The sequence below is a fragment of the Gopherus flavomarginatus genome, chromosome 5, assembly GCF_025201925.1.
Source record: "Gopherus flavomarginatus isolate rGopFla2 chromosome 5, rGopFla2.mat.asm, whole genome shotgun sequence".
In the NCBI taxonomy this organism is placed as follows: Eukaryota; Metazoa; Chordata; order Testudines; family Testudinidae; genus Gopherus; species Gopherus flavomarginatus.
Window position 1 is genome coordinate 10,044,894 of NC_066621.1, and position 240,230 is coordinate 10,285,123.

Below are 240,230 nucleotides of genomic sequence, written 5' to 3' on the forward strand. Positions count from 1 at the left end.
GGGCCGGTGGAGGGTGAGGGCCCCAAGCCCTTTTAAGTTGCATGGGGGGAGAGACCTGGCTTCAGACAGTGCTGGAGCCAGGCCGGGTCAGGGATATTCCTGCTGCCCAGGCACAGAGAACTCCCTGCCTATGGGAGAGGGGTATGTAAAGAATGGGCCATTCTTCAGGGTGAAGTTATTACCTTGTTAGTTGCTATTTTCTCCTGTGGAGTATTCTGGGAAAGGCAGCCAGGTTAGGGAGGCCAGAGGAGAGATTGATCGAGCCCACTGCGTACACCAGGGAAGGCTGGCCTTGTGGAGAAGGCATTTTTTCTGGGAGCTAACTCTTTCACTTGTTCACAGTGTGATCTTGGGCAAGTCCCTTTGCCTTTCAGTGCCTCAGTTTCCTATTTGTACACCAGGGCCATTGTACTTCCCTGCCCCAGAGGGAGTCAGGGGTGTGGAGAAGGCTCAGATACTACTGGAAGATGGTAAAATAGTCAGATTTCTAGGCAAACTATTGTAGGTCCCCATGCAGTGGGTGTAATGCCATTTATTCCTTTGCAGGAGTCACTGGAGGAAAAGTCTTTAGGGAAGCACTATAAACTCCCAGTAAGTGGGAGAGGGCTGGTGGGCTCCTGGGTCAGCCAAGCGGGTGATATAGAGGCTCTGTTGCTGAAGGTTTGTTACGACCGTGTCTCTTCACAAACTGGCTTGTGTGTAACTGACTCACTCTTGTAGGTGTGGTTTTGGGTTTAACTCGGGTTATGACTTGATTAGCACTAGCCCTTTCCTCTCCCTCGCTGCCTCTGAGATTTCCCACTGGTGCAGCTCCCCCAGCAGTGGCAATGGTAAGACAGGGGTCCAGGTGGTTCCTAGCGCTGCCGCTGAAAACTGTTCTGAGAAATTTTCTCACATCACAAGCCGGCTGTAACAGAACTTCATTGTACAGGAAGCAGAACTAACTTCTGAGGACAGCCCCAGAATGACCCAACTCAGGTTACTGTCATCAAGTGCACAGCACTGGCATTCACCCACTTGATTAGAAAGGGAATACGTGGGCGGGGGTTTCTGGGACCATCAGAGCAATGCAAGGAAGGAATGCTGTGTGTGAATGGGTTAATGGAGAACACTTTGTAGTTCAGCATCTTCCACTCAACGATCTCAAATGCTTTGCTAATATTGTGACAACAGAGATACCGACCATTTATGCAAACATCTTTACCTTTGTCCTCCCCACCCGCATATGGTTTGCTCAACTACTGCATATTGTCTCAATCTAAGGTGCTGTCTATTTTACAAGTGGCACCAGTTTAACTAACAATGGATTTTGAATTGATTTAGGACTTGTCTACCTAAGGAGCTGTTTGTGATTAACTCTGTGTGGATACCCTTATTCTGGAACAAAAGTGCTTTTTGTTCCTGTTTAGCTTAACCCACTTATGCTTTCAAAGACAGTCCACACATGGAATTCTTCAAGAACAGCTATTGCACTTTAAATTCACACCCTACCTTACTCCTCATTAACTTTCAAGTGTAGACAAGCCTATAGTTAAACTAGTGCAAACCTCCTCTATGGAGACTTTTACATCAATTTAAATATGGGTTATACTGAGTTAGAACAAGCAGATTCCCTACAATCCTTAATTAAATCGATTACACCAGTTTTTCTATTTTTTTAAATCAATTTTAGTTAAGCTGGTGACACTGACAAGGCCCTGGATTGTGAGCTCACTAGTACAGGGAGTCTCTGTTGCTTATCTGAACAGTGCATTGTCCGAGGTTTAGATCAGGTCCTTAGATGCTACTGCAATAAGATGATTGAGCATCAATATGCTCCTCTGAGATAGTTGGTAAGCTTCCCATTGTTTGTTTTAAAAATTGGGAAATGGAGGCAGAACAAGGAAACAATTTACACAACATCACCGAGGAAAGCAGTGGCAGAGCTAGGAACAGAACCCAGAACTCTTGCTCACAGCTCTGTGCTCTGAGCACACTCAAGTTACTGTCAATCACATTTTGTTAGGTGAGTGAGGTAATAATATATTTGATTGTGGTGATGCCCAACTTTATTACAAAGGTGGGCCACATAAACCTAAGCACAACTTTATGTGGGTCAAACAGATTATCTATCGGGGCTGACAGTCCAAGCCCTGCTGTGGGTCTTATGAAATGCTCTGGTGGGCTCTGTACGGCCCACGGCTGGAGGTTGGGCAACCCCTATTTTATTGGACCAACTTTGGTTGATGAAAGAGACAAGCTTTCACAGCATCCTACTGTATATTTTGTTGGCATACATTCTTAAAGTGCAATACATTAAGGCTTATACTGAAAAGGGAAAGAGGATTAGAAAACACTATGCACATATAACCTGATTGAGTTAGTGGCATAATTTTAACCTTTTGGAATTCCCTGACACAAATGTTTGATCTTGAAACTGTTAGGTTAATGCTGGTGGATATCTTCACATGTAGTTTGAAGGTTATTTAAAAGGGAAAATCTGGAGGTAACCGACTTACACAATTCACTTGCAAGGATATGCCAACAGACCTTGATACAACCAATTAGTGTGCAGATACGCACACTAATTGGTTATTCTTATTTGTTTGTTCCGTAATGTATCTGACAGAACCCTGATTGCTCCCAGGAGTTAGCTGTAGCCGTGATACGCTAGCACGTGTTATTGAGAGTTTGGTGGATACCATAGAACATATCAAGGTACTACAGACTGTACAAGCCCCATGTGCAATATTGGAATAGGTGAGGTTGTTTTGCAGTCCTCACAGGCACATGAATATTGTAGCTTTCAGTTCAGGACTCCAATTCTAGTATGGTTTATATGAGATCGTGGAAAAATTGCTGGTACCCTAGTGTATAGTAATGCTAACACTGTTGCTACCCTAAACTACTCATGTCAGGATATGCATCATTACAGCAGGATGCAGAGCTGAGTTCCTGTAGCAGTTAACTGTATTTTGATTAGGCATAAATATCAGCTCATAAAAGGACAGACATAAGTAGCTTTAGAACAAAGACTGGTATATTTCTACCGGAGTAGATAACACACAGGATGTGTGAGGAATGAATGCCTGGATATTCTGAATGGCAAATACAAAATATATTTTGTTCTGACAAAACTTCTCACAAAGAATGGGACACTGACACTCTTATTTTGTGGTATTGCTGAGCAAAACTGATGTTTAAGGCACAATCTGCCACTTTTTCTTTGCATTTTTAAAAATAGGAAGACCCCAGCCAGTTTAAAACAGACCTCGGGAAAGACGTAAGGACCACGAAGTGTAAACGAGAGAGAGTGAACTAGCTGGACAAAGTTCATTTAGCAGTGCATCCACGGTCTCGTTTCTTCGGCCATGTCTACACTAGCTAGCGTACCGATTGAGCTGTGCCACTGTAAGATCGCTCGTGTAGCCGCTCTATGCCAATGGGAGAGAGCTCTCGTCGACATAATTAAACTACCTCAAACAAAGCAGCAAAGAATCCTGTGGCACCTTATAGACTAACAGAGGTTTTGGAGCATGAGCTTTCGTGGGTGAATACCCACTTCCTCAGATGCATGTAATGGAAATATCCAGGGGCAGGTATATATATGTGTGCTAGCAAGCAAGCTAGAGATAACGAGGTCAGTTCAATCAGGGAGGATGAGGCCCTGTTCTAGCAGTTGAGGTGTGAAAACCAAGAGAGGAGAAACTGGTTCTGTAATTGGCAAGCCATTCACAGTCTTTGTTCAATCCTGAGCTGATGGTGTCAAATTTGCATCTGCAAATTTGACACCATCAGCTCAGGATTGAACAAAGACTGTGAATGGCTTGCCAATTACAGAACCAGTTTCTCCTCTCTTGGTTTTCACACCTCAACTGCTAGAACAGGGCCTCATCCTCCCTGATTGAACTGACCTCGTTATCTCTAGCTTGCTTGCTAGCACACATATATATACCTGCCCCTGGATATTTCCATTACATGCATCTGAGGAAGTGGGTATTCACCCACGAAAGCTCATGCTCCAAAACCTCTGTTAGTCTATAAGGTGCCACAGGATTCTTTGCTGCTTTTACAGATCCAGACTAACACGGCTACCCTCTGATACTTGATACCTCAAACAAGCGTCTCCAGCCAACATAGCGTTATCCACACAGGCTCTTCTGTTGGGGTAACTTATGTTGCTCAGGATGCGGTTTTATTCACACCCATGAGTGACATCGTTTATACTGACAAAAGTGCTAGTGTAGACATGGCCTTAGAGAGAGAAAATGTACTTCTCTCTTTCAGGGGAAGCTGCTTCTCAATCACTCAGCTGTTTTCTGTTCTATGAAAAATGGAACAATTTAGAACAAGTTTTCAAAAGCAGATATTAATTCCAGCGTTCTAAGTATAACAAGAAACTGGCCCCAACAGAAAGAGACAAAGATTGCGAGTGATTTTTCTCTCACTTATTTATCATTTAATACACCATCCATTCATACACCTGTGGTACAAACTCTAGGAACCTGCCACAAAGCATTAAAGCACAACATACCTACTATTCCTTAGACATTTGCATTTTTAACTCTAATATTTAATCTCCAACCAGACAAAATGTCTCAGCAGTCACAATACTAACAAATTTAACAATAGTGGGGGAAAAAAAAAGAGAAATAACTGGATTAGCTGTTCTGTAAAAATGCAGATGTCGATTACCCACACTTCCAGGGAAAAGAAAAGCCCCCCCCCCCCCCAAAAAAAAAAAAAAAAAAAAAAGGTTCACTTAGAGGGAACATGGAATCTTTGGGTTTAAAAAAATTACTTACACAGAAAATCTGGCCTTCTTGAGATTTCTGTAAGGGATCATGTAAACTCATTTAAGATATTAAAAATCTAAGCCTATAGACCCATTGCTATGTGGAGATCAACAGCAGCCATATGTGGGAGACGCGTCGTCTCTGGCATTTGTTACAGTTTGCAGTGCAGCAGCTTCAGCTGTTACTGAAGTACCTGGAGTGCTGTATAAGGGTGCAGGGAAAATACTCCCAACACACCTGCCTGTATTTATAGAAAGGCTTTCAGGGCTAGGAAATTTTCCAACCAGTAAATACAGTGACTCTCAAACAGAGCTATATTATCGAACAATGAATGTGGTTTAATTCAAAGGACCTACCAGTAAATGCAATAACAGTAAGTTTGTATGGCAGCGTGGAGGAAAAAATTAGCTGGCCCTAATGCTAGGCTTTCATTTGCTTGATCTAGACCAAAACCTGAGCTAAGCCAAGTGTTGTGCTCCCTGAAAGCAGCGGTCAGGGGTTAAGACCAGAAGGGAGGGGCCAGAGGGAAGGTGGTGGAAAGCCCCTGAAACAAGAACAATTTGCAAGATGGGTCTCCTGTTTTTAAAACTGCAATAACTGCTTGTGTGAAGCAATTCAATAACCTACAGGTGTGAAGCAATTATAAATGAAACTCATGCCCTCCCCTATTGTGTAACTGTACCCCGTAGAAGACCATTGTGTAATTGCACCCCTTAAAAGGGAAGATTGTAACAAAAGGCTGGAAAGTATCAAGGAGACCCTAACTCAATTACATCCATACAAGGCAAGGTTGCAAAAGGGTGCTGGAAAGCACCAAAAAGACCCTAACTCTTGACCTGTATTAATTTTGCAATGTATTCCAAATAAGGTAATTATTACTCAAGTATGTGTCATTTGTTAGTAGTTTCAAGCTTTAAAAGCTCCTGTATGGGCTTTGCTTCGGGGGAGCAGTTCCAATAGCTGCTGCCCCCAGTGCGTTGGTGTGTAATCAATAAACAGGCCTCAGGCTGAGTTGCTGACCAAGAATAATGTGTGGGTGAATTTTTCCACAACAGTAGGGAACAAAAACCACAAAGACAATGCTATTTGTTCAATAGTTCTCCTTGGGGCAAGAAAACTTTTTAGCTTTGAAAGACCTAGCAAAATGCCACACTGGTTTGGAAACCACCTACTTGGCATACGACCGCATTTAGTTTTTTGTAAGCTACCGTTTCATCAATCTCATCAGTTCTGCCTTAAGCATTTTGCATTTCTTTTCCAATCTTGTAGCTGAGGATTTTGTTCCAGTCAATCTTGGTGCGAGTGACGGGCAGCTGCCGACGCAAGGCTTTGAACGTGGTGTCGGACATAGTCTGATAGTTTTCACTGATTGCCGTCTGCAAAAGCAACCACATTGAAAGTGTTTGTCTAAGCAGAACAACTACAGCAGAGGATGGATGCTTTCAAAAAGCATTACTCAGTATTAAAGCCAGGCATGCTACTTACCAACTAACTGATAAAGCAAACTTAGCAGGGGAGTGTGCATATATTGAGAAAGAATCTCTCTTGCCTCCTCCTCCTTCTCAAGTGAATTTATTTGCAAAAGGCCTTCTGGAAAGGCCCCTTCTTACACATACAACCAGCACTGCATGGGAAGCTGCAGCAAATCTTTCCTTAGCAAAGGCTCTTAGTCACAGGGAGGTGGAGAGGAGAGTTCAGTCTCCCTGACTCACCTGCTCCCTGGCCTTTCTGCTGAGCTTGCCAACAGCTGTACGCAGTGTGATCGTCTCATGAATTGGAATCAGTAACTTTGCACCTTCCAGGACCCACTCCGGTTTCTTGTTAATATCCTTTAAAGGGACCTGCCATACTGCTGACTTTATTTCATTTGTTTTTAAACACTTAGATAGCCCCATAACTGTGCCTGGTGGCATACAGATAAACTACTGTCCCTGCTCCAAAGAATTTACAATCAAAATCAGATAAATTGACTATGAAACTAGAAAAAGAAGGTAGAGAAGAAAGGACAAGGGGCAGAACAAAACTAGAGCATTACTCTTTCATGTTCTGATTGTTTGTAAATAGAGGAAAGTATCTTTTAAAATATTAATGAAATAAACAAACCTAATGGAATCACAGAGATCCCTGCTAAATTCTCTTACCTGATACTCATTTTCCGCATGTTCTATGATTTTAATAAATTCCTTGGCTGTTTGGACATCATTCTGCGGAGTCAGAGAAACAAAATTTACTTTCAGGTTCAATCAAAAGGCTGAATATAAAAATCTATTAAATGGATTTCCTTCTAGAATGCAGTAATTAGGGAAAGACAAAGCTGACAGTTTCAGGCCTACGTCGGGCCAGTACCGATTAGCAACTGTGTTGCTGCTCAGCAGTGAACAGAGGTAAGTGAAGGTGACATTAAACACACCGTCCAGTACAAAGTGAAAGACAGGGCTGCCCTCTAGTGAGCAAAAGAGAACTGGGCATTCTTGTTACAGAACAGACTTGTGAACACACACCGCTGCCCCGCTTTTCCTTCCGACCTAATTGTCATTACAAGACTGTTACCTTCTCTTCAGCACCAGGGTGAGGACACCCAAGCACTTGTTGCAACTACATTTGCCTGGCCTCGGTGCTGAAGGATCATGATTTTTCAGAAACGTGCTGTTGTATTTTGGTTCAAATTCTCCCTTTTCCTCCCACAGGGAAGAGAAGGCGACTAGTTTCCCCCCATGGCATACGTGACCCCTACTCTAAATGTGAAGCGCATACAACTAACACCCTGCAGCGTACCTCTCACTACAGTCTTTAGTCTACAAGCAGTGTAAGAAGCTGGGTTTCCCACAGGCCACTGCATGTGTTGCTGCTGCATTGACTGGTCAGCCTATAATTTGATCAAAAGCCTTTACAGTAAGTGACACAAGAGTGGAGTCATATCGGAGAGCAAAGCTGCCCTTGGGGACATAAACCAACACAAAAGAGCTGCTGAAATGTTGTAAATTCTCCATACTCACTGACACCGTTAGAGAATCTTGGATGTCTTTATGGCTAACTAGCTGCACGTTGCCATCTTCATAGTAATGAACCTGCACAAAGAAAGAATAAGCCCAGTTTATAATTTAATATTATATTGTGGTAATACCTAGAGGCTACAACCGAGCCAGACCTCCATTATGCTAGGCACTGTCCACAGACACGGCCAAAGACCAGGAGAAACGCACAACAATGTTGTGACAGTTTTCTCAGCCTGCAGTAGAGACTAATTAAGGCTGGCTGGATTTTCCAAGGGATTTTATTCTCAGCCAGGACCTATCAATATTACGCTAATATAGTAAACACTCATTACAGCTGGGATGAGAGCAGGCAATAAAGGGTTCACAGGACAGCTTGTAGGCTCACTCCTGATTAGCAGGGACCAGTAGTGAAGTGCAGAGCTTGGATGCACATGGTAGTACAATCCACTAACACTAAACCATCAGGACAGATTTCAGCTATTATAACTTTCTTTATAACTTACATTTCTTTAGCATTTTAAACAGCCGATGCACAAGCCAGCAGTCACGAAGTGTCCTAGTTTAAAATGACATCTTTGTGGACCCCTAAGGATTTCTTTTCTGAGTCAAACCCATAAGAACTCCTTGAGAAGCAGCGATGCAACCGATGTGATTGTTGCCGAGCAGTGTAACTAACCTGGATCTTCAGCACTGCAACCACCTGAGCCGCAGGGGGCGTGATGGTAAATTTCCACTCTGATCTCCAACGGCCATTCCTGAAAAGAACCAAAGCACAAACTGACTGGGAAAGACCCCAGTATGCTGCCTCTGCTCGTCTTCCAGCACCCTGTGACCACATTCAAAGGCCTCACCTGGCACCTCAGTCCATTGGTGCAGAGCAGTTCAAGGCAATGATGCATCAGTACAGCTTGGGCTTCAAAACAATGAGGGCTACAGCTCCCTGGCTTCACTAGTGCCTCTTTCCCTGGCTGGTTCATGGAGCAGCACAGGGGCCTCCCTCAGAGCAATTTCATCCAGCCTGCCAGCAGGCAGGCCAGAAGCAGAAGCTATCGGGAAGTGGGCAAGGCCGGCAGCAGAGGACCTGTTCTGGATCAGCCTACTGCTTGGAAGCAGGCACAAAAGGAAGAACTCGTGCTCAAAGGGCTAGAAAAGGCAGGAGCACTGTAAGAGCAGGATTTTATAATTTCCTATGAGAATTAATGTATGATTTGAATTCCTCCTGCCAGCCACCCTTTTTGAAAAGCAGAAAGGACTGACCCTCTGGGACTATGGGATTCTGTTTCCCATATGCATTACAAATTGGGCCCTTTTAGTTCTGTTTTAAGGCTTAGTTAGTAAGAGACAGGATCCTGTATTGTGTCTTATGTTACGTAGATTTGAGGAACGTTGAAGGTCTGGGCCTCAACGTGAATTGCTTTGGTTATAAAATTTAGCAAGGTTTAATTTACAATGTCTTTTTCGCTCGATATAAAACATTGCTGTTTGTATTCTCAAAGATCTCTGTAAAAGACTGTTTGTGTGAATGATGAATGCATGCATCAGGAAAAGATAAGGTGTGAAGGTCATTGTTAACCAGATGGTCAAGAAAGGAGGAGCGAAGACACTTCGAGACTTATTGACGCCAGAGAACCATCAATGCGCATCCATGATTCAGGAAGGGCAGATTGATGACCCTGAAGTGGAGGCTGGCACCCCTAAAGACAACTGATTAAATCAAATCTGGGACAGGATGACCCTCTCGGAGGTGTTTTGGAATGTTAACATCAAAAGATAACACCAATTAAGGAGTAACCGGTCATAAACTGACACAGCAAAATCCATAGATTTCAACGGAGAAAAAGGACTATAAAAACAGAGTGCCTTGCCATGGGGCTTTGGGTTCGTCTTGCCACTACTCCAGGAGCATCGGATCACGACCAACAGAGCCTGGCTCCCCTCTGCGACCAATCTGGCTGACCACTAGATTGATCCAGACTCTGGACTGGTAATTATAAACATCAACTGGCAGGACTGTGTGCATGGTGTGTGCGTGTGACAGAAAAGCATATGCTAACTGCTGTATTCTCAATAAATGTGGCGTGTTGCCTTCTCTCCTATAAAAGATCTCATGTGCTTTGTTTAAGCATAACAGCACAAACACTTGAAAATATTCTTACCAGAAGTTTTTGGGCTGAAACTGGTGGCTCTCAATACAGGCAATAATTGTCTGCTGTCCATCTATAGTCTTGCCGTAAACCTGAATTCATAAAGAAATGAAAAATAAAGCATTACGGTGCCAAGTTCTTGCTGCGTGTATTCCACCAGCTTTGTATTCCTAATCCTGGGAACACTAGGTGGAGCTTCAATATCCTGCTATACCACAGCGCTGAGCGAGAGCAGACAGTGCACATATACCATTAGCTACCTTGTCTATGCACACCCACATTACTTCCCTTTCCTGGTCAGCTCAGTGCTGGAGAGGGCTGCAAAGTGCATTCGTGCATATTTACCCTCAGGTGATTGAGGTAATTAAGGGAAACATTTTGCCACTGGTTTACACATATGACTGCACACACAAACTCTCTGCACCTTCTTGTCTTTGCTGTACAGGAATAAGGATCTACAAGACAGACACTCATGAAGATGCAAGCCCAAAATACAGTACAAAGTCTCCCTATGGGGCTAACAGACATGGGGCAAAGAACCATCAATGAAATAAGGTAGGTACTTAACAGTACAAAAGCCATTGGGATAGTGATCTTTCACATATGCCCTCAGTGCACTGTCACAGGCATCTCTCCATGGCTTTAGAGCTGCTTCTGTGTCCTCAGGATGGGGATCACTCGCTTCTTTCCTTAAATGATCAAACTTAAAGGAAAGTTTGTTCCTTGGGTCCAAAAATCTGCCATTGCCCAGGTCGCCGTGTTCTGTAATTAAGACCTGAAAAATAAAGCGAAAGATTGAAGCGCTTCCTTATGCTGATTTAAATGTCACTTTGCTCTTCCGGGGCTCTTGAGTGCAAGTTTGCTAGATTTCACCACAAGGCGCTATTTGTTTCAGATGAAACCTTATGATCTGAAGTGCCCTCTCCTTTGCAAGGACATTAACGTTTCTATGGTTCACTTAATGATTTGGGGTTTGCTGTGAGGTCCTTGGACAAACTTTCCCTCTCAGCGTGGTTATGTTGTAGCTATCCAGCCCAAAGATGGCTGCATTCAGTGATGCTGTGTATAGAAAGCTTACAACGTTTTTTGGGATCCTTTGTATGAAATACAAACATCAATTATTCTGCTTCTGTAAAACTAGAATAGGATAACTCAAGCCTCATTTCTTTCTCTTTCCTAGAGGGAAGGGTGGATGTACCTCAGGGTTCCATCATTTTCCTCTCTCTTCTTCCTTCCATAAGCCTGTATGTTGCAGCAACTCCTCCTCTGATCAAGGAGGAAGAATAGATGTGGCTACTTCACTATGTATCAGGTTTAGGCTGGGGTGAATGGTCTTGAACAGCACAACAGGGCATTCCCTGTCCTACCAGATCAGTCAACTCAGGAGCCAGACCAAGCAGAAGAGCCAAACCTCCTTCTCACAGGTTATATAAAAGCAGCAAAGAATCCTGTGGCACCTTATAGACTAACAGACGTTTTGGAGCATGAGCTTTCGTGGATGAATACCCACTTCCTCAGATGCATGTAATGCATGACATTACATGCATCTGAGGAAGTGGGTATTCATCCACGAAAGCTCATGCTCCAAAACGTCTGTTAGTCTATAAGGTGCCACAGGATTCTTTGCTGCTTTTACAGATCCAGACTAACACGGCTACCCTCTGATACTTGACAGGTTATATAGCTTCTGTCAAATCTGCTTCTATCGGCAGCCTAGTACGGCTATAGTTCCCATGCCTGCACCACGGGAACCCTCTGGCACAAGGGGACACTGGGATGCAGTTCCTGTATCAGTACTGAGCTCAGAAACAAGAGGCAGCCAAGCCTGCTTTCAGTCTCCAACAGGGCTCACTTTCTTCCTCTGAAAAACGGAAATTAATTGTACCCGTTGTGAAACTGTAACTATCAAGAGGCAAAAAATTCCCCAGACCATCTTTTGGAGGGAAACGGGAAGCTCTTTAGTTTGTGGTTTTATACAGGAGAAGAGAATGCAGAAAGGCTGAAATGATATAATGGGAGAGCCAATATATTTGGAATAATTGGATAAGGAGGGGGTTGGTGTAGATGGAAATGGAAAAAGAACATATGCTATGTTTTAAGAGCCTGATACTGAAACCAATGGGAGCTGGGACTATGCAGCATCTGAGAGCTGCTAAACAGCCCTAAAAGAAAAGCTTTCTTTGCTCACTCTGCCTCAGGCAAGACTTCCACTGGCTTTAGCAGGGAGTTGTGCCCAAGGAAGGAGTATGGAATTAGTCCCACCTAGTTAGTAACAGAGAGGATGGTCACAAGGAAACATTCAGTCTGAGGCTTTTCTGTAAGGAGAGAAGTTTGCTAAGTACTGAGTGCAAAGAAAAATGTCAAGTGATCAGAAGATCATATTTTCAACCTAACCAGAATTTCCCACCCAGATCGTTATGGAGGACATCGTAATACGTGCAGTGATTGATACCAATCTGAAAACCTGCAAAGACAGGAAGCAAAACTTTGTCTTACCTGATCATCATACCCCTCGATCTTCACGGGAGTGAACTGATCCATGTTATACTGGGCAAATGCACTGTTAATAATTGAAAAGAAAAAAGGTAAGCTTTAACTGTGCAATCTTTACTACTTATATTTTCACTGAAGGACTAATGACTACAAATCCCAGTACAGAGAAAATGTCCACATTTAATACTTTCATAGACAGTGCTCTTGGGGATATTTTTTGGTGTGATATCAAAGGTATGAATTGACCTGAGATAAATGACTGGTTTCCTGTGATGGGAGCAACATGAATATTTTGAGATCTTTGGTATAGAGCAACCAACTATCACTAAGGCCAGGTGATACTACAAACGCCCATCGGTGTAACCACGTCACTCAGGGGTGTGAAAAATCCACACCCTGAGCAACGTAGTTATACCAACCTAGCCCCTGGTGTAGACAGCGCTAGGTTGACAGGAGAGCTTCTCCCATCAACACAGCTACCACGTCTTCACTAAAGCATTATAGTGACACAGCTGCAGCACTGTACATGTAGCAAGCCCTCCGTCCAGCTTGCCTGGGGGACAAGATAGACTGGCGTGCCCAAGGGGACTGTCTGTGACTCTGTGGTATGACTGTTTTTGTGCTTCAGGAGTTCACACTTGTTACTGGGTTGGTGAAAGCTAATTATAGAACAGACAGCTAGCTGGGGTCTTATCTCTGCTTCTTGACATCTGCACGCCCTGAGGATGGCATTCACCATCATGAGCCACTCCAGATAGCATGACAGGTACCAGTCCTCTGATGGTTTGAACAAAGACGAATCATTCCTTGGGATGCCAAAAGGTTACAATACATATATGTTGGCTCTCCTCATGTGTTTAGATTCTATTATAACAAAAGTAGTTCTGCTTAGACTTTTGGGAGCAGACCCTCCACCTTTCCATGTGCTTTGTTCGGGAGAGGGAAATTACTTACATCACCCCCTCTACCAGCACTACAACTGATCGCAGTTCACATCGTTATGTCCTTAGACTGAAAAAACACATGCTCACACACTTCCTTAAAATGTTCTGAAACCTGTTTTAAACAATACTTACTGTGCTGCCCCTTCCCTGAGAAGATTGTCATTGTTAAGCAGTAACCGGACATCTAGAGAAAAGAAAGTTCAGACAGATTATCAAATGTTGGTCTTTGCACCCTAAAACTGAAATGGAAGCAGAGGCTCAACAAACATGACAGTGGCTGTAAATCATTTTACTTAACACTGTGTGGTTGTATAATGGAACTAAATTCTTCCCTTCTTGCTGTCTATGTGATGGTTCTGATTAAAGGCTAGTAAAGCATAACCATGCTAGGCAGAGGGGCTATACTACTGTCACTACAAGTAACTATCATGATAGTGGATTGATCACTGGAATGGAACTCAGGAGACCTGAATTCTATTCCTGGCTCTTCTATTGGCCTGGTGTGAGACCCTGGGCAAGCCACTTACCTCCATGCCTCAGTTTCCCCATCTGTAAAATGGGGATGATGCTTTGTAAAGTTCTTTGAGATCTACTGATGAAACTCTATATAAGATTATTATTATTAGTAGTAGTAGAATAAGAATTAAACATTTTCCATTATACTCTCCATTTTCATACATTCACAGTTTTCTGAAACATGTACCTTTGGGGCTGTAATTTTCTTTCTTGGTCATTGTTCAAAACAACTTTTATTATTATTATTATTTATTATTAAGTTAAAGAATTTCTTTAGCCACTTTTGAGTTATGGTAGAATGACAGTAAACCAAAAACCCTTCTGGCTCTAACAAAATTCCAGTCACACCATTGTTGAACAGTGAAAATGGCTCCTGTGGTGTTTTCTGATGCTGGTGTCCAAAATATATTACATATATGGAAAGCTAGTTACTATTATGTCTCCATAATATAAACTTCAGAGTACCTGATGATATCCATTTACAATTAGATTTTACATTTGTCTGGTAAAAGCCAGTTTAGAACATTTATTATTCATCACAATACCATCAAGTCAATGCTGTACCAAAGCAGCAAGGTGAAATGGCATCCAGACAAAGGATTTTGCATTCATATAAATGGCTTCAAACAGTTCAAATCAAGCCTGAAAGGTACTAAGGAAACACAATAGAACAACATCCATGTGACAAGCACATATAAACAAAGATCACAAACAGATTTACGTTAACCTAGGATCCTAGGCCGTGACTCCAAAAATGGCCGATTTGGGTGCCTCAATTTTGAGGTGTTCAAGTTGGGACACTTTAACAGGGTCTGATTGTGCTGAGTATCCAGCCTCTTGTAAGATGTCATAAGGCGGTATTTAAAATCATTAGCCACTTCTGAAAAATCTGGGCCTTAAAAAGTATAGCCCCTCTGCCAATCATATTTTGTGAGGTATCTTAAATATATTCTAATAATAGCTGAAACCTGGAAAATCCTATGACCTATTTAATTTTCTGTTATTTACTCACCATTAAACACTTCATTAAATTCTCCTGGTGGTGCATGAGTGATGAATTTTGCAGCTATACGCACCTGCAGCAAAGCAGAATAGTCATTAGACTACATTCAATAAACAGTGCAAGTTTTTTGTTTAGGTACCAACAAACTGCAACATATTTACACCAGCACAGGTCACTAGCAGAACGGAGTGTTACAGTTATAGATAGTGCTATTAGTTATGGACAGATTTAGGCACAAATTTTCAAAAGCGTCCTTTAGTTAAGCTTGACAGAATCTGATTTTTATTTTTTTAATAATTTGGATGGATAATATTGATGTTTATGTTTAAGTATTTTTAAAATTTTTATCAGTGTAAATTTGCACAGTTGCACAAAATTACAGGTTTTAATGAATTCATTTTGATGGTCATAAATTTAGATTTTCACAATTGTAGGAAATTATGCAGGGGTTAGGCAATTATTATGTAGTGATAGATGTTGAAAGTCAAAAAGTTAAAGCTTTCTAAAAGTTAAAATACAAACTGTCAATATCATATGCCAAAATACACGGTAAATACCCTTAAATCAAACTCTAATGTTCCCAAATAGCATTTTTCTTACTTTGCCCATCTGTAAATTTTGATGATCAATGGAAATAGTGTGTGCGCGCGTGAAATGAAATTGAGGGTTACTGACATTTACTGATAAAAATCTAATCCTTCTAAGCCTAACATTAGTTTTGTGTGCTTCCAGTTCTGGGGACCCAACCTGAGACTTTGGGCCTGATGTTTTAGAGTATCTGAGTCCCCACAACTCTAACTGAAGTCAGTGGAAGCTGCAGCTGCTCAACACCTCTGACAAATCGATCTCTAGGACTCCCAAGATGGTCACCCAAAATTTGTAAACACTTGAAAATGTGGACTTTGCTTTGTAAACACCCTTTCTGATCACAAACATCACCTTAGACACCAAACTGCTCAGCCTGCACAAGTGCACACACAATTAGCCAACATTCTCCCTCTTAAAAAAATCTAACAGTCTTCTTGTGACCTAACAAAACACCACTGAGTTCCACGGCTTGGAACTACCTGGAGGTCCGTATGTCAATTACATACAGAGTGAGTTACCAAAGTCCTGAAAGGGGCGGAGGGGAGGGGTCTGCTACTAGATGACAGCCTACTGGATAACTGTGTAGCTAAGAGATGTAATATACAGAGAGAGAGCAGAGAGTTGCCTGTGATGTAATTGCATTGCTACTGATGACTGGTGGGAGCAGATGCCACTGACCACCTGGAAACAAGCAGCATGTAATAGCTGAAAGAGGAGATCCCTTCCAAGAAGGAAGACAAATACCCTCTCCCCACCAAGTACCATGGGACTAGAAATTTGCATAAAGATGTAATCCTGCCTTCTTTAAACACAATTAGTTATGCTTTACAGGCTTCAAAGGGAAAGTAATTGAAGTTATAAGAACTCATGGAAAAAAGTGTAAAGATACAAAGTGAGAAAGCAGGGAGTGATGGAAACGTACAAAGTGCAAAAGTGGACGGTGATGGAAAGTTACAAAATGAAATTGAGATGTCAGCAGAGGGAGACTCTGCCTCAGAAACAAGCCTCCAGATTTCATTAGCTGTTGTGTAATTCTGGTGAATCCCACCACCCTGAGCTGGGGGCACATCTCCTGCCAACACTACCTGCTTTGTGATGGATGTCCTCTAGAGCAAACAAGTGTCCACAATGTAGAAAAAAAATGGGAAGAGATCACAGACATCAAAGTTATTCTCAAGCTAGCTACTGAAACGTTATTTCCTGAGCATGTTGTAAAGAGACTAGGCCCGATTAAGCAGATCCGTGATACAACCCATGGCCTTAAGGCTTTTCACAGACATTGGAAAGATCAGAGTGTTAGTCAACAGTGAGGCTGGGCACTTATCTCTAAGTTTTTGACCTGTTTAGCTACTGTGTCAGTCTGATCAGGACCCTCTTGTTCTTGCAATCTAGACAGCAGGAGTCACAGTCTAGAAAAAAGTAGCCACAGTTAAACCTTTTTACTGGAGCTAAAGCATCTCAAAATACTTCAATAAAAGCAGCCACAAAACCTTTGGGAATACAAAGTAGCAAACCCTAAGCCAACATTATTTCTGCTGCAGGCACTGAATACCTCTTCAAAACTCAGGATATTGTGTATGTATACTACTTTGATTGCACAGGTACGTCTCTGTCTTTCATCCACACAATATGACCTGTGCAAGAAGACCATGGAGTGAATATGATCAGGAAACTTTTAGACCTAAGACCTCCTATTTGGAAACAAGGGAGAAAATTTCTATTTAAACTCACCTAAGCCTATCAATTAGTTGCTGAGTTTGCACAGAGTTGACTAGGGATTCACTATTGGACACCATGGTTTATCATTATCAGGGATCCTAGCAATCCATTTGCCATGGAAAAATGTGGATTTTGCATTTTTACAATGAATCTTGAGTTTTTACATTTTGTGAAAAAATAAAAATGTATACAGTAAAACCCCGTTTATCCGGGCCTCCATAATCCAGCTCTCCGTATTAACCGAACCACCAGCTGCCCAACGCTGATAGCTCTTGCGGTCAGCCCGTGGTGACTGGGACATGGGCGGTCGGTCCCTGGGCAGCTGGTGGTTCGGTTAATACAGAAAGCCAGATAATGGAGAATCGGATAAATTGGGTTCTACTGTACGTCACTAAAACATTGATACCTATATATATTGTGGCTAGGGAACTAGTTCAGTGTTTCATTTTAACCATTGAAAAACATGGATTTTTGTGAGGTTTTTTAATCGGATAATTTTTTTTTTCCAATCATGGAAACCTAAGATCCCTGATCATTAGTAATGCCATATTATGCTCTCTTCTGGAATTACTGTTCATGTGGAGTCTCTGGTTAAGGAAAAAACTGAAAACAATTCCACACAGAATGTGGAACCATTTCTGGCATGTGTCAATAAAGGGACTTGGTGCCATTCTGTGACACATTGTTAATTCATTTGTCCAGAGCTGTATATTTCACTGATAGTTGTACTGTGGGCCTATCATTAAAATTCACAATGTAGTGAAAAAATGAAGGCATCTGGAATCAGCAGCACTATGATAAAGATCTGAGCAGGCTGATGTCAGAAGAAAGTAATACCTGAGATTTCCTGAACTCTGAAGTGGGAAAGGAAAATCAAAACCACCAGTGAGTTCTAAAATGTATTAAATGCTAGTGTGTTGTATCATTTGAATTCACGTGGCTTTGGTACTAAGGCAAATTTGTTTCAGTCTAAACAACAGGTTCCCTAATTCCAAGCTAGGCTTTATGGTTTGCACAGTACCTGAGGGAATGTAATGTTACTGGACAGGACTCTGGAGGCAAATAGACTCAGCCACACAATTACACTGCTCCCTTTGAGGCTTATATATAAAACATAGCGCTTTTTTCCACTTAGTTTTACAGTTATTCATAGCTTTCGATTATGGCAAAAGCTGGCTAAGGCTTTCTTGCTGGCTAAGGCATTACATTCACTGTCTTCAGCTGATACAGCAAGGATTGTTTTAAATTTGTCCCGTAAAGGCCATTTTGAATAACAAACCAGAGTAGTACAAATATCAAATTAATCATTCAATTAATGAATCTGCAGGAGCAGAGTTGAGAGGCCAACCCCCTTTAAAAACATTTTTCTGGCATCTAGCTTGTAATTCCACATCCTTCGAAGGGATTTAAAACACTTCACTGACAGGAGAGGCATTGCCATGCTTTCTGGGTGCTTTCCCATCCTACCAGCATCACCTCCATCTTAGCGGGACTGAGCCTGAGCAAGGTGCCAGTGTCACAGATACTTGAAAAGCAAAAACTATTTATACTTATTTATTTTAAAAATTATGGTGTTTTTAATGCCCAAAATATTTACATTAGTTTGAGTGCAACTGACAAAAGAATAAAAAGGCATAAACACAGGTATGAAGTGGGATGGAATGTTTGCCCACCTTTCCAGTCTGGGGGCATGTCTTCACTAGCAACGTTAAAATGCTACCGTGGCCATGCTTTAACGTGGCTGTGTAACTGCGTCACCAGCTTATAAAAACCCACCTCTACGAGGGGCGTAGCTCCCAGCGCTGGTGCACTGTCTACACTGGTGCTTTACAGCGCTGAAACTTGCTGCACTCAGGGGGGTGTTTTTTCGCACCCCTGAGCAAGAAAGTTGCAGTGCTGTAAAGTGCCAGTATAGACAAGCCCTTAGTTTCTTTCCGCTTTTTGCTGAAACATGCCAGACATTTAGAATTGCTAAAATGTGTTTTTTCCATTGTTTAATAAAAACCCACTAGCTAAATAACTCTCATTCTAGCTAGAGTATCTAATATCCATATAACTTCTGAAAATGTGTAACAGAAAGCGTTAGACTATTCTCAACTGTGATCAGGATTACTGGATAGTAACTAATATGGACATTGCTGTTCCCTAGTTTGCCCTGTAGACTTTACTGTGAGCCCTAACCTACATGGCTGATGTGTGTGCTTTTCTTAGAAAGTACAAGCATAAGCATAAACATAAGGCATGTCGCTCTGGAAATGTTAAAGCAATACGACAACTGCTGTACTCAGAGTACACACACAACTTCATCTAACTGATGCCAAGATCCATTTAAATTGGAAGGATCAAAGCAGGGGATATAGTCCCCCTACTCCACTTCCCCAACTGGACACAGTCACTCTTCCAACTGAGCTCCTAAAATGGCAGCTGGATAAAAGGCCATTAAAAATAATCATGCAGTGCCTATATTTATGCAACATCTTGGTAATTAGATAAATGATGTGGCTAGTCATTAATGCAGCTGCACAACTGCATTATACTCGAGGCCCTGATAAAGTGGGGCCTTATTATAGTTAGGAAGACAATCACCTCTCTTTTGGTATTATATCCCACTTTAGACCCAAATTCTGCCCTGCACCTATAGTAGTTTGCTTCCTAAAAGACTAGGTCCAGGACTCAAACCCTGAATAAACCACAACTCCTATGTACACTTCAATCCATAAGTAACTTCTCCTACTTTAGTAGGATTGGTGAAGTTAAATAGACAAGACAGTGATTGACAAATCTACATTTAGGACAAGTGCCATTAAAACAGCAGCCATGAGCAAAACACACACTGCAAAGACATGTAATCATTTTTATAAAGTGTAACTTTATCCTCTCCCTCCCCTCCCTTTGATCTGGAGCAATTAAAAAACATGGAAGAGATCATTACTCTACACAACTGAAAACAGCAGTGTCTACCCATGAAATGGAAGAAGCAGACTTTGTATGTGGTAAAGAATTTAATCCTCTATATCAAGCTTCCGCATTGTTGTCACTTTGGAGTCTCTTTGCCTTTGGGTGTCAGCACACTGATAGCATGTTCATCTGCAGAAGTATGAAACTAACACTATTTCTGCAAAACTGACCTACTTCCTGGCTCATCATTACCATTTCAGGTATCTCTGCAGAGTGCTAGCAGAAACTAACTTCCTCTTTCTAAAATGGGGAAAGCATCAAGTAGTGAAGTCTCTTGACCACTATTTTTTTTTTAAATGGAAGCAGAAAAAGAAGGTGACAGAACAAAGAATTCATAAGAAGCCAGAGCAATATACATTCAAAAAGTCTTGAATATGCAGCATACACTTCAATTATCCAACATTTACCTATGACTATGAGGGACAATGAATAGATACCTATAGATATGACAAACTAGATTAATTCATTTTGCTTGGTCTCTCAGTGATGTGCACTGATTTATTTAAAGTCAGAGCAGTTAAAGCTAAGCATTTAAAAAGAGAAAGTGTATGCAAGACAAACACCCTAGATTTGTCAGCAAAGTGATTACAAGGTTGTCAATTGGTTAGAACAGAAGACTGTGAGCTCTGACTTCTATTCCCAGCCCTGCCAATGTCAGCAATGCCACGGGCAACTCATTTAATCTCTGTCTCAGTTCCCTTCTGATTCCAACATCTTTAAAATTGGGGAAATACCTACTGAAAGGGGTAAAAGATGGCTTAATTTATTTTGTTAAAATCTTCAGCTGAAATTCAATAATGGACTATAAAGTATAAATAGCTGAAAATGGTATAGAATTTACTCAAAAGAAGGAAATATTCAATCTTATGGTTAGAATTTATACTATACAACATTGAGCAAACTACTCTAACTAAAGGACTATGGGTCCTGTGGCTACAGGGCAACTCTTTGTCACTTTTTACAGATCCAGTTACCCCTCTGATAAAGGACTATGGGTTATTCTGATGTAAATCTCTCTCAATTTCTCTTGTTGAAGTTGTCCCATTTTGTATATCTAATTAAACATTCATTAACCCACAGACAGAATGAGTAACTCTATAAATCAGTAGTTAGGACACTCACCTGATAAGTGGGAAATCCTGGTTCAAATCCTCTCTCATCAGGGAGAGGCAGGATAACTCAACCAGGGTTTCCCCCTCCCACCTGAAAACCCTAACCACTGGGCTAAAGGTATTAAAGGAGGAGATCACTCCTCCATTCATTTTGTGTAGAATTCAGCATGCTCTGAGGTTGCTTAGAGGGCCCAATCTAGTGAGCACAATAGACAGGGCAACACCTGACTCAGTTTTTGATCACACTAGGGCTTAGGTATGAGACAGTAGTGCAAGTACCAAAAGGTTGAAACTTAAGCATCTTAAAAACTTTTACAACAAAAATTTAAGTGTCTACAGGGTTAGGCAGCAGCTGAGTGGGGACTCTGTAAAACACAGTAGAGCCTAATATTTTTTATTTTTATTTTTTTTTTGTAGATAGGGGCCTCAATGTTCCTTTGCCTGGTTTGCTCCTTTCTTTTGTTGTGAAGGATCACTAACCTCATTGATTTAAGAAGAGGCCTGGACTAAAGAAAGCTACAGAAACAGAAGACCAGAATCACCACAAACACCAGGTATCACTGATTAGGTGTTTATCTTAAAAACTCTGTTTGCAAATAGAGAAAGCTGTTAGAAATTAGCCTTTGAATTGTTCAGAAGCATATTTTATCCCATACTACTAAGTAGACTAACATAGTACTTGCACTCAAAGCCATGAGAAGATAAATAATGCAAAGTACCAAAACATCAGAATTTAAAATACCAGTGTTTAGCTAAGTAAAGTAGGTCTCCATTTTTAGTATCAACATTCAGCAGGTAATTCTAGCTTCCAAGTGAGAGGAAAGCCAGGGTAATACATAATAAGGATCTGAATCACAGATTCATTTACGAACTGAAGCTGGTCAGAAAACTTCAAAAGAATATTGAAGGGTAGTGGTGGAGAGGAAATGAAGAAAAGTTTAAAAAAAATTAACCTTCCCAATAGTTTAAAACACTGAAAAATTTGTTCTGAGTGTGTGTGAAGAGATCTGATGATCTCATTCCATCTTTCTTGTATCTACTCTTTGTGCCACCTCTTGCATATGACACTAAAGTTTAATCAATGAGAACTCCTATTGCTAGCAGAAGCAGATTAAGGAACTGACACACCCTGACTGATCAGATCTGGAAAGAAAACTGAGAACAAGACAGCATTTTTTATGAACTGTAGTAGCAAGTAGGTCATGCTCTGTCTGCCTACACAGTGTGCTGGCAAATTCATGTTCCTGAACATGTCCCAGACTACAGCCATATACTCTCAAGTTAGCAGCTAAATTATGGTTGTAATTTCTTAAGTGTTCTGAATTTTCATTGTGTTCTTTTCATAGGGGGCTATCAGAAGAGGATTTAGAAAAACATCAGCTAAAGATAAAGGCAAAACGAAAGTTTTAGACTAGCTAAGATTGACAATATAGATGTAGTCAGTGTATTTGCTTTGTAGGAGAGGCCCTGTCTGCTCTGTTGACACTAAATAGTCCAATGACTTTTCATAAAAGATGAGGCTTGTCACAAGTCTTCCAACTTGTGTGCTAGCTGACTTCCAACCTGAGGTTGGTTCATTCAGTGGTGGTGCAAGAGTTGACCTACTAGAAAAGGACAAGACATCAACAAGAAAATGGACATTTTACAGTTTTTTTTCCACAGTCACTGAAAAAGATACTTGAAAGAGCATTTGCACAAAAACGGTTAGAAGGAAACAATCATCACAAGGAACTGACTGCTCCTCTCTTGGCTCTCTACTAGTGACTGTCTAGGTCTTCCTCCTAATGGCAACTGGAAACAGTCCAGATTAACTGTGCTAGTCCCACAGCAAGCAGCAATTCCTATCCCATATCTGTGAAGTAATAAAATGTGGAGAAAGACACCACCATTCCCTCCCCCCCACTATTAGACACACAAAAAGGGGAAGGAGGTACTACCACCCTCTATGTGCCATCTCCACTGAAATGAGCAAGGGGGAGGGGGAATTCTATCAGGAAGGGGATATAGTTCTGGGGAGGAGGGTGCACATGCCATACTGAGTCAAAATTAGCATTAGGGGGTTTCTCCCTCTCATGGGGCTGTGACTATCTTCCTGTTTTGGAGGAAAGATGATACCCCATAGGGAAGAGAGCCCCCTATTGTAACAGTTCACATAGATCCTTGCCCCTCCTCTATGGAGCACCAGGGAGATATACATTGTGTGTAGGGGGTCTGTGCCCTCTTTATGGGAGGGCAGCAGACGGGGGCATTGGAGGGTGTCTCGCCTCTCGCTAGAGAGGGATGTGGGGGCATTACAGGGGGTCTCTCCCGGCGGGATGAGGGAGTAGGGGAATAGTGTCAGGGGGTCTCTTCCCTGGACGTGGGGGGTAGTGGGAGAAGTTTCTCCCTCGCTATGGGGACAGGGGGCTGCTTGGGGGTCTCCTCCTGCCGTAGCGCGGGGCCAAGGCCCTGTCCGCCTAGGGGATGGGGACAGCGGGGGGCGCTACACTGTAAGCTCAGGGGAGGCACGAAACCCTGCCCCTACCTTCTCCTCGTCCGACACCCGGTCCTCGAAGTCGGCCATCTTGGGTCCTTTGGCTGGGCCCCGCCCCGCCGGCCACCCCGTGCAAAGCACGCCGGGAATTGACAGCAGGGGATGGGGTGGGGCAGAAGGCAAACGCCTATCCGGAAGTGCCTGGCCGGAAGTGCTGATGGCCCCATCTTGGTTGTGGGCAATCGTGGGGCCCTATAGTTCTCACTGACGCTAATAGGCGCCATCTCGGTCTTGGGCAGTGGCTCAGCCCCGCCCTCTACGCCTGATGCAGTGACCTCGGTGCGTGGCGCGTCCGCGCTGTTGGGTGCGGCGGCTCTTAAAGGCCCAGCTCCTGGAGGTGGGGGAAGGGCATTAGGGGAGGTTCAGCCCTCCTGGCTGCAAAGGGGAAGGTGGGAACGTGACTAAATGCATTGCCAGCCATGGGAAAGCAAATGAAAAGGCAACGCAACTGCTTCCTAATCTCACGATTTTTGTTTGCTTGGGGTTGGCATGTACTGCTTGGAGGGGCACCAGGCACCCCAGAGGGATGCTGACACTGGCACAGCCAAGCCTCATCACCAGGCAGTAAGGGAAGGTGGTCCCTTAGTATTGTGTAACCCTCAAATCTCTAGTCTGGGACTTGCACCCCAAAATCCCCAGAGCAGGGCATGCACCCCCAGTGCTGTGCATCCCAAATGAGTGTAGGACACGCACCCCCAATCCCAGAGCAGGGCATGCACCCCCAGTGCTGTGCATCCCAAATGAGCGTAGGACACGCATCCCCAATCCCAGAGCAGGGCATGCACCCCCAGTGCTGTGCATCCCAAATGAGTGTAGGACACGCACCCCCAATCCCAGAGCAGGGCATGCACCCCCAGTGCTGTGCATCCCTAATGAGTGTAGGACACGCACCCCAAATCCCAGAGCAGGGCATGCACCCCCAGTGCTGTGCATCCCTAATGAGTGTAGGACACGCAGCCCCAACCCCAGAGCAGGGCATGCACCCCCAGTGCTGTGCATCCCCAATCCCAGAGCAGGGCATGCACCCCCAGTGCTGTGCATCCCAAATGAGCGTAGGACACGCACCCCCAATCCCAGAGCAGGGCATGCACCCCCAGTGCTGTGCATCCCTAATGAGTGTAGGACACGCACCCCAAATCCCAGAGCAGGGCATGCACCCCCAGTGCTGTGCATCCCTAATGAGTGTAGGACACGCAGCCCCAACCCCAGAGCAGGGCATGCACCCCCAGTGCTGTGCATCCCCAATCCCAGAGCAGGGCATGCACCCCCAGTGCTGTGCATCCCAAATGAGTGTAGGACACGGATCCCCAATCCCAGAGCAGGGCATGCACCCCCAGTGCTGTGCATCCCAAATGAGCGTAGGACACGCACCCCCAATCCCAGAGCAGGGCATGCACCCCCAGTGCTGTGCATCCCAAATGAGTGTAGGACACGCACCCCCAATCCCAGAGCAGGGCATGCACCCCCAGTGCTGTGCATCCCTAATGAGTGTAGGACACGCACCCCCTGCACCCCCAGTGCTGTGTGCACCCAAGTCCCCAGGACGTGCTAGGCAGCCGGACCCCCCAGAGCGCAGGGCGCGCGCAGCCTAGTCCGTTTGCGGCGGGGACGCCCCCGCGCGCGCGACCGAGTGTTGCGCTCCGGCCCAGGCGGCGCGGCCATGGCGGACAGCGGCAGCGGGGAGGTGGCTCCGGCCGCGCAGTCTCAGGGCTCGCCCGGCGCCCCCGGGCGGTGGGAGCGGCTGAGGCGGCGGGGGGCCGGGCTGGCCGCAGTGCCCTGGGCTCGGGCGCTGGGGCTGCTGGCGGCGCTCGGGCTCCTCTACTGGCTGCGGGTCCCGCTTCGGCTCCGGGACAACCTGGCGGCCGGTGAGAGGCGGGGCGGGGGTTCGCCAGTGCTGGGGATGTGGGTGTGTGAAGGGGCTGAGCTGGGGGGGGGCACGCTGGGGTGGGGTGTGAGGCGGGGCGGGGGTTCGCCAGGGCGGGGGGTGTGGGTGTGTGAAGGGGCTGAGCTGGGGGGGGGGGGCGGCACACTGGCGGGGGGGGGGTACGCTGGGGGGAGGGGCGAGGGTGTCCCCGGGCGGGTCTGAGGGAACACGTTTGGGGGGCGAGGGTTCCCCCGGGCTGGGGGATGGGCTCCCTGGGGTGGGGTGGGGGCAGGAGAGTATCTTACTGGTAGGTAGTTGCTTTTGGTTTCTGACCTCTTTGCCCAATTTCCCCTGGGCCCAGCGGAGGTTTCTGATGCGCCTCCAGTCGTGAGAAATGTCCTTAATTCTAAACCAAAGTACTGTAAGTTTTAAAGTCGTGCCAGCCCCAGATTCCTCTTGGCTCGCTCCTTCTGAGCCTGACTGCTGAGGCTCCCTGATAGTTGCCATGGTTTTACAGTCACATTGATTATTTCCCGTCCACTCCTCTCCCCCAAAGTAGTGACAGTGTAGCATTTACAAAACTATCAAATGCACATGGTAAACAAACAGGGTGGGTGAGGAAGAAATATTCTTTTCTTCTAAACTTGTCAAAATCTAGAAATAAATGGGGTTTGTTCTTTGTTTTGTTGGTGCTCATTATAAATAAACCGGCTACAGCAGACTGTCAAGTGAAGCCCAGAAAAATGGAGCAGGAAGATACTCTTGCTTTTTTGGATAGTCCTATCACTAAAGCACAGGATAGACAGTCAGTTCTTCAGGGTTTTAGGCCTGGTTGTTAATTACATGTGGGCACTACTGGAAATAAAAACACTGCTAGTTTCATGTGCTCTGTATGTTGGTTTGGGCATGATACTTGCGAGGACACCAACCCTTCTGTTTAAAAATGTCTTACCCCTTATTAGGACCCTACCAAATTCATCCTCCATTTTGGTCAATTTCACAGTCATAGGATTTTTAAAATTGTAAATTTCATGATTTCAGCTATTTAATTCTGAAATTTCACTGTGTTGTAATTGTAGGGGTCTTGACCCAAAAAGGAGTTGAGGAGAGGTCACAAGGTTATTGTAGGGAGGGTTGTGCCACCCTTACTTCTGCACTGCTGCTGGCGGGATGCTGCCTTCAGAGCTGGGCACCTGGCCAACAGCCCCTGTTCTTCGGCCACCCAACTCTGAAGGCAGCACTGCCATCTACAGCAGTGCAGAAGTAAGGGTGACAATACCACAACCTCCCTAAAATAACTTTGCAACCCCCCGGACGCTCGCTTTTGGGTCAGGACCCCCAGTTTGAGAAGCGCTGGTCTACCCCATGAAATCTGTATAGTGTAGGGTAAAAGCACATAAAAGACCAGATTTCACAGACTGTGACTCAGAATCACAGAATATCAGGGTTCAAAGGGACCTCAGGAGGTCATCTAGTCCAACTAGGGTGACCAGACAGCAAGTGTGAAAAATTGGGACGGAGTTGGGGGGTAATAGGAGCCTATATAAGAAAAAGGCACCAAAATCAGGACTGTCCCTATAAAATCGGGACATCGGGTCACCCTAAGTCCAACCCCCTGCACAAACTGCTCAGAAAAAAAAAAAGACTCCTTTTTCATGGCCATTATTGTTTCAAGTAACATTTAACATGCCCAGAATTGAAAGTCTAGAAGAAACAATGCTTTTCCTCTTGTTTTCTAGTGTGTTTACTTTGTGCATTTGGCAGCTTTTTGTTACAGTTTTCTTTGTGTGGATCTTTCATACATCAGCATGGAAGATTTTATTTTTTAAAGTTGTAATATGTGACTATAAAATGACAATTTTTAGGGAGACTCAGGCAGGTGGAAGAATTGTAACTGCTTTCACACTTTTTTTCCCCTTCACGTGAAAGCATTTCAGGTTGATGTCCAAACTGGGTGAAATTGACCCAATCTGAGTTTCATTTCAGCCCATAGGGTTCTGGACAGCATCTTACAGAGGATGCTGCAATTAGCAGTGGAGATAAGGGAGAAAGCTCTCTTGTCTTCCAGGAGCCAGGGGTAAATGGGAAAAGGATTCAATCTTCAGTTTTATTAGTTAATTATTAGCCAGAGGCTGATACCAAAGATGGAAGCTCCTGAGCGTATGAGCACTTGGAAAGAAGCTCCGCATGCTCTCCAGCTGCTAGAATGGGGTTGGTGCCCTAATGCCTCTTGTTGAGTGTCCTACAAGCCTCATCTTTTTGTATTAGCTCCTTCCTAGACAATTGGTGTCTTATAAACATTTCAAGTGCTGTATAACACTTGTAAAATACTTGGACATTCTTGGCTGGATTGAAGCTATTTATTTACAAGATATTAATTATTACTGTCACCCTTAATTTTGGGAACAAACTCAGCATGCCTTGGCCTTTCCCTAGTGAGCCCCTTAATACATTTCACAAGGCACAATTGGGACCCTTCCTAAGGAACAGATATTCATTTGATGCAGTCACTCACCCTTTTGTTAATATCTGCTGTCTCATAGCATTAATCATTATGAATTATAGCTTTCTGGTACTGACTTCCAATTTCTGCCCTGCCTAACAAAAATGCCCAATTTCAGTTTCCAAAATTGTCCTCAGTGTGGTTTGTTCTTGGTTGAACTTGCAGTTGAGTTGTGTTCAGTGCTGTTTCAACCGCAGTTGTTGCATAAATCCTTTATTAACAGTGGGTAACGTTTGTTAGTGTAGACAAGTTTTTTATGTCTCTCCACTGCAGACTGCTTCCTGGCTCTTTTTTGTGGCTATCAGACAAGACGCATTTACCTTATCATAGATTTTGAAAATGTTCTAATACTTTGTACAATGCTTATGTAAAGAGCAGTTCAAGAAGTGAAAGTGAATATCTCCCACTGCCATGGTTTCCTCTTGGCCTGGGGAGAGTTGGGTTGATGATTTAATTGGCATGTTTATTTCGTATGAACTATATCAGTTAGAAGGATTTTACTGGGCCTTAGGTAATCATAGGCTATGGAATACTTGGTAGCATCTCAAGCTCAGTGCTTTGAAATTCACTTAACAAATCCTAGAGATGTTCAGGAATTAAAATTTCCTCTGCAGTTTGTCAATATTGTATGTTTTGTTTGATGCAATTGGAAATGTCCCTTCTGGCCCTGGTTTTGAGTTATTTGGGAGATGATGGATCACCATTTGGTAACAGAAATATTTTTGTGTTGGAATGGTGGCTGGTGACTGTTAAGCCATGTTCTTTGGTTGTGCCACAGTCAGTTTGAAGGTACTGGTTACCTTATATCCATCATTTCAGCTCAGTTTGGAATGTCACCTGTGGTTGGGCATCCTCTGGAATAACTCAACACTACACCAGAGCTGGTCCCACAAAGGGGTTCTTTAGTTTGCTTTATTGCATATGGGCGAGAAGACTAGATGAAAATTGAAATTTTTCTTGAGTCTGTAAGATTTTCTGAGCTGTGGGAGTTTAACATAAATTTTGTCTAGTGTTCAAAGCGGTCCTTCTATCACATTTCTGAGAACAAGATCTAGAAATAGGTAAAGATTTGGTGAAACTGCAGTGGTCACAAGTATCATTTAAAAATTGAAGGGACACAAGACCATGACATTTATTGCTGAACTACATAGGCTACAGACTTGCTGTCATCAGATGTTTCTTTCTTCCATCTCTCCTTTACTGAGGATCAGTGGCTGATTAAATAGGTTTATGCTGTGAAGGTGGTGGGCCTGCTCCTTAAAATTAACTCTTCCAGAGAAGTCTGCAATTGATGATTGCCTCAGTTTTCTTTAGCCTACGGCTAGGTAGTCAGTACATTTAGTGTCTCTCTCCACAGCTGTAAAAGATGGATTATTTGTGCAAAAAAAGTTTTGACGTTATGCGCTCTGATTCTGGCTTGTGACTTTCCAGTGAAAGTTAAATATGTTCTCCCCCCCCCCCTTTTTAAATACACTGATGATCATATTGCTGCTTTTCTGTCTGTTGATCTATTTAAAAATCCAGCAAATTAATTATTCTCTTCCTAGGAACATGTTTACTTAGGAATTAGCATTTCAACATTTTGGTGTGAAGTTGAATTCAGGATTTTATTATAGTTAGAGAAATTACACTATGTTACTTAATACCATCCTCCTCTAAAAGAGAGTTCATTTTCTGCTTGCAACCCTTGCTGTGATTCCAACATGATGCTTGTCACTTCCTGCATGTGTATTAGTTTATTTTCAAAGGTAAAAACTGGATGTTTCTTGTGTCTGTTTTTCCATTTAGCTGTTGGCCACTGTTTAAATTAGATTTTCAGGTTTTATCAGAAGTCCATTTTCAACCTGCAGTGTTAAACTCAGCATATCGTCAGCCTGCAGAGATATTGGACATTGGAAACAGAGGCTATCTCTGTTATGTAATACTCCAGTCGGTGGTGCTATATGATTCTAGTTTTCTCTGTTACTGCTTCCCTGCAGTAGATTAGTAGAACAACGCAGACCAAACATGCCTTTCTTACCTGGAAACGTGAGATTCACTCAGGGTGGTAACATTGAGGAGGTTTCTTCTGTTCTGTAAATAGCAAGGAGTGGAAATCTGTGTAAATCTACACTGCACGATGTATTTGAACATCATAACTTTTGATGCACTCTTTGTTTTGCTGTGCCTTTTTTACTATCTGGGAAATAGCAGCACCTATTTATTATTGATTGATTATTGATTCTGTGTGGCTAAGGTAGTTTAGGATAGAACATATGTACCTATTTAAAACAGAACTTTTGATCAGTTTACTTGCTAAGACTTAATAGAAACTTGTATCAAAATAATATAGCTCACTTTTAAATTAAAATAAAGCATATGGACTGTCAAAATTACTTACTCATTCAATAACTGTGCAACTGTTAAGATCCTTTGGTGTAGTGAGAGCATTACAATTTTGATGTCTTTTCAAAGGATTTGTATAGAATTGTTCTGATTGCAAAGACCAGCCATGTTTGATATGGTATCTTCTTTTAAGTCTCATCTTTCTGCTTGCTGTACTCTTCCATCTGTGAAATTACCAAGGCCCTTGCAAAACCTAAGCAATTTTGTTGTGTGTGTGTGTAGTGCGCTATATGTGGTTGTTTATGTTGCTTTCAAACATATTGTTCGGAATTTTCTAGTTCTGCCTATTGACTGTGCTGTTCTTCCCTCTTAACAGTGACTGTGTTTTTAAGCACTTTGACTCCAAAATTCTACGTTGCACTTACAGGGACTTCATCTCTTATATCTGGACTGATATTTGTAAGTAGATTCCTCTGCTCACTAGAGCTTTTGCATGTCTCTTGTTAAAGTGAGGATGCAAGAAACTCTCCTGTTCTCTGACCAGTCTCTAGGTGGTGTCCTTATACTGTAAAATAAACTATGACTCCTCAATAGTTTCTGATACGCAGGACTCTATCCACTGTTACCTGAAGAAGGTATAGGTATGATTCCCACAACAACCTTAACTCTGAATTTCCTGAATCCTGTGTTAATTGAATCTCAACCTTCAATATTGCATATAATTTCCTGTGTTTTAAAGAGGAAAAATTCAGTCCCTTTCCCAATGGATAGTTTGCATCACAAAGCCACTGCCACAACTGGCATTCTCTCATTGGCAGTCTCAGCAGCCAGACCATGAAGACTGCCCACCTATCTCACCATTGGAAGCAGTCCCTTCAAGTCATGGGTGAGGTACTGGTGGTGTGTGCAGAGAAGGCTTGCACTGCTGCGACATTGCACATGTTTTTTGGACAAATTGACTGCCTTGGAGGGTGAAAGCTGTGCTGGATGTTTCACCAGCACTAAAAAATTACATCTAAAGAGAGGCTGGTAGGAGAGAGGGTTTGGGCTATAAAAGAAATTATTCTTGCTGAACTCTCATAGGTCATTTGCCATCTGAGATTTCAGGCCCTGATCCTGAAGTCAGATCTCTGTGGGCAGATCTGGTTGCAGGATAAGGGTCTTTTGGAACATTCTTTCACTGTCAGATATCACACACAGTTACCAGAATATGCTGAAGCTGTGTTTAGCAGACATTTTGTGTGGCTAAAGTTAAAAGAAAATTTTTTTTTATGTGAAGGAAGCAATTTGTTTACCGTAGCTGCAGGAAAAATGCGGTTTGTGAGTACTGAATGAGGGATTTGGGAAGAGCTGTTTAAGAAGGAAATGGATGATGTTGTTTGACCTAGTCATTTTACATAATTAAGATACAGAAAAATCCCCGCTTTAAAGAAAAAAGTGGATTTTTTGTTGACATTTAAAATGGTTGAGTTATTGCAACATTTCACAATAGGAATGCCATGTATTTGAATGTGACTTATCTCTTCATGCTGATGGAAATACCCAGATGAATTGGTCTAGGGTGGTCCTCTACAGCAACTCCTGGAAATCATGATATATAAATGCCTCATAAGGCCTACAGGAGGAAAGAAGAAAAAAATAACACTCTTGCGGGGGCGGTTCCAGGCACCAGCACGCCAAGCGCATGCCTGGGGCAGCAAGCCACGGGGGGGAGCTCTGCCGGTCGCTGCGAGGGCAGCAGGCAGACTGCCTTCGGTGGCATGCCTGCAGAGGGTCCGCTGGTCCCGCGGCTTCGGCAGATCTCCCGCAGGTGTGCCGCCAAATCCGCGGGACCGGGGACCTCCCGCAGGCAAGCCGCCGAAGGCAGCCTGCCTGCCTTGCTTGGGGCGGCAAAATACCTAGAGCTGCCCCTGCACTCTTGACCTTAAACATCTCATAAATGAACTAAATGACTTCCCTCTCTGGACTCTCACATGCTATTAACAAAGCATATTGCAGGTGATACAAAATGGGCAAAAAAGGTGAAATTGGAAGAATGAAATCCAAAGCTAGGCCCAGTCATGTAGTCCTTACGACCAGGGGTAAGTCCCCTTGACTATGTGCCAAAGTAACGGCTGCATGATCCAGACACTTATTTGTTAAAATTGCTTCAGAAGTTAGCATACTTTTGTGAATGATAATCTATTATTTGACTAAAATCTGATAATTTTTTTAATGTTTTTTCTTCCCACATTGTGTGGGGAGATCCATGTCTCTCTTATTTAGTGGAAGGAGATATAAAAATTAACAATATTTTATATAGATAAATAGTGTCTATAATCAGTTGCAAAGGGATGTCCACATGGCTCACATTTTTGTTTCATGTCTCTTGTGAATACTGGTAAGTTGTTGACTAGTGAAACATTTGGGTGCAATTTTTCTCTTGTTCCCATTGCAGATATTCGAATGGTGGTACTTCCAAAAATATGGCACCTCTTTCATTGAGCAGGTGTCTGTGAGCCATTTGAGGCCACTCATTGGAGGAGTAGAGAATAGTACTCCGGTGCCAGGTTTTTCAGCCAACAACGGAGAAAATGAGACTAACAGGCAGAGTTTGTCAGGTAATTGCTTCTAACTTTTGGCTTTGCAGAGACATGTTAAGTGTCTCACCTGAACCCAGAAAGATTTGTTCAGACTAGTTGGATTTCTGTCTTAGAATGATCTTGGCTTCCCGCTAGGGCCTATAGTAACAACCAGAGAAAGATGTTCTCTCATTTGGGACCATCAATACGAGATAGTTGCAGAAGTAAAGCGAAATGATAATGGTAATCGGTGAAGTAAAATCCAGAATTGCTTTGTGAATATCGTTGCATTTGTTAGAACTGCTGAAAGAAAGAACCTATGTATGCCTAGTATGTTACATAATTATTAGAAATAAGAGTTTAAGTCAAGAGATTAATGCACAGTTTGAATGCAAAAAATAGACTGAAACACACCACTGAATTGTCCCAGTAATACCAGGCTTTTGCAGACACCAAAATTTGACAGTTTGCAAGCTCCAAAATTATACGATTTGAGCATTGCTCTGGTTATTCTCGTGCAATGTTTAACCCTTCTTCCAAGTGCTTTTGTATGACAGGAATGCTGGAAAACTCTGGCTTTGCACAAGTCATGTCCAGCAGGAAGTGATCAGGGAATGAATTGAAGTTATGTGGATTTTACAGAAAGTGCTGTAGCTGTTTAAAGACAAGGGATTAGTTTTGGAACTTTATTCAAACTTGAAGTAGTGCTCTTTCATTTTGCAGAGTGCAAAGTATGGAGAAACCCTCTTAATCTTTTCAGAGGAGCAGAATATAGCAGGTATTAATTTCATTTTATTTTCAGTGTAACATGCAGCTGTGGAAATGAACTTAGAACCTGCACACACCTTTTAACTTGTTGCCAGAGCTCTCATCCTTGCACTTCTTGGAAATAATGGTGAGATCCAAAGAGCATCATGGGTAATTGTTGGGATTTATACCAGTCCTACCCTTAAAAAAATATGCGTCCAGAGCTCTAGGCACTTTCATCCCATATTAGAAATACAAATATTGGTGCAAACAAAGTAAACTCTGTAGCTTCCCCAAAGCAAAGAAACATCCGTTCCAGTGCTCCTCACAACCCTCTTTCTCCAAAATTCTAAAATATCTGCAAACTCGAAAAGATCTGAGCTTTGCAGCATGCCCTGAAAGCTGACAGATTTGGGCTGTTTCATTCCAAAGCTTGAGGAATGAGTTCTGAAGTAGAGTCTGTCATATAGAATGTCCTAGTGGAACCACACTCTCCCTTTGTAGAATGGTTGTTTCAGCTCGAGCATTGTCGTTATCCGGAACTGTGACCCTGTTGCAAAGGGATAAAAGCATTTCTCAAACAGGCAGTTGCCAATCCATTTTGGCTTTTAGGTTCAAAAATCATGCATTGCCTTATGGCCAGGAAGCCCTCTGGCAACCTGTACAGAACACTGGTGTTGCAGTCTAATGATCAGAAAATGCACATAGCAAATGACCCTTCAGTGCTAACCTCAGTTTCTGAAGATATCAGATATCCCACTGTACCAGCTGTTACCAATACATGTTTTGAGACTTTTCTTGTCTTTTGCTAAAGGTACACGTGGGTGACTGGGAAGGAACCGCTTACATACTACGACATGAATTTGTCTGCTCAGGATCATCAGACTTTTTTCACGTGTGACACAGACTCTCTTCGGCCTTCAGATACAGGTACTAGCTATTTCTGCATGAAAACAAGGGTGTATGTGTGAAAGATGGAACAGTTGGGCTATCTAAAGAATATTGGAAATATTCACCCTAAGGTGATCCCAACTCCTGAGTGGGAACCTATAAAGTAATAACTGCATAATACTGCAATTTAGGGAGTGCAAAATATATGTTTAGTAATAGATACACTTCTGAGTTCTATAGGGAGTGCAGTCTAGAGGTTTAAAGCAATTCCTAAACTCTGCCACTGACTCACTTTGTAACTCTGAGCAAGCTACTTCTTGTCTTGTGGCTCAGTTCACCCATCTGTAAAATGGGAATAATGCTAATGTAACTTACAGGAGTATGATGAGACTTCATGTTTGCCTAAACATTCAGATCCTTGGATGAAAGACACGACACACTGAACACAGTGTGTTGTGTATATGAAATAGTAAATTTTGAAATGTTCCTGCTTTTGCAAAAGGTGCTGTAGACTCTACGACATGCTTAGTATCATAGTTTGGTCTCCTGGAAAATGGTCCCCTCAGCAGTATTCTGCCCTCAGAACTGCGGTTGGTCATTAGTTCAATACTGACTCCGAAAGAAGAGCCCCAACCCTGCTTCCTGCATCACTTAGATCAGTGGTTTTCAAACTTTTTTTCACAGACGACTTGAAAATTGCTGAGGGTCTTGGTGGACCACTTAATGATCTTTCCAAATGTTGTTTGTACCATTAGCTAACTACTGTAAAGCACTTTGGATAAAAGCGCTATATTAAAAAAACCTTAATAATAATTAACATCTTTTTGTTCTACAAATAAAAGCACACAACGCATATTTTAATATCAGTAACCTTACCTTTCTAATGCAATGGATGTGTCCTCTCTCCTCTGCCACGGCAGCCCCTGAGCTGAGGCTGGGAAATAGGGAGGTCTCTTCCCCCACCACAGCAGCCACAGAGCTGAGGCTGGGAAGGAGGGCTGTCTCTCCCCGGCAGCCGCAGCCCTGGAGCTGGGGAAAGTCACCTCTTTGTCTGGCCGCCACAGCCCTGCACACCCCAAATTCTCCTCACCCCCTCTTCTCAATCCCCCTCCCACCTACCCCGTATTCCCTTCAAGGCCACCACCTCACCTTACCTTTGCGTCTTCTCCAAGGTCCTGGCAGGCGTGGCTCCACTAATTAGGTGGGTGGGCCTTCCTTCTCTCTCCTTCATTCTGCCTAGGTGTGCACCTTAGCAGGAACTATTCATGGGCCACCTGAATGGAGCTCACAGACCACTGTTTGAGAACCTCTGACCTAAATATTCCTTGGAGTTCTCTCTTTGAACAGGCTGTGTCCAACCCTGCTTAGCTTGAGATCTGATGACTTTTCAGCTGAAGATGGTTTGACATCCCAGAATACAAGACTAAACCTCTTGCCATATAATAGATCTTAGGATGCAACTTTGTTGATATTTTAGTACAGATTACAGAATTACATTTATTAAGGGATATGGTGAGAGACTCTTGTTTTTGTTTACTCTATTGTTTGTAATACATTTCAGAAGTTAGAAAACAACATCTTTCCTTGTTTGTCTTCAATCAGTTTCTTATTAAACTAGCCCACAGGACTTTCCCTTTGATTACATTTACATCTTCATGGAGGTAAACAGTGCTGCACAGTTTGGTGAAAAGGGAGATCTTATGCTGTCTCTGCTCGCTGCGAGGTTCGCGGTGCATATAGAAAACCAAATATTTTAGGATGATGCATAAACTAGCTGTTACAAGGTGGTTGTTTTTTCTAATTATATATTTTTAAAACCTGGACTGTGTTCTCCACTAGTTTAATGTCTTCAAAGAAGTTCACAGTTGGGGCCATAACTAATGAACAGGCATGTCTCTTTAAGTGTGTTGTAATGTTACAACATTTTTGTACAGTTAGTATGCCCTACCTGGCTATTGTCAGATGAGGTGCTAACTCTTATCAATTTGTCAAGTTCAGGAAGTGTTAGCTGTCAGCTAGCTGGTGACATGTTTGATATGAGGAATGTATTTTTGTTGCACAAATGGAGTATATTGTCTCGTCTTTTAAGCCAAGACTAATATTTTGTTTCCAAAGGAAAACTCAAATATTTTCCACATTATTCTTACTGGACAGTTGCAGTTTTTGTTCCAAAAGAAACATGTATAGATTCTCCAGTTTTTCTTATCAAACTTGAGAGAGGCCAGATATTCAGTTCCATGAACCAACAGTTTTGGAGTCTTTTCAGAAATGTTGTTGGGTGTGAAGACTCTAATTCTGCCTAGGAAATGGTAGTGGTAAGAACATGGCCCTTCTTTTGGTTAAAGTGGGCTCTTAAATTTGGGTTCCATTTTTTCATAATAGGGGCTGATATTGTCCAGAGATGTGCTGTGTTAAATTGGTTCTCTTCCCACTCCATCCTGTTGGTGTAATTCTTTTGCAGAAAATTATAATTCAGACAAACCTCCTAGATTCAAACATAGTCTGGATAAAGAGCATGTTCTGATCTATGTGTATTTTTAGCTGCTTCCTAGTACCTTTCAGCAAGATGATAAACAGTAACAGTATATTTTGAATTGGCTGTAACATGTTATGCCACTCAAATGTGCTCTTGCTTTCTAACCCAAACTTTAAAAGGAATTGCTTAACCATTTATAATCTGTTAAACAACAACTTTGAGAAGGCACTTAAGGATTTAACACAACAAAACTGCACTAGAACAACAATATTTTTTTTATCATGTCTTTCCTTAAAATAAAAGTATTGTCAATAAACAAAAATTAGGATTTCATGCAGGTCTATGCCAGGGCCACTGTCAATGCACGCAAAAAACAGTGTGCACCAATTGAGTAATTGTACACCGGTCTGTGTGTGCACAGGAACTATGTGATTTGCATATCAAATGAGGTTTTAAATGAACAATGAATAATCTCCTTGCAGATATTCCCATTTTAAGTGGAATTTGTAATCTAATCAGATGTGTCACAAATCTCATCGGTGGTGGAAGAAACTTTCCTCAGGGTTTAAATCTCCTTTTGCTGTGTGCGTCTGAGGGAAGAATAGAGTCAAGCTCAGAGTACAAATGATTGTTGGTCAAGTGGAGCTGATGTATAAATTACCTAAGTGTTACTTCTTAAAAAGCTCTAGTTTTTGTGGATGGTTAACTATATATTTCATACATAAGCATTTCTATTCATGATATGTTTTAAAACATTTTTCCCACAGTTATGCAGAAGGCATGGAGAGAGAGAAACCCTCAAGCCCGAATCAAAGCAGCATATCAAGCTTTAGAATTAGATAATGAGTAAGTCTGAAATTAACATAAACAAAAATGTAAGTTCTGGCACAAAAAAAACAAAGTGCTTTACCCAGGACACAGTATCACTTTTTGTTTGAATTTAAAATTAGCAAGAAATAATGCCTTCAAATAGTGTGAGGGTTTTCCTGTATGCATCAATTAGAAATAAACATGTGGCTATCAGAGTACATTGCATCACTTAGCTCTGATTTGATTAAAAGAGCTTTTGGCCTGCCTATCTTTTAATTTTAAAAAGAGAACATTATTTTGATTTGTGCCATTTCTGTCTGTGGGTCAGTAGAAATAACATACACAAGAAGAAAAACCTTATTTTTAGGTGAAACAAAGTAAATCTCCATATGGAGTCTTGTTATTGCAATGTCATTACTGACCCCCAATAATACTGTATGCAGTGTTGTTGTAATCAGACTTATAGATTTCATGGCCACAAGAGACCATTTTCATCATTGTCACACTACCTTTTCATTGTTTTTGAGCAAATAATTTTCCTTGCTGCAACCAACTTACTTTTCCATTTGGAACATTTGCCTTAAGTTCTTAAAACTGTAAAGCAGGGGTCGGCAACCTTTCAGAAGTGCTGTGCCGGGTCTTCATTTATTCACTCTAATTTAAGGTGTCGCATGCCAGTAATACATTTTAACATTTTTAGAAGGTCTCTTTCTAGAAGTCTATAATATATAACTAAACTATTGTTGTATGTAAAGTTAATAAGGTTTCAAAATGTTTAAGAAGCTTCATTTAAAATTAAATTAAAATGCAGAGCCCCCCCGGACCATTGGCCAGGACCCGGGCAATCTGAATGCCACTGAAAATCAGCTCATGTGCCGCCTTCGGCACCTGTGCCATAGGTTGCCTACCCCTGCTGTAAAGGCTTTTGTTGTCCTAGCACTTGTCACTTGACTGTAGTCCAGTGAATGCTCTGTTAGGTACCATATATTTCACAGGGTGTTTGATAAGGATTCTTGCATGCTTAATTTTTATTCATTAGTAATGGGTTTTCATAAACTTTCAAGTACTACATACAGGACAAAACCCATAGATACTTTTGATGCCATTACTTTCTTGTGCAAAAAATCCTTACAACTGACTTCCATCTGAGTAGTTTGTAGCTTTCTTTTTTTTTTTGTTTCCATTACAGTTGTGCCACTGCATATGTTCTCCTAGCTGAGGAAGAAGCAACAACTATTATACATGCTGAGAAGTATTTTAAGCAGGCACTAAAAGCAGGCGAAACCGTTTACAGAAAATCTCAGCACTGCCATCCCCAAAACTCTCAACATGAAGCACAGCTTAGTAAGCACCTTTGCACTGAATAGTTACAGATTTTTCTGCTTGAGCACAAAAGCAAAATGAAAGAAATATGATTGTTTTTAGGGTAGCCGTTGAAACACCAAACCCTGATAAGGAGCATCACTGTTACTACTTATTCTGTAATTCCACTTTAGCATAATATGCTGTATGAATTTTATATGGTCTACATATGAGTAAATCTGTGAAAAAACAGATAGAGCTTGTAGTCATCACAGTAGCATATGTCACTCTGCCTGGGTGGGCCTGTGCATACACGTGGCAATGTATCTTAATGTCTTGATATGATATCCTACTCTGGTGGTGGGGAATAATAGAAGTATTAGTAAGTCTTAATGGTGCAGTTCACCATTGGTCACTGGTTTTATCCCACCCAACAGATGGAAAGAAACTCAAAAGTTCTTGCCATATGATGACTGGGAACCTAGCTGAAATGAATTACAGGGTTTGGTCTTTTTCTTGGTGGACCACTGGCAGAATTTTGTTTGGGAAGGTACAGGTGATTATTCCATACTCTTATTTCTCTCTGCTGCTGGTTAGGGAAAGGGTGTTGTGCATTCTTTCTTGGGGAATGATGTCATCTCATGCTATTTTAGGCACTCTATTAGAGAGATGTCCACAACACGTCCTGCAACCCTTTTTTATTATTCCCTTTCTACAACTAAACATATGGGGATTAATTGTTTTATTTTTTTACTCAGGAAGAGACACCAATGTATTGGTTTACGTGAAAAGGAGACTAGCCATGTGTGCAAGAAAACTTGGAAGAATAAAAGAAGCAGTAAAAATGATGAGAGATGTAAGTCATTTTAAATAAAATGTAAACAATTTGTATAATTTGGACAATAGAGTTATTAGCTTAAAACCACTATGGAGGCGATGGAACAATTAGGTTATGAATGAGTTTCATAGTGAGATACGAATGTTTTCAACAAAATTTTAGTTTTTGATATCTGTCAAGTATATATGTACATAATATGGCTAATGTGTTTAGTTTTACCTTCCATTTCCCCTTATGTTTGGCTTGATGATTAACTTCTTAAAGTAGCTATACTCTGTGCTTCGTACTATGGCACTTTATTTCTTTCACTTGCCCAAGGTGGATGCAACATTATTTTCACGCAGGCATGTATTATAGATCAAACCAACCACTTTGTGCAGCTAGCCAAGTCATAGGAGCACATTGTGTGAACACTTGGGAAACAAGTGTACTGAGCCGATGAATGTAGAGAAAATTGTGGTGGTCTCTTTGGTGGTGGGGGACAGAGAGAGCTGGGAAGAAGTAAAGGATGAAAAGAAACATCAGCCATTATATTAAGTTCTTGAAACCATTGCATTGAATATTTATGTGCTCTATTTTATCTGAATGCCTTGCTGAATTTATTGAACAATGCCATTAGATTTATCATCTGGTTTGGTTTAGCAGCTCAGAGCTAATAATTTATTAAGGATGTAAAACAGTGACCTAAAAAACACTGGAAAATGAATACAATTATGATATTGTATTTTGGAGCAATTTATGGATACTGGCTTTGGTTAACAGATTGAATATAAGTAAGTGTGTCTGTTGCATTGGCAGGAAGAATTACAAGGCTTAAGATTGGGTTATTTATCAACTCTTTTTTCCCCTGGATTTTCACAGAAAAACTGGTTGAGGGCCTGATTTCTTTGGGCTTTTGTGACCTTGCATAGTTTGAAGCATGAATACCAGACAAATTTTATTTGGCTAAATTAGATTATTGTTGGTCTTATATTTTGGGTTATTGTGCCCAAACTACTATTTTAATAAATAAAGGCAAAGGATTTTCTGTGTTTTCAAATGCCGCTTATGGTAAGTGTGAGTAAAATGGAGTTATTTCTCTTTTCTGATGTGCAGTTAATGAAAGAGTTTCCACTTCTTAGTATGTTGAATATTCACGAAAACCTTCTGGAGGCGCTGCTGGAATTACAGGCGTATGCTGATGTCCAGGCAGTTTTAGCGAAGTATGATGGTGAGTGACATTTGTCATGAAGCATAAAAACATTCATGTTTGCCATTCTATATGTTAAAACAGAGCATGTGACAGACATTCTTCAAACCTTAGCTTTAATCTGTGAACAAATATAACTGCTCTGTGTAGTGGGGGCAAAATGAGCTCTAGGAGCACTCCTTTTTGTACCTCTCCTAGTTCTTTCATTGCTAACGGATTTTTTCAGCCCTTCACAGTCAGTACGCTGCCTCCCTCACCAGAGTAGTCAATGCGAGTGAGCAGAAAAGCGGCAGTCTTCCCTACTGCCTGGCCTGCATCTTTCATACCACTCTTGGATCCTGTTTGCCAGAGAGATCAGGATTCAAGCATTTGATCCCTTATGTTGCAGAATTACTAGTTCTCCAGGCTGACCTGCTTCCAGTGTGCTATATGCTTAGATATTTTTCTGTGGAAGAGCCTAGCTATTTTGTTTGTGTCCCTAGAGTTATAACACATGTGTTCCCCAAAGCAGTTTTTATTCTGGTTGGGGATGAAAATGTTACACCCAAGTCACTGTCAGAACTGTCCCTTAAATCAACTTCAGAGAGGAGGCCTATAGAAGCAGTGTTTCTGGCAATCTTCCTCACACCCAGGAGTCAGTGTGTTCCGTAATGCCTCTATTCACTATTGCTTCAGGGAATAAGTGGCATGAGATTCTTGCCAAAACCTAATACCCAAATGTGTGGCCAGTATGCTGGTATTACTCAACCCATGCTGTGCTGTGTGGGTATTTTTCATTAACATGGTAAACATTTACATGGTCATGGATTTTTTTCATGTTGACTTCAGAAAGGTTGACACTTATTTAATTTAGGGGGCACTGATTCCTTCTAAACATCTGGAACAGTTAGGATGAGCTTCAGAGGGCTGTAGGCTCAGAGAAACTTGCAAGAAATCCTTCCCATATGGTACTTGCCAGATGCTTGGCTGGCTTGTTACATGATGGACAAGGCTGAGAGAGGTTTTAAAAAACAGGAGGCGTTCAACTGGTACATATAGACTAGTATTCCGGAATTTATTTAGAAACAATCTTTTATCTATTTTTAAAATAACCTTGTACTGTAGAATTTTAACTCTCCTAGAGACAGTCAGGTCAAATTTTGAACCAAATTTATGCTTTGTATAAATTTAGGTTTTACAGAAACTAAAACCAAAATAGTTATTTTTCCATAGAACTAAAAATAATTAAATGGTCAGATATTTTAGTTAAATTCCCCTGTAGTGTTTGTAATTAAGTGTTGAAAGGTGCTAATGTATGAGAACTTGAAAATGAAATTTACTAGAAACTGACTAGTATATTTTAAAGTTAAGAAATTGAAAAAGTAAGTTGAAGATTAAAAATTATTTATTTTAATACTGAGAGTCGTGTTTAACACAGCTGAAGGTGCTTTCTAAAAGCGTTTAACCCACTAATGTACCTCTATATAAATTCAGTTTTACAGCATCATATTTGATAAGTATGCTCAGAAATGAGTGTTGAGGAACAATTCCTGACCCTGCAACTGGGACTGTAAAACCAGGGGATTTTTCTGAAAGAGGATTTTGGGGACTGGTGCAAGGCAGTTAAGGAATTGAAAGTTTCTAGTCATAACTGAAATGTTCCAGATGTTGAATTTACTGTATGGGCCATCCCAAATGCAAATCATTCAGCTCAGAGGAGACAGATTTAAAATGTTTGTCTTACTTTAGAATCATAAAGTTAACTATTTATTGTACCGTAGATATCAGTCTTCCAAAATCAGCAGCAATATGTTACACAGCAGCACTGTTGAAGGCCAGAGCTGTTTCAGACAGGTAAGTGAACACAGAAACGTTTGAAATCAGTATATTAAGCTAATCTTTGATTCTAGTGTAAAAAGATAGATCAATTATTAAAAACAAACAAAACCCTAAATCCCATATGTAGCATTCACATCTCTGAAGACAGATTCATTCTTTATTCATGAGCAGACGTTCAGCTTCTCTCTACTACTATTATTCTCCTGATTTCTTTAAAGTATAAATTACAGGGGTCGGCAGCCTTTCAGAAGTGGTGTGCCGAGTCTTCATTTATTCACTCTAATTTAAAATTTTGCGTGCCAGTAATATATTTGAATGTTTTTAGAAGGTTTCTTTCTATAAGTATATAATATATAACTAAACTATTGTTGTATGTAAAGTAAATAAAGTTTTAAAATTGTTTAAGAGGCTTCATTTAAAACTAAATTAAAATGCAGAGCCCCTGGACCGCTGGCCAGGACCTGGGCAGTGTGAGTGCCACTGAAAATCAGCTTGCTTGCCGCCTTCAGCACATGTGCTGTAGGTTGCCTACCCCTGAATTACATCCACGACTAGTCCATCCAAATATCTGATATCTTAGCTCTTCTGGATTTTAGATGGTTCACTCTTCCTGAGATGGTGGAGGGTGTGTGGAGAAGATGGATGCTTGATCCTACATGGAGATTGTCTGGTGCTTCCCCTTCTCTGGTTGGTTGCTGACTGCATCCTCTGCTAATTTTAGCTTTGCCTTTTAGTGTACATCATCATAAAATCCTATAACACTAATTGAATGCTCAGCTTTAAGTCCAGTTTCCATCTGAAAACTCCAGATGGAAAAGTTTCTAGTATCTTAGTCGTCAGTTCAGCTTCTTGTGTTTGCTATGCTCTAGAGAAAATCCTTCCATAGTGCTACTTGGTTTCCAAAAGCTTAAGATTCCTTTGGTACATGAATAAGGATGGTAGTCAAGATACCTGAGTTAGTTACCTGTGGTGGTTAGCTGCATAAAGAGAAAAGCAGGGCTGAGCCAAAGGCGTTTTTTCATTCTCAAGAATCAGTCTTTCCCACAGTTTATGATGAGCTTCGATCTTAAAGTATCATTCTTATTTGGATTTTCTTTAGTAAATTCAGTTCAGGTTTTCTGTGCAGGTTCTCTCCAGAAGCAGCCTCCAGAAGAGGGCTCAGCACAGCAGAAATTAATGCTGTGGAAGCAATTCACAGAGCTGTGGAATTTAACCCTCATGTCCCAAAGGTAAGAACTGACTTTTTTTTCTCCTTATGGGATCAGTTTAGCGTACTATCTGAAATGTAGTCACTATTTGCAGTGGTCCTGGAGTCTTGCTACCCCTGTGAATCATGTGACTACTTCTCTGTGGTTGAAGTAGGCTGAGGATAGCTCATGTAGAACCTGAAACTACACCTCTGCCTCAATATAACGTGGCCTGATATAACACGAATTCGGATATAATGCAGTAAAGAGGCGCTCTGAGGGAGCGGAGCTGCACACTCTGGTGGATCAAAGCAAGTTTGATATAACACGGTTTCACCTATAAGGTGGTAAGATTTTTTGGCTCCTGAGGACAGCGTTATATCGAGGTTGAGGTGTATTTGGAAATCCTGGGTGAATCGTAGCATGGATAGAAATAATAGCATCCACCACTAATGACTGCTATAGTTAAGATTGCAAATCAGCTTCCTTTGTATCTTCTTATTCTTGCACACTTGTAACTTTTCCAGCCTTTATACTCCATCTCATACATAGTCTATAAGAAGGAGGTTGTGCTTTGGGCAGTTCATAAAATGGTTGTAAAATAGAGGCTAAGAACATTTGAAAATGCACTACAGCACATGTTCAGTGTAAAACTTAAATTGGCATTTCTAAACATGGATTCAGTAGTCATGTGGCAGCAGCTGTTTGACTGCATGGTGACGTGCCCATACAACTGAGCTGATTTAAACATGCAAAGTATATTTAAAAGTAATTGTCACTCTTCTGCTGCTGCTATCATCCTGAGAACCTGTGGCCTAAAGGAATTAGCATAGGGCTGGAATGCTTGAGTTTTCAGGACAAATTTTTTGGTGACCTCAGAGTGTGGCCACCAACTCTTGCTGGTGGCCGCTCTCACACTTTTTCCTAAAATACTTAATTAGTGTTAGAAAAGCCAAATAAATATGGACATGTACACATCCAAAGCATTGTAATTTATTTATTGCTAGCTAGTAAGTCAGTTGTGAAAAGTGATATTAACAAACATACAAGGATCACTTTTCACAGGAGACTTGATCAGCCCTGGCAAGCCTGGGGGCAAATTAAGCCCTGGATGGAGGGTCAGGGGAAGCAGTGGGGGCCAGTGGGGCTTGGGGAGGCAGTGTTGGGCTGGAGCCTGAAGCCATGTGTTTAGAGCCCGAAGCCCCGTGGCGAGAGGCTGGGGCCCAGGGACAGAGCTCAAAGCCATGTGGATGGAGCCTGGGGCCTGCTGCTGCGCACCCAGAACCTGGGGCTGGAACCTGAAGCCCTGTGGCCAGAGCCTGCTGCCCCACCACGCCAGGGCTGAAGCCCAAAGCCTGAGCCTTGCCAACCCTGAGAAGGTGGGGAACTCACTAGCTGCCTGCTCCTCCAGCATTGTGCCCCAGGTAACTCCAGAGGGAGGCAGTACCCAATCCGTACTGATGGCCCCAGCAACCAACACGAAGGCAGTGCATCCAGGAGCAACAGGGAGGGGAAAGGGGCATTTCTCTCCTCCCCACCCCCCAAATCACAGCCCAGGAGGCTGTGGCCACATTTGAAAAATGCTAGACTTCCTGATTTTTAGTCCAACTTCTGCTGATAACTTAGTATTTAGAACTTTCCAAACATTTAATTAAGTCTCTTAGCACATCAGTAGAGTAGGTAACAATATAATTGTCCCACTTCACAGATAGGGAAACAGGCAAAAAGAGTGGAAATGACTTTCCTAAAGTTTTGTGTTAGAACTAGGATTAGAAACCACATGTCCTGATTGTCGTGCCTGTGCATAATCTGCCACTTTCATACTTCTCAAACAAGGCACCTAACTTCTGTCAGTTTCCCCATCTGTAAAATGGGCACAATACTGATGCTTGTCTAATGGGTAGGACCTTTGCCAATATTCAACTTCTTGTTGGGGAAATTACAACCACTGAGGTTAAGGGTGACCAGAAGAAGATATAGATGGAAGCTGTTCAGTTTGACGATTTTATGATAACTACATCTTTGATGGAATACCCCCATTTAACCCAAGTTGAGTTGAGACTGTAATTATTATATGTTGGTGCAAACTGTTCTTTAATTAGAAATTTATTTGGGCATAAGTAGCAAAATTGCATGCTCTTAATAGTAGCTTCTCTGACAATTTCAAACAATGAACCTATTAGATGAAATTTCCTGTGTTTTAACTATAAGTAAACATTTTTTCTAAACATCTGAAATTTTGAAGTTTGAAAGTGCAGCTAAAGACTGGACATTTAAAAGATCAAATAATTAACAATAGGGAACAGATGATTCCCAAAAGGATGGGTGAGTCATTATTTTAGTCCCTAGTTAATTTCTGTACCAATCACTCTGAGAAATTTCTCCCACTTGTGATTAAACAAGTACATGGAACAATATTCCCAAATTCCCCTCCAAGGCAGACCGCACAATATATCTAGTTTAGCACAGAGTGCCTACTCCTGTTGGAGCAGTAATTGCATACTAGAAGAAATCCTGCTGCTGCCACAAAGCTTAAGAGCCCAGAAGCCATGACACAACTTCTGGGAGAAAATGGTGAATTAGCTGTATTTTCATGCTGTCCTGGCTAGTAACAGCTCTGTGATCTAGTGATTACAGGACTAGAAGTCAGGATGGTACTGAGGTCTCATGTGTCCAATGATAGTAATTTGCTGGGCTATCTCGGGCAAGCTACTTCACCACCTTACACACCACTCGTTCTACCTGCAAACTTGGGGCAAAGGCAGAAGATTACGCTTCTGAACCTTTTGGCAACCGTCTACTTACCAGAGGACTTTCCAGGCTTATTTTAGTAAACATCTCCTGTGACTAGCAACTTTTCTATGTAGTAAAGCTGTCTTTTTAACTGTACTTGATAACAGTGGCAAGAGTTAGCATTATCTTTAAAGAACATAGCAGCAAAATGGCTACGGATAGAATTGTTTTATCAGGGATTCTTTGCCATTTCCCTCTGTGGTTTTAAAGGCCTGGCTATCTGTAGCATGCATTTTGTTAAAGAGGGAAACTTAATGTGGTGGATTAATCTCCCTTAGATGCAAATTTGCTCTTAAATATTTTATTAGCACTGATTGATTATACAGGGCTTTGATTCATCTGAATAGATAATAGTTTGAATAATTCTGTGCTTAACCGCTATACATAAACACATGTAAGCTGCTACATCCTTGTGGTTACACAGGAAGATCTTTTTAAAATCAGCAACATATTTAAAATATTTATGTCTAGATGAGAGATCACTTATTTGGTTATCACTTGCAGACTGCGGCAGCATTAGCTTTGTTACTGTGAGAATGTCTGTGAAGCAGAAGAACAAGGGTTTCAGAACACACTTTTCATTCAGCTGCAGCCTTTAGCAGCTCCGAATGAAATATAAAACTGAACAAATGGGCTAAATATAACCATACCTGCAGCAGATGTCCTCACTGTTTCACCAGGATTGTCACAATATGCTGTGATGACTGCATCCCCATGAACTGTTAAACCTGGCTTACAGCACATGTCCCATTCCCTGCCTGTCTAAGCCTCACTGCGCAGTCTTTCCTGCTAAGACAGGGCCTATGTTTGCATGCTCCCCTTATCAGGGAAATTTTCTTGAGGACTGTGGTAATTCCAACCCAATTTTGGTATTAGACCATTTAATATTTATATTACGGCAGTACTTGGAGGCCCAGACCAGGTCTCTGTGCAAGGTGCTATACAAACCACAGTCATGGGTCCTATCCCAAAAAGCTTACAGTTTGTGCTAAAATTTCCTGTCCTCCTCAGGACAGTCTGCTTATGTGCTACTGAAGACACTGTTAGGCAAGGGTAATGGCTAATTAAAATGTGTAGTCTTCAAAATCTCTGAAGCTTGACAGGCCTCTCCAAGGCGTAACTGCTTATTTTGTTTTTCTAGATTATTGGCAAGAGAGCCTTTTAAAACCCTGATAATTGTATGAGATCTGAAATCTCTAATTAAAAACAGTATGTGTTCATCTCCTCCCCACTCCCCTGCTCCCATATAGGAACAAAAATAAAACCAGTTCAGTCTTGTGCTGCAGTTCATGTCTGCTAATGCCTGAAGTGGCTGGATATTAGACTCCCCAAGCAGGATATGTAACTAAAATCTAGAGAAGTGCAGGACTTTTCTGCCTAGGGAAAATGTCAGTTTGTTGAAAAGGAAACTTTTCACGGAAATACCAGTTTTGACAAAATCTTGGGGAAGATGGAACAAGAGACATCCCCTGCCAGAACTTGCCACACCCTGATGGTTAGGGCATTCACCTGGGATATAGGAGACCCTGCTCCAAACCAGGCAGAGTAGGGGGCTTGAACCCATCTCCCCCACGTACCAGGCAAGTGCTCTCACCACTGGGATACTGGCTATTCCAGGGTGGGTCTCTTTCTCTCTCTCTCCTATATATTTTTTTTCTTGAAAATTTTTAAATGATTTAGATTTTGTTCCAATGCACAATGAAAATGTTGAAACCTCAGAATTTTTGGTGAAATGGAATTCTTGTTTTCCAGCTAACCTTACTGAACTCTCAGCAACCCCTTTACTAGCACTGTTGATATATGCAAGTTGTAGTCTTGAAAGTGGAAAGATGGCTTAGCACTAATTCTCCTCAACTAATCATGGAGTCCAAATTAATCTAGCCATGAAGGTCTGAATTTATCTATCCCCAGTGTTCTGTCTGCCTGTCCAGTTTAATAGAATGTGCATGGAGAAAGCTAATTGCTGAGAGAAATTGCTGCTTGTTCGCATGATTGATCAAGAGTGTAGCAAGTTCATTTCAGGCAGTCTCGGACAGATTTTTCTTCAGACTGTGCCTTTAGGGGAAGAAGATTATAACACATTATCATTACCTAAAAATGCTTTTATTTTGTGTATCCTTCAGTTCCTTCAGAACCCTTATGTTCTTTGAAAGAGTTATATTAAACTACTTATTCTGCCTTTTTGTGAGATGCATTCATTAGTTTTGTAGACAATCAAATAAATTAGTATCATGTTTCATTAACCGTATCTTCTCTTCTGATTATATGCCAATTCAGACTTTTATTATTTGTATTACAGTAGCACCTAAGGGCCCCAGTTGAGATTGGGAGCCCATTGTTTGTGCCCTGAAGAGTTTACAGTCTAAACAGACAAAAGGCGGGAGGGGAAATGGGCACAGAGGGGTGAAGTGACTTGCCCAAGGTCACACAGAAGTCCAGTGCCAAAGCTGGGAATAGAACCCAGGTCTTCTGAGTCTCAGTCCATTGTCCTATCTCCTGACCAAAAATGTACATACATAAGGTAGAAGTTCATCTTTCTTTGCATTTAATGAAAGTGGTTGGTTTGGGGGAATAACATCACGCTGTATTACACAGCATTCAAGATTAACACTAAGAAAGGAGAAGGGAAGTGAACAACAGGCGTTTTCTTTTCCTTTCATTGCAGTGATACTTCTTTGAGATGGATCTTATTCTGAAAGGGTGAGGGGGTCATCTTAGCATATTATTTTGTTTCCCCTTTTAGAGGTCAGGCACTGAGTCAGAGCTATAAATCCAGATCCCTGTCATATATTATAATAGGAATGAAATACAGGCACTGAGATGTAACCAGGAGATGATTAGGAAAGGGTGTCTCAATATTGCAAACATAAGTTTGCTTTGAATTGGGTACACCAGTAGCTTTTGGAAATAGACATTTTCAGCATTAGTACCTGGTTTGCTTTTTATTACCTAAAACTAAATGGTTAAATAGGGACTATAAGAAGTTAAGTTCGAAGATTTGCAACTGCATTTTTTATTTGGACAGCACCGTAAATGTGCATGGCATAACACACACAAGGCAAAATACATGATCCCTGCGCTCTAGAGCTGACAAACATGTTGAGGCACTAATAATTACATCAAGGCTTCACCGTTGCTGCTACATTTTCCTTCCCTTACTGTTTAAGCACTTAATTCAACTGCCAGCTAGTCCCTGCAGAGAGCATGAGGAGTCATGTCAAAGGTCAGATATTTGAGACCATTTTCCCACAGCAGCCCTGTGTGAGTGATCCTTTACCGTGTTAAAAAAAAATAAAATAGAAGGGATTAAAAAGGATTAGCTAGAATATTACCCTCCAGAGTGCAGGCCTAAGGCACTAAGAGAAGAACCCAGCCAGGCAGTAAATGTGCTTTATTTGGCCAGAGCACAACCTCTGCTACATTCCTTCAAGAATCTGAATGGGAAAAGTTAAGTCACCAAACTGGATTAGTAAATAATCTCATAGTTTGTGGCATCTGCTGAAATAAATCGGTGAGTTGACTGCATTCTTATACTTTGGGAGGGAGTTAAAGGAATTACCAGCTACACTGATCAAAGATGAGGATTAACTTTGGCCATTATTGAGTGGGACACTGTATACTACAAAAGGACAGCTCATAAGCATATACTAGAAAATTGGTACAATCATTTTAAACTTGTAAAATTATTTAACATTTCTTAAAAACAAAGTTGAGAATTAAAACACATTGGCTTATCTTTCTCTGCTGCATTTTAAAAAATAAAAATAAACTGAACATCCTGTAAGGTTTTAAAGAAATGTAAAATGTTTGTTTAGAAATTCTGCAATTTTCATAGTGCATATGCTAAGTTTTATGCTTGCCGCCTCCCGTTCTGAGCATCTAAAATTGGGAGTTCACTGCCTGGAAACAAGTCAGTGTGTTCTGCCTGTGTATGGGCACACCATCACTTCTGCCTTTTCCCATCACCTTGTAACCGCAGCTATAGTTGTGCTAGCACAACCCAGCTGTGAATTAAGGATGGGATTTTCAAAAAAGTGCTCAGCATTGGTTTAACTGAGCTCCCATTGAAGTCAGTGGAATCAGAGTTAGATCCATGCTTGGTGCTTCTGAAAATACTGTTCTAAACTTTGCAATCAAGGATATACCTGGTAGCCTGCAGTTAGCATCAGTTTCTAATTTGCACCTGACACTTGGGAACTAACAGATATTAAACCCTTTAGATTGAAAGTTTTCAGAGGCAAAGGTCTCAAGGTGCGAATCAACCTAGACTTGCAGCAAGCACTTCAGTGTCATATCATTAGCATTGCTTTACAGGGAGCTCTTACCAGAGTTAAAGGATGATTTCTGGGATACCTGTGCATGAAACACTTGTGCTTAATCAGTCCACTTTCCTTTGGCCTTCATGGACCACGACCTGATGCAGCATAAAATGTGTGTATGTGTGTGTGCGTTTCCCCAGATAAATTACCTTGTGTGTTATGATCCAGGAACTACACTCCAGCCATAGAAGTGTTTTATATCTCCACAGTGAAGTTAAATGCAGATCCATTTTGATAGCATATATACTTTTAACATTCTGAGGGTAACATTTTGCTGAGTTTAGCAGCCCAAGCTCTCAATTTTTCCGTGTAAATAAGATCTGGCAAGAATTTATCAGGACTGGGCCCTAAATTGCAGTACCTCCTTAATGCATGAAAGGCCTCCATATACTATGCTCTGATAATTTTGAAAAATTCAGGGAAATGCTTTGGCAGTAACAAGGATTTGGGCATGGCCCCATAACTAAGCATGCTTTCTCTTTCCATTTTCTACTTCTAGTACTTACTAGAAATGAAAAGCTTAATTCTACCTCCAGAGCATATTCTGAAACGAGGGGACAGCGAGGCAGTAGCATATGCTTTCTTCCATCTTCAGCACTGGAAGCGGATAGAAGGGGCCCTTAACCTACTGCACTGTACATGGGAGGGCAGTAAGTATCTTTTTTTCCCAGTGCAGCTAGCTAATCTTTTTATTCCAATCATTCATAATAGGCCTACTGTAGCCAGTGTCTGAACTTCCTTAAGGCAGCCTTGTTCAGTTCAGTTCCAAAGGGAACTCAGTGCTGCTGTTTGGCTTTTTGCTGGAGATGCTTAACTGATGCCACATTACAGGAAGGCAAAGGGATTTACCCAGGGGGATGTAGATAACTACAGTCAATAAATACAACTATTTGTATTCATCAGCAGGGCTCCAACGATAGCGGTTCGCTGCCATATACAGAACTAACACTTTTTGTGGCCTCCACCAACTTATTTCCTCCCCCCACAAAAGATCCCCAGTGTGTCTGTGTCGCTGGGCAATGGGAGCCAGTGCCACCAAGCAGCCAGGGTATAAAAAGCCCCGCTGAGGCTGCAGACACTCTTACCTAGAGAGGGACCTAGGGCTGAGAACAGCCAGCCCCTGACCTGGGATGGGGCTAGGGGGGAGTAAGTCCTGAACAGTCACCTAGGAAGAGGTCTGTGTTTGCTTAGCAGCTAGCCAGCAACAGCTTCTGTGCTTCTGCTGGCTGAATCAAGAAGCCAGGAGTGACCCTGGCAGGTCAAGATGAGGAGCAACAGCAGCCCCAACAAGAGCAGAGCAGAACAGACCAATCCACCCCAGATCAAGACCAAGTTGGATTTGTTAATTGCTTGTTTTTCTTTCACTGTTTGATTAAAATGTGTTTATCTTAATATCTGTTAAGTCTCTGTTTGGAGCTAGACCATACTGGAGACTGAAGTATCCTCTTTCTTCTCCCCGGAACTGGGGTACAGCACAAGCAGCAGCAGCAGTGCAACTTGGCACACACACACCTGCCATCATGTCTTAATATGCAGTTGGCCACCTTATTGGCATTGTCAGCAAGGAGAAATGGAATGTTCCTTGGAGATGAGCTTCCTTCTTACTCCTGGAGGGGCTTGCTCCACGATGGAAACACCTTGGTAGGGGAGTACAAGGGGCATGCGCTGCTGCTTATACTGGAACAGATCTGTAGAATAATAGGGCTCTTCCGTCTCTAATGTTGCTGTCAATCTTCTCTCTCATCTGTATTTGTACAGCACCCAGCACGATGGGGCCCCAGTCCTAATAGTAAAAATTTATACTGTGGTAGGACCCCATCCAGACTGGGGCCTTTGAGTGTCAGCATGGTATGAATTCTTACTAGAGATACGACACCTTTCACCAAATTCACTTCTAAAAGAAAATACAAAATGCAGCATTTCCAGTCTATTTTTAAATTTGCTTTTTTCGTGACTGAGATGTTGTTTGTGGTGGAATTTAGGGGGGTTGATTTGTACATAGGTCTAGCATAAGTCTGACTGACTGTCTTGTCCTCAGCATTTAGAATGATCCCGTATCCGTTAGAGAAAGGCCATCTTTTCTATCCCTATCCCAGTTGCACAGAGACAGCAGACAGAGAGCTCTTGCCAAGTAAGTGGTTATTTTGTTTCTAATTAATAACTAGAAAATATATGTAATAAAATGTCAGTTTGTACTGTACTGTATTGCTGTGTATTTACTCTCTTGTGTCCTTAGCTCATGAACTGCTTGTGACATGGAGGGCTGGTCTACCCTGGGGGGCGGGATATCAATCTAAGATATGCAACTTCAGCTACGAGAATAGCGTAGCTGAAGTCGACATATCTTAGACCGAATTAAAATTACTTACGTCACGTCCTCATGGTGCTGGATCGACGGCCACAGCTCTCCCGTTGATTTTCCTTCCGCCGCTTGCACTGCTGGAGTTCAGCAGTTGATGGGAGAGTGATCAGGGATCAATTTATCGTGTCTATACTACATGTGATGAATCGATCCCCGATAGATCTCTACCCGCCAATCCAGCAGGTAGTGTAGATGTACCCGGATTCTGCTGTTTGTCTGGTGTATTTGGCCAGATGGAATGCACTGTGCAAATGCAACCGCAGTATAAGTTGTAACCTTGCATCCGAAAGGATCCAAGGCACTTCACAAATGCGTGTGTGTGTGGGGGGTATAAAAATATGTAATATTACATACTTTCCCACTGAAATGCAGCCATCTTTTGGATGAAATAAACTGTGTATCTGAAAAGCAGCACTGCCCAACAGTTTAGTGGGGAGAGTGAGAAATGCCATGCCAATTGTAACAGCAAGGGAAATTTAAGCAGATGGACTATAACAACTCTTGGCATCCTTACCAAATTCCAGCTTAGTGTACACCTAGACTGAGTGCATGGGATCTTTAGTGACCACTGACTATTAGAAATTAAGTTTTCAATCTCACTTGGATGGAGTCCCCACCAATGGCAAAGCGCACCTCTCTGCTGTCGCCTTAGATCAGGGCCAAATTCTAGCAGAGGGTGCCACCAAGAGGTACTGAGTTGCCAGTGAGTGTTACCCTATGTCATGAGGATTTTGTAATAACATCATGTCTTGCGGAAAGAGACTTCCATACCTGGGGCTTCCACATTCTGTTTCTCAACTTGGAGGGCAAGAAAACTTGACTAGTCTTCTGTGATCACTACTACTACTACTTATCCTCCTTCTCCTCCTTTTCCTCCTTCTTTCTTAAATAATGAGTTCCCTAACTGTTGTAGTGGAGCTGCTTCCTTCATCATTATCTGCAAGTTGCAGGTAGATAGATAATCATTCCAGACTCTTGCATTAGAGTACCCAGCAGAACCTTTATATTTATCATCCTTGGTTAACCTGTACTTTGAGAGAACACTTTACTGTTCCATAATTTGATTTGATTGCTTGTACATTCCATGGAATATTTATGATCATACGTTGCTGTACATTAACAAGGAGACCTAAGATTTGACACTGAAGAATGAGTCTTCTCCCCTACTTTGTTATCCAGGTATTAGCCCACATATATTCTGTCTGTAAAGCAACGTGAAAATAAACCACTCACTCTGTCGCTCATTCACTTAGATGATAATGGGGCTCTTGTTTCATCTTACCTGCTAGTGGGATTCTAAATGTGGGCTTCTAGATCTCTGGAAATCTCAGCTTCTTCATGGAATTGTAGGGCTACTGCTAAAGTGTCAGAGGGTTACAGCTGTAGAAGAGTAAACTTACACGTGTGTTTCTGTTACAAAAAGTGAAAAGTTAAATTTAAAATGTGTAATTGAAGTCTGCCCCCAGACTGCTTTAAATTATTCATTTCTCACTTATGCAGGATATTGCACAAGGAATTCCTTGGTTAGTGACTAACCCTAAGCTGTAGGCTTTCCAGCATAATTAAACACCAGCACATGCAGGTATTTCAACACAATCATTCACGCATTCCTGCTACGTTTTAAATATATGGCTATTCATAAAATAAAGCCATCTTAACATTTTTTATTGTGTAGCTTTCTCAAGAAGTCTTGGAATTTTTAAAAAATCAATTCTTTTAATATATTTAAAATACAAAGTAAACCAAATTGAGGCTTACACTGATAAACTTCAAACAGAAAGCTAATTGTCCTAATTGGTAAGGATGTACAGAGAGAGAGCTCTGACCATGCAGAAATCTTTTTCACTCTCTTTACATACTGTGGGCCTGATCCTGCATTCCTTGTGCAGTGGTAGTTCTGGGAATATAAGGAATTTTGTATATTTTTGTTTGTTGCTCTCCCCAGTTTTTCCTGCCTTTCCTACTCTTGCGTTCTGGTTGCTTGCTAGTTTTCTATTTGCTCCTCTCTCTAGTTCCTTTTAAAAAATCACCCCCTTCCAACCCATATATGTCCTTAATACATGGTTACACACCATTCTGTGAGCTGACCATGTCCCAGTTAGATTTTTATGAGGGTAGCTGATGGAAGATGGAGTGTACTGCATGTCATGCTTTGTCATGGGCAGGCCACTGCTTTGTTTGCCCAGTAGAAGAACAGTATGGGTATCTTACTAGTCTGCTGAGTAGCAGGGATGACTAGATGTTAAGGAGGTGAAATGAGAGAGAATCCTGAGGGGAGCACCCTTAAGCATGTTTGATTAGGACTTATTTTCTTTTCCTTTGGTGTCTGGCCTCACAGAAAGCCTTAGCGTTCCACACCATTGTACTTCAGAATCTCAGCTTTCATTCAGCATTTTTTTTCTAGCCTCCATCTGTTACAGAGGAAAGGTTGCATCGCATATTGGGTCACATTTTCAGTTATCACTTCCTGAATTTGAAGGCAACCTGAAACCTGGTGACATCTTGATTTAACTCTGTCTTCTTTAAATTTCCTTCTGCAGCCTACTGAAAGCTGAAAACGTGCACAGCCCAAAAGTGAATAACAATAATAATAATAAAAAAAAAGAACACTGGCTGTTGCACTGACTATACCTATTGTCCATATTTAATTAAATCAAAAGTTACTTTTTGTTGGGTCTGCTCCAGTATTAAGTCTAGTTTACTGAAGAATAGACAGGACGTTCCATATTTAATTGCAAGCCTGCCTGTTCCTTTTATTTAAAAACATTGCAAAATTGTTGGATAAAAAAATCTAGAATTGTCACAGTCCCTAGATGGTGACTACTTTCAATGTCTTGAGCTGTCTAGTGAAATTATTTTGATTTCTTTGCCCTAAAGTGTAACTAATGGTTGTGTACAAAATTTGTAACCCAGTCTTGATGCTGCTTTCTTTGAGATCTGCTTTGTCAATTGCTCTGAAATTTACTGTACTCTGCCAGCTTGCAGTCTTTGGGAAGTTTTAACAGACTCTGACCATGTATATTATCTGATCGCTTTCAGAGTTTTTACTTTTTAGACATGGGAATACTTACGATAGAAAAACATTACATAAAAAGTAGGAAAAAATAGGATGCTTGCTTTTTAAAACATTGGCATACACTAAAATAACAGGAGTTAGCATTTATAACTGTTACAAATTCCTTGATTATTTAAATTGGGCCAAGTGTTTTCATTGGAACCTTTGTCTTGATGACATCTTGTGAATTTTATGTTACTTTCTTCTCTTCTGTTGCAACAGTTGATTCAAAAAATTAACCCTGCAATGTTCTTAAAAATAAAGGAGGGAATAAAAGTGGTGGGGGAAGGACAGCTTTAGTGACACCAATAAATAACTGAAGAGCAAAAAACATGTAGTATATGAGAAAATATATCAGGACTAAGCCACTTAAATCTGCTTTGAGCAAACGTCAGGGATTTAGTCTTGTGCTGCACTTAAGCTTTGGGACCACGTAGATGTCCTTTGGAACTATAAATCTGAAGGTAAAACACTGTCTGCTCTGCAATAATACTCGTTGACATCTTTGTATAATGTAAACTGGGGTGTAATTATGACCTCTTGTAAAACAATCAATGAATATTAAAATGTCAAATAACTTTTCAATATTTCCCTTTCAGCGTTTCACGATGTCTCCGTTTACCCACAGAAGGAGCTTCCTTTCTTCATTCACTTCACGGCAGGGTTATGTTCCTTTTCAGCAATGCTTGCCGTTCTCACACATCAATTCCCTGAACTCATGGTCATTTTTGCTAAAGCTGTAAGTATTGTCTCCAGTCCAGGACTTGCTTAGAGTGTTTGTGAGATATTCAGAAGCTGAGGGCCCTGCCTGTGCAGATGTTTTGAGATGCAGTTAAAATGCATTGTCATGTGCTTCTGAAGTTCCTTGTCATGCAACTATTAAACTTGATTCTTCACTTGGACTCAGAGTTCCTCATTTTGTAAAGAATAATATTTGTATATTATCAAGCTGGTTTCTGCATATCAATCTTAGTAGATAATCAGTCCTGATTACCAATTTAGGAACAACCCAGCCCTCTCTTTCTCCCTTGCCTGGAAGGGCTGTGGAAAAGAATTTGGTTTGTGGATTAGACCTATGTGTCACAGACATAGCTTCTGATGTTTAGTTTAAATTGAATTATTGGAAGCAAAGCTTCTGAATTTTGAATTAAGGGCTCTTCAGTAACTAATAGGTTAAAACCAAAGCCATGGGAACATTTAGATTGTAAGCTCTGTGAGGCAAGGACTCTGTTTACAGCTGCATCTTGTACCATGCCGAGGGCATTGTCTGTGCTTAACAGAAAAAAAATTTGCACACACCCTCTCAACCTGTTTAACCTCCTCCTCCTACCTCATTGCTGCTTGATGCTGCTTTTCATTCTGCAAAATGCTGGATAGTGACCATCCAAAGATGCTTCAGTAGTGACATTAAGTGCTGAAAAACGTCTCCAAAACACTTTCATTGCATCAGATAAAGTTGGAAAGCAAATAAGTGAATCCCCAGAAAACCTACTAATAAAATAGTACTTTTTTTCACGTGCATCTCATTTCTCTCTTGTGCCTCTTCCCTCTTCTTTGCCTTTAAAGATCTGGGAGGCCAAACTGCACATGAAAGGTGTTAATTATGTTACTCAGTATGCTTCTGGAAAGTGCTCAGATACTATGGTGATGAGCATGGTATAAAACCTATTTATAATAGAGGGAGAGTGGTCTAGTTAGGGTGACCAGACAGCAAAGTGTGAAAAATCAGGACAGGGAGTGGGAGATAATAGGAGCCTATACAAGAAAAAGCCCCAAATATCAGGACTGTCCCTGTAAAATTGGGACATCTGGTCACCCTAGGTCTAGTGGATAGGGCAGTGGCCTGGGACTCAGGAGACCTGGCTTCTGTTCCAGCTCTTCTACTGATCATCTGGGTGACTGTGGGCAAGTCCCTTTATCTCACTGTGCCTCTGTTTTCTCTGCTGCTGTTTTTGTCAGTTTAGACTGGAAAGTTTTCAGGGTGGGGCTCTGTCTTCCTATGTGTTTGTACCCTGCTCAGTGTGGAGGCTCCCCAGTTTCAGTTGGGACCTGTAGGCACTACGAGTAGGCAGTATTAAAGTCGCTCAGTAGTTAGTGGAGCTGATCTCCCTGGAGCGCCTCTTCATCAATTGCATTGTGTTAAACCGCTGCTACTGTGAACCTGGGAGGCAAAGTCTACATCCAGTCAGAGCAGTGTTGTCTTCCTGCTCAGAGAGAGTTCTTTTTAAATGTGCAACAGATAGTGCAAGGGGATTTTACAGAAATACCCAGTGGAGTATTACACTGTGCTGTGACTTTCCTGATGGCCATGCAGTCAGTCCCTAGTGGGAGGGCTGGGAAACACTCCATAGCACTGTGCACCTTTTGGCTAATGTGGAAGGGTCACTGCTAGGCTCCATGAGGAGCTGCACAAAAGATTCCAGGGACAGGGTGGAGTGAAATGTGAGTACCCTGCATAGATAACTTCCATACAGGCTTCCACTAGCCCCTTATGGAGAAATGAGCCGTGAGCTGGGATTTGCATTTGTATGGTGCCTGCAGAAACCACTTGGATAGTCCGAAAAAAGCCTGTAAGGTATGTATGGTAAGGGGGTGAGGTTGGAGAACAAAACCAATGTTCTCAGAGTCCTTTGAGACCAATGGAAAAGCTTCTTGGGCATGCACAGCGATGAGTCTAAATGCAGCAGTTTCATTTCCATAGTGGGAATGGCATACAGCATTTTCTAAGATGTTGGAGTGCAAAAGTCACCTTATATATTCAGAGCTTCTTTTGTTAAACTCTTGTGACTTAAAACACGTAAATTGATTTTTCAAATTGTGTTAAGCAAAAACAGTCAGAACTTTGCACATTGTTCAGTTAGGACCTTTCATACTTAATTTAAGGCAGAGATTTTTTAAACAGCTGAGTTAATGCATGAAATTAGGAGGGTTCTAATGGAAATTGCAGTGGAACAATTCTCCTATATAGCACAGTGCAATTGCTGTCATAAAGCTAATGGTAAGTTCCTGAGCCAGGTATCCCAGTACATTCAAACGTTAGTAAGTCAGCTACTACAATAAATTGACTTATTTCCTGCTAAGCTCTGTTTAGTTTGTTTTACCTCATTTCCTTCCCTTACACTGTTTGTCTTATCCACTGGTTGCATCTCATCTGACACTTAAATTGTAAGCTCTTTGCAACAGGGACTGTTGTCTTTGCTTCTTGATTGCAATACATGTACTGCAGTGGGGCCCTGACCATTGATTGATTGGGTTTCCTAGGTGTTATATCATAGAAATCAATGAGATAAAGCCTAAAAATTGGTTCCTATGTAGTACTCTTTCTGTTGATTTAAAAATTATTTTAACACTTTTTCTGTGAACTTTGTTACTACATGGTCTGAGTGCTAAGATACTGTGATGATCTGTGGCTAGATGTTAACCAAAGCTGTGTGAACTTGGCACTTACACAGTTGTTGTCTTCTAACATGTTCATATTGCAGTGTAGTGCAAAATTTTTGGCTTGCATTGGTGAAAGTGAAGTTCTAAACCAGGGGAAGGCAACCCATGTCATGCGTGCCAAAGGCGGCACGCGAGCTGATTTTCAGTGGTACTCGCACTGACTGGGTCCTGGCCACTGGTCCGGGGGGCTCTGCATTTTAATTTAATTTAAAATGAAGCTTCCTAAACATTTTAAAAACCTTATTTACTTTACATACAACAATAGTTTAGTTATATATAATAGATTTGTAGAAAGAGACCTTCTAAAAACATTTACATATATTACTGGCATGTGAAATCTTAAATTAGAGTGAATAAATGAAGACTCGGCACAGCACTTCTGAAAGGTTGCCGACCCCTGTTCTAAACCCTTTCTCAGGAAGAGGCACTGGTCATGAGTCACCTTGTCCTGCTTTGTAAGGAACTAATTTGTGAAAAATGATTTTTGAAGTTGGGGTAAAACCAATAGTCAACTTGGACAAAGAAACTGAGTGATTAAAACATACTGTTGTATTCACTTGTTCTCTTATTGGGGCAGTGGAGCGTTTCAGCCCCAGGGAAACTTCCCCACCAAGCACTGCATTGAGGATAGATTTTATTTTCATAAAATTTTACAGTGTGTGAGCTGCAAAAAATAAATTGGAAACTCTGAAAAGTGAGAGTGAAAAGGCAGATTGGAAGCAAGAGCAAAAGAGTCTCAGAATGAGACTGACGAGGACAGAGAGGTGAATTACTTGTTTGCTTCCAAGCCAGCTGTTAATTAACTGCCATTTGCATTTTAGAAACTAAAGCAATTGGATACAAGACATTCTGGTTCCAGTTACTAGGTGGGAAGTTGAATGAACCTTACAATATGGTTAACTCATTCTGTTTCAAGGAAGCACCATGTTCTGCTAGTGTGAGCTTCAGGATGGAAGTTGGATGTAGGCTTTGATCCTGATTTACTGTGCTCAGCCTCCTTACTTGTGAAATGGGGATTTTTGCCTATCTTCTGTAAAGTGCTGGGAAGCACTTAGAAATGTGTTACATAGAGAGAGAGAATCTTGCGTGTCTCATGGAGAACTGATTCTTCCCACCCACACCTTTTGTTTCTCTTCATGGTTTCTCTCCCCTGCCAACCCCATATAAGGTTGCACATAGTGGTAACCTTCCTTCTGGCTCTCAAAAATTGGTTATGCACTCTAGAAAAGAGGGAAAGCTACAGAGTTATACAAGTTGCTTGCCACCCTGCTTATCCCTCAAATAAAAATAATCAGAAAACCAAAACCACATTGCAATATGCTTGCCCTCATGTCTTTCATGTGGTAGCCTGGAGCACTAACCACAGAGCCACTGACAACACATTCAGTCATTATTCTGGAACTAAAAAATCCTTGAATAACTTGAGAATGAGAGCGTGTCAGGCTTCCTGCTGTTGAGCAGGTCAGGTAATGAGACAGATGGAACAAAAATGCTAACTTATTTTAAAGTGCAAGGTTCTCATGAAATCCTTGTTTTGCTGACATTTCTGCTTGGTGGTGTCCAAGCCATGCAGGTCTGAGAGCGGGGCCCCCATTCTGTTAATCTTTATGTGGGAAAATGTAGTTGGACATGCCAATGACAAATTTCTCTGCTGCTCGTAATTGGTTGGCTTCATGGCAACCAGGGTCTAACTATTTGCTTGATTAATTCTTTAAGGACTGCATTAGCAAAGTTGTATGATTTCCAAAGAGATACAAGGTCAAATGTTATACTAACAAAGACTCGCTTGGGGAAGTTCTCTCGGCCAAGTTTCTTCAACCAAAAAAATATAATTTGTGTGCGTTACGTTCGCTTTGCATAACAGGCAATTTGCATGTCAAGTAGAATACTGGTGAATGTGGGCAAAAGCACTAGCCTGGCTTGTTCATTGGGCAGTGCTTTAAATTGCACTTATTTTCCACGGGAAGGGATGGTTTTCTAGTCCCTGTTCAATTGAAAAGATGGATGAGAAGTGTGCATGCCTCTGTGCCTCTCCCAGCAGGATCCCAACAGATAACCTCCACAAAAAGTACAGAAATGGTTGTCCTGACTTGCATTATCCCTGGATGTGTTCTTTTCCCTGACTGGGTGCAATAATAGTTCTGAAAGTGCCATTTAGAACAGGTGCTTCATATTGACTTCAACTAGTTATCCATATCCAGTATGTAGAAAAGCTTCCTTTTGAGGTAGAATGCCTAGTGGTTAGAGAGGAGCAGCCATGTTAGTCTATATCCGCAAAAAGAACACGAGTACTTGTGGCACCTTAGAGACTAACACATTTATTTGAGCATAAGCTTTCGTGGGCTACAGCCCACTTCTTCAGATGCATAGAATGGAACATATTCCATTCTATGCATCTGAAGAAGTGGGCTGTAGCCCACGAAAGCTTATGCTCAAATAAATGTGTTAGTCTCGAAGGTTCCACAAGTACTCCTGTTCTTTTAGTGCTTAGAGCATAAACTGGGAGTCTGAAAACCTGCCTTTGAATCCTGACTCTGCCACAGCTTTGCTCTTTGACCCTAGGACAGTCCCTTCAGCATGGTCTCATTTTCCCCATCAGTAAAGTGGGGTTCTGAGACTTTAAGAACGTATGTAATTAATAATAAACTCTTACTGTTTTATGTGATTTTTCTTGCATTGAAATGTAAGGAAAATGCTAATTTTGATGCACTCCAATGTTCTAGCTAATGAAGAGTAGAATGTCTGCCTAGCTAAGACACGACTTGGTATCTTCAGGTACCAATTGAATCAGAAATACAGTCAGATTTCCTTAAATTTCAGCGAGAAGGCAGTGCCTCACATAAATTTGGGAGGTCTGTCAGATGCTAGCAAGAATTTCATATATTTGTATGTAATTGGAACTCACACCTAGAAAACTGGCACCCAATTGCATCAGTTTAAAAAGAGATGTTGAGATCTGCTTGAATATATTTTAATTTTCATGCCTTCACTTTTAATCTAATTTAACTTGATTCATACATCCTGAATTTGGAGATGTCCCTTTTGAAAAATGTAGGTTGTGAAGTGGCAGAGAGCTGCCGAGGGAGCTGTAGGGGAAAAGGCTTGGTTTTGCCACATAGTGATATTTTAGTTTTGATAGCAGCAAGGTAGAAATGTGTTTTTGTTTTTTGTAGTGAGCAAAACTGCAGCTCTACAGCAGCCTACTGAAGTCAATATCAGGGATACAAAGCATATAACTACTGGTTTTCTGCTATTTAAAAAAACAGGATTATCACTATAAACTTTATTCATACTCCAAGTGGTTAAAATTTCTTTATTCCTAAGCATAAGTGTGTCACTATACTGTGAATATTACATAAGTCTTATTTTTATACCTTCTTAAAGGTCTAAAGGCCTTAAATTTATCCCTTTGAAATGGAAAAATCCTAATTCCAGGTAAATCATAATACTTTTATGCATTTGTTTGTATTACGTGTACAGGATTTTTTCTATAATGGAAATTTTGAATGGTTTGATCATAATGAAGTGTGATGCCAAGGATGGGTTTATAGGAAATCCAAGACACACAAGTGTGCACTTGGTGAGTGCGGTAGAATGGTATTTGTAATACCTGGATTTTTCATTATTAAGCTCTAGGTGAATGTAAACTCTAATGTCGTTTCTTATATCATAATTCATTGAGTAGATTATTTTAATCAAACCATTGTTTTCAGCTGTTTGACTCTGTATTGTTAATTATATGCTTCAGAAAAGCCCAAATGTTAACTTTTTTAAATTGAGTTGAGTAGTCCTGGTTTACATATTTTCACAGTTTAGTGCTTGAATTTAGTGTCTTGCCGACATGCTCAGGATCTAACTGATCGCCATATTTGGGACTGAGAAGGAATTTTCCCTGAGGTCAGATTGGCAGAGACTCTGGAGAGCTTTCACCTTCCTCTGCAGCATGAGGCATGGGTCACATGTTGGTATGAATGAAAGTAAAATGGTGGATTCTCTGTAACTCGAAGCCTTTACATCGCAATTGAAGACTTCAGTAAGTCAGCCAGACCCTAAGGGCCTATTTCAGAAGCAGGGTTCTGTTGCCTGCAGTGTACAGGAGCTCAGACTAGATGATTATCATGATCCCTTCTGGCTTTAAAGTCTGAGTCTGATAATTGGGCCTTCAAAAGTATGAATGCATTTGTAGAAGCAATGTTTCCAAACTCTTTAATGTGTGCAGTCTTACATATACTTAGGCTTGGAATAGGATAAGATTTTTGTCAGTAAACATCAGTACACATCGATTTCATCGTACACACACAAACCAACAAAAAATATTTCTATCAGTAATCAACATTTCAAGATAGGTAATGTAAGAAAAATGCTGCTTGAAAACTTCTGAGTTTGATTTAAGGGTATTTATTTGGTATATTTTGACATGTTGATAATTTGTGCTTTAATTGTTATAAACCTTTAATGTTTTGAATCTCAGTGTCTGCTGTCATTAAATAATTGTCTTACCTCCCATAATTTCCTGCAACTGTGAAATTGTGAATAGACAAAAACAGTGATTTAAAATAAACATCAGTGTTCTCCATTGAAATGTTAAAAAATTGAAATTGAATTCTGCCAAGCCAATACATACTCCAGAGTTCATAGACTCATAGACTCATAGACTCTAGGACTGGAAGGGACCTCGAGAGGTCATCGAGTCCAGTCCCCTGCCCTCATGGCAGGACCAAATACTGTCTAGACCATCCCTGATAGACATTTATCTAACCTACTCTTAAATATCTCCAGAGATGGAGATTCCACAACTTCCCTAGGCAATCTATTCCAGTGTTTAACTACCCTGACAGTTAGGAACTTTTTCCTAATGTCCAACCTAAATCTCCCTTGCTGCAGTTTAAGCCCATTGCTTCTTGTTCTATCATTGGAGGCTAAGGTGAACAAGTTTTCTCCCTCCTCCTGATGACACCCTTTTAGATACCTGAAAACTGCTATCATGTCCCCTCTCAGTCTTCTCTTTTCCAAACTAAACAAACCCAATTCCTTCAGCCTTCCTTCATAGGTCATGTTCTCAAGACCTTTAATCATTCTTGTTGCTCTTCTCTGGACCCTCTCCAATTTCTCCACATCTTTCTTGAAATGCGGTGCCCAGAACTGGACACAATACTCCAGTTGAGGCCTAACCAGCGCAGAGTAAAGCGGAAGAATGACTTCTCGTGTCTTGTTTACAACACACCTGTTAATGCATCCCAGAATCACGTTTGCTTTTTTTGCAACAGTATCACACTGTTGACTCATATTAAGCTTGTGGTCCACTACGACCCCTAGATCTCTTTCTGCCATACTCCTTCCTAGACAGTCTCTTCCCATTCTGTATGTGTGAAACTGATTGTTCCTTCCTAAGTGGAGCACTTTGCATTTATCTTTTTATTGAACTTCATCCTGTTTACCTCAGACCATTTCTCCAACTTGTCCAGATCATTTTGAATTTTGACCCTGTCCTCCAAAGCAGTTGCAATCCCTCCCAGTTTGGTATCGTCCGCAAACTTAATAAGCGTACTTTCTATGCCAACATCTAAATCGTTGATGAAGATATTGAACAGAACCGGTCCCAAAACAGAACCCTGCGGAACCCCACTTGTTATACCTTTCCAGCAGGATTGGGAGCCATTAACAACTACTCTCTGAGTACGGTTATCCAGCCAGTTATGCACCCACCTTATAGTAGCCCCATCTAAATTGTACTTTCCTAGCTTATCTATAAGAATATCATGCGAGACTGTATCAAATGCCTTACTGAAGTCTAGATATATCACATCCACCGCTTCTCCCTTATCCACAAGGCTCGTTATCCTATCAAAGAACGTTATCAGATTAGTTTGACACGATTTGTTCTTTACAAATCCATGCTGGCTATTCCCTATCACCTTACCACCTTCCAAGTGTTTGCAGATGATTTCTTTGATTACCTGCTCCATTATCTTCCCTGGCACAGAAGTTAAACTAACTGGTCTGTAGTTTCCTGGGTTGTTTTTATTTCCCTTTTTATAGATGGGCACTATATTTGCCCCCTTCCAGTCTTCTGGAATCTCCGTCTCCCATGATTTCCCAAAGATAATAGCTAGAGGCTCAGATACCTCTTCTATTAACTCCTTGAGTATTCTAGGATGCATTTCATCAGGCCCTGGTGACTTGCAGGCATCTAACTTTTCTAAGTGATATTTAACTTGCTCTTTCCTTATTTTCTCTTCTAAATCTACCCTCTTCCCGTAAGCATTCACTATACTAGACATTCCTTCAGACTTCTCAGTGAAGACCGAAACAAAGAAGTCATTAAGCATCTCTGCCATTTCCAAGTCTCCCGTTACTGTTACCCCCTCCTCATTGAGCAGTGGGCCTACCCTGTCCTTGGTCTTCCTCTTGCTTCTAATGTATTGATAAAAAGTCTTCTTGTTTCCCTTTATTCCCATAGCTAGTTTGAGTTCATTTTGTGCCTTTGCTTTTCTAATCTTGCCTCTGCATTCCTGTGTTATTTGCCTATATTCATCCTTCGTGATCTGACCTAGTTTCCATTTTTTATATGACGCCTTTTTATTTTGTAGGTCACGCAAGATCTCAAGGGTAAGCCAAGGTGGTCTTTTGCCACATTTTCTATCTTTCCTAACCATCGGAATAACTTGCTTTTGGGCCCTTAATAGCGTCCCTTTGAAAAACTGCCAACTTTCCTCAGTTGTTTTTCCGCTCAGTCTTAATTCCCATGGGACCTTGCCTATCAGCTCTGAGCTTACCAAAATCCGCCTTCCTGAAATCCATTGTCTCTATTCTGCTGTACTCCCTTCTACCCTTCCTTAGAATTGCAAATTCTATGATTTCATGATCACTTTCACCCAAGCTTCCTTCTACTTTCAAATTCTCAACAAGTTCCTCCCTATTTGTTAAAATCAAGTCTAGAACAGCTTCCCCCCTAGTAGCTTTTTCAACTTTGAGACAAAAAGTTGTCCGCAATGCAGTCCAGGAACTTATTGGATAGTCTGTGCCCCGCGGTGTTATTGTCCCAACATATATCTGGATAGTTGAAGTCCCCCATCACCACCAAATCTTGGGCTTTGGATGATTTTGTTAGTTGTTTGAAAAAAGCCTCATCCACCTCTTCCGCCTGATTAGGTGGCCTGTAGTAGACTCCCAGCACGACATCACCTGTGTTTTTTACCCCTTTTAGCCTAACCCAGAGACTCTCCACCCTTACGTCTCCTATGTCCATCTCCACCTCAGTCCAAGTGTGTACATTTTTAATATATAAGGCAACACCTCCTCCCTTTTTCCCCTGTCTATCCTTCCTGAGCAAACTATACCCATCCACACCAACATTCCAGTCGTGTGTATTATCCCACCAAGTTTCAGTAATGCCAATAATGTCATAGTTGTATTTATTTATTAGCACTTCCAGTTCTTCCTGCTTATTACCCATACTTCTTGCATTTGTATAAAGGCATCTAAGATACTGGTTTGATTTTGCCTCCCAGCTTTGCCCTGACCCTCCTTCCTCTCTGCCATTATAGCCCGTGCTCCCTCCTGTTTTCAACCCATCTCCCAGGTCTTGTTCCCCACTTACCTGTGGGCTTTGCTCACCTGTCCCCGTCGAACCTAGTTTAAAGCCCTCCTTACCAGGTTAGCCAGTCGGTGCGCAAATAAGGCCTTTCCCCTCTTCGAAAGGTGAACGCCATCTGTTCCTAGCAGTCCTTCCTCAAGTAGCATCCCGTGGTCGAGGAAGCCAAAGCCCTCCTGGCGACACCATCTTCGCAGCCAGGCATTCACCTCCACGATGCATCTGTCTCTGCCCGGACCCCTACCTTCAACAGGAAGAATCGAAGAGAATACCACCTGCACTCCAAACTCCTTAACCCGTACTCCCAGAGCCCTGTAGTCACTCTTGATCTGCTCAGCGTCACACCTCACAGTATCATTTGTGCCCACATGGATGAGTAGCATGGGATAGTAGTCAGAAGGCCGGATAATCCTCGACAAAGCCTCTGTAACATCTCGGATACGGGCCCCTGGCAGGCAGCATACCTCCCGGGATGAACGGTCAGGGCGACAGATGGGTGTCTCCGTCCCCCTCAGCAAAGAGTCTCCAACCACCACTACCCTATGTTTCTTATCAGTGGTGGCAGCAAACCTCCCAGCCTTAGGGGTACGAGGCTTCACCCCCTTAACTGTTGGGGGTGATTTCTTCTCTCCTGTATCTTTTACCACAACAGGAGGGTTTGCAGCAGTGGTGGAGCACTGCCCGCTGCTAGAAGTAATCAGCTGGCTGTGTCCACCCTGAGCCTCCTCCTCCACTGGTGTGTCAGGTACACCCTGAGGCATCTCCTCTTCCACTGGAGTGTCAGTAGTCCTGTCAACTGGGACAGCACCATCAGCTATCTCCACATGGATACTGTCCAGGAATTGCTCATGGACATGGATGTTCCTCAGCCTGGCCACCTCCTCCTGTAGCTCTCCCACCTGTTGCCTGAGAGATTCCACCAGTAGGCACCTTTCACATTGGATGCCACCCCCAGCCTGGATATCAGTAAGTGGAAATTGCAAATTACAGTCTTTGCAAGCCCACACCAGAATCTGGGTAAAAGCATCCATGCTTTGGTGCTCTGTCTGGCTACAGGCGCAGGTGGAGGAGACAGAAGCAGTGCTGGCACAGGTGTTGCGGGTCCTCCTCACCATTGTATGCCTCCCTCTGTCAAACTCTCAAATTCCCGTCTACAGCTCTCTGTCCACTCCTCTTTGCTGTAAACAGAAAGGTTTTTGATGTGGCTCAGGTTATGAGTTCAGGGGACCAATGGGTCACAGATGAGACCGACAAGGGACGCCCTCTCCCTTCCTACTCCCCTTCCAAACTCCCTTGCAAAACTCCCTGTTAGCAGCTCCTGTTCGCTAAGCTCCCTGGTTGCTTGTGCGCAGCTTTATAAAGCCCTGGCCTGAGTGAATGCCCCGCCCACTGGTTAAGGCTCAGCCAATTACCAGAGGCTTCTAGCTTTCAAACCTTCCTAGTAGCTCCACCTCCAACTGCCAGCTACAGCACACGGTCCTTCAAACAAACAAACCACACAGACTGACAAACACAAGCTCAGCACACAGCAAGTAACCCCCAAACACACACACAAACCCAAACACTGCAGACAGTCACTTACCCCACAGATGCTGTATGTGCTCCTCCTTCACCTGGAGAACTCCCTTGCAAAACTCCCTGTTAGCAGCTCCTGTTCGCTAATAGCTGCCATCAATCTGTATCAGAGAATGATTTTATTCAAGGTAAATTATTTTGTTTTCAAGGTAAAGCATCTTGCCTGGATGTCTGTCATTTTAATTAATCCTACTTTATCATATTAACTGTATTCCAGGATATCCTGCTGGAATTTGCCCCTATTAGTTTCTCATATGTGTTTAGCAATATAACAGTAACGTCCGGAGTCTCCATACAGAACACAGCCCCACTATGCTGAGTATGGCACAAACCCATTGTAAGGCAGCCCCTGCCTTGCAGAGCTTGTAATAAAATAATTGCTCAGTAATGTAAGAAAGAAAAAGACTTCCCCAAAACAAAGAAAGGGTCTTTGGGGATTTGTTATAAATATATCACCTAGCCAGTCTCTGATGGGATTAGGAAGAAACTTTCTCTGTGGACAGGTTATTCCAGAGCTGCCTGCTGGAGGATTGGTTGCTGCTGTCTCTAAAGCAGCTGGTACTTCCACTGTTGGAAGCAGGACACTGGACCATTGCTCTGATCCACTGTGGCATGTCCTATGTTTTTGTGACAATCTGCTTTACTCTAGAAACAAATCTCCTACCATTTTCTGAAGGCTCATTAAGTGAAATTGGAGAATTAACTTTTTACCCAGCTGCTGAACTTTTCGTATTTATAAACACTTGAGGCTTTTGCTTATCTAAGAGAAAATGTGCATAGTTTGGAGATGTGCAGTTCCCTGCCAATATGTAATGATGATAGTTCTACACTTCATATAAAAAAATCCTAATGTTTCCTGCCACAAGCTGTGTGTGTCGATGCCAAGGACAAAGGTTTCTTGCCTTGCTAATCTACATCTTAATTCATGGCTTTAATGTGAAGGTGCTGCATTAAAGGAGGAAAAAAGTCTTAGTGGTTTATAGAATATGAACTATATCTGTGAGCACTGTCTATTTGTTAGATTGTATTTATACTATTGAATCAATGGTCTAAGCATTTCTTGCCTGGAAAACTAAGGAAATGTACCGCATTCCTCCCCCAGCCTCCCTGATCAACATCAAGGGGGGTAGAACTTAATGAAGCAGCAGGAAGATTCCGAGCAAAGAGAAACTCCATCCTAACTCATCCTGTTGTGCCTAGGTGTTGTGGCTCTTTTGGGGTGCAAGTTCCCCTAGAGTTCTAGCATCCAGATGATAGGCAACCTATGGCACAGGTGCTGAAGGCAGCATGCGAGCTGATTTTCAGTGGCACTCACACTGCCTGGGTCCTGGCTACCAGTCCGGGGGGCTCTGCATTTTAATTTAATTTTAAATGAAGCTTCTTAAACATTTTGAAACCTTATTCACTTTACATACAGCAGTAGTTAAGTTATATATTATAGACTTCTAGAAAGAGACCTTCTAAAAACGTTAAAATGTATTACTGGCACGCAAAACCTTAAATTAGAGTGAATAAATGAAGACTCAGCACAGCACTTCTGAAAGGTTGCCGACGCATGATCTAAGCACCGTGGGGTGAGTTAAATTGAGTTTCAGCTCCTCCTCTGAGTTCTCTTGATTTTTGTACATTTGTCAGACCCTCCAATATAGGATATTTTTTTTTAAAGTGATAGTTACTCTTGTATGAATTTATATGCACACATGCTGTACAGTGTTATCACATTCTTTGTTGGGGGCTATACTGTGGCTGAGTGTCTTACAAGCGAACATTAAGGTGCAATTAGAGCAAAGGACTGGAGGCTGGGATCTGCTGGGTTTTATCCCCAGCTCTGTCATTGTCCCATCAACTTCAAACAAGTCACTTAACCTCTGCCTCAGTTTGCCCATCTCTAAAATGGGAATAAGACCTCCTGTGTCACAGAAGTGTTGAGGTTTAATGTTTTGTGACATGCACTGAGATTCTGAGATAAGTGTCTGTAAGTGTAAACCAGTATTAGTATTAAATTTCTACTTCATGGTGGCAGTACAGCAGCAAGGATAATGTAGCTTGCATTTGATCTGAAGAAAGATGTGGGATTTCTCCATTTGTACTCCAGTGGTGCAAGATATCCCACTGCTTTTTTAACTCAAGCACAAACTTTTTCTGTTTTGTTTCTTCTAGTTCTTTGGGATGCTTCTTTCACCCTTCAATTTCATTATGGAAAAGATTAAGTGCTTCATGCCATCCAGTCTCTGGCATCAGCTGACCCAAATTTGACAGGAAGGTGTTTTGCACAGTAATGAGTCCCGATGTTCTCAGGAACTTTATCACCAGCTTTCGTTGGGCAATGGAGCACTTACCTGGCAGCTAGAGCAGCGAAAGGAAGATAAGCTGCATTACTTAAACTGTTTTCTATCTTGTTAATGGTGCTTAAAGTAACCAAATCCCTTGTTTGGCCTTAGGATCTGTAATCATTTAAGAAAACATTTTTGTTGAAAAATAACTTGTTTGCTCCCTGAACCAGATGTACAAGTCGAGGCTACTACTTTCTCTGTACTAAACTTCAGAACACAATAAATCAGGTAGATGTTTTCAGTGTTGGCATTTCATCCTGAACTGCAAATAGTGATACCTTCACTAGCCAACCTCCCTGGTTTAAGTATTCCTAAAGGACTGAGTACAGTTCTGCACTCTCTTTATTAGAAGGCCACTTTTGTAAGTAGCTGAATTTGTTGACCCTTTAAGTGGCAGTTTAAGACAGGTGACACTAGACAGTAAGCAGCATGAGCAGTCTGTTTGTCATATCCCATAGGCTTATGTTGCACAAGGAAACTAAGTGCAAACTTAGAAAATCTTCTGGATTCAGTATTCAGATCATTCTAGGTTAAATGCTAAACCTTCTGCCTTTGTTTTTGTTTTCAAAGTGAAAGGATTTAAGAATTGCCTTTTAAAGTGCCACCAAGATGCTTGAGGTACCTGAATGAGAGTCATTTTGTGAGGCAGGGACTCCTAAAGGTAGGTCCAAGATACGTATTAGCATCCACTGATTCTGAGGTATGAAAACTGAAACTTGCCGCACTCCTGAGAGGGATAGCACACTTACATAGATGTCCATTGGTCAGTAATGTAAAGAATCTCCCAAAGGAGGTAGATGGCAGCAGCGTGGCTTGGGACAATTGAAACGAGACATCCAAGGGGCAAATTGCCTGTTTTGTGCTTACAGCGCTTGGGTTTCTGTTACTCCTTATTGAGGAAACAAAACCACACTCACCTTGGCCTCTTGAAGTATGATAGTCGTAAAAATGTAACAGACGTAAATGTAAAGGTGTCTGCTTTTGGGTGGGGGAGGTGTCTATTCATAAATATCAGTGTTTATCTACATTCAATTCTGGAGTCCCAGGAAGGCTGTACACAGCTGGTATCCTCACATTTCAACCATTTCACAGAGGTCTCAGGAGTGCGGCAACTTTGAATGCTTTTCACTGCACTCTGGGCACATAAATCAGATTGTGGTGGCCGATAGAGTCCTCTCCCACCCTCTTTCTTGTTACTGCCAGCTAAATGCAGAACGACTAACTTCTGTGCCCCTAATGGAAGAAGCTGCTGGGTGCTGCATGTCCTCATATTACTGTTTGGCAACACACAAATCAAGATCAGACACTTTTCTTTAAGCACGTCTGTGTTCATGGTGCTCGATGGAGTCAAGGCTCCTGAGGAGATTCTAACCAGTGCAAGTAAAGACCATGTTTAACCAAACCTTTGATTGTATGGAAGCAGCACCAGCCGCTCAGTCCAGTCTCAGGTCCCAGCCAAGGAACAGGTGGGCAAGGTCAGGGTCTGAAATCTGATCCCACACAGTGGCAATGCAGTCTCAATAGGCGACATAAGGGATGTTTCCCCTGCCATTCAGATTTGCCCTGTAATTCCCTCTTGATGCAGGAGAATGAGCATGGATTAGCCAACTCCTTCCTTAATTTGTCATTGAGGGACCGTGAAGCAGCCGGTCATTAGCACGTCCATCCTTAAGTATCTCTTATGCCATTATTGTGGCTGAGAGAAAGACACCCCCTTAGGTAGAAGCCATGGCACAGCATTTTCATCTCTCACTGTACATTTGCATTAATGGGGCCTTTGCTGTAGGCAGTAGGTTAAATACTTGATTTGATTTAGGAGGAGTCAAGATCTACAGAAAGATACTGACAAAGTTTTGGAGTTCTCCAACTACCGGTAGATAATTTTCTCAACTTTTCCTTCCAGTTGAATATAAGCCAGTGGGGCTATTTCTCACTGTGGAATCATTGCAGTGATTAATAGACATGTTGTGCTCATGTAATTTCACTTCATGGCCCACAGGGGCCCAGAAGATAACCAACCTAATGCTTTTTAAAGTTGAACATTTTCCAGCATTTGTGTGGGGTTATAAATGAAGCACTGCCTCCCATGTATCATCCCAAGAGCTGCTTTCTCTCACTGTCCTCCCCTGACATAACAGTAACAGAAAGGGGATGGGCTTGTGCCGAAAGTAGTGCTAGCAACTTTCTCTGTCATGAAAATCTGCTTGCCTTCCAACGCTGTCAGTGATTCTTAATGAGGGAGCCGCTCTGTTTCATTTCTTAGGGGAACTGTGCATGCCCTACATAACATTCCTTTGCCATTTGTGAGCAGTTTCCCAGCACCTGATCCATACATAGCAATGCCATTTACCTGTATCCCCCAGTGATGTGCACAGGTACCTCTATAGAAGTGGGTAATGATGGCTGCTCAGGGGAGATAGAACAATCAACTATTGTTACCATATGTTCCATTTAAGAATATTTAAACAAAGTGCAACGCAATAACCTCGAACACGCCTAGCTCCTCACAGCAGCACACACCCCATCGTTTACCACCGGCACAAAGCCGCACAGCAACACAACCAGCACGCACAACAGCCACGAACATCATTCAAGCCTAGCAGTCTGCTGAGTCAGTGAGCAGTGATGGAAAGAGCTGCAAGCAGGATGGAGAGCTCTCTGTTTTGAATATCACTAGGTTTGTTGTTCACTGGATTTTGAGGTCCATTGTCCTCCAGTTCTTAAGTTCTTGGCCATTTTTGGCTTTTTACATGTGACTTTACAAATCACCCCGTGAGCCAACAGTGTCTTTCGCCTGCTAGCTTATCTATAACTTTATCATGACTGAGATTTCAAAGGAACCTACAGGAGTTAAGGTCCCAAATTCCCCTGGAAGTCAGTGGGCTAGGATACCAATTCCCTTAGGCCCGTTTAACACACTCTGCTAGGGAGCATAGTATCCCTGTGTGTTGTACCCTTTTTTATGCTCTTAAACTGAGGCTGATTCAGAGAAAGAAACCTGTTTCTGCTAGAAATTCTCTCTATATCTTAGTCCTCTTTGCACAGGTCTGAGCATTTCCTGCTTCTGCAACATCTGTCAAATAAATCCTGTAATTAAAACGATTTCAATTCGCTGACCTGCTGTGACTGATGTGGCGTTTTGCGGGTTGCAATATGTTTCAGTGTAGCAGGGTCTGTGTGAGACAACATCACCACTTCCCTCAGGTTTATAAACCAAAGAGGGAAGGCCCTTGGTGCCTGAGATTCCTGGTGATTTATTTACAACACTGCAAACCTTTTGAGAAGGGACAGGTGCATGTGCCGCTGGACTTCATTGTTATCCATCAGTGTGTGTGTAGTGACACTGCTAACCAAGGCCATGGGGGCAAACATAGTGCAAATGTCATGTTGGCACAATGAAAGCCGTGTCCTGGCCATGGCAGCTGAGTGGAAGAGGTTCCCGGGGCAGTTTTGCTGCAGCCTAATTCCCACTTATTGCATCCAGTGTTTTTATTCCCCACCCCCCTCAGTTTGGAATTGTTGTGAAGGTGCCAAGGCTCGTAGATCCCTGACTCTGAGCGAGGCAGGGTTCAGGGGTCACAGGCAAAACCATTAATAACAAGGTGCAAACGGCTGGTTTATATGGAACGTGAAGCTTTTTACTTATTTCATTTTTGCACTTTGGGGGCTCTGGTTGCTTACGGAGCACTTGGTGTCTGGTACCTATTTTGGCTGAGAGCAGGCAATTGGGTTCCTACAGGGCTTCAGAGGAATGCAGCAAATTGTTCTCTGGTGTTGTAATTCTGCAGCAGTAGCTGGAGCTTATTTGTCTTCCAGTTATTAAATACATGCTCATTTTGAGGTCCCTTTTCTTTCTGGGAAGCAATGGGTGAAAACCTCCAGAAATACAAACTGGAGAGGGGTCAGTGGGTGGGGGGCGGTGCCAGGGCCTGCCTCTCTGCTTCAGCTGGATCACAGGTCTCTAGTACCAGCAGACTGAAGAGGTTAAAACGTGAGCTAGTTCCCCAGAAGGAGGTGAATGCTCTTATCAGATTCTCACGGGCATAAATTAACTGAGCCTATCATTTCTGGGCTGGGGGAGAGGAGCAGCACTCCCCAGTTTGCTAGGATCTGGTGCTGGGGTGTGGGAGCTGAGTTGAATAACTCCCAGGATTTCAGGATAGGAATGGCTGCAGAGGCAGGGGCTTCCTCTCCCGAGCGAGCAGAGGACAGTGCATCTGCTGGCGGTGCAGAGAGAGACGGGTGAGGAAAAGGTGCAGTATAAAATCCTGCCCAGCAGCCTATGAGCAGTGCCAGCTTTCCATGTATGTTGCACTTTAAAAGAATGAACTGGCATCTCATCTGCCTTTGGACAGCTGGCGTCCACTGTTTTTATCCAGGTTGCAGTGTAGGGTGAGCAGCCTTCCTGCCCATTGGACAAAATCCCCCCCTGTACCCTCCACTCTGGGGTTATATAGACAATGGCACCAGAAACCCACTCCCACCTTGAATCCTCTACAGTCTCACTCCACCCGGACTCCTGCCACTGATTCACTCTGTTTCCCTGTCCCCTTTTTGCCCCTCTGGCCACCAACCTCCCTCCCTCTCCTGTCAGGGCATCATGTGCACTGCTGCCTGTTGCTTTGCAGCTAGGCGTTGCTATCTCTAGTGCTGCCCGTCTCTTCTGAGCTTTGCCTCTCCCTCTGAGGCACTTCCCCTTCAGTCTGGCCTTTAAATCTAAGGAACCCTGTCTGAGCCGGTGCACTGAGGATGCTGTGTAACATATTGTCTCTATCATCATTCATTGTATCAATGGACTGTTTCCATGGGGTTAATGTCTCTCTCTGTAGGGGGTCTCTTCTCTTTCCTCTTTGGCTCCTTGTTTGTTTGGTGAATTCCTGGCCCTAGCCCTGGAGCTTTGTCCAGGAATGTGTTCCTCTGCTCTTGATAGCCTCTGAATTATGCAACCACAGCTTGGGCTCAGAAACACCCTGCTGTCTAGATTTTCCCTCTAATCCCGCTGTAGGCTATCATCAGTCATACCACGGACTCTGTGACTAGTGCGTTCTCTTGTCCTGAGTCATCAGCTGAGATTCCAGGGCCATAATCCAGCCCTTCCCCCTCCTCCGTTGCTCTCTGGGGCAGCCTCCCATGTCTCATGTTCAGTAATAATGGACTTGGAGGCTGTAAAAAACAGTCCTCCCACGTGGGTCACGACAGGTTATGCAACTAATGTCCCAAGAAATCTGACCCTGGGGCTTGGCACTGTGGGGGAGCATGGCGGCTTGACTAGCACATGTGCGTACCCCCTCTCAAGGTGACAGCTAGTGGCTGCTGGCATGTGTATGTCAGCAGAGCTCCTTGTGTCCATGCACACACACAGGAGATGTGCACAGCATGGGCTGTTGGCTAAGTGTACAAGTTGTTGATGGGTCCATGGAAGCAAGGAGGCACTTTCAGGGCTGGGGCACGTTGGAGCAGACCCCTGGCTCTCCTTAAGTGCCTGTTTCTGACTTTAACCATGTCTTGTAACTAGCACCATGTGATCCCCGAAAAGCAGGTCATTGTGTAGTCAGGGCACAGTGCCGGCTCTTGCTCATGCACGGCTTCTGAGGAGGAAAATCCTGTACTCAATTTATGTCCATTTGGAAGTGTAGGATATATCCAACCAGCGCTTCATTTGTAATGAAAGTGGTGCCCAGGCTCAAGCACTTTTTTTACAGTCATAACTGATGCAGCAAGCCCAGCGGTGCTGGGGCTGGGACCTGCCAGGCCCAGAGGTGTCAGGACTCAGTCTTGGCAAGCCCCAGCACGAATTATGCACTGCATCCTACCTCTTACCCAGCCCCACTATGCATCCTGTCCAAGATCTCAGCTTCACAGCCATCCATTCAGAAACCCATAAAGCAATTAATTCTGCTTCTTGTCTTTTGGTTCAGACAGGCCTTGGTGAATTTCAGGATGATTAGCACATGATCTTCCATGGAGGGCTTTCCATACACTTAGCACAGATCACTTAAGAGAGGTTAGTGAGTGGAATTGAGTATCCCCTGACAAGACTCCAGCCTTAGCAAGCTCTTACAGATAGAAAACATCTGCTTTATAAGGAGGCTTGTGGTGAATGGAGGGGGAGTTTGTTGGTCCTGTTTGTATCGGAGCACAAGGGAGGTCTGAATTTCATTAGACCTGCAAATGGAAAGTCTCCACATTAAGCATGAGAAGGTAGTTCCATGTAACCAACTTATTTCTAATTGCTAGATATTTAATTACTAATTATTTGCTGATAGAACAATGGGCAAACATTATCAGTCTCACAGTGAGGTCACAGACGGGTGGAGAGGCAAAGGAAGTTCTCCAAGGCTGCACAGCAAGTTGGTTGCAGAGCCAGCAGTGAGCCCTCTGCTAACTCCACTGGGCCACTGTCCTTGTCTGTGCTACTTTGGACATGTTTCAGCATTGTTGATACAAGCTCTGTTAATGCCGGCAACCCACTCAAACCCAGAGAAGTGTCAGGTATCACTGCCTGCCCTGTGCCTTATCCCATGCATGGTTAGAAAAAAATAACACATCTCTACATTGCTAGGTGTGAGATGTGCATGCAGTCCTGCTTGGACACCCTCTGAGACCTTGAGCAAGCCATGCAAGGCCCAGTTTTCAAAGGTGTTGAGCACCTGCCGCTCTCACCGGCTTCAGCTGGGGTTGTGCTGCCTCGCATTTCTGAAGATCTGGCCCTTAACTCATCTGCTTTGGTTTTGCTGTCTGCAAGATGGGGATAATCCTGCACCGTGCTGTACGTGTTGACGAATGTCTGTCACATGCTAAGGATCCCCTTTGTAGGGAGAAGATAACTAATATTTTCTGCCTTATGTGCAAGTCACAAACACCCAACCTCCGTGATCTCCTAGATGTATTCCAGAACCGGTTCACACACCTGCCTGCTCAGTTTCTCTCGCCCCCGGTGAGCACCTCCCACAGAACCAGCACAGCTCATCTGAAATTATCTGGAACTTGTTATTGCCTTACTGGGAGTGTGTTAAAGCTCAGACTGACTTTTCCCATTCCCTCAGAGATCACACTCCTGCCCTGTTTAAACAGATGTAAGCACTGACAGAGAAGTGACACATCCCCTACCTGCCCCTTGTGCACACAAGTCACTCCCTAATTTTGCATAAAAATCCACCTCCCTCATCTCATGTCTAACATGCATTGTAAGCTTACTGGAGCCAGAATTGAGACTTTTGTCTGTAATGTCCTATAGAAATAATGATTATTTTGCCTCTGGCAGCTCATTCCCCTTCATCTATCTCCAGTAATGCCCCTAGGAGAAGCACACATTGGTAGTGGTGGATTGTTTCATTTGGATTTATTTGGACTTTTGTGGTTTTTCCTTCCTCTGCTACGGCATGCCTAAAAAACTTCACAGAAAGGGAGGGTGGTCTTGTGATGCACTGGAGTGGGACTCAGGAGATCTGGCTTCAGTTTCTAACTCTGCCACAGACACCTCTGTGTGATCCTGGGCAAGTCACTTAGTCGCTGTATGCCTCAGTTCTCCATCTGTGAAGTGTGGAGAATATTTCCTTTTTCTCATCCTTGGTCTGCGTGGTTTATTTAGGATTATACTTTCTTTGGGGCAGAGAGTGTCTCACACTAGATATATGCAGCCTTCAGCACAATGGGGCCTTGATCTCACTTGGGGCCTCTAGCTGCTTCTTTAATGATTGCTAACAGGCGTCCTTAATCCACTGCCCTATGTCATTCTAATGCCCCATCATGCAGGGGTGGGGAAGGCCACAATTACCAGTGCTTGAGAAACTTGCCCCTTCAGCTGCTGTCACACCGTGAAATGACGCTTTTCCCAGGTTAACCTTGTAGAGTTGGTGTGGTTTGCAGCTAGGAAGGGAAAGCCAGTAAACCCCAGTGGCTGAGGCAGGCTGACAGCGTTGTTGGATGGTGCTCAAGACTTTTTTCTCCATTGCTTTAAAATATTGAACACCCACGTTCAGGGAGAAGAAATATCCCAAGGCTTTAATGGCACTTGATGGTGAAGGTGCAGCACATGTCCTATCATTCCTCAGGTAAACCTTCCACATCGTATTTCTGCCAGAGGAGCACTCCTAAAGGTCTGCAGGGAGAAAAATGTTTCTTCAGCTCTGAGGGTACTGGGGTCCTTTCTGGCCCATTCAGTGTGCATTACCCAGGGGGAGGGGAGGCAGATTTCTTGCAAAGATTCTTTTTTAGTTTGTCTTAAATTGATGGCAGGCGGGGCTGTAATGAAGATAAACAAGGGGTGCTCTTCCTGGTAGATTGGGCCTTGCACTGGTGAACACATCTGCTACAGTAGGTTTGAAATACCCTGGGTGGAATACAAACCCTTCTCCTCCCCTTCACCTGCAGGAATTCCACCGACACCCTTTGGAGAGGAAACAAATGGCTGTGAAAATTGCATAATGTTGGAAACCCAGAGGGATTTGGAGAGCCCAAGGGGAGGCACCAAAACCTCTGAGATGAACAAACTTGACCTTGAACCAAAGCCTTGCATCAGCTGAGAGAGGCTGGGAGTTGCTGATGAGTCCTCTAACACCGAATATGAGCACCATTCAAAAGAGAAACCACCTCTGCTCCCTCTCTGCTGGCTGCAAGGCCCAGAGTTCAGTAAAAAGGAGATCCCTGGACAATGGCTCTGCTCCAGTGCATAGTGCGTACATTGTTGTGTGCCCCTGAATCTGCTGCTGCTGTGCACCTGTCAGGTAGGGAACTGCTTCTGAAATGGCTTGTTGTTAACTGGGATGAAACGCGTGAGTGAAGATCGCAAAGCGAAGGTGTTCAGGCACCTCTGCCTGGCTTTTGGGAGAGGCAGGTTTAAAATCTGGACTTGATAAAGCAAGGGTGAGAGAAGACTTTGTCCTGTCTGTCTAAAGGACACATCAGTGCCTGGAGGCACCAGCCTTTTGGGCAGTGGAAACCTGGCACACACGGTGAAAGCAATTTCATCCATCACAGGAGTTCAGCAGGGGCTGGTAATGCGCTGCAGACACAGCCTGGATGTACAGTCTCATAGTGCTGATGAAATGCCCCCTCTAGTCCGTGTCCACACACAAACCCATCCAGTGCTGCACTGGCCCTGCTCTGGGCCTCTAGGCTGGCCGAGGGGCGAGTCCTTTGCCACTGCATTTCATGCAAGACTAGTTAAAGTTTCAGCTCATTACCTTGTCTATATGAAAAGGATTCAGCAAGGGGCAGATGCAGAGCCCCTTCCACAGCTGGGCAGCCCACACCAACCTGCCACGCAGAGGAAGAGATTCACAGCTCGGCTCACCAGCAAACGGTTTAGATTCCTGGGACGCGTCTAGGTAAGCTGGTTCCCCCACTACTTCAGCCTAGTAGCTCCCGAGGCAAAGAGCGGTAAAATCACAGTCCAGAGCAGGAGCTTCATTCTGAACAGTGAAGCGGCACAGGCATGGTGTAAAAATAACAATCCAAAAATCCCTTTGCTTTAATCACTCCCTGCCCCCCTTCTGCTGGCTGCGTCTCTTAACTGCCTAGTGCTAGAGGAGGCTAATCAGAGAGTTTTCCCAGCTCTCTTAGGCGTGCTGGAAATACAAAGAGGTACAGAAAGCAGGACCCCCACAATGTTTTTTCTCAACTGAAAAAAATGTAAATGTTGAATTGTCCATTGCCATGGAACCCAGTGAGCCATGTTTCCAGGGAGGTTGGATATCATTCCAGTTGCTTTAGGTTGCAAACTTGCATGAAAATGTACAGGTTCAGACACACCATTTACTCACCTGCCCTTCAGCAGGATGATTGATCATGGAAAACCCAGTGACACTTAACTCAGCCATCAAACAAGCATGACTCGCCCTGGGCAAATAGGGAAGCAAACTTGGAGAGCGGAGTTTACAATTTGATTCAGTATCATGGCATTTCATATATTGCCTTTAAAGCACTTGTACAAAATGACACAAAAACTAACTATATATGTACCCCAGTAAATACACTACTGTAAACCCACCAGGCGGGAGGGGAATGTGCATTGGACACAGCAGCGTATTACCGCCTAGGCCAACAAGGCCAGGGTCTAGGGCGGCAAATTTGCTCACGACCCCTCCCCAACTCTGTCCCTTCCCCAAATCCCCGACCCGCTTTCCCCCCTCGGTGCCCTGAGCTTCCCTCCTTCCACTTCCCTCCCAGGCTTGCCGTGCAAAAGTGCTGGGAGGGAGAGAGGGAGAAGCGAGTGGCAGCACGCTCAGAGGAGGCGGAGCAGAGGTGAGCTGGGGCCCGCAGATGTGGGGAGTAACCCCGGGGGGGAGAGCCGGGAACCGCTCCCTGCCCCAGCTCACCTTCGCTCCACTGCTGCCATCCCCCAAGCATGCCGCAACTCCCCTCCTCCCTCCCAAGCTTGCCGCGGGGGAGTGGAGGTGAGCTGGGGGGGGCAATTTTTTGAGGGCCTAGGAGCAGCAAATTTGTTAATCCGCCACTGATCAGACACACTCAATTACAGTTAACTCCTAAGGCACAATACTGTCCAGGCAAGAGTGCATACTCCTGAGGGCTGGACACCACAAATGATGGACCAGTCTAGACGCAAAAATTGCATTGGGTTAGCTAAGTCGGTTTCTGAACCAGTTTAGTTACAGCCTGCTTGTTAGCCACTCTGACCTGGTTTAAGACTTTCCTAACAAATCAATGTAAAGCTCCCTTACACCAAATGAAGAGTCTGCACTCCAAGGCTGCGCCGATCGAACTATCCTCATTCAGAAACGTAGGTAGTTGGTGCAATTTCTATGTGTAGACCAGGCCTTATTTAGGGCTTGCGGTGGTGGGGGGCAAGGGGTGGTGGCTGTGGAGTGATAACAAGTATTTTTTTCTATCAACTTCAATTTCGGTCAATAATAAAGTTTTAGCAACTCAGGGAAGATCTGGAGGCTAACCTAGCACTTGGTCTGGCAGTGTGCAGTCAGGTGGCTTACACAGAGAACTGCCTGCCTATGAGGCAGCCGGCGGTAGAGACAGGAGGCTCCACCTGAACTATTCTGTTCTGTTCTGTTCTGGTGGGACATGTCTGGCATGCTGACGATCTTCATGGAAAGTCAAGAATGATCATTTCAGGGGGTTGTGGTGGAAATCTCACTGGAAGACTGCACCATCTGCCAGTCTACCGACTTCAAGCAGAGTGGGGAAGCAGGTCAGCTTCTGTATCGGAGACTGTGAAGAGAAGCTCTCGCTCCCAGTCACACATGTAGTAAGCACAAAGCAAAGAGCGTTGGTTTCTGATACAGGTTTATAATGAATTTTATCTTAAAATAATAAAGCAGTATACACAACATACAAATGAGTTTTACAAAGAGCCACTGTTATATTAGTTTACTTTAAAACCTACCGGTCTCTTCACCGACTCTTCGCTCTCTTTCTCTCTCTCTATGGATTTTTTTTTCCTTTAGTAGTTAATCAGATTTTGGGTGACAATTTGCAACTCCGCCTGTCATCTTCATTGAGGAGTGAAGAAAAGTCCACTTACAAAGAGTTGCTCTTGTCAGCTCCTGTCTATAGTGCAGCCATGCATTAACGTTCTGGGTCTGAGACCATCAAGCTTCCTTAGGGCTTTGCAACATCCTTCCTTGGGCCTCGCTAAAAACAAAGCAAAGAGAGAGAGCTTTCTGCAAGGATTTCATCGTTTGCTCTAGGTTGGTGACGATTGTTTTGGGGTTTTTTTTGTTTTCCTGGTGAAATTTAATTTATAGCAACAAAATTCTTTAGGGACATGCAGGGATCAGTCACTCACATTCCAATGATCGGTCTCAAGTCGTAAGCAGCTGCACTGACCTTTTGCAAGACGACAATGGGCAGAGGAAGCTTCACAGTTTAAGCAATGATTGCAGACTCCTTCTAGGGAAGGGGATAGATTTGCTGAGCAGTTGGAAGGGTCCACGGTATCTCCTGGGAAATGTAGTCCTGTCGTTAGTGCTTTGCAGAATTAGTTAAATAAAAGCCATGCAGCTGAACTACAGCTCCCGGAATGCCATGGCCCATGGGGCACGGGTCGTGCGTGAGTTTGTTTTTCCCTCTCTGCTTCCTGTCTCCTCAGGTTTCGTCTAACCACTCAGCTCGCTTCGGTGCTTTACACGTGTGCACGTCAACAATGTCCTCGCACTCCTTGCAGCGCACGGCGCAGCACCAATGGAACTTGCACTCACACTTGGTGATACGCGTGACACGGGTGGTGTCATAGCCCCGGCCACAGCACATGACCTCACAGCCGTCGGTCCCACGGGACAGCTTATTGCACACACGACCCGCCGTCCCCAGGGAACCTGTGGAAGGAAGCAAGGGTTCATTACGTTGTCCTGCTCAATCTCGCTGTGAACGAAAATGCACCATTGTGATATAAGAACGGCCCTACTGGGTCAGACCCAAGGTCCATCTAGTCCAGTGTCCTGTCTTCCAACAGTGGCCAATGCCAGGTGCCCCAGAGGAAGTGAACAGAACAGGGAATCACCAAGTGATCCATCCCGTCACCCATTCCCAGCTTCTGGCAAACAGAGTCCAGAGACACCATCCCTGCCCATCCTGGCTAATAGCCATTGATGGACCTGTCCTCCATGAACTTATCTAGTTCTTTTTATCTAGTTGCCCTGATACAGTTTTTGGAGGGATGTCCCAGCCATTGCTATCAGGGACTCTCTGCAACCAACTACTGGCTATCTAGACTGTAAGGTCTTTGGGTCAGGGCCTGCCTGTTTTGTTCTCTGTCTGTACAGCACTTCACATTATGGGACTGGGTAAGGATTGGGGGGCCACTAGGCCCTACTGCAATATATGTTGGAGAGACTGAGTTTAAACACATGCTGTTTTAACAGTGCATGAACTCCTAATTTACTGTCTTTACATGGTAGGTTCTTGGGTGCAGGGATTGTACTGTGCCTTGTGGGACAACAGCAGTAAGTTTATAGATCTATGGATCAACTGTCTTTCAGCCTTAGCGTTCAGCTCCCTCGCCCAGAGAGGACGTGAATCCTTACACAACAGCCCTGGGTCTTTCTATGAAATGCAGAGCACAATTTTCTGTATGAATTTTCAACCAAGCCACATCTTTGAACCATTATTTCATTTGTGTCCTGTGGCTCAGAACTCACAGGGCAGATGGGTTCAGAAATAGAGACGCTTTGCCCCGAGCTGCTCTGAGAGCTGGCCCACATGGTGGAGCCTGGTCATACAAAGTGACTTGCCTTGAAGTCCCTGATCCCGTGACAGCCCCATAAATAAAAGCACAAGCATGGCATTTACTGGCTAGTGCTCAGGAGTCATTGGGGCCCAATTCCCTGTGGTCTTGCACCTCAGGCTGATTAGACCAGTGCAACGTGGGTGAGAACCACTGCCACGTTGGCACGGTAGCATGCCGCACTCACTCCACTGGCCTAAATGACTGCACCAGGCTCAGGGAAATGGGGAATTGGCTCCCATAGATGAGGGACATGCGTGGACATAAATGGTATCAGCTAAGCCCCCTAAACAGCAGCAGGGAAATACCCAGTAATGCATGCTTGAAACAACACAGGGAGAGCTGAGGGGTCGCTTAGGCCCCAGACCGCACCTGCATGCTCTTCCCTATGTCTGTACAGTTCCTGGAATTCTTGGGCTCTGGTTTTCCTAGCACAAACCCCATCACATTCTCATTTTGGGGGCACTGTTGTGTGCAAGTGCCCATGTCCATGGAGAGCCTTTCCTCTCCTGCGGGTTTCTGGTGAAGGATGTGGCGGGGGTCTGGGCCCTGAGGTCACATGTTCTAGTGTCAGACGAGTTCAGACCTGCCCTGGCTGAGGTCAGGTCTCTGAGGGGAAAGAGGCCCCAGTTTGGTCTCTAGCAGCCCCTCTGAGCCGTCTAGCCATAGCCGAGAGACCGAGCTGCTGAGGGACAGGGACCTTCAGCCTTGCTGAGCACGTCTTATTCAGACAGGCCTTTGGTTTCTGGGTAATCGGGGGCAATGCACTGAGTAAACTCTTTCTTCTTCTGGCCTCTCCCTTGGATCCAATTCAGGTGTTGTCTGGACACAAACTGGCCCCCTTTCACCTCTGACACATGAACTGGTTTAGAAATGGCTGATCTTGCCTTTGCCTAAGCCAGCTCAAGCCAGAATGGTTGAAGCCACGTCTGCCCTGGCAGGAGCACGTGTCAGTTTAACGAACCTGATGGAAGTGTGTATCTACACCAGCCCTGTGCTCCTGGTTTCAGCAGCGAATTCTCGCCAGGTGTCTAAACATTGGGCACTGCTGAATCCCCTCTGGAGCTGCAGGCTGTGCCCATCCTAGCGTCAGGGTCTGTGCTGCTGCTCAGCTTCACAGCACGACAGGCCAGACTCAGCTGGCTGGCTTTGGGGACTCTGTACTGCTCATGCCAGGCCAGGAAAGCAGGCAACGCCGGGAGGGTGGTGGTAGTAGAGCGGCTCTAACTCGTGCTCGGTGATTTCTGGTATCCAGCAAAGGCTTGTCTGTTCTGCTGGAATCCTCCTGCCTGTGTGCCTTGCCCGCTGGTGTGAGGGAGGAGCAGAGAGAGTCTGCAGGCAAAGGCATATAAAATAGCAGGTCCAGGGTTTAGAGGACTCCTGGGCTCTCAGCTCTGCCACAGCACTTGTTCTGCCACCACCTCCCCACCAGTACAGCGGGAAAGGACCAGGCCCCTGGGTGCTGCAGGGGTTCGTGTGTTTAATGCTCTTTGGCTTCCTAGGGAGGAAGAGGCTACAGAGCAGGGCCGGCTCCAGGCCACAGCACACCAAGCGCGTGCTTGGGGTGGCACACCGCAGGGGGCACTCTGCTGGTTGCTGGAAGGGTGGCAGGCGGCTCTGGTGGAGCTGCCGCAGGCGTGGCTGTGGACGGTCCGCTGGTCCTGCGGCTCCGGTGGACCTCCGGCAGGCGTGGCTGTGGCAGCTCCACTGGAGCCGTGGGACCATCGGACCCTCCACAGAAAAGCCTGCGGCAGGTCCACCGGAGCCGCGGGACCAGCTGACCATCCGCAGAAACGCCTGCGGGAGGTCCACCGGAGCCACAGGACCGGCAAGCGGCAGAGCGCCCCTCGCGGCGTCCCGCCGTGCTTGGGGCGGCGATATTGCTAGAGCTGGCCCTGCTACAGAGGGTGGAATCTGATGAAGAGCCCATGTGCACAGGCTCCCCTGGCCCTGAGCCGGGACCGGCACAGGCTTTCCAGGCTGCCGCTCCTGAGACAGCAGGCTGGGCATGGTGTCGCCCCATGGAGGGGACACTCTGGCTGGGCCCCTTCAGGGGGGATGGATGTGACTTTCTCCTCAGTGCTATTCCCCAGTTCTTGAATAATTTCTGTCACTGCTACCTTAGCCCCTCCTGCTGTCCTGGGGACCGTCCTCGCACTTCTACCTGTGCGCGCTGTATGCACAACCAGGGCTGGCCCTGGGCTCATGCTTTCTGCTGCTCCTTTGGAAAGCGCTGCATGCCCAGGGTGATTTCCAAGTTGCCTCTCCTAGCCCAGAGCCTTCCGGGTGCACTGGCCCATCAGCCAGATGGGCTGGGAAGCCAGACCCTCACGGCAGCTCCTAGTGTGTGAAAGGTGGAGATTTGGAAGCAACCTCCTAAAATGGCTGAAACTCTCCTATTAAACATCCCCTCAGCTTTGCTGATCTTCCTTCCCCACCCCATCCCACCCCACCCTCTGTCCATGCACTAATCTGTTCTCTAGGCCAGGTACAGGCCACGGATATCCCCCCCGCCCCTTCTCGTCTTCACTGTTTGGCTCTGCATTCCCTGGGATTGCTCTCTCCCTGTGCCTGGCCCCGTCTCCCCTGGGGTGAGTTACTCTGAGTTGGATGGAGCACGCAGCCAGCACTCCCTTGAGGCAGGTATGCAGAGAGCTCTCCCCACTAGCGTGTGTCAAATTCCCTTCCCTTGTGATTTAATTATCCTGTATGACGGCTGGAGAGGCCAAGTACTAGGAGCAAAGGTTTATACATAGCAGGAAGCTACTGGACCTGGGACCTGTACCAAGGTATTGGCAGACAGCTGGGCTGGCAGACAGCTGGGCAGGAGACAGCTGGCTTGAGTGTCCAGTTAAGTGGCCCTGGTCAACCCCTAGTTAGAAGTGGAAATGTCTCACTCCAGTTGTGAGGCCCTCTGCAGGGCTAACGGCCTTTGCAAAGCTGGTGCAGCTGCCAGTGAACTGGCATGGCTGCTCTTACCCCACACAGCCTGGAAGTCCAGGCTTCTCTGGTCGCGCAAAAAAGAAAAAAGAAGAAAAAAAAAAAAAGGACTGTGTCTTGCTGCTGCTCTGAAAACCCCATGTAAAGGTTTGTTCATTGCAGAGAGCAATGGTTCAGGTAGGTAAGAGGACTCTGAGTGACTGAAGATCACTTTGGAAGACTCTGCTTTGCTTTGTCCTGGTGGAAATGAATGGGGTTACTCTGGATTAACACAAGTGTAAGGGTCAATCAGACAGGCTGACTCCCAGCATCTGAAATGGAGACAGAGTTTAGCTAGGACTAGTTTAAACTTGCAGATTTAAACTAGTGTAAACGGTGAATTCTCTGTAACTTGAAATCTTTAAACCATGATTTGAGGACTTCAGTAACTCAGCCAGAGGTTACTTCAGGAGTGGGAGAGGTTCTGTGGCCTGCAATGTGCAGGAGGTCAGACTAGATGATCATGATGGTCCCTTCTGACCTTAAAGTCTATGATTCTAGTGGCAGCATGGTCAAGTGGGAAGAGTGAAGAACTGAGACAGGACTCCTGGGTTTCCAGTTCTGTCCTCTGATTCACTGTGAGACCTTGGGCAAGTTCTGGGTGAAGTTACTTCACTTCTCTGCTTCGATTCCCACTTCAGTACACAGGGTAATACTTACTAGAGGGGGTTGAAATTTTGTCAAAAAGAATGGTTAGTTTTTCATTTCAAACATTTATTTTTGACAAATGTTCATGTTTTCATTGGAGGCAAAAACCCAGACTTTTGGGTGTTAAACTGAAAATGTGTTAGATTTGGGGTTTTCATTTTCTTATCAAAACCCTCTCCCTTTGGGGGAGAAGAGGGAATTCTTTCCTGACCAGCTCTTGTCACTTCCTGCTATGCAGGTTGATGTTTGTATAGTGCAAAGTGCTTTGTGAGTCTGTGATGGAAGGTGATAGTGTAACCCACACACTGTCTGGGTGGGGTGCTCTGTCCCAGCCAGTGGCACCAAGACCACTTAGAAAGAGAGAAAATGGGTCTGGTGTACAGCCTTAGCCAACAGCCAATAGGCTTTTTGCTCATGCAATACAGATTAATGCACTGAGGTCCTAGGTTCAATCCCACCCAGTGACGACCAGGGTCTGTTGGTGTTACACTAGTGCCATGTGTGGGTTTAGTACTCAGTTTTTGGGACACATTTTAACACCTCCCCACCCCGAAAAGCAGACTGAAAATTCGACTCATTTGAGTCTATTTTCTGACTGACTTCACAGTTCACGGCCTGGCCATGATGTCAGGGCATGTCTACGCCGTAGCTGGGGGTGAACCTTGCAGCCCAGCTTGGCAGATTGTCTGCACAGCTTTTGGAGCCTGTGGCAGGAGCCTCCTGCCCCAACTCCACAGACTTGGATTAGCACTGTAAAGACAGCTGTGTAGACAGCCGCAGCTCAGCCTGGAGCTGGGACTCTGACACCTAGGGATGAGGGCGAGCTGGAGAGCCTGAGCGCCAGCCTGGGCCATAACATCCACACTGCTATTTTTAGCAAGCTAGCTCGAGTGCTTGTGCATGTCTGTCATCCGGGCTGGGAGTCTTGTTCCCAGCTGAGTGTAGATGCACCAGCCGAGTCCAGCCACAGGGCCCTGCAGTGCCTGTCTGCAATTGCAATGGAATTCCAGTTGTGTGATTAATAAACCATGTGGCTATTTGGTTTTAATCTGCTATGTTGTTAGTGCTTATTAGAACTAGTTGGAAAACGAGTAGTTGTGAAACGGTTTTGAATTCTTTTGCTGTTCTTTAGAATTTTTTTCACAAATTAAAAATTCAGACCAACTGCTCAAAACCCCTCCAAATGGTGAAAAAAATTGTTTAAGAAATATTAAGTTTTTTCCCTACTGACAAATTTTTACTATTAACCTGTCAGAAGTGTGTGTGCGTGTGTGTGTGTGTGTGTGTGTGTGTGTGTGTGTGTAAGTCAGGTCTGAGTATGCCCTGGGCCTGGCTTGATGATTCTTTTGTTCATCTTTGTGAGTTTAACTGTACAGGCATGTCTGAAGTGGCCCCGACTGGCTCTGGAGGTTACACAAGGGGTGACAAAGTTTGTGGTTGGTTTATTGGTTGATTGTTTGGAGCACGTCTTTGCATAAGGAGGAGGGTGCATGGTATTTACTGAAACCAGCGTGCTGCTCCATGGGGTTGCCTGGTGCCAAAGGCAGCAACAAACTGGTTGTGAGCTATTTCTGCCCTGTCAGTTCATCCAATTTGCCGCTGGCGTACGCGCCCTCTGCTGGCTTGATTGCAACACAGCGGCAGCTACGGCTAGGCTCCCTCCACCTGGGGCAGAGGCCAGCCACGGGGTGTATGATGGGGTGGCTGAGGTGGAAGGGCACGGGTGGGACTAGAAGGTAGAAATACCTCTGTGCTGCTGATGCATAGAATAAATGTGGGGTGAGTGGCTCGTTTAAGTGTAGAAACCGTTTGTTCATTGCTATTTTCCTTCCTCACAGATTGCCTGGGTACCGCGGCTGCACTGCTGGGTCCAGGGAGCTGTGCCTGTTGCCAGGGAAACTGATGGCAGTGCAGGGCTGTTTGACCTGGTGGACAGAACCGTCACACAGAAGACCGGTGCAGAAGCTGAATAGCAGCAACTTGGGCTTCTCTGCACTTCGCCCCCAAGCCCATGCAGTGTAGTTGCAGTGACCCAAAAGCCTGCAGTTACAGCGCGTGCATGCCCTGCGTGGCTGCGTGCTGGAGCAGTGTGTCCAAGAAAGGCCTAGCTGGAGCAGTGTGTCCAAGAAAGGCCTAGGGTTCAGACAGGAGTTTCCAGTCACATACATCCAGAACTGGGGCAGGTGAAATTCTGGAGAAGCCCATGCAATGCAAATCTCTATCCCAGCAGAATTTCTGCCCCTTGCTCACTTCTAGTGCTGGCTGCTGCTCAGGGAACATGCTGATAACTTGGAGGGCAGGTGTGGGCAGCAGCAGCTGCCTGGTAATACTGGGGGATGATTCCCTGATATTCCTGGGCCCTCAATGCACCTTCTTTCCTACCGTTTGAGTATATGTGGTCAGAGTATAACCAAATCAAACCCACACTGCTTAGAGCTGGGCCTGGTGCTGTGAAGGGCCATGGTGATGGAAGGGTGGCAGAACTTGGGGACGTTTGACAGGAGTTTCCCGAGGCCAGTAAAGCGAATTCCAGTGGGCTGGCTTCCCCTCTGGCTGTTGGGGCTCCGTGCTAGTATATTAGGCTGAAAATCCCAGAGGAGAAGTACCCACCAGCCCCTCGCTTGGTGCTGAGTGACACACAGCAATAAGCAGGCTTACAAATGGCTGGGGTGTTCCCAGAGCTGGGCTGCCTGCGTGGGGCTCTTCTGACTCCTTGCCAGCAGCAGCCTGACAACTGCCATTCACCATTTTTTCACACCTGGACGTTTGTGCGCTTGGATGGCTACAGGATTCACATCAGACTGAGCCTCCCCTGCCCTGTTGCCTGAGTCACCTCTGATTTCCCAGGTGTACAGCACAGAGCCAGCCCCCTTCATGTCCTTCCTGCTACCTACTGCAGCTCCCATAATCCCTTACTTCTCAGACTGCCCAAGTGGCAACTGTCTGCAAGCTGCACTTTCACAGTCACAGACTTTGCTGGTTGGGAAGATCCTGTTTGACTTTTTATTTTAATTTCTTTCTTGTCATGGGAAATTCCACAGTAAACCCCCTCAAGGGCTGTTTTGCAACTCACTGGTTTGTGGGGCCTTTGAGGGCGAAGAGAAGGGAATAAATATGGCTCTGAAACCTGGACCCTTCCCACAAAGCAATGGAACAGCAGAAAACGCACAGCATATGCTGGAGGTTACCCTACATTCTGCCTTGTTGGTGCAGCCCCAGCCTTGGTCCCAGCTGCAGGAGTTCAAATCTTGCTCTTTGCTAGGCAGCCCTCTACATGTGCAAGCTAAAGGCCAAGCAGTAACTGCAGTGTGGCAGTAGGCGTGTCAGTCCCAGAGTATGAGAGAGACAAGGTGGGGGAGGTAATATCTTTTATTGGACCAGCTTCTGCTGAGGAGTCAGTTCTGGGCTAAAGAAGAGCTCTCTGTGGCTCAAAAGTTTGTCTCTCAACAGAAGTTGGTCCAATAAAAGACAACACCGCACCCACCTGGTCTCTCTAAGTGGTAACCAGGTGTGATAGGCCTGTGCTGCCTAAATTCAACAACTGGTCTGAGACTGAATAGTCCAAAGGGTGGGTTGCTCTTTAATATGGGTTGTGGGAGGCCTCCTGTGGGTTAGTGGGAGGCTGCAGGCCTGACAAAGGGGTGGGAGATGTGTTGCTAGATTGCCCGCCACAGCGGCCATGCAGACAGCTGTTGGGGCAGGCTCTTACCTGCCGACTTGTCCATCACACAGTAATCAGGAGAGTTCTCAAAGTACACCAGGTCTGTTTTGGTGGGTTTCCTGAAGTTCTTGTTGGCCACGGTGAAGCCGGTGCCATCCTGGTTCATTGTCACCTGGATGGCCCCATTGTATTTCTTCCTAAGGTAATCCCCAGTTTTCCGAAAATCTGACATTGCCAACCAACAAGTCCTTAGGGTGCAGGAGCCGCTGACTCCATGGCATTTGCACTCCAGCTTCAGGAATCGCTTTACAGCCTATAAGAGAAAAGAGGACATGAGGAAAAGGTAGGACTGAACCAGCCTGTTGCACTCACGTCGCTTAGATCCCAGCCATGGACGTTCAGCCTCCTGGAGTTGCTCACTGTTTCATGCCCATGTAGGATGATGATAGTTTATGGGAAGAGGCACGGAGTTCTGTGAGCTACCTTCTCAGAAGAGCCAAAGGGAGGCTTTGGAAAATCATGAAAGACTGGCTTTTGTGAAGCCCCCTGATCACCCCAGGCAGCTGAGCAGCAGGGATTGAAGGCAGAAGGCCTCTGTCATGCCACAAACCTCTCTCCCCTTGCAACAGCTCTGACACCAAAAGGCCACAGGCATGATTTATGCATAGGACACATCTCAGGCCATGTCTACACAGTGCAGTTTTCAGCAACACAGCTATGTCGCTACAGCCGTGCCGCTAAAAGGTGCACAGTGTAGCTGCTGTTTGTGGTGACAAAAAATTTCCACCCCCAACAAGCGGTGTTAGTGTGTTTGCACTGGCGCTTGTCGTCGGCAAAACTTTTGTCTTTTGGGTGTGTGGGTTTTTTTAACACCTCTGAACGACAAAAGTTTTGTCATTCATTTGCCAGTGTAGACAAAGCTTCAGCTGAAAGCAGGTCTGTGTTATTGCTAGTTGTCTTCCCCTGTGGCCGTTTATCCTAGAATGGGTGCGGGAGGAGTGATAAGACTGATTGAGAGAAGGGAGCTTTCAGCATCAGGCCATTTATAAAATTGAGCTCGTGGGCTGGGGACAGGTCAGGGGTTAGCTCTCTCCATAAGGGGACACAGACACACAGAGCCGGTGCAACCCATTAGGTGACCTAGGCAGTTGCCTAGGGCGTGAATATTTGGGGGGTGGCAACCACGGCGGCCGGATGTTCGGCCGACACGGTCGTCGATGGTATTTCAGGGGCAGGACCTTCCGCCACCTCCATCAGGGATGACATTTTCGGGGCAGGACATTTTGCCGCCTAGGGCACCAAAAAAGCTGCCAGCGCTCCTGCAGACACAGGCCAGACTTCAGGGCTAATGGGGTGTGACAGATGTTCACCACTTTTATAAGACTATGATAAATTTTGTACGAAGTATGTCTCATGAGGTATCATTTGAAACGTTGTAATCTGCTGAACATTATTATCCTGGTAAAATGGGTGTCTCAACCTTGTATGTAAAGTTACAAGTTTCTACTGTATCATGTTGCTGTAACATGTTCCAAAGTTAGGCCTAAACCAGTTCTTCAGAGACACTGGCACACCCAGACAGGTATCAACACAGTCACCCGGGTTATCATTTAGTTAAGTGACCATTCTCCAGCAATGGGAAGATGTGAAAGAGAAATCTACATTTCATCACAGGGACTGTTCAACGCTCACATCCACAAGACACTACGTGTCACCTGCACCCAGCTGGGGGTAATCCTCAGAGAGGGGAGTGGTGTAAGAGTGAGAGACAGTGGCCTCAAATCACCTCTTTCTCCCCCATCACTACTCATGGCAGCTGCAATGCTCGAAAGACAAAGAAAGCATCATTGAACTGGGACAGCAGTGGTCCTGGCTGGCTTTTCAGCCAGTACAGACTGCTGTGAATGTATTGCAAGACAAAACCTTTTGCTTTTCAGTTCACTTAGCTTGTTAAGTTAGTTATTAGCTGGCGTTTCACTCATTTCTTTTGTAACCAATCCTGACTTTGATGCACCACCACTTGTAATCACTTATAATCTATCTTTCTGTAGTTAATAAACTTATTTTATTGTTTAATCTTAACCAGTGTGTTTGGATTAAAGTGTGTAGGAAACTCCCTTTGGGATCACAAGGTTGGTGCATATCATGTTCCATTGATGAAATGATGGACTTTCTATGAGCTTGCATTGTTCAGCAGTGTGCTGAGCAGTACAAGATGCACATTTCTGGGGGCAAGGCTGGGACCAGGAATCTGTCAGTGGTCTTCTGCAATGTCATTCATGACTGGCCAGCTCGTAGCACTCAGTAGCGTGCAGCTGGGAGCAAGTGACATGTGGTGGCTGTGTGTAAACTGGCCAAGAGGGGCTGCTCACCAGTAAAGCAGTGTGACAGGCACCCCAGGGTGGAGAACTGAGGAGAAACAGCTATTCATCAGTTCAGATTATACCCTGGGGAATGTCCCATGGGGATTTGCCTTCCTTGAGGCCGGTGGGACTGCAGGGAGTGCTGCAGCCCCTGGTGGCCCACAGGATCCATCTGCTCCTCAGAGTCTGCAGGAAGCTAGCTGCTCTTCCACGTTCCCAGCTGCTCGAGCAAGAGCCTGGGCTCTTTGCTGCAGAGAAGAGCTTGGAAGCAAGCAGCTCAGGAATGGGGGGTGGCGAGGGCACTGCCAGTCTGGTTGCCTCTGAGAGAGTCCCAGTTAAATGGGGAATCACCCCAAACACAGGGGCCCTGTTGCACCCTGGAGGCTGGATGTGCTGTTCCCAGCTCCCTTACCCTCCCCCCACAAACTAGCACTGCTGTGCTGCAAACAGCCAGGGTGCGGAGTCCAGGCAGGTGAGGGCATTCCTGCCGGTGGGGCTGGTGGGGGAGGGTGTGGGCTGGATCGCGGTCGCTCTCCACTGGAGGGTTAGTACCTCTGGCTGGGAATAAGCCAGCAGCTATCTCACCCTGGAGCGCCCCACTGGGGAGGAGATGCCACAGCTAGGCAGGGAAGCTGCTTTCCTGCCAGGCTCCAGTGGCCAACTGGGGCTGCAGCAAGGGGCCTGGCACAGCGGCTGCTCAGTTCCTGTGCCCCATGCTGTCCCTAGGTGCTCGGCCCCATGGGGGTGTGAACAGCTGTGCCCACAGCTTGGCAACAGCCCTGGCTGCTAGGTGCCAGGCCGGGTGCAGAGGGGCCCACAGGGTAGGAATCCAGGCTGCAAGCTGGCCCAGGGTGGTGGCCTTGGCCAGCTGCACTTGCCGGGCTCTGGCACTGGCCCCGGCCTGGACCCTGGTACTCACTGTCCTCCCGCAGCGGTTGTTGTGCAGGTTCATCAGCGCCTGGGCGTCCTTCACCTTCTTCTCCTTGGCGTCCACAAAGGCCTTGGCGAACTTGATCCCATAGTGGATATTGTCGCTGCAGCCGCCCCAGTCAAACTCCCCTCGCTCATCCTTGGAGCGGCCACGCTTCAGGGGGTCACAGCTGCAGGCTTTCAGCTCCCCTTGGCTGCAGGCCCGAGTGATGGCGTAGACGACCCCAGCCGAGGAGATGGCGTAGACGAAGGCTGCCTCTCTGCTGCCTGCCAGGGGGAGTGAGGGATAGGCATGAGGGTGTGCACCGGGCCCGGGCAGAGGCAGCCCCATGAGAGCAGGAAACCTCAGAGACATCCTCAGGTATAAAGCATGGCTGTGCTTGGCTGCCCCAAGGCTCCTCCAACAGGGCCATGCAGTACCTGCCTCCTCATTCTGCTCCCCGCCCCCGCTCCATGCACTGAGCCCACGGGCATCAAAACGGCCAAGGCCACAGGCCGGGGACTTCGGCTGGGAAAAGGCAGGGCCTCAACTGAACCAGGCTAAACAGACTCACAGGGCTGGGGGCCACCAGTTCCTCCCAGCTCCGCCTTCCACTCATCCCACAGCCAGGTGGGCACTGCTCGGCCTCCATCTTCCTACTGCACAAGGCAGCCTAGCTCAGGGGCAGCTGACTGGCGCTGCTCATGCCTGCCCTGTCTGCCTCACGGCCACGCTCGGGCGCTAGGGCCTGGAGCTGACTTGGCGCTAGCCCAGCCTTGGACTGCTAGGGTCACGGCTGGCTTGCGAGCCCAAACAGCGTGAGTGGGGCACCTCACCCGGGGGCTGACTGGCAGTGCTTGTGCTTCATCCCCCATCACGCTGCCCAGCAAGAGCAATGCACCACACGAGCCGGGAGGCGGGGTCATGCAGAGCCCGGTAGTTGCCAACGAGGGGGTGACGACTGCACTGGGAGAGAGGAACTGGCAGCCTGGCAGCATTGGCCTTTGCCGCCTGACCTCTACATCTCCCTCAAGCACCCTAATGCTTCCACCTACGCTCCCGAAAAACAGCTACACAGCCGCCAGTTTAGCCCCCTAGGGTTACCAATTTAGGTTGGATGTATTCCTGGAGGTTTCATCACATGACATAATCTTTAATTAAAAATTTCTGGAGTTTCTAGGACAATCCTGGAGGGTTGGCAACCCTATAGCCCCCCTCATTGCTCGTTCTGCCAGGATGTCTGTCCATCACATGCCAGCCCACCCCCTGCCTGGCTGGAATCTTGGTGACTTGTTAGGGCAGTTTACCTGGGCCCCCGCCACTCCTTTTATTTGTGGGATCCATCTGTTGTCTCTTGTCATGCTTCCTGAAAGCCCTGTGGGGCAGGGCCTGTCTTTTAGCACCCAGCACAAAGACTCCCCACAATCTTACTGGGCCCTGTAGCAGCTACTGAAAAACAAATAACCCCCGTGTGTTACCCCTTCGAGGGACTCTGCGTGCTGGCTAACGTGCTGGGGTAGCTGAGCCCCGGGCCGCTGTGCTCTGCAAGCCCCAAGCCCCATCCTGTGGCCTGACTGAAGAACTCCAGCGGATCATTCTGCCCCCTGTTCATTTTGTAACCATGTTAAAAAGCAACCAGGGGATGTGGGCTCAAAGGACAGGCTGTTAACGGGGTGTGTGGGTACGAACTAGTCCGGGAAGCAATGCAGTGGTGCTGCGCGGTGGGTTTTGGGCGGGTGGTGGTCAGCATTGCTAAGCATAATGGATCTTACTTTTTCCTCTGCTGGAGGAGCTGGAGGAGACGAGAGATGCCCCACAGGGGCTATCCAGCAGCCTTGCTGGTCAGTATTCAGCACTCGCACCAGCCTGGTCACAGCTCCTTTGCTGGACAGTTCCCCACAGACCCTTAGCACAACAGGAGCAGTGTAACTTGGCCCTAAGAGAGGGAGCTCCCAGGGATGACAATGAGTGGTGGACGGCTCTGATGAGCAGAGAGCTCGAGGTCCTGTTCGGAATGTGCTTGAACTAGAGCTGCCATCTGGTGAGGTCAGAGTCTAAGGTCCCTGGAAGGAACTGGGAGATAAAGGGGGTGGCCTGTTGGCAGACAGGAGTCCCATGGAAGAACAAAGCCAAGCCAGAATCCAGCAGGTCCCTGCACAGAGTTCTCCCCCCGGCAGATCCCTCGCCTCACAAAGCCGGGCTTGGGAAGCATGAGCTTGAAGTGGAACCTAGGGGCACAGTCCAGCCCCCGAGAGGGATGCCATGGCCTGCATGACAGAGAAGAGACCCAAGGGCGTTAGGGGCGCTGAGAGGGGAACTGCCCTGGAGGCGGCAGACTGAAAGCACAAGGGCTGGGCCTTACTGGGAAGGGATGAAGGCCAGAGAGCAGAGCTGATGGAAGGCGGGGGGTGTATAATGGCAACATGGGATGGAAGATTGAAGTTTAGCTAGAAAAGACACTAAATGTTGTGCCTTTCAGGGTAATTCCCCAGGCATGCCTGGTGTGCCTTTCCTGGCTGGAGACTGTGGCGATCTGTAGGACATTGGCTGTACATATATTCAAATCTCTAGCTGAGTTCCCAGCTCCTCACACCTCCCTCTGCCCCGCCATTCCTTCTCCTCCCATTGCTGCAGCCAGAGCAGAGGAGCCCTTCCCTCTCAGGCACACAGCAGTCAGCTTTTGATCTCCCCCTCCTTGCTGGGAAGTGCTTACAATCTCAGCCTGCCGGACGAATGGCCGGGCTGCAGGATGCCCCAAGCAGCACAGGAGGCCACCTGGTATTTTATGGTTCTGGTTTGAGTTCACAGCTGGTTTTATAAGTTGTAAAAGCAGCTGAAAATCAAAACCATGCAGCGGTTCACCGAGGAGGAACCATTTCAAACACAGCCTCAAAGAACAGTTCTCTGGGTACCTGGCCAGGGCTTGGGGACAGGTAGCAAAGCCAAGAGCTATCTGTTCGGTTCTTCATCCTTGCTGGCTTTCCCAACAAACATGGGTGCATGGGGGCTCGGGGACACAGGGTCACAATCTCTCTGCTCTCAACCTATGAACCAAAGCTCTGGGCTGCCCAGGGCCTCTACATCAGAGTAGTCCATCCAGCCCTACCTGACGGGCCACAAGCCTTCTGAACCCCTTGCTGGCCAGCAGCGAGCAGTCCACACCCCAGCACCAGCCGCTGGCAATGTGTAGCAGCCAGGAAGAGGACTGGCGTCCTAGGCAGGACTCCTGCTCTGAGGATGGTGATCAGAGGTGCCTGGGAAAGGGTGAATGCCCCGTGCACGGTGACCTGGCACGGAGGGTGTGTGCCCAGCCCAGTGTTACACATAGAGCTTAAGCCACCATGTAGGCTCCCTGCTCCTGCACACCTGCTGCCTCTGTTTATGCAGCCTGGGGTGTCCCCGGGGCTGCCAGGGCAGGAACTGCTGCTCGCTGTTTGCTGGCTTGAGGATAGAGGTGGGACATCCCAGAGGGTGGGCGACTCCTCTTCCCACCAGGCTGTCGTGTGCCAGGCCCCAAGGGAGGCACTGGAGCTATGGAGGATGCCCCTGGACTCAGCGTAGGCAGTTCCAAGTGTAACAGGCTTTGCAATCTGAATGTCTGGGTGGGCAGGGATGAAGGCGAGAGGTCTCTGGACTCTATCATACTTGGGGAGCAGGAGCTTAAAGCCATTGATTGCATCTGATTGTGGGGAGCCCATAACTCGAACAGATTTAACCCCAGCCTCTGCCTTTGGCTCTGTAGGGACAGGAAGGCTCCGAACCAGCAGCAAGTGTGCCTCAGTCAGGGGCTGGGGCTGGGGCAGTTCCCCAGACCCATCTCTCCTGCAGGCTACAGTCGACAGTGTTCCCCTTCTGCCTCCTCCCACCCAGACAGCTTCCTTCCAGTAACCCGCACTGGGATCTTTCTAGGTCTAGCTAACTCCCTCCTCGCCTCCTAGCCAGTCCCTGATGTGCAGCGAGGGTGCCAGTGCCTCTGCCTCCTATCCAGGGGTGCTCAGATACTCTCCAGATGAGTTATCTGAGGTGAAGGAAAGCACCTTCCCAGCTGATCTTGGCCTCCAGGCCCTGTGGCTGAATGTGACCCAGTGTTTTGAGGGGGAGGGCAGGTGGGCAGGCAGGGTGAGACAGGACAGGATCATCTATCTCGTTGCTAGATCATTCTGGTTCCAGCCTCATTCACAATTGATCACACATGAATTAAAAACACTCCATCCAAAGAGCACAGGATGTCAGAACCCTTTGTGAAGGGGTGAAAGTTTTGCAGAACCAGGAGTGAGGAAAAGAGAGCTGATTGGCTGGATGAGGTGTCAATCACCCAGAGAAACGTGGCAGGACCTCTCTTCCCTGCAAAGGGTTCTGGGTGAGGTAGCCCTCTATAAAACTGGCAACTGCAAGCCAATTCTTCATGGCTGCTGGAGGAAGAGTCACCCAGAGGAGCCTGGCTCTGCTTGATTGACGTTATTAAAGGTATTCATTGCTGTTAGTGGCCTTTATTTAAAATAAGTCTTGGTATTGTTTGTTTAAACTTTTCTGAGCTGGGTCTTGTTGCTCTGTTGGTCAGTTTTGTGGCTCCACTGAGTCACACCCCTCTCCCTCTTCCTCCTTGCTCTTCCTTCTCCTCAGAGTAGCTGAGTGCCAACCTGTCCTTCTGCCTAGCAAACACTTCCCTCTGCTCCCAGGAGATGCCTGCATCTATCTGGTGCAAAGTGTATCCAACAGGCTGGGAACACTTACCCTAAAAGAAATGAGCCTTTTGCGGTCCCCTGGACTTGAACTGCTAATGGGGGGTGGGAGGCATTGTGAACACTCTCTAACTTTGGTTATTGTCATTTCCATGGATGTAGGAGCTACAGTATCCGATCAGTCCAGCGTGGTCTCTGCGGCATGCAGGATGCAAATTGTTGCCCACTGTTTGAGCTCATGGTGTTCCTAACTCTTGTAACGTCATCATGTCTCATGGGATTTGGTGCTTTTTCTTAAAGCACCAGCTCCTGGAGTCATGGTACTATATGAGAATCTGATTTGTTTTTTTAAAGGGAAGTTTCTAGTGTGCCTGGTAGCCGAGACTAGCCTAAAAACCTGACCTCTCTAGAACTCACAGGCCAGGTGGCAAACAGACCTCAGCACTCAGTATTTGGGAACCAGAGCCCTGATTTGTGAAAGCTCAGAGTTGATAGTGCTACCTGCAGCCAGGGAGTGGAGACCAGAAGCCCTAGATCAGATGAATGATCTGTGTAGTCAGTATCCTTCCTCCCTGGCTCACTCTCAGAGCAGAGCAATGCCCCCACTAGGCTGCTTTAGTGCTGTGAGATATTGGTCTGTCTAGTTCAGCAGCTAATGCTGGAGGCTTCAGAGAAGGATGCAGTCCCCCTGCTGCACCCATGGCTATTACCTTCTGATTTAGGGTACAATGCACCCTTTGTCCTCCCTTGTCCCTACATTGGGGGGGGAGGGTCACTTCAGTGCCAGGCCTATGGCCCACTCTTCTGGAACCCACAGCTGTGGTTGTCCTGGGGTCTAATTGCTCTCTGTCTTGGCTTCCCTGTCATGCAGGGAGACAGCAAGTTCCCATGTGAGCAGCTGACTCCTGGCCAGCCCTGCTCTCCAAATATTTATATATCCCATTACTGTTTACATACAAGCCTGTTCTTCAGAGGTGTCTCCTTCCCCCACCCACTCCTGTCCCAGAGCAGTGATAGGCTCCTGATACCACTTGATTAGCTTAGAGAATAGTCACAATTTGAAGGAAGTAACCCAGCCTACCCACAGAAAACAAGGGAAACGAAGAGGTTCCTAAGTGATTCTTGAGTGCTGGCACAATAGGCACTGCCGGCTTTACCAGTGCACCTAGCTAATGGATAGAGGGGGCAGGGGAGTCAGGGGCCGGCCCCTTTGTGCACTGCCGACTGTGGGTCTGCGGGGGAGGATATTGTCTGGGAAGGTCCTGAGGCTCTGCTTTTTGGGAGACTTTAGCCTCTGGGTGTAGCTGAGGTCTGGGAGTGTGAGTGTAATGTACCCCCAGGGGTGTGTGTTCGGAGGATAGACAGCTGGCTCAGCAGCAATGGACATGGGTGTCTGCCAGACTCCAGAAGGGGGTTAATATGCCTTCACCTTGTTGGAATCACTCTTCAGCTGGGCATTGCACCATGAGATACAATTCCTACCATGCTGCCCTGGAAGTGCCTGCTGGAACACCGGGCCTGGCATGTTGGGTGCTGGGCTCTTTTGACTGTCTGGCCATAAGTGTCCCCTTGGCACCAGAGTCCATGTGCTCAGTCTCCAATGCCATGGGACTTGCCTAAGGTCCCCCTGGGAGTTGATGGTAAAGCCAGAATAAACCCAGCTGCCCTGAATCCTGGTGCAATGCCTCAAGCACAAAGCCATTCTCCTTCCCAGGGTGGATGCTGCACTCCTTGGGATTTGTTCCTGGCTACATGGGAAGAATCTTGCCCTGGCTGCTACTGAAACCTAGTACAACATGCTTAGAGACACAACTGTCCCCTGGATGGGTGTGAGCCACAGCTCCCATCAAGTCAGCTGTCCAAGGGCATTGGGCATCTGGCTTCCTGCTGATGAGCAGAAGCTTGCTGAGTTCACATCAGGTCTGGCAGGGTCAGTGGCTGGAGCAGGGCTAGGAAGATGAGTCTTGCAGTGGTGGTGGTGTCCAGCAGGACAAGCTGCAGGGCTCTGGGGTGCTCAGAGTCCTGTGCAAGTGAGATGGGAACCGGCTGCTCTTTTAAAACAGGAGATGGGGCCACAGGCTGCAGGGGTGAGTCTGGGAGGGAAGGGGCTTGAGACTGTCAGACGGGATGTGACACCCCTGGCACTGGGTGCCTTGACTTTCAGTGAGGTTAAGTTGTGAGGGAAGGAGCCAGGGATCCCCCTATGTGCTTGCAAAGTAACACTTTCCTTTGTCAGCCACCCTTTCTCCTCTTCCCTGCCTGTTACGCCTTTGGAACCTGTGCTACCAGTGTGCTATGGTGGTCCAATTACATCACTCTGGTACAAGAAACAGGTTGTGAAGCCAGCAGATCAGGCCATTGGGATGCCCCCCTTGGCACAGGGGGATTACCTGGATGGCATAGGGTTGACCAGTGGCTATATAGCCCCTTCCCCATTAGTGCCCCTAGTTTATGGGGCATCAGGGCTGTGGCTGGTGAAAAGAGGGTTTTTCTGCATTTGGTGCTGCTTAGCTGCTGGACTGGTCCCTTTGGGCCATAGGGAGCTGAGTCTAAGTTAGAGCTGCCCTGAGGCTGCTCTGACTTATGCTGGAGATCAGCTCTGAAACACAGGTAACTGCAAAGGTGTGTCTAAAGTGACCCAGCCTCTCTGTACATGCTACAAATGAACTGTGGTAGAAATGCCAGTCGGCCCCTTAGCTTCCTGGGTTGCTGCATCATCGCTTTTTCTCCAATGTGCCATGCAGCCTGCCTGTGGCCTCTAGGATTACGCACATACCCTGCTTTGGATGGGGAGAAACCCAATGGTCAAATGGCTCGGAGCATCAATGTCAGATCCTCTAGCAAACCTTTCCCCTCCCTGTGGGTTCTCAACTTCCAGCCTTGCCTTCAGATACTCAGTGACTCAGATATGAAAGAACTTAAATGCAGAGCTCCTCCTAAATCAAAGGAGGGACTAGCTAGTTTTCTTTTCCTTCCAGTGCGTTACACAAGGTCTTTATAGATAATATTCTTCTCTGCAAATACGCCTTTCCTCTGTCAAACAGAAAACGTCCACCCTTTCCTGTATTTCAGGCTATGCCCAGGTTTCTCTCTGCCACTGTAGGCACAGTAGAGCCAGTCTTTCCATCAAAATTCAGTTTTGGTGGAAAAACCCAATTTGGTTCTTCATGGAAAACATTTGAAAACTGTTTTTGGTTTAAAAAAATGCTCTTCAGTTTCATAGTTGGGTCAAAAACTCCAGAGAAATTGTAGAGGGGGAACACCTATTTAAGAGTTCTTCCAACTTTCCTACAAAAAACTGGCATTTTTCAATCAACTCTCCAAATTCCCCTCCCTTTAGAGACATGCATCCAGGCTGGAGTTGAGCAATAATTTACGCTGGGCTGGGTGGGAAGGGCAAAGCTGGCAGGACTTACTGCGTAGCATGACTCTCCCGAAGACCGTGGGGTCTCTATCCAGTGTACTGCAGTTCCAACGGTGGTGCCGGAACTGGTGTTGGCATTCCCGGATCCACTCTTTGGCGCCCTCCCCGACGGACTGCATGATATCAGGGTACCTCTGGCAGAGTTGCCGTTGCTTGTTGACTAATCCAGGGATGTTATCGCAGATCACCCTGGCCCCCAGTGCCCCGATGTACCTGTAGAAAGAGAAAAATACACTGAAAAATCAGCACAGTGCAGGCCCTTTGTGTTCAGGGAGTGGGGTCCCATGGGTTAGAGCTGGGGGGACTGGGAGTCAGGACTCCTGGGTTCTATTCTAAGCTTTGGGAGGGGAATGAGGTCTGGTGTGTTTAAAAACCAGGAATCTGGACTCCTGCTTTAGCTCTGGCCCTGGGAGAGGGATCTACTGGCAACAGGGTAGGGCAGGACTGGCAGCCAGGTCTTCTGGGTTCTGTTCCTTGCACTGCCATTCACTCTGTATGATCAGGCTCACATCATGGTAAGGCTGGTGTGCCCCATTCCTCTCCCTTTTGTGCTGTGTCTTGGATTATGCTACTGGGCAGGCAACCTGCTGCTTCAGCCTTCCCATCCTTCCTCTCCTCCCTGCATGCCAGAAGCTATTCTGGGAGGGACCGTTCTGCCTCCTACTGGTGAAGCTGATCTAGTCGCTTGACTTATGACAACTGCTTTGGGAAAACATTGGCTGGGGGCTAACCCTAGTTTTCCCCATGAGCAGAATGACACAAAGTAATCATGACAAAGGGATGGTGGGTGGAATATGCTTCTGCAGCAAGGTGTGGGTGGGTGGGGGGGGGTGAGCACAAAGGTGGTGATTTCCTGCCCCCCCATTTCACACCTCTGCTGCACACTTGCCACTCTTCCTACCTGGCTGCTTATTAAAGGTCTAATTTTTGCCCTTTAAGAGTGGTGCACTTGACGCAGAAGGGATTCAATCTTTATTTCCAGTGGTGTGAGCTTAGCCCTGCTGTCTGATTCCAGGAAGAGGAAAACAGCCTACAGGGATCTGTGTGTTGCTGGCAAGCAGACCCTTCTCCTTCGGAGGCAGTAGTCCACTCATTGTACTTCACGGGAGACCTGGAGCACTCTGCTTGGATTTGAATCAGATTCCCAGTGCTGTGATTAAACCAGACTGGCAGGGTATAGGGGATGTTGCAGTGCTGAGCCATCAGAGACTTTGTGTCTAACAAAATAACCCTGAGCTGCACCAAGCCCAGAATGGGAGGAGGAGAGCTGTGTGCTCGGCCTGAATTATTGCTGTAGGAAGCAAAGAAACCCCTAGAGCAGGTTTCCCTTCTGAGATGCTGCAATCAGGTGCAAGGGAGGCAGTAGCTTTCAAAAGTGACATTTGTCTGCTAAAGCCTGGTGAACTTTCAGCTTGGGAATAAGTTACTGCAGCAGCAGCTGATGGAACAGGCTGATATGCAAAACCCTCTAGCTCTGCCCGTGCCTCCTGCCGCATGAATCCAGCTCTGCTGGCAGCAGCAGGATTTGATCAAAAAGCTCTTTCCATCTCAGAGCAGTGGGGTGAATGTATGAACCAGCATGGCCAGGAGTTGATTACCATTAGTTCATTTCTACTCTGCAGCCCCTTGAAAGCCTAACTGAGGAGCAGGCACTAGGTGCAGTACAGACAAGCTAGAAAGCTGACAGTCCCTGCCCCAGAGATCGTAACCCACAGGCCTGACTGGAAGTAATAGCTGGATGAAGCAGACATGCAGCACAGCGGTAGGCTGGGAAGCAGTGACATCAGAGCAAACGGCATTGGGAGGTCTTAGCTGGCCATGTGGAATAGGGTAGAAGCCCTGCAGCATATTTTGGAGGTAACAGTGACCCTGGGCTCTAGAGATGCCCTTTTCTTTTTGTGACCCATTAAGAGGATGGGGGGATCTGCCCTCAATATTCAGACACTCTCCCCCTTTTTTCCTGCCTATGGAAACGCATCCCAGAAATCAGCAGGGCAGCTCAGCCCACTACTGCCAATCAATAGATCAAGATCAGTGGGTAAGGACCCAAAAAAAGCATTAAAATTGCTTTGCCTGCTCAGACGCAGGTCCATCTAGACCAGTCTCCTCTGCCTGGGGCCAGTACCAGCTGCCTCAGAGGAAGGGGAAAGAATCCTGCACTAGCAGTGATGGGATAACCTGCCCCTGGGGAATGTCTTCCCCTCACCTCTCAATTAGCTAGAGGCTGACTCCTGGCCGAAAGCAAGGGTGTGTTTATCCCTTCCAAAACACTTTGTTTTTAAACCCTTACTGCTGCGAGTCTGGATGGTCTCCATCCACTGGCATCCCAGGCTTGTCTGTAGTGGCATGGTGTGCTCTGGGTCTCCTGTGCCAGTATGCTCAACTCCCCCGTCAGAACCAGACTTCTCTGCTGACTCTAAAGCAACACAGACAATGGAGTTGGGTGTAGAATTTTCCAAATCCATCCAAAAGCCCTGCCTAGGTCCCTTGTTTACTCCAGCCAGAAAGCAACTGATCCTTTGTGCTTGGGAATGGGCTTTGTCACATACCACTGAGCTGCATTGCTGACTGGAAGAAGAGAGCTTGGGGTGAGATTTTTTTCAGGCCCCTAGACTGGAAATAAGACCCTCCCTTTAATAATAATAAAAGCAATAATGTGGGTAATATAGAGCACAGCCAGAGACAGTGAAATATCTGTCTGAGATAGCTGGCAGCCCCAGGAAAGCCCTGTGATTACAGAGAGGGAGGAAAGGCTTCCCCACCCACCACCACCTTTTTAAAATATTTTGTTTAAATGCTGGCAGAAGCACAAGGTCATCTCAGGCTGGAGCTGTGGATAATACACTTGGCTCCCCATGGCTTCACAAGCCAGGGCTGTGCTGGCCGAGGCACATGCTTCTCGCAAGCCTGCTCATCAACCTTTCATCGGGCAGCAGCAGTGCTGGGGAGGTGGGGGGGAGCCATGAGAGCCAACAGCAGCTCGTCAAGAGACAGCTACCAGGGGATGGAGGCCAGTAACTGCTCCCTTGTGCTCTGCTCTAAAGGGAGGATGAGGTGTCACAGCTGCATGGGGGTGCATGCTGGGTTCAGTTCAGCCTGCTCTGGGAGTGTCCCACCAAGTGCAGGGGCACATAGAGGAAGTGGGTCCCCCTCCACAACCTTTACTCAGCAGGAGAAGGCTCTGCTGGAAACTCAGAGCTGAGTGGTGTGCTCTGCTCAGGTGCCTATCTGCAGGCTGGCCTGTTGCTGATAGAGCTTTATGGCTTAAAGATTTTCTGTGTGCTGCTGGCATGGGCTGGAGCCCAGTGGCAAGAAGCCATTGCATTGATGTGCAGCAGCACACAGCAGGGCTGGCTGGCTCCCCAAAGCCAAGGCAGAGCTCTCTGCTCCCTAAGCCCCTTGTTCCCCAATACGTCAAAGGAAACTGAGGCTCCTCCCCAAAGCAGGGAAATGGGGCAGGAGGAAGATGGTGAGTCTAGCTCACCACAGCACCTGCTGGTGTGGGAGACAATGCTGAGCCTGGCTTGGCTCTGAGATCAGTTAGGAGACCTGCTGCCTAGGGGCTAAGAGAAATGCTGTTTTGACCCTGGGCTGCTCTGATGGCTAGGAGGGTTCTGCTAATGGGCTGAATGTCTGTCTTGTAATGGAGAGGGTCTTTCTGCCTCTAGGTTGCAGTGAGGGGTTGCTCTGTTGGATGATGTGATCAGTGTGGGCTGCTGGGGGTTCTGAGATGAGTAATACATGTGTCCCCAAGAGATGGGGAAGGATAGAGAGGTCAGGCCTGGGGTCACCATCTTAACCTCTGGGACCAGTGACCATGGCTGAGGCCAGGGCTGGAGTCTCAGGAGGCAGACTGGGGGGCTGGGTGCAGCAATCTGAGAACAGATGCTCAGGCTCCAGGGACCTAAGAGGTATCTGGAGAGGGAGGCATTACTAAGCAAGGCCTGAGAACCTGGCCAAAGCATTAAGGGCTCTGGAAAATACCCCAGGGCCCAGTCTCTCCCCACTCACACCAGTCTAAGCTGGCAATGGCTCCACTGATGTCCCCAGAGTGATGCAGGCTGAAGCGGGTGTAAGCAAGACACGAATGGGGGCTGCTGGCTTGACAAAGACGACACCATGAGCTGACAAAGGAGATGCTTTCATAGCAGGAAGCCATATCACTAATGGCGACTGACTAACTTATCCCCACAGGAAGCTTTGGTCACGTAGAATCCTCTGAACAAGATAAACACCAGGCACTCCCTTTCTCATGCTGTGAGCTAATTTCTGTTCTCCTCAGCGCTGCTGCCAAATAGCCAGATCACAGCAGATATTATTGGAAGGAGAAAGTGGGATGAGAGAACAGAGTAGGGTCACTGATTCCTTCATTTTTCCATGATGCACCTTGCCAGCATATCTGGCTCCCAGAGCTCCCTTCCCATGTTGTGTGCGAGAGAGCTATTTGCAGCTGTCTGCAATCTGGAAGAAAGGCAATGGTCTGATTTTTCTTTAGCATTAGTGGCTTGATTCTTTGCTGTCCTGCACCTCATGGTCACTTATACCTGTGCGAAGCAGGTGTACAATGCTATACAAGGAAGAGGTTGGGTTTGGTTGGGTTTTTTGATGCACCTAATTTGCCCAGGTGCCAGTGACTACACATGGTGCCAGGGCAATGGAGAATCAAGCCCTGTATTGCAATGGCACCATGTGAAATTCTGTGATTTTTTTTTTTTGAAGTTTTTGGTTTTGGTCCATTTCAGAATGGAAATTCTTCAATTTCCCAGAAAACAAAATTGCTGGGGTGACTGGGTTGGTGGTGAATGGTTTTGGGCTGATAAAAATCAAAATGTTTGTTCCACTCGTAACTACGTTATTAAAAAATGGAACCAAGTCATTTTGAAACAGAAAACTGAAGCCTTCCTTTCTGAGACAGTGGAGATTGGGACACTGATCTTACCAAAATGCTCTGTTCTGTTTGTAAGTGAGAATTTAGTCAGACTCCTTTCCCTGCCGTGTTTTGCCAAATCTGTTTCTGATGGACCTCTTGGCCCCCAGTGAGCCATCAGCCAACTTGATGTGCAGTTGCCTCTAGACAGCCATGGAACTAGGGGGTGGAATGGCCCCAGAAAGTGGAGATAGAACAGCCGGCCTGGGCTGGCATGAGCCCCTTTGAATGGGGAAGGGAGGTGAGGAGGAGCATGGGGCCTGGGAGCAGGGAGACATGGCCAAGGGAAGACCAGTGGGTGTGGAGGAAAGATGTCGTCCAAGTGACCAGAGCAGTGTCAGGGGCAATGGGGAGAGGCACATAGGGTGAGTTGATGTGAGGGGTGATGAGGTTCCTCAGCCAGACATGAGGCTGAGCAGTTCCTAGCCCCCATGGAAAGAGCCAGGGGAGGGAGGCTATTTTAGCTGCTGAATATTGGAGAGGGAGAGTTGAGAGGCATGCAGGAGGCCTGTCTGCAAAATGGGCATAAGGATAGCTCTATAGTGACTGGGGGGCAGGCAGTGAGGTAGTGTTTGGGATAGGGGGAGAATAGGGTAAGTCTTAGTATGGTTATTCCTGCTGGTGTCTATTCTATCCCCAGGGACAGTGGAAAGAGCACACTATACCCAGACTTGCAGGCAGACTTGGGATGTTGCTTTTTTCCATGAGTTTTTCTAAATAAGAGACCTGCTTTGTGTAATGTTAAGTCTGTGACTCCTGTGAACGTGTGTAGTTTGACATGCTCAAAGTCTCATGTCCCCCTCTAGTGGCTGGTCGCATGGAGGATAAGAGCCTGACTGCTGCCAGCTAACGGAGTTGCTTGATTAGCTCAAGCAGAGGTCAGGGTTGATGTTCTGTGTGTGCAACATCCAGTGATGACACATCACTACTTTGTCCTCAGTGCGACTCTTTACAAATAGCACATGGGAGACCCATTAGAGCAGCATCCGAACCTCCCACTTCTACAGAGAGCTCAGATCCCACAGCTGCCAGGAAATGGCTGTGAGCCTTAAGGAGGATCATGGGAGATGCCAGGCTGATGTTGATTCCTATTCTCAGAGCTTCCACCTTCTGTTTGTTACTCTTCTCTTCAGGAGCATTTAGATAACACACTTTGAGAGCGTTGGCAATCTGAGTGCTGACTATAGAGTTGAGGTTGCTCTACACATAGGCAAGTGGCTTTGAGAGCCAGAGATGTCAAGGAGGTAAAGTGGTTCTGACCTCCTGCTACTATTTTTCCCCCCCGGGGTAAATTTGTCTTACAAGCAAATCCAAATATGCAGTTGATATGGGCTCTCTCAATTGCTTCTGAGTGCAGGCTCCTCCAGTGCAGAGGGAGAACAGCAGAGAACTGTCACATGTTGGCTTCCAGTTTTTCTTGTTCTAAGAATCTGCTGACTTCTATCCTTATAAACAAGGAGAACCCTAAATTGCTTCTAAGATAAACACACAAACTGGAGGCAGACGCATCTGTTTATTCAACAGTATGTTTCCTTTTAACCCCCTACCAGTGGGTGTTCCTGTGTAGTGCACTCTATAGTTCTTGAAAAATTCCCATGGGGGCTCATGTTCTCAGAAGGCTGATGGCACTAGGTTGGGTCACTCGAGAGATTTGAATCCTACGTCACATTCCTGCTCTCCTACTGCTCTCGCTATGAAATAAGGTCCACGGGGCTGTGGGCTTTCCTACCCTCATCACTTCTCCTGAGGTTCTACATTCAATTACCCCATGGGTTCAGGGAGGAAAGACCTGTGTATTGCATGCAGGAATGGCTGCTGCACAGTGGATAAAGGCTGTGCCTGTGTCTATGCCATGGAGTCTACATAGCCATGTCTAGACCCACATATGTAGTGTAGATTCAGCCTACACAGATGAAGTTTTCTGGGAGATGCATCTCCTTGAATAAAGTTAGCTACAATGATGGAAGCATTCTTCTGTCAGCTTAACTGTCTACACTGGGAGTTAGGTCAACATAGCTATGTCAGTGTGGTGTAGGTTGTTTCACACCTCTGATGTAGTTATGTCAACCTAACTCTTAAGTGTAGACCAAGACTTTGTCACTCGTCTGCTGGGACCACAGTCCCTGGTTCCTGTTCCACATTCATGTCATAAGGACATTTTGTTCTTCAACAATAATCTCTTGCAGACTTTCAGCATGCAGATAAGTTTTTAAAATTCCTTCTGCCCCCCAGCTCTGTAACAAGCAGCACCCTGAAAGGGCTAGGGTGACACCAAACAGCAGAGAGGAATTGGTTATGATTTCCTTCTCCAGCAAGATGCATTCCTGTTACATACCTCCACAATCTGCCATGACTAGTGCTGAGGCTGACTGGAATGTTCTGGGAGCTGTGGCTGTGACTTGGGAGAAGGTTTGGCACCCATCTTTCTACTTATTGGCCAGGCAGTTGTTTTCTCACTACTTCCTGCTGTTTTTCCTGCCCCATTTTCATTTCAGTTCATGAACTGAGCTTTGCTCCAGGACAGACCTTGGCCCTGTGATCCTCTGATCCTTGTTTCTAACATGGGAACAAATTTGCCTTGCCACCTGGGTTGCTGCAGTGATCGTTGTGGTTTTGGGGGTGCTGGGGAGGTCAGTACAGACAGCACACTTGTATATAGGATTTAGAACAGGTTATAAGCTGTCTCCAACCCTGATCATGCACTTTGAGCTCCCAGTGCATACACACCCAAAGGACTTGGCAAACACCTCACAGCTCTTCTACCAGCTCTCTATGGCTCCATCCTGCCCCTTCTCTTTTGCATCTCAGGCTGCAGGTTGCACTTGCATGTGAGACTACCAAGCCCCAGTCGAGGGAACAGCTAACACTTTTATAGACCAGGCTCAGGTAAACTTCTTGTTTAAATGCCACAACTTCTCTGGCCTGAATTAGAAATGAATCATTCTGTTCTCCATGTTCTTTTGTAACAGGGACCTGGGCAGCCCTTGCTTCTCATTCTGCAAAGGCCAGCAGCAGTGAGCCCTATGCTATCCTCAGCTGTACCAGGCACGTCCCAGCCACCCTCTGCAGAGGCAGCACCCGGTCTCTGCATCTCTGGGTTGAAGTGGGACTTATGGTGCCTAAACCAAGGAGAAACTGCTGTATACAAGGGATCAGGTTTCAAGCAGACCCAGCACGCTGAGGCCTCAAGCAAATGTACCGAATATTTCAAAGAACTGGGAATATTTTCTGAGAAATGCATTTTATATTTGCTACATTAATGGATTTGAAAAGCCTGCACCCATTAACTTGTCTCAGATATCTAGCAATAGGTATGTGGCCAGGAGGGTTATCAGACCATGGTAAAGAATCACCAGAAAAACCTTTTTAAAAATACAGAATAAGGAACTTGGTAGCAATTGGGACAATTGATGGCCCTTCCTCTGCAGTAGAGCTGAATCTTTCCCTGCCTCCTCTGGCAATGGCTTTGTGCTATAGGCTTACAGGGAATGTGCAGGTAAGTTAGCAAAGTCTGCCTGCTAGGGTTAAAAGGAACCATTCTACAGAACACTGACAATTTAAGAATCTTCATGTCCCTTCTCCCTCCACTGCTCACTTTCACCTAAGTGAGTGAACTGCTTCTGCATCATGCAGCCTGATTTATAGCCCTGCTTACATGGACAGACAACAAACCTTCAGATGGTCAATTGAGTTTGACCCTAGTTGCTCCTAATTAGATCTGCAGGTCCTACTGCTCCCTAGGAAAGCGCCTCCATTATTTGTCTGTCTGAAGCCTCCCTTGGAGGAAAGCAGGTGCTACTGCACTTGTGTGTTTATAGCACCAGTGTGCAGCTTCAGAGGAGTCCAGCTCTGGTGTGGTGATGAGGGGGATCTGCTTGGGGCATGAGGCACAGACTCAAGTCTGCAAGGCAGGGGCTATTGCCTGGGTTCCATAGGGGATGGGGGCCACTCAAAGGGTCAGGAGAGGGGTGAGCTGCCAAGGGAGAAGGGGGAATTCAGCTTATTCTCAGCTTAGACATAACCCAGAGGATGTCCCAGCTTTTGCTGTTTAAAAATCAAATCTACTCCCAAAATACCACTCTTAGCACTAGGGTCATGCTGAAAGCTGCTTGTAGCAATGGTTGGCAGACTCTGTGCCTGCTGCAGCTCAAGCCTGGGAGCACAGGGCTTGTTGCAAGCGAAACCCTCTCCAACAAAAAGGAACTCAATTTAATTTTGTTAATTTGTGTGTCGTGTAAAAAACAAACAAACCCAAAAACCTAAACTGGGACACAATTTTCCCACAGATAACCCCAGCCCCAATGGTCTGGGTAAAGGTCAATTCTCTCTTCCCCAATGGCCAATTCAGTCTAGCCTGGGAGGACTTCTAAATTCCTCACTGACGCCGAGCTCTTGCATAGCAGCATCCATGAGCAGCGCTTTCAACCATCTCTGGTTAGGAAGCTCCACCCCATCCTAGCAGAAGCTGAACTGGCCTCAGTTATTCTGGCCTTTTGTTATCTCTTGGCTGGATTACAGCAATGGTGTACATGGGCATGAGGCCTTTGGCATATAGGAAACTCCAATTAGTACAGAACGTGGTCTTGTCTCCTCAGCAACACAAACTTCCATGTATCAGAGGGGTAGCCGTGTTAGTCTGGATCTGTAAAAGCGGCAGAGTCCTGTGGCACCTTATAGACTAACAGACGTTTTGGAGCATGAGCTTTCGTGGGTGAATACCCACTTTGTCAGATGCATGTACATCCCACGAAAGCTCATGCTCCAATATGTCTGTTAGTCTAAAAGGTGCCACAGGATAAACTTCCATGAGCACATCACACCATCCTCTGCTCTCTGCCCTGCCTTCAGAAGGAATATTGGATCAAGTTCAAAGTTTGGTCTTTGTCTTCAAAATGCTCCATGGCCTGGGCCCAGGAGATAGAAAAGACTATCTAAAGCTCTGGGACAAAGCCCATAGTCATTGACTACACTCCTCTGGGACCATGGAACTCACAACAAGGGAAAAACTTTTCACTGTGAAACACAACTTCTTGTGGTCTGGTCCCAGGCTGGGGAATAAAACTCCTCCAGGAGCTCAGGGCTATCGCAGACCTCAGCACTCCAAGTGTATTGGCGCATTTCTTTCACCTTCCCTTTGCTAACAAACACAGCAACAGATGTGTGGATATAAATAAGACACCCCCTACCAGAGTAAGACACTCTACAGCACATGCTTCTCCCCTTGGAGAGAACAATGTGACAGATGTTAGGCACCGGGTGTAATGCACTGCTGGAAGGTGCTTAGGTGCTCTGGTGAGGAGTATAAAATCCTGACTGAACAGCCCTGCATGGGCTCCGTCCATCGCTGCCCATCAGCAAAGCAGAGCATCTCACTATCTGAAAATAATTAAGTTTGTCCCTTGACACATCAAGGGGAAACTTCTGTTTTTCTGGAAATGCTTGGGCTCTTTATGGCACTTGTAAAGGGCTTTAACGAAATGAAAACGGTCATGTTTCTGGGACAGGCTACTAGTTTTAAAGTAAGTGTTTCCTCTTCCTAGTTTGGTGTGGGGATTGAATCACTGCTAGAATACCAACATGACACTACTGGTCCTCCGGAATATTGGAGATTCTCCTTCTCTAACACAAGCCATGTGCTCTGAGCCTGCACAGAAACTGTCCAGGCCTCCCTGCTACTGACCTTGCAACAGTCAAGGTCATTATTCAGGGCTCTGGTAGTGATCTGATGAGAGCTGAGAGCTAGAATAATAGGAACATCTCTGACTGGCTTTAAGATATACACCGTCTAATGCTCAATAGCACAGGTTTCCAATGGGGTGGGGGTGGGGAAGTGCATTTTTGTCAAATTGAAACATTTTGTGGGAGTGTGTTGATGTCTTTGATTTTAGATGGGAGAAAGTTGAAAGGAATCATTTTGGCTCTAACTTTATTTTGCTAATGTCTGTTTTACAGAGACTTGTATGATAAATATTCATTTAATATTATGAATGCATTTTACATAACACTTTGACATTACTGAAGTGAAACATGTTTATCTCAAATGTTTCAACATTTTTCAGTATTTCCAAATCATAATATTTTTGCAATTTGTTTCACAATAAATGTCAAAATTTTGAAGGGTCAGGATTTGCCCTGGGAAGGTAATTCCATTTTCCAACCAACATTATTGCATTCAGGGTTGCACCAGTTCAAGGTAAGGTGCTGTTTTTGAACCGATTTAACTTGGTTTAAATTACTTAAATATGATAAGATTTAAATCAAATTAAGGGTGTCCACATGGATTTGCACTGGTAAAACTGAACTGGCTTTTAAACACCTCTGACTATAGGCAAGGGGGCCTTAGACCCACTGCCTTCAGCTCAGACACACAGGGTGCACAGGCTGCCAGCTCTGGCCTGGACAAAGCCAAGGCAGGAGGTGTTAGCTCTAGTTCTCTGTAGTGCATGGAGAGGTCATGACTGCAAACTGATGCCAGGATAATATTTGCTCTTCCTGCAGCTTCTGTCATCCCAAAGGCTACTAAGGCATCTTGCAGACTATCCACTACCACCCAAATTGAACACAACTCAGGGTGTACAGTGTGCACTGCAGGGCAGAGTCAGGAGGGGATATTCTGACCAAGGAAAGCAGAGTAACTCCTAAAATATCCATGTCGGAGCTGATCCAAAGCCTGCTTAAGTCTGTAGGAGACTTTCAATTGACTCCTTTGGAGTAGGCTCTTAGGGCAAACTGGGCTTTTAAGATGTTTTCTGAAAGCTCCAACACAGAATGACGGAGTGGGTGGTGCCTTCACACTGAAGTACCTGGCACTCAACTTTCCTACCCTCCCTTAAGACAGTTTGGAAGCTCTGGATTCCCTCGTACCCCTTCAGTATAGTCACCACCTAGTCACAAGCAGCGGCTTTGGCAGCTGCAGATAGACTGGATCAAGCAAAGAAATGCTGGCAGCCTTGTCCTGTGGCTCTCTGCAGAGCAGTGTTCAGGCTCAGATTAACAAGGCTTTAAGTGACCAATCCACTGTTCTTGGCCCATGCATCAGACACTTTTTCCCATTCAATCCCTCCTCTGGCTGTTGGATGCCTGTAATATTTCACGCTCCCACCTATTATTACTCAGGCTAGTAGGCCTAGCATCATTTGGAAGAAATGCTAAGCATGTAATCCCTCTGCAGCTAAGCAAGTGGTGCCATCAGAACCTCTTCAATTGAGTTATAACCTCAGTCAAACATGACTTGTGAGCACAGGATGTCTGTTTTAGCTGCTGGGCAAATGGATCAGTGCTGGATTCTTTAAAGATTTAATTCTGATCTCTGGCACATGGGCTGCTGCCAGCTGTAGATGGGACAATGTACAAGGGCGTGTTCTAAGATTCTGTTCTGGAAGGGACAGCACAGTGCTGTCTCTGGCAAGGAGTAAGTGCAGGAGCAGGGAAGCTTTGCCCTGCTGTGATCTCTTCTGTGGAGGGAAGAGACTGGGGTCTTAGGCCCTCAGCACAGCACACAAAGACATTGAAGTAGGCCACGAAAATCCATAAGTGATAGGTTGATCCTGAAGCCTCCAAAGTCTTGACAGCTGTGTACCTAGCTTCCAGATTTTCTCATTCTCTGCCTCTTCTCCAAGCCTGGCAGTGTTACGATAGTTTTTGTGAGGGGGGCATTCTGCCCTCTGAGGGGGGAGTGCAAGCACCCACAGTACCCACTGGAGTGAAGGGCTCTGGACCCCTCCTTAGAGGGCACCCTGTACCTTGCAGAATCAGGCCATAGGAAGTGGTCTAGGGCCATGAACTCACTTCATATAGCAGACCCCAAAGCTGCCACTGGGCATCACTTCAGGTGGTGCTGGTCTGGGCTGGAAAAGATTTGCTGGTGTGGAGGGGAAACCTCTGTATCTCCTCTCTGACTTTTCCAGCCCTCCCCCTGCCCCCACAATCCCCCTTAGTTCTCAGTTGCTTTGATACCCAGTGTTCCCACATGTGCCGCAGTTAGATGAACCTGCAGCAAGGTTCTGAGGCTCTGCATCCACTTAGTTTAAACATGAGCAAGATGCTGAGCACAGTGGCATTTGCACTAACTAGTTTAATATTCCATTTATTTCATGCTATCCCTGTGGTTTCCATTTTCAGTGTGCCACAGACTCTTGCAACTTATCACAGAGAATCATAGACTTGGAGGGCCAATCCTCCTGTGCACTAAACCCATGGCTCAGGATGGTGCTCTCCGCTCCAGGAAGTGGGTGCCGGTGACTCATTAGGTGGGGCTCTTCCCATTGGATCATTATTGAACCAGTGCATCGGTGTGGTGCTAGAGGACACCAGGAGACAGAAGAGGCCTGTTAGGTGAGATGTAAAATGGAGATCCCGGTCACTTTTGGTTGCTAAAGAGCCCATGGTGGTTTTTTGCAAAAGCAGGGGGCAAATTCCTAACAGGATGTCTGTTCCTGAGCTGGTTTCACATGGATACTGTGTTCTCTTCCTTTCCTCGCCCTGGCTACTGTGGGTATAGAATTCCTAACTGACCACAACACACTTTAGGATTCATTCATGGAGCCCAAGGCCAGAAGGGACTAGTATGATCAGCTGGCTGACCTCAAGGTGCTATATATGTGCAAGATATTACTTTGTTGTTATAAATCCTTAATATTTTATTAAGCTGTACTGGGAGTAGAGCCATCCTGGCCTGTTAAAATTGTTAACACCTTGGAATGATTAACAGCCCTAATTTCCTTAGAGCCACTGCTCTGTATATTGAAAATGCTGGTCTCACTGCACAGCATTATGCTGTTAAATCTCCCAACCCTATTTAATTTGTGTGGTTTTTTCCATTCTTTATTCTCTGGTCACTGTTTAAAATTTTTTTTCTACATTTCCCCCCAGCCCTGTGACTGATTCCTGATCAAACCTCCCACTCCATGACCTCACAGCCCTAATGTCTGTGGTATCAAAATGTGGTTACTACAGAGAATTGTTTCATTAACAAGTGTCTAGAAACTACTGATCTCCTCTGGATCTGAAGAACCAGAGCCTGCCCCCAAGAACTGGCCAATGGCATAGTGACATCCCATGTTGGTTATGTGGGAGTATTGCTATGGTACCTGGAACCCCAAATGAGCCTGAGGCTCTGTGCTTGGTGCTGTACAAACCCATAGTAAGAGATAATGTCATCTCCAAAGAGGCACAGAGATGACATGGGCACAGAGGTGAAGGGATTTGTCACAGCAGGCCAATGGCTAAGCTAGAAAATAGAAGCCAGGTCTCCTGAGTGTTGGGCCAATGAATATTCTTATACTGAAGAGAAGACACAAAGGTCTTAGAAAGCAGTATGGAATGGAAACCTAGCTCTGTCCAGGCCGGAAGGTGGATAAGTATCACTCCCCTATTTGATAGATAGGAAGCGAATACATGGAGGAACCTGATTTTTCTGAAGTGCTGAGTACCTGCATCAAGCTCATACAATGAACCAATGCTAGAAGCCAGGACTTGTGAGTTCCTAGCCACTACAGTGTTTACACTGCTCAAGAGCTCAGATAAAGGCCTTTGGTAGCTCTGAGAGGATGGTCTGTGGTTCCAGCACTGGGCTGGGACTTAAATCTGGGTTGGATTCCTGGCTCTGCCACAGCCTCCTTGTGTGACCTTGGACAAATCACCTAGTATTTCTGCCTCAGTTTCCCATCTGCAAAATGAGGATAATAGTTCTCCCATCCTCTGTCTTGTGTATTTGGATTGTAAACTCATCAGGGCAGAGACCTTTTCCTGTGTCTGGACAGAGCCTAGCACAGAGTCCTGATCTCAGTTAGGGCCTTGAAGCACTGCAGCAGTGCTTCATTAATAATAGCTAGTAGATGTGTAAGAGCAACAGATGAGTTCCCCCTCCATTTTCTTCAGTGAAATACCATCTAGGTAACAGTTCTTCTGAAGACTGAACCAAGAAATACAATTAGACCAGATTATTGTGTGCAATGACTGAAAGAACCCATCTGTTGCAATAGGTTCCTACCAACACACACTGGAAGGACTCCACAGGCCAGAGTTCATTTTTAGCTGAGTTTGACTTAAAAACCACCACCAGCAAAAACCAACACGTTTTTGAAAGAGGCGACTGTTGAATAGCTAGCATTAGAGCACTTCAGCATAAATCTGATGGTTTGTGACTCCCAATTACTATCATTCAGCAGCAGTGTGTGTTTATCCGGAGAGTCCATTTCCTGGGAACCTGCCCATCGCATCCTCCTTCCCCTACTCAGCCATGGGGAATGAGAGTAGGTAGAAAAGAATGGCTCTGTACTTTGCAGCAAGTGTTGTGGAAGAGAGAAGTAAACTACAGCACTTTGTGCCCAAGGCAGAGCTATGTAGAGAGCTGCTGTGACAGCTGCCATCTTGGCAGATGCACTGGGATTTGAACCTGGCACCTCCAAGCTAAAAGCATAAACTGCTACTGTGTGGGCCAAAGTTGTTTGGGTGGGGCTGTGACAGATCCTTTGCCAATCAGCGTAGAGGGAACCCTCGAATACACCCTCGCTAGAGGGCTACACTGACTAAGTCAATTTTAAGATTGACTTTGTGCCGATGACTTGTTTCTACTGAATGTCTGACTTGACCTCCTGTCTTGGGTACTGCCAGTCTGCCCCAGTAATGATCTTTGGGATGCATCTTCATGGTGATTTAAACACAATCCCAATGCGAATATGATCGGTGTTAGCACAGGATCTTCCTTACTGTGTCTGTGGTTTTAAAGGAACCCAAGTGGCCCCAAGTATCCCATGAGCTTCTGAGCCAGGGAATGAGCTTGCTTGTTTTATCTCTAAGGAGTTTGATGCCTCACATCTGTTCTGGTGCCAGACGAAATTAAATATTTGTAGTTTCCAAGGATTGTGGTTAGCATTAAACAAGTTAGCTAAGGAGGATTGTGTGGCTCTGAGTTTATAGGGGGCTGGGGCATGCGTGTGAGGGTTGGGTGTCTGAGGGAGAAGGGGGCACATGTTTGTGTACATTCTTCTTTAACCAAACCTTTATTTTAAAATGACTTTCCACACTCCAGTAACCAAGCTCTCAACAGCGAGTAAACTCTACTAAGTTACTTGCACCATGTTTGTTTATTGCATAGTTTATATTGACAAGCAACATTTGTTTAATCTGCCCCAAATCTTTCGAAAGAAATTTGAGGCCCATTGTGGGGCCTGATCTTCTCCTTCATACAATAGTCCTAGTATTGTGTATAGGATTAAGTACTGGAGTAAGGCTTTGCGAGGTGGGCTGTATCCCAGAGCAGAGACTGGGGACAACTGGACTTCCCCAGGCCTGGAGTCATTTTGTATATGACCAGCATGAGCTCATGTGCAAATGTGACTTAGATTTTTTTCCTCTGTGCTCCTTTTTCAATTTCAGTGATCAGCTGGTATTGTGTTGCTGAGTAACACTTTATGGTTTAGAGGCGTTCTACATATGTGCTGTGATATGTGACTTCCATTCTTCTTGTTGTTGCTAGTTAACACAATATACTCTGATGCTTGAACTGCACTGAGTAACACAAACCCAGATGTGATGGCACCACAAACTTTCACAGCTCTTTGAGAATGCCGAGTGAGCCCATGTCATAATTTGAACTTGAGCTTCTGTGGTAGTGTAAATAACAAATATTCAGAGCTACAGGCTTTAAACAAACATTGTTTTCAACTAGCAAGGTCTGCCAATTCCTGGAGCTTTCGTGAAGCAATGTGGGCCTGCCTGATGTCACTGAAAAAAATCCAGAATTTGCTGTTTAGGTGAAGCATTTGGTTATTTCCTTTCCACGCACTGTTGGCTGAACTGACCCAGTTCCTTCAGTTCAACTTCTTTAAAAGTTGACTGGGAAAATGAGATGCATTTCCTCTAAGGCACAAGTTTATTGTGGGCCAATCCCTAAAGGGATTTGGCAATAATAAAAATAATGAATGATGCACCACCAGGAGTATTTACTGTAATAGCAATGGCAAAAAAGATGTGCTTGCCAACATATCTAGATCACGAGGAAGATAACATTCAAAGAAAAGCTGGCCAGAACACTTTCCATGAGGAGTCATTTCATCTAAATATGCTGAAATATTTCAAGGACATACAATGGTTTCAACAAAGTTTTCATCAGGAATATCTGAGGTCCAGGGCTCCCTGGTCACATCTGACCAGAGACCTGAACTGTGAACACCTGAGCTTTTCAGACCCAAACCAGCCCTTTTTCACATAACTGTGTTGCAAAAACATCTGAAAAGTTTTGTTTGTATTCCAGTGTGGAACAAAAACTAATGTCGAAACCTCAATGTTGTGCAACCGAATTCTTTCCCCCAGCCAGCGTGGAGTTAGTGCCAATACCCACGCAGGGTTTTATCACCTGAAAGCCATTTCCGGTTCCGCAAAACCCATCCCTAGAGCTATGTTCTGCCAGAACAAAAACTGCCAGCCAAGAGGAGCATCTTGAGAGCATCTCCCATGCTCTCTTCATAAGAGCTAGATGCGGCTTCCCCAGAACACATGCTAAACATGCTCCTAAATCTAATGAAGTATTTACTCCTATCAGCTGGAAAGAGAGAGAGACCTTGAATTGTAGATGGTGAGAGATGATCAGATACCATGGTGATGGGGGGGGGGGGGCGCGTGCCTGTAAGAAGCTGGATAGACAGAACTTAGCTGTTACCTGTCACTAAGATGAAGGGTCCACATCTGCTATCTCCTGGGAATCCCTGAGAATTCCTAGTTTGAGTGACAGCAGTAAATGTCCACCTTTTAAAATATCTTTAATGTGAATTTAGTGGTGGTAGAAGGTGCTGAATTGTTAGAACAGGAGCCAGGAAATCTCTAGTCCCAGAACTGGGACTGTCAGGAGAGCAGCAGGCCAGTAACACTAATATCTAACAGACTGTAAGCTCTTGGGAGAAGGTACAGTATTTTGTCACTTTCTGTAAAGTGCTATATAAATACCAACTATGGCCACACCTTGTTCTGATTGAAAATGTTGGGATATTCTCTCTTCTTCCCCGCCACCCTCTTCAGTGTAGCAAGAGAGGAGGGAGGGAAGGGAGTCTGGGCACAAAGGCTAGACCTGCATCTAAATCATAGCTTCCAAGGGTGCAGCATTCAGGGCTCTAGCTGCTATGGATATCCCTTCACTGCAGAGTTTACCTAGGTCTGGGCACCTGGATGTGGGTTCCTGAGTTACCCCTGTTGCCTGAGAGCATCCAATGACAATGCTGTACTCAGATCAGACCTGTGTAGCCATGCAGGTGCTGGGATTTCTGGGGCCTCATGCCAGGGGTCAGCCCAAGTCTGGAAGCCGGTCTGAATCTGAGTTTGACTGAAGCTCAGAGGGTTTGGATCAGGGACTCGCTCTAGGGAAGAATAATTCCCTCCACTGCAGGGATCTGGGTGAAATTCTGACCTGTTATGCAGGTGATCAGACTAATGGTCCATTTGGCCCTTACTATCTATGGATCTATAAGCAGAAGTACAAGTCCATGCTGCAGAATGGCCTGTAATTCAGCGCAGGGGAAGTTAGCTTTGTTCATCCAAAACAGGTCATACTCTTGCCATGTTCTCATTAGACACTCTCAGACATCTGCTGTCTCCAAATGAGTTGGAGTTACTGTATAAGATTTATCAGCTCCCCAGCACTGATCACATCTCAATCCCTTTTCCCCATATCCTTGTGATCAAAATGTCATCACATTTACAGAGAGGAGGAGGGGTAGAAATCCCCTGACCAAACATTTTCTAACCAGCGGAGTGGAGACAGGATTATATTGTGAGAGCAGGAATGGTAGAGTGAGCTCTGACTGGCATGATCTGCATCTTCTGGTATGTTTGCACAGAACCTAGAAACCTTACTAAAATCTAAAGATTTGAGCTGGTCAAACATATCCATCAAATGTTTTTAAACAGAAAATGGCCTTTCTTTAATGAAAACTTCTATAGAAAATATTGGTTCCCTTTGCAATGTCAGTGTTCATCATAAACCTAAGAAACAAATGGGTCATTTTATTTCTCCCTGTTTCTTTGCCTTTTTTCCTCCTCTGACAGTTGCAAAAAGGAAGAAGTAGGGGAGGCAGCTAGAGGAAAACTTAAAGTAAATGGTTTTTGATTGGAAAAGTTGCAGGATTTTTTTTGGAGGGGGGCAGGAGGAAATGGGGGAACAAATCTTTCAAAACTTCCTGTGGAAAATAAATGGCCTTTTCCTATGAGCTCCGTTAATAAAATAGGAAGCACTTCAGCTAGGACTAGCCAGTACTCATGACTGCTTACTCCAAATGCTGTTAGCTGGCCCATGGAGGGCTCTCTTCCAGCCCTTTCCCCCAAATACACAGTCCTTAACCAGCCTTCCCTTCTCCCTCCTCCTTAGTAAGAAGCTGAAATATTCCAGCCTCTCTCCTAGTCCCTGAGGCTTTTCCTTCCTCAGCTCCTCATGTATCAGTAACCTCACATTCTGAGGGGATGTTATTCTGTTCTCGCCTGCCCTGAAGCTGGGGGCAGACACCATAGGTAGCTAGCTATGGCCCCAGACCAGTGCCTGTATCAACCTGATACTCGTGGCCAGTGATGCACATTTGCTGCCCCAACCATTTCAGTTCCACGCAGGCTGAATGTGCCGTACAAATCCACCTCTGGGTATTGCTGGGAACAGCATTATTGTTCATCTATTTGTATTACACTAGCGGCCAGAGCCCCATTGTATTGGGCCCTATAGTTCACACATTCCACTTGTCTGTCACCACTACTTCTTCTTTACCAAACTCTGGGCTATGAGCTGAATGCACACCATCCTTGGCCTCTCCCCTCTTACTAGTTGCTGAAGCAGTCCAGCAGCCAGTGGGGTACCACTATGGAAGTGGTCTCTGAGCTTATGCCAATGAGAATGCAATTGTCATCACCTCAACCATCTTCCTGGCTGGAGAGCACTTGAAGGGCACCTGCCACCCAAGAAGCTACTGAGGCAGAGTATGAATTAAGCAGGATGAGAAGACAAGTTCCTCTTCACTGTCAGGTTTGGTTCTTTCACTCCCACTTTCTGGCTTTGCTACCAATGGGTAACCAAATCCAGGATGGGTTAGGGCCCTTTGCGGATGGACTGCCCTGACAGCTTCCCTGAACCTGAGAAGCAGCAGCCAGTCATGCAGTCTTAGTACCACTGTAATGTTAGAGCCACTAGTGCCTTCTGGAAAACCTCACATTCTCCATTTCCCTGGTCACTCTTGCTCTGTCTCCTCCACTTATTTCCGGGAGAACTAACGAGTGAGACTAGTACTAGAAGGCTGAATGGCTCCTGTTACCTTGTCCCTGCAAGAGTTCTCTCTGACATCATACTTGAGTTGTCATGGAGATGATTGACAGGCTTACCTATTTCAATAAGGAATCATCAGGAGCGAGTGAACTATGAAAGAGCAAAGCTCCTGTGTTAGTTTATTTTCTGGGATATTTGAATTATCCCAGAGCCATTCTGGCACTATGACTTACGAATAGCAGTGTGTAAATGTGTGGCATTCCATTTCTGTCTCATGGTATAAAATCTAACCTCTAGTGCAGTGACTGACAGCTCATTAAGAGCAGGATTAAAGCTGCAATCTTCAAAGGACCCTTTGAAAATTAGTGGGTGCCTAAACCCCTTGGGTTCCTTTGAAAAGCTCAGCCCAAAAATGTAGTGGATTAAATTGCTCTTCCAATTTCCTTGACATGGGCATCTTTTTTGCTGCTTAAATGGATTATTTTTTGTCTGAGCTAAGAGGTTTTGCAAACAGTGCGTGTTGGCCAAAAATACTTCCAAATGCTTTGGGGGCTCTGGGGCAGGGAGGGGACTTTATCGTTGAAATGCAATTTTTAGATGGTTTCATCTCAGGTTAGAGAATCTGCAGATGGTGAGGCACTGGGTGTGAGGGGTCATTACAAACCCATAAAATATACCTGGGGCCAGATTTTCAAGAGATCGCCTCCTAGCCCCTACCGGTGAGAACAATAAGGAATTTCCCTACCTTTCTCCATGGGAGCAGAGAATCTGCCAAGAGCTGCAGTAGGAAAAGCCGCGATGCCATGTTCTCTTCACTTTGCTACATGAGCAAATACCTTTTTTAAAAAAAAATCTGTTTCTTTCTGGCAACTCAAATGCATAGCAAGCCCTTCCTAACACGCTCTGATTCTTAATACGAGCCACCTGTCAGACCCAAGGTTAGGTCCGTTGCATTCCCAATATTTCAAGCCTTTTTTCTTGGAGCCGGGATTAGCAAAACTTGAGACAGCTCATTGAACTTTGCTGGCTAATAGTGTGTCCTAGAGGAGCTGAACAAGTCCTGGCTCCCACTGTTTTCACAACCGCTCCCGATCAGCTCCTAATACCGTTATCCTAAAGCAAGGGGCTTCAATCCCCGATTTTTAAGGAAATTGATGAGATGAAGAACAGACATTCCCTGGAGTTCAACCAAGCTTGGTATCAGCAAAACCTGACAAGAGCTCCACAAAGGGGGCTTCTGAAGGGAAAACTCGGTTTGATCTGCTTCTGGCTAGGCTCTTCCTTGAAGCTGAACTTGAAAGGCGGTGTTCTGAATAGCAGAGAGATACTGAAGCCCTATAGATCTGTATCCGAGGCAGAGTTTTAATCTTCCCTAGGATGATCAGAAAGCTCCAATCCTTAAAGCCCACAGGTGAGCATTCTCCAGAGGACACTAGCTTTGGTGACTCGCCTCTGTCTATTATATGGCCCGCTGCAGAATTCAGCAATGACCTACTCTCCTGTACCCAGGTTGAGTATTTGGCTGTGGAAGTCGGACACCCCCCCAATTGTTTTTTCTATTTCTGTCCGCGGTTTGGATGTGTAGCAAAACCAAAGCAAACATTTAGTTAACTGCTTTCTCCTTTTCTTAACATGTGGCCCTATAAAGGAGGAAGCGCGTAAGCCCCCTTTCCCTGATCTGCACTGGATGCAGCTAGTGAACATCTGTCACAGGACAGGAGAAATCAGGGAGTGTGTGTGTGTGTGTGGTGGGGAGAGGGATTGGGGAATCTACAGTATCCGAAGAGAGAACTGAGGCTCTGCGCCCTCATGTCTATATTGATCAAAACCCTGCTCAGCGCACGCCAGTGTTTCTGAGGGGGGAGTTCCTCCCAGAGCTGTGGAGGTTGAAACATGGACATGAACGCAGGCCCATTGCTAGCCTGGGTAATGAAGCGTTGGCAGGGCTGGACGGGGCGCTATCATTTTGGTGTGGGGAGCTTCTCGTCGGGAAACAGGACCTGTTTTCATGCGTCAATCCTCTCCCAGCTCCGGGCCCGACCCTGCGGTTTTTACTCAGCCAAATGTCCGCCAGACTCCTTGCCTGAGTATAATCGTGCGGGTTTCTCGGTATCTTTGCTGGGTTTGAGCTTTTCGAGAGGCTCGAGTCGGTTATTTTGTTCAATTCGTTTTGGTTCTATCCGGATAACAAGAGGGTGGGTGAGATGATTTCCTAGCGCGTCAGCACAGAGCGAACCTTTACAAGCGCCTTGTTCTCGGGCTGAACATGCAGTTTACACGAGACTGAACTATGTTCTTGGCCCCTCTTCCATGTAAATCGAGCTTAGTACGTGCCTGAAGGGGCAGCGGGGCTGACAATTTTTACACGTTGGAAGCTCAATCCAAGAGTCGTATTTGAAATAAAGGGGTTTTATAAAAGCCCCACGCTCTAGATCGCAGCTGGTCCTACCAGGCTCTCAAGCTAACTAACGAGCGGCAGCGTTGACCCAGCGCCTCGTTAGTTCCAGCGGACTGTCGGCCTTAGTCATTCAAGGAGCTTTTTGTTTAATTCCAAAGTATGAAAAACAAAAACACCCTTAAATTACCACTAGCGTGTGAGTAGGAGGCTAAAGCCCTGTTTATTCCACAGCTGCATTAACAATGACAAGCGTAAACTTTTGCTTTGTCCATGAGACTGTATCAACAAACTGGCAAACCCAGCAGTCAGCCTGCGGTATCTCGCCCCGCCCCGCCCCAGCAGAGGGGGGCTTTCACCGGGGCAGTTTTTCTAGGGGTTGGTGTGTGGGGGGGGGAGGGGGGCAGGGTCGCTGCGGATCCTGAACCCAGCGCCTCTGCTGGGAGCCCTGGGGCTGGGAGCAGTCGGGGTGAGCGGAGCTAACGCGAGGAGAAGGGGCGCAAGGCGCTGGGATCCCGGGGGTCCTAGGGCCGAGCAGCTCTGGCTTCACGGAGTGTCACGCTGCCTTCGGCGGGCTTGAAGCCCCCGGGAGCTCCTGTCCCTAGCAGGGATCCGGCCTGGCGGGGACGGGACCCCCTCCTCTCGCGGGCCGCTCGCTCTGGGGTTAGAGGCGGGGGAGCTTTGGCCCAAGGGAAATCGCCCCCGGCTACTTACAAACCCGGCTGGGGGGGGGGGCAGCAGGGCAGTAACTTCTCCCACCTCGAGCCCTGTCCTCCCTCGGCCGTTCCCACCCTTGCTGTGCCCGGCGCGCAGCTCCGCGGACCCCCCCCCCCAGCGTGGAAAGCCCGGGGACCAGCCCGGCCCGCGCCCGGAGGCAGCAGCTGGCACCTGGCAGGAGCCCGTTCGCACCTTCGGCTCCCGGGGCTGCGCCCCTGTCCGGTCAGGGGGACGAACCGGAGCGCTCCCGAGCCAGCCTGCTGGAGCTGCGGCGGGGCCTGGCCCCGACGAGTTGCGGGCTCCAGCTCCCCCAAGCCCCCCCATCACTTACCACCACGAGGAGTCCACTCCGGGCGTGAGCGTCAGCAGCACCAACACCACCGCGAAGCAGAGCCGGGAGCTGGCATTCGTGCCCTCGGCGAGGGCCGCTGTCCGCGGGAGCTGGCTGCAGCCGGGGGCCCGGGGAGCCAAGGGGATCCTAACAGCACCTTCCCCTCGGCGTAAGCTCAGCATCGCTTCCCCAGGGTGGCTCTCGAGACGGAGAAAGAACAGGGGCAAGTTTTATCCAGCTTCCCTCGGGGCGCGGGACGGGGCCGCCCCCCCTCACTCCTCCCGGGGCAGCCAGGCTCCGCCTCGTCCGTGGGGCCGAGCGCGGCTTGGCAGGTCCCGCTCTCCACGGCTCGCGCGGCTGCGTGGGCAGCGGGAGGCAGCGGAGGGCAGGAGACCTGCTCCATGCGCCCGGGCGCACCGGCTGGCTTGGGGACGCGCCGCCCGCTGGCGGGCACCTCCCGCAGGGCTAAGACCCCAGCGCGGGCCGGGACAGCTCACTCCCGAGCAGGAAAGGGGCCGCTTCCATGGAGCTCCTGGCGCGGGGGCGGAGGACACACTGGAGCTGCGGGCGTGGGGGCAGCCTAGAAATATTGACAGCTCCTGTGCGCTCCGGGCGCTCATTGGGCAGAGTCAGCGGCGCGGGGACACGGCTGGGCTGGAGCCGGCCCTGCGCTCCCGTCTCCCCAGGGGCGCCTTGGCCACCCCCTGCAGGCTGCGGGTCCCGGGCCCCCTTCCCCCAGGCACCAGCCCGCCTGCTGCCCGGCAAGAGCTCCGAGTGCCTCGGGGAGCGGCCGGCTGCTGGTTGGGCACCGCTTTCCCTTCCCCCGGCAGGGGCTGGGAGCGGAGCAGGAGGATTTCCTTGGGACGGAACCCCCAGCCCTTCCTGGGGCTGTCCCGGGGCACGGTGCGCGCCCTGCCCCGAGCATTGCGGGCAGTGCGCCTAGGGGGCACCGGCGGGATTGTTTGTTCATGAGGGACCCTGACTTCCAACAAGCCACCACTTCCCGGAGCGGGGTTACCGCTGAAAGCTCAGCCCCGGCGGAGCAGCCTTTCCTTGGGCCAGTGACCCCCCTGCGGGCCGTGGGGTCCCCACCCCACTCGCGGGACAGGACTTCCAGCCACTCACTCGCCTTCCTGCTCATTTGGCCTCCCCAAGCCAACACACTGAGCCCCGCACGCCTATAGAGACAGGCTTATCGTAATGCTTCCCTGTGGAGACGGTCAGATACGGGTGACTGTGATTTCCCCCGGGCCCAGCGGCGCTACTGCCCAGGTATAGACAAACCCCCGCTACCTGGCCGATCTGGAGGGCAAGAGAAACCGGAGCAGACCAGCCGGGGGATGGTTCTGCGAACTCCCCCGCGTGTGCCGATTCACTAACCAGGAATGCCCAGATTCCCAACAGTGATGAGTGATTTAGGGAGCTCAGTCTGTGCGACTCTGACAATTAGGCTCCTTTAAGGCGTCTCACCTTCACCCCCAAATCACTTGCATCTTGTAGATCTCGGTTCACGTCCCAAAGCGTTTATTCCAACCTGTAGCAAAAGCAGTTACAAATGCTGGCTTCTCTACAGGGGGATCTCAGTTGTCTTCCAGTCTGTCCTGTTTTTGTACCAATCCTGGCTCTGTTCAGAGCCGAAGAGGACATGTGTGCGCAGGTAGCTCCAGTTGTTGGTTTCACGTGGACAGGGAGAGCGAGGGAGACTCTGAGCATATTGGCTGGGAAAGGAAAAAAAAATCCAGTTAGCCTTTGGCTTTTTAGGATTTTCTTTCAAGTTCTCAGAGAAGAATGTCTATGGGAGAGGGACAGTTTGCTCTGAGGCCTTGGCCATTGGGATGGTTGTAGCAACCCTGGTGTTTGATTTCTCAGAATGGTTTCAGGCAAAAATTCTGGGGTTCAGTGTATCTTTATAATCTCCTCTGATAACTTGTTTCCTGATTCCCAGCTCTAGAGTAATAAAAATGTGTCACACTCTGTTCCTTTGCCTTTCATCTTCAAAGCAGCTCTTTGCAAACATTAACCAATTAATCCTTGCAGGGAGTTAAGCATTTGGCCCCAATCCTGTAAACACTGAAGGGCCTGCCTTAAATCTCATTGACTTCACTGGAACTGCTCACAGGCTTAAAGTTAAGCATGTGCATAAGTGTTGGCAGGGTCAGGGTCTTAGCTGACAAGCTTGATTGGTTTAAGCAGGGCTGCTCATTGTAGCAGAAATAGCCAGTTGCTGTGGGCAGAGTGACCCCTTTATGATAGGAGAAATCCTTCCTAACCTTGCTGAGGAGAAGATGATGCCCTGAAGCGTGAGATTTAGTTGCGCTTTTTAGGCTGTAAAACGAGGAGTTCACCCCAGGCCAGGTTTCTATGCTGCATAGACATGTTTTACAATTTCAGATTCTCTCCCACCCCTGCTTGGTTAAATTTGCTGTTTTGGACAAAGCACTATTAAATCGATGTATTTGAGGAGGCAGCATAACCTAATGGCTAGATCACTGGACTGGGACTCTGGAAACATGGGCTGTCTTCATGGCTCTGACCCTGATGTCCTGTATGACCTGGGGCAAGTCACTTCCCATCTCTCCTGAAGTGTGTGCGTAAGCTCTTGAGGGCACTGCTGTCCATCTGGGAAGTACCCAGCGGCAAGGAACCTTGCACAGGCTACAGTAATGCAAATAATTGACCTGACTGTTAAGACACTGAGAAAGGCAGTGAATAGAACTTTCATGTTAAAATACTTCCTATTGCCTTAAGTGGCAAGCCCCCTGAGTGGCAGCTCAGTCAGAAATATTAACCGGGTGTCTAATATCTCTTAATGCAGGTGGTGCACACCCACTGAAATCACTGGCACCTTTGCCCAGTGTGTATTGCTACAGCAGGGTTTGGACAGCCTTCCTCTGAAGTGCCTTGTGCTGCCACTTTCCTAGGCAGGATGCTGGCCTCCCTGGGCCAGGGCTGTGTAGGAACACAGTCTGGCCAGCCCTGTGTTCCTACAATGGGGTCAGGCACAGCAGGACTGCTCTATGCCCCGGGGGCTCCGATATCCCTGCAGTGGCTACGAGGCAGAAGCAGGCCAACAGAAATCAGGAGCTGAGGGGAGCACAGACTGTTCTTGTGCTGAAATCCACTATGATTGCAGCACTTATTACTGACTAATGCTTAAGGTAACTTAAACACTTGTATTGCCAGCAGACGCTTGGCTTCTAGCTCAGGTCCTGATCCCTCAAGGCCCTTACTCACCTGAGTAATCCCCTAGAAGACTGTAGAACTACTCATCGGAGTAAGGGCCTGAGCCTGCAGAATTTGTTTTTTCACTGTGGCTAATGCATCCATGTCGGTGCCTAGGATCTGTTATGTTAGTTGGGCTCACCCAGCAGGTGTCACTGCAGGGTGAGAACTGTGGAGAGGAATCAGTGGGTGGGAAAACAATGAACAGAGAAAATAGTCTCTGCACATTTGTGTGAACTGCCTGCCTGAGCTGAGAGCTTGGGGGTCTGACTTATGATTTTTGAACACTTTGGGGTTGATCTCCTCTGCTTTCCTGTGCAGGGATCAGGATCCGGGCAATTTGGCTTTCTTTGTTTAATGGAAAGAATTTCATGGAGAGTCCCCATGGTTTGCAGTTCCTCCAGCATCACCTCCTTTCAGAGCAGCCTGACCGCACTCCCCCAATTGGAATTCCCCCAATTGGAATAGACAGGCTGGTGGGGATGAGCCGCCAGGTGCTCTGCATGGTCTCAGGGCTCTGTGATAAAGTTAACACAACCCTCAAACTTATTTGTCTTGTTTTTCATTCCCGTTAAATATCTTGGATATCAATTCCTGAGGGAGAGGGAATAAGTGGGTCTGAAGGTGAGCACTTTGGAAGTCAGACCTCTCGGACAGCAACCGAATGGGGGAAGACTATAATGAGGCAGCCGTGTAAGCTGAGCGGTACCATTTGATGGTTTCAGTATTGCCATCCCGAGTATTCAAAAACGATGAGTCAGGCCCCTGGATTCAGGGAAATTTAAAGACTGATGAATGCTGGGTTCTCTTGATCTGCCTGCTGGGGTTCTGAGCTGTCAGGATTCACATTTCTCAAGCTTTTCTTTTGCCCCAGGAGAAACTTAATTTCCATTTGAAATGAAAGCTGAGATCACCCTATAATAACAGGACCAGAGGCCATAAGGAAAACACCAAATATCCCGAGACCTATGATCAATTTGTGATAGTTGGCAAGACTTCATGAAGATGTGTACTGTTTCTTTAAATCTACAGCAGGAATCCAGGCAGGGGTTGGGGGCTGGAGGAGGTACTGGAAGTAGAGACAAACAGACAAGGCTTTAGGGATAACACTGGTTTCTTTATTCCAATGAAGTTCCTTGTTCAGTGTTAGAAGAAATCAGCTCTTTCTGTGACTCCTTGGCACTGTCACATGACAGCACCCAAAATCTGACATCCCAGAGACCATGTACCACCAGGACTGAGATAACATCCTAGCCTGCTGGAGTCAGTGGCAAAACTCCCTTTAACTTCAGTCGGGGCCAGGATTTCACCTTGCCATTTAGTGCAAGGAGAACAGGCAGCCCAGTTCCTGCTGAAAGCCTCTTCAAAAGACTTTTTCTAGTCACAGGGCAGGTGGCTGTTGGGGGCTCAGCCAGAGTCCTCCCCCTTCCCAAAGCAGGGCAAGGAAGTTGGAGAAATGCCACTTTCTGAGGTTCAATGGGCAGCCTGCAGAACTGCTCATCTTGCTGCTCCGTGCTTCGGAGCACAAGAGTAGTAACCTAACCCTTCACTGGGAACCCTTCACTCTCTCAACTCTGATAAGACTCTGTTTTTCCCTGGACCTCTCTGCCTTGTTGTCCCTCCATCTCCCCAACCACCAAATCTCACATCGCAACCTCCCTCTGCTCAATATGATTGTGCATTTGCCATCATGGCCTCAGTCAGACTTGTTTCTGTTGGCCCCAAAACACTGCGACATGGTGTTGGCTTAATAGACCATGGAGCGATGACACCACACCAGATGAGGATCTGCCCTTCTGCCTCACACTGGTTCAAAACCACGCACCATATCACAATAAAACCATTGTCTAGCAACTCACAAAGACTGATCTTACCTTGAAGAGCTGGCTCTTTCTCATGGACCCTAGCTGGCTTATCCTTCCCTGGTGTTGGATGCCAGCAGGTATCTGGACTAGCATGGAGCAGGTTTCCTCTGAGTGGCTTTTCAGGCACTTTCAGTGGTGCCTATTTGCTTTCATGGGACTGCAAACCTCAGTATCTGCTGGAGTCCTGGAATCTTTTGCCGACTTAGCTTTGCCAAAGTCTCCAGCCAGACCCACCCCCTTGCGTTCTCTGCTTTTTCCTTCGTACTACAATTGTTAGATTAAATAATGACTTCACTGGCCTAAGAGAAACTGAGACCAGAAACAGATGCCAGTTTTTAATCCAATTAGACTTCTCAAAAGTACAGTGACAGAAAGCAAGTGCCAGCAGGACTTGGTCCTTTTGTCTGCGACCCAACTGAAATATTGCGTTACATCTTATTTATAAAGCTATCCCACTGGGGAAAAAAGATTGAAATATCTATATATAGACTATTGTTGGAGCCTGTGGATTTGTTTAGAAGCCTCATCATACTGTATAGTGTGCTATGATCTCACAGCTGCTTCTGCTACCAGCGAACAGTGAGGGCTGCTAGCAGAACACACTGTATTCCATTCTCTTCAACCTAATACAATAGCCCAGGGCACAGTCTCTAGTTGGTAATATTTCCCACGGGGGAGCATGTTTCTGCTTTAGGCTGTTGCCATGAAGTGTAACTTTCTTCAGTGCTGGAACTTGGGTATTGAATTTTCATTCATGGCTCTGAATTTGTATTTATTTGTTGCTGGAAGGGTTATACCGGCCAAGATGCAGGCCCCCTGAGTCTTGTGCTTTCCCATCAATAATTGGTGGGAAATAATTACTAATCATTCCTATTTCATGATGCTTTCCCACTGTAAACAGACCGAGAGTCACACTAATTATGAAATCAAAAAAATGATCCTGTCTCAAATTGGGATGAAAGGTCAAAATCTTGAAATTTTTTTGTGAACTAAAATATATATAAAAAAACCCAACAAACAGTTTGGGTCAATTAGAATGTTACATTTTGATTTTGAAACATTTTGTTTTGATTGTGACCATTTAAAAACATTAAAAATACTGTAAACTGTAACTTCTATTTTGAAACAATGTTGTTTTGAACCAGAAAATGAGATTTTTTTACATGTTGAAAAATGTTTTGACTAGTTTGAAACTTTTTTCAAAATTTATTTTTAAAGTCATTGAAGTGAACTAATACCAGGGAAAACTTTTGATTTTGATGAATTGGCATTTTCTAATGAAAAAACCATGGATTCCAAGGCCAGAAGCGGTCATTGTGACCATTTAGTCTGATCTCCTGTAACACAGGCCAGAGACCTCCCCCAAAATAATTCCTACAGTATATGCTTTAAATCCAGTCTTGATTTAAATTATTGTCAGTGATGGCAAATCCATCATGACCATTGAAAATTGTTCCAATAGTTCCCATCAATTATTTCCTCTTTCTTCCTCTTGCTTCATCCCACTTCCAACCCCCTGCATCCCACACAAAGCTTTGTATGTCCCCCAGAAGAGAGAGGAGTCAGATGCTCTAAGGCAGAGATAGGCAACCTATGGCACGTGTGCCGAAGGCAGCATACGAGCTGATTTTCAGTGGCACTCACACTGCCCAGTTCCTGGCTACCAGTCTGGGGGACTCTGCCTTTTAATTTAATTTTAATTTAAACATTTAAAAAACATTATTTACTTTACATGCAACAATAGTTTAGTTATATATTATAGACTTATAGAAAGAGACCTTCTAAAAATGTTAAAATGTATTACTGGCACGCAAAACCTTAAATCAGAGTGAATAAATGAAGACTTGGCACACCACTTCTGAAAGCTTGCTGACCCCTGCTCTAAGGGCATGTCTACACTAGAAGTCATGCCGCTGCAGCTACGCCATGGTAGTGCAGATGCTTACTACAGCAATGGCAGGTGTTTTCCATCCCTGTAGTAAATTTACACCCTTGAGAGGTAGCAGCTGGATTGATGAAGTCTTCCATTGACTTAGCTGCATCTACAGCGGTGGCGATGTCACACAGGGCAGGGAAGTTTTTACAGCCCCATGGAATGTAGCTAGGTGGACCTAAGCTGTAGATGTAGACCAGGCTTAAGAAGGGCACAAGGGCCTGCGCTATTGCCAATCTATCCTATGTGGAAGGAGCCCAGATACTATGGTGATAGGTGTCTGTACCCCACCCTAGGATGGATGAAGAGCTGGAAGCTATGTTCTTTAGATGATGGATGGTAGAAGTGCTGTCACAATGGACACCGAGGGCTCTGGTCTTTGTTCTTTTTCAGAAAAGGAAGAGAGGAAATGACAAGTATTGTACTTTAAAGCACATCTGTTTCCAGGTGGTAAGAATACAAATGGGCAACCCCATCACTTGAGTCTATGGATGGGACCTCCACTGGGCAAATTTAGAACTTGCCTGAAAATTGCTCAGGATTGGAATGATCGAGGTTCTGTATTTGCAATGGAGTGACTGGCTGAGGCTCTGGGTAGACAGTGGAGATCTCTTTTAGAGTGAGGAGGGGACATTTTTTGTGCTTTGACTTTCATTTGGCTCAGATAAAACAGCAATGTGTATGTGTGTTTTGTGTGTGTGTGTGTGTTTTGTGTGTGTGTGTGTGTGTGGTTTTTTTTTTTTGGTGTGTGTGTGTGTGTGTGTGTGTGATTTAATTTAGTCCTTGAGAAAGAACTGGAGCTGCACCCACAAGGCCAGATTTCACAGTGCACAGCACCCATGTCATAGTCAGTGTCAGATTTTTCAAGAGCTCAGCTTCCAAATTGCACCCAACATGCTGAAATCTTCTGGAAACATAGCTCCTTATTTTGGTGACTGATGGAAATGGAGTCCTCCTGAAAATATGTCCATAGGTTCTGATCTTTACAGTACAGGGAAAGACTCCTGTTGACTTCATGGGGGGTTGAATCAGGCTTGTATTTGTTAGACTATATTTAAGAATAACTCTTAGCAGGGCTGCCCAGAGGATTCAGGGGGCCTGGGGCAAAGCAGGGGAGCTGAGGTGCTTGTACTCACCCGCCGGCGGTCTGGGTCTCTAGCGGCATTTCAGCGGTGGGGGGCCCTTCAGTCGTGCCACATCTTCAGCAGCACTGAAGGGTCCCCTGCCGCCAAAATGCCTCTGAAGACCTGGACCACTGCTGGGCCAGGGCTTGCAGGGCCCCTGTGGGGCCCGGGGCCTGGGGCAAATTGCCCCACTTGTCCCTCACTCTGGGCGGTCCTGACTCTCAGTGGGGTTTAAGCGGCTCAAAGGTGGCTGAAGATTTCACAAGGAGAGGGAGCCCGAGTCTTGCTCTACGAACTGCTGCATGCCAGGGCCTGCTTGGCTCTGGCCGCAAGAGTGTGTATTTGATCTTTCATTCAAATTAGCAGCGTGCACAGAATGCGTGTGTGTTTTATACACATGAGCTGCTGTGCGTAAATAAACAAGGCTCTGCTTTCAAAGGCTTTCATGGTTCATTAACTTCAAAGGAACAAACTATTTTCTTAACAGGTCAGTCACTCTGGAAATTCTCATTCCCTTGGTGCTGAAGGTGGCTATTGGCTCTCGCCGGGTCTTGGCACTGGCTTGGTGCAGCTGCTGTTGTGTCTGTTAGTAGTAACCCTTTGCTTTGTCAGCATGCCTCTGATCTGGGGACTGCAGTGTGCATGGGCGTACACGCGCACACACACACACACGTGGTTGGCATTATCTTTTTTTTTTTTTTTTGAGGTTTGTGAAAGGAGGAAAAGAGCATCAGGAAATTAAAAAAAAAAGTTTGTGGACATTCATTGTTTCCAGAGATCTAATGGTAGGTGGCATCCAGCCTGCAAAGGAGCATGCCGTAGAGCAGACCTGTTTGGAGGGCTGGTTTGTGATGTCTCGGACTTCTTAGTAGTGTTGGTGGGAAACAGTTTTCCCAACCCGTGAAAGCTTTGGAGATTTCAAAAATGATTCCCATCCTGAGTTGTGACAAAAAGTCCATCTCAAATTTCAAGAAAATATATATATATATATATATATATATATATATATATATATAAAATGTTTTGTCAATTTAAAAATGTTTCCATTTTGGTTAATTTAATTTTTTTTTACTATAGTTAGTTTAAATTCTAAATAAAGTTGTTCTGAACTGAAAAACTGGCATTATTTTATTTTGAAAAGTTTCAGAATGTTTCATTTAGATAACTTGCAAAAAAAATTTCAATGTTTTTAGTTGTGAAATTCATCAGAACCGATCCTCTCTCGCAAAAAGTTTTGGTCTTGATAAATTGGCATTTTCCAATGAAATTTTTTGTCAGAAAATTCCTGACGAGCTCTACTTTTTGGTGGCAGTATAGAGGGGCTTGCAGATAAGGCACTGCCTGGGACCCAAAAGATCTGGGCTCTGTCCCTGGCTCTTACAGACTTCCTGGGCATGTCACTTAAACTCTCTAAGCCTCAGTAAAATTGGAATAGCAATCCTTCCTTCCTCTGTCCTGGCTCTTTGGGGCAGGACCTGTCTCTTACTATGTATCTGTACAGCACCCAGCGCAACAGAGCCACAACCTGGATTGGGGCTGTAAGTGCTACTGTAATATACACAATAAGTGAGTGTGGGGCAAAAACTTTCTGGTTTCAGCCCACAGAACAAGAGAATCTCGTCAAATTCAGCCCCCTGGCAAAACAAAGCTGGAGGAAAACAGGCATGAACTCCTGCAAACGAGAACTCCCATGTTATCTGGAGCTATAATGCTAACCTTTGGTGTAGAAGCTTCTAACCCTGTAAACTGTAATTCTAGGATGTGGAGGGGCTCAGATTTGTACCCTGAGCTAGATCAATAATGTAACAGGCGAAGAGAGCTCTTGGGGAACCTGCTCACTGTGTTAAAACTTCCTTTTTAAAATAACTCTGAGCCTTGCGTGGTTGCAGCTGCTTGGACTCCCAAGAGGAAAATCTTTGTCCCAAAACAACCCCGAGCATCAGTCCTGCTGACCTCACATGAAACCTGTTTTCTGAGGCGACGCAGCCCCTTATAAATAGACCATTTATTAACAGCTTACTTTGGAACAGGACGTTAAAGTGACACTGACAGGCAAACCTGATCCTCCGTAGGCAACACGACCAAGGAACTCTGTCACCAAGCGGGCGGGGAGGATATTCTCCTCAGAAAGCCTTGTGTGCGGCGCATTTGAGCAAAGGAGGTATGTCTCCAGGACCTGCCAAGGGTTTTGTGTAGGAAGCGGAATTGTTCTTGGCTAGATGGGATTCCAACAAGACTCTAAAGTTGCCATTTGTTGTTTTCTGGCAGCGAGAGAGTGGACCTCAAACTTCCCTATGCTGGGACCTCCCCACTGTCTACATAGGACCTAGCCAGAATCACCCCCATCCCAGTTAGCAATAGGCACAGGGAAGGGTGGTCACAATCCCCGAGGACTGTTTGTGATATTGTGATGGGTCACAGCCCCCTAGCTCACCACCCATACGCTAAGGCCCTGATTCTGCACTCAGACCCACGCCAGCAGATTCCTGGCAATAGGACTCCTTGTGGAGTTGATAACAGGACGAGGCCTATCGTGGCATAGATGCTGCTTTCCCCTCAGTTCTAGGCCATTTTTTCACCCCAGAGCGATTGGCAATAGCCCATTTGATAACCCTGTTCTGGTTTTTATGCAGCCCATACCAACTGCAGCATCTGATGGCCTCCATAATAGGGGCATGCACCTATGTGACATGGGCCCATGGTGGCCTATGCTGTATGTCTATGGCACCTAAGATAATCAAACTACCTGAGCAAGGTCCATGGTTCTTGAAAAGTGAAAGCTCCATGTTTGCAACAGGGCTCTCCCCACAACTCCAATGCTGCTGGGATCTCCCACACAGCAATTTATGCAACTGATGCAGGGTCAGATTTGACCCTCCCCACACAGGAATGGAAGGGATTAAGGTGGCCAGGCAGGCCAATTAACTCCACAGGCTGCACCTGAAGGAAGAGCCAGCGAGCAGGGAATTGATTGAAAGCAGGCTCAGCTGTGCAGGAGCAAGTAGGGCACAAGGCATGCAGTAGCCACTCCCTGGGAAGAGAGAAGAGTTTTGGAGCTGGTACACCCTGAGAGAGAAGGGGAACCAGATGTGGTAGGGAGCAGTGAGGATTGGGAGAGGAAAGTTCAGAACTGTTGAACTGAGTGAGGGTCCCTGGACTGGAGCCCAGAGTAGAGGGCACTGAGGGAGTGGCACCATGGGGCAGTGAGAGGGAAGACTGCTAGGGAGAAGGGACTCCCCTACCCTGGAAGGGGGGAACACTGAACTAGCCAGATCTAGGGTTACAAAGAGGGTGCTGCAGTTCCTGGAGCAGAAGAGGGGCTGCAGATCTGTGAGAGAGAGAGACAGCCATGGTGTGCAAACTGTGGTCAGATGGGAACATTGATCTCAAGCACTAATCCCCAGTGTGACCAGGAGGAGGTGCCAGACCAGTGGTGAGTACTGCGCCCTGTGACACCCCCGGCAGACACTGAAAAGTATCTGACTCTGTAAGGAGTCACACTGGTTTCAGTGCAGGGCAAGTGCTAGCCAGTGGCTGACTCTGACCCCCTTTGGGGAAGGAGTGCCCAGTTCTGCAATGAAATCCTGGGCTGCTGCTTGGAAACTCTGACTTTATGCTCTAATAAATTGAGGCCCAGCGTCATTAATGCTGAATCACTGCCCATTAGTGAGCCCCTACATAACTGTAAGAAAGTTTCCTTCTAGCTGGAGAGGAATTAAACTTCCCAAAGTGTGAGGCAGTTTTAATTAAACCATTTGGTCTCACTTTTAGGTCTGCGTTAATAACTTCAGGTGGCTAGGAAAAAAACAGCAATGAATTGGTCATTCTGAACCATTCGCATCACCATGGAAACAGGAGCCAAACAAACAGAAAGTAGTGATACTCTTCAGAAGTGCTTTGTTAGTGTCTCCCCTTAATTCTCTTGACCCTGCACTAATTACTTTGTTCTCTCACAAACTGCTTACATAATTGCCCAATGGATGGTGCTGGGAGACTGCAGTTCCCCTTATTTGCAGTTGTAGGGAGGTGATGAGCTTCTGGGTTTCTCCTGTTATCCAGCCCTGTGTGGCATAGCTCATCAGCATGGAGAAGTTTTAGGTGTCCTGCCAATGCCGCCCTTGGTGGGTGCACCAGTGTAGGCCGGGCAGGGGTGGGTTTGCCATGGTGTTGGCTAACACTGCTCCTGGAGTTTCCCAGGCTGTTGTATCTAAATAGCAGTATGCTTGGCATTTTCCAAAGGCTCTTTGAATGCGTTTTTCCCTTTGCAACATTCCAAACACCTGGAAGAGCACAGGGCAGTTTTGAACCGGACACGATTGATGCAGGCTGCTGTCTCTGTAGTTCTGTCCTGGTGCTGCCAAACCCACCCACCCCCCAATCTCAGTAGTGGTGGAGCAGAAGGCAAAGGGGACCAAACTTTTCTGAGGACAGATGAGGCCATTCCTGGAATTTGGGGTAGGGGGTAGAATGGACCTCTTCAGTGTCTGAACCCCCTGGGCTTGTTCCTGTGATGTTGCCTAGAAAACTGTAACAACCTTCCAGTTTAAACACACTTCTGCTTCTCTAGTTTGTGACTCCATGTAACCTGGTCCCTGTTTCTCATTGCTAAGGGACAAGTCACAAGTGTCTGAAACAGGGGCTGTGTGCCCTAGAACTCTCAGCCAGTGCTTGGCCCATCCTGACGTGAGGATCCCGACTTCTGTGGCCTGAAGTTCAATGTCTCAGCAACCAGCTGACAGGTTCCCGCTGTTGGCCAAGTGCTGGTTTCAGTCCCAGGATACTGGTGTAGACGAAACGCAGTGCCTGGGGGAGAACATGAAAATGGTTTCTGAAAAGGAGGCGTTTTGGACTTATCCAGGTTCATTATTTGTATCGCTGCAGCGCCAGCTCCCTTGTGCTTTACCCACAGATAGGAAGAGACAGTCTCTGCACTAAAGCATTTAGACCCCTAAAAACCTTTCCCTATATATGCAGATAGGTGCGTAGTGGATTTTCAGCAGCACCTATGTGCCTATATCTGCACCTTTAGGTGCCTAAATACCATGGAAAATCTGGCCCTTAGCCTCCAGTAAATGCCACTGGGGCTTCTCCAGCTGAGGTGGCGGACATTAGAGACTCTCGTGTGTGCAGGTTAGTTGTCAGCTGTGATGACCCTATGGGTACCTCTCTGCTGCAACTGGAGGTGTGGCTGCAGCCTGTGCAGGCACACCCTGCCTAGCTCTGATCGAGCGCACAACTACTCCATAATCACGGGTCTCTGCATGGGCTGAAATCACCCCTCTGCTAGCATACAGTAGTAGGTGAGTTGTACTGACTGAAAACAGCACAGCAGGGGAACCCGATTATGTTTAGGTTTGTCCCAGGGACAGAAAGCTAATCCTCATGATGATACCATACAGATATGACCCTGACGCTTCTCCAGAATATTTACCAGTCCAGTTAGCCGTGTATTCCCAGCCTCCCACTGATAACAAAGAACAGCCATTGCTTTGTGACAGGGTAAAGGTCACTGCACTGCTTTGGGGGTTATTAATATCACCACAATTACAATACAGTATGGCAGGAAGAGATGCAGGCAGTAGGACCAGCTGTCAAACTTTTTGCTTTGAAGTATAAGCCATAGAGCAACATCCAGGCTACAACCCTGCTTTTCAGCCAGTAGTCTAACTGGGGGAATGAGGTGAGCTGCTTCCTGTGCCAATATCTGCTCTGCAAGTGGAGAGCCAGCCTCTAATTCCCATTGGGTCGTGCATGTAGCTGTGACATGCCTGCCAGGCCGAGCTGGTCATGACTTCCGAGGCAGAGAAGTGCCTGGTTTTCTGTCCTGGGTAATTGTCCCCCAGCCTCCAAAGCTGCATTTATCATCCCTGCAGCCTGGAACTCAGCTTCTCTTGTCCTCTTCCCTGGCTCACTAGCTGGAGGTCCTGCTTGTTGGCTTGCAACATAAAACTAAATCAGCCCAAGCTAGGTGCCTTCCCGACCGTTGATGAGGTCTCAGTTTAGAGCAGAGTCCCGGGGGTCGTCTCCTCTTTGCAGTTCCATAGAGTGGACTGGCCGATGCTGTGCTCCATGTGCAGGACTGACCAGATTCAGATTAATTGTGGCATATCCTGGTGCATTGGTCGTAAAGCCCCCAAAGATCAGGAACAGTGCGCTGCTACTAAAAATACCAGGGCTAGGCAGAGTCGCCCTTGTTTCATGTTGCTTGGGCTTCATCACCTAGAGGCAGTCAGTATGTCATATGCAGTTTGGTGTAGGGAGCGAGTAGACTGCTGAGGCAGTGAGGAGAGAATTGGTTATAAATCCTATAACCCTGCCCTCTCTGGCTGTCAGCCAAGCACAGCCTCCATCTGTCATCGGCAGATCAGATGAGGCCAAACATTGACGGGGTGACATCACCCAGAGACACGAGTCCACTGATTAATCTCCAAGGTCAGTGGCTGTTTTATTTATAACCAGGCAAGTGGTTGAATTGGATTTCTACAGTGACACTCTTGTAACAAGTTGTTCACAAAATGTTTGAATCCTCAGTCAAGCAGCGTTTGAGAAGACACTGTGCAAGTGAGTGATTTTTTTTTTCCCCATCCCGAGTTCAGATACCTCTAGCCAATATGCTAGCACTCCACTGAGATGAGATTCTGTGTGAAAGGAACACTTCTTTGTCCTCCACCGCATATGCTATTCTACGTAGTCCATTAAAATGTGAAGGAGATTAAGTCTGGTTGAGTGAGAGAGCCTGCCCACTCCAAACAAACCTAATAAATGAAGGAAATGCGGAGCTATGGGACACTTCTCAGTGCGACATGTCTTACACAATGATTGACTTCATATTGTCACAGGGGACTTCCTTCTGTCTCCAGCTGGTAAGGAAAGAGATAGCATATTAACCTCCCGCACAGAAAAGTTTATATACAATCCTCTGCTTCTCCACATTGCACACCTCACCTGTGGGAATATGCCAACTCTGAATATTAGCTGAGACTTGGGACTTAAACTATCTGAATTCATCCATGGAAAGAATCTTTGGCATCTGTCCAAACACAGATCAGATTCTATTTCAGGGAAGAATAATTTCTGTGCTTCCCTTTCCCGTTTCCTTTTTATTTCATGAAAGTAGGATCTTTATTTCTAACAACTTTCTTTTGCTCCTTGGTTTTGTTTTTCTTCAGCTGACATCAGGATTCTCTGGTTGGGATTTCAGAATTCTGTTATGTTGCAAATGTGCCTTGTAGAGCCAGTCAGAAACTTTGATGGAATAGTTTTCTGCCAGAAAATGCAATTTCATCAAAATCAAGATGCTTTGCAAAACAGCGACAATTTCACTGAAACTTCATTTTGGAGGAGAAAAAGTTGGAGGGAGGGAGGGAGAGTGCTGATACTGTCATGTGCTATTTCCATATTTTTGGAAAAATCTTTTGATTTTTCCTTCCAGAATGACTTTTGCTTTGAACGTTTAAACAATCTTATATTGTAGTATGTGTACAATATGAAGTGTAAAAAGCCAAAATCAATACATAACATTTTGGTTCTATAGAAATGAAACATTTCACTTGATCTGAAACTAAAGTTATTTGAATTTTCTTTCACAGAGAATTTTTTTTTTTAAATTTTAGGGTTTTGTTCTAAATTGAAATGAAAACAAGTCTTGAAATCTCAATCCTCAAAATGGAATGTCCATTCTCTAGCTAATGCCAGTGCTTAGTCTGAAGGGAGGAGCTGTCTGCTATATCTGTAGAACTGTTTCTAAATGGAGAGTTTATCATGCAGTGATTAATCAACATGAGGGGGTTAGCCCACTTCCTGCGCACACTTGGCTGCAATACCTGAGTGTGTAAACAGGCCAGGGTTAATCCACTTGCCGTGTTTAGGGGAATGAGTTGCTGATTCACTAAATGTAATTAAGGATTTTTATACTTTTAGTTTCCTATTCTGCATGAGTATTGTTGGCATGTAAATATTAGGAATAATTTCTTCAACGTGAAACACATTCATTATATTGTACACACAATGCTTGCGGTGGACAGTAGAACATGTTATGGATGTCAGCATACAGACGAATACATAATCCTCGTAATACTTCATTTAGTGTCTTTTACCTGAGGTTACTACACATCATTAATCCAGACTTTACTTTCACTTGCAGTAGTGGAACTCATTGGAATTAAATGTAATTACTTCCGATTTACACTGATGTCAATGAGGTCCTGTCATAACATAATTCCCAGATTTGGACCTTAGCGTCCAAAATATGGGTGTTAGCATGAAAACCTCCAAGCTTAGTTACCAGCTTGGACCTGGTAAAGCTGCCACCACCCAAAAAATTAGAGTGTTTTGGGGCACTCTGGTCCCCCCAGCAACCTTCCCTGGGGACCCCAAGACCCAAATTCCTTGAGTCTCACAACAAAGGGGAATAAACCATTTCCCTTCCCCCTTCTCTTTCCAGGTGTTCCCTCCCTGGGTTCCTGGAGAGATACACAGAAGCAAGCTCCGTGAATCTAAACAGAGGGACGCCACCCTCCCTGTTTCCAGTCCTGGAAACACAAGCACCGAGATAGCTAATCTCTCTTCCACCCCCCCACCTCACCCAGAGGGAATGCAAAGTCAGGCTAGTAAATCTAACACACAGAGATTTTCTTTTCCCCCTGACTTCTTCCTCCCACCAATTCCCTGGTGAGCTGCAGACTCAATTCCCTGGAGTCCCCCACTAAAGAAAAACTCCAACAGGTCTTAAAAAGAAAGAGAAAAATACATACAAATGGTCTCTCTGTATTAAGGTGACAAATACAGGGTCAATTGCTTAAAAGAAATATGAATAAACAGCCTTATTCAAAAGAACACAATTCAAAACACTCCAGCAACTACACACATGTAAATACAAAAGAAGAAAAACAATAACCCTTATTGTTTTATGATCTTTGTACTCACAACTTGGAAACAGAAGATTAGAAAGCAGGACACAGAAAAATCCTTCCCATAGCCGAGAGGGACAGACACAAGACAAAGAACAAAGAACTCACACCCAAACTTCCCTCCACCCAGATTTGAAAAAGTCTTGTTTCCTGATTGGTCCTCTGGTCAGGTGTTTCCGGTTACTCCTTTCCAGGTGAAAGAGACATTAACCCTTAGCTATCTGTTTATGACAGGTCCATAATGTATACATAGTTCACAAAACGTATCCAGTAAACCTTAAGGTACGTAACTTTTCCACTAACAATATGGGCCTGATTCTTTCTTACAACAAGGCCTCTTTACCCAACTCTGGCAGTGCAAAGGGGCCTATGTGGGTATAAAGTACTCTCCCACTGGCTTTTATGGACCCTTCCTCTGCCATTAGTATAAATGAGGACCATGCCCACTATGTGCAAACCATCTGTATTCTCCAAAATCAAATCCATCCGCTGGACTCTTCCTTTCAAGATCTTCAGCTGTGAATTTAGGAGCCCGTCCTAGGACAGTGGTAGACCCCCAGCTGGTCTCTCAAGATCAAAGTCTTTTTTTTTTGTTGGTTTGTTCTGCCTTTAGAAAGAATTTCTGACATTTCCAGGCTGGCAGGTATGAATCAACGTACAGCTTCCTGTTCCTTTGGTGGGGAGGGGAATGAGTTGCTGCTCCTCAGCTTTCCTTCCATAGTGGTTTGCTAGGATTTCTTGTGGCCGTGCTAATCTCAATGAATCTCCATGAACATTCACACAGTTTTATCTGTTGTTTCTTCAGCACAATTTTTGTGAAATGGGAACACAGAAAAGAAAGTGGAATAGTGAAAGAACTAGGGGCAGTACAAGGATAACCTCAAATGAGGGCAGGAAATGTACAGCATGTAGGTTTTGGTTTTTTTAACATTATTGAAGATGGATTTTAAGTGAACATAGCTTCTGGATTGACTCATAGCCCCTGAAAGGCAAGAGAAATCCAGATCAACTAACAAATTATTGTAAGACATGCTGGGAGAAGCATCCTGCACCCTGATGAGCAAGATACACTTGCCAAGGGAGAGTCTTGGCTGGACAACCCAGGTGGGGAGTATGGGAAGGGGACCATGATTTTCAAAAGTGACTAGTGGGGTGGGGGAAAGGTGGACTTAGGGAAGAAAGAGAGATGATTTCCAGGGAGTGCTTAACACCTTGCTTTGAAAACCAGGTCCCTTCAAGGCATCTGACGTTGGGGCACCCAAAATCACAAGTTGCTTTTGGAATTCTTGGCCATGAAATCTGAGATGTGCTGTAGAAAATGCGTATGGCTGTACAGCATTCTCCATGGGCACAGGGGAAAGAAATAGGCGAGATCCCTGGGGAGGTGGAGGGCAGCTGCATATCTCTCCTCCTTGGAGCTCAGAAGCACATCAGCGGGGATCCCAGGCTGGCACCATCTATTTGTGGATTCTTTGCTGCTGGGCCAAGGTTGGCTGAGAAGTGATTGCAGGAGCTATTTGTTTTAAAAATAATTGTCAGCAGTGTGTAGAGCTGGGGATTGGTTCTGCTCCTAAACCCATTAATGCCCCACAATCTGCCCTGGTCGGCAGTCGTAGCGCTGTCAGCTCTTGTGATATTGGGTGTTTTGTTAAAGCCCCAGCTGCTGGAGTCAGGTGATTGCCAGAGAGTCTCTGACTTCATTTTAAAAAAAAAAGTATGTTTCTAGCCTTGGAATTGCAGTGAAAACCCAGAGCATGTGTCCCCTAAACTCTCCCATGCCTCTTTGCTTTATAGGTAGTGCTTTCTCTAGGTCAGAGGTTGGTGGACATTGCTAGGCAAGCTTGCCATGCTGTACCTGTCCTGGAGGCAAAGGGGTTTGGATAATGCATTCTCTGAACTCTAAAGCCATGTGGAAAAGCCATGACAATCCCCCCCTTGGTTGTTAGCACAGACGATGAAAGAACTAACCCCCCCGAATCCCCTGGAGACCAGCTCTTGGTCCTGCCCTGTGTGCTCCAGCTCTCTGCACCGTGCCACAGCCATCACTGCAATGCAGAGTGACAATCCAGTGGCTGTGAAGAGCCTGATGACAGGCTGGGAGTGGAGCAAGGGGAGACTGGCGCGGTAACCAGGATGAGGCTTGTTCGGAGGAGATAGGCAGAGCAGGCAGCAAAATGTGGTGGGTGGTGCTGGTGCATATGGGGCTTGTACAGCACGGCTGTAACGTGTTCTTGTAAACAGCTGTGCGGGGAGCGGGATCTCAGTGGTGGGGGAGGGAGGCATTGGGTATGACAAGATTGTTGTCATCTCCTCAGGTGAGCTCAGCAGGAGAGGATACTGTTCCTTTATGGCTGTTCTCTTCAATAATGAACACTATATGTGAGGGCCCCTGCTCTTGATTGACCCTGAGGTGAGAGCACGGGTGGGATCTCATTTACACCAAGATAAATGCCCAAAGACAGTCTAATCTATTTTGAGATTAGATTGTGAATCTCCTGCTGTTTGGTGTTTTCTTTACAGACCCAGCCCCTGGAGCCAGGGGATGGTGGCAGAATCTCAGCTTTCACTTTTTAGGCAAATAAAAGCCTCCCACTGCCACCTTTTAAGCTACTGATTTTAACACCAACCTATCTCATAGTGTTGGAATAGTTTGGGCTTGGTGCTACTACTAAGAACAAAAGGTTCTTCTCGATTAATGAATAATTGATATGTTCATGACCATGAGCCCTAGGGTTGGGATTCGGTGATTTAAGGGGTTTTCCTTTTTGTGTCTCCCTCATCATATCTCTTGACTCTTGCTGGCCTTCCAACCACATGCTTTAACAATACAATGTCTTTACACCATTTCCCCCTGCACTCTGATCTCCAGAAAGTTTGTGTCTGGTTTACATGAAGGTTGCCCTGAAGCTGAATTATGTATTATTGACACCAAGTTCAACTAGAAGCAGCAGAAGAAGGAAGTTAGCTTGTTTGTTTGTTTGTTTTGTTTTAAACTGGTAAAATGTAAAACAAGGGGCCAGATTCTGATCTCTGTGTCACTAGTGTAAATCTGGAAGTGCACTGTTAATTTGGATTTAACCTTGCATTACAGAGATCAGAAACCAGCTCAAGGTGTGTAATCCAAGCTGTTTACATTCACCTGCCCAGCAGATACCAGTGAATAGTCTGATTTCTTGCCTTTAGTCTAGGCATCTTGCAAGGCTGGAGGAATCTGGATTATGTCTGGAAGCTTCCTGATGTCATGCTATGCTGGATAACAAACTCCTGCTAAATTGGATCAGCTTTTCAGTTGGCAACCACTCTGAAATCTGACAGAGTCAGGGCAACATGTGTGTATACTTTCAGCCCTAGTATGCCAAGAACATAACTATTTACTCTGATAAACACTGGGGTTGGTGTGTAAAGAGCGTGAGCATTTGATAGCTTTAGTTACTACAGCAATTCTAGGGTGAGGCAGGTGTAAATTAGTGTTAACTGGCAATCATACTGCACCATTTTGCTTGTTGCTTGCTGATGCTTTAAAAATGTCTAGTCTAATGCAGATCCGTCTTGGTTTTTTGCTCTAGAAATTAAGGGCTTGGAAGGTGGAATAGAGAATAACATCTCTGGGAACCATATTAGTCATTCTTATTCTGGCCTAAGCCCTTGTCTCCTCTTTGGGAGAAGCATCCCATAAAGTTCCACCTCACGTACACCTACTGGAATCCAAACCATGTAGGGCGCTGAATGGCCAAGGCAGCATTTGCAGGTGTAGGGAAAAAAAAATGGAACCATAACATTTAAAAACCTAACACGATCCTGAAGGAGGGATTATGAGATTGGTTTCCCCCTCACAAAATAGTTGTATAAACTTAGCAGCAGCCTCTCTACCCAAAGGGAAACCAGCACAAGGTGCGCACCTAGGAAACAAGTGCACACTGGGACACCCTGTACCCCGTTATGCTATATTTTGTATCATTTGACAACTCCTAATCTGATGATGATTATTCTGTTGCAAAGTGTGTAACATCATCACATGTAAAATGCGATCTTGCTCTATGATTGTTGCTGAAATATGTCGTAGATCTGGGTAATGCCCACAAATCAATCTCTTGGAGACAAAGGCACACTGGCACCCCCCTACGCCCCGCCAGGCAGGTATCAACAAAGTCAAGTGGGCCATTACCTATCTAGACCAGCCATTCGTAAGCAATGGGAAGATGCAATGTAAATCTCTTGTTTATTTCACAGGAACATTTCAAATCGCATACACAGGGGACTGTTCATCTACAGTCTGTCCTGGGGCGGGGTGGGGGGAATCCTCAAAGAGAAAAGGAGGGGAGAGGGGATAAAAATAAGAGATGGTGACCACCTCCTCCCATCTCTCTGCTCACAGCATCAACAAATTCCTGGAGAATATTGAACTGGAGGAGGGGTCCCCGGCTTGGGGGGATGGGGTGAACCCAGCTCATGAACTGTTTCAGCTTTGTGTGAGGAAGACTTTTTTTTAATTTCGTTTCGGTATTAGCTTGTGTTTCTATGTTTCTATTTCTTTTGTAGTCAATTCTGCCTTTTATGCCTTGTCACTTGTTATCGCTTAAAATCTATCTTTCTGTAGCTAGTAAACATGTCTTATTGTGCTTATCTTAACCAGTGTATATCTGAGTTAGTGTGCGTGGGAGTCCATTGGGGATAACAAACCTGTTGCATTATCATTACCCAGGGTTGGAATGACAGACTGACTGAGTTTGTACTGTTCAGGAGAATACTCAGCAGTGCAAGACACACATTTCTGGGGAACAAGGCTGGGATTAAGAATTTGCAGGTATTGCCTTGTATATAGTTCATGAGTGGCTAGGAGTGAGTTTACATGCTGAAGGCTGCGTGAGCAAACCAAGAGTGGCTGTTCTGGCAGTAAAGCCGTGAAAAGGCATCCCAGACTAGAGAGTTCAGGGATGCTGCTGTTCAGCAGACCAGACTGTACTCTGGGGAATGTCTCACACATGATGTTGTATCATGAATCTGACAATTCAGCCACCAAGGGACATGTCAGAAGGGAGAAGATAGTGTCTGGAAAGAATAAGATGGCTGAAGCCCCATCTCAGGAACATGTCAGAAGCCAATCTGGTTAGACTTCAGGAAGGTTCACATAGTCATGGGAATTAGGACAGACTTTGGATCAGGCTCTAGAAGGGGCTAGATCCCATCAGCTCTGTCGTCCAAGGAGACCAGTGCATCGTTGTTCTCTGCAGTAGGTTTTCTAGAGCTGTTCCCAGTCTAATTTTGCATCACTCCTGCGACATTTACAGTGTGTTTTCCCTTTGCCATGAAGCATTTTGGAAAGAAACATTATCTGTGCACTGTGCAGGGACCCCCTGCCAGCACAATGATACATGCAGATATCCTAGAGGAGCAGCTCTGCTCTTCTCCAGCTGGTGCAGCTGTGTGGTGCCTCCTTTATAGCTTGCCTGACTGAGCCATGGGCCACGGGGATCTTGGTAAGAATCCGGGCATTGTGCATGATATGAACAGAATGAGCCTGGCTGCTGGGGAAGAAACACCACTAAGTGAGATTTAATCCTTCTAGTGTGAGATTGCCGCTAGCATGTAGAACTTAACTGGATATACAGATCCTTTTTGCTGAGAATTACTTTGTAAGACTATGATTGTGTTGCCACAAAAACCCAGATGAGTTGTAGTTTTCCTAATGAATGCAAGTGGATTGTGGTGGAGGGCAGTAATCGAGCTTGTGTATGTGATAGAGCTCCAGTGTCTATCCCCTGGGAAGGGGAATCTCTCCTGTGGGACATGTTTCTCCATTTTTCTGGAAGGACTTAAAATATTGTCATTGAATCACTTCTTTCAGGAAGAGAGAGCCTTAACAAGACTTCATTCTTCACTTCTATTATCTGAAGTGTGTTATAAAGGCTCACAAATAATGTACGTACTTTATGCAGCATCCTCCAGTCAAGGAGCTCTAACTGCTTTTCAGATATTAATTAAAGCTTGCAACCTTCCATGAGGTAGGTCCTCCTTTGATGACATTTTGTTATGACCGTTGTTATGCTGATTGTACAGATGGCAAACTGAGTCACAGATTGAGTAAGACGAGGATTGAACCCTGCAAGTGTGTGTGTGGGTGGGTGGTGCAAGGTGGAGATGAGGGGAAGGGAGGGGAGGGAGGTGGGGTGGGCTTTGAGCATGAAAACAAAAGTCGGAGCATTTCAGAGAAATCCATCACTGGATGGCACATCCGGAGCAGCAGGGGCTTGGAGTCTGGGAATGTCTTTGCTTTTAGATCATCCCTAAGGTATGAAGGTCTCTGTTTAGGGCAGTCTGAGTAATTTCCCTAGTGGGAGGTGGGAACCATTTATTTTTGTGTTTTAACACGTTCCGAAATTCCCCCTATTTCACAGAGGGGCTCCATGGAGGCCTGTCTGCCCCTCACAGCCTTGTCTGTGTCTGAATCCTGGGATTCTGTGACATGCTCTGACTGTCTGGAGAGAAGATCAAGTTGTGAGAGGGACAAATCCTGGGGAGGTGAGCTCATACATGTCCTCACAGGCCTTTTCTAGCTAACTGTTCTTTGAGCCCTTCCATAGTTCGTTCATTTTAAAAGCCTGAGGACAGATTCTCATCTGGTGTCAGTCAGCCTAGCTCTGTTGACTGCAGTGAGAATCCCTAAGGAAAAGTAAGTTAGCAGAGAAGCTGACATAGGAGCTGTTGGTCGGGTTCAAACCTGCAGCTATTGCTGAAGTCAATTGCAAAACTTCCAGAGGCTTCAGTGGGACCACACTGGATCTGGCCGTGTCTGCAGACACACCGGGGAGCAGCTGAGCACAGAGTCTGGGCCCTGGCATTCATCAGAAAAACTTTTGAGGGGACTAGATCCCATGCAGTGAATCCTAAACTTCACAGGTCAGATCTTCAGAGGTGCTGAGCACCTGCGGCCCCAGCTGGAGTCGAGGGGAGCTGCAGGTGCTCAGCACCTCTGAAGATCACAGTCCAGACACACACAGAATTTGGGCAACTGTGGAAGCCCCACTGTCGTGCTGAGTGAGATGTTGGTGTGGTGGCTGGAGCGCCAGGATGAGATCAGACTGCCTGTCTAAGCCCTCTGTATATAATTGAAAACCAAGCCGCTCCCCCCCTCGCCCACATCAATGCAAAGAGTTCAGCAAAATCCTTTGACATTTTAAACAAAACAAGGATATGTCTCTTGGCCTGAAGACACTGCAGGGAACCTCTGCAGGCAGAGCGGGAGTCCAGAGCAAAGCCTGCCTAGCTAGTTGTTGTTTTATTGGAGTTCCCAAGTGAGTAATCCTATTAAAGGCTGAGTGTCTGATTCAGCTGTCCTGCGGCATGGCTAATCCTGCCAGCCGTGGTGTGCATTCTCCTATTTCCAAGGGAGATTTCCCTGGGTCCCTCCAGGCGCAGATCCATACATGGAGCACATTGTTGTGGTCTCTGTCACCTTTCATCATATTAGTCAAGAGCCGAAGGGACCCCCCACCTCTCTTGTAATGAAATGTGAAGCAAACTCCTAAGAACCCTGGAAGTTGTTTAGTGTCCCTATAAAAATATAAGAACGTGTGGGCTTTTTTCATCTTTCCAAAACGGCTAATTAGCCAGATCTCTGAGTTAGCTCTGGGTATTGCAGCTGGCCATGCACATGCTGTGACTGGACAGTGTTTTATATGTAGCGCAGGGAAATCCTGCAGACTGATTCCACTTTCTGCTCTTCGGCCTGCAGTGTTTAATAGCTTCCCGGCCAGGGAATGTCTTTCCTCTTCCCAGCTGTGGAGTTCCTGGGCTTTAAGTGCTATTTACCTTGATCCTTAGCTTCAGCACTGTGATCTTCCTCTCACCTCTAGGAATTTCACACACCCCCCAGTGCAGATGGAGGAGGCCTCTCCGAACAAGAGAACGGATAGGTTTATTTCACAGGTTGATCACCGGTTTTTGTGGAGGGGGTTATGCGACAGCACATTGGGTATTCATTCTACGAAGGAAATTTTATTCTAAATATTTGTGTAGAGAGAGGTGGCAGCAGGGAACCTGGGATACATCTGTGCATTCATTCAACAAATGCTTCATCAATAATGCTGGAAAAGCAAAACTGTTGCCCAATATTTTCAGTTGCTGTTTTTCATAAAAAGTAAAGTTACTGTAACATTTTGACCAAAATGCAAATTCTCTGAGGGGAAAAATTCACTTTGTTTGCAAAAAGCCCCTTTTCATTGCTAAAACTGTTCTGACAGAAACAAAGCAAGCAACCACCAAACCTATTGTCCAGCCATAATGAAAATATCAGAGGGACGTTGGGAGCAGAATGAATAATAACACATTCTGCCTGACTTACATCCCCTTGCAACTGTGAAATCCAAAGTTAGAAATGGGTTAGGATCTATCGGAGCTCCACTCCATCTGCCTATTAACATGGTTGGCTCTTTACAGCACGTTTTCTATTGCTTTGCCCAGTCTTGCTTTAAATGTCCAGGTGATGAGGCCTCTCCATTGTCCCAAGGGAGACTGTCCTGCAGCTAGTAAATCTTTACTGTTAGGAAGATTTTTCTTGTAGTCAGCCTAAATATTCCCTTTCTTAACTCCATTTCTTTATCCTACCCTTCTCACTTATTAAAATAGTCATCTAGGTACAGGAAGTTCTAGCCTGATCAGCAGATGCCATAGTTAATCATAAAGAATACCTGTTTCAAAACCCACTGGCACAGCCTGAGACAGCAAATCTGGGGTTAAAAGACTGATGCAAGGCTGATGTATGTGTGTAACGTAAACTATTCCAAGTGTGAAAATTCTGAAAATACCGGAGAAAGTAAATGCAATAAATTCCCAGTGACTTTTCTCTTTCTAACTAACGTTTCGCTGCTGCAGCAGCGGCCCAACATATTAAAAACTCAGAACTTCACATTATCAGCGAAGAATTACAAGAGCTAGAGTCTTGTAAAGGGCTTTTTGGGCTCAGCTGCCTAAATAAAAACTTGATCTCTTTCTTTTGCCTTGTCTCACCTAGGGTTTTTCCGTCATTGTTGATGGACTGACACAGAACTTTACAGGTGCCTCCGAAAGAGATTCCATATCTAACCTTCTACTTAGCACAGACTTATAGCCCAAGGCTGGCCAGGAATGAAATCCTGAGCCTGGCTCTGACTGATGTTTATTTCTCCTTGTCAGTTTCAGTTTGGATCTCTGGAGCGCTGGCAAGTTGCAGTGGGGGAATTTATCAGTTCCAAATCCCATAGCACCCCAGTCCTTCTCCTTTCCAGCCCCAACCTAATTACCACATGGAGAAACAGAGGAAGGCCATAGTGGGGCTCTGTTTGGTTACACAAGCAAAGGGCAGAGATTAGCACCCTGTTGAACTGTGGACTTATGAGTGTGTGGCAGGGCTTTTTGCATTCTCCAAGAGATGGTTATGGGAGGTCATTGTTTGCATCTAGCTAGACCAGCTACAGGGTTTGAGACCAGAGCATTCAGTGAGGAATAGAACAGGAAAATGTGGGAGAAAAGGGTACAACACATAACATTACCAGTGATACTAAGTAAACTGAACCAGTGACCAATGGATGGAAGATGCCAAGGGGAACTGGTTATCTTGTGACACTCATTCAAAATCCTCTCCCATCTCTTGCGTGCAAGGCACCTGGGTGCAGAGGGCCTGATGACTCACATTACGTGGTGCAGACTGTGCTGGGTGTTGTAAATGTGTAAATAGTTGATAGATATGATGCCTTAAGTGGTGTTCAAGAATATGTAGCAGAGTTCCTGGTTTTTATAGGACCCATAAAATGTGCACTGCTAATGGCTTCTTCTGTGCATCTGTTTACAGTCTGTAACCCTTTCAAGGGATGAATTCCACCCTTCCCATGAATGTGAAAATGTTCAATGGAACTAAGCATCAGGGGTTTGTTCAGTCTGGAGTGGAGGTTCAGGTCCGTTGCTATTTTATCCATGCTGGTTCACCCATCCCTAGTGAAATGCACCCCCTCCCTCATAAGCAGCTTACATTTATAATGCATAACTTGAGGTTTTGCTGTGGCCTGTTAGATATCTAGCATCAGTTTCTTTGCTGACCCAGGATGCAACATTAATGGTTGTGCCGGAAAAGCCAAAAACGTGAGCACTTCTGAAAATATCAACCGTCATGGAAAGGGACCAATGAGGGCTGAAGTTGTTTGTGGTTCCCTTGAACCAGTTCCTCTGGCCCCTTACCTGGCTTTGTGTTATGTTCTTCCCCGAGGGAGTCTATATGTCAGCTTCCCCACCGGTTGATTGGTTTTCAGGAATCGGAGCTTTGGGCTGCCAGTTAGATTTGTTCTTCATAAACTGAAATCTTAAAATTTACAAAACTAGCCCAATTTCTTTTTTCTTTTTAAAATTTGTTTCTCTTTTCTAATCACTGAAATGTGAGGCAGTCATATTGGCTTGCATGGCTGGGTGGTGAAAGATTCCACACTGTCATTTAATGTCAAGACTATAGCTTTAATTAAGAAGAGAGAAGTTGCCATGGGTCTCTAGTTTTGATTTTAACATTGGCACATAGGTTCGTTCTGATGGAGAAATTGAATCTGACCCCTAGTTCTGTATCCATTCGGTCACAATAGTGGATGCAGAAATATTGCCTGCATACAGCACTGATGAGTGCATGGGCAAATCTAACACATGGGGGTTGAGCAACAACTGTGTGCAGTGGTTAAATTGTAGTTGAGTGGCAAATACTGCACTGGATGATTTTAGGTTCCATTTTAGAACATTATGCTATATGTCAGACACTGTTGTCATGTGATTAGAGGACAGCCCTTGTTCTATTCCTGAATTTGCCCTGACTCCGTGTGTGACATTGGGACCAAATTTTCAGAAGTGACTAGTAATTTTGGGCACCAACTTGACACTTTGAAGGAACCTTGCTTTCAGGGAGTGGAGGCTCAGCACTTCCTGAAAATCAGGCCTCTTAAATGTCTCACCCTAAGTCACTAGTCACTTCTGAAAAAACAGGCTCTAATCTCTCTCTACCTCAGTTTCCTTCCCCTTTCTACCCTTGGTCTGTCTTATCTGTTAAGCCCTTCAGGGTAGGGACTGACTCTACTATAGGTGTGTAGAGTGCGCAGCACAATGGGACCGTAATCTGATTTGGTGCCTCTAGATACTACCGTAATATAAATAACATCAGACTATCCAATCTCAGAGACGTAAGATATTGATTTGCTCAAATCAGTGGCACTTTTCAGATTGCTGATTTCACTAATGCCGTGCTTAGATGGATGTGTGGAAGGCTGCAGCACCTGAAGGGTTAATATTCAGTGTATCTCTGTGCATTCCAACACAGACTGTGGGAATGAGCAGGGAGTTTATATTTAGGGAAATGATGCCATTTGAATCTCCTCCTTTTTTCTCAGTGCTGAAATAAGCATGATGCCTGGACAGCTGAAAACATCAATGAAGCTGTTACCGGGATGTAAGGTGGGAGTGGGGCTCAGCCCACTGCAATCTGTAAATAACTCTTAAGAATAAATCCACAGGGAAAATCTTGCATTGCTCAATCTGCCAGCTAGGGAAAGGAAGGTCTTAATGCCGAGGTGGTGACATCTGGATAGGCCCTTCTGTACAAGAAACCATTTTTCTTTTCTGCAATTATTATTGTTTTACGATGGGAGAAAACCTTTCCCATATCGAGCTTGAGCAAGCGACTGCGTGGCTCCCACAAGCCTCGATGACTGCGGCTCTTCTCATATAAACCAGGAGAAATGCTAACAGGAAAAATAGTCATTAGTATAAGCTGCCTTTCTCTTAAGGGGGACCCGGTGTCAGTTGTGTGGTAAGAACTGGCTGCAGGTCATTGCATTGGTTAGTTTTTAATGTTCTTTGTGACGCTGCTGCATATTGCAAAGGGATAAACATGGGTTGAGACACTGTGCGCAGAGCGCTTGTAACATGTCCAAGGTTCCTCACCTGCACGCTAGGCTCAGGGGTTCTCTTAGTAGAGAGCAAACCAGTCTTGATATGTAGATGTTTGCCAAGTAGCTTCAGTGTTGAGCACAATTCCATTTATCCTACAGCTCCCAGGTATGTAAGCCCTTAATGAGTCTGAGAAGTTATGATGTGTTTGGTTCCTAATGGTGATGCTGTCTCCGGTCGAGCAGCATCTGGGCTATCGCTGTTTGGGGTTGGGTCTGGATGGATCTGAGCTACTGATGGCTGGATGAGCACCCTGAACAGCCGAGATGAGTGTGTCTGGTCACTGTGAGTCAGGTCTTGGCTCCCTGCCAGCTCATCTCCTAATCATTTATCCCAAACATTTTGCAAATTGGCCAGCAACTCATTGATCCCCGAAGTCTGTTGGAGATGTCACTCTGAGAATGTTAATGGTGCTTGATTCACAGAGGCCGACATGCTGAGCAACATGCCACGACGTGGCAGGCTTGTGCAGGAAAACGATTAGAGCAACGTACTGGGGGGTCAGTAGTTTATTTGTGCCAGTTCAGCTCTCTCCTTCGAGCCCTGCAGCCAAGCGTTCTGGAGCAGAGTGCAGCTAATTGTTTGAGAGGGAGAGAACTGGAGCCATTAGATTGGCAGGAATATCAAAACTTGTTGTTTCTGGATAGTGTTTCTAACCCCCTTCCCCCAGTACTGTATTAAGTACATGCTGTTTATTGGAGTTGACAGTGGAAACACAAGCACTTGTCAGTCTCCTCTGCAAAGGTGGTGTCTACTGATGATGGCGGGGGGGGGGGGGGTTGTGGAACATGACAGAGCTGATGAGTAACGCTGCTTGGAATTTGATATGCATCTAGCTGACAGGTCCCGTACGTTTCCTGGCTGCAGCCTAGAGAGTAAGTGAGGCTTTCCACAGACTGGCATGCTGGAGCTGGCTCTGTGGGGTGATGGGCCTCTGAGAGAGGGTCTCCATAGTGATAGGGAAGCCTAAAAAGTCCCAAGGTTTTGTTCAGAGATGCTTAGATGTGGGTTCGAACTAGAATCATAGAATATTATAGAATATCAGGTTTGGAAGGGACCTCAGGAGGTCATCTAGTCCAACCCCCCTGAACAAAGCAGGACCAATTCCCAACTAAATCATTCCAGCCAGGGCTTTGTCAAGCCTGACCTTAAAAACCTCTAAGGATGGAGGTTCCACCACCTCCCTAGATAACCCATTCCAGTGCTTCACCACCCTCCTAGTGAAAAAGTTTTTCCTAATATCCATCCTAAACCTCCCCCACTGCAACTTGAGACCATTACTCCTTGTTCTGTCATCTGCCACTACTGAGAACAGTCTAGATCCATCCTCTTTGGAACCCCTTTTCAGGTAGTGGAAAGCCACTATCAAATCCCCCCTCATTCTTCTCTTCTGCAGACTAAACAATCCCAGTTCCCTCAGCCTCTCCTCATATGTCATGTGCTCCAGTCCCCTAATCATTTTTGTTGCTCTCTGCTGGACTCTTTGCAATTTTTCCATGCCCTTCTTGTAGTACAGGGCCCAAAACTGGACACAGTACTCCAGATGAGACCTCACCAATGTTGAATAGAGGGGAATGATCACGTCCCTCGATCTGCTGGCAATGCCCCTACTTTACAGCCCAAAATGCCGTTTGCCTCCTTGGCAACAAGGGCACACTGTCGACTTATATCCAGTTTCTCGTCCACTGTAACCCCTAGGTCCTTTACTGCAGAACTGCTGCCTAGCCATTCGGTCCCTAGTCTGCAGCTGTGCATGGGATTCTTCCATCCTAAGTGCAGAACTCTGCATTTGTCCTTGTTGAATCTCATAGGTTTCTTTTTGGCCCAATCCTCTAATCTGTCCAGGTCCCTCTGTATCCCATCCCCGCCCTCCAGTGCATCCACCACTCCTCCCAGTTTAGTGTCATCTGCAAACTTGCTGAGGGTGCAGTCTACGCCATCCTCCAGATCATTAATGAAGATATTGAACAAAACCGGCCCCAGGACTGACCCTTGGTGCACTCCGCTTGATACCAGCTGCCAATTAGACATGGAGCCATTGTCACTACCTGTTGAGCCTGATGATCTAGCCAGCTTTCTATCTACTTTATAGTCCATTCATCCAGCCCATACTACTTTAACTTGCTGGCAAGAATACTGTCAGAACCTTCGGGTGATCTGAAAACCTCCCAGTAAGAACAGGGTGTCTTGTGAGGACTTGGATGGGCTGCAGACATGAGGTGATCTCTCGAACTCGGAGCTTTGGCAGCTTTAGGCAGAATCCTAGAACCTAGTTAGATACCTGTGGAGCCATGTAACTTCCACTGAAGCTCATGGGAGTGAGTGAGTCTGTTCCATCATTGTGCTATCTAAGTGCCTCCCAAGAGTGAAAACAGTCTTGATAATTTCTCTCTTCCTCTCTCAGTGGCGGGAGACACCCTTAGGGTATCTCGAATGAATTTTTAACTGGCTATGGAAGTGTGGGTGAGGGTGTTGGGGGAATTGTTAGGTGAAGTGAGGTGGGAGACCCTCTGCCTTCAGCTTTGTGTTGCAGGGTAGTGGGTCCCTGTAAGCAGACCAGGCCCAGCACCCCTGTGTCAGAGCAATGGGTATAATTGAGCCTGTTAAAGGGGGCAGGGCTACACCTGAGGCTGAAGAGATTAGTCAGGTGTGATTGGGGCAGCCTGTGGCTGGGGAGAGGATAGCACAGGAGTGGAGCTAATCTGTGGGGTGGGGCCCTGGAGCAAGGGGCCAGTGCCCAGGAAGGTTGCCATGGATCTGCTGCTCCAGAGGAGGAGGAGGAGAGCTGGTGGAGTAAGGGCTGGCTGAGAAGGGTGAGCCGAGGAACTGCTTGTATTTGGTTTTGTTTGTGTTTGGGCAAGAAACCGACATAAAGAAGACTCTGTGGATGCTGGGGAGAAGCTGTGCGTTGTGACTGTATTTTGTGTTTTGTATGCAGTGAGGTTAGCAGTCACCCTCCTTTCACCAGCCAAGAGTCCCAGAGGGGTGTTCTGGCTCCTCTGACGGGCCAGGATCTTTTGCTCAGGAGTCTCTGCTGGTGGCCAGTTTCATTTGTCCTGGACTCTGCGAAATGGGGAATCAGGCCCTTGGAAGTGCAAAAATACAACTCCAGCTAGACTGTAAGGTCTGTCCTGTCAGTGAGCAAGCGCCCAACACAAGGGAGCCTTGATCCCTGGCTGGCACCCCTAGGTATGGCTGTAATATAAATGACCAGTAATAACAAATGTTTTACTAAGTTTTTCCAAACCTCAGCGTTTGGCCCAGGGACTGGGTTTGGGAAGGGTTCCCTTTCCATGCCCCTATCCCTAGGTTTTTAACTCTTTGGCTGTGTTTTACATTTCACATTTGGGTTTCCATGGAAAATGGCCCTACAAGATACACACGCTTGGATGCAGATTTCCCACCCTGGGTCGTAGGTGCAGTTATTAGAAATATCTTCCAGGTCTTTGCATCATGGAATCTTAAGACACATTAAATCCAGTGTCATATTCTAAGTCCTTCCTGCCTCCCTCTCAGCTCTGCTGGGGCCAGGTTTTCTCTCAGCCTTTCAGGTCACATCTGGGTGTGAACATCCTACAACTTTGAGGGGTTGGGGGTGGGGAGTATTTGGCTCCAGGGTTTTTGGTTTAGGCCTCTCTCTAAGTTTGGGCTTTTTACCTAATGCATTTATTTTAGCAGTAGTTTGGGCCAGATTCTCAGCGACTGTAAAGCAGCCTAGCTTCACTGAGCACAAAGGAGCTATGCTGATTTACACCAGCTGAGCCTCTGACGGCTGCTGCTTGGCTGTGATGAAGGATGCAGCCTGAGCTCCTTTGCGTTGGTCTGTTGGATAAAGCTTCAGAACTGAGGTCACCTTTCTCTGTGTGGGCCATAAAGATTCCGGAAAAGCAGTAAAGAGTCTTGTGGCACCTTATAGACTAACAGACGTTTTGGATCTGAGGAAGTGGGTATTCACCCACGAAAGCTAATGCTCCGAAACGTCTGTTAGTCTATAAGGTGCCACAGGACTCTTTGCTGCTTTTACAGATCCAGACTAACACGGCTACCCCTCTGATACAAGATTCCGGAGTGTCTCTTACAAGCATTGGGGGGGATAATGTTCCAAAGCCCCTATGGGCCTGAGAAGCACTGACTGTCCCTGGGGCTCCTGTGTCACCTGAAGGCTTTTGAAATTCCCACCTGGGGGTCTTTGGGAAGAAATGCCTCACTCTGGGGTGGTGTGCTGTGCCTGCCACGCTCTGCAGAGGTGGCTGTGTTGCACGGGTGTTGCATGGGCCTTGTGGGATGCTTTAGGATCTTTCTGGATGATAGCTGTGGGATAAGGGCCATTATGATTTGAACATGTGATGTCCATTATTTTCAGATGACAGTGGGGAAGTGCAACCTAAAGACCCAATGGTGATTCACTACTGTCGTCAGCTATTGTCAGGCCTGACGTACTCGCTACACCTCTCAGTGTTGTCATGTTGTATGCCTCAAAGGTTCATGCAATATCTCATTGGAAAACTAATATCTCACTGATTATTAATATTCTTGCATGGTATGTGGACGGAGGTGTGCAAAGAGTTATGGGAATGCAGTAGGTTGGGCTTGTCTACATGGGAAAGTCTTACCAGTTATACCAGTATAGTTAAACTGCTATAGTTATATACGTATGGAACCCACACTCCCACCAGCTGGATGCTTATTCCAGACTCTGTGCACCCCGAATACCTTCCTTCATGCACACCCGCTGGCAGCTGAAGGGCTCTGTTACTTTTTCCCTGTTTCCAGTCGCCTAGTTGCCTTCTGGTCTTTGTTCTTCGAATTGTGGCTCTTGGTGGGTGGGAAGGCGGAAAAGGCCCTAACTCCACACACCATTTTGGGCTGTTTGATTTGATTGCAATGGAACAGATGCTTCAAGCTGAGCATGTGCTTTGCTGAACTGGAGCCATCCCATCCAGCTCTTGCTGTGTAGCCTACGCAGGTGCTCTAGTAAGGAGAGAGGGCAGCCCATGTGGCTGTGGATGGAGAAATCATGTCAAGGACCCTGCAATCCATAAGATTCATATTAACCTCTCTGTGTTACCAGGCCTGATTCTCTACTGCCTTTAACCCTGTGTAAGGTGGGTGCAAAGTGCTAACACGTCAAAGGGTAGCCTTTGTGATCTGCTTTGCACTGTAGTGAATGACTACAGGGTTCAGGCCAGTGGAGAGTCAGGCCTGATACCTCCATGGTGACCACTCCATCCCACCTGCCAAGAGAGCACAAGGTCCCAAAGCCTGGGTGACTAGCACAAATGTGTGTTGGGGGTGTGTCTGTATAGCGGAGGAGAGGGCTCTTCTATACACTTCAGGCAGAGGGAAGGGCCTCTCCTGGATCAGGAACAGGTTAAGCTAGGAAACAGAAGGTGGGAATAAATGGTCAGTTTTCAGAATGGAGAGAGGTAAATAGCAGGTTCCCCACAGGTCTGTACTGGGGTCAGTGCTGTTCTACATATTCATAAATGATAAACAGAGAGGTGGCAAAGTTTGCGGATGATACGAAATTACTCAGAATACTTAAGTTCAAAGCTGACTGTGAAGAATTATAAAGGGATCTCACAAAAGTGGGCAACAAAATGGTAGATGTAATTCAGTGCTGATAAATGCAAAGTAATGCACATTGGAAAACATCATCCCAACTATACATACAAAATGATGAGTATCCCAATTATCTGTTACCACTCAAAAGATTTGGAGTCATTGTGAATAGTTCTCTGAAAACCTCCACTCATTGTGCAGCAGCAGGCAAAAAAGCTACCAATGTTAGGAACCATTAAGAAAGGGATGGATAATAAAAGAGAAAATAACACAATGCCATTTTATAAATCTATGGTACACACACACCTTGAATACAGCATGCAGTTCTGGTCACCCCATCTCAAAAAAGACACATTAGGATTGGAAAAAATACAGAGAAGGGCAACAAAAATGATTAGGGACATGGGGCAGCTTCCATATAAGGAGAGATTAAAAAGACTGGGACTGTTCATCTTAGAAAATAGACTACTAGGAGAGGATAAAAGAGAGTGGCCATTAAAATAATGAATGCTATGGAGAAAGTGAATAAGGAAATGTTACCCCTTCATGTGACACAAGAATCAGGGGGCACTTAATGAAATTAATAGACAGCAGGTTTTAAACATAAGGAAGTACTGCTTCACACAATACACAGGCAACCTGTGGAACTTGTTGCCAGAGGATGTTGTGAAGGCCAAAAGTATAATTAGATTAAAAAAAGAATTACAGTAGGTAAGTTCATGTAGGTTAGGTCCATCAATGGCTATTAGGCAGGATGGTCAGGGATGCATCTCTATGCTCTGGGTGTCCCTAAACCTCTGACTGCCAGAAGCTGGGACTGGACGGCAGGGAATGGATCACTCAATGTTTGCTCTGTTCTGTTCATTCCCCCTGATGCACCTGACACCAGCCACTGTCAGAAGACAGGATACTGGGCTAGATGGACCATTGGTCTGACCCAGTCTGGAGGTTCTTATGATACGTGTACAAATTTTGGCTAAGGGATAGAGAGACAAGCACTCAGCAGCTGAGAATTGCATCGTGCCGTAGTGTTTTGAGGAGTGGCCCTTTTGAGTGGGTGACTCCGTCTTGAGATTGACATGTCATCCTGGAACTCCTCCGGCTCAGACAAACAAGTCAGTCCAGTTATTACCCAAGCAACTCATGTCAACAGGCTTGTGGTGCCACAAACCCAGGCTTCAGCCCCTACATGGGGAATAAGCAGCAGGTGCAGATGGGAGTTGTAAGGAACAGAGGCTTTCTGTTCAAGGAAAGAAAAGGCCTGAGTGTGAACACCTGACTACATTGGAAGCCATGCTGCCCAGTTTCCAGGGCACTGGACTGGGACTCAGGACACCTGGGTTGTATTCCTGGCTCTATATCTGGGTGACTCTAGGCTAGTCACGGCCTTTCTTTGTGCCTCAGTTTTCTCATGTTTAAACTAGGTACAATGATGCTGTTTCCTTTGTGAAGTGCTTTCACAAAGTGAGATCTACAGATGGAAGTGTGAGGTGGTGGTATTGGGAGTTACAGGTGCTCAGAAGTTTCAGGGTCAGGCACAAAACGAGGATGAGGAACGCAGGGAATAGTCAAGGCTGCGTTAACAGAAACGTTTCTCACAGTCTAAGCTTCACAGAAGGCACCAGTGGTTAAGTAGGTTCTTCCAGCTTCAGCACCTGAGATCAGGTAGGAAAGCTTCTATGGTGCTGAATCTCAAACTTCCCTAAATGAGTAGTGATCAGCTGGTTTATTGCGCTACCCAGAGCACTCTGTATCCAGAGCTAATTGAACAGCTTCTCTATGCCCTAGAAGCAAACTGGCTTCTTGTAACTTTTTGCAGACAGGGAGCTGGATTCGCAAACTTGGCTGGTTTTTGAATTTCTTCTTTGGCTTGAATTGCATTTCATACAAATCGTGATTTCTGAGATGCCTCCTGGGCAGGTGTCACAGCCAGTCTGTGTGCCAGGCTCAGTGAATCAGCTCATGTAGGGATCTAACTGTTCAAAGCCTTCCTGTGCTACTCAAGAGCCCAGCCCCAGCCCCACCTTTCAATATTTACAAATATTCTCTGTTATTTCTAGGTTGTGTGTTTTTAAAAGTCCCCTGGAAACAGCTGTCTCAGATGGAGCCTGGTGCAAATTCAGAAATTGCTGAACAAGGAATGGGCTGAATCCATTTCCAATTTACAGTACTTGGCATTTGAAGTTGTTTGTTATTTTCCCAATAATTACTCCAATCGGTCTGTTTCCATCAAAATAGGAAAGGAATTAACAGCAACCTCCCCTTGCTAAAGATGTCTTTCTGCCACCAATGCAGAGTTTCTTTCCTCTTGCTCTCTGTGGCTCTGTTCCCACCCCAGCCCTTTCTCTGTTTTGCCCATTTAGACTGTAGGCTCTTTCAGGGCAGGGACTGCCAGTCTGTGCATGCCTCAGACAATGGGGGCCCTAGATGGTCCTGTAGTGCAGATAAATGCAGCTGAATGCTGCCTCAGCATGGGATGTGTGTGTGGGCTATGCCCTAGAGTGAGTGGCGGTGGGAGTAACTCCTTACTTGAGGAGAAATTTGGGATCCTAATTGATGGGCTATATACTGCAGTGCATGCCAGCATCTGGCACATGGCTCCCTGGTGATGGACACGCCAAATCCTGGACAGAGCAGTGCCCAGCACCAGTTATCTGCATCCTGGGGATTTCCACCTGGTGCCCTTTGTAATGTGCTGAAACTCCAAAGGCATCCTGAGCACAGGGGAGAGGATGTCAGTAGGCATTGAAGGTGAGAGTGTTTGTGCGAAGCACAGGCTGAGTGTGGCAGGAGGTGGAGTGAGGTCATCCCCAAACTGCTGAGGTTACGGGCTTTATTGCCATCACTTTCCCAGCTGCAAGTAAAGGCTCCTGGCAATGGTCTCTTCCATAACAATGCACCCTGGGCCAAATTCAGCTCACAATTATGCCTGTGCAACTGGGCTCATGCTAGTGTTGATGCAACTTTGCCACCAAGAGCAGGATTTTGTGCCACTTACTTTCTTGACTGGCGTAATTAAGCCCATTGCTCGCTCTTAGCAGAGGTCTGTGACCACATTGCTTCCAGCGGGCGCAATGCCATCCTGTCTCTGTTATCATTCCTCATTAGTGTATCCAGCAAGTTCACATCTGTTGTTTTCCTCACTTGATTTATCCCCCCAATAAATTTCTGGTATAAACAGTGTATTATCAGGACTTTTACTCAGCTCCCTGCCAGCTTTTGCTGGTCTTGCACTTTTGCTCGAGCAGCTCTTCAGCAAAAACAAACAGTCTGTGGCAAGTCAGTGGGGGCCGTGTGTTGGCGCAGGGGCAGCTTGAGTTAGTCCATGGGAAAAGCTGTTGGTGTGAGCTTACAGGGATCAGCTGTTTGAAGCTAAGCTGGAAGGCAGCATGTGCACTGTGTCTATTGTGGGAGATGGAGATGGCCTGGAACACACTGAGAAAAGGATCTACTGAGGGCATGTGAGCTGCATATTCATCTGGGCCAGGTATATATAGATGTTGTTTCCATCAGTCAGTTGGTTCGTGCAATGCTGTAAACAGAAGATAATGCTCCATAGACGCAAGTGTCCAGTTGGTTAACAAGGGGATGTTCTGTTGGTTGGGTCAGTAGAGAGCTGATAGAGAAGTGAATGGATCTGACATCCCAGCCAGTTGTGGGTGTCATACTACTGGCTACACAGTAGTATCTACTGTTACATAAAGTGTGTTCCACCATGCACGTATACATAATAGTCCTACGTGGTGTATATGTCACTCTGCCACACCCATAGATTCACAATACTGCTACATAGCACCCGTGGTTCCTATACATCGAAGCTCTTGCTTTTGCAGTTAAAACCAATAATGCAAGAGTGATATGTGGGACCACAATTATCACCAATGTCCAACAATTTTGAGTACTTAAAACTTTTTTGGGGGGTACTCAGCTTTTGTGACTGGCAAGCAGAGGGGCTCAGCACCTGCTGATCCTGTGGACTGCAATGGAAGTAGCTGGGTGCTCAGCTCCTCCGAGAATCAGGCCTGAAGTGCCCCCAATTAATGACCTTTGTGAATGATCCTGTCTTATCTTAGTGGCTGCTGCAGTGACTACCATCACCTACTGCTTACAGCAAAATGAGTTTCTTTTGCTCAAGTGGCAGAGGCTAGTGGCTTTGGTGCTGAAAGCCTCGTGTTTGAGCTTCAGAGTGGCTATGGTTTGTCTATATGGGGCCAAACAGCTCAGGCTGGGAGGTTTAACATTGCCTAAGTGATTAGAATGACCAGCTTCCATTCAAATGAATGGGAATTGGGTGTGTAGGTCCCTTGGGGTGGCTTTGGAAAACTAATGTGAAAATCTCTTCCTGGGAAGAATGAAACTGTTGATGAGACTAAGCCTCCATGTAGCCGCAGTAATGGATTTGGAAGAAGTGAGATAATGGAGGAACGATGGGTAAAATGCAGGGTGAGGTGTGACTGAGGTATTCATACAAGCTAAAGCTTAGCTGGGGGCAGAGAGGAAGCAAAGCACCTGCAGAAGTGGATCTCTCAGACACCTCCGTAAAATCAGAAGTCCCTCAGCCCTCACCTGGCTCTTGCTAGCAGTAATGAGGACGGGCACATTCCAGCCAGCTGTCAGCTCAGTGAAAATGGATGTTCTGCTCTGCTAATGCAGATTAATGACCTTGCCTGAAGGGCCCCTCTTATCCCCATCCTGGCAATGTCAGAACATCTAAGCAAGCCAGAGCCTGGCCTTGGAGGACTGGCTTCCTCTTGGTAGCTGCATCACATGTGGTTATCTGGTCTGTGGTGAGAAGACTTAGAATAGCCTGGCACGAGCCTGGGCAACCCTCACGTTGGAAGATGCACTTCAGCAAGGTGATCAGGTTCAATCTGGATTTCAAGGAGCAACTTGTCTCTGCTCCAGTGTGAGTCCATGTCCCAAACAGGTGTGTCCAGAGGCGTGAGAATGGGGAGGCTGTGGTGTTCTCCTAGATGGGGCGAACTGACAGGGCTTCCTGACTCTTGCTCCTGCGAGTGGGTTTGGCATGAGAATATTTCTGCAGTGATAATGGGTCATGTATTTTGCCTACCCAAGCTTGTGGGTTACAAATCACAGTGTTAGAAGGGACCACAAAGGTCATCTGGTCTAACCCCGGCCAAAACGCAGGATTTGTTAGCTCTAACCCATCCCAGACAGATGGCTCCAGCCTCCTTTCAAAAACCTCCAGTGAAGAAGCTTCCACGACCTCCTGATCTATCTGTTCCATTGTCCTACTGTTCTTACACAGCTTACTTGTAATGTTTTGTGGGGCTCTTGCAGCTTGTGCTGCCTCTGTGTAACACGAGTCCATCGGCAGTGTTACAAAATGCCAGTCGAATTCACTCCAGGTGCAAGTGAACAAGGACATTCTTAAGCAGAGGCTGTGCTAGCTGGATATTTGGCTGTCATGTTTTCCTTTTACCACTGTGCTACCGCCCCACTTTGGTTTCTGCTGATATGATTGTGTGTGTGTGTGACTTCACAATGCCCCTCTTGACATTTGGGAAACTTTACGAGCTTGGCAGAACAAGATGCTGTAACTAAAACTCAAGGTGAAGGTATTCTCGGCTCTGTCTTGAATGTAAACACTGCATTATGGCATCTCTCCTCGCCCAAGGCTCCATTAATCTCCTGGCCATTTGATATCCTCTTGACTGATGGAAACTAGATTGGACTGTTTTGAAATTTGCAGTTAACCCTTTCCAGGTAACGAATTGTCTGATATGCGTGACTGGAATTGACAGCACTGCTCTATGTATGTATTGTTCCCCACTGCCCCTTCCTTTGTGGCTAATGAAAATCAAGCCTGTTCGCTAAAATCAGTTGGATCCTGCCACCAGCAGAAGATTGCTCTTGTGCTGCTATTAGTGTGCTAAAGAATTGCATAACATGGATTGTTTTTACAGTCCACCTGGTGCATCAGAACTTTCTTCTAGGAAAGACCATGCTCTTAATCTGTATTTTGCCCTGGAGCATGTTTTTTGGAGTGTGCCCAGAACCACCACCTGGCAGCTCTACAGAGGCTTTTGTTTTATGAGCAGTGTACAGAAGAGGTTATCCTCACACCGGGGTAGTATTACCATTCATTTGTATGAGGGTAGGGCTGGCCTAGAAGCACCAACTGAACGTGCTAGGCACTGCACAGACACCTAGAAAGAGACAACCCTGGCCCCAAATAGCTTAGACTCTAAATGGACAAGACAAAGTGTGGGAAGAGGATTATCATTATGTCCATTTTACGGATGGGGTACTGAGGCACAGGTACTTGTCCAAGGTCACTCAGGGAGTTAGGGATTGAATTTAGCTCTCCTGAGACTTTGCCTAATGCCTCGAACACTAAAATCCTTGCTGCCCAGGTAATAAGTGTCTGGCTTTGTCCTTATTAAAGGGAATGTAAATACTCCCACCGACTTTGGTGGGGCAGCATTGGGTCCCAAGTCTAAACGATGCTTATACGTCCTCAGTAGCTGGGAGGGTTGGATTCTAAACTCTCTGGATTTTCATTCCGAACTTCTATGCCTGGTTTCTGACGCTTTGGTCTAGAAAGTAGGCTGGAAAATTGTCTACTGATGCAGTCTCATGTTTAGAGAGCACTGAGTGACTGACATTTGCTGAGAACAAACTGATTGCTGATGCATTCTAATTTCTGTCCTGAGAGAGACTCCCTGTGAACAGCCCTTCGTGAATCTTGGCAGGAGCTAGTAAATTCAGAGATGCACAAAACGAGGGGAGAAAACAGTGAAATGAACTCTGGTGAAACACATTCTAGGTTTGTGTTGGGGTGGGAGTGCCTGCACAGAGGCTGTGGTCTGGACTGTTTCCCGTTATTGAAAGCTAGTGAAGCTCCCGAGATCAGTGTGGTCAGGCATATGGGAAGGCCTGCAGGGAAGGCGGTGCACAGCTCACCTGTGTTTGTGGATGCACTTAGGAATCTAGGCTGTCGTCCTTGCTTTTCCCCCTGAAAAAAACTACAAATTCTACTGGGGACAAATAACAAAACAGATAATTTGGTTCATAATAGTCAAAACTTCATATCAAAATCAGCTGGGTTCCAGTGGGGGGAGAGACCAGGAGCATGTTGTGACGTTATTTAGCAGCATGTTTATGGTATGTTCAGCATAAGGGCAGCGAGGGACTAAGGACCAGAGATGGACTTACAGCGCTACCTACTGGTAAAACTATTTTGTGCCTCTGTTTTCCAAACAACCTGATAATAGCCACTAGAGTCAATTAGGGAGCCAATAAGAAAAAAGGGGGCAATTAATAATAGTGATGCCTAATAATAGCTAGCTCTTGTGTTACTCATTTTTCTATGCTAACAATGTTGGCGCACTGCTGATGTCCATGTGTCAATTGTACGTTGGGCTGGCCAGCCATAGGTTCCATGGAGCCAGACCAAATCAGACTCCCCCAGTAAGTAATGCTGGGATCCCTGTCCCATGCTGTCGTGTGCTTAGGTCTTCGCAGGGTCTCGAGCGGAGTAAGCCATCGGCTTCCCTATGAAATTGGGAATGGACACATCATGGTTTCATTAAATGGGAAGCCCTGTGAGGGCCTGCTAAGGCTTTGGGGGAGTCTTATAGACGTGCCAGCGATTACTCCCTTGTCCTGTGACTGAAGAAACACATTTCCTTGCTAATTTCCTACTTACTAGCTTAACTTCCTGAGTGATGTTAAAAGCTTATGGGGGAAACCCCAGAAACCTTAATTTACAGTCACAATAACTGGTGTCTGCTTTGAATTTCCTCTTTGGGATCATTACTAATGCTGGCAAAACCCAATGACTGGCTCTCTAGGAGCTTGTGAGAGAGGTTCTCAGGAAAGGTGGCAATGTTATCGGAATCTTGGGTTATTGCTCTGTCCATCCAACTAGATCTGCTCTGCCTGAGAGGTCTGACATTTTTCACAGCCTTGCCTGCAGGGAGCAGTTTTTCTTGGCTATGGGCACAGTTTGACGGGGAGACCAACATCCTTGGATGGCAGTGGAGGCAAGTTTGGGCCAAACTGTCCTTTTGCTGGGTCAATAGCGAGCGCTGCCCTAGAATTTCGATGGTGGCATCTGCTCCTGACACCAGGTCATCTTTCTTCAGTCCTAGTTTGGGAGCTCAGGCTACCATAATGACACAGGCCTCTCAGCATGTGACTCTGGCCTCTCTGTATGCTCAGTAAAACTCTCCTTCCTGTAGTTCTGCCCGCAAGCCACGTCCTGCATTGCTAATGATGCAGTAGTGAAGCATGCTTGCGGTTTTGGCATGATCTTGCAAAGTCTGCAATTTAGTCTTGAAGGGGTTTGACTAGTCGGACAACTGTGCACTTCTGTGGGGTGGAATTCATTTCTATGCAAAGGCCATAGAGCTTAAGTGGTATGTAGGCCTTGCACAGGGCCTTTTCGCATAATGAATTTCACCCCCTAAGGAGCTGATTTTTACATCCTACAATATTTATCGATGATAAAAAATAATCCCCATAGCGCCCCCACCCCGCGCGCGCGCACACACACACACACACACACACACACCTCTTTCAACCCACCCACTCCACCTTAGCCTAAGTCAAATAATTGTTGGACCAAATATGTGACCAGTCCATGCTAGGTTACTAGGTTTTATTCTCCACTTGGGATGAATATGCTCATAGGATCGATCCATCTGAAACTGTTTTCAGTGAAAAACTGCTTCTCTCTTTTTCACAACCCCCTCCGCCATCGCCCCCCCAAAAAAACAAAAACAAACTCAGCAATCTCCATGGGAAAACATCAGTTTCCCCCAAATATTAGGGTTTTTTAAAAAGAACCTTCAAAGGAAATTTTCCATTAAATCTTTTGTCAGCATTTTTTTGTGAGAACAAAAACCATTTCCATCTCCGTTCTCTGCATATGCTTCCCAGCTGGGTCTGGTCTCCCACACCCAATTTCATCCCTGTCAATGTGGTGTCCTTTGCATGATCTTCTCGGAGCCCTTCATAAGCTGCGAGGTTTGTTTACACTGCAGTGGACCTTAACTATTTTTCTTACTGGTAGCCTGACATCTGTATGGTGGGGGGAGACTGGCTTGCAATGTGCGAGCTCACACAGGCACGAGACGCTTTTTGTAAAATGATTCTGATGTAATGGCCGCTATCAATGAAGGAAGAAAATGGGGCTTTTCCTTTTTCATGATTTATTTCCTAAAGTAAATCCCTTCAAACCGCTCCTTGTCCTATCCGGTGCTCTGACAGTCTGAAGCCGTTTTCTGTAGCAAGAAATATGCCAGCCAGCAGCACTAGTTTCTGCAGCATTTGGAACATGGCCTCTGGAGGGTTTTTGGGTGATCTGGTTTGGAGTTGGTTCGTTCTTTCCAGGTAACCGATCCACCCATGTTCGCCTTGGTACTATGCACATGACTAAGAGAATCAGGATTTCAAAACAGAGCATTGTGGGAAGTGGGCATGTACCCCATTTTCTCTGCTCCTCATTCTTCTCCCTGTCCCCCGGAAGCACTAGTAATCTTTTGCTGCAGGAAAGTCACTCCCAGAAGTAACAAAGCAGCAAGGACAGCGGAAGCAGTTAGGATGGGATGGGTTTCCTTAGATGAGTGTGCTCTCAGGGTTTTGATGGTGGGAAGGGATATGCGGGGTGGGGCGTTGATACGTTCTTCTGGGTGTGAGGTGATACATGATTTGTGAAGACCAAAGGGCTTATCTAGCAACCTGTAGCCGTTGCTCAGGAAGGGGGAGCTCTGTCTGTTTGTGTAATCCCTTAATTTTTTTTTATTGTGAATTTAGTGGTGGCGAAAGGTGCCGGATTGACAGGTCATAGAGGCTTCCAGGCTCTTCTAAAGTTTACATTTTCAAAGGACACACAGAATAAATAGAAGACACTGTTTAGAGTCCTCTGTAGACACTTCCTACTTCCTTATAATTCTGTAGGAGCTCCATCACCTCTGAAATGATTGATGCTGTCTCTAAAGTCTTGCCTTAAAATATTTTCCTGTGTGTTGGGAGAAATAAATGTATTACATTTTATGGAAAGAGTAGGATGTTTTACTAAACTGAAGGCTGATTTCCCTCCCCATCATTAAGGCAAAAATGAGCAGCAGTGCTTTTTAAAAAAAACAAAACTAAACCAAATGAAAATCAGTCCGCATTGGGAGCTGAGACTTGACCTAGCTATGCTATGTAGTTATCTCTGGAGGCTGCACATATGGCTGCTCAAACATCTTGACTAATTTTTGATAGAAGACTGGGTGTTTTGACTAAAAGAAATTTTTCATGAGAAGTGTCTGATTGCCACAGGATACATCTGTGTGTTTTGTTTTGTTTTTTTTTTTTTGGTCCAAAAAACCAAACCAAACCAAAACTAAAAACCACCTGAAAATGGAACTATTTCACCTGGAAAGAGTTTTCTGTTGAGCTATGATGGCTTTGGACAAAATGTTTCAATATTCAAATTTCTGCTGAAAAATCTAAAATTTTTCAGTTAAATAGGAAAAAAATATTTTTTTTGTCAAAACTTTCTGCAGAAAAACGCTCCATTATTTTTTTTAACCATCTGTAATTATGAGCCGTCTCGTGAAACTCAGGTTGACTTCGATGAGTTTTGTGCCGCTTCCAACACTTGTGAAAATCCGCTCACTATTTAAATATGAGGTTTGGAGCCCCACTAAAAATTTTGGCCATAATATTTTTGATATCGTGGACACAGATGGTGTTGGTATTAAGTTGCATTCGATGATTTCTGAGAGTCTGCTATCAAGAGGCTAGAACACATTTAGATACATTTTGGATAAGTATCTGAACTTTTTGGCTGTGTACTTGAGCTGAGCTGAACTGTCAGCCCTGTTGAGGGTCCACTAGTCAGGGCCGGCTCTAGGTATTTTGCCGCCCCAAGCACGGCTGGCAGGTTGCCTTTGGCAGCTTGCCTGCGGGAGGTCCCCGGTCCCACGGATTCAGCGGAGTGCCTGCGGGAGGTCTGCCGAAGCCGCAGGACCAGCGGACCCTCCGCAGGCATGCCGCCAAAGGCAACCTGCCTGTCGCCCTCGCGGCGACCGGCAGAGCGCCCCCTGCGGCTTGCCGCCCCAAGCATTGCTTGGCGTGCTGGTGCCTGGAGCGCCCCTGCCACTAGTACAATGGTAAACAGCACATTTTCAAAGAGGGACGATAGTCATTGGGTTCTGAAATAATCCAAAATGGACATGGTGCAATTTCTGGTTTCACCACTGTACATATTGGGGGTTTCAGGGGATGTTGTTTTTATAGAACATCTGAAAACAGCTTACAATTTTTTTTCCCCCCTCTGAAATGACATTGGTTCAGTCGACCCTTCCAGAAGTATGACAGGAGAAGTGTCAAAACCAATGAAGAAAAATAGTGGAGTGCTTAGAGCTCATCCGAAGAAATAAATCTCCTTGACTTAATCCCTGCCTGTTTTGTTTCGGGGAAAGGACTTGACAAACGGAGAGCCAATACAATGTGCATTTCTTCCAATCACATCTGATCTTCATTTCGAAAGAAGATACAAACCATGCTCAGAATATTACAGGGATTGCAAAGACTACAAGGAAACAGTTACCTCAACCTTCCCCTCTCACCCTGGAATCCAGTTCCCCCAGGTGTGCTGCTCCACACTGCCTCTCAGAAAGCCCCTGCCTTCCTCCAGGCTCTTGGGATGCTCCTCATTAATATTCCACCACCCAAAAGGAGGAGTTTGGAGTCATCCCCACCAGGGCTGGTTTATTCCCTGAGGCTCATAAAAATCCTTCAGAGCAGCAAATTATTTTGCCTTTGGGATGGACCAGATTGCAGAACCATCAGGTGGTTTGTTGTGTGTGTGATTTTTTTTGTTTGTTTGGTTTTTTTTAAGAAGTTTCCCAACAAAGGACACCCCCAGACACTCCTCTTAAGCAGACATGCTGTGGTTTACAGAAGTGCTGCACTCCCAGGGTATATCTCAGGAATCAGCATTCTCAGCCAAGTGCACTCATGGGTTTCTTTGCAGAGTGGTTTCGCCTCCTTTGTTATGTTCACTTTCTAGTTACAAGGAAGTGCATTTGTTTTAAATGGGGAGAAACAAATGGAAAGATTCCCTGATTCCTCCTGGGGGCAGCATGGGACCCTTGGCACTTCCCCCTGGCACGTGAGCTTTGCACAGGCTAAAGGGAATTCGTTCGTAGAGGCCCTTTGTTAGAGTATTGGCAGCACCACGGTGTTCGCAGGAGTTCCATCTTTTCCTTTTAAGCATCTTGCTCTCATTGTCAGTCTGTCTCTTTTTTGGTTTCAGTCACTTCAGATTCGATGCCCCCTCAGAAACATTTAGTACAGAGAAAACTTAGACATCAAACAGTCTTTGCAAATATCACCTCTGATCTGCACTGCAGATTTCTCTCCTGCACTCTGCAGCTGGGGTCTGATCCATAGCTCAGAAGTCTTTCCATGGACTGCAGTGGGCTTTGCATCAGGCCCTTGATCACCTGGAGCAAAGTCCTCAGTGAAAGATGCCCAGCAGTCCTCCAGAACAACGCAGATGCGTGCTTTGTTCTGGACTTGGTTCAACAGCAGGGGATATAAACCCCTCTCAGCAAGAGCAGCACAGCGGTGGAACAATCTTCCAGAGGAGTTAGACAAATCTAGTCTCTTCAGGAAATGCTGCCAAACCTTCCTGTTTGGTAAAGCTTTTCTACTTCAACAAGAATGACAATTACAGCACCAGGCACCCACCTTGGAACCTTCCTCAAGCAGATCTTTGTATCCCCCAAAGAGGGGAAAAGAGGCAGAGACTCTGAGAAGCCTCTTATGGGCTGCTTTATTGCCAACTTATTTTATTTCAGAAGATGCCTGGGAACCATGGTGATGGGTTGGCAGTACTACACTCTAGGAGGAAAAAGAACAGGAGTACTTGTGACACCTTAGAGACTAACAAATTTATTTGAGCATAAGCTTTCATGAGCTACAGCCTACTTCATCGGATGCATAGAATGGAGTGCATATGCTCCATTTATTCTCAAATAAATTTGTTAGTCTCTAAGGTGCCACAAGTACTCCTGTTCTTTTTGCGGATACAGACTAACACGGCTGCTACTCTGTAACTCTAGGAGGAAGGTAGGGCAGAAAGCTACAAACTGTAGTTGCTGTAGCTAGTTTATTGAAGGTGAAAGATGAGCAGGTACTGAGGTGATGGGTGGCAATACCAAACTCTAAGATAACACAAACAAAGTTTCTCCCCTGGATTAGTGCGATCTTCCATGTCTCTTTAAATGATTTTTACAAACAAACGCACTGAAAACTGATTACCTGAGTCTCTGAGCAACTCTTTTGTTTTATGGACAGAGAGTAAAGAACAATGTAGCTAAGGAGCAGGGGGAAAGTAGGGAAAAAGCAAAACCATGTTTTCCCCAGATCTATTGTAAAAATATATATTTCACGCTAGGATTGGGCACAGAGAACAAACGGTGGGGATGAGTGTGATACAGGTGATATAACACCTCTACGTTCCTAATCCTGTGTGAGGATTGGGCCACCTGACCCAAAGCTGAGTCCAAAATCAAAGCAGACCCAGCCCAAACAATCATCCAAAATCCAGCCTGAAGTGACCCTTTGCCCAAAATGCAAACCCAGTCTGAACTTTTACCCAATGGACCTAACTTGAGTTGAACCTGATCAAGGCTCCTGCCCCAAACTCCAGCTGACTCGACTGCAGTCAGAGCTGAACCTGTTTTAAAGTGTGATATGCCTGGTCATTCCCTCACTTCCCCTATTATTAGTTGTTTTCGTGGCGGCCTCAGCACCTCCTGGCTCCCACTGTTGGAACCTGCAAGGTCCAAATCTCATGTGAGAAGCTGTTCTTGTGTATTTCTCTAGACAGGCACCAAGAAACCCTGGAAATTCTGTGTAAGAGCCTATTCCCATGAGACTGCCAGCATTCTGCTCCCACTGAAAGCCAACAGAGCTAATTTGGCTTCAGCGGGAACAAGAGTAACTCTCATGTCTGCAGATGTTCCAGTGCTGCACTGGAGAGGATGATGTTTTGCCTGTCCCAGGCCAAGCCTCTGACCTTTTGGAGGTTCATTGGTCAGTGCTTTAACACCCCAGGGCGATTTCTGGCCATATCTATGCTGATGCAAACTGAGTAGCTTCAAGGGTGTTGCATGGATGTAACTGAGGGAAGAGTTTAGCTCTGTGGGAACCAATGGCAACTTTCTAATTCAAATTTATTCTAAGGACACTAAGGAACTGATGAGCCACCAGACTAGCTTGCTAGGAAAAAATCTTCTGATTTATTTTTGGCCCTGAGAAGTTGAACCGGGCTCCTCACTGCTTTCCTTCTATGGGGCAAGAGCTAAGAACCTGGCTCAGAAGATTTTTTTAAATTAAAAGCAAGTCAATAGAGATTGCATCAAGCTTGAACTCTATTCTATCTGTCTCTGAAGCTGGGAATAGGTGACAGGGGATGGATCACTTGATGATGACCTGTTCTGTTCATTCCCTCTGGGGCACCTGGCATTGGCCATTGTCGGAACACAGGATACTGGGCTAGATGGACCTGTGGTCTGACCCAGTGTGGCCATTCTTAAGCCTCCTGTCAAAAATGTTCACACTGGAGCTGAAGCCAAGTGGACCGATTACTGGCAAAAGCATACCTCCCAGTCTTGAGAAGCCCCCACTGAGTGCATGGGAAAGCTATTGCTGAGATGGGTTTGTTAAGGTTTTGGTTTTTTAATCTACTTTTCTTTTTGCCAGCATCAAAGAAGCTCGATTTGGCTGTGCTAAGCCAGGCAACAGGCCACTGCATGACTTGGAATCTTACAGCAAGTTGCACCTTCGCTTTTTAAAACCAACAACAACAACAACAACAAAAAAAAAACATGAGAAGCAAATGCCCATGGGCCTTTGGACAATGTAACAATGTGGGGAGATGGTCACAGCATCAGGGCTGAGACTGAGAAACTTCATGAGATGTTGAAAATGGAACATTGCTGCATTTTACTCAGCGATAACCATCACCAAAGCTTTTCTATAGCCAAGGGTTAGTCCAACGTCATGAAATCAGTTGTTAATTACTTAGTGGTTGTCCTTTATACAAAAATATTATGCTCCTTGACAAAACTGTTCATCTGGGGATGGAAGAAACATTGACTGAAATCCAGGTGTCCTTCCCAAGGAGGTCCTTTAGTTTCTATTCTGCAGAGAGGTAGCCTGCACTACCACGAGCAGTTTAGCAGCAGGCTAGGTTGGAAGTGGCCACGCCATTCCTTTTCAGCTGGAATCTTCATGGGAGGAGAATTGGACTCTGAAGTCTGTTGCAGAGAAATGTCCTGGCAAGGTGGAAGGAGGCAACAGCATCAGGAAGGGAAATTTTGTCTACAGGCCAGATAACAACATGTGCAGTAATTGTGGGGCGGCAGGGGCGAAAAGCAAGAAATAGTTGCATGCAAAGAAGCAGGATCCTCTGTAAACCTCTGGCTAGGGTTTGGCAAACCACTCCAGTGAACAGATAACAGATGCTTTGGTATGAAGTCATCTTCTATCCTAGCAACGCAGATGGGCTTTCCTTGGCATATGGCAGCAACAACGACAACTTGACCCTTAAGAGTAAATGCGACTGTACTAGGAAAATTAAAGGGAATTTAATCATTCTAAGAGGCCATTGCAGCTCTGGCCCCAGTACAAGTTCCTTCCACCCGTTCAGGCACAGCTGTCTTTGAACTCTCTATGCACATGCTTGAAGATGGCAACTTAATCGGGGTGCGGGGGGTATGGTAAGTATTGGAATGGCATGAATGCTGACGAGAGAGGGTGGGACAAAGAATCAGAACTCAGAGTATTGGGGTGTTAGAAAAGTTTAGGCTGACTAGGAACAACTTTTAAATAGTAAGCTCTGGTCATCTAAGATACGAAGTCCCCATCTCTCTATGGTATCTGAGCATCTCCGAGTCCTAATCATTAATTGCTGTGAGGCAGGGGGGTGATGTTTTTCCCCTTTGTACTGATGGGGAACATTCCCGTTCCTGAGTCCCATCAGGCCCCCAGGTGTCACAGGAACTCTGCTGGGAGTGTACGTCCAGCTCTGGTAGACAGACCTGCACTAGCTCCGCTCAGAACAGCAGTGTAGCCAGGGTAACTAGGGCAGCAGCCCAGCTACATAGCCAGGGGTTGGGTTGGTTTGTACTCAGGTGACTAACCCGAATGGCTGCCTGTGCTACCTCGGCTATGTTGCTATTTTTAGCATGCTAGCTTGTGCTAGGAAGTACTTTCCCAGCTGCAGTGTAAATGTCTCCAATGTCTCAACTGAACCCAGATCACCTAAATCCTAGGCTAATGCCCTGACTATTGGGCCATCCTTCCTTTCGTTTAGATTCAAGAATAGCTTCCCAAGGGAAGTTGTGGAAGATCAACTGTTTGTCATTGACAGCTAGGACAGAGAATATACAGGGAGGAGCAGTCCTGCACCCACCAGAAGGAATGCACTGAATACTTCCAATCTCTAGTTCTGATTTTAGATCTTAGCATGGGCAGCATTAAGTGAAAAGATAGAGAAATAGCCTGCTATTGGACTTTTTTCTTTTCTAGACATTCCCACACAATCTCCTCCATGACTAATGTTGCTAATGAATGAGTGACTTGAAGTTTTCAACATTTAATTTGCTGTTTCATTAGCTACTATGTTGAGAAGTATTTAGAGGAATTGCTTAACAAAAACAACTACTCTGAAGTCAACTCGCTTTTTAAAAACAACGCAGGCACCGCCTTTGCCGCTGGCTCTGGAAATAAATAACAGATGCTTTAATCATCTATTCTTTTTTTTACGTTGCTCAGTTGGATTACCCCAAATAACACATTAGCAGGAGTTGAGGCTGTTATGTGCTTGCCGTGGAATCTTTCCCCCACAGTCTCTCGAATTGCTGTGTTGGTAAAATTCATTCGATTTACTCTCCAGGCAACTGCTACTTGTCTGCTGTTCTCAAAAGAAGGCAGAAAGTTTGCAAGGGCAGCTGCATTAAGGCTTGCTCAGTGTCTCCTCCTGCCATTGCTGCCAGTGGCAGCTTTCTCACTGACTTCAACAGGATCAGGAACGAGCTCTTTTCTTTTGAGGTTAAGTTCCTGTGTGTTCCCCCTCTCCCCTAACATTTTACCACTTATGGAAATACCCTGGCAGGGAATTACCGTTGGCCCCACTAGCAAAAAAATTAGCAGAATCTAGCTTCATTTGATCCTAGTTTTAACCTTGAGAGGAGAATTTGATAGTCCAGCTAATTGTATGCTACAGTTTGAGTTCTTTTCTTGAGTTCATGCTATATTCACTCCCCCCCCCCCTCAGATGCCCTCAGGTAAAAGACAAATTGCAACATATAAAAAACAACCCTAGTCATGTAATTTGAACCAGAAGAAGATGTTAATGGCCAGGATTTGAAACTGAATTTATGCTTTTCTCTCTGGAAGAAAAAAATAAAAAAGAAAATCCACACACAAAATGGTTTTCAAATGGCAAGAGTAGCATCTGTACCAAATTTAAGGGTAACCTTTTCTACTGCGCTAACCTTCCAAAAGGGTTTGCTGTTCTCAGGGACATCTGCAGGCCGCATGTTGGATTTTGGCAGCGATTGAACTTGTTGTCAGGCAGTTACATTTCATTAGTTGGTAATGGATATAAATCCATTTGCCAAGTGGCCCTGTGCACAGACATCAGCTGGCAGACTGGGAGCAACCAGACACTATGATATTGTTGGTCATTAGCAGAGCAAGGAGGTGAGTGGTGCTGGTGGCTGCCTGTCTCCCATGTATTGCGTGGAAAGTTAGCAGGTGCCATAAGACTTGGGCTTAATGTTAATGTTAGAGCTGCAAATTGTCATCTGAGTGACTTCTGTAGGACTGTGCATCGAGGGGAAAGCTGTCACTCTAGTAATACAATAGCAAGACTTGCACTATGAGGAAGGCTTCCTAAAGCTGATGCTGCTACACGTGATCAGGCATAATCTAGTGATGGGCAAGCTTAAAAATGTTTGCTGCTTTGATGTGCCTCAATGGTTTGGCTGCTTTCCCAATGCTTAGACAGGCCTCTGGTGTCTGTAACTTTGGGGCTGGAAAGATGAAAAGAGCAGTGGGTGGTGGTGATGCAAGGAGGAGGCTGGATACTGGTGTGAAGGGGATAGATACTCCTGGAATAATGAGATGTGAATACAGGGATGGGGGAGTTACAAAGGCTGGTGATGAAACAGTCCAGGGATGACATGGTATTGGAACCAGAAACTCTTGTGGGGGAAACATGGCACTGGACCTGGTGATTTCAAACCCACTTTCAGAAGAAGGAAAGTCACCTCAAAACTTATGTCAGCCTCATAACTTATGGACACATCCCAAACTGATTTCTTTTTAATAACAGATTATGGGCCAGATGAAGTACCTATGGATGCATTGAAGTCACTGGGAAAGGAAGACGTCAAGTACTTTACAAGTCTGGTCAATCGTATTCTTAGGAAAGAGAATATTGAGATGAATGGCGCAGAAGCTTTGGGGTGCCCATTTTTAAACAGAGGGGCTATCATGCTGTGTGCTAACTGTTGTTGAATTACACTGATGTCACAGGCTATGAAAGGATGGAGAAAGGTGATTGTAAAGCATCTGCATGGAACTGTTGACATTCTGAAGGGTCAGTATGGATTTATGCTGGAGAGAAGTACAACTGATGCCCTATTTGCTCTCCAAACCCTCATGGAGAGGTTCAGAGAAAAGAGATGGCAACTGGGCATGGTTTTTATGAGCTTGGAGAAGGTGTACATATCAGGAGAGTTTGCAACAGAAAGATGTGTTGAAGGATAGAGCCATCTTATCCAGGGTAAGCCCTCCTTTACTGTGTGAACTCTAGCAGCGAATTCACTTCTTCAGTCATGTGGCACAGGTGTCTGTCTCTCTTACCCTAGCCTGTCTGCTTACAGTATCTTATTTCAGGCCTTTGGCTTAGCCTGTAGTCTCTTTCCTTTATTACCAAGCACAAATGATTGCACTCAATACAGAAAGAATTGGATTAAATTCTATAGCCTGTGTTATGCAGGAGGTCAGGCTAGGATAGATCTTCTGGCCTTAAACTCTATGAATCTACTCAGCAACCCTTCTAAAATAACACTGAACTAGTCAAACACTGCAAGAAAGGAACATCAGTTTTGGGGAAAATTCATCCTTTCTTTGTCCAAATTTGAAATATTTATGATGAATTTTGTTGAAATTCCAGTGTTTAGGGAGCTCTATAGCTGTTTGAGAAACAGAATAGTTTTGGCTATCTTTTTCAGTTGAAATTACAAATTTTGATGAAAAATTAGGTCAAAATTATATATGTTGAAATGTAAAAAAAACCACCTCTCTGATAACCACCTCTGAAGTGGAAGGGCTGGCTACTTTTGCCCACAGCCCCTTCTCCAGGAAGAAGTTCACTCTGCAATTTTGAACCAGCAAAAGACAAGCTCAGGAAGACACAGATGTTAACAGAGCTCCTCCTTACTCTTTTTTTTTTCAGGAGAGAAACTCACTGAAGCGCACGCCTTGGCACAGGCACAGAACCAGGCATCCCAGGTAGAATTATCGGCTGGGGATTAACTCATGCATGTGGAAGTTGCACTGGGGGAAGGACTTTGAAAAGAGCTCAATGTGTTGGCGACTGAGTATTTTCTGAAAACTTGGTTGTATATGTCACAATGAAGGTTGCTTAGGGCTGAGTTTTTGAATTCCACCATTCCAGAAACTCAAATGAAACAGTCCTTGGAAAAGGAAAAAGACAAGGAAAGAAATGATACAAGTTGTAAGTAGCAGAAACCCAGCTTCCTGCCTGGTTAAGGATGGATCAGTCCAGGATGATTGCAATTACTTTGGAGGGATGTAGATTGTGAAGTGGGAGACAATTGTTACAAGGACCTCGACTATTGTTGTCTGATTATTTTTCATGCAGTTACTCTCCCCAAGATCTATGGTCTGGATATAGCTTGTCCATCTTCTCTAGAGCTATGGGGAAGAGAAGGGACAAGGTGTCGTTAGCCTGCAAAGGGCAATCTGTCGCAGCTCCTGCAAATCATAGTATAATGGTAAAGTTTGAGATGTATCTGGTTTTAGTGCCGTACCCTGTGGAGGCTTTGGCCTATTGCTCCTATCAGCTAATGAAGTCACTCCTCAGCTCAAGTGGTAAAGGTCTATGCCAGGGTGCTGAAAGTCCTGGGTTGTGGGTGATACATCACTGTGGAGCCTTTCTTCAGTGACTTGCACTGGGCTCTGATGAAGCCAATGGCACGGAAGGAGCCAATTTGTTTTGCAAGTTGATTTGCCACAGTTTGGAGATGCCAATAGCACTTGAACTCGCATGTTTTCACATACATTTTTCAGGACTTCAGCCTTGTGAACTGAAGTCCTTTCTTACCCTTTTGAACTATAAGGCTGAGTAAAATGGGTGTGGTTCTGTTCTCAGTGATCCAGAGTTGACCCTGGGAGTAGCTGGGAAAGCGATTAGTGTCTCTCCACCCTGATAATTCAGAGATTTTTTTTTTTTGGATTTGTGTCCAAGAACATGGAAATAATGTAATAAATGCAGATCAAAAAGAGGAACTGGTGAGCTTAACCTTTGACCTAGGAGCTGTTAGACCAGCATCATATGGATAAAAAGTCAAATGTCAGACACTTGATGCTTGGGCTGTGCTTTTCATTTTGTACCTACTGGACTTTTACAGGCAGAGGAAAAAACCCTCAAACCTTCCTCTAGCTAGGTTCTGTCCATGTGTTAAATATTAGATTTTTTTTTTTTTTGCAGTGCCTGCATGTCACAGCTGCAAATGCGATTCACAGCGCTTAATGTGGGCCTGAGAAACAGGCCAGAGGTGCACCGGCTGGAACTGGCACACTTAATATTCATATTCTGGTAGCTTCTAGAAGCTCCAGCTGACCTCAGGGCCCCATCCTAGTAGGTAGGGCACTGGACTGGGAATCAGGAGACCTGGGACCTATTCCCTGTTCTGCAGCTGACCTACTGTGTGACCCTGGGCAAGTTTTCCCTGTTCTGGGCTGATTCCCCTCTCTTGGTTTGACTTTTCTATTTTTGTTTGAGGCAGATGCTGTCCCTTACTACCTGTCTGGGCAGCGCCTGACACCGTGCAGCCCTGATCATCGTCAGCAATTTACCTGAGCTCTGTTTTTCCGCATGGGTGCCAAGTGGTTTATGACCAACCATGCGAGTGGCAAATGAGTGTGGTGAAGATGGTGATTTTGCATTGATCACCACGAGTCCCTGTTTCTCTGCCAGAGTTACTTACCACCCAGCACCACTCTTTTACTCACATGCATCCTAACATGCTGTTAAAAACTGACCGTCCATATTGTAGGTAAGAGGATTTATTTTTCCCACTTGGGGAAATGCTGCAGCCCCCTATGGGGTGAAATATGGAATCTGCTAGGACCCAAGTGCAAAGAACCCCTTTCTTGTTACAGCTGCTGTTGCACTTTGAAGATTTTGCCTGATCATGTATATAAATATTTGACTGTGGGGGGGGGAATCTTGGGGGACAAATATTTGGAATGAAATTGTGGCTCTTTTGCACAGCTCTGTCCACGATGTCCCGTCTCATCTATTCTTGTCACACACCTGCAACAGTGCAGGACCGAGTGAGAGGGGATAAGGATTAAGCCAAACTGGGGTGCGATCTTGCCTCTCTGGACTTTGCAGAGTTGCCATCCTAGCTAGGACCTTGTTTAGGACCAGGATTCAGCTGCTGGTCACAACTGAATCCCCTAGACAAGCACTTCCTAACTCAAATGCTGAGTTCCGGAGGCAGATGATGAGGTTTGTCTGCTCCATTGACCAATGCTGCTGAGCTATAATTTCCTAGTAGCTTAGCTGATTTCAGTTTCTAAGGTTGACATGAAAGAAAATACTTAGATGCTGAAGGTGCCTGTGCCCGTTAGCGCTCAGGCTTAGCATCCATCTATTTCTGAACCAGCCCTTTGAAGTTCACAGGGCACATTTCAGATTTTTGTCATTAGCGATTGGCCTGCTGAGTGGGCGATTTTGCTGGGTCCTCCTAGGTAAACACAGCCACCTCTTCCAAGCAGCGCAGCTACTCATGTGAGGGAGGGTTCTACAGTATTAAAATCAATCCCAAAATCAGAAAAGTCAATGTGGTTTCATTTTTATCCCCTGATGTTTGCGTGTCTTCTCTGGCCAACGTTTCCCACTCTGCCCTGCATCTCCCTGAGTGCTAGGTGGCCAGGCTTACTCATTTGTTACACTTGCAAGAGGTCAGCCGCAAGACTGGCCTCAGCCCCTAGTATCTTCTGAGGTGGATGAAAGCTTTGGGATTTAATGCATTCTGACGGCTTTCATAGCCTCCCTTTAGAATGTTGCCTGGCTTCACCTGATGCTGCCCAGGTACCCAGAGCTGGCTGAATCTTGGGGAGGCATAATAACCCAAATGTGTTTGGTGGGTTAAAAGAGCACAATGCCTTCCTTCTTTCTGTCTGTCTCTCCCTTGTTTCCCTCCCCACATAATATGCATATAATTGAATAGTGTGACGTATTAAACCACTGCCCAGACAGGGTGAAGTATAGTACAGAAATAGGGAACTAATTATAAGAGCTATGTTCTGCAAGGGAATAAATGCAAGTGGTGTGCAATACAAACAGAGGGTCGAGAGAGGGATTTCTAGCAGCAAAGTGAGTGGAAATCCATTGTGAAATGCGCCCATTTCCCTAGTGAAACATTGAGGCTTTCTCCACATGGGGAAAGTCATCTGCTGTCTAATGGGTGCATCTGGAAATGGCTTGATTGCAAGTACATCCAGCAGCAGCAGCCAGGCCATGTTTTCTGGAGCACAGCTTGATCTGGCTTTCTTGCTATCAAAGCATTTTCAGCCCCAGTGCAGCTGCCAGGGGTAGATTTGAGGGCAGAATAGTGAATGGGGAGCACAGGAATGAAGGCTAATAGTCTGTGTTTTAAGGTACAGATATCAAGAGACCTCTGAAACAAGAGTTTCCAGTCTAGAAAACAGATTTAGAAAGAGCCTAAACATAGTGTGGGGAAAAAACTGTGCCCAGTAACCACTGTCCCACTCCCCCTTTCTTCCTTCACTTCACTTCTCCCAGGTCTCCTGTTTGCTTCCCGGCCTCCTGCTCTATCTCGTTTCTGATTTATGAACTGAATTATCCAATGGCTGAACAATGCAAGGAGGACACTTGGTAGAACATTTTTGCATTTTTTTAAACTCATTCCATAAACCATCTGTGGAATGTTTACCAACTTCCCAAAAATTCCACTCTTTTTTTCTAAATTCTCACAGTGAAAGCCCTGGCAGAATTACTTACTCTTTAGAGAACTTGGATCAGTCCTCAGGGACATTCAATTTGTTCCTCTCCGCTCCACCAGAAAGCCAGCAGGGGACCTGCTTGGATAGGAAAGGGGGAAATGGGACTTGGTCATTGGCACACAATATGACATCCTCCCCGAACTCCCAATTTCCAAAGATACTGAGCAGATGAAATACCTCTGAGTTACAGCAAAGCCGTCTGATTGAGAACAGCCGAGAGAGCTGAGAGGTTATTGTAAAGGGAAAGTATAGGGTGTATATCTAGGGCTCTTCAGGTGAATAAGGCCAGGTAGGTAATTAGCAGGAAGAAAATAAGTGTCAAAGTTGGGTTTTTTTGTTTGTTAGTTTTCACTTGATTTTAAGAAAAACAAACTCACTCCATGACACTGACCTTGCTGCCTCAGTTCTTAAGGACAAGTCCTATAGAATTTAATAATCTTTCCATAGGCTTTTTTGACAATCCTATATAACAGAATATGGAACTTTATCCCTGTTCTAGAATTCTAGAGGTTGGTCTCTAAAGAACCTATATAAAGGGCATCATTCTCTATTAAACTCTGTGCTTTTAGAGTAATTTTGATAGCATCCTGTTCAATTTCTATAGAACCCTGTTAAGTTCCATGAGAGAGGGGATTGGGATACAGAGATTTTCACTGCCAGGTCGTTGTTTCCAATGATAGCAACCGAAAGTATGATCCAGCAGCTCTTCAGTGATGTATAAAAAAGTGTGTGTTTGGGAGGGTGCCCTTGGTCCAGTTCTTTGGAGACAGATCTGTATGGCAGAGAATCTTTACAACTGGCCCACTCACTCCTAGGGGAGGTCAGTCTTGGTCAGGCTGAGGATTATTGCTGGCATCCCAGTGAGAGAGGTCTGAGGCGCTTTGCCCATGTTCTATCTGTTCAGTGGCTGCAGCGAAGACGCTAGCACCACTTCTTAGCACTGATTTCATCTGAATCCAGTCCCAAACTCCATCCCTCCATCCTCAGGTTTTGCATTTCCAAGGTTCGCAGGTTGTTCTAATGAGATCCCTTGTGGACTTCACAGTGAATTGGTCTCATCTCCCTTCCCACCTCAGAGCAGTTTTTCTTTTCTCTGTGTGGGAGGGAGGGAAGGTGAAGGCAAAATGTTGGCCAAAAAAGCCCCATCCCTAACCCACCCAGAGACTAGCTTCCCATTCCAAACCCTAAAGTGACTGAGCAAAGCTCAGGATACTGGGAGTAAAGACTGGAATAACTAGCCCAGATGCATCCAGAACAGTCATATAGTGTCCCAGACAACAATAGGACCTACCCACATTTTTGTTACATGATGTTAATATCTAGCCTTTGTTTCCATGCTCTGTAAGGACTTTGTTGTTGTTTTTGTTTTACTTGATATAAGCAACTCCACGATCACTAAGTCTTCAGTGAAGTGCTAGCTGTGAGTGTGTGTGTAGATTGTTTCCAGTAGAAGATTTCCTCCCCCAGGGAACTGAAATGTACACAGAGGAGTGGTTTTATCCAGAAGGTCAACAACGTTTAACTTTTGACATTTTTAATCCAAGCAGCTTTCCCAGAAAGTTCAACTTTTTGTCAGTTGAGAACCATTAAAGCCTCCACTGAGATCCAGCTTTTAGAAGTGAGTTTACTGTGGCTAGACAATAAACTATTAGGCATGAGACATTTGTCAATTCATCTTTTGCCAACCCAGCCCAAATATGCCTGGCCCTTGGCTAAAATGAGTTGGGTCTCTGTGGCACTCTATGTAGATCCCTTTATGTGATGCTTTAAAATCTGAAAATGTCTTTTTTTTCTTTTTCTTTAAATGCAACATTTTGTAGAACAATCTGGGACAGGTGAAAGAGAAATAAAGAACAGGGCAGTGGCCTTATTTTACAGGTGAGCAAATGGGCTGTGGTTTCCTCCCACCTTCCTGGAGAGAGCTTGATGTCTAATGTATCAAAACAAAGTCTGAAAGTGATTGACTGCAAACGCCTTTGAATAATGTCAAACTACAGCCCAGCGGCAGGAAGTAGGGATGTAAATATTGTTTTAAAAAGTTAACCGTTTAAACGATTAAAACTATATTATTTAACTGGTTTACTGCGGAGGCTGTGGTTAACAGTCAGGGCGGGTTAACCAGTAAGACTAATGCTTACAGTCTTACTGGTTAATTGTTTAACCATTTACTATTTTACATCCCTAGTGGGGTGCAGTAGAATGACTTCAGACTAGACTCTTCCCCTGAGCAGCATGACAAGGTAAGGTAGAGGGAAGAAATGAACCGTACAACAGGTCTTGTCCAAAGGGCTGCTATTTCCCTCATCTGCCCCTTATGAAGTCCCCTAGAATTTAATGGAAAATGAAAACCTTGCTGTAGGCTGGGGTAAAGCTCTGTAGGCAGGTTCCAAACACTCACGGAAAGGAAGTCCATGAGTAATTTCTTTCGAACTCTTTATATTCTATCTGCATTACATTCTATAGGGCTTTTCCCTCAGGGACTGATATGATACCTCTCCTCTGCTGCTCCTGCACTGGCTTCCTTGCTTCTCCTAAATGCGTCATTTTTTTCCCATTTACAAAACTACCCCCTTCTCTCCTCCTACTCCCTGTATTTCATCCAAGCTCATCTCCTGGCTTACCTCTTTCTTCTCACTTCACAGCTCCATCCAAGCTATCCTTAGGTTTCCTAGAGCTGCCCAGTCACTGTGCATCAAGGACCTCCTTTCTGAACATCTGCCTGTCCCAGGCTTTCTCATTTCCCCTTTAACCTCACCGTATTTCTCCTTGCACTATTTTATATATGGTGGTAGCGCACAAGTATCCAACCCCATGGTGCTAGGTGCAGCACAAACGCGTAGGAAGATGGTGTCTTGTCTGAAATACTTACAATCTAAGTATAAATTGATATGGCGGGGGTGTGTGTAGAAATACGCCAAACAGATGGCCCCTGAGAGGCCAAAGGTCTTACTGTGGTGACTGTGATAAGCAGCAGTCTCAGTGTATGAGCTGCCTAATCACTGTAGTCAGATTGAAAGCTGCCCAGGGTAGGAGTTTTGTTCTTGGGGTTGGTTTAATAATATCTTACCTGTTTTCAGTCACTGCATACAGCCCTCTGGGAACAATAGGTCACTTATCAATAACTGGTCTGGAGAGAGGTCAACACGCACAAGGAGGAAAAATCATTGTTCTAGAATTTTCTATTTTGTAACTTCATCTTATTTTAAAAAACAAAGCAAGTAAAATGTCCCCATCAGACAATTATCATCATGCAACAGCACTTAAGAATATTATAAACAGTTGTTTCAGTTTATAAGGCTCAAGAGAGGGCCTGTGGCTCATACACCCTTCCTGTGCAAGGCATATTCTTCTCATCAGCCAGTTATGAAACAAGAGGCGATAGCCTGCCAGAGAGCGCTGCTTTGTTCAGAAGAGCTTCTCGGCCTCAGCTGACACGTTCTCCCACTGCATCTAGGCTGGGTAGCAAAGAATCTTGAAGGTTTTTGCTCAGCTGTCCATGTTTCAGGTCTGTGTATCAGTTCCCTACAATCAGTTGTTTTAAACCATCCCAAAGCAGTGTATACACTTTTACTGATCATCTTCTGTAGCAGGCTCTAGCTTGCACTTGGGAACCATTAGCTAATCTTCTAGATCTAGTTAGGGTCCAGTCCTACAAGCCACAGCTTGGTGTTGGTTCCCATTGCTATCAAGGTCCAGCCCCTCCCGGAACTGGGTCCTACTTACCTAGCTTTGGCAGGCTGCTGCACAGAAGTGGGTGTCTAACACACAGGTGCAATTAGCTAGAAATCATTATCTGGTAGTCTTTTCATTCACACCCTGACTTTTTTTTTTTTAAGTGAGCACTGAGTGTGAGGGGAAAAGTAGTGTCACCAGAAAGTTAAAATTTCACCTGGTAGTTTGCATGACTTCTGCCTCCCCTGTCACACCTACAGCCCTGGTAGTACACGCTTCCAGCTGGACACACCCTACCCTGTTTGCGTTTGGCCCGCACCTCCCCTGGGAAGTCTGGAGTCTGAACAGAGTCCAGGCTGGCTGGGGGCTGTAGGCAAACTCTTGGGGTACAGATCTCTGTGTAGTGTACCCGCTTTTGAGAGAGGTGACCCTGCAGTCCAGCTCCGGGAACCACTGTTGACCTCTCGGACTTCCCATAACTTAACCATACAGAGCTCCAGCTATGGGGGTGCTCTGGGCTTGCAGTTTCACTCTTCAAGGTCATGTGATCATGAAAGCCAACAGACAGATTTTGCACACTGCTCTTTACTTAGATCGCAACAAAAAATACCTACCTGTCTGCATTTCCTTGCCTCAGTTTCCTCATTGCTCTGCAGGTTTCTTTGGGCTTGGGCAGAGTCCTCGGTGGGGGGGGGGGGGTCTCCAGGCAGGGCTGGCTCTAGCCATTTCGCCGCCCCAAGCACAGCGGCATGCCACGGGGGGGCGCTCTGCCGCTCGCTGGTCCCGCGGCTCCGTTGGATCTCCCGCAGACTTGCCTGCGGATGCTCCACTGGAGCCGCGGGACCAGCGGACCCTCCACAGGGACGCCTGCGGGAGGTCCACCGGAGCGGCCTGCCGCCCTCCCAGCAACCGGCAGAGTGCCCCCCATGGCATGCTGCCCCAAGCACGTGCTTGGCGTGCTGGGGCCTGGAGCTGGCCCTGTCTCCAGGTTCCTTCTCCAACAGTTTGTGGGTTCCCTTCAGCATTGTGGAGATTTTTCTGCTCAGCTTGCTTTCTCTGACCTTGAGTGGTTCCACAATTAAACTGGACTTCTCTATGAAAGCATGCCCGTCTCTTCCCCTCTCCTGAACAAAATTTCCTGTGTCCTGCCGTCTGGGTCCCTGGAGTTTATGTCTTCCCACCACTGCCTGGTTTCTATGTTCTATTGCTTGTGATTTTCCACTCTCCCCTTCACCTGCCCCTCACAGAGAGACTTGGTTTCCTACTCAGGCAACCTCTTTAGCATATCCATTGTTCAGTCAGAGTGCAGTGGTTAAGGTTAATGACTCTTCCTTGACCCTGGGCTGGTGAGCACCTGCTGCAGTTCCCATCAGCAAATAGATTTTGCATCCATAAAAGATGCATTTCTTGGAGCAGCAATACTATCATAACTTTGTAACATCAACCAGCATTCACCCTCTGTACACAGACAGCGTTTCCATAATCATTGCAACCCTCTGCTCCCCTTTTTCCATATTATTTCCCTCTCAACTAATGCACAGCAGTTCTGAGCTGCTCGAGCCCCCTCTGGAAGTGAAAGTAGAATTGTTGACCTCTCTAGGTGATGGACAATTAGGCCACTGCTTAATTTCACAGTAGGGGACCAAACAGGCCGTACTGCCTGACCTGAGCAGATTTGAACAAGAATCCTACAGGTAAAAGCAAGTTCTGTGTCCCAGTCCCAGGGGCCTGAGCTATTTACAAGAACTGGGATTGCTTATGTGTAGCATGGCTTCTTTTGAAAATAAAACACCCTCTTAATTTAAAAATTAAAATGAGAAATTCTGTGAGCTAACTATATTTTTAATGTACAGTTAGAGCCTGTAAACAAGCTAGGTTCTCTCTGGACTCAGCTCTGTAAATCCTCAGTAACCTGTCCTGCATGATGCTACATTTAAACCCATGTCACTGAACGTAGGGCCTGGTCCAATGTCTGCCTGTAGGATTCAAACACAATGAGCTATGACTTTGTGTCTGACACCAAGCACCATATCCAAAGGAAGCTGAGTTTAGCTGCATTTGAATTTGGATTTTGTTACAAGAGCTATAAAACACTGATAGGAGCTTTTGATTTGGGAAAGTGCAGATAGGCCCCCTTCATAACAGAACTTTTTTCAGGATGGTCAAAATCTGAACTGAAATGTCATCAGTATCTTACAGCCAGATTCCCAGTGCTATAAACTCACTTGTCATCCTGTTGGGCAGGATACAACAGAGAGAACTAAACCTACACATCACATCCCAGTTCAGCAACATCTTCAGCGAATGCCACCATACCGAGGATTGGCTAAATTGTTGCAGCTTAGAATTCTCCATGGAGTAGCAGTCAGCAAATCAACCTCTTCCCTCTAACCTGTTCCTCATTTTCTTCTAGAGTACCATTTTCTCTGGTTCTAGCTCCTTGACTTGACAGTCTGTAAATCAACTCCTAGGCTCTGTGGCCTGGCTCAGTGCAGCCTGACAGGCAAGCCAAGAAATGGTAGAAAAAATAAAAATAGAAGATTAGAGAAAACATCTGTTTACAAATTGCTGCTCTTTCATCCTCACTAACTTGTGGTGTATGTTCATGGCTCCCTAAACAGACACCGTTGCATTCTCAGGGTGAAGTAATTCTTCCTACCACAGAACATCGCCACTATGGGCCTGCTTCTGGCTTTTAGATCCCCATATCCACAAGGGTGATCTTGTGGCTGATTCACTGGACTGGGGCTTAGGAGAGCTGGGTTTAGTTTCTGGCTCTGCCACAGACTCTCTCTATGATGCTGGGCAAGTCACTTAGGCCTGGTCTACACTGGGTAGGGGGGAGGGGAGATTGATCTAAGATATGCCACTTCAGCTATGAGAATAGCATAGCTGAAGTCAGCGTATCTTAGATCGACTTACTTTATGTCCTCACGCCGCGGGATCAACGGCCGCCGCTCCCCCGTCCACTCCGCTTCTGCCTTTCGCCGTGGTGGAGTTCTGGAGTTGACGGAGGCCATGTTTGAGTATCAATGTATCACATCTAGACGAGATGCGATGCATTAATCCTTGAGAGATCGATCACTACCCACTGATCTGGCAGGTAGTGCAGACACATCCTTAGGCCCAGATGGTCTCAAGCGTTTAGGTGTCTAACTCCTATTGAAAGCAATCCTAAATACCTTTGAGAATCTGGCTTAACTGCTCTATGCCTCAGCTTCCCATCTGTAAAATGTATTTATTAAAAGTACTGATAATGCTACTTTCCCTATTTCACAGATATATGCTGGGTCCAGCGTATAAAATCATTATTAATCCATGGAATATCTACTGTTAGGTCCCAATGCTCTTAAATGGTTGTAAACTGGAGTTTGGGCTTGTAGCCATTTGACAGGTGTAAAATGGAGGTTCAGTGGGGTTAAGCGACTTTCTCCAGGTGAGTCAGAGTCAGCGGCAGAAACCAGGAGTCCTGACTTTTTGTAACCTGGTCCAAGTACTAAATGTTATGTCCCCCTAACTTCATTCATATTTTGTGAGGAAATGGATGATTCTGCTTCCTAACAGGCCTGTTGTACGGAGCATAAAACTGTTTTATGCTGAAGGTCTAAGCCTGTTGGAAGCATGTGATAACTGAATTCTTGGGCTTTCCTTTGCCTTTGCAGTTCTTTACCTGACAGATTGAGCATGCATGACACACCCTTTAATTCTATTACATACACTGCCAGGAGATTTATAAGCCCAGTGCGTGACTGACAGATAAGGAACTCCCACAGAGTGAAAGTGAAGAGCATGGGAACCAGGAATCCGGATGTTTGGCCTTGATTCAGGAATTTGGAGCCCCTCTTGTCCAAGCAGGTTCTAATAGAAAGATTGCCAAATCAAGCTAACACCATAAAAATCTCCCTTGAAAGAGGGTTAGGGTAAGAAGGGTCTTTAAAACCTAATCATAAGTCCTACGTCCTGGCCTGGTATTTATGACATGCACAGCAGTGATGAGACACATTTGCAAGTCAATAAAATTGAAAAAGATTTCACTTAGTTAAGAGGAGTGGTTACTGTGAATAAAATGAGAGCAATAAACGTGATTATTTCATTGTTCTAATATTTCCATAACTCATTGTGTTTAATCACAAATAGATCTTCTGACAATAAAATTTGGGCAAATTTTGACAATGGATCAAAAATAATTTTTTTTTGGTTATTTTCAATTTTTCTTTTATTGTTTTTAAAAGCAAATAATGGTTTCCCTCTGTCCTCATGATTGGAAAAACAGCTTGTTCAGGTTTTAATGTCCTAATCTACAGCATCTGGGACTGGCTCCTGCAGTTTCATTCTTCTTTTCTGAATGTTTACTCACTAGTATACACTTTTCTCAGCAAACCTGTTTAACATTCCCACAGGGTAAATGATTGGCTGAAACCAGAAATGATACCTGGCAGCCTGAGTTCCAGGTAGGATGGGGAAATAAAGATGATAGCATTGTTTAGTTCTGAGCCCTTCTGACTGCACGTGTCTAGTTTTAATTGATGTCCTCTCATGAGGGGAAGATTTCTGAGAGTCGAGGGATCTTTAATTGAGCAGACAAAAGCCGAATGAGCTCCAATAGCTGGAAGCAGAAGCTAGAGAAATTCACATTGTTAAAATCTTGTACGTTATTTCCAGTGGAACAGCTCACCGTGAATTCTTCCTTATTTGAAGTCTTTAAATCAAGATGGGATGTCTTTCAAAAAGATACACTGTCCTTTCTCCTTGAAGTGTTGCAGTGCCAGAATCCTTGTGTGTGAAATTCTATTGCCATTGTCAGGCAGGATAGCAGAGGAGAAGATCATAATGGTTCCTTCCTGGGCTTAAAATCTGAGGGAAAACTTGGCCTTATTGAGGTCAATAGCAAAACTACCATTCCCTAGAATGGAGGCAGGATTTCACACGGTGGATTATTTAGAAAGATATCCAGGGGCTGATTTGCTTTTACCCTAAAGTCACTTTGCTCCACTCTAGCAGTGTAAAGGGGCGATAAAATGGGGGTAAGAAGTATCTTTTTCACCACACAACCAAACCTTTGCACAACGTGACCTGCAGGGAGTTAGGTTCCATTGAGCATTTGCTACTTAGGAAGTATATTGTCCATGGAGCCTTAAAAACCTTAAGCTGCTTCAAATGGAGAAATCCTCCCATTCTTTTTCTGACCAAGCATGTCATACACTGTATAAACTCTTTTTCAGCATTGTGTAAGATGACTGGAAGTGTGCTGTCACAGTTTGTGATGGAGACAATGACAGATGAAGCGTGCATGACGCACTCTTTAAGTCTATTACATGTATCTATCCTGTTCTCTCTGGGGGAAATGCACCTCTGTGCAGAAAGCCAGTACAATGCCTGTGCATCACCGAAGTGCAGCAAACAGGCTAACAGTGTCCTATGCAGGGTGGTTACTACATTTTGCTTCCTCCTGTGGCAAGTTAACTTCCTTTGACTCAGCCTCCAACCAATGCCACATTTTCCTCACCTGTTTCCTTCTCCTGCACTTTGTGAAAAATCCCAATTTGAAAAAATTCAGATGAAACTCCCCAAAATTGATTTTTTTAGTTACTGCCATAGCACTTCCTCAGAGTTGTAATTTAGATGCCTCTTCCTCCATTCCACTCTGTGTACCAGACTCTGGCTCGACTACATCACCAATGATGCATCCTGGTCTGAGCCACTGTGGTGCATCATGGGAAATGTTGTCTGGCCCATTGAAAAGGAGGAATGAGGCAGATGAATTACCACTTCCACAAAGGTCTTGCAGTGGTTTTTCTGAATAAAAATGTTTGTTGTCACGTGTTTTGTTTGTTGACAAAAAATCAAAAAATTGAAGTTGGCTATGAAAAACAGACGCTTTCCTTGAAAATTTGTTGTTTGTTGAAAACCCAATTTTTGGTTTTTTTTTTTTTTTTTTTTTAAAAAAAGACAGAAAACTTCCCACTAGCACTGTTGGAAATGACAGAGAACACTAGTGCAATCTGAGCCTGGAGTTCAACTCCTTCGCTTCACTGTGTGTAAAAGACTTCTGGAGCCATGTGGAGCAGATCGATCTTATTTCAAATGATCTTGAAACAGTCACATTGGCTGGACGTCTGTTTCTAAGCCCATCTGTCGTCCTCCACCCCATTAGCTTTTAATGATTAATTTATACCTCTTCTCACATCCAGCTCATCCTGCTCCATGTCTTCCCAAATCATATATATTGCTGGAGTATGCGCTGCGGGTTGAGACTTATGAGTTCTAGCAAAGCCGCTCTGACAACTGCTTGTTGCTAGAAGGAAATAACACCGACTGGAAAGAACACCGTGTGTTTTTAAAAGCCCACTTGCTGGAGAACAAATGCCACATTAGCTTCCACCAAGTTGCCTTACAAATCAGCCCCAAAAGACGATTAGATGTTAGAACTAATCATGACTGACATTACGAGAATCAGCTGATAGTACAGCCAGGAATGCGTTCACCCATTAGTCACTTCAGATTAATACATTCATCTGTTTTAGTGCTCTGAGGGCTTCAGAGATTAGCAAAGACGAACAGATGCACAGTGAGAACTTACACTACCCTATAGCAAACCCCAGGAGGGCAGAGAGGAGATTGAGGGTGGCATGGTCTTGTAGCGTCATTGCTAACTTATCTCGCACAGTGCAGCCAACCTACATGAGAGAGACAGAAGAGCAGCTAACCATGGGCTCCTTACGCTGCCATTTGACTTTGCAGGCATGATTAATAATTAGGCAAGTGTTTCCAAACAGACTTTCTTAACCCAGGCAGAACGCCCATCTGAGGTGCTGACGAGGAATCTGCCTCTTGTGCCATAGACTCAGAGTATCTCTTCAGAGCAACAAGCAAATGGGAAAATCTTTGTGCTCAAAATGTACCCTTAGGCCTTTTCTGACAGCACTGAAGTCTCTGGCTGCCAATGGCATGTGGTAGTGGTAAGGAGGAGCCAAAGTTCTCCTGATACTTCATATCTAAGGCATGCAGTATTCCAATGTCCACCCACTTCACTTGACAAAAACAAAATGTGAGGTTTCAGTTATCTTGGATGGGCCTGGCAAAATTTCCCCCTGCCCTGGAAGCCATTAACTGCTCCCAGACCTACAGTGCAGCCCTCGGCTGGAACAGAGAAGTCTACGGCATGGAACAATCCTCTGGCATGAATGCACAGGCCTGCTGTCAACAGTAACAATTTATCCTTCACATTCTCATTAAGCGTAGGGGATGAAAGCATGTGTCTCTGCGCTCATGCCTTCCTCCTTTCCCCTGGCCCTAGATCCCTCTGCTCAGACTTCATGCTCAACCACTCCCAATGTATCCTCCCTCCCCACAGATTTCTCCTTGCATCACAATGCTCCTGGCACCCTACACTCCTCTTTGTAATTCCTCCTGCAAACACACATCTTCCATGGGGCCTAAAACTCTGCACAAAGAAAGAGGGTGTGTGTGTATCTCTAGTATATATTGAAATAAGCCCCAGGCTCTCTGCTGTCAGGGATCTTCATGTCTCCCAGTGTTATGGGGCTGCCTGCTTGTTTAGAATGTGAAGCCCGTGGGGAGGGAGCTGTGCACATAGGCAGCCTACAGGGTGCAAATTGCAAAGAGCATCCGTGCAGTTCTCCATTTGCCAGCTAGTTCCAGCACTAGAGATGATGGTGGGGAGGCCTCTAGTCCTGTGACTGCTAGTCACACAATGAGCTTGTGTTAAATTCTCTGTCCTCACCCAACGCGTCTCACTCCTGGGATGGCAATTGTAGGCCCCACAGAGATAAGCAAGGAAGGTAGGAAGGACAGAGCTTGACTGGAATGTCCTGATGACTGCTGTCACGTGCAGCTTTCATTTTTCAGCAGCAAAGACAGGAGAGTTTTTGGTTCGTCCTCCTGCTGCTCAGTGAATCTGCTCAGGGAATTGGTTCCCTGGTGGCTATTGCAGCTGGGCATTCCCCCTAACAATGTATGCCTCTGGGTGTCAGTGCTTTCATTGCTGTGGCTGTTCAGGTGGGGGCACTGAGGCCCAGAGAGTGGTTGAAAACCAGGTTTTTCAGAAACACCCTTTCATCTGGGTTGTCTCAGTAGGGTGTTCTCAATGTGCGATAGGCAGTCAGTGAGAGCTGCACGTGCTTAGAACCTCTGGAAATCCAGTCTGAGGTGTTTAATGTTGGGCACCCAGATACTGAAGCAGCCAAAATGAATGGCCTGTCTAGAAACCCAGTGGCCCTAAGTGCCTTGCCCAGAGACACAGAGTGGAGGAATGACAGGCTTAGGAGCAGATGACACTTCTGCATTTGTGCAGATTGATTCCCGTCCCAGTGCCGAGACCCAACAGGCCAAATCATCAGGCAAAGGAGCTTACGCTCTCTGTCAATTCCTTACCTGACACAGAGTCTAACACCAGGCCTTTTTTTCATGAACAACTTTATTTCCTGCTTTGACATATACCAGATCCACCTGAGGGGAGACAGCTGCCAGAGGGAGAAATGGCACACAAGGACATACATCTTAGAGACATTTGGAGAGGAGAGGTTTGGAATATGGAACAGTAAACACCATTTCTGAGCTCGGTGAGCAAATGCGGAGCAGGTTGTGCTCTGGAGAGTGTAAAAGGATTTAAAAAAAAATTAAAGTGACGAGAGCTTGTCTGTCCTTGTTTGACCAGATGCTGAGGGTTCTGGATGTTTTGGACGGTATGTAGGGAGAGCATATCTATCTCAGAACCGGAGGATGGGGTGGAGGGGGATCTGCAAATATAGTCTCTGATGCAATGTTTGAAAAGTTTTTGACTTGTAAAGGCTGATGGAGCGTTAAAACCAAGCTGTGCGCAGAGATGTGGCCATGTTTGGTACTTTTGCTGCCTACGTGCCCCTACCCCTCATTCTCATGGAAATGTCTTTATCCTATGGAGGGGGAGTGGAGGGAGATTGGCATCTCACCGGATCGGACAGGGATTGTTCTTTTCTTTAAATAGCCAGGACTGGATCACCTGGGAGCGGAGATGAGCAGGAGGATGTGAGTGAGGACTGGAGAGGGAAATCCTCTGAGATCCCAGGAAAGGGAAGCTATTCCTGGCATAGGGAGTAGTGTAGGGGGAAAGGGCTGGAGCCCTGAATGGCAGAAGAGATGGATTCCAGTTTACTGCTGATTAGTGTCTGAAGACGACATATTTGGCACCCCTATCACCCTATTGACTGTAGGCCTGATCCTCCTACCAGGGGGCTCAATCCCAGACATTCTCTAATGGCAGTGCCCATCCACAGCTTCAGCTGTGAATTGGAATCCTTCCCCTCTGGTTCCGGGGCACTCTTAATCCTTCTGATGAGATGCAGGCCTCCCAAAGAGAATAGGCACTGCGGCGCGTTTGGGGCGAGCTCCCATCTTTTCTGAGAGACCCTGATGCTGTGCAGCTCCTCAGGTGCCAAGATATGAAACTAACCAGCTCTTTGCAGGCGTGGCGTGTGTGGAAGCTGTCATGATCCTAGTCTGGAACATGGAGGCAAGGGGAGGGTCTGCATCTAGGTTAGAGAAACATAGACTAATCGAAAACACATGTCTTGCACCATACTGATTGGGAAGTGAACTGAAGGGCTGCAAAGTGCGCATACACTCTCCAGGGCAGTGCCTCCCAGGCACTGAAATATTACTTTCCATTCTGTAGCAGGAGTGCATGGGTGGGATTTGTACAAGGTGGCAGGCAAACCAAGACTGAGAAGGCTGTCTGGCTGCTGGACATGCATAGAAGTTTCCTTCCCTGCCTCGCAAGAGTTAACTCCCTCCCAGAATTTCTGTGCAGATTATCAGCTGGTGGCATTTGGAAAGTGGTTAAGAGAAAGGACTGGCTTCTTATGTCAAAGTCAATCAGTGTGTCGGGCTGAACACCTGTAACATATCAAATTACTGGCCTCCTTGTCAAATCCCATTTCTGCCTTTCTGACTGCATCAGCCTTGTGAGTGCTGATCCCGAGCAAGGCCAGGGAGATGGTATGAGGTGGTCACATTATCAGCCACCCATGTGAAATTCCACTAACCCTCAAGAGGCCACAATAGCAAAACACCAGTGAACTGGTGAAGGGCCAGAAGCCTTGTTTAAACCCTTTCACTCTTGGTCAAATGGGATCAATGGATGGCGAGCTGGTTTTACGGGTTTAAACTTCCAGCTGGAGATGGGTCCAACCTAGAACCCTGGATCTGAAACAGCCTGAATTTGGGGGAATTTTGGATCAGACTTAGTAATGTAACTGTACTGCAGAGAACAACCCTGAATTTTCCTTCGATCCAAATCGCTTGACTTTGGGGGCAGTCTGGACACTGATGGGGGTTCAAGAGTGGTGGAGATTGCATTTTTCCATATAATTTTAACTAATTATATCATTTTCTGATCTGAGGACTCCAGCCATTGGTGCTCAGGCAGTGTGCTGCCAGTAGAGCTGCTTGAAATGTCCCTATGTCATGTTTTTCCACTAGAAAATGGCAATTTGTCAATAGTGAAAAGCTTCATGGAAAAGTGTTGATTTCAACCAAATTTTGTTTTAAAAGAAAAATTGAAAAAAAGTACTTTGATAAGGTCTAGATGTTCTGTTCTGACCTTTTTGGAACAGAACATTTTAGTTTTTCATTTCAAATGACTGTTTTAATTTTACAATTTTTTTATATTGTAATAAACATTTTAAAAAGTCAACATTGGAACAAAACATTTTGATTTTACAACTACATCTTTTGGCCACCCAACCACCCCCCCCCCCCCGCTTTTTGTTTTATGGGAACAAAAAACTGAAGATTTTAATCAGTTTCAGAATGAAAAAAAGTCAATGTTTTCCTGTGAAATGAAAAATCCAGTTCATGCCTAGCTCTAGCTACAAGTATTGTGCTGTATTGCATTGTGGGCAGTGTTGTCTACAAGCCCTGAGACACCGTGCGCTTAGTAGACTCTATGGTCCATATCAGACTCTTTCCTGCCTTTAACCCAAGGCAACATTTTCATTTTAGTTAATTGTTTTGGAGGGGTGGGGGAGTTGTGGTTGTTTCCTTGGGAGAAATAACTGAATAGGGTTTGCTTCTGGTCCCTTAAACTGGTGTAAATCTGGAGTGTCTGCATCGAAGTCAGTGCATTATGCAGGAGAAAGTGGAAGGAGACTCAGGCCTACAGGATCTGCTCTGGTGTCATGCTGGTCAGTTCTGCTGGGAAGCCAGAATGGTTTCTTTGGTCTTCCCTTTCAAATGTGCCGCAGCTCATCGGGGTGAGATACAGAGGGTTATGATGTAGACTGCGGTTGTTTCTCTTCAGCCCAGTTGCTGTTGTGGTATTTGACAGAAACCTTAATAGAGTTGTTCAGGCTAGAAGGGACGGTTGTGATCTTCTGGTCTGATCTCCTGCATAAAAACAGAGCAGAGGATTCTCTGGTCTCTGAGCTAGAGCTGTTCTGTTCACCTCTGCACAGGTTGAATTAAATGTTGGAAGAAAGCAGCAGCTCTCAGTCTCTTCTTCCATATCATGGTATTCTGCACCTTTCCTGTGCTATCCATTATGCGAGCTCTGAATGCTCTTATCCCCAGCCAGAATGTCTCTGGCAAGGAAAGACACTTGGATGTGTCTTTTTGTTCTGCTCTTTTCCTGTTTTTTGTTTTGTTGGTGTTCTGCAGAAAATGTAATATTTTATGCTGTCCATCTGCAGAGTGTTTGGTTTCATTTGACTGGAACTGCTTTGTGCTGGGGTGCACGTTTGATTTAAACAGACTTTCTCTGGCTTTGATGAAGGATGGTTTGAGTGGTGATTCTGAGAGCAGGTGGCAGGAATGTGTCAAGAAACTGCGTTCTTCAATAAAATCTTTTACCTTTTTCTATTTGCTTTCCTGATCTGCTTCTTTAACCCTTCCCTCCACCCCCCTCCCTTTTCTGGGTCACACTGTCTTTCTCTCTCTTAAGTGAATTTTTAGTGCTCACAAAAATTGTCTGAATGGCAGACCTGGCAGCTGTGCAGGGCTCAATCCAAAAGCCCATTGACTTCAAAGGGTTTGCAACAGGTACAATCTGGGCAGTACTAGGGCAAGCTATTCCAAATTGCTGTTCCAGCTGGTCTCATTCTCAACCCTGAGCTGGAGGGATCCCTGGCAGGGTGCTGTGCTGAGGACACCTCCCCCTCCCCCAATTCTCTGCACATAAATCACCAAAGTGCAATGACTTTTTGTCACTGCAACCCTGAAACACATTCACCCTAATCATGTCAGGAGGAAAGATTACGTCCCCACTGCCCACTCCTCACGGTCGTGGGTTATTTTTGCTCATTTCCCCCTATTTCTGCTTTTGTTCAGCAGTTCACAGCTCTTTGCATTGTTTAAAAAGCTCCGCTCCACTCCAATCTTGTGTCTCCTAGGGCCTGACCAGCTCTGTGACTCACTCAGTAAACTGTGCTCTGAGGGATCAATAGATGCTCATCTCTTTGTTGCATTGTCCTTTACACCTCATTGGAAGACAATGAGCTGATGTTTGATCTGATACAGAAAATGCACTTTTGACATTCAGTGCATGGTATGAAATGTGAGATGCAGAAATAAACCTGCAAAGGCATTAACTGTCCATGAATCACTTTTGTTTGCTCTTTCATATCACTCACTGGCTAATTTCTGTGATCAGTTCTTGGTCTATAAATTGTGCATTTAGTATGCAGAGTCTGAGATGTGACTAGTTCTGAGGGGACACACAAGTTACATGATATTGTTCCTCTTGACTGGTGACCCTTGGGATTAGGTTTCCAGTACAAATACTGGTGTTGATGAGTTCACAATTCAGTGTGGGTGAAATTCACTAGGATGCCCACACAAGGACCAGCCACCAGTTAAGTCCCATTTAAGTCTTCAAACTGAGGCCTAAAGGGAGCACAAGCTCTCTGCACAGGGTGAATTTAATCCCTTCAGTGAATGTGCCTCACTATTCCCTTTAAAATGTGGTGTTTCCGCAAGAGTTCCTGCCAGTAGAAGTGATTCTGGATCGTCTCGCAATAAGACAACACACCAGCGTGATGAACACAGCTTGAGCCAATGTATTTGAACCTGCTGAATTCTTTTCTCAGCTCACTGTCAGCGTAGCTATACCTGCTCTTGCCTCTTCCGTTCTGGGTTTGTTCCACTCTCGGAGAGTTGGAGGCAAAACCACATCTTTCCTCTGAAATGACAGGTCTGCACATTTCTGCCAGAGCCCACACACCAGCACTGAACTCCCACCATAACATTGGATGGAATTGCCCATTAGTATCAATATTTATGAAACAAGAGATGAAAAAAGATATGGAAAGATGTAGGTATTTTATTTTTTAAATGGCCAGACTATAAACTGGATTAAAGATTGCAACATATCCATATCCATTGTTGCTCATGGGAATACTCCATAACCTAAATATGTATCATCCTGCTGAATTACACAGATATTGAGCTTTCTTTATTTTTCCTAACATTTCACTTATCAAACGCCAGCAGGAGTTAGCTGAGATAGGTCTAGATTTGCCAAGAATACACTGCATTAATTTTTTCCCTGTTGCTTGCACCAATTAATGTTTAAATTATAAGTCTAGAGTCTTTCAGAAACAAAAGTACCATTAAATCACTTTCCTCCAAATCATTAAAATGTAACATTGTAAGTTACCTTCTCTATTCTTCCACGGTGTCTTTTTTTCCCCAATACACTAAGCAACAACTGCCATGTTTATACATTTTTTCCCCTATGAAGTCCTATTTTACTTCAAGGATTAAGCTTTCATCCTTCATTATTAGTTCTCCTCCAGGCATCTCCTCCTCCCTCCCCCCCCAAAAAAGGTAATTTCTGGGATTTTGCTTTTAAAAGATGTTACTGAGCATGTATGGATTTGTCTTGGTAAGGCGCTTTCAATACACACATGATTTGTCAAGAAAGGGAATGGCTTGGCTGTTGCACTATGACGACTAGGGAAAGGAAATCCACCAATGTACTCCAGGAACTCCTAGGAATGTGAAGCAAAATTGCCTGTGTTGGGTGATGCAGGTTTTTAAAATATCAATATTGTTTTAGCTGCTACTCTCCTAGTACGGGCACACAGGAGAGGAATAGTGGCCATGCTAAATACCCACTGGCTATAGAGCAGATGCCTTTCCTTTTTGTATCTTCTCCAGAGTGAAATTCACAGAGAGCCACTAGCAGGTCCCTACATGATGCACAGGTGGTGGGCTGGCTCCTTCAATGGAGGTGGCTTTCACCCTGCATCCCTTCCAGCGACTGCAGGCAGAACCATCTTAGGCCTCCCTGCTCTGCCTCTGGGGGAGCTGAAGGAAAGGAGACAGCTCCCTGCCTCCTGTGGCGCACAGGCTCTCCTTGGAGGGCTAGGACAGAGTACCATGTGGATGAGACAGGACAGGTGCTTTATGTAACTTCCTGGAGTTTCACCAGGCAAAAGATTAAGATCTTGCTGAAATTTTAATCATGCTACAACACCAGGTGTCAGAAGTTTTCCTTGGTGTTGAGGGTATATTTGTTGAAAGTCATTTTTCTGCTGACTTAGCAGCAGATAACCAGGATAGGGGGGAAGTGAACTTTGATTTGAAGGATGGTCCACAGCAAGTGGTGTTAAGCTCAGAAGAGGGGCCAGGCTAGTGCTTCGTTGTTGGGCTGTTGCTCACCGATCTGAGCTCAAGCCTTGTGCTCATTTTAGGGACTGGCTCTGTTCAATATCTTCATCAACGACTTAGATGTTGGCATAGAAAGTATGTTTATTAAGTTTGCAAGGTCATAATTCAAAATGATCTGGACAAATTAGAGAAATGGTCTGAGGTAAACCGGATGACGTTTAATAAAGACAAATGCAAAGTGCTCCACTTAGGAAGGAACAATCAGTTTCACACATACAGAATGGGAAGAAACTGTCTAGGAAGGAGTACGGCAGAAAGGGATCTAGGGGTTATAGTAGACCACAAGCTAAATATGAGTCAATAGTGTGATGCAGTTGCAAAAAAAGCAAACGTGATTCTGGGATGCATTAACAGGTGTGCTGTGAGCAAGATGCGAGAAGTCATTCTTCTGCTCTACTCTGCACTGATTAGGCCTCAACTGGAGTATTGTGTCCAATTCTGGGCACTGCATTTCAAGAAAGATGTGGAGAAATTGGAGAAGGTCCAGAGAAGAGCAACAAGAAAGATTAAAAGTCTTGAGAACATGACCTATAAAGGAAGGCTGAAAGAATTGGGTTTGTTTAATTTGGAAAAGAGAAGACTCAGAGGAGACATGATAGCAGTTTTCAAGTATCTAAAAGGGTGTCATCAGGAGGAGGAGGAAAATTTGTTTACCTTAGCCTCTAATGATAGAACAAGAAGCAATGGGCTTAAACTGCAGCAAGGGAGACTTAGGCTGGACATTAGGAAAAAGTTCCTAACTGTCAGGGTGGTTAAACACTGGAATAAATTGCCTACAGAGGTTGTGGAATCTCCATCTCTGGAGATATTTAAGAGTAGGTTAGATAAATGTCTATCAGGGATGGTCTAGACAGTATTTGGTCCTGCCATGATGGCAGAGGACTGGACTCGATGACTTCTCGAGGTCCCTTCCAGTCCTAGAGTCTATGAATCTATGAATCCTAGGCTATCTTCTCTGAGATGTGGCCACAGCCTCCTGGGTGGCGATGGTACAGTGAAAGCAGTGGTCCCTCCCACAGTGCTACTAGTAGGAGTTGGGCCTTTTCCCCAAGCTGCCTCCCTACTCACCTCCCCATCCAGGGCTTAATTTGTCCCTCAGCTTGACAGGGATGATTAAGTCTGTTGTGAAAAGTGATATTTGTATGTTTGTTAACATTACTTTACACTGCTTCTCGGCTAGCTAGCAAGTTTGCTGCTTTGAAAAGTGATATTAAACATCCAAATACCACTTTTCACAGAAACAGACTTACTAGCTAGCATGTCTTAAAATAAGCAACCAAAAAACTAACCAAACAAAAAGGGACAACATACAATGCACATTTTTATTCTGTTTAGGCCCCGTACAAATTAAAAACTGAACATTTTTATGAGTGAGTCTGCAAAAAACCCTACATAAATAAGTTACAATGATTTGGACATATATGTGTGCATATTTGTTTTACCTAAAATTAATTAGGTATTTTAGGAAATCTTGTCAGAGTGGCCACCAGCAAGAGTTGGTGGTGGCAGTCTGAGGCCACCAAAACATTTCTTGAGAACCCCTGTCCTAGACTAAGGGTTAACCAGTGCAGCACAATTTCCCCTGAGCTGACGTTTCTGCAGGCCTCTATCATAGGATGGTCCCTGGACATCTTGTGACTCAACAGATCTGTAGCTAAGGGGAAGGCCTATTCCTCTGGATGAGGGGGCTGAGAGCCACTGAACCAAACTAAACCCTGTGGATGATGGACCCATGTCAAGCCAGGGGGTGGCAGCACCTCTGCACCCCTAGTGCCAGCTGATGTAGCTGAACTGCCACAGACAGTTCTGATTAGAGAGAACATTTTATTGTTTGCTTAACTATAGTAACCAAATACAGACCCTGCTTGTGCAAAACAGCAATTCTGAGCCTATGAACCCAAGTTGTTTCTATGCATTGCCTACTGTGGGAGCCTGTCAGAGACAGAAGTATGTGCTGCAGGTATAGATTTGGCAGTATTTCTCTTGCCATTGGTGTGTCTGTTTGAAAGACTCTATTCAAATGCATCCTCAGGGGGACAAGACAGTAATACTGTCCAGATCTTCTTTGGACTGAAGAGCTTGTAGTGTACAGCCAGAGATCTGCTCCTGTGGGGAAAATTAATGCAGAGGAATGTGTGTAAATGAAATGAGTACTATAGGTATAGAGGGTGATGCCCTCAATCCCAGTGAGACTGGCCCCCTCAGGAGCAGGGTGTATCCTGGCTCCGAATTATTTATATCCACACCTTTCATCAGGGAGGCTCCAAAAGCATGTTGCCAAGTTTTAAAAAAATCTGGGTAAATGGACTATTATGGCAGTGCCTAAGGACCAACCAAAACCAAGGCCCTGTTGTGCTAGGCACTGCCCCAAAGAGCTTACAATTTAAATAGCCAAGACAGATACAGGGTGGGAGAATTATACATAGGACTATAAATAGGGATTACTCTTCCTGCCACTAAAATGTGGCAAAACTTAGCAAGTGTTTAACAGGTTAGGCATGGAAATGGGAAATAGCCAAGACAAACAAATTTTGCAGGAGATTTTAGATAGTCAGAATGATCACGATTTCCAAAAGAGACTAGGGCACCCTTCCCCCACAAAAAAATCCTCTTGAGAAGTTGTTTTTTTGGAAACCAGGCCAGACTGTCACCAACTATGCACCCCCAAAAAATCCACTTGTCACTTCTGAAAATCTTGACCATTGCAATTATTCAAATTGTACTTTGACCAAGACACGCTTCCCCTTATTACAAGTACCACAAGTGCAAGGGCTCTGACATTCAGTAGTCATCCATTGCATGTCAACATTCACCAGCAATCACAGCACAGCATAGGAATGACACGAAGGTGGCTAAGGTGTTTAGAACTTCAGAACAGAAGATCAGCCATACTGGGTCACACCAGAGATCCATCTAGCCCAGTATCCTGTCTTTCAACAGTGGCCAATGCCAGGTGCCTCAGAGGGAATAAACAGACCAGGTCATCAAGTGATCCATCCCCAGCTTCTGTCAAACAGAGACTAGGGACACCATCCCTGCCCATCCTGGCTAATAGCCATTGATGGACCTATCCTCCACGAACATATCTAGTTCTTGCTTGAACCCTGTTATTGCTGTCAGAACATCCTCTGGCAAAGAGTTCCACAGACTGACCCTGCATTGTGTGAAAAAAATACTTCCTTTTGTTTGTTTTAAACCTGCTGCCTATTAATGTCATTTGGTGACCCCTAATTCTTATGAGAAAGAGTAAACAACACTTTCTTATTTACTTTTTCCACACCAGTCATAATTTTACAGACCTGTATCATATCCCACCTCAGAACTGGTGGTTAAATACCATCTGCTCCTGGTGACTTATTACTGTTTAGTTTATCAATTTGTTCCAAAACCACCTGTAATGACACCTCAATCTAGGAGAGTTCCTCAGATTTGTCACCTAAAAAAATGGCTCCGGTTTGGGAATCTCCCTCACATCCCCAGCCATGAAGACTGATGCAAAGAATTCCATTTAGTTTCTCTACAATGGCATTGTAGTCCCTGAGTGCTCCTTTAGCACCTCCATCGGCCAGTGGCCCCACTGGTTGTTTAGCAGGCTTCCTGCTTCTGATGTACTTAATTTGTTATTACTTTGAGTCCTTGGCTAGCTGTTCTTCAAATTCTTTTTTTGGCCTTCCTAGTTATATATTTTACACTTTGTTTGCCAGAGTTTATGCTCCTTTCTATTTCTTTACTTTAAAGGCTGCCTTTTTGCCTCTCATTGCTTCTTTTACTTTGTTGTTTAGCTATGGTGGCACTTTTTTTGGTTCTCTTACTATGTTTTTAAGTATACATTTAAGTTGAGCCTCTATTATGGTGTCTTTAAAATGTTTCCATGCAGCTTGCAGGGATTTCACTTTTTGCACTGTACCTTTTAATTTCTGTTTAACTAGCTTCCTCATTTGTGTAGTTCCCCTTTCTGAAATTAAATGCTACAGTGTTGGGCTGCTGTGGTGTTTTCCCCACCACAGGAATGTTAAATTATATTATGGTCACTATTGCTAAGTGGTCCACCTACAGTCACCTCTTGGACCAGATCCTGCGCTCCACTTAGGATTAAATCAACAATTGCCTCTCCTCTTGGGGGTTCCAGAACTAGCTGCTCGAAGAAGCCGTCATTTAAGGGGTCAAGAAACTTTATCTCTGTATCCCATCCTGAGGTGACATGTACCTAGTCAATATGGGGACAGTTGAAATCCCCCATTATTAAATTTTTATTTTAATAGCCTCTCTAATCTCCCTGAGCATTTCACCGTCACTATCACCATCCTGGTCAGGTGGTTAATAATAAAAATATAGCAGTAGAGATATTACTAGAGCATGGAATTATTATCCCTAGAGATTCTATAGTATTTTGGTTCATTTAAGATTTTTTACTTCATTTGATTCTATGATTGCTTTCACATATAGTGCCACTCCCCGGTTTTACTATGTCCCATTGATCACCACAGACTTGGTAGAATGAGGATAATTAGATCACTAGCCTCATTTACTATGAGGCTCTCTTGTTCACCCATTTTATTATTTAGACTTCTAGCATTGGTATACAAACACTTCAAACTTGTCATTTTTTAGCGGTCTGCCATTACGTGATGTAATTGAATGGGACTCTCCCATCAGATCCTACCTGTATTTTAATCATCTTCTATCCTCTCCTCCTTACTAGAGGATAGAGAATCTCCATTAATAGAGCCTCTCCTAAAGGAATGTCTGTCCAAACCAAGTGCTCCTCTGCATCTGTCACCTTTCCTCTAGCCCTTAGTTTAAAAACTGCTCTACAAACTTTAATTTTAATCTGATTCCATTTTGGTTTAGGTGGAGCCCATCCCTCCTGTATAGGCTCTCCTTTTCCCAAAAGGTTCCCCAGTTCGCAATAAATCTAAACCTCTCCTCCCTACACTATTATCTCATTCACACATTAAGACCCTGCAGGTCTGCCTGTCTAACCAGCCCTGTGCATGGAACTGGAAGTGTTTCAGAGAACGCTGCTATGGAGGTCCTGGACTTCAATCTCTTACCTAGCAGCCTGAATTTGGCCTCCAGGACCGCTCTCCTATCCTTCCCTAGGTCATTGTGGTACATGTAGGTAGCAACCACCAGCTCCTCCACAGCACTACACAAGTCTATCTAGATGTCTCCAGAGAGCCACAACCTTTGCACCAGGCAGGCGAGTCAACATACAGGTCTCCTGGTCATTGCAAACCCAGCTATCTATGTTTCTAATGATCATATCACTCACTACTAATGCCACTCTCTTCCTAATAGAGTTCCATCCCCCGGAGAGGTATCCTCAGTGCAAGAGGATCCATATCATCATCTGGAAGGAGGGTCCCAACTATGGAATTGGTTCCTTCTGCTCCAGTTGGATGTTCTCTTTCCCTGAGACTTTCATCGTCCTCAACAGCACAGAGGCTGTCAGACCAGGGGTGGGACCGTTCTACTGTGTTCTGGAAAGTCTCATCCATGTACCTCTCTATTTCTCTTGACTTCTCCAGTTCAGCCACCCTGGTCTCCAAAACCTGTACACAGTCTGAGGGCCAGGAGTTCCTTGCGCCAAATGCACACGTAACCACCTGCCCATAGGACAGATAATCATACATGCTGCATTGGGTGCAATAAACTGGGTCCTCCCGCTCTGTTGCTGGGGTTCTACCTGCATTATCTTTTTACTCCTGCAGCTCATTCCTTTTGTTGTTTTGTTTTTATCAGGGGGTGTTTTTTGGCTTTAAGTTTAAAGAATGGTAAGTGTATTCTAGACCCCCCCCAAAAAAACTCCTGCTAGTCCCTCCTGTTTGCTAGTTCCTCTGGTAACTTTGGAGCAGGCTTTTTAAAGCCCTGGTCTTCCTGAGTAGCCCTGCCCCTTAGTTAAGGGTTGATGGGTGCTAACGGGCTTAGGGAATCAAAGCCTCTTTATGAAGCTCTCAGCCTTGTATAGCAGGCCACTAGGCTCAGCACATGGTCCCCCAAACAAACAGACCACACAGTATATTTCAGTCAAGCATCAAGCACACCACAAATACACAACACACACACTACAGACAACAAACTTATCCCAAGGGTCATGTAATTGCTTCTCCTGGCAAAACTTCCCCTCTTAGCTACTCGTGTTCGCTAGATGCTGTGGTTGGTTAGGAACAGGCTTTTTAAAACCTTTGTCTTCCTGAGTAGCCCCACCCCCTGGTTAAGGGCTAATGGGTGCTAATGGGCTTAGGGATCAAAGCCTCATTAAGAAGCCTCAGCCTTGCCTTGCAGGCCGCTGTTTAATACCTATTTCACTTCAGTTTTCACTGAAAGGTTAATTGTGAGCAGATGCTTAAGACAGTTAATGGTAACAACAGGAGGGGAGGAACACAAGCCAGAATAAGGGAAGAACTCGTTAAAGAATATTTAGCTACGCTAGGTGTATGGAAGACAGAGGAGGACCTGATAAGTTTTCAAATGTGTTAAGGGCTGTTACGAAGGGGATGGTGATCAATTGTTTGCCATGGCCGCTGAAGGTAAGACAAGAAGTTATCAACTTAAACTTCAGCAAGGGAGTTTTACGTCATATATTAGGAAAAACTTTCTAGCTATACAGTGGTTAAGCTCTGGAACAGGCTTCCAAAGGAGATGGTGGAATCCCCATCACTGGAGACTTTTCGGAACAGGCTGGACAAACCCCTGTCAGGGATGATCTAGGTTTATTTGGTCCTACCACAGCATGTGGAAAAGACTGATAAATATGACTACACATCCATATAATATACATGCGTGTATATACTTGTACATAAAGAATATATATACAACATTATGCATGAATCTCTCACACACACAACTCTGTGGGTATTAAAAAGATTAGATTTGATTAAAGAATCACTGTTTGAAACTAATAGCCAATTGCCTGAAAGATCTCACCCCAGAGCCTGAATTCATTTCATCCTAAATGTCTAATTAAACCTATTAGTGTATTCCTTGCCTTTCTGATAAGATCAAAGCATTCCAAGAGCCAAATCATTACCTTATTTTCAAGGCAATTACATAACTTATTGTATCAATTAATTCTGCCTCCAGTTGTATGCATTTATCTCTGTCCGTCACCAGCTAATCTGTACCATCAAAGGTAGCAATGAATATGGGCTATCAGTTAACAAGGCCTTTGCCAATTGCTTTCCCTTTCGATTGTTAACCCACACCACAGTTCTCAAGGTACAATCTTGTGCAATAGGATTCAGTTCTGGTGCTCAGATCCTGGCAGGCAGCGGAGGTATGCTTGCTCTGAAACCTGGGCCCAGGAGCAGGAGCATGGAATTCCCTGATACTGGTTGCTCCCAAATCTTGTAAGTCCTGCATGACTGGGGCAGGTGTGCAGCCTTTGTTTAGCCTAGTGTCCTCACTTCCCAATAGCTCCTTTGCACGGGGTCACACTCAGGACAGTGACCTGCCCCTGCTCCAAGTGAGTGTAAGATAATACCAGGTTGGAAAGGAAGGGCCCAATTCTCACTTAGATGAAGGTCACTTTATATTGAGATGGCAGCATGAAGCCATTTGAGATGTGGCGTCAGTTAGTTACACCTGCTTTATGGCCCTGTGCACTGCCAGTGATGGAAGTGGCATAAAGGTTTAAACCGCTGCAAAGTGCTTGTCAGGCATGTCTGTGTTCCCACCCACTCCTCTGGTGCAGGTGGTGACAAAGGGGCTGGCAGTGTGTGCCTGGCCAGGATTGTTTGCTCTGGAAGGGTGATGAGGTCTTTGCGCAGGGCACTTTATAGCCAGAATACAGGTACATGTTGCTGCTACTCTACATGTGCCTGTGCAGTGGGGACACAGCTGTCCGTGGTGATGCTGTCAGCCATCTTCCTTCACAAGGTGGCTTCCCATTGGCTTTGGGGTATTGACCTTGGTTTTCAGACTTTCTGATTTATAGTGTTTAATTGCTCAGACCCCCCAAATGGCCCAGCATGGGAGCAAGGCAAGTGCACATATTCTTGTCTGCTTGCCGCTGCATCTTGCAGCCCTCAGCGATGAGCCCTTACGGTGCCATTGGGAGCAGTCACCTGTGGGTGGCCCTGCCTTCCCGTATCGGTGTAACAACCATGGTGGAGTCCACCCTGTGTCCCTCCCCTAGCCTGCACTTCACTGCGGGCTATCACTGCAGCAAGAAAACCAAACAGCTGCCAGCCAGATGTGCTCCAGGCACTGTATGCCCCATGCCAGTGGAAGGGGGAAGAGAGCCATCAGAGAGGAAGCTCCCTGCACAATTAAGAAATCACATTGTCTTTCCTTCCCTGTGCTCTTCTCCAGTTTCCTTCAGCTTCTGGCTGAAGGGCAAGTGCATCTAGGCAGATGCTAGGCCCAGCTCTGGAGATGCACAGCAAGGTCAATACTACAGCTGGATCCCAGGGCATTGATTTCTAGGACTCAGTCCCAAATGCACTGACATTAAGGGTGACAATGCATCCAGCTGTCGGAAATGATGGAACAATGAAGTCCTGACTGTGGCTTGTGTTCTCTGTCAGGGGATTCCATTTCCTAGCTGCACAGTCCACCAGTATCTGTGCTGCCTTGACAAGGCTCGCTGTGTGTGTATGTTCAGAGATTCTAAACTCACAAGTGAAGTGGAATAGTGATAATCAGAGTGCTTGACATTTGCCTAAAGCACCATCCTTCCAAGGATCTCAGAGTGCTTTGCAAAAAGGGGACTCACCCCTACTCTACCGGGATGTGTGTGTGGAACTGAGGCACATTCAGGGTGACTTCACCAAAGTCACAGTGAGTCAGGGATAGAGTCAAAAAGCAGAGTTCTCCTGGTGTCCAATGCTGGGCTCTACCCACTAGGAAAAGCGGCCTCCTCTCTTCCTACCCCAGGCAGTTAGTGGTTGGTTTCTGACCTGAAGCATGAGGACTGATCTTGCTTGTACCTTTCCATCCTTAGTGTAACTCCAGGTATTCTTATTCAGGTAAATGGCCAGCTCTTTCTGGAATCATATTAAGCTTTTGTCCTTGATGTTAGCTTGTAGAAGGAAGTTCCATAAGTTAATTATACATGGCAAAAAAAGGTGTTTGCTTGTATCCATTTAAGTTTGGCACACTTTAAATGATGGATTACTCCCCTTGTTGCAAAAGGGTAAATAAGAGCTCCCTGTTCCATCCACCATACTCGCTAGGTCACAGTACAGCACCATTGTGTCCGGGTAGCTTTGCATATTGTGACGTGTATACCTAGAAATAGAGTGAACTCATTCGGTGTCATCCTTCCTTTATTGTGGGAGGGCCAAATCCAAGACTGGCTTCCTTCTATAACACTTTCGTTGTTGATATACCTCTGTCATGGCATCTCTTACTCAGCTCAGCTACAGTCCTAACTGCCTTGTTCTCTTCGTAGGGAAGGCTTTCTCGGCCCCTGCCCTTGCCTGGACATTGACTGTCTGCTAGCCCTGAGATGAGGAGATGCACCCCAGAGGAAGCTGCTCTGCAGTGGTGGCAGAACTAAATGAGCTTTGTATGTACTTAAGTTGTAAAGAGCTTTGGGACCCTTTATGAAATGAAAGGTGGCTGTGACTAGTAGCCATCCCCTGGGTATTGTCTTGTTTAACAGCCTGCTATTATTGGGATCATAGGAGTTGCCAGGATGGATCAGACTGAGGGTCCCTCTAGTCAGTATCCCACCTCCAACACTGGCCAGCACCAGCTGCTTCAGAGGGAGCTGCAAGGGACCCTGCAGTTATGACATAGCTTCTCCCCTCCACCCCCCACAAGGAAACTTCCCTCCTAACCCCCTCTAGTTTCGTACTAATAATGAACAGTAGTAGTGGGGTAGCAGTCAGGGACCCAGATCAGGGGTCCATGGTGCTAGGTGCTCTGCATACATATATACTCCTTGTCCCAAAGAGCTTGCTGGCTACTTGACTTGGTTCTCTGTGCTGAGTTTGCGAACAGAGGGTGTATAGGATGGGGGGAGAGAGCGTTTAATGGAAAGTGAGGAGCAGATCTGTCTGATGGCTCTGTGTGTGTGTGTGTGTGTGTTTGTTTTCCTCTCTCATAAACACATCTCCAGCAGCTCACGGCCCCTTCAAGAGCAGAGCTGTGAATTTTCATCTCTCAGCTAATCAACTCGCCTGCTAGTCCAAACTTGTCAGGAGTTTTATCCTTTCATTGGCAGCCCTCCCTCCAGCCCCCAAGTGACAGCAGACGTTCCTATCCCTCCCGGACACACATCCAGCTGCTACACAAACAAACGTCCCCGGGCCGGTGATCCTTCCCTGTCACACACATCTGACCCCGGGTCCCCACAGCCAGCCTGTCTCATCAGCACTCTGCCCTGCAGCCTCTCTGCGAGACAGCCTTTCCAATAACATTGATGCTGCTCCCTGTGTCCCAACAGGCGGAACATCCCAAGTCACAGTTAGTAAAAGGGCAATGTTTACCAGCAGGGATGGGAGAGTGGTGTTACTGTCTAAGCTGGAGGTTTATTAATTGCTGCTTTAGCCTGTTCTTGTGTGACAAAAGATTAATCACCTAGCAGAACATGTGCTGCCTGTGAGGCTCCTGCAGATGAGAGACAGCTGTGGTGAGAGCAACGTTAGGGGGCTGGCTCAGCTGCAGACCTGTTTTTCTAACCACTGTGCCGGGGAAGTAGTTGGCTGCAGGGCTGGGTTTGCTGTGCCAGGGATATTAAGTGCAGGAGTGGTGAGGGATGTCAGGGCTCTGAGCAGCGACAAAGAGTGGACCCTAGTCAATGTTCAGAAGGGCTCAGAGTCAGCACCCATCATTGGAGCCAGATTTTCAGGGGAGCTCAGCATGTTAGCTGATGAGCACTTTTAACAAGATGGCCTCTAAGGGGAATGGTTCTTAATTCAGCATGTTCCCTTTCCCCAGGGGGCCAGTCCAGGATCATTCCTCCCAGAACATTCTCCAGTTGGTGCTGTCCAGCCTCAGATGAAATGATGCCGGCATGACTGTTTCCAGTGGGAGATGCAGGCCTCCCCACAACAGAGAAGTTGAGAAATAGGGATTTGCCAGTACTCGCGAGTGTCTTAATGATTGAACTAAGGGATATTCTGATGTAAGTTGCTCTTTATCTCTGATTGAAGTGGTTCCACTTTAATTGAGCCAAATACAGCATCTGGGTTATGCTATAGCCCAGTCATCTGGGTATTCAAACAGCCTCCTGCCTGCGAGCAAGGGATTTGGGCAATGATCTGCTACTGCTCAAGGCAAAGTCCTAAGTGCTGGCCTAGGAGGTAGTCTGAGGGGGTGCCCCCTTACTCTTGTCTCTTGAAGCTGTTCCACTGTAATTCACTATTAAGTGGGCCAAGGCAAGACTCACTGCTGAGAAGCCACCTGGGGTCTGGTGGTTGGGTTAGACCCCCAGGGATGGTAGCGACCCTAGTTCAAGTCCCCTGTCTGCTTTTCCTGTTGGGAGCTGGTCCCCTTTACTTAACTAGGAACTGGGGCAGGCAAAGAGTTAGGATACTTGCTTAGGAAGTGGGAGATCCTTGGATTTCCTGGTTTGAATCCTCCCTCTGCCCCTTTAGAAGGGGTTTGAATGGGAAATCCCATCTCCCAGGTGACTGGGGAGGTGGCAGACTCCTGTTTAGGTCCCCTCTCCTTTACAGGAGCCATTGCCTTCCTGGGACAAGGCGGGGTCTCATACACAGGTCTCTCACCTCCAGAGGGGATGGGGGTGATGGTCCCTGGGAGGTGGGAAAGCCCTGTTCCAATCCCTTCGCAGAGCGGGGATTGGAACTGGGATCTCCCACTGCCTGGGTGGGAAGCCAGTTGTGGGGGGCAAAAAAGTGATTTGCTTTTTAATAGTTCATTAAAAGGAAACCTGAGGTAGGTTCCAATATCTTCTTGCGAAGGAAAAGGTGGGACTTGAACCCAGGCCTCTAACATCTCAAACCACTGGACCAGCAGAAGCAGCTTGCTAGTGTTACTTGCTTTTGTCCTATGAATCTTTAATTACAAGTAGAACCACTTCAAGAGTGAAGCCAGAGGGACCTCCCACCGCTTAGGCCAGAGAATAGACCTGAACCAGCATCTTTCATCATTCCAGGCCAGCACCCAAACCACCAAACTAGAGAAGACTTCTTGCAAGGGTGCTTCTCCAATATGTAATTAAAGTAGAAATTGCTTCTCATTAAGCAAAAGGGGGAGTGAACCAGACTCTTTCAGAGCCTAGCTCTGAGCAAAAGGAAAGTGATTTCTTCTCATTCCAAGAGGAAGCGCGAAATATCAGCTGTGGTGCGTCAGTAACCTAACTACAGACTGTCATTGATAAGCCTGCTCCCACTGCCTACAGTATGAGTAATTCTGAGGGCAAAGAGCAGACACTCTCAGCTATGATCACACCTCAAAAATGACCCAACTGTGGCTTTATAAATTAGAGCCATTCCTTTAACTTCATGGCATGGACACACGTGATCGTAACCCAGGAGTTAATGAAAAACCAAGCAGGACTTTCTCAGTAGTCTGCCTAGCAAGATCTGCAGGTAGGTAAACGGAGGCTGACCCGACTGCAGCTTTTTCAGAGTCAGCAGCCTCTGTCTTAGTGGTATCTTTATTGAAAAGCAGTAAAAAGCAAGTATCACTGGGTCATGTGCACTGTGAGTCATTTGCTAAGAATAACTAAATAAGTGAGAAACTTCCACCAACACTGGCCTCCTTCAGGCAGCATCTGAAATGTGCAAATTAGCAGTCTGGTCTCGGTATCGTCATGTGTCCCCTGTTAGCAATGGGTGGGTGATAGATCGCACGCAACATGATGGTGATCCAAAAGCTACCCTAAGCTTGGTGCAGCATGGGCCTGAGGGAACCTGAGCAACAAGGAGATATCACAGAGAAGATCTGGGGTGCCCTATGGACTCCATGGCAATGAGTGGAACAACAGACTATTGAGCACATCAGACAGATTCTGATGCTTTAACCATCTGCAAACTACCAGGACTATTTTGGGGAGTTGTTATTGCTCAAAGGGATGTTGTACTAGACATGCAGTAGCACCTAGTTTGATGTAGCAATTACATGAGAGTACAGAGTTATACTTCGTTATTCACATAAGACATTCTACAGCCCTTCCAGTAAGAGTCATTACTGTTATAGGTAGCTTACATGCATTGTCATCGTATTCACTGAGAGTAAGAAGACAATTACAGTTGTACCTTATGTGCTTTAGACATATGTCTCTGGCCGAGCAGATAACATCCAGCTATCTGTCTGATCTGCATAACTTCATAAAAAAAATAGACCAACATCTCACCTCAGTCCATTCTACAACTAATGACCAGTATTTTGCTGTGTAGCTGGGTGGCAAACAAGTCATACTGTCATGTGCCTACAGCCTTCTGCTTTAGCCAAAGGCAAAACAAGTACAGGAAAACACATTAAGATACATAACTGGGGCTATATATTTCCCAGACTGCCCAAAGCAGTACAATTACACTGTTGCCTTATCAAGTGTATTGTGACAGACCCAGGCCAGTGTGGTACAGGAGTCTGGTAGAGGGCAAATATACTGGTCACTGACTGAGGAGTTTTCTGTTCCCTGAGTGACCAGAGCAGGGGCTGCACTACAGTAATCAGGAACCTGCTAGAACCAATTCAGGCAGACAAGCTGATTAGAACACCTGCAGCCAATCAAGGCAGGCTAATCAGGGCACTTGGGTTTAAAAAGGAGCTCACTCCAGTCAGGGAGGAGGGAGCCAGAGGAGAGGAAGTGTGTGTGAGGAACAAGGAGCTGAGACTGGGAGGCTGTGCTGCTGCAGGACTAAGGAGTACAAGCGTTATCAGACACCAGGAGGAAGGTGCTGTGGTGAGGTTAAAGAAGGTGTTTGGAGGAGGCCATGGGGAAGTAGCCCAGGGAGTTGTAGCTGTCATGCAGCTGTTACAGGAGGCACTATAGACAGCTGCAATCCACAGGGCCCTGGGCTAGAACCTGGAGTAGAGGGTGGGCCTGGGTTCCCCCCAAACCTCCCAACTCTTGATCAGATACAGGAGGAGTTGACCCAGACTGAGGGGAAGATCACTGAGGTGAGCAAATCTGCTAATAAGCGCAGGACCCACCAAGGTAGAGGAGGAACTTTGTCACAGTATTTAGAAGCTTTCTGCTGAATTTGGTCAAAATTAAACTGAGTTTCTATGAGTCCCGGCCCTTTCTGTGATTTTGACTGGATGCCTGATAACCTTTAAACATGACATAATATAGAGAAACTGCAATACTTCCAGCATCTCCATCCACCCTGGGGATGACACCAGGTATGTATGTGGCTACTCCAACGTGTGGGGGCAATGACATTTTTCTAGCTGATGGGTATGTGTGGGCCTGGGAACCACTATGATCATCTAGACAGACCTTCTGCATGACACAAGCCCAGAGAATTTCCCCCTGTGATGCCTGCAGCAAATCTGCAGCTTCTGGTTGAGCAGGAGTATATCTTTCAGAAAGGCATTTGTGAGCCGTCAATCAAATGGAACCTGCACCCCCATCCGCGACCACCCAATCCAAAGCAGCTGTAATTCCAAGTAGACCCTCAGCTCAGTGTGGGACCTTTGTGCTCTCCAGGCCTTTAGCTGTCTGAGCAGCTTCTTATTAGGAGCTGTAAGGCTAGGAGGGCAGAGAAGCGACGAGGCACCCAGTCTGTTTTATCCCATATACAGGACTGCAGGGGACACAGGCCAGGTGAGATGTCAGTAAATGTCTGTGATCTCCTCTGTTCCCAACACTGGGCATGTCTGGCAATCTCCAGCAGGATGTGGTGCAGTCTAAAGGCTAGTTCATTCCCACATGCAGCTCTGCACAGTGCTTCTCAAGCTCTTTATTAGTAGCACATGGGGCTGCGTAATTAACATGTAAACAGAACTTTGGGCTCCACATGAAACAAATTCCCTTTTGTTTTCAGAGCAAGATGAAAAATATCAGACTCAGCTCTTCAGCTGGATTCCTTCTCGCTCAGTCTCAGAGTGAGCCGCGCAGCCCGTGGGAACACTGCAAAGCAAGCCATGAGACTCTGCAGAAGGAAAACTGCCCCACAGGCAAGGAGGGTTGTTCTTTTGGAACTAGCCATCCTACTAACGTGCTGGAGCTCAGGGGGCAATTCTGAAGCAAAGTCAGACAGGTTTGATTCAAATCCCGGATTTAGCCTCAGACGCCTGCTCCACAGGGAGTTCCGCAGTGACTTTCAATCACAATTTGTGGCCACACGTACACCCCCACTCCGCCCCTGCTCTCCCGGGACTGATCAACCTATTGCAGCTTATCTCAGACTGACTCCTACCTCAGGAGCTCCCCTGGCTACCATGAATTGGGCCCTCACCCGTGCATTCACTATCAAGAGCACGCCCAGCGCTGCTCCCAGGGACTACGGCAGCAAAGGGATGATGGTGGGGTCTCCGGTGGAATCCTTGCACCTCCCTGTTCAGCATATGGATATTTCCAAGGTCCCTGTCACCTAAGAGACGGAAGTTTGGTGCAACAGGGGGCCCTGAGTCATGATGGATAGGCAAAAGTGGCATCCACAAGAAACCTAGTACAATCTTTTCCAGTCTCCTTGCAAGAAATTCTCCCCTCATCCCGCTTCCCCAGCCCCTTCCCGCCTCACCAGCACCCTGTCAGCATTGATTTGCTGACACCCTCCCCCACTGATTCAACCATAGCAGGAGGTTACTTTTTTCTGGCATTGACAACTGATGATGAGGCAAGTGCGTGAAGTGACAAAAGGCCTCGGAGCAGAACACAGAACCTAGCGAAGGCCCCCTGAGAGAGGGGAGGGATTTAAGCAAAACGTGGCCTTGTGGCATGTTGCTTGTGCTAAATGTCACTGCTTGGAAACTTTTTACACCACCACTTGGTGTTTACAGACTTCAAGGGGGCAACCCAGGCCTGACTCACTGGGGGGGTTGCAAAAACAAGCCTGGTACACAGGCACCAAAATCTCTTCGGTGAGAGCCGGATCCTACAGAGTAGGGGAAAAAAGCTCCTCCCTCTTGGCCACAGTCTCTGGCTGAACCGAGGAGCTGTTAAGACTAATGGACTGTCTAAGGGCAGACAGCTTGCCTGCTTGTTCATCTTGAGGAGCTGCAGTTTTTTTCTAAACATACCTCTTAGCAAGACTGCATGCCCAGTGCCCGGCCCACACCCATGCCCAGGGATGAATGGACAGGGAGCTGCTCTGTTATCCTTCACGCTCATTCAGGTTATATGTGAATTACAAATACAATGTAGTGGCAACAGCCCCTTTGTGGATGCTGGCTGTGAACAGGGCCATTGCCTGACTTTATCAGACCTGGAGGCCATCTAGCCCAACATCCTGTCTGCCCCACGGGCAGCACCAGCTGCTTCTGAGGGAGATGCAAGAACCCTACAAGAGGCACATATGGGATAACTGACCCCACTAGCTCAGGGCTTGTTCATGCCCTGAAGCAGGAGGGTTAGATACCCTCCAATACCCTTGTTTTCATTTACTGTGGATAATGAGAACACGCACTGTAGAAGGGATCGAAAACAACGTCCAATCCATGTTTAGCTCCAGCTAAGCTCCTGGGCTCAGTCATGTCTGCGACAGGGATCTGCCTTTTGAGAGGGAGGCTCCCAGGCCAAATGGGTCATCCTGAAGTGCCAGTGTCCCAGGAAATCCATGCCCAAATGACCTCAAACTCCACATAGGGCTCTTGCTGGCATGCCAAATTTTCCAGTCAAGCTGACATTGTATGTGGATTTTGGAGAGGTTTGTAAAGTAAATGGAAACCCTTTTTACAACCATGATGATGGAGTCACTATGGCCCATCCATAATGGGTTAGAACATGTCATCTTTATGGCAAGCTAATTGTAGGGAGCTCCGCCTCCTTCAGCCCTGAGCCGTACAGAACTAGGGCAGCTCAGCTCCCAGGTGGCTGGCCTCAGAATGCCCTTTGGTGCCGCCTGGGTAGTCTCTGCCTCCCCAGAACCCCAAGAATTGGACTGAGTTGTGGGTTGGAAATACGAGTTTCTCCTCACTTCTGCTGCCTCCTGTCTTGTGGGTAAGGAAACAACAAGAAGAATCCCTTCTTCCAGCTGCTCTCCTCCCCCTGTTCCGGGATCCCGGCTTGTGCACCACCCTACTGCATAGCAAGGACTGAGTTATGTTAGGCAATTCACTCTGCCTTAGCTGTTCACTGATCCTGGCATGGGGACTGAGGTGCATGAAACCCTAGCTGGCTAGAGCAGGTCGCTGTTGGACCTGAACAAATCCGCTTCCTATTCATTGCAACGGCAGGTAAATCAGCCCCTAATTCTCCTGCCTTCTTTTCCAGCCCCCTGGGGGTGAAGTTACCGGCCCCTAGCCTCATTTGGAAATATTACGGTTAGTTTTGGCCTGGGCCCATGTAATTGGTTTTGTCAATTGAGTTACCAGACAAAAGGCTCTGGCATTTAGTAACAGGGCTGGGTGGAGGAGGACGTGGTTCTGCTGATTTGGTTACAGTTTCTCTTAGAATTGCAATGATTATTTTGCTGACAATAGAGCCAACTGTAGCAGCTGATTAGAGAATTCCCTTCCTCATGGAGGAAAGCTGCCATGGGTAACGAATGGAGCAGTAACTAATCCAACACTCACTTGCCCCAGTATTTTCTAGTACAACAGGTGTGCAGAGCACTGCCTAGAAACAGAGAAGTATAAAGTCCCAGCCCCACAGAGATTTCCCAAGCGTGGTACCTAGTGGGAGATGGCATTACAGCACCTTGAAATCTATTTACAGAAGAAAGTATCATGGGGCAATAACACTGACTCTAACCACCCTGATCCTTACGCAGGAGACTTGCACTTCAACACAACCTGACCAGCGGAGATCAAAGGACAGGCCTAAACCCAGGTGGCCCCTCGACTTTGGAGTTCAGATTGGGAACTGTACTCAGCAGCTTGAAGCCATCTGCTCAGGAGCCTTCTCCAGCAATTTGGCAATTCTGGCTCCAGTTGTGGTTGAAAAGGGAAAAGAAAAGATCTAAATGTTTCACCCCCCTCTGAATTGTTCAGATCAAGCCAAGTTCGCTTGTACAGATGGTAGGAAGAAGGATGGGGATTAGTCGGAGTGGAGGAGCGTCTCTCTTTCCAAACTAAGAAGAGCCTACCAGAGAGAAATTGGGAAAGACAGGATAAAGAGAACCAGGCTGGGGTGGGACAAGGAGGCTGTTCGCACCGGCAATCAATGCTGAAACTATTCCTCCAAGTGCATAGAACGTGCTGAGCCAGGGGAGTGCGTGTAAGGCCTTGAAGGGACTGGTGGAGAGAAGTAATTGAGAGAAACCAGCACGTTTCTCTCTAGAAAGGGTGCTGGGTACCAGACCTCCCAATTCTAGCCCAAGATCCAGACTCTGACTCAAAATGCCAAAGCCCGAAGGAAGCCCCTGGCAAGATATTTGCTGCAAAATATCTGCTGCGTCATTTGAGTATTGCACTTTTTATATAGTACTAAATCCATCTCTGCCGGAGCTTAGGATTTCACCTCGCTCCCACTGATCCATCACGCAGCAGCTAGCGCTTGCAGATAAATCATGGTCTGTAGCTGTTTAGCTTCCCCATAAACACAACCGCAGTAATCACTGCCACATGGATTTGGGACCTGACACTCCTGTGAATGAAGAACAAGCAGATGTGTGTGGCTCTGCAAGTCTGCCCTCTGCTGGCCTGAATATTTTGCACACAAACCCACATTCATACAGATCTAATACTCTGACTAATGTATCATTAGTGCCCTCTGTAGGGTGAGTGAACGCAGTTGCTCTCAACCTTTCCAGGCTACTATACGCCTTTCAGGAGTCTGATTTGTCTTGTGTACCCCAAGTTTCACCTTACTTAAAAACTACTTGCTTACAAAATCAGACATAAAAATACAAACGGTCACAACACATTATTACTGAGAAGTTGCTGACTTTCTCATTTTTACCATGTAATTATAAAATAAATCAAGTGGAATATAAATGTTGTACTTACATTTCAGTGGATAGTATCTAGAGCAGTATAAACAAGTCATTGTCTGTATGAAATTTTCATTTGTACTGACTTTGCTGGTGCTTTTTATGTAGCCTGTTGTAAAACTAGACAAATATCTAGATGAGTTGATGTGCTCCCAGAAAGACCTCTGGGTACCCCCAGGGGTGCGTGTACCCCTGGTTGAGCACCATGGAGCTAAAGGGACAGTTCTCTCTGTTGCCTTGTGGTAGGTGAAAGCAAGGACCTCAATTTTTGCTTCTCCATGGTGTTTGTCACTATGCATTTGGAGACTGGCACGCACAAAGCAAATGAACACAGTTCTGCTTTCGTTATCAGTGATGCTTAGCCAGAGCTAGTGCTTTGCAGGGCACGTTGCAGAGTGGACAGAGTCCCTCTCTGGAGATGCACACACAACATAGTGTAATACAGCAGGGTCAGAGGGCAGCAGGAGAGTGATCCTATTGGGTGCTGGGAAGTGGGTCTTATTGGAAAAACCTGGGAGGTGGGTGGGTGCAAGCCCCAGGATGAGCTGAGCCTTAATCCCTATGGACTGAGGAGAGGTTACTACTGGTTAATTAGAGCACCTGGAGCCAATTAAGGCCCTGCCAGAGATCTAATAAAAGCCCCTGCTCTCCAGTAGCTAGGTGGAGGGAAGGAGAATAGTCTGTAGTAGTACTGGCATTGACTGGAGCCCGCCTGCCTGCCCTGAGCAGAGGATTGAGAGAAACCCTGCCCAGGGGGAAAGAGGGTAAGATGACTGTGAAGCTGAAGGGGCTGGGATCTGGAATAGGTGGAGGACCTGGGACTCTTCCCTACTAGAGCACTAGCAGAGCTGTTGATGCCCAAGAATAGGGACAAGGAGCAGCACCCTGACCCAGTGCACGAAGGAAAAGCATAGGACCCTTTCTCCTCCCTGTCCCCCCCATCAGCTATTTGCCACAACTGATAAGGAACAGAGGTTAGGAAGCAGCAAAGTGTTATTACAATATGAAGCCTTAATGCCAACTTTAACAGGCAGCACTGGGTTGCTTGGCTCTTTCTCCCCAGGGGTGTGGCTGCTTTGTGCTCTGTCACTTGGCTCCTATCAGCCATTTCAGTGGATGCCCTCTCTTAAGATGAGTCTGGCTGCTTTGTGCTCTGCACTGTGGCTTCCAGGGGAGACCAACAAGGAGTAGAAAGTCAGATATGTCTTCTATAGGAAGGCCACGGGCAGCAGAACCAGGATGTCTAGTCAGGGTTTGCTGTTTGCTGCCTGTTCTAAGAGTCCTGTGGCACCTTTAAGACTAACAGATGTATTGGGGCGTGAGCTTTTGTGGGTGAAGATCCACTTTGTCGGATGCATCACCCACGAAAGCTCATGATCCACTATGTTTTGTATTCACCCATGAAAGCTCATGCTCCAATATGTCTGTTAGCCTATAAGGTGCCACAGGACTCTTTGCTGCTTTTATAGATCCAGACTAATACAGAGACCCCTCTGATGTTAGAACAGGAGTTTTCAAACTGGGGGTTGGGACCCCTCAGGGGGTCATAAGGTTATTTTTGGGGGGGGGGTTGTGAGCTGTCTACCTCCACCCCAAACCCTGCTTTGCCTCCAGCATTTATAATAGTGTCAAATTAAAAAATGTTTTTAATTTATAAGGGGGGGGGCTGCACTCAGAGGCTTGCATGTGAAAGGAGTCACTAGTACAAAAGTTTGAGATCCCCTGTGTTGGAACATGGTATGATCTCCTGAAGTTGGGGAAGCTGTTCATCAAACAAGGCTGAGCAAATAACTGGGAAACAGCACTTAGGGCCCAATCCTGCACTGGGTGAGGGAGCAGGGGGACCGGCCTAGCTAGGGGGCCTTGGCTCCAGGACTCGCGCTAGTGTTTTTAGTGCCCTAGGTGCACAGTCATTTTGCCGCCCCACGCGCTGGTCTGCAGCTCCGGTGGAGCTGCCGCAGCCGTGCTTGCAACAGCTCCACTGGAGCTGCGGGACCAGGGGACCCTCCGCAGGCATGACTGCAGCAGGTCCACCGGAGCCGCCTGCTGCCCCCTGCTGGCAAAATGCTGCCCCCCAATAATCCTGGCACCTTAGGCGATTGCCTGGGGCGCCTAAATGGAAGCGCCAGCCCTGATTGGCTCCAAACTTACATTTGCAGTATTAGAGGGGAAAGGAGAGGAAACAATTTGATCCAGGGTCATTCATCCTCTGCAGTAGCATTTCCTATCCTAGCTCAACCAGATAGCATTGGGGATGTACCGCCTGGGCTTGCTGGCGGCAGTAGCAGGCAGGCTGGGAGCAGTCTGCTCTGTGCACCACTTGATACCAAACACCATGGTGGCAGCTCATGCCAGCCTAGAACCAAAGCTTGGTGTAACAAGAGTCTTTTTTTTTTTTAAGTTTAAGCTCCTCCAGCCTCATTGGTCTTTGTGTCCCCAAAAGAGCATGGTGTAGTCTGTGCTGCAGGATTCCATCCTGACCAGGCGTAGTTCCCAGGAAGGATGGCCAATTAGCCTCAGGACTGTTATTTTTATGGAAAAGCTGCCCTCTAGTGGAGGCTCTAGGGAACATGTCAGGACAAAACAAAAATAAACGTAACCGTTATTTTGGGAGGGAGTGGGGGGACATAAGTTATACTAGGTTGCATCATTAGCACGGCTTGACCCATAGCTCCATGAGCTCATCAGATCACAGAAGTTAAGCAGCATCAGGCCTGGTCAGCACTAAGATGGAAGATCTCCAAAGAGAAGAGGTGTGTGGCAGAGGGCTGCTGGCTGGCTGACCAATACAGATTTAAGTCAGGGCTCTAGGACACCAGCCAGGACCACTGCAGGCTACTTAATCAGCTAGTTAAAATGATAACTTTTGCTAACAAGCTAGTGGGTTATTCAGTGATTACAAATAGTCTAAGTGTTAACCACTGTGGAGTGACTGCATTCTCCTCATCTAAGTTCCACCTGGGGTTTCAGTTGAGTCTGGTATGTGGCACTTCCTGTCTTGAACAAACTGTCGGGGTGTTTTCTGTGATAATGCCACTTACACTCCTGTAGGAAGTGCTGTGAGATCCAGGGATGAAATGTATTAACAGCATATACGCTGGGCAGGATTAGTTATGTCTACACTGAGAGAGATAGCACCTTCTTTGGATTTGTGTCTAGGGAATAGATTTGACTGGCACTCATTGGGAGTGGCCTGCTTGATTTGCCTACAGCCCTATGATCTCACCCCAGAATGACCTATGTGAGAAGGTTTGGAGAGTTTTGAAAAGCAAACTTTTCTTGATGTGGTGTCCCTTCTCATTGTAAAGGGAGAGTCCATTGATGGAACCAGTCCAGGCCTCCTAGAGAGAGGGAAAGACACTGCATTACAGAAACCTCACTGTCACACTTATGGGGTCTGATGCTTTGAACCCTAGCAGTGCACCAAGCTTGTGCTCTGTCCCTTAGAGGAGAAAATGGGACTAGTCCCCAAGATTTGAAACCTTATAAGTGGGGCCAGAACTGATGGATTAGGAGCAGAGTGCAGGTGAGGTGGTCAAAGGGGCCCGATTAATTTAATTTATCCCACAGCTCTCCCATTCCCTGCTTGGATAATATAACCCTGCAAGCACAGGGAGCTCAATAGAGACGACATTTTTCACAGGAAAAAAACCCTGTTGGTTTGAAACAAAGCAAGTACTTTTAAACCCTACACCTATGCCTTGCCCAGACCCCTCTCTCACACAAATCAGCAGCTTTAGAAACACATCAAACCAAGTTTGCCTCCATATACTTTTCAATAACTCCCCCGCTCCCCCATGCATTTAAAAGTCAGTTGCAAAAAAGTTTCCTTTCACTATGGGATCATGTGTCGCAGGCACATGCTTGTTCTGTTCCCCCCAATGTATGTTGGGGCCTTCAGGTTAAAGAACAAGCGAAAATGTTAGTTACTATTACCACCAAATCCCTATACAAACTGTGTAATACCTAAAGTTTTTAAAAGAGTATTAAGCACAACTATAGTTAAAATGGCTTTTACCTTGGCCTGGTGGTGAACTGCAGCTTAAAGTTACAGGTTTCATGCTAATCAGATCACACTGCAATGAAGATAGGCACCATTATTTTCCTAAGACAGCCTGGGCAAAGAGTGGCATTATACAATGTATAGTTTCAGAGTTCAAGCCAGCAAGCCTTACCTCTGTCTGCCGTCCAGCAGTCTTTCAAGAAAGTTTCTGTTGAAAAGGACAGACTCCAACAGACCTGAGGTTTTCATACCATCTTAGCCCATTGTTTCAAACAGACTTCACCATAGTAGCTAGCAGGTTAATTTAATCCCCACAGCTCTGAACTAATAGATCCATAAGGACTTTAGGCACCCCTCCCATAGCACACCCTGTGGTGATCTGGGGTGGGAGAACCAAGTTGTCTGCACAACAGGGCTTTTCTTTTTTTTCTTTTTTTCTGTAAGTTAAAATAATTTTTTCTGTGGGGCCTTCTTAGAGTATTGAACAGCACTCATTTCCAAGCGGGGGGCCCTTTGCAGATATCATTGAATGTCTTGGGGCTTGGGTTTTTTTTAAAACACGTTTCTTGCATACTTAAAGTTTGGGGTGGGGGTGTTTTTCAGAAAGAATGACCCAGAGCATTCGACCAACTCCAGGGCCATATTTAATCTGTCCAATAGTGTTCCACCAACTCCAGGTGTTATATTGAAACTGTCCAATAGCATCTGTGAATTCCTGAGGTTTTATTTCATTTCATATTAATCAGAACTCACCATCCACCCCCATCAAATTTAACCCTATGGCAACAAGGGTAAGTAATCGCAGGCATCCTGGCTATTCAGTGAGGGGGGAGTGTGGTTAAACCCACTCAGTTCAACAGGATAAGTCAACTCTATTGCACTCAAACAACCTCTTTGTTTTACTGTAAGCACATTTTTTAGAATTTTTTCTCCCTCCCACAACATACATTTTAGCTTTTTGCTGCAAATGGGTCACTTTTACGCACACAACCCCCAAGAGCTAGGTTCTCACAAACAAGTTATTTTTTATTTAAAAGACATACATCTCCTTGAAAACAAACCAAGATGCTTCATTAAAACTTTCAGCTCACTTAAGGGACAAAGGCTTTCAAACAGAAACACAGATAGTCACAAGGCCCTTTTCGATAATTTTGTTTTAGTTTACAGGTACCAAGTTTTCTTATCGTGTGTTTGTCCCTTCACCATTCTCTAGCTGAAACCTTTTAGAATTCTTACAAATCGTCTTTTCCTTAAGTAGAGATCTGTAACTTTTTGTGCGGACTAGGCGGCCAATATCACGCCGTGTCTTGGAAAAACAACCCCGCATAGTGTTTGGATCAGAATCGCCCGAGGCCCCTTTATTACGAGCATGCGGGGGTGAGGGGACCAGTGAACTGGCATCTCCCTGAATAGAGATTTTTCAACAGGTTTTATAGCAAAAAACCCACAATTAGTGATACACACGTCCTTGTTCACATGATTGCCATAACTGGAGAAATGCTGTGCAAGTGAGTGGAGACCCTTACTGTGTTTTAAAGAAAATAACCAAACCAGAAGGTGCCTGCAATTTTTCCACTCCAGCTGTAAGCAGGTTATTTTCTTTAAAACACGGTCAGGGGCTCCACTCAATTGCACAGCATTGAACAAGGTTCCCCCTTGCGCTAAATGTTCCTGGCTTAGGCACAGACATTGCACAGCATAACCTCTGGCAATATGGGTGTTTAATCAGCTTTCCAAACCCAGCTCAGCACATAGGCCCCGGAGCTTGCAGTTGATATCCACTGAAGTCCAAGACACCCAGTCATGGAGCTGTTGGCCTGGCGCATCTATGACACGGCCCTCGCAATCTTCACAAAGCTTTTCCCTAAGGCAGTACTTAAGGGCAGCATAAACAGCAACATGTACAATAGTCCGCATGACTTTTTTACGCTCACGACATGGCACTGGCTCAGTTAGTTCTATGCCAAACCTCCTCCGAAACACCTTATGGTCATCATCCTCAAAGTCCTCTTCAACAATTTGTATTGGCGTTGAGCAAAACCAAGGTGGGTCCGGTTCATCTTCCCTGCTTGATGCAATGCTGTCCAGGGCTTCCGGGCTATCTAGAAAGGCATTGTCGAGCTGTTGAGAGATTTTCAGAACAGAAACAGTGTAAGCACCCCACTGCTTGTTTCTAGATTTATACAACCCCCAGTTCCTTACCCATTAAGAAGCGATTGCTTCTTATTCATTTACCTGGGTGATATCTTTTCTGTTCACCTTGTCCACCGGTGACTCCCCCAAGCCTCAATCGCACTCCACCTCTAAGGGAGTGGACAAAGAGAGGCCACCATGCTCATTGGGGTGTCTCACAAGCAGTTGGGTTTTGGGTTAATCAATGGCTGGGCCGAAGGGCTCCCCTCGGTCACTCCCTCCTCCTCCTCGGGACTGTCGCTGATGTAGTGCTTTCTCCACGGATGGTCAAAGACCCTCGGGGCTAAAACGAAGTCCAAAATTCTCACAAGGGTGGCGAAGGAGTCCATGTTTCTTTCCAGCAGCCTTTTCACGATTTCTAAAACATGTGTCCTTGGTAAGAGATGGTCTCGTCTGTCCGGTGCTGGGACTTATGGGGTAATGGTGCTGCACTCTGATTGGCAGAGGGCCTTGGGAAGAGTTCTTAGTGGGGTCATATGGCCCACTTCTGGATGGGTCACTCTGCCCCGGAATTCTCCCTGATTGGTCAAAATCTCCTCTTAGGGCAGTCCTATTGGGTCAAAACGCATCCTAATTGGTATATGGCGGTGGGTGGAGTTCTTAGAGGGGTCACACGACCCACTTCTGGACGAGTCACCCCACCTCAGAACTCACCCTGATTGGTCAAATCTCCTCTCAGGGTGGTCCTTCTGGGATGAAACCCAGCCTGATTGGTAGAGAGTTATGGGAGGAGTTTTTAGAGGGGTCACGTGACACACCTTGCTTCCAGTCATGTGGCTGCCTTTACCCCAGAATTAAAACCCTCCATGGGGCAGGACTTCCGGTGACAGATGAGAGGGACTAAAGGGTCAGCGGGTAGGGTTTGGGAGGGTCAAGGGGAGGGGTTAGGGTTTGATTGATGGTGGTGTTCCTGATAAATACCAAGATTACATGGATACCTTAGAAAGAAATGTGGACTCATTACCTCTGGACCGGGACTATGACTGCCCTATTGACCTACCACCTTGATTGAAAGTTGCTTTTCCCTATATTTATGCATTGTTGGGACCAGAATTAGTGGATCTCTCTGCGTACAGTCATGAAAACCGGTCCTAAGAGCAGGCCCTTTTTCGGAAGAAGAAATGTGGAACTCTGCTACGCCTCTCTTTAGACAATCAGCTCCTGAACAAAGTGATCATTTGGAACCATTACCCTCTGCTGTGAATTCCACAATTGTTGGCTCACAGGAAATCTGCAAAGGTTTTCATCAAACTTCATCTGCAAGGATTTCCAATCTAACACTCGTTTGGGCAAGGGACAAATGGAAGCCAGATATCAAAACACACTATGGACATTTTAACGGTCTGATATGCTATTTGAGCTAACTAACGGTCCCCTGACCTTGAAACACTTCATCAGTGATGTATTTGGGGACATTGTCATCTAGTCAGGTGATATACGTCTCTTTTTGGAGAACCCAGAGCAGCACACACAGCACATCCGAACCTGGAGAGGTTTTGGCAGCATGCTGTCAACACAGAATTGGAAAAGCTGAACCTCCAGCCAACTCTCCACAGAGTTTTTGGGGTACATCCTCTCCCCAGAAGATGTTACGATTGATCCAAATAAGGCAGTGGAAGCCATTCATAAATGGGGCAAAGTTGGAAGTTCTCAAGAAATGCAGCGCTTCCTAGACGTCACTCATCCTGTGAAATCGAGACGTGCTGGCTCTCAGTGATGCTTAGACGGAAAACCATGCAGCCCACACAGAGGTTGGAACCACCCACTCCCCGGTTGTCCTGAGGAGCCATGATTTCTCCAGGAGCTGGGTAAAGGGCACAGGGATCAGTCTGTCAAAGGTAGGGGAGGATCGTGTGAGGAGAGGGTCTAAGAGAGGAGGAGTGTGGGCTAGGCTCTGTATTTTGGGCTTGGCAGGGATTGAGAGACGGGACAGGGCTGTTAGAGGGCAATGCGAGGTGCGAGGGGGGTCGGAGATGGGGGCAAGGCCTGAAAAGTTCAGCTGCTTTAGATCAACAGTGCCAGAGAATCACTGGTTGAAGTGACTGAAAGCTCTGACCTGGGGCTGTCCAAAATCCTCTTCCTCAGATGGGAACATGCCAAAAGCTCAGCCTCTGAGGTGAATGTTGTGGCGCTAACCTCTCTCTGCTCTGTACCTCACAGGATTCCAGCTGGCTGTTCCAATCCAGGAGGAAAACTGTGCCACTGAAGTCTCCCAGCGCCTGTGCAGTGAAGTGCCACTTAACCCCACTGTGATGCACAGACCTTGCCCTGGCTGTCTGCACAGGGCTGAATTTCACCCCTTCAGAGTGTAAGGAAATAATTGGCTGAAGGCCTTTTTCTTTTTGGACGTCTGTCTAGTGGGAAAGAACCACGGGGATTTGTAACCTGTTTCGCTCCCATGCCTGGTGCTTCAATGACGCAGAGAAGTGCTGATGCATTGGTTGATTTCCCCACCTTTTAATCTACTCTCTTCTTCTCTTTTAACAGGTATTCTAAGGGACCCCGTGTGTCATATGGGCATTCTTGGGAGTGCAGATTGCATCAGACCTGCACCTGAATAAATAATAGGGACTGAAATATGCAGACACTAAAGTTCTGCAGCCAAATTCTCAGAAACCTTCCTCTGCAATGTAGGATCAGGATTTTGGTTTGAATTGATTTTTTTTTTTAAGTGCTGAGCAGATGCTACCCTGTAAGAAGAGAAAACAGAAGCAAAAACTGAAAAACGGTTGCTAAAACCAATGAACAGCTGCAGAGAGTGGAGACCCGGGAAAGCAAACAAATGAATACTGTGAGTAAATAACCTGAAAGCAAATGAAGAAAACCTTATCTGGGTAATTGTGGCTCTTTCGGGCAAAAATCAGGTTCCTATTACGTAACCTGGCTGAGATCATCCCTTTTCCCTGGATCCCAGACCTGGGATTCAAATGTCATTCTCTGTGTGGTGTCCTTATTTTATTCCTAGGAAAAGGATCCCCAAAGGAGGTGTAAGGATCCGGGACTCTGGTGTCTGCCAGAAGCTTCAGCCACCTTCACAGGTAGAAGTCACCATCTTTCCTATAATGTCACTAGTGCTCTTCCTGCTCTCCAGATCTGCTCCCTCCAGCAGGACAGAGACACCCCTTAACTCCCCGATTCCTGATTTCCTGCCATTCAAGGGGCTGAAGGTTTGCATTGCTCCCACTATCCGAGACTTTTCCTATGGGAATCTCCCTAGAGCAGGGGAGAAATCTGTTCTTCCATTAGAACCAGTCTGCTCAGGAAATCCATCCACACTGACCTCATCTCAGCTGCTTTGTTTATCTGAGATTAGTGGTATCTTTGGAAAACGCTTAGCATATGGGGGTGTCAGGCGGAGCAGGGGATGCAGGAGCACCAGCAGATTCCCCTGAAGAACACCACTCTGTCTTTCTCTGGTCAGGTTGGAGCTCGCCGTCCATTGCGGAGGTGAAGACCGGATGGGAGCTGCTGGATTGACCTTGATGTGCCATGTCCTTGTGTGGATGAAGGACCTACATCTCAGGGATGGCCAGTAGTAGATGTAACACCTGTCTGGGAATGGGCTAAATAACCTACATTGAGAGGTAAGTAAAATCATGGCCACATGTAGACATCACAGGAACTGGTGGGGATTGACCCAGAGTCCTTCAGCACAAGCCCCTCTCACTCACTGTCAACAAATCCAGCTCCACCCACTAGATCACACCCCATTCCAGAGTCTCAGAATCCAGGAGCCCTGATTCTCAGACTCGGGCCTCACATCACAAGGCCAAACCTCATCCCATTATGGGCGCTGTAGAAGGGACAATTGGTAACCCCCACCTCTACATTTCCCCGGTCTGAGACTGCACCCACTGGTGACAAGAGAATGAGCTGAGATCTCCCCTGTTGGAATCCGAGGGGCTGCACATTTGGGGTTTCACAGGGCCGGCCTCTGGCAGCCATTGACAGAGTGTTCCTGGGAGGAGATTTTCCGTCTCTAACAAAGGGTTTCTGTTCCCCCTCGATCTCAGCCGCTCAGCAGAATGCGGGAGAGCCGAGTGCTGATGGGCTAGAGGTGTCCCAGGAGTCGCCGTGCAGCAGGGGCAGTGTCTGCAGTCATCATGGGCCAAAGTCTGCATTCCAGACAACCCAAGCTGTTTCCCCGGATTGCAAAGGGGACTTTAGGTTGGGGAATCGGTTGCTGGTGCCTGTGTCCACAACTGGGATATTTTCATGAGGCTACTCAATGGTCCATGAAGTGCAATGCAAGCAGGGGGAGAATGGACGTTAGAGAGCGAGGCTGGGTCCTCTGCGGGGCTGCTGCAGTCAAACATCCACAGCCAGAAGAGAGACGATGGGAAACGCGCTTCGATGGCTGGCCACAGCAGCAGCAGCTATCTCAGAAAGCTCTGCTCAGGTTCTAGCCAACAGAGGCAGGACAAAGAGCCACACAGTGAGAGCCTGGGTTGCAATTAGCAAGTCGCGTTTTTTTCAGTGGATTATGCTGCCCTCACAGTCTATATCCTGCAATGTACACATCCAGCCTCCCTGGCTGACCTCAATGGGAGTTAGGTTCTCCGTGCTCACAGCACAGGGCCGGCCTTCCCATAAGGCGAACTGAGGCGGCTGCCTCAGGTGCCACACTGTGGGAGGATGCAAGTAGAACCCAGAGTGTAGAAAATTGTGTCTGGTGCTGGTGCATATGTTTTCTCTCTGCTCGAGACACACAGAGATGGTGGAGTGCTGTGCTGCAGGAAGGGGGGCACAAGAGACATCACGGGCAGGCAGGAGAAAAGGTGAGAAGGAATAACAGGGAGCTGCAGGGAGAGAGAGGAGGAGGAGCCTCTTATGTACCTCTCGAGCACCCCCAGGAGTTTGGACTGAATAACACCAGCTTGTCAGGGAGCTTCCTGCTTCCTGATGCTTCCTTGAACCTGTTTGAGGAGAACAGGCAGTCAACTGAAGTAGTAGGAGCTGAGTAGGCCCTTAAGACACTGATATCTTCCCTCACTCAAGCCCTGCTACCAGCCTACTTATTTCTCCACTTCAACGGAGTGCTGAGAGCCACTCTAGCTGGCACAGGACAGCAGTCATGAGTGAAAGAAGAAAACGCCCCTCTGGGGCAGCATTCAGAAAAAGAAAGAAAGCAAAGGAAGCTTGTTGTCTAAGCAGGAAGGAGCTCTCCTGAGATAGAGACACAATTGTTCATGCTGAGCCTTCCGGCCCCAGTGAGGATGTGAGTGGTGAGGAGATGTCTGATCTTCCAGAGTGTAGGTGACCTGGCAGCTACTGCAGCATCCATATCTCCATCTCAAATGGATGTAACCATGCACATTCCTGAAGAAAAGTGTAGATCAGAGAAGAGTGTGGTGGAGGTGCAAGAAACAGCTGCTGCTGAGTTTAGTTCCTTAAGTCTAGATGATCCAGGATTGTGGAACCATTTGAGCTGTAGCCTGAAGGACTTCCTTGTACTGCATGGGCCACAGCAAGTGAAAAACTTCATGTTCCCCAAAGACAATGAAAACAGAAGTTTCCATCCAACCCATTCGTGGTGTGAAATCCTCAATGGTGACAAAGTGGAGAGGCCATGGCTTAGATACTCACAAACCCAGAATGCTGCATACTGTTTTTGTTGCAAACTCTTCCAGTTTAATGTTCCAGCCACATTGCGTTCTACAGGAACAAAGGACTGGAAAAATCTGGCTAGAAATGTGGCATGCCATGACAAGGCAGCAAATCACCAGAGAGCATTTGACAGGTGGAAAGAGCTTGAGATGAGACTAAGGTTAAAGTCCACGATAGATGATCAGCATGAAGAGAAGACTGAATCAGAGTTCTCACAATGGCAAAGAGCCTTTTCAGAGTGCTTGCTACCCAAAACCTAGCACTGCGCTGCACTTCAGGTCAGCTGCATGTGCCAAACAATGGAAACTTCTGCATAGAACATCCTCACCCCACAAGTTCCCCAACCCACCACCCTTTCTTTAATCATAATAAAAGAAATGACTATTCATTGAAAGAAAGACAGAACGTCCTTGTTCTTACAAAGAAAGCAGAAGATGTATGTGTCAGCCTTCGTTAGATCATAGGGGCTTTGCATCAGGGAGAGTCCTTACTTTTTCTGTCTTGTAAAGCGCACACTAGTGATATTGACCAAATAAATAATGGAGACATCACACACACACAAAAATAACCAAGCCCTTTGTCATGAAGACTGTTCTCATCAGTCAAGCAAGCTTTAAACATTAGGAAATGCACAGAGGACTAAAGTGAAGCACTGCAAAGTGAAGCACTCTCAAGTTAGGAAATATCAGAATGAGCATCGAGCAACCCAGTGGTGGGTTCTCTCTGATGTCACAATGCTACTGCTCAGGCAACACCAGTGGGCAGCAGATGTGTGTTTTGGAAAGCGGGGGGCCGGGGGGAGGTTTTCCCACTGCTCCTGTTTTCACAAATTTCCTAAACGTTAACTCTGCAGTAAATGAGGCAAGGATCCTACAGGCAACAGACTCCTTCAATATCCAGCACCAGAGCAGAAAACAATGTGCGCTGAATCAGGCAGGGGTCCGCTGGAAAAAAAATACTATGGGATCATGTCATTAAAGTCTGCATCATCCTGCAAACGTGCAAGAGGACTGAATTGAGGGTGCTAGGGCAACACTTCTTTGGACATTTGCTAACCGGAGAATACTCACTTTGTAACCTTTCCATCCTGTTTAAAACCTTGACTTTGTATCTCCTAATGATGTTGTTGATTAAAGCAAACATGAGTAACGTTAAATGAAGGGTTTTTGTTTACTTTCCTTTTTGTTTTTTTTAATAGAAAGAAAATCTTTTATCTCTGTGCTGTGTAACAGAGTGACCACTCGCTCCAGCCTGGAAGTTGTTGGAAAAGCCCTGCAGAGGGCTGGGGCTGGGCAAGGTAAAACCCTGGCTGATTGGGGGAAGTGGCTGCAGCTGGGGCCAAGCCCCAAACTGAGCAACAGGGCCTTATAAGCAAGCCAGGGAAGCTGGAAGGATAAGTCTCTCTCTCTCTCTCTCTCTCTGTTTGTAGAGGGAGAAGGGCCTGGCTGCAGGGGGCTAGAGACAGGGTACCTGAGTGGAGCAGGTCTGGGGAAAGGTAGAGGAGCTGGCGAGCTCCAGCCTGGAAAGCCCCAGGCTGCGGCCTAGTAGAAGGCCAGCAGGTACTGGGGGTTGCAGAGGGCAGCCCAGGGGTAGGCAGAGGCAGCAGGTCCAAACCCTCCTTGCCAGTGATGAGTGGCTGATACTGCAGCCTGCCCTAGGGCCTGGGGCTAGACGATGATTGGCAGTAGCCATATACTGAGGCAAGGTGGGGATAGAAGGTGGAGGGTTCCCTGGGGAGGGGAGCCCCTGAGAGAAAGGGGTTAATGCCAACCTCAGCTAAAGGGGCACCGGGTCCAGGGAGGGGCACGGGGGCCAGGCAGATCACTGGCCTGCAAAGGGTGCTCCGGAGCTGGAATGAGCTAATTCCCAGAAGTCATCAGCAGGAGATGCTGTGGGGGTGAGTTCACACCTCTACAAGCTGTTTAAACAATGAAGCTCTTACTCATGTGTTGGTTCAGTCTATATTTTATTGCCATTGTTATCTTTGTGAAAAATCCCACTTTTACCACTCAATGCTGTGCTGATCAGAGTATTAAAAGTAATGAAATTAAACTGTATTAAAACAAAACTCATTTTATGCAACTTCAGGGTCAGTGAAAGTTCTCAGCTATAACCCTGAATGTGCAAGAAGCAGAGAAACAATATCCAAGAAAAAGAGCTGGAATTTTGCATCTTGTATTCACCTAGGCCTTACTGAGGAAAGTAGCAAACACCTGCCCTTTGCAAAGGAACACTGCACCGTATGGCAGAACAAACCCCACTGAGCACAGCAGGGGCTGTCCTGGTTACCCAGATCTGGCCCTGTTTCATTACAAACTTCCTGTCTGTGGCAATGTTCTGGTAATATCAGCTACCTTTGACAACAGGTTGCCCCCTTGGCATGGCAGCCAGGGTGCTAGTCATTCTTCCCAAGTAAGAAAATGAACGGGAGGGAGGGAGTGCTGAGTGGTGGGTTATCTCTGATGTCACAAGGCTACTGCTCAAGCAGCACTAGTGGGCAGCAAATGTGTGGTGTGTATGTGTTTTGGGGGGGGGGGGGAGAAGACAGGCTTTCCCACTGCTCCTGTTTTCACAAATTTCCTAAAGAAGCCAACAACATAAATACCCAGAATACACATTAATGATGATTCCACCCACATGGTAATTAGTCGCTGAAATTTGATTCAAATCCCACATGGCATGTTTAGAAACAAGGGCTTCAAAAAAGGAAAGACCTTATAAAACAGAAAATGTTGATGCTCTGGTGTATTTGTGGTTGTGTTAAAATTGAATACTGTGACTTTAAATGTTGGGCAGGGTTCCTGGGCGTGCTTGCATGCTAGGGAGCTCGGTAGGGCAGCACACAATCGGGGCATAGCAGCAGTCAGTCAGCAGGTCCTGAGTGAGTTGTGCCTCTCCGTTATAGGTAGTAGCCTACAGTCTCTCCCTCGGGTTTTTGGGTTCTTCCATGTTGTTGTTCTGGCTCCTAAGAAACAAATTAGCGAGACATTGCGAACATCCAGCAAGAGTATTTTATATTTTCTCTAACTTGTCTGCTTGTGTGCCACAAAACATGAAAGGCACAATCTCATCCAAAATAAAATCAACATGAAGCCAAATGTCCTTTTGAAATATAAAATGGAACCATTTATTCTGATAAGTTTGCTGTTACTGAAGCATTTCACTTTTCCTTTCCCTTTCGCAGGGAGGAGCCTAAATTAAGTTTCCCTAAATCCATAATTGGAATAGTGAAGGAAAGCCTCCCTAGAAGCCAAGCAGCTCGGAAAGAATGGGATGATGACAATACAGTAGAACTCTGCTTACCTGACCCTCCATTATCCGGTTCTCTGTGTTAACCCAACAACCAGTGCACACAGGTACAGAAGTGAGCAATCCCTCCTATGGTCAGTAGATGGCGATGCAGCTTGGCACTTTCCCAGTCATCTGATTATCCAACATTTTGGTTGACCAATCCGGCCCTGGTCCCCAATTCGATGGGATAAATGGGGTTCACCTCTCCTTGTGAGCGATCATTTGACGCAGGGGATCTGTTGCTGGTGTTACTCCTCCTGGAAAGTACAAATTGCAAAACTGATGGGAGGGGCCTTCTGATGTGGTAGGGAGGGGGTCACGCTGTTACCCGCAATGTATGTGGACCCCACCGTAAGGATGCATCTCGGACTGTGCATATAAACAGGTTAAAAGTGCATCACAATAGTGAAGCCATTGTCAAGATGATATTCTGTGCAGAGAATTGTAAGACAGCCTGTTATGGATCTGAGGCCTGAATGACATAGGGATATTCCACTCGAGAGCATTGAGGTGCGTGAAGAGGTCACCGTAACTGAAAAGACAGTGATTATGGCTGTGCTGCAAAGTCACTGGCAGGTATTATCAAACAGGCCAGGCCTGACTCACAAAATTTACCTAAGATTAACACTGTGGGTTCACAGCCTGCACCTAGCAAAGCTTACCATGGAACTGGTACATTGCAGCAGCGAAGGAGATGGCAAGCCTGCTGGGACATGGGAATAAGTAAAGAGTCAAAGAGCCCCTGGGATGAGGAGGTCGTTTTGCTGTTGTTTACAGGGAGCTCCTCCTGAGTGTGGGGTCAGAATGGGAGACAGGGGCTTGTTTGAAGATTTAACCAGTGAGTGATGGAGGCTGGCATCATTGGACATGTAACTGCGAACATTTGGTGGCCTTAGACAAGGGATGGGCAAACTTTTTGGCTCAAGGGCCACATCAGGGTATAGAAATTGTATGGAGGGCCATGAATGCTCACAAAATTGGAGTTGGGGTGTGGGAGAGCATGAGGGCTGGGAAATGTGAGCTCTGTGGTGGGGTTGGGGATGAGGAATTTGGGTACAGGAGGGTGCTCTGGGCTGGGATAAAGGGTACAGAGAGTGGAAGGGAGCTCACGGGTGGGGCATAGAAAGGAGATGCAGGTAGGAGGCTCTGTGCACTGCTCGTCTGCAGACGATGCCCGTGCAGCTCCTATTGGCCATGGTTTCCAGCCAATGGGAGCTGCAGGGCCAGTATTCGGGGCATGGGCAGTGTGTCGAGCCTCCTGTCTTTCCCTACACATAGAAGCCGGATTGGGGATGTGCCGTTGCTTCTGCGAGCCACATGGAGACATGGCATTTGCATTTTTGTTGCTGTTATCTGGACTCTTTGCAATTTGTCCACATCTTTCCTGAAAAGTGGCGCCCAGAACTGGACACAATACTCTGGCTGAGGCCTACTCAGTGCAGAGTAGGGCAGAAGAATCACTTCTCTTGTCTTGCTTACCACAGTCGTCCTCTTACCTCCATGTTACAAGTGACAAACAAAGGCAAAGGGAGTCTAAACCCAGGTTTTTAAAGGTATTTAGGCCACATAAATCCCATTGAAGTCAATGGGAATTAGGAACTGAAATCCCTTTAAAAAATCTGGCCCTAAGTGATTTGCTCAAGTTTACAAAGGAAGTCTGCAGTGAAGGCAGAATTTAAACTCAGACCCCTCAACTCTTAGGTGACTGTGATAACCTCTGGCATCCTTCCTTTCTCCTGCGTATGTCTAATGACCTGTTTCTGTCTATCTAACCCCAGACATAACCATGTCTCTCTGTCTATCTAGCCCCATAGAAAAACATTCATCTGTCTAGTGTCTACCTGTGTGTCCCCGAACAGAACCATCTGTCTGACTATGTGTCTATAAAAACACCTCTCTGTGTTCACCTCCCTTTAATTGTTCAGTGATTTGGGTGGGGGAGGGGGCTGTGGGAACTGAGATAATAGGGGTGACAAATGGAAATAATTACAATCTGAGCATCTCCTCTTTATATCAGCTGCTAAGTTAACCAACATAGTTCAAAAGGTTGAACACACAGGGGGAGATAGACTCATAGACTCGAGGACTGGAAGGGACCTCGAGAGGTCATAGAGTCCAGTCCCCTGCCCTCATGGCAGGACCAAATACTGTCTAGACCATCCCTAATAGACATTTATCTAACCTACTCTTAAATACTTCCAGAGATGGAGATTCCACAACTTCCCTAGGCAATCTATTCCACTACCCTGACAGTTAGGAACTTTTTCCTAATGTCCAACCTAAATCTCCCTTGCTGCAGTTTAAGCCCATTGCTTCTTCTTCTATCATTGGAGGCTAAGGTGAACAAGTTTTCTCCCTCCTCCTGATGACACCCTTTTAGATACCTGAAAACTGCTATCATGTCCCCTCTCAGTCTTCTCTTTTCCAAACTAAACAAACCCAATTCCTTCAGCCTTCCTTCGTAGGTCATGTTCTCAAGACCTTTAATCATTCTTGTTGCTCTTCTCTGGACCCTCTCCAATTTCTCCACATTTTTCTTGAAATGCGGTGCCTAGAACTGGACACAATACTCCAGTTGAGGCCTAACCAGCGCAGAGTAAAGCGGAAGAATGACTTCTCATGTCTTGTTTACAACACACCTGTTAATGCATCCCAGAATCACGTTTGCTTTTTTTGCAACAGTATCACACTGTTGACTCATATTAA

The 240,230-nt window shown here is 45.8% G+C and overlaps 3 protein-coding genes and 2 long non-coding RNA genes across 9 annotated transcripts; 2 read left to right on the forward strand and 3 right to left on the reverse strand.

The window, feature by feature from the left end:
- Positions 1-3,001: 3,001 nt before the first annotated feature.
- Positions 3,002-4,696, reverse strand: LOC127051738 (uncharacterized). Its single transcript, XR_007774582.1, has 2 exons — positions 4,092-4,696; positions 3,002-3,456 (listed from the first exon to the last, which is right to left on the reverse strand). It is a non-coding gene; the product is annotated as an uncharacterized LOC127051738 (long non-coding RNA).
- Positions 4,697-4,718: 22 nt separating this feature from the next.
- Positions 4,719-23,856, reverse strand: CAPZA1 (capping actin protein of muscle Z-line subunit alpha 1). Its single transcript, XM_050954382.1, has 10 exons — positions 23,773-23,856; positions 14,881-14,944; positions 13,485-13,536; positions 12,412-12,475; positions 10,484-10,690; positions 9,928-10,007; positions 8,448-8,526; positions 7,772-7,843; positions 6,917-6,979; positions 4,719-6,151 (listed from the first exon to the last, which is right to left on the reverse strand). Exons 1-10 carry the CDS (start codon positions 23,809-23,811, stop codon positions 6,011-6,013), a joined length of 861 nt encoding a protein of 286 aa, XP_050810339.1. The 5' UTR covers positions 23,812-23,856; the 3' UTR covers positions 4,719-6,010.
- Positions 23,857-25,441: 1,585 nt separating this feature from the next.
- ST7L (suppression of tumorigenicity 7 like) lies at positions 25,442-94,332 on the forward strand. 5 transcript variants are annotated; one of them, XM_050954314.1, is made up of 15 exons: positions 25,442-25,646; positions 30,850-30,932; positions 32,911-33,073; positions 33,758-33,812; positions 34,596-34,711; positions 37,916-37,994; positions 39,148-39,302; positions 40,019-40,116; positions 41,194-41,308; positions 43,048-43,120; positions 44,232-44,334; positions 51,904-52,054; positions 53,443-53,535; positions 57,421-57,560; positions 90,428-94,332. In XM_050954314.1, the coding sequence occupies exons 1-15, from the start codon at positions 25,442-25,444 to the stop codon at positions 90,560-90,562; spliced, it is 1,764 nt and encodes a 587-aa protein (XP_050810271.1). In that variant the 3' UTR covers positions 90,563-94,332. The 5 variants fall into 5 exon arrangements, with proteins under 5 accessions (XP_050810271.1, XP_050810273.1, XP_050810272.1 ...); XM_050954316.1 differs by lacking the exon at positions 90,428-94,332 and adding an exon at positions 72,335-72,425; XM_050954315.1 differs by lacking the exon at positions 90,428-94,332 and adding an exon at positions 71,592-71,986.
- WNT2B (Wnt family member 2B) lies at positions 82,641-127,904 on the reverse strand. The gene is made up of 5 exons (XM_050954363.1): positions 127,238-127,904; positions 103,622-103,842; positions 95,533-95,810; positions 92,299-92,563; positions 82,641-84,054 (listed from the first exon to the last, which is right to left on the reverse strand). The coding sequence occupies exons 1-5, from the start codon at positions 127,417-127,419 to the stop codon at positions 83,825-83,827; spliced, it is 1,176 nt and encodes a 391-aa protein (XP_050810320.1). The 5' UTR covers positions 127,420-127,904; the 3' UTR covers positions 82,641-83,824.
- Positions 127,905-230,587: 102,683 nt separating this feature from the next.
- LOC127051741 (uncharacterized) lies at positions 230,588-237,779 on the forward strand. Its single transcript, XR_007774584.1, has 5 exons — positions 230,588-230,934; positions 231,114-231,417; positions 231,592-231,664; positions 232,048-232,210; positions 237,418-237,779. It is a non-coding gene; the product is annotated as an uncharacterized LOC127051741 (long non-coding RNA).
- The last annotated feature ends 2,451 nt before the right edge of the window (positions 237,780-240,230 follow it).

Excerpts from the sequence above, each read along its gene's own strand:
- WNT2B (XM_050954363.1), bottom strand. The coding sequence starts at position 127,419 with ATGCTGAGCTTACGCCGAGGGGAAGGTGCTGTTAGGATCCCCTTGGCT. Across the intron at positions 103,843-127,237 it reads GGAGTGGACTCCTCGTGGTG|GTACATCGGGGCACTGGGGG; the intron begins GTAAGTGATGGG and ends CTCTTTCTACAG. Across the intron at positions 84,055-92,298 it reads TGTGATGGACAAGTCGGCAG|GTTCCCTGGGGACGGCGGGT; the intron begins GTAAGAGCCTGC and ends TTCCTTCCACAG.
- ST7L (XM_050954314.1), top strand. The coding sequence starts at position 25,442 with ATGGCGGACAGCGGCAGCGGGGAGGTGGCTCCGGCCGCGCAGTCTCAG. Across the intron at positions 37,995-39,147 it reads GCTTTAGAATTAGATAATGA|TTGTGCCACTGCATATGTTC; the intron begins GTAAGTCTGAAA and ends TTTCCATTACAG. Across the intron at positions 39,303-40,018 it reads TCAACATGAAGCACAGCTTA|GAAGAGACACCAATGTATTG; the intron begins GTAAGCACCTTT and ends TTTTTTACTCAG.
- CAPZA1 (XM_050954382.1), bottom strand. The coding sequence starts at position 23,811 with ATGGCCGACTTCGAGGACCGGGTGTCGGACGAGGAGAAG. Across the intron at positions 12,476-13,484 it reads CTCAGGGAAGGGGCAGCACA|TGCATTTGCCCAGTATAACA; the intron begins GTAAGTATTGTT and ends AATTATTAACAG. Across the intron at positions 8,527-9,927 it reads TTTCAGCCCAAAAACTTCTG|GAATGGCCGTTGGAGATCAG; the intron begins GTAAGAATATTT and ends GGTTCTTTTCAG.